The 288,358-nt window shown below is 39.7% G+C and overlaps 1 protein-coding gene across 3 annotated transcripts; it reads left to right on the top strand.

Annotated features, from left to right (window-relative positions):
* The first annotated feature begins 93,197 nt into the window (after positions 1 to 93,197).
* LOC126248759 (extended synaptotagmin-2-B) lies at positions 93,198 to 256,872 on the top strand. 3 transcript variants are annotated; one of them, XM_049950110.1, is made up of 21 exons: positions 93,198 to 93,264; positions 93,365 to 93,675; positions 98,431 to 98,472; positions 114,350 to 114,490; positions 114,677 to 114,753; positions 118,695 to 118,761; positions 127,437 to 127,582; positions 128,686 to 128,806; positions 132,960 to 133,130; positions 186,037 to 186,134; positions 212,625 to 212,673; positions 216,139 to 216,228; positions 220,315 to 220,401; positions 224,475 to 224,633; positions 227,115 to 227,267; positions 227,865 to 228,009; positions 231,610 to 231,766; positions 239,808 to 239,900; positions 243,260 to 243,356; positions 248,368 to 248,508; positions 256,226 to 256,872. In XM_049950110.1, exons 2-21 carry the CDS (start codon positions 93,385 to 93,387, stop codon positions 256,310 to 256,312), a joined length of 2,412 nt encoding a protein of 803 aa, XP_049806067.1. In that variant the 5' UTR covers positions 93,198 to 93,264; positions 93,365 to 93,384; the 3' UTR covers positions 256,313 to 256,872. The 3 variants fall into 3 exon arrangements, with proteins under 3 accessions (XP_049806067.1, XP_049806069.1, XP_049806068.1); XM_049950112.1 differs by lacking the exon at positions 186,037 to 186,134 and adding an exon at positions 192,526 to 192,608 and having other exon boundaries at positions 93,209 to 93,675; XM_049950111.1 differs by lacking the exon at positions 186,037 to 186,134 and adding an exon at positions 167,552 to 167,637 and having other exon boundaries at positions 93,210 to 93,675.
* The last annotated feature ends 31,486 nt before the right edge of the window (positions 256,873 to 288,358 follow it).

Genomic DNA, 288,358 nt, shown 5'->3' with positions numbered 1-288,358 from the left:
TAGCGCCAAAATTGACCCCGCCCCCATCAGAAAACTAAATGAATTTTGAGGTTTTCTCTAACTTTTCCATTGTTCTTCCGAAAGCTGAATTGTTCATTAATTTGTAAAAGTCATTTTCTAAAGCGCACCTCGCGAGAATCCTCTGTATGGTGTTTACATCAATGTACTCCTTCAACCAGTGACACTGCTTAAAGGAGATACCGCTGGAGATTTCTGTAGAGTACAACGTATCGCTGCTTATTCGCCAGCATTGCCAACAGCTTCGGGATGGAACGATTTTGTAGGACTAGTTGCTCTGAACACAACAGCAAGTCGCTGTGCACGTCATGCAAATGTGCGGGAAACGTGAGTTCCGCCCCAGAACACGTCCTTCACCAGCATCAGGAGCCACATCGTGGATCTTTTCCTTCAGTCTGGCGATTTCCCCTTTGGACATCCATCAGAACCCTCCAAACGACAGACTTTGTAGCATGGCTTGCCCTTAGAGATTGCTCATATTCAAGTTCAGGACGTAACTTAAATCTTCAGATGGCCTGTACTCCTCCTTGTTCATTCACGGGATATTCACCTTAGCATACCTAGGCATTCACTGGCAAAGTCCCTAGCAAGTACTGTGTTCAAAGAAGAGCAACGTGTCAACATTAGTCAACAGTTCAATGCTGACACATGTTCTTCTTAATATTGCATCCCACGAATCCCCTGGTGCGGTATAATAGAAGGCAGTACGCAGAAAGTATGTGCCCAGGCATTCAGTCCAGAACTTCTCAAAGATGTCTGTGAATAGAGGTACATCAATGTCCACGAATAATTTAGCATATTCCCATAAATCAGAGACGCCTAAGTACAGCCAAAAATTCACTGCGTGCACATAATTTGCATCCATATGGCAGTGACTGTGAGTTTGCTGGAGAATGTGGTCACACCGGGCAGTATCTTGATATTTGTATGGAAAAATACCCTTCTTTGTCACAAGCTGAAACTTGGTGTCTTTGCGATATGAGTTCTGGTTATGTGCATATCCTGCTGACATGTTGCATCAGCAACTATCTGAACAGACACTTGTATGAATCGTAACGAATCCAGGAAGCGAACAGTTATTTTTGGTTTGCTTCGCTTGAAAAAATGAAATGCACTTTTCTGTGGTGCCAAGAATGACACTGACCTCATCTCCTCTCAAACCGAAATCACGCAAGTGCTCAACAAGGAACTGAACGTCGTACCTGTTGAAATTATGGAAGAAGACGGGTATGTGCCTTGTCAGTAGGTACTTCAAGTTGCATGCGTTGTGAGCTGTGCCATGGAACTTTCCCATTAGATGACAGTGGTTCCTACATGGATTTCAGCTTTTCTGTCCAACGGCGTCATACAAATATGACGTGTAACTACCTGCTCGTATAAGGCATCATTCTCCAGCGTGTCGGGCACTGGAATGTTGGTGTGATAAATGTAACAAACTCAACAGGCAAGATTTTCGTGTTCAGAGAGCAACCGTCTCGCACGATTATCCCTGACATATGATACGAATTTGTCGCGACTGGAACCATACGAGCATACAACCTGATATGATGCCCCACATGCTACATATCGTTCTGCGAACGTAGTATAAGAGTCATTGAGGTCGCCTTCACGATACATTATAGAAGCTAGGAGGTACTCAGAGACATTGTACACAATGAAGGGACATTGATCCTGGTGGTGAGCATTCTTAAACTTTAAGAACTTCTCTGTCCGCATCTCGTGGTCGTGCGGTAGCGTTCTCGCTTCCCACGCCCGGGTTCCCGGGTTCAATTCCCGGCGGGGTCAGTGATTTTCTCTGCCTCGTGATGACTGGGTGTTGTGTGATGTCCTTAGGTTAGTTAGGTTTAAGTAGTTCTAAGTTCTAGGGGACTGATGACCATAGATGTTAAGTCCCATAGTGCTCAGAGCCATTTTTTTAAGAACTTATCTGGGCAGGCATTTCCACACATACCGGTTCCTTGTTCAAGCAGTCAATATTTTTCGAGATGGGCTGAAGTTTGCATCAATGACAAAAATACCCTGCACATTTTTTGTACTCAGTTTGAAGGAAAGTAGGCAGTACATGCTTCTTGCCCTCAGGGAATAGCAACAGATCTACATTTCTGGGGCGCTGACTGGTTAATTTTGGAAAGTAGAAGGGTCCAACTACTTTATGTTTGATTTCTTTATTCTGCACGGCGTGCTCACGTTCATCATTTACTTCTGGCTTGGTATCATCAACATCCAGGAAATTGGAAATTTGTGGTAAGTTCCTATGGGACCAAACTGGTGGGGTCATCGGTCAATAGGCTTACACACTACTTAATCTAACTTAAACTAACTTACGCAAAGAACGACATACACACCCATGCCCGAGGTAGGATTCGAACCTCCGACGGGGTGAGCCGCGCGAACCTTGTGAAGGCGCCCTAGATCGCTCGGCTAACCCGTGCGGCAAAACATCCAGGCTTTGTACATTAATTGTATAGTCCATATTCTGTCTCTCTAATTTTGGTAGGTCCCGAATGAGATGCCTTTGAAATCATTACGCTTGCATTCATCAGATATTTTATATGTACTCGTACACCGAACAATTTCTGTTGCAAGCCAGAAACTACCATCTGAAGCAATATTCATCCCTCTCATCTAGATTCTGAAGATCAATACAAGCATGTTTAGTGGCGACATCTTCCGGAAGAAGGATGGAACTGGACCTCCCATTATGTGGATCGTAGACATGGGAGTATGCAGCAAGGTGAAGAACACAGCTGAGTACCCTACCTCACTGTCTTGCCTGCTTTTCGGGAAAATGACCAAGTATGATACTCTCGACAAAATTTCCATGCCACTCTGCGATAGAATCGCCCTGCGATATCACGCCAGTTCTCCCCCAGATTTGGACAATGTTCTTTTCTTCACCGACGTCAGTACCCTGCTCTGAGAGTGGATGAACTCACAGAACATAGCAGTGTTTTACATAATGGCGGGATTCCGCGGACTGCTGGTGGTTTAGGTGACCACCCTTCGCAAAACGCATTGGCAGACATCGAGTAAAGTAGAAAGAGCTCGGTAGCCCACATTCGTGTTGTCAATACGGGCTTGCGAGATCTTCTCACCAGAGGGATCAGCACTGATAGGGTAGTCCAAAGTGGTTGTAGGACTTTCTTGGGATTCGCAACAAAGTGGGCCCAGAGCGATGGAGAGGCGATGTCCAAGGCCAAAGACTGCGAGATGATCCAGGGCACGGAGAGCATGTCTGCATCGGCAAATGAACTGGTGTCATCAGCCAATACTACGTTCATGATCAAAGATCCATCTCTGGTAGAGGTTGCAGGCTTGGCGAATACATCGTGGACGAACCAGGCTGGGACGACAAACGCATAATTGTCGGACCAGGTGGCGGATAACTTGGATGTGCAAGCACATATCTTCATACAGCCCCATCTCACCGGCAAAGAAAAATAAAAAGTTGATAAGAATCATGTATAAAAATAAGAAGATGTCTTTAAGGATACTTTGTACTTTTTTATTCAAAATTAGCGAGGTCCAAACAACATATCGTTATTTGTCATGATGTCTTGTAATACCTTATCCTTCTGTACCATCACAATATTATGCTATCATCGAGTGTGTCTCGAAACGAAGATCTATGATCATTACAAGACGGTTCAGGGCGTGGAGAGCGCGGCTGCGTTGACAAACGAGCTGGTGTCATCACTCAAACCACCGTGCTGTTGACGGACTGAGTTACCGTTGTGTTTGCAGGCGCTGCGAATACATCGGTGACGAACCGGGCTGAAGTGATGTACGCATCATCCTCTTTGCAGGGTCAGCGCCTAGTCTGAGCACTTTCATCACATCTACAACAGAAGGAGAGGAAGAAGAAATGAATCATCAGATTAGGAGCTACACTGAAGAGTCAAAGAAACTGGTACACCTGACTAATATCCTGTAGATCCGCCGCGATTACACAGACGTGCCGCAACACAACGTGGCATGGACTCTACTAATGTCTGAAGTAGTGCTGAAGGAACTGACACCACGAATCCTGCAAGGCTGTCCATAAATCCATAAGAGTACGAAGGGGTGGAGATCTCTTCTGAACAGTACAATGCAGGGCATCCCAGATAGGCTCAATAATGTCCATGCCTGGGGTGTTTGGTGACCAGTGGAAGTGTTTAAACTCAGAAGAGTGTTCCTGGATCCACTCTGTATCAATTCTGGGTGTGTTGGGTGTCGCATTGTCCCGCTGAAATTGCCCACGTCCGTCAGAATGCAAAATAGACATGAATGGATGCAGATGATCAGACAGGATGCTTACGTACGTGTCATCTGTCAGAGTCGTATCGAGATGTATCAGGAGTCCAACTCCAAATGGACACGCCCCACACCATTGCAGAGCCTCCATCAGCTTGACCAGTCTCCTGCTGACATGCAAGGTCCATAGATTCTTGCCGGCCGAAGTGGCCGTGCGGTTAAAGGCGCTGCAGTCTGGAACCGCAAGACCGCTACGGTCGCAGGTTCGAATCCTGCCTCGGGCATGGATGTTTGTGATGTCCTTAGGTTAGTTAGGTTTAACTAGTTCTAAGTTCTAGGGGACTAATGACCTCAGCAGTTGAGTCCCATAGTGCTCTGAGCCATTTGAACCATTTGAACCATAGATTCTTGAGGCTGTCTCCTTACACACACGCGTCCATCCGCTCGATACAATTTGAAACGAGACTCGTCCAACCAGTCAACATGTTTGCAGTCATCAATGGTCCAACGTCGGTGTTGACGGGCCCAGGCGAGGCGTAAAGCTTTGTGTCATGCAGTCATCAAGGGTACACGAGTGGGCCTTCGGCTCCGAAAGCCCATACCGATGCTGTTTCGTTGAATGGTTCGCACGCTGACACTTTTTGATGGCCTAGCATTGAAATCTGCAGCAATTTGCGGAAGGATTGCACTTCTGTCACGTTGAATGATTCTCTTCAGTCGTTGTTGGTCCCGTTCTTGCAGGATCTTTTTCCGGCCGCGGCGATGTCGGAGATTTGATGTTTTACCGGATTCTTGATATTCGTGGTACACTTATAAAATGGTCGTATGGAAAAATCCCCACTTCATCGCTACATCGGAGATACTGTGTCCCATCGCACGTGCGCCGACTATAACACCACGTTCAAACTCACTTAAATCTAGGTGGTGGTGGTTGTTGGGAGGTTTAAGGGGGACTAAACAGCGAAGGTCATCAGTCCCCCAACTTAAAGCTAGACATCCTGCCATTGTAGCAGCAGTAACCGATCTAACAACTGCGCCAGACACTTGTCTTTTATAGGAGTTGCCAACCCCAGCTCCGTATTCTGTCTGTTTACATATCTCTGTATTTGAAAACGCATGCCTATACAAGTTTCTATGGCGCTTCTGTGTATAACGAAGACACACAATCATGGAAAAAATATCATCTTCAGCACAAACCTGTAGAGACACTAGGGTCAAATCAGTAATACCCATTAACCACTGATGAACCATCATCATAAAAAATTCGATTACTGCGTTTCGTCTCTTTTGAATCTGTCGGCGTTGTTTACAGTGCTGCTAGCAGGTCCCAGACTAGAGTGACTTTGCGCACCGAAACGATTCATATTCACAACCGAAACCCACATTCCTTTACTTATTTCAACCAATACGAATTTTGTATGATTGTCTCTAGTCATGTGGAAAGTACCGGTTCAAATGGCTCTGAGCACTATGAGACTTAACATCTGAGGTCATCAGTCACTTAGAACTGCTTAAACTTAACTAACCTGAGGACATCACACACATCCATGCCCGATGCAGGATTCGAACCTGCGACAGTAACAGCAGCGCGGTTCCGGACTGAAGCGCCTAGAACCTCTCGAACACCGCGGCCGGCTGGAAAGTACCGGCTAATGGCTGTGTACAGGCAACGCTATCTTGCACTGCTTCCGCTGATGTTCTTAAATATGGGATTATGTTTTAGTACAGATGCGCGCAGCCTGATCCATCCTTTGGATGCTAGTGGAAAGAAACATCCGATAGTGAAAGAGAAGAATAACTTTTTGAGACTTTGAGACTTACAGCTCACTGTGGTTGGTATCTGGGGAGTACTACCCGTACTTCAGACGCCACTGCCATTGTCGGCTCTGTTCAAGGAATTCGATACATGTTTCAGCAACACGCCTTTGTAGGTGTTCGCTAGCACGGAAGCCAACGATGTTATTTATAAGCACCAAGCGTCAGTCAGAGTCAGGTAGCTGCCGCGGTATGCACGGTATGCAGTGGAAGGCAATGAGAATAAATTGCACCTCGCCAGTGAGGACACACGAAAACACAACACAACGTCAAGTAGCAGCGTGCACATTCCGTCCATGCCCCTGCATTTTCTATGTGGATAGACAGCTGCACATCTGTATTAAGACGTTAATAAATCCTGGCGTGTGTTAAAAATGTTATAAAAACCCAAATATTTTTACCAATAACTAAGAATGTTTATGAATCACCCTGTGTTAATAATAAATGAAAAGCACCAGATTGCTTTTGTTCTACTTTATGTGAATACATCTACAGCACGAGTTTGCGTAATCGGCTTCCACATTAAATAATTAAAATTATAGACTTACAGACAATATTTTGCATTAGACCAACTGTAAAACATGGTTTATTCGATTACTCATATAGACAGCAAAAACTTCTGAGTAAATATCCAAGACGGCAGCACTTTCGATCATTTTCCCTAAGTGTGGATGTCATTGCAAACCAGATACACTATTTCGTTTGTGTGCTGCGGCTAGGATATCCTAATGCCAGGGGTACGATGGACATGAATTTTTTGTATGCATAGTGTTACTCAACACACCGAAATGAATACTAATACGGTGTCACTCCCTCTCTTACATCTAGTCGTTACGTCAAGGACTCACAGCCAATAACAAACTCCATATATCTTTTTCAAGCTGTCTTCACGCTTTTTGTCAACATTTACCGCATATATCTCGGTCATTTTGAAAGCAGATTTTGCTGTGATTCTAGTAGTTCACTTTCTTGGGTCAAATTTGTAGCTTTCTAGGAAAGTATCTAATAGATCTCCAGATACTTTGATTTTGAGTTTAAGACACGAATTTCAACTATTTCCTATTTATAAACACAAATATCCTTTTTGACTGTGTCGTAACAGGATTTTACCATATTCTTGACATTTTTTACCGTTTGTTCCACAATTTTTTATAATTCTCCACACTTTTTCCATTATTTCCTTTTTCCGCGTTTTTCAATTCTTTTCCGCTTTTTCCATAATTACCCCTACTTTACAACGCGAAAGTAGCCCATGCTGTAATAAAAGGTGACAGACGGTCATCTCTGATAGTGTATTATGTGCTACACTGTTCCACTGTTGCGCTAGAGCTAAGGAGGACGCAGATCTGTCGGTGTGTGGGGCGGGGATGGTAGAGCGAGGGTGTCTGGGTCGTGCTACCTGACTCATCTCGTCGTGTTCTGCGGCCTTCCATGAACCATTCGGCACACATCCTTTACACTGCCGAAACACTTCGTCCCACATGAGCAGCAGTTTCCCGAATGGATGCAACACACTCTCTCATGCCAATAATGCGCCCTCTTTCAGACTCACTGATTTATCGGTACGGTTCTCGAATACCTCTGCGAGGCATCCTGCACGTCTGCTCAAGTCACACTGATCCAATACCTTCGGGTTATAGCGACAACGAGAGCCGCAAGCACATTTTATTGGTGGGTGGTGTTGCGCCGCGATATCGATGTTGACCTTGAACCCGGTGGCTGACATGGTTAAAATGCTACTCATTTCTTCAGAACATACTAAGGTACATGTCCTGCGAATACGAACACCCTGTCTCTAGTCGTTCAGAGTGTTCTGACTTTTTCTGAACATGATGAAGTTGCAAGAAGATGGAAACAATATATAGGAAAACTGTACAGCGGACCAGAACTGTCTGAAAACATCATGGAAGGAGAAACAGAAGTAGATGCACACAACATAGGTGAACCTATATTAAAGGAAGAGTTTGAACTAGCTCTGAAAAAAGTGCAAAACAACAAATCGCCTGGTATAGACAATATCCCAGCTGAACTTCTGAAATCTGGAGGAGCAAAACTGAATCAGGAGTTGTGTAATCTTGTTTTCAACATGTACGAGCAGAGTAAAATTCCTACAGACTTTGAGAAAAACATTATGATACCCATTCCAAAGAAGGCAAGTGCTACAAGATGTGAAAATTATAGGACGCTCAGCCTAGTTACTCACGCTTCTAAAATAGTAACCTCAATTATCCTAAAACGCATAGAACAAAAAATCGAAGCTACACTCTCCGAAGACCAGTTTGGATTCCGGAAAGATAGAGGAACCAGAGAAGCAATATTTGCTCTAAAACTAATAATAGAGAAACGACTAGATAAGAACCTGACAACATACATAGCTTTCGTAGATGTAGAGAAAGCCTTTGATAATGTTAAACCGGATAAGATGTTTGAGGTACTCAAAAAATTAGGAATAGACTATAAAGATAGAAAAATGATATGGAACCCGTACAAAAACGAGACAGCAGTTATCCATGGACAGACAAAACAAGAAGAGGTTCAAAAATGGTTCAAATGGCTCTGAGCACTATGGGACTCAACTTCTGAGGTCATCGGTCCTCTAGAACTTAGAACTACTTAAACCTAACTAACCTAAGGACATCACAGACATCCATGCCCGAGGCAGGATTCGAACCTGCGACCGTAGCGGTCTCGCGGTTCCAGACTGTAGCGCCTAGAACCGCACGGCCACTCCGGCCGGCCAAGAAGAGGTGCAGATACGTAAAGGTGTCCGACAAGGTTGCGCACTATCCCCTGTTATCTTTAACCAATACATTGCAGAGGCGCTGAAAAAAGTAAGGGAAAATTCACAGACAGGTGAAGTAGTTCATGGCCAACGAATAGATATGATAAGATATGCCGATGATATAGCTCTCCTAGCTGAAAGTGAAGACGATCTTGTAGTCCTACTGAATAGAATGGATAAAGATATTTCACTGTAAAAATACAGCAACCAGCCACTTTTTAATGTGTTTTATTTATGCCAATATGCATTTCGGGTTTGCACCCATCTTCAGCTGGCAAATTACATGGATCTTCAGTTACTACAGTAGTACAATCTCGACAGCAGTTTGGATGCAGCAGCAGGCCTGTGCAAAAGCAACGATTCCAATCATTTACTTCAATTTCGCGAGTTTAAAGAATGGATAAAGTAATGAGGGAATAATATAATATGAGAACTAATACAGCAAAAACAAAAGTAATGGCATGCGACAAAAAAGATCAAGTGAAAGTCCAAGTTCATGTAGGCAATGAACTGCTTGAACAAGTTGATAAATTTACTTATCTGGGCAGTAATATTACCAGGGATGGAAGGAGCAAGGCAGAAGTGAGAAGTAGAATTGCTCAAGCAAAGGCTGCTTTTAACAAGAAGAAAAACATCTTAACATCTAAGAGCATCAGCCTTGAAATCAGGAAAAGATATTTGAAGTCATATGTGTGGAGTGTGGCATGCTATGGGTGTGGAACATGGACTCTCGGGATAGAGGAAGACCCGAAGCTAAATTCTTTCGAAATGTGGTGCTATAGACGCATGCTCAAAATGAAATGTATCGACAAGATCACAAACGAAGTGGTTCTGGAAAGAGCAGGTGAGAAGAGAAGCTTCTGGAGTTTCGTTGTTAAAAGAAGAGTGCAATTTACAGGCCATTTATTACGACATAAAGGACTCCTGAACACAATCCTAGAGGGATATGTCGAGGGAAAAAGCCCACTAGGAAGACCGCGGCTGAGGTACATGGATCAAATCGTGAAAGATGTGGGATGTAACACCTATAAAGAAATGAAGAGAAAAGCTGAAAGACGCGCAGAATGGAGACAAGCTGCCATTGTAGCTGTTGCAAACCAATCCTTGGATTGACCACTACAGAAGAAGAAGAAGAAGAAGAAGAAGAAGAATGTATGTAAAATTAAAGCAATAACAGCCCTCGGTCGCAAACATGAAGTCTTTTTGACCTAGGTTACGGCCACTAATAAGAGTGCCTTAATCAGAAATGAAACTTTTACACTGGCCTATAACATAAGTACAAAATTTTGGGAAATTTTTTTTTAAATATAAGTTCTGACTATCAATATAAAAATAAAAGGCATTACTTACATGTCACGCATAAAATAAATGTCAAGCGATAAAGCTTTAATCACAAAATTTTAAAAAAGGACAGTAGGAGGACATAAGATCTCATTTAATGTTTTTCGTAAAGAAACATATACCGATCAGATCGTACCTGCGTCTTCCACGCACCCACAATCTCATAAGAACGCTTTCTTTCACTCTGTTATCACAGAGCTACATCAATTCCACTCTAGAAAGAAAAATTCGAGGAAGAACTTAATTTAATCAAAACGATAGCAGTTTATAACGATAACGAACCTGCCATAGTGGATAACATCCTTAAATAGAAAACTTTTAAAAGAGTTACTACACTCGGCGCCTCTATCATTGAGTCCAGCCTAAAGAAGAAGTTTTTTTTCTATTCTTTTCTTGGGGCCCACCTCGCATCAGATTCGACGCCTTCTTCGTAATAAATACATCTGTAATGTTGCTTTTTTAACCAATAATAGTTTGAAAAACAATTTATTCATAATTTAAAATCGACCCGTTCCCCTTTGAAAAACTCTGGTGTCTATAAGATTGCGACACCTGCTCTTCTTACTACATAGGACAAACAGGACGTGCCTTTAGTCAGATTCAAAGAACATCTTTTAAGAAAAAATGGTGCTAGCACCGAAAATTCGTATTTTGCCGACCACCTTCTGATTACAGGTCACGCGCCTAAAGCTGTTTACGATATCAACATTTTGAACACTGAGACGAAAGCGCGTAGATTAGATGTTCTCGAAGAATTAGAAATTTTTAAACATCTTTCTCGAAATGATGGCCTCATTCTTAATGAGAAGCTACAATTACGTAATAAAAGCTGCTTCAACGTATAAAGCCGTTACTTGATATTTGATTTCGTGTTCCCTCGTGCAGCTACCGAAATATTTTTTCTATCTAAGACGATTCATAATTTTTTGTTCATTAAATTGTTTACATTAACTACATTTCATACCGTTTATCTACTTGCTGAGTTATTCAGCTCCCTTTGTAATTCTGTAATGGCGTTTTCAGCCTTTAAACTGTAATTCTAAGCTCTTATGTAGACAAATCGTTACCATATTATAATTATATATTAATACCTTCAGCTGCTGACGGGCGTTGATATATATCAACGGGGACAGGTGGAAATGTGTGCCCCGACCGGGACTCGAACCCGGGATCTCCTGCTTACATGGCAGACGCTCGAGCCATCTTTTTTTATATATATAAATATCTTTTTATTCGCTTTCTTTCTTTCTTTAGGCAGACGTCGTAAGACACCCGTTTTAAGTTCGTCGTTGATCGGTTTACTCAGTTTTTTTATTACAGAGGGCAGCTAACCCTCTGACCGAACACGCTGAGCTAATGTGCCGGAGATCTCGCGCATGCCTCCCGAAAGACCCACATTCTCACCTTGTATGTCCACACACTACATTCGAAGTGTCCCTACCCAGCACACTCATTACTCGTGGAAGACATTCTTACCAAGTCCCGTAAGATTTCGGGTAATATGTGTGCATCCGCACAGAAGAAGGTCATGACCGGTATTGCCAGAACTATATACTCATATGAATATGGTGTCTGTTCTTTCGGACATGCCAGAAAGAACAGACACCATGTCCATATAAGTATATTGTTACCATGTCTGCTGCTGTCGGGTAAAATATTGCCTCTTACTTACTGTATTAAATAATGTTCATCACAGTATTCGTCTGCCTATATTTAAATGTTAAGTAGTCTGTTTGTATTTGCGGCTACTAGATGGCTCTTTTGGTGTAATGTTTACTTGCCCGCAATTGCTAACGCGAGTGCCTCAGTCTGATGCTACCACAGCTCGACATGTATAAGCAACCCATAGCGGCTTGCCTTCCATGTTATCTATTTTAAAATTTTGTGACAAAAGCTTTATCGCTTCATATTTATTTTATACGTAACATGTAAGCACTATGCCTTCTCTTTTTATGCTGCTAGTCAGTATTTACATTTAAAAAAAATTCCTGTAACTTTGTGCTTATGATAGAGGCCGGTTTAAATGTTTTATTTCTGATGAAGGCACTCTTAGTAGTGGCCAAAACCTACGTCAAAAAGACTTCATTTTTACGACCGAGGGCTGTTATTGCTTCAATTTTACTTTGTAACGGTCACTGACAACGCAGCTATGTTTAAAACTTTATTAATGTACGTATAAATGTAAAAATGTGTATATGCTTTTACTGCTTACATTACAAGGTGTGAGGTGCTATTTTTACCACCCACCTGTGATACAAAGTCCCAACCCAGCCATACTACAAATTAAACTTCTTTAAAATGTCATCCCACACAACGACTACCAAAGCCAACGGTAAAGCACACGCAAAATGGTTCAAATGGCTCTGAGCACTATGGGACTTAACATCTGAGGTCATCAGTACCCTAGAACTTAGAACTACTTAAACCTAACTAACCTAAGGACATCACACACATCCATGCCCGAGGCAGGATTCGAACCCGAGACCGTAGCGGACGCGCGGTTCCAGACGCCGCGCTCGATTAGCCGAGCGGTCTGGGGCGCTGCAGTCATGGACTGTGCGGCTGGTCCCGGCGGAGGTTCGAATCCTCCCTCGGGCATGGGTGTGTGTGTTTGTCCTTAGGATTATTTAGGTTAAGTAGTGTGTCAGCTTAGGGACTGATGACCTTAGCAGTTAAGTCCCATAAGATATCACACACATTTGAACTTTTTTTTGTTCCAGACTGAAGCGCCTAGAACCGCTCGGCCACACCGGTCGGCAAAGCACACGCACATGCATGGATTGTTGGGGAGGTAGAGTTTCCTATATGGAATATGGGAACTGTAGAAAAAAATGGAAAATATTGAAAGATGTGGAAAAAACTGAAAAAATCATAAAATGTGGAAAAATATCGAAAAATATGGAACAAACGATAAAAAATTACAAAACTACGGTAAAATCCGGATACGTGATGGCCATAGATGGTATCTGTATCTATACATTAGAAGTAGTCGAAATTTTTGACACAAGTACAAGATCAAAGTTCCTGGAGATTTCTTGGACACTTTCCTATAAAGCCGGCCGGAGTGGCCGAGCGGTTCTAGGCGCTACAATATGGAACCACGCGTGACCGCTACGGTAGCAGGTTCGAATCCTGCCTCGGGCATGGATGTGTGTGATGTCCTTAGGTTAGTTAGATTTAAGTAGTTCTACGTTCTAGGGGACTGATGACCTCAGAAGTCAAGTCCCATAGTGAACAGAGCCATTTGAACTTCCCTATAAAGGTACAAGTTTGTAACAAGGAAGAGGACTGTTAGAATCACAGCACCATCTGCTCCGGAAATGACTGAGAGATCAGTGGTCACTCTTGAGAGGGCGTGCAGACCGCTCGTAAAAATAGTTTGTTCTTTATAAAGCATAATGCCACTCATATACTTAGGGTGATGAGCACCAAACTAGTATAAATTGCTCTAAATCTTACTTCTTTAGTCTGAATTACTTTCGTAAATTACTTCCATAGCAATATACTCTTTTAGTAACTATTGGAGAGCTCAGTTTCTGTTTACCTCTTTACTTGTAGCTAAAGTAGTAACGCCATTTTACTAAAGAGGCAAGCCATTTCAGTATACTGCTGACACCTACATTTCATTTCGGCCAGAAAAATATTTATTGTCGACAGACTTTGTAGTATCACTTTTTGACAATAATATCGTGGTAGCGTAATTTACAGTTACCACCGTCCATTACTGTTGGGTGACAGGTGTTAAGTGGCACCTGCAGTTTAAGATACGAGCTAATAGCCACATGGAAGTGGCCGAGGACCACTTAAGAGTTACGAAACGTTCAAAAAACATACCAGAAATTCAAAAAGAGCTGTTTGCTGTAATAATGAAAAAGTACATAACTACTATTGAATCTAAAAAGCACGATGTGAACGTGCTAAAAAGGAAACAAGACGCTTGAGAAGAAACACAGAAGCTCTTACACAAAAATCAAAAGAGCAGCGTAAAGTAATTTGGAAGGACATTAAAGCAAAAGCGGAGCAAATAAAATTGACATGTAATCAAGAACAATTCCAAACTGGGGGCGGAGTAGCTGAGACGAAGATACACGATATAAGCCAAATGTTTGTTGATGTGATGCCACTAGTTTTCGAGGGAATAACTGGCGTTACGCAATGACACAGCTGAAGATAATGTGGTCCTTTCTAGCAACATCGATGATGATAACTACTCTGAAGACGGCAATAAAACTGCTGAAAGTGAAACTTTGTGTCATAGTCATGAGCCTGTTCAGAAGAGGCGCCCAAGGAAAAAGGCAGACAACATGCGGTTGCAGTGAAGAACAGGGAGTTTCTGGAAAAAGCAAACGACCTTCATTCGTTAAAAATGAACTTAACACGAGAGGAATAGAACGCAAAAATGTTGTTCATTGTAATACAAAGAGAAATCATGAAAAAAGAGCATAACCTTAAAATGAAAGTCATGAATAAGTTCAAAAACGAAACGGAGCAGACTTCAGGTTCCGAGCCTGCAGTCAGTATGCTTGAGATATTTAGGTTTCTGTAAATGAATGTGAATACATTTTATATGTGTACAACATGTTATTTGCTTGATATTTCCTCCAATGGTTAATATGTTCTCATTTTTCGCATGACGTAATATTTCTGTTTATTATTTCACAATCATTCACTATCAGTACATTAAAATTTTCCAATCACCACATTCTAATACTTACTTGTATTACCAGTATTGTAAAAGCAGACATCTTGATGTCTTAGAAATAATCGAAACGTCTATATTGTGTAGCTCTGCGTACTGAGGTAAGAAATATAATGAAAATGTTAATTTACTTATGGCAAAAAAATAAAAAAATAAATAGAAGAATATACACTACTGGCCATTAAAATTGCTACACCAAGAAGAAATGCACATGATAAACGGATATTTATTGGACTAATATATTATACTAGAACTGACATGTGATTACATTTTCACGCAGTTTGGGTGCATACATCCTGAGAAATCAGTACCCAGAACAACCACCTCTGGCCGTAATAACGGCCTTGATACGCCTGGGCATTGAGTCAAACAGAGCTTGGATGGCGTGTACAGGTACAGCTGCCCATCCAGCTTCAACACGACACCACAGTTCATCAAGAGTAGTGGCTGGCGAATTGTGACGAGCCAGTTGTTCGGCCACCACTGACCAGACGTTTTCAATTGATGAGAGATCTGGATAATGTGCTGGCCAGGACAGTAGTCGAACATTTTCTGTATCCAGAAAGGTCCGCACAGGACCTGCAACATACGGTCGTGCATTATCCTGCTGAAATGTAGGGTTTCGCAGGGATCGAATGAAGGATAGAGCCATGGGTCGTAACACATCTGAAATGTAACGTGCACTGTTCAAAGTGCCGTCAGTGCGAACAAGAGTTGACCGAGACGTGTAACCAATAGCACCCCATACCATCACGCCGGGTGATAACGCCAGTATGGCGATGACGAATACACGCATCCAGTGTGCGTTCACCGCGATGTCGCCAAACACGGATGCGACCATCACGATGCTGTAAACAGAACCTGGATTCATCCGAAAAAATGACGTTTTGCCATTCATGCACCCAGGTTCGTCGTTGAGTACACCATCGCAGGCGCTCCTGTCTGTGATGCAGCGTCAAGGGTAACCGCAGCCATGGTCTCCGAGCTGATAGTCCATGCTGCTGCAAACGTCGAACTGTTCGTGCAGATGGTTTTTGTCTTGCAAATATCCCCATCTCTTGACTCAGGGATCAAGACGTGGCTGCACGATCCGTTACAGCCATGCGGATAAGATGCCTGTCATCTCGACTGCTAATGATACGAGGCCGTTGGGATCCAGCACGGCGTTCCGTTTTACCCTCCTGAAGCCACCGTTTCAATATTCTGCTAACAGTCATTGGATCTCGACCAACGCGGGCAGCAATTTCGCGTTACGATAAACCGCAATCGCGATAGGCTACAACCCGACCTTTATCAAAGTCGGAAACGTAATGGTAGGCATTTCTCCTCCTTACACGGGGCATTACAACAACGTTTCACCAGGCAACGCCGGTCAACTGCTGTTTGTGTATGAGAAATCGGTTGGAAACTTTCCTTATGTCAGCACGTTGTAGGTGTCGCCACCGGCGCCAACCTTCTGTGAATGCTCTGAAAAGCTAATCATCTGCATATCACAGCATCTTCTTCCTGTCGGTTAAATTTCGCATCTGTAGCACGTCATCTTCGTGGTGTAGCAATTTCAATGGCCAGTAGTGTAACTATAAAATATGTCACATTTCACTGCAATTGTGACGAACCAGAGCCTTGTTTATTCATTTAAGAAGGAAAAATCTTTAGACTAATGTGTCATTTTACTAAAAAATTAGCTACAGTTATCATTAACATAACTGCTTATAATAGACCTTCTTACAGCTTGGCCTGCACCATCTGCTTCTGACTGAAATGCATATACTCAACATCATGGTGAAACCCATCTCCAGCTTCTATTCGAAAGCTGTGGATAGCTGCAGCAGCCACAGTAACATTCCCATACTTTTCTGTTTATATCGCCTTGTTTTAGTGAGAATTTCGAAACTTTTTTTTTCCAAACACGCTCTATTACATGCCTCGTAGCAATATGGGCTCTGTTGTAGCGCCCTTTGGCTCCTGCGTGAGGTCGAATCACGGTAGTCATAAGATGTTTGGAGAGAGCATATCATCTATTTCCAACAAGCAACACATCATATTTTCCACTTTCAACGTCTCTAGCCACTCTGCTATTGTCCCAAATGCTTGCATCATACGTGGAACCCCAACAACCGCTTACCACGTTCAAAATCTTCATATTGACATCACAGATGATTTGTGAATTGATAGGAGAGAAATTCTTGCTATTTCTGTATATTTCTGCTTGTACTCCATAAGGCCAAAGTATGGGTATATGTACACTATCTATGGCACCTATGACATTCGGAAATCCACCACTTCGATAGATTTCCCTTTTATTCCTTGATATATTTTCTTGGTTCCGTGGCGTGGACAGATACAGTGGCCTTAAGACAAACTGTTTATCACGCTGTTAATAGCTCTTCCGGCAGTAGTACGATGGATGTTACCGAGATCCCCCTGCTAAGGTTTAATAAGTAACTGTAGGTAAGATTTGCAGTCCACAGAGGAGTTGCAGTCTTGGAGACAAAGCACGGTTCCTGTCAGAATTATACTGCAGTAACGGCTCCAGCACACAAGCAGCGACACAACAGATTCCTTAGGAAACTCAAACCTCTTTTTGAAATTATTGTCGTTATACATCGCAAGTGAGTCTCTCCTCTCAACTGAAACCTTCCTTCTTGGGATGTCCACTTCTTCCTCCATTTCCATATATTCTTCGCAGCCCAGGTGGTCCATATGATTCGGCATTTAACTCACAGAAACCAAAGAACGCGCCTTACTCTCTAACTTTACTCCTACCACGGCTTTTTACACCTCCCTCTGCTTAGGAGTAAATGTTGGACTTATTTCCTCATTATGTCACTAACGTACTAGCATACTCTTTGATGGCCCTCTCCACCAGTTATGAAGTAATTAAATTTACTTCGGAAGTAAATTAATAATTTACTCCTGTAGTAATTTACTCCTTTAGTTCAGTACTCTGGAAGCCGCCGATTTCCTTCTCTTTTAGTAACTCACTACTTTAGTTTCACTTACTCTTGGTTGGTGCTCGCCAACCTTAGAAATAAAAAAAGCATTGTACAAATAGAATAATCGGAATATGCGGTAGAGAAGGCTTGTAGGCCCTTCATGTAACAACTAGATTTAACGGAGGGACTGACACGCATATGCTTTAATAGTGGAAAGGCGGTGCGTTTTAGAGAGACATGGTGACAAGACGAAATTGTTTTACTCCCATTATTTCTGCGTACGTGAGGAAACAATAATATTTTTTATTTGGATTCTGATTGCTCTGGTATTCTGTCGCAATACATGCGAGTTGCAAGTCATATGCATTTGAAACTGTAAAACATTTGGATGCAATGTAATGTGGTATGATTCAACAAAAGAAAAGCGATACACATAGATCACATATAACCGTTACTGCAGATGAAATCACGAGAACTTTTCTGACAGAGTCTGTGCTCAATATGGGTATCATATATTTTATCTACATGACTTAAATTAGCTTCTAATACTTTTTCTCTGTGTTTTTAACCATTTATCTTCATTTTAACCAGTTTTTCGGTTGTTCTCTTCCTCAGAATCAGTTGTGGGAATTATACTACTTTCGACACATATACAACTGATTGTATTAGAGGGGAGTTAACACTTGATGGAGAGAGAGAAGTTTGGAGATGCTGTCAGACTGAATGCTATTCATATCTCATTGCTACAGTGTGGAAGGTTTAACCAGTCACTACTGATTCTTCAGGGTCGCCACTTATCATTACCTGTCAGCCCATGAGCCTCTCTCATAGGCTTATGGTTTCAGCGTTTAACATTTTACAGTCATGCATAATTATGTTTAAAATAAGCAAATACACCCTTGTTATAAAGTGGCCCAGGGTGACGTTGAAATGAATTTCCTCCATTAGTATGCATTTCGGTGTGTTGAGTAACACTATGCATACAAAAAAATCACATCCATCCCACTCATGGCCCTTGGGAAATCCACGTCACAGCATACAAACGGAATAGTGTATTTGGTTTGCAATGACATCCAAACTTAGAGGCTATGATCGGAAGTGCTGCCGTCTTGGATCTTTACTCAAAAGTTTTTGCTACCGATATGAGTAATCGACTAAACGGTTTGACAGATGGTCTAATGCAGAATATCATCTGTCAGTCTATGATTTTAATTATTTAACGTGGAAGTCGATTACGCAAACTCGTGCTGGTGATGTATTCGTATAAAATAACACAGAGTGATTTATTCACATTCATTTATTTATACACGTATCATATTTTTGTAACATACATCTGAGGCCACGAACGTCTTGATACAGAAGTACAGCTGTCTCTCCAGATAAAGCACGCAGAGGTACGGGCGGACTGTTTGCGACAGTGACTGCCCGCTATACTTGACGTTCTGCAATGCTCTCGTTTGCCCTCGCCGACGGGGTACAAATTATTCTCACTACTTTCCGTTACTGTTATTGCCGAAGCGGTGCGTACCATGATAGCTGCCGGACTCTGCGTGACGCCTGATGTTTACGTATGACATCTATGACTTACACACTAGCGACAACCTGCAAAGGCGCATTACTAAATCATGTATCGTATTCCTTGAACGGAGCCGACAGTGGCATCTGAAGCGTGGGTAGTACTCTGAATATCCCGGCCGTGGCGCGCTGCAAGTCACAAAGCGTCGAAAAATTATTCTTCTCTTTCATCACCGGATGCTGCATTCCGCCACCGTCCACATGATGGACCAGGGCGTGCATCTGCACTGAGACGTAATCCTATATTTAAGAACACCGTCAGAAGCAGAAGCAGTGTAAGATAGTGTTGCCTATTCACAGCCATCAGCCGGTGCTTTCCACATGACTAGAGATAATCATACTAAATTCCTATTTGTTGAAATAAGTAAAGGAATAAGGTTTTCGGCTACAAATACTAATCGTTTAGAATGAATCTCTTTATTTCTGTCTATGATCACAAATTTGTTAGGTCGTCAGACTACCAGTTTCGGCTAGCAGTGAGCATCTTCAGATCTGTTTTAGCAACATGTCCTAATACAATGAAGCCATTCTGGCATCCTCAAAAGATATACACAAAATCAGCTTAGCATTGTGGCACATTATTTTTTGTTTACCTTGTGATGATGCCACTAGGTCTCCATTGTATTAGGACACGTTTTTAAAACAGATCTGAAGATGGTAATTGCTGATCGATACCAGAACTCTGAGAACCTAACAAGTTGGTGATCATAGACGGAAATAAAGAAATTCATTCTACACTAGAATAAATTTCTGTGTTTCACTTCTATGATCACAAATATTGTAAGTCCACAGACTACCGGTCTCGGTCAGCAATGACCGTCTTCAGATCTGTTTTACGAAAACATGTCCTAATATATTGGAGCCATAGTGACATCGTCAAATTCTAAGCACAAAATCAGTGCCAGTACCGTCACTGTTTTATAAAATATGGTATATACTAGCGCCACAACTGTTGTTTCCAACAGTAGCACTGCTAATAAGATGACTCTGGTATAGCATTGGACGATGCCACTATGGCTCCGGTGTATTAGGACATGTTTTTATAAAACAGATCCGAAGGAGGCCATTGCTGACCAAAACCGGTAGTCTGAAGACCTACAATATTTGTGATCACAGACGTGAAATAAAGAAATTTATTCTACATTTTCGGATCACTGCTCCATTCGCAACCATGTCGCAGCTTGTGAAATCATTCTACACTTTCTGGATCGCTATTTTATTTACGACCATGTCGCAGCTTGTGACAATAGTCGTTTCGTCTGAGACCAGCTAGCAGTAATTTCTGCAGCAATGATAGATAGATTCGGCAGATATAAAACGCCGTAAGGAGTAATATTTATGACGATTGTTCATCAGGGACTAAGAAGCATCTCAGATCTGACTCTATTGATCCCACAGGTATGTATTTAAGATGCTATTTCAGCAGAGATAGAACGACATAATAGTAATAGTCATGACGATGGTTCATCAGGGACTAGTAAGCATCTCTGATTTAACTCTAGTGGTACTACAGGTATGTATTTAAGATGGTATTTTTCCCATGTCTGTGTGTGCTTTCGTTATAGCTGAAATCTGATTGTCAATTTCTTCTTCTTCTTCTTCTTGTACTTCTTCTTCTGTTGTAGATGTGATGGATGTGTGCGGTCTTGGATGTACGGCTGCAACTGCTCCACTACCTGACATAATTACTTATTCGTCTCCCCTGACCGGTTCGTCGACGATATATTCACTGTGCCTGCAAGCACCATCACAGTCCATTCCATTATCATCACTATGGTATGGGCTGATGACACCACCTCGTTCGCTGATGCAGACACGCTTTCCACGGCCTGAATCGTCTCGCAATCGTTATGGACCTTCGTTCCCAGCCATATTCCATCATAGCATTGCGATAGATCAGCAGGATAAAATAGGACAAGACATCGTAGCAAATAACGATGTAACGAGAGCCTCACGGGCTTATTCAGACGCCGATAATTGTGAACACAAGTAAAAAACAAAAAGTATTACATATACGTCTGTATACATCTTATTTTACACATGATACTTGTCGGTTTTTTGCCTTTCTTTGCAGATGAGATGGATGCTGTATTCGGACATGGACCTGCATCTGCAACTACTCCATCACCTGACGCGACAATGTTTCATTCATCGCCCCAGCACAGTTCGTCGACGATGTATACATCACGTCTGCAAACACCACCTCAGCCGGTTCCGTCATCATCAACATGGTATGGTTTGATGACATCAGCTTGTTTGCCGATGCAGCCACACTCTCTACCCCCATAGTAGCCCTGTTGCGAATCACGAAGTAAGTCCTGCACCAACATTGAGCAACTCTGTAGTTTCTGGCGCTCTTGGTGACAAGATCGCACACGTCCGTATTGACAACACGAATGAGAACTATCGAATCCTACAACCTTACTTGATGGCTGCCAAGCAGCTTCGAGAGGGTACTCCCCAAAATCGTGAGCAACCCGCAGTGTCCCGCCATTAAATATAACACAGTTCTATACTGTGAGCTCACATACTCCCTACAGAGAAGTAATGATGCTGGCGAGTAAATGGGCATTGTCCTATTTGGAGAAGAACCGTTATGATAGCCTAGGGCAAGTCAGTCACAGAGTGGCATCGAATTTTTGTCGAGAGTTTTTCCGAAATGGAGGAAAAAGTGTTAGGTAAGGCACTCAGGTGTGTTCTTCCCTCGATGTATACTTTCATGTCTATGATCCACTTAAAGGAGGGTCCAATTTCATCTCTCTTCCAGAAGATATTGCCGCTAAACATGCTTTTATTGTGTCCAGGGATGAATATTGCTTAACATGGTCGTTTCTGGCTCGCAATTGAAATTACTCATATCACGCACAGCATATGAGTAGATACAAAATACGTTATGTCTTTGAGCATTATAATTTCAAATGCATCTCATTCCCCTTAAAACTCCAAGACGTATCAGAATCCAAGAGGAAGAATTCACACCATTCAGTTCACAAGTACCGCCTGGATGTTGATGATAGCAAGCCAGAAGAAGATGACAATGAGCAAAGTGCACAGAACAAATAAGTCAAGCATAAAGTAGTTGGACACCTCTACTTTTCAAAATTACTCTATCAGCGCCACAAACATGTCAATTTGCTGCTGTTGTCTGAGGCTGAGAAGCATGTACCACCTACTTTCATTCCAAAATGTGTAAGGTATTTTTGCCATAGATGCCTCAACTCTTTTACAAAGAGTGATTATCATGAAAGGCATCTCCTCGATCGCTTGAGCCAGGAACCGATGCATGTGGAAATGCCTAGTCAGGATAAAAATTTCTTAAAATTTAAGAATGATCACCACTAGGAACTATGTCCCCTCGTTGTATTCACTGACAACAAGTGCCTCCTAGCTCCTGTTGCACATTGTGAAGGTGACCCCAGAGCCTCTCATACTAACTCCACAGAACGGTATATACCGTATGCTACATCATCTCAAGCTCTATGCTCGTATGATTCTAGTCGCAGAAAATTCGATTCATACGTCTGGGATAATCCTGCGAGATGGCTGATCTCTGAACTCAAAAAACTTGCATGAGAAGTTGATCGCATTTATCACACCTACATTACAAAGACCAACTTGCAGGAGAATGATACCTTATATGAGCAGGTAACTGAAGAGAATGATGCCTTATATGAAAAGGTAGTTAAAGGGAATGATGCCTTATGTGAGCCGGCAGTTAAATGTCACCTTTGCGGGCTGCCGTTGGATAGAAGAGGGGGAACTCCACGTAGAGACCACTGTGATCTAAGGGGAAGATCCATGGCGCAGCTCACAATGCATGCAACTTGAAGCGCCAAAGTCTGCAGCACATACCCATCTTCTTCCGTAATTTGAGTGGATATGATGCTCACTTCCTTGATGAACACTTGGGTGATTTCAGTTTGAAAGATGACAAGTTCAATGTTATTCCTGACACAATTGAAAAGTACATTTCATTTTCCAAAAGAATCACACAAAAAACGACTCTCCACATTCTTTCTTCACTACATTTCATGCAAGTGTCTCTTCAGAAAGTTGCTGATACAGTGTGTCAGGAGGGTATGCACATCACCAGCTCTGCATATCCTGAAGATGCAAAGTTTTAGCTTGTGACAAAGAAGGGGATTTTTCGGTACGAATACCTGGATTCTACAGCGACGTCTGCCGTTCAGAGGTTTCCAATTTATGTCCAGTGTGTAAATCGCCAGATTGAAGATTCATGATGTGGCTGCTGATTTTGGTGAAGGATGTGTTCTGGAGACGGAACTGGCATATTCCCCCATTTGCACGACGCACGCCTTTATGACCAGACCGCCTAGTCCCGCGAAATAGTTCCATACCAGTGCAATTGGAAGCGCTGGTGAATAAGCAACGATACATTCTATACTACAGAAACCTCCAGCAGCGCCTCAGGTTGGGGTCGGAACTTGTTACAATCACGCGTGGTATTTCCTTCAAGCAGTTTTGCAGTGTGAAGAAATACGTTGATGTAAACAACACAGCAGATGCTACCAAATTGTTAACAATTTGGTAGCATCTGCTATGTTGTTTCTTGTCCGTCCTAACGTGTAGTTGAACTTCAGACTTGCTTGACGTATCATTGTTGTTACTGAGTGGCTGAAAGTCTGATTTTGCCTCCATTCAGGTACACGCGGTCAACATATATACCAAAATCCTTTATTATAAGGTGAAGCCCGTCAACTTACCATAGTACAAGCTTTAATAAGTATCGTGCGCTGTAGCGTAGTGTTACAATATGATCAGCACAACATATGACACAGGTATCTGAAGATCTCCTTAAGATCATAATGGCTCCCTTAACAGAGAAATGCAATGCCATTAACTGTAAAGATTATGAGAAAACTAGTTTATATGCCATGAGGAACAAATTTTTCAGAATGTACATGTGGAGCACAGCATGAGAAACATGGGCTGCGGAAAAACTGGGGGAGAAGAGAAGTGAAGCATATAAGATGTGGTGCAACAGAAGAATGTTGAAAATTAGGTAACTCATAACGTAAGAAGTGAGGAGGCTATCTGCAGAATCGTCGATGAAATAAATATATGGAAAACATTGACAAGAAGAAGATATATATGATAGGACATCCACATATTAAGACATCAGGGAATAATTTCCATGGTAGTAGAGGGAGCTTTAGAGGGTAAAAACTGTGGAGAGAATACATCCAGCAAATAACTGAAGACATAGGTTGTAAGCGCTACTCTGGGATGAAAAGGTTGGCACAGGAGAGGAATTCGTGGTGGGCTACATCAAACCAGTCAGAAAACTGATGACTCAGAAAATGCCATGTTACCAAGGTTGTGATCAGAGTAGTGCTGAGAAGACTCAGAAGTAAAACGGAGGAGAATACAGGAGATCAGATCGGATTTAGAAAAGGATTATGGACCAAAGGTGCAACTGGGTGTCTGAGGATGAAGGCAGAAAGATTTTTGGAAGCGAATAGAGAAACGTACGTTTGTTTTGTCGTCTGGGAAAAATCATTTGACGGAACTGACTGGAGTATGCTGCTGATGATTCTGAAACATACTGGTATAGATTGGAAGCATGGTTGATAAAGTAACTCTGTATGGGGCAGAAAATGGTAGTTTGAGTAGAAGAATATGAAACTGAAGAGGTGGGTATTGGAATAGATATGAAGCAGAGTTGGTGTATGTCTCTTTTCAATATATACGCTGAAGACCTAACCAATAAGGCCTTGGAAAATCAAAAGAACCCGTAGTGGAAGCGCAAAGAACAAAAACTAACAAGTAACTGATGATAGGACTGTGCTAGCAGAAATGGAGGAAGACCTCCATGTAATGATGGAGAATATTCTAAGCGTAAGTAATGAGTGTGGGATGAAACTGAACATTTACAACACCAAAGTGATGAGAATCGAAAAAGATGACATGATGAAGATATCACTAAATGGAATAGCGTTAGGACAGGGTCAATCATTCCCGTATTTGGGAAGCTTGATAACTTCCAGTGGAAGAGAGATGTTTCCTGTCGAGAATGTGCTCGCTTTGGCCCAGGGGCTCCCCACCAATTTTATATCATATATGACCAACATTAAGTTACATTATGACTTAGTCCACCGCCTAAGGTGCATCGGTAGGACAAGGGTTCCCCTGGATGACTCTGAATACACCACATACACATTCCAGTAACTCCACTGGGGAGGGAAGTGGGTGGGGGCTACCCTGGGTGATCTTGATCAACTATCAGTGACTCCTTGAGGGGAGGTGAGTGGGAGTGACTCTGAATATGACGAGCACAGAATCCTTGACGTTGAAATAAGATTGTCATCTCCGCCAGAACTGGCACTGATAATCTACTAGAGACATTAGGCCTGAAACCCAACAAGCCATTGTCAAAATACACATCCAGTTTTCAGTTGAAAAATCAGTACAGTATTTCATGAAGGTTCACCCACATGATGGAAAACTAATGTTAACATTTAGGTCGCTAGGAAAATTGAGGATTGCACCCTTTCTTGTTTTCAACCACGTAGGGTTAGGAAGCTACAATGGACCAGGGAGTTAATAGTAAGATGGAAGAGAAGACCTACTCTCTCACATGCAATGCAACTCATGAACAATTTCAGCGTTTTTCAAATACACGAACTATTGCAGGGATGAATGACACATTTGCTTGAGAAAAAAGAGCCTAGGAATAGATCGAGACCAAATCACGAATATCTGAATTAGTGTTCTTTCAATAGCACGTGCACCATGTTTCAGTTGCACCACAACCTTCTTCTTTCACTGACAGGCGGAGCACATTATTTTACATCGCTTTTGGAGTTGCTCGCATTTGACGCTCACTAGATATGGTGGACACTGAAGAAATGAAATATCGTGGTGTACCAAAACCATCAGGATGAAACTGGCTTTTCACAAGCTGTAGGAAGAAAATCTGGAAGAAAAATTTCCTGGTCCTCCAGCAATCCTATCACGAGGTCGATTTAAGGAGAAACTCAGTGGTTGTGAACCGGGCATACAATGCAATCGGATGGATGAAAAACGCGACAGAAGACCAAGCGTTTTAAGGAATGATTTTGGATCCTCGTAATGTATGCAGTCTGTAAGAAGCAGGCACAATATAATCTATAATTGAAGAAGTCTCTCAGTACAAAATGAACATTGTTGCGGTGCAAGAAACAAGATGGCTGAATAAAGGTGCTCGTTCAAGGAATAATTACACAATATTTTATGGTGGAAATACTTCTGGAAAACGTAAGCTTGGAACTGATTTCATAGTGAGTCATAACGTTTTTCACACTGTTAAATAACTTCAGGTGGCAAATGAGAGAATTAGCTGACTCATAACTGAATGTAAATATCTGTAATGGATCATCTTCAATGTACGATGCGTGTTTTTTAAGTAAGTACCGTTTTGAAATTTAAAAAAGAGGTGCTAAGATATCTCAATAATTTTATTTTTGCATGAAAGCCTGTACCTTAATCTACTTTTCTACATAATTTCCATCAATATTGAGGCACTTGTCATAACGTTGTACCAGTTATTGAATACCCTCCTCATAGAAGTCTGCCGCCTGACTCGTTAACCACAGCATCACCACTGTTTTGACTACGTCATCGTCCTGAAGACGCTGACCGCCCGGGTGTTTCTTCAAGTGCAGGAACAGATGGTAGTCGCTGGGCGCAAAATCTGGGCTGTACGGAGGATGATCTAGAGTTTCCCATCGAAAAGATGTGATGAGATCTTTGGTGTGATTCGCCACATGCGGACGGGCATTGTCTTGCAGCAAAATGATGCCCTTGCTCAACTTCCATGGATTGTTGCTTTGATTCTGGTGTGACGTAGGCCACCCATGTTTCATCGCCCGTAACAGTTTGGCTTCAGAAATCATCACCGTCGTTGTGGTTCCGCTCAAGGAAAGTCAACGTACTGTCTAAACGTTTGGTTTTGTGCACATCCGTCAACATTTTCGGTACCCAACGTGAACACAATTTTCGGTAATTCCAGTTCTCGGTCACAATGCCATACAAAACACTATGAGAAACATTAGAAAAGTCATCCCGCAAGGAGTAAAGCATCTGTTTTCTCTCACGAAAAGCTGCAACAACTCTAAAGAACAGTATTATTATGCTCACTGGAGATTTTAATCCATAAGTAGGACAGGAAACCCATTATATGCTAACAATTGGCAAACACAGATACAAGTAACAGTGATCTCAAAGCAACAGACATTGCTGCATCAAGTAATTTAATAGTTAAGACTACTTATTTTCCCCATAAAAAATATTCATAAACTTATATGGGTCTTCCCGAAAGGAATCACACGAAATAAAATTGACCACGAACTACTTCAGAGGAATCATCAATCATCCATAACAGACATAAAGAGCTGTCGAACATGATCCAAAAATATAAAAATAAATGGCAAAAAAGTACTCCCAACTGCAAATCTGATACTTCTAAACTCACAGATACCAGAATTTGTGGGAAGTTCGTAGCAATAAAAGTAATATAAGGCCCCTATAACTGGACAACTAGATATTACAATTAATCAGAGGTTCCTCCCAGCATATAAACCTCGATAAAAGAAATAGCAGTAATTATTTTTGCATTTACATGAAGGATGTAAATGAGAATATGATAACAGAAGAAACAACCATTAAAGACAGATGGAAATACTGAATTGAAGTGCTACTTAGTTATAATAATCACATTAACTCAAAGATCAGTAACGTAAAGTTTCAAATCACTGAAATACTGGTTGAGGAACCCTCTCTACTAAAAACGAAACAAAGTGTATAGAAATAAAATGACAGTGACTTAACTCCAACCGATCTCTGGAAAGTGTGTAACTTACCTACACTGGTAAAAACCACATAATCTGTTTGTCAATATCGGAAAGAAGAATAAATTCTAGAATATTGGAAAAATGTTTTAATTCACCCATTATATAAAAAAGGAGATCTGTATATCTGCAACAACTGCAGGAGCATGTCAATACCCAAATCTACATACAAACTTGCAGTATATAATTTTATCGAGAGTACAGCCATATCTGGAAGACATTGATGATGCACAAGCTGGCTTTAAAAGAAATAGATCAACACTGATTAATACACTCCTGGAAATTGAAATAAGAACACCGTGAATTCATTGTCCCAGGAAGGGGAAACTTTATTGACACATTCCTGGGGTCAGATACATCACATGATCACACTGACAGAACCACAGGCACATAGACACAGGCAACAGAGCATGCACAATGTCGGCACTAGTACAGTGTATATCCACCTTTCGCAGCAATGCAGGCTGCTATTCTCCCATGGAGACGATCGTAGAGATGCTGGATGTAGTCCTGTGGAACGGCTTGCCATGCCATTTCCACCTGGCGCCTCAGTTGGACCAGCGTTCGTGCTGGACGTGCAGACCGCGTGAGACGACGCTTCATCCAGTCCCAAACATGCTCAATGGGGGACAGATCCGGAGATCTTGCTGGCCAGGGTAGTTGACTTACACCTTCTAGAGCACGTTGGGTGGCACGGGATACATGCGGACGTGCATTGTCCTGTTGGAACAGCAAGTCCCCTTGCCGGTCTAGGAATGGTAGAACGATGGGTTCGATGACGGTTTGGATGTACCGTGCACTATTCAGTGTCCCCTCGACGATCACCAGTGGTGTACGGCCAGTGTAGGAGATCGCTCCCCACACCATGATGCCGGGTGTTGGCCCTGTGTGCCTCGGTCGTATGCAGTCCTGATTGTGGCGCTCACCTGCACGGCGCCAAACACGCATACGACCATCATTGGCACCAAGGCAGAAGCGACTCTCATCGCTGAAGACGACACGTCTCCATTCGTCCCTCCATTCACGCCTGTCGCGACACCACTGGAGGCGGGCTGCACGATGTTGGGGCGTGAGCGGAAGACGGCCTAACGGTGTGCGGGACCGTAGCCCAGCTTCATGGAGACGGTTGCGAATGGTCCTCGCCGATACCCCAGGAGCAACAGTGTCCCTAATTTGCTGGGAAGTGGCGGTGCGGTCCCCTACGGCACTGCGTAGGATCCTACGGTCTTGGCGTGCATCCGTGCGTCGCTGCGGTCCGGTCCCAGGTCGACGGGCACGTGCACCTTCCGCCGACCACTAGCGACAACATCGATGTACTGTGGAGACCTCACGCCCCACGTGTTGAGCAATTCGGTGGTACGTCCACCTGGCCTCCCGCATGCCCACTATACGCCCTCGCTCAAAGTCCGTCAACTGCACATATGGTTCACGTCCACGCTGTCGCGGCATGCTACCAGTGTTAAAGACTGCGATGGAGCTCCGTATGCCACGGCAAACTGGCTGACACTGACGGCGGCGGTGCACAAATGCTGCGCAGCTAGCGCCATTCGACGGCCAACACCGCGGGTCCTGGTGTGTCCGCTGTGCCTTGCGTGTGATCATTGCTTGTACAGCCCTCTCGCAGTGTCCGGAGCAAGTATGGTGTGTCTGACACACCGGTGTCAATGTGTTCTTTTTTCCATTTCCAGGAGTGTATTTTCACTTTATGAATTCTACTTGAAAAGAAATTTGAATATGCTCAGGATGTGCCCATGTTTCCCATAGGCTTTCAGAAAAGCAGTTAATGGTATGGATGACAACCTAAGGCAAACTACGCATGCCACAGTAATTCCGTAATGCGGTTGCTGCTGTTCGATCAACAGTGTGTGATGACTTTAATTCTGTAGGGAGTCCATTACTTCTCCTCGGATGGTAGGCGCACATGTACCATTTATCTTTACCACCCCAAATAAACAGCCTTTCTGCAGTCTCTTCGTTGGCGTACACTTTACTCACACAAACCTTCAATTGAAGAAGGCTGATCGAACGACGTTTGTGCATTTTTCTTTTGTTGCCATTTACTCACTGTTATTTCCAGTAAGTGGATGAATTACATTACTCCGGGTACTTAGACTGTGTGCTAGTACAGGAGAGTTTAAGTCAATTTTGCGTTACGCTTTTAATATCGTCATACTTACGTGAATGGTACACTGTGATTCGTTCTTGAACAGTTCTTGAGGAGAGCAAGAGAAATACCATAGCATTCTATTTACGAAAAAAAGGTACTGCCTTTCAAATCTTCGTAACAAAAAGTCATCTGGAGCGGCTAGATAAATAGGACATCCTTCCCAAGAAAGCGCGTCTTAGCTTAAATTATACAGAGAATTTTCAGCATTAAACAGCCAATATCGCAACTAGAAGTAGGAATGATTTTCATAGAGAGGTACATATCAAGATCCTACATCAGAAAAAGTATGCTGTATAAACCTAAAATAATCTTCGTTGGAATGTCTTCTGAAATCCATACAAATTATAAAAAAGTACGTATGTATGTATGTTCCATATCTCCTCCTGAACCACTAGACCGATTTGAACCGAACTTGGTACACATATCATTTACTGTCTGGAAAAAAATCACTGTGAGGGTAAGAACCACTCACCTATCAAAGGAGTGGCTATGGAAAAACAGTGTAGTCCCCAACGCGAGAATAGTTTAGTCATCCAGTATTTGAGAATGAGAGCACTTAGAGATTTTCAGCAAACTTTACACATGAATTAAAACCTTTAAGAAACTTTTTCTCGCTGAAGACCCCCACAAAATGATAAAAGGAACAAAATTTATCTCTTACTACATTTTCGCTATTCATGCAGTAAAATTGCTACATGAAGCATGACGTTTTAATTTATTACTTCTTTACTACTAACAGGATACGTGGCACATTTTGCAAACAGTTTTTCACATATATTACTGAATGAACCAGAAGCATTGCATCATTGTACGAAGCTTAGCTCAAAAGATATGATGGCATAAACACTAAATGCGTGAAAAGCTACCGCATTATGCAAAACGTTTAAATTTGTTCCTTCCCTTCTACTAACTCTATTCGCAACACTTTTCACAGACGATATTAAAATATGCCACTGAATGTAACTACAAAAATATACCATTGTAGGACACATAGTTCAGGAGATGTGACGTCATAAACATAGAGCTACATGGAAACGAAACTAAGGGCGCATTTCGATACTAATACATGTGAAACATATGCACAGTCATATATTAAATATGTTAAATATATGTGACGTGTGCGTATGCAGGCAAAGCCATGGATAACAAGTTCCTGCTAAGCCCCTGGATCGATTTCAATCAAATTTAGCACATATACACTACTGGTCATTAAAATTACTACACCACGAAGATGACGTGCTACAGACGCGAAATTTAACCGACAGGAAGAAGATGCTGTGATATGCAAATGATTAGCTTTTCAGGGCATTCACACAAGGTTGGCGCCGGAGGCGACACCTACAACGTGCTGACATGAGGAAAGTTTCCAACCGATTTCTCATTCACAAACAACAGTTGACCGTCGTTGCCTGGTGAAACGTTGATGTGATGCCTCGTGTAAGGAGGAGAAATGGGTACCATCACGTTTCCGTCTTTGATAAAGGTCGGATTGTAGCCTATCGCGATTGCGGTTTATCGTATCGCGACATTGCTGCTCGCGTTGGTCGAGATCCAACGACTGTTAGCAGAATATGGAATCGGTGGGTTCAGTAGGGTGATGCGGAACACCGTGCTGGATCCCAACGGCCTCGTATCACTACCAGTCGAGATGACAGGCATCTTATCCGCATGGCTGTAACGGATCGTACAGCCACGTCTCGATCCCTGAGTCAACACATGGGGACGTTTGCAAGACAAAAACCATCTGCACGAACAGTTCGACGACGTTCGCAGCAGCATGGACTATCAGCTCAGAGACCATGGCTGCGGTTACCCTTGACGCTGCATCACAGACAGGAGAGCCTGAGATGGTGTACTCAACGACGAACCTGGGGGCACGAATGGCAAAACGTCATTTTTTCGGATGAATCCAGGTTCTGTTTACAGCATCATGATGGTCACATCCGTGTTTGGCGACATCGCGGTGAACGCACATTGGAAGTTTGTATTCGTCATCATCATACTGGTGTATCACCCGGCGTGATGGTATGGGGTGCCATTGGTTACACGTCTCGGTCAACTCTTGTTCGCATTGGCGGCACTTTGAACAGTGGACGTTACATTTCAGTTGTGTTACGACCCGTGGCTCTACCCTTCATTCGATCCTTGCGAAATCCTACATTTCAGCAGGATAATGCACGACCGCATGTTGCAGGTCCTGTACCGGCCTTTCTGGATACAGAAAATGTTTGACTGCTGCCCTGGTCAGCACATTCTCCAGATCTCTCACCAATTGAAAACGTCTGGTCAATGGTGGCCGAGTGACTGGCTCGTCACAATACGCCAGTCACTACTCTTGATGAACTGTGGTATCGTGTTGAAGCTGCATGGGCAACTGTACCTGTACACGCCATCCAAGCTCTGTTTGACTCAATGCCCAGGCGTATCAAGGCCGTTATTACGGCCAGAGGTGGTTGTTCTGGGTACTGATTTCTCAGGATCTATGCACCCAAATTGCGTGAAAATGTAATCAAATGTCAGTTTTAGTATAATATATTTGTCCATTGAATACCCGTTTATCATCTGCATTTCTTCTTGGTGGAGCAATTTTGATGGCCATTAGTGTATTACTTGCTATCTGGAAAGAAATGCTGTTGGGTTAAGAACCCGCAAATTCCAATTGAGGAGGGTGTGATAACTTGGAAAGAGATGGGGGGGGGGGGGGGAGGATGTGATGGATATAGGGGGGAAGGGGAGGAGTAAAAAAAGAGAAAGGAAAGACGAGTATGTGGACTGAGAGAGGGTGAGGAGGAGATGGAGAAAGCGATGGGAAAACAGAGATGAATAAAGAGAGAGGGGTTGGAGGAGATGGAATAAAAGGGGGGAGGGGAGATGGACAGGGGGGGGAAGGAGCAGATGTTCCGAGGAGGGAAGAGCAGTTGGACAGAGAGGGGGCAGAGGGAGATGGGTGAAAGAGAGGCAGAAGAAGATGGACAAAAAGAGAGAAGAGGAGGAGGTGGACTTAGAGGGGGGAAGAAGAGATGGACAAAAAGGAAGGAGCAGATGGACAGAGGGGAGAGGAGCAGGTGGACAGAGGGAGGAGGAGCAGATGAATAGGGAATGGGGGGGGGGGGGGTGGAAGTGGACAGAGAGACTGGGTGCAGGAGATGGAGAGAGAGGGGGCGGGAAGGAGGAGATGGTCAGAGAGAGCAGAAACAGGAGATGAGCTAATAGAATATCGAAATAAATACATAATGCCAGGTACTTAGCAAATATGCCAATATTCATCACTTTTTAATGCATCGTAGAATACATAAGTCATTCAACTTGAAACCAGATTGTCATTTATCCAAGAATAAAGGTTGTGTGTTTTACTATGTCTTTTCAGTTAAGTGCTTTTCTGCTGCTGCTTCTGTGTTTTGCTTGTTTTAGGCTGTTTTCCATCCAGATAGCTGATGAAGTAAGAATGGTGAAGAACAAGTGTAATTGCGTGAGTAAAGTAAGTGTGTGAAGTAGTGTGAGTGGAATGGTGTCAGCGGCGTTTGTGTGTGTGTGTGTGTGTGTGTGTGTGTGTGTGTGTGTCTGCGCGTACTGACTCTAGAAATGATGAGATACGAATTAGAACGTAAGATTCTCATTGTATTTCTACAAAATTAAGACGAAAATTCGTTTTCGTGTTACATTAATACATTCTATACATATTTGTCTAAGTGACTTGTCTATAACATTGCACCAAATTGTCAGAGGGTGAATAAATCTTTTTATAGTTGTTGTTAGTATTATGAGTGAAGGGGACATTGATGTTTTAAGCCGAGATTTAAGTAACTATATATCTCTGCTTTTTAAATAGGCCTCAAATTATTTTAGTTTCGACTTCATTAAAAACGAATGTACTTCCGATATAAGTTATTTTTATACAATATACAGATGGAGGATGTCGTACATCATAGAGGTCACTAAGGTGGGTCGATTCTACCCTGACGAGTCCTGGATGATTACATGCACCGGAGGATTGAGTCACCAGTGTGTGGTGCTTGTGGCGCATTAATTACTGTGAGCTACATTCTAACAGGATTCATTCTATATTTTGACGAGCGGCCAGCGCTCTGTTGTAACTGACGACGAGACGAATGTAGTTAGACCCTTAAAATTTTGAATATTGTCCGGTCTCCAGCGTGAACATTTATGCTGGATGTTTGTGTTTTACAGACTGGCTGGCTCGCACCTTTCTTTGTCCGACAGCCAGCCAACAACTTTTTTGTGTTGCACGAATCTAATCAACCAGGAGCAGCTCTGAAGTTAATATTGTTGCTTATTAAAAAATTACTTACAGTAAAAGACTGAAGAAAACATCCAGATATCGCAGTAAATCCATTATAAAGGGGATACTTACACGAGGCAACAAAATAAAGACAGTACGGAATATAGTGAATGAGGAAACTAAGAGAACGAGAGATGAGGAAATTCAGACGATTTTAAGACTAAGTCATGCGCTGGTAAGCGATGTTTGTAATGTCGCAAAGCTCTTTAACAAGCACTTTTTATCTGTTGCTAGATAGGGTCCTCAGGCTCAGAAAGTGCTCTCCTGGTATGTAATACTTGAGACTAGCCTTTCCATTTTACTTCCATAACATTACATGACCCTCACTACACAAGAAGCAGTAACCACTATCGTAAAATCTTTAAAACTATAATATTCTAGCAGTAAAGATAAAATGTAAGCTGAGTTATTTAAACAACGTTGTTCTGAGTTTAGGAACATTTTAAATTGTTTCTCGTTGATCACAGGAACATTTCCTGACTAGTTACATAACGAAATACCGCCAAGCTTCTGTCCATGTTTGACTTTTGCCAGAATTATCAAAAACTTTATAAAATGTGATATACTTGCCGCATGTTAACCGTCTGACTACAGATAATATACTGTCACTGTTACAGTTTGGGCTTCCAATTGTTTCCGAAATTAAGAAGGCTATTTACACGAAAAGGGTGAATGTACTTAATTCATTGTACAATTAATTACAAATTATCAACATATTCTGTGATCTCCGTAAATCACATCACTTTAAGCGAATTGCAGTGTTATTGTGTCACACGAAATTCTTCAAAATTGTTCAAATGATATATCTTTAACAAGAAACAAAGGGTATAAAAAGGAAATAGTTCTGTATTAAGCTACCTAGTTACGCGTAGTGCTCCCTTCTTAGATTGCATCTTAAGGTGTTTACTTTTCATTTTGTATATAAATGATTTTAGCCCGTAATATTGACAGATGCTGAATACATTTTCAGTTGATACAGAATTTCTGATAAATGGAAAATCAAGTATAGCTTTAGAAATAGTTATTTATGAAATTTTTATCAGCATTACAGTTTGGTACCTGACTAAACAATTGCCATTAAATTAGGAAACCCACTCACAATGTGCAGTTCAGAAACTGCAGCAATTTTGCACCCAGCTTATGCATAAACTATGAGCACATGAAGATAGGAAAGGTAGGCAGAGCTAAATTCTTGTTACGGTACTACGACTTGATAACAAATTCAGTTGGGATGAGTGAACCACAGAATTACTGGAACGACTAAACCAGTCTATACTACCCATACGAATGTCGTCAGAGGTAGGTGATGTAAAAATGAGGAAGTTCACAAAAATGCATCATTGTGATGCCACGAGATGACAATGATCTTGTTTTATAAGTTTACTAGCAAAGTATACTCCAGATAAGGGATTTTTATTGTAAATATCGTTTTCAGTCGAACAAAATCATGTTAGATTCTAAAAGTATAACAATGAAAAAAAATAAAAATAAAATAACTATGATGTAAGTTATTTATACCAATCAACGAAAGGAATATACAGTCAAGGTACCAGGATCCTAAAATACAGGAGAGAATAGAAACCATCACCGGTGTCAACTGGTGCGTGTCATTATAACTCACAAATCATTAAAAAATTTGCGATTATGTATGAAAGTATGTCAGAGCTTTGGCTTTACCATGTAAGTAAAACGGTATCACAAAATCATCTAAATACAGAGTGTGCATTAGTGCTACTTATGTTAATACATCGCATTCGTATTTCAGCCTTTGTAATAAACTGAGTGGCCAAAACTCATGGGAATGATTTTCCTACACTGCTCTGCAAATCTTAAGGACGAGATAGACAAAGTAACCTAACATATTAAAAACTCGGTGGAAATGAATAAAATTGCGGGAACATGTTGCCTGAGGTCTCCCGGTCGTGCAAAAAGAGCTATACGTCACATGACAAGAGGTCAGCATGATTGTGGTGCCAAATAGGGTTGGTGCCACAACACGAGGCAGTTAAATGAGCGGGAAAAGAAAGTATGTGTCAATTAGCGAGTAGTTACAGCGCACTGTGGTGGTATTCCTCTTTATAACACTTGGATGACTTGACACGGGCAAGTCTCACCCGGAAACTCGAAGAAGGACAAAGTGTGACGAGTGTAGTCCTGGAATTTTGTATTGCTCACAGCATTGTTCCAAGTGCGTGGGAAGCCAACCACAGGTACTGCTGCCCGAAGGAAATGAAGTCGTCGATGACGATCACTACAGCTACAGATGACCCTGCATTGTGCAACAGACAAGAAGGTTGTATAACATTGCAACTACATTTAACAGGACTACAAGGCACGCAGTCTCGCCGCTCTCCATTGTGAGGCCCACATGTTGCCAAACTTGTTTCGACTACACTGCAGAAGTTTCGTTTACACATATTCCATATGGTCTCCCCATCCAATTTCCATATTTTTGGAGCCCTGAAGAAAGACACTCCTCGCCGTCTGTTTGCTTCGGACGAAGAGGTGCAAGCCTTGCTACAATCACGGTTCCGTAGGCAACGGGAAACTTTTTCCATGAAGGCATTGACCGTCTTGTCTCGCAGTGGGATAAATGTGTTAACAGCTATGGCGATTACTTTTGAAATAATAAACAGTTTACTTACTTTTTCCCTCTGTCTCGTTTTCATATGACTCCTAATTATATTTTGAGTTTTTCTATTTCCCTCAGTATCTCAAATTGACATGAGCCGAAACATGTATCGAATGAACAGTCATCAATTTATTTTATGATCTAGACAGAATGTGGCTTTTAATATTATAGTTCTGTTTTCAAATTCGTAGTTGTAGTTGATTTCTCTGTAACAGTGAACAACAAATTTGAATGGAAAGTCTGTAAATTGCATGATTTTGAGTTAGTTATGTTTATTTCAGTATAAAATGATACAAAATCGTCATCTTCATAAATATTTGGCTCCAGTTTTTTTTTAAAGTAATCTACATTTTTGTATAAATAATTCACTAACTAAATATGACCGATCGAGGTGGCGCAGTGGTTAGACACTGGACTCGCATTCGGGAGGACGACGGTTCAATCCCGCGTCCGGCCATCCTGATTTAGGTTTTCCGTGATTTCCCTAAATCGCTCCAGGCAAATGCCGGGATGGTACCTTTCAAAGGGCACGGCCGACTTCCTTCCCCGTCCTTCCCTAATCCGATGAGACCGATGACCTCGCTGTCTGGTCTCCTTCCCCAAACCAACCAACCAACCAACCAACTAAATATGCATTCATGTTCCAAGATTCAGAATAACAAATTTGAAGTGAATAATTACTTGAATTATGTTATGTGTTATGCATTGACAAATTTCAGTGCCATTCTGGAAGTACAAAAGTATAATATTAAGAAAAAATGCAGACAACATTACATAAATGAAAATATTTTGTAAGTCTACTTTGTACCAGAACTATCTAAAGCACAAAAGAAAATATATAAATTAACCGGTCACAAATGTATATGTTAAGTGTCCATATGTACTGTATATACAATGATATATTTTGTTCAGAGGTAAATTCAGAAGATGACCGTTTTCGCTTGGCTTGACGTTTATACACATACTCGGGAACATCTCTTAGGACAGTCCAGCAGTAATCTGCTAAAATAGTAGGGTTCCATTTTCCGGCATACCTCTTCTCAAATGTGGCAATATCTTGGTGAAGTCGCTTCCATTGTTACTGCACCACAATCTTTGGGGAAGAAGTCAATATTACTATGTAAGAAATGCATTTTCAATGACATGTTGCAACCATTTTTTCATAAGATGACAATCTCCTTGTAATTTATTGCTCGTTTGTTCCCGAAGAACTGTAAGCAGACTGTCTTAAAGTATTCCCTTGCATGCTTCTCATCACCTTCTTTGATTCCATCCAAAGTATGGTCTCCAAAAAGTTCTCAAATGTGTAAGCCTACAAAGATGCCCCTCTTTACTTTGGCATCACTTACGTAAGGGAATTTTTGCCGTAAGTGCCGCGTGGGGTAGCCGCGTGGTCTATGACGCTTTGTCACGGTCCGTGCGGCTTCCCCCGTCGGAGGTTTGAGTCCTCCCTCGGGCATGGGCGTGTGTTGTTGGCCATAGCGTAAGTTCGTTTAAGTTATATTAAGTAGTATGTAGGCTTAGGGACCGATGACCTAAGTAGTTTGGTCCCATAAGACCTTGCCACAAGTTGCCAATTTTTTGCTTAAGTACTTAAATGCGTCACCATCTTTGTTCATACCCTTAACAAAGTTTTTCATGAGACCCAACTTGATGTGCATGGGCGGCAGTAGAATCTTTTTAGGGTCTACTAGAGGTTCACTCTTAATGTTCTTTATACCTGGTTGAAGAGGTTTTCTGGTGGGCCATTCATGTTTACTGTAATGAGATGCACCAGCTCAGCTATCCCATTCATAGAGAAAGCAGCAATATTTTGTATACCCTAACTGCATACCTAATAGTAGTGCAACCACTTTCAAGTCACCACAAATCTGCCACTGAGAGTCATTATACTTGATGGCTTCTACGAGGGTTGGAACTTTAATAGTGCAACTATTTATTTACAGATCGTACAAAATAGATACCTGTTTCAAAGTCTTACTGACCTTTAAAGTAGTCACCAGCATTGTGTATAACTTGTTGCTAGCGATGTGGAAGTCGTAGAATACCTTTGGCAGTGCCAGTTGTGTTGACAGTTCAAGCGGCGCGGTCTATTGCCCGACGAATTTGTAGCATTCCTGAAGCGAATGCTGTGAAGTGTTTCCTTCAGTTTAGAAATCGAGTTGAATTCACGATGGGGAGTGCAGTAGGTGGTAAAGCGCTTAGCAACCCCATCAGTCAAACAACACTGTACATGACTGAGCATTGTCCTGCAAAATGATGGTCAGGTCCCGCAGAAAGTGTCATCAATTCTGTCTCTGAGCTGATCGTAGGTTGTGTTCCAAAAATGAACAGCATAGAGATAGAAGTGATGACACTTTCTGCAGGACCTGATCATCATTTTGCAAGACAATGTTCAAGATCGTACAGCGCAGCTTTTACTGATTTGTTTGAGTGGTGGCGCTGTTACGTGCTATACCACCTACTGCACTCCCCTGACTTAAGGCATCTTGAGTTCAACTCGATTTCTAAACTGAAGGAAACACTTCACGGCATTCGCTTCAGAACTGCCACAAATTCGTCGGGCAATAGACCGCGCCGCTCGAACTGTCAACACAACTGGCATTGCCAAGAGTATTCTACGACTTCCACATCGCTGGCAACAAGTTATACACAATGCTGGTGACTACTCTGAAGATCAGTAAAACTTTGAAACAGGTATCTATTTTGTACGAGCTGTAAATAAATAGCTGCACTATTAAAGTTCCAACTCTCGTAGTTAAATTTTCATGTTTTGGTATGATTCTTTCATATGCACACTATGCCCAACTGGAACAGAAGGAAGCTCATCACCAATATGTAAAAGCACTGCTTTTAGCTCAACTTTCACGAATCAATAAAGAGTCTCCACTCATCATGGTTGTAAATAATTCTGAGAGCCTTCATTAGACGATTTATTTCTACACGTACCACCAGACTATCTTGCATGTTAAAAAAAGGAGTGACGGTTGCTCTCTTCTGTGGTAGAATGAAACACTTACATTGCTTTCCAGAAAATTGCGCTGCTGCTATCTTGATGCTAAAATCTCAGCCTTAGCTTTAGAGAGCTCCAAATCTCTAATGAGATCACTTAGCTCATTTTGAGACAATTTTTGTGGATCATCAGTTGATGATATATTTGGAAGAAACTCTGGATCTAGTGATGTGCATGGTTCAGAACATTCAAAATCCCCATCAGAGCCGGCCGCTGTGGCCGAGCGGTTCTAGGCGCTTCAGTCCGAAACCGCGCTGCTGCTACGATCGCAGGTTCGAATCCTGCCTCGGGCATGGATGTGTATGATGTCCTTCGGTTAGTTAGGTTTAAGTAGTTCTAAGTCTAGGCGACTGATGACCTATAGCGCTTACAGCCATTTGAACCATTTGAACCAATCCCCATCAGAAGTAATCTCGTACTCTGTCGGTGGTTCAGGTATTGGCAATCCTTCCCCATGTAGAACTGGACGTATGGCAGATGGAATGTTAGGATGGATCACGATCCGCTTCTTCTTCTTAGATATTCCCTTCTGGATAAGAGGAACCGTACAAAAGTAAAAGTCACTGACATGGTTAGTTGGCTCACGCCAGATCATGTCCACTGCAAAGGGCATTGAACGTCCTTTCCCATGCATCCAGTTCTTCAGGTTCTGGCACAAGCGTTGCAGATCACATGTAAAGACCAGGCTTTATCCTGATCACCTATTTTTCACCCAAAATAACAGCTGTAAGCTTATTTAATCAGTGGAGTTATTTGCTGTTTTGGTGAAGCAAGTGTCACTTCTCCACACACATAGCAAAATGTCTCAGCACTGTTAACACAAGCTCGTGGCATTTTTGTTCACTTCAATAGAAGTCAACTTGAACAACTGGCGGTAGATCTGGAAACAAATGTTCAAACCGTATTACATGCATTAATAAAGTCACTGAAGTTGATGAGGAGTGAGACAAAAAGATCACTAAAATTGGTATCTAAATGTTTATATCCAAAATATTGCACAAACGTAAGACCAAGGACAATAATATAATCGATTGTTACTAGTTATTATGACTTTGACAAACCACTGTAATATTTGATTTTAAACTTCACATAAAAATCAGTATATAATTATCTCACCGTAATAGAACAGTGTAAAATGAAAACTACAGCTAATTTTGAATTGTCTTTGTTATATTCGCGATCAGCACATTAGAATTGATAGGAATTGGCTGCTTTCATTCGATTTACATTTTCATTGTTGCACAGCGTAATTAATATACATTCTAGACAAAAAAAAGGACGCACCTCGAAGGAATTATCCGAATAGAATGGAAACCTGAAGACGTCTTCGCTGGTCATCGGGGCAGAGTTCGAAGCGGGATTCATTACCGAAGACAATTCTACTCCAGTCAATGAGATTCCACGCCGAAAACGTGTCTGGAGACGCCCCAGACAGCAGTGGCATACGAAGCTAACTGTCACCCGCCATACGGCCGGGCAACTAGGAGTGATGGTCTGGGGTGCCATTTCAGTTGAGAGCAACCTTTGGTTGTCATCCGTGGCACCCTTACAGCACAAGATCATGTCAGCGATATTCTACGCCTCGTTTTGTTGCCCTTCTTGGTAAGCCATCCTAGGCTTGCATTTCAGCAAGATAATCACTCACAAACTGATCGTCTTCGTGCTTGCCCAACCCTTCCTTGGACAGCAAGGTCGCTGGACCTCTCCCCAATTGAGAACATGTGGAGCATTATGGGCACGGACCTACAACCAACTATGGATTTTGACGGTCTAACGCGCCAATAGGTCTGAATTTGGCACGATGTCCCTCAGGAGGACATCCAACAACTCTGTCAATCAATGCCAGTCCGAATAACTGCTTGCGTTAGAGCCAGATGTGGACCAATGTCTTACTGAGTTGCTCAATTTGTGAACCTCTTTCTCTTGAATAAATCCTCCACATTCTGAAATTGTTGTCATTTGGCTCTGAGCATTATGGGACTCAACATCTGAGGTCATCAGTCCCCTAGAACTTAGAACTACTTAAACCTAACTAACCTAAGGACACAACACACGTCCATGCCCGAGGCGGGATTCGAACCTGCGACCGTAGCGGTCGCGCGGTTCTAAACTGAAGCGCCTAGAACCGCTCGGCCACACCGGCCGGCTGTTGTCATTTGTCTGCACATGTACGTCACATCTACCAATTTCCGTCTCATTCGTATATCTCCATCGTGATGCATCTTTTTTTTTTCTTAGAGTGTATCTATGACAAGATAATATACGTCGTTCAATGAAGATTTCGTTACAATTCATCTTGGTGAAGACAGAATTACAATATTTTAAACTGTCCGAGGAATATTTGGGGGTGAACTGTTTCATTGAATCACCCTGTATATTGACCGTCTTCAAAGGCTGAAATCCGAATTCATGAACCTCTATGTAGCTAAAAAAAATGTTCAAATGTGTGTGATATCTTATGGGACTTAACTGCTAAGGTCATCAGTCCCTAAGCTTACACACTACTTAACCTAAATTATCCTAAAGACAAACACACACATCCATGCCCGAGGGAGGACTCGAACCTCCGCCGGGACCAGCCGCACAGTCCATGACTGAAGCGCCTCAGACCGCTCGGCTAATCCCGCGCGGCCTATGTACCTAAATTGCTGAGTTCTACCAGGTAGTCAAAATTCTTTAAGTGAGCGCCTAACGAACTGTACGGGACTCTGGGAAGACGAATCATGGTGCAACAGACATATGATGTGAATTCTGTGCTCTGTGGCATATCATTGTCAGCACCCTTCGTTATTTGTACCATATCTCTCAAGTTCGAGAACTGCATTATGCAGGGTATTTCTGATTTAGGGGCAGTTGCGTATATTGGCTGGTCCAACACATTCCGTAAGTGATGATCTCTGCTTCTGCGCCACACAGAGCCAAGAGGAAATTGTGACGCTAGTCGGCAACATCTTGAGTCACCAAGAGTCTATGACGTAATCATTGTCTACTTGTCATTCCGTTCCTCATCGTCGCTATCAGATGCAGAGAACAGAACGAACACTCGTGGTACTAAATGGTGTCTAGGGCAAAGTCGTGAGGCATGGCTAGCGTTGTATTAGCCGTTGTTGGTTTTAGTAGTGATGATGTCGGCAACCTTGGTATTGGAGTAATACGTGTCTCCGCCAGCCACGGTACACAGCCGTAGCATCAGAGGTGCTACATAACAGGGGATCTCACAAGGGGCTGCGCCCACTCATCATCATCGATTTCGTCTAAATTTATAGTATATGCGTAGCTTGGCCAGAAATGAAAGTGAAAGAAGTGGGAGCTCCAGATAGCCAAACGTTTAGAAAAAAAATAGCATTTTTGACGCGAGTCGGGCGAGGCATGAACTGACTATATTTTATGTTAGCGTAGTATTGAGGGAACGGTTGGCCCAATGTAAAGAGCGCAGAAGACAAACAAAGCGTCTGGTGTCGAGTCCCTACGCAGAATCTTTTCTTTTTGTTTCCAGTTTTTACGTTAGTTACAATGTAAATAAACCGAAAGAATGCTCAATATATTAATATTTTCTTAAGAAGCATGAAAAGGAACCACAAAGAAAAATTTGGGATTGTAAATAAATTTCCAGAAAGGGATTGTAAGGCATACACGAGAATTTTGTATGCAAAATTAGATGCTTTTATCATTTCACAGTTGATGATTTCACATGCTGGGGTAACACCGTAAAAACGGGGGAAGCAGTAATTGACTTGGCATCTTGCGCACGGTATAGATATTTTTACAATTACATATTTGTTTTAAAGTTTCTACAGAAAAAAATACAATTTACATTCATAAAAGTTTATCTTTCATCGCACTGTTTGGCAGCAAATTACGTATAACGCATCATTTCGCCAAATATTGGCGGGGATAGTTGGTTATGTACAGTGGAACGCATTTTGATGCAGTCTTCTAGAATTGTGATTCCTTTTTCTCTCTCGATAGGTCGATTTTACCCGCAACGGGAGACAGCCGAGGGCTGCTCGAAGTTCGAAATGAAACTAACGGACTACGAAGTCTTGTACTCTTTAATTACAATCCATTCTTGGACAATTATTTACAGAGTCTTCGTGGACGCCGTAAGTATAATCCTTTCTTGGACATGTCTTTACAATTCAAACTTTTCCTTTGTCTTTCCTTTCCTTGCTTTTTATGAGTATATCAATAAATGCAATACATTGAGTATTATTTCTGTTTATTGACGGTGTAAATAACGTAAAAATTGAAGATAAAAAAACTCTGAACAGAAACTCGATCCCACGACCTCTTTCCTCTGCGCCTGGTAGCTACACTTACGTAAATGACGCAAGTCTCACCCGATCGTCGTCAAAAACCCTTGGCAATCTCGAGGTTCCGCTTCCGTCACTTTCATTTCTGGCTAAGCCCTGTGTATATCATAAACCTGACGACATCGGTGATGACGATTGGGCGTGGTCCCCTTGTCAGCAAGGCGACACAAATAGTATGGTCAGTCGCCCTCTAGATGGTGTTCATACCAAGATCTACTTTATGCTTCCGCACAACACATTCAAATAGGATAGTCGTCCACCAGTAGTTACGTGTATACCACAGAGTGCGCTGAAACCCAGAACTATTTCATGCATCTGCTAAATACGAGGGACGTTCAATAAATGATACAACACAAGTTTGTTGACCGCCAGTAACGGTTGGAAAATGTGAAATTTCTTGTGGGACATCGTGGAATACTCCCGGTTCAGCCCCTATAGTTTCCCGAGGATCTGATAGGTTGTGGGGCTCTACGTAGCTTTCAAAGTGGCGTCTGTAACGGAAGTGCGTTCCAAGCAGAGAGCTGTCATTGAATTTCTTTTGGTGGAAAATCAGAGATCGCAGATATTCAAAGACGATTGCAGAATGTTTACAGAGACCCGGCATTGAAAAAAAAAAAAGGGCTAGTCGTTGGGCGAGGCGTCAGTCGTCATCGCAACAAGGTCAAGCAAACCTCTCCGATCTCCCGCGTGCTGGCCAGTAGCACACGGCTGTGAGTCCTGCAGTGTTGGAACGTGCGGACACTCTCATTTGAGGTGAAGTTCAAAGCCGCACCCTCAGCCGGTAAAATCATGGCTACGGTCTTCTGGGACTCTGAAAGGATTATTCCGTTTTATGTCCTTCCTCATGCTGCAACGATCAACTCTGAAGTGCACTGTGCTACCCTCAGGAAACTGAAGAAACAACTTCAGCGTGTTCGTCGCCACAAAAATGCAAACGACCTTCTCCTTCTCCATGACAACACAAGGCCTCACACAAGTCTGCTGCGCAACCGAGAGGAGCTCACAAAACTTCATTGGATTGTTCTTCCTTATCCACCCTACAGACCGAATCTCGTGCCTTCCAACTTCCATCTGTCTGGCCCAATAAAGTATGCATTCCTCGGAAAGCAGTACGTGGATGGTGGCGAGGTTATTGATGCAGCAAGGCGTTGGCTCCGATTCAACTAACAGAGTGGTACCAGGCGGACATACAGGGCCTCACAGTAAGATAGAGTAAGGTCGTCACACTGAACGGAAATTATGTTGAAAAATAAGGTTTTATATCCAAAAGAGCGCTGAATAAAGTGGTGCACTGGAATCCTAAATAAAAACCAAGCTGCTTTCAGGAAAAATGGGGGCATTACTTATTGAATGCTCCTCGTAGTTCATAGGATGACATTCATACACCGAGCGCACGATTTAAGAGACCGCAAGCCGACTCTCGGCCAGTTGTGGCCCAGTTACCGCCCAGGTCCAGCAATTCCACAATTGCTTACAAGTTATGTACAATGCCGACCAGTCTAGTCGTCGGATAGTTTACGCCGAGTGTCGAACAGTCATCGAAGTGATAGTAGAATTGTTTACCTGTTGAGAGACTCAACTTAAACTCTCTAAACAGCAATCTACACTGAACTTCGATTGGATTAGTTAGTAATCATCTACTGTGTTAGGTTAGAGTAGGTGTAAAACTTCTCTGAAAGCCAAAGGTTTGATATTTGACGCACCTTATTTCAACAGATGTTTATTATTGTTTCCCATATGTTGCCTAGTGATGTTTTTTTTTCTGTGAAGAGTTGGTAGCTAGCGTGCAGGGAGGCCACTTCCATATAGCTACAGATATCTGTGGCAGGGGTTCGCTTCCTGCTACCTCTATGTTGCGCACCTACCTTTGGTGTACATAGCAAAGTAGCTATTGAAGCTGCGATCAGTGCTGTTCGAATGGTTTCTGTTGGTACTGTATGTATTTTTGCACGACTTTTTCCATAAAGAAGGTGAAACTCAAATTTACTTCTCTCAGAGATAACTAACATACTTAAAACAAATTTTTACCACCATCAATTGCCGTAAAAACGTTTTTTACAGCTACCACTTTCGATTATCACAAATCATCAGTAGGTGCTGTAAGTTTCTCAGTCACACTGGATATACAGGGTGTTACAAAAAGGTACGGCCAAACTTTCAGGAAACATTCCTCACACACAAATAAAGAAAATATGTTATGTGGACATGTGTCCGGAAACGCTTACTTTCCATGTCAGAGCTCATTTTATTACTTCTCTTCAAATCACATTAATCATAGAATGGAAACACACAGCAACAGAACGTACCAGCGTGACTTCAAACACTTTGTTACAGGAAATGTTCAAAATGTCCTCCGTTAGCGAGGATACATGCATCCACACTCCCTCGCATGGAATCCCTGATGCGCTGAAGCAGCCCTGGAGAATGGCGTATTGTATCACAGCCGTCCACAATGCGAGCACGAAGAGTCTCTACATTTGGTACCGGGGTTGCGTAGACAAGAGCTTTCAAATGCCCCCATAAATGAAAGTCAAGAGGGTTGAGGTCAGGAGAGCGTGGAGGCCATGGAATTGGTCCGCCTCTACCAATCCATCGGTCACCGAATCTGTTGTTGAGAAGCGTACGAAATGTGCAGGAGCTCCATCGCGCATGAACCACATGTTGTGTCGTATTTGTTCTAGCAGCACAGGTAGAGTATCCCGTATGGGATCATGATAACGTGCTCCATTGAGCATAGGTGGACGAAACTAAAATGAGCTCTAACATGGAAATTAAGCGTTTCCGGACACATGTCCACATAACATCTTTTCTTTATTTGTGTGTGAGGAATGTTTCCTGAAAGTTTGGCCTTACCTTTTTGTAACACCCTGTATACACTAATTTCAACACCATTCTACATAACGTCACAAATGGAAACTGACGCTATGAAGACGATAGGAGAACGTCATCATACAAGGGCGTGCTGAAAAGTAATACCTCCGAATTTTTTGTGTGAAAACTCTTAAAGCTTTTCAATTAATACAGATGTTATTAACATTATATAGCGTTATTCTTCATGTCCACATATTTACTTCTCAACATAGTTGCCTTGGCGACACACACACATGTCCCAAAGAGATACCAGTCTGTTGATACCGTTAATGTAGAACCTCACAACCTCACCTCTGCTTATAGCGCTTCATCATTATCAAAGTGACGTACTCAAAGGTGTTTTTTAAGTTTTGGAAACAGACGAAATGATGAGGGGGCCAAATCGGGACTGTATGGAGAATGATAGTTGATAGTGAACTAAAGGAGTCGGATTCCTCCCCATGCTGTTGTGTTCGTGTGTGGTCTGGCATTGACATGCAGCAGGAAAGGGTGCTCCATGTGAGCGAAACTCGATTACACCACGCCGTTCCTCACGCACCGAAATAGTTACGTTATACACCGCCATGTTACACGCTGCATTTCGGAGCACTCTGTTGGCAGAGGGTTGCAAATATGTAGACATGATGAGTAAAGATGCAGAACGTTAATAACGTTTGTTTTATTTAAAAAGCTGTAAGAGTTTCGGAGGCATTACTTTTCAGCACGTCCTCGTATATTTGTTGTTGCGATCTTCAGTAAGAAGACTGATTTGATGCAGTTCTCCATGCTAGTTTATCCTGTGCGGGATTTTTCATTTCCGCATGACTATTACAACTACGGCCATCGGAATCTGCTTATTGCAGTCGCCGTTGGTCTCCTTCCAGAATTTGACGTTTATCCACACACTTCTCTGCATTACCAAATTAACTTTTCCTTGACGCCTAGGATGTGTCCTACCTACCTGTCTCTTCTGTTAGTCAACCTATATCATAAAAAATCTCATTTACCCGATTCTATTCAGTAGCTCTTCATTGGTTGTTCGATCTACCCATCCTTTTATTTGTATGCTGAACATAGCTTCACTTCCATATTAGACTACACTCCACACAAATACTTTCAGCAAAATATTTCAAATGGCTCAAATGGCTCTGAGCACTATGGGACTCAACTGCTGTGGTCATCAGTCCCCTAGAACTTAGAACTACTTAAACCTAACTAACCTAATGACATCACACACATCCATGCCCGAGGCAGGATTCGAACCTGCGACTGTAGCAGTCGCACGGTTCCGGACTGCGCGCCTAGAACCGCGAGACCACCGCGGCCGGCAGCAAAATATTTCCTAACACTTAAATTTATATTCCATGTTAAAATATTTACTCTTTCAGAAACGCTTGTCTCACTATTACCAGTCTGCATTTTACATCCTCTTTACTTCTGCCGCAGTCAGTTATTTTGCTATCCAAACAGCAAAATTCTTCTACTACTTTTATTATGTAATTTCCAAATCTAATTCCCTCAGCATCACCTGTCTTAATTCGACTACATTCCACTACCCTTGTTTTGATTTTGTTGATATTCATTTCGTGATCTCTTTTCAAGACAAAATCTATTCTGTCCGACTGGTGTCGCAAACATTCGCCATTTCTGACAGAAATACAGTGTCATCGGCGAACCCCAAAGCTTCCGTTTATTTTCAGTGAATATTAATTCCCTTTCGAAATTTCTGCTAAGTTTCCATTATTGTGCGATCTATATACAGATTTAATAACCTGTGGGACATATTACAACCCCGTCTCACTCCCTTCTCCATTACTGTCTCCTTTTCCCAGTCACTACAAAAGCTGTGGATAACGTTTCACTCTCTGAAATTTATACCTGATAACATCAGAATTCCAAGTAGTGTATTGTAGGCAATATTAACAGTTTTCTCCAAACCCACAAATGTAAGTTTGGCTTTCTTCAGTCTGTCTTCTGAGATAGACCGTGCTGCTGCGACCCGAGGAGCTGGGGTCGCATTTCATGCTGGGCACGGAGTGTGGGCGACTGGTCCAGTTTATGCCCGCAGGTGTTAATTACACACCGATATCTGTAATAACATTTGAAGACCCCACAAAAAAGCCGGGTTAATTCCATTTAATCAAGAAATGAGTTTATGGCACAATCTGATGCTTCGTCGTCGGTACTATAAGGCAGTTAAAATGACTTTGAAATAAAGTGGCAAGTCACCGATATACAAAGGATTTCACTTTTAGTGGTAACGGAAAGAACGTTCTAAATCGGTCTTTCAACGGAAAGAATGTGGGAAGTCCAAGGTTTGCTTCCACTGCTCACAATCCACCTGTTAGGTCAGTTGGCTTGCGATTGCAAACGTGATCGAATGAGTTTCTTGCTCTGTGTTGCTCCCCTATAGGAAAAGTGTTTAGTTTGAGGTGTTATAGTAATGTAGTCCTCTTAGGGTTTTGGAAACGTGTGTATCATCGCAAAAAGGTTGATAAACAGTCCGTTGAACAATCAGCTAAAAAGACATACGTTATGACAGCATGAGTAATGTTTGTAGGGACCTCAGGGCAATGTCTCATGAGATAGGCAGTATCTGCAAATGCTCACTGTTTAAGTGCTTCAAACAAGAAGAAGACGGGAAGCTGTCATCAAGGCTGAGGGTGGGCCAACACCTTATTGAATCCCAGCATTACCGATGAAGGGCCCCACGAACTTTTAAGTCATTTTCAGCCAGGTGTCCGGATACTTTTGATCACCATCCAGATATTCAGCAGTATAGTTCGCGTAACACCTTAGCTCTCTCGTAGACAACCCGCTCTGTGCTCAGGTGAGGACAGCCGACTGCGTGGTGCAGAAAGTCAATAGTCGTGAAGATCAGGCCATGGTCATCCACCATGGATGGACCAGGAGTTCAGCAGATGTTCACGAGTCGGCCAGAGGGCTGCACAAATGCGTCAAGCCTGGTCAGTGTGGAAATGACAGATTGCAGATCATCTGCAACTGACACTCACTGAATCAGGGCTGGTTGTACACCAGTCTTCTCCTCGTCCTCAGTATCCCAGTAGGCACCAGCTGCAGTCCACAACTGTGATTTGCATCAGGTTGGCTGCATCTCGGTATTGTAGTCAACGAGCACATAGCAGGCAGACCATCATGTATCAGCTTGTTATGGTTTCACTGAAACTCAACAGACGTCCTTCTCTGTGTTTTTAACGACACAGACAGAATGGCAGTATGACTGGATGTGTCTTTGAGCTCCAAAAGCCTTGTTATGGTGCCTCTGGGTGCATGATCAAATTTGCCTCATTTATTGGTCTTGTCAGCGCTTCTTGCCTCGCTGTTGTAATACGATAATCATTTTGGGTCGCCGAGACTGGGTCTTTCTGCAACGTTTGACTATTGTAGTGGCGGCCTGGCGCTGAAGTTACTTCGTACTACCCTGTCATGTAGTACTGCGGCGTTTGAGCTACAGCCTCCCTCGCTCGGAGGTTGTGTAGCGATGCTTGCCTTGTGTCCTGTGTTCCGCAACATCGGCGGTACTCCTTGTTGACATTCCGATTGGCACACATGCCTTGAGCTAGCCTCTTCGCCTCTGAGTTCGCTTCGCAGAACGTTTATAAATATAAGCATGTACAACAAAGTAATTCACTTTTTCCAAAAAAATTCGTCCCAAATTTTGCCACTGATTATCCTCTTCAACAATCTCGTACATTTACGTATGCAAAGTATAACGGATATAAGTGCAGATGTTTTTACATGTGGTACCTTAATACGTAGACATATCAGTGGGTTGGTTGTTTTTTCTCTGTGTCACACAGTCTTCCTACAAACATGTCATAAACTTTACGACCTGATGTTTTCTACACAGTCATAACTGCACCACTAAGTAGACTACCACTGTCAGTATAGACTAACCATTTTGGGTCTACGCATCCACAGTCCAACACCTGACCTGCTACCAGAGGAAATTAAGCGCTAGTGGCTTGCTCTTGGCACATTTACTTGGAGGTACTACCCATCCTAAAATATATATGACTTATAATAGCTATTATTACTAGTCTGCAAATGACGTAAATACTGATTCAATGTTCTTGTGTTCTCTGACTTCAGTCACAAATCGAAATATCTGCATTTATACTCGTTACACCCTGGATCCTTGTACACTGTGCCCGTTGCAACAACATTTTTGCTCATGGGAGCTGACTTGCATGGATTTTCCCTTTGTTCCCTAATTTCCACATCGTTTTTCTTAAGTTTTGGTTTACTGAACCCCTTTTAAAGTTATGCTACATTATTCTTATTTCTGTCCTTACAAGCTTTCACAAATTTACAATTTTCCTCATTTTATCAAGTGGTTTTTTAACCCACTATTTTCTTATTTCATTTGTAACATTATCTTTGACACAAAAATTTCCCTTGAGTTTCTTCAGCACTAACGTCCTTAAAACTATGCTTACACAACTACTTGCAGTAATGCCTCTTGTTTTGGTTGGCAGGAGAGCCAACACCGTGTTACTAGAGGAGGCCGAAAGTCACGCGTTTTAGCTCACGCAGGCTGGCGTGAGGTCTGGAACAGGACAAGGAAATTAGAATTTAGAAAAACGGACGTAGCTGGTGGAATACATAACTTTAATCCGTTAATGAAGAACGTCGGTCTTGACGGTACATGATTCATAATATCAATAGTAACTGATAATGGCGCCTTGCTAGGTCGTAGCAAATGACGTAGCTGAAGGCTATGTTAAACTATCGTCTCGGCAAATGAGAGCGTATTTTGTCAGTGAACCATCGCTAGCAAAGTCGGTTGTACAACTGGGCGAGTGCTAGGAAGTCTCTCTAGACCTGCCGCGTGGCGGCGCTCGGTCTGCAATCACTGATAGTGGCGACACGCGGGTCCGACGTATACTAACGGACCGCGGCCGATTTAAAGGCTACCACCTAGCAAGTGTGGTGTCTGGCCGTGACACCACACCTCTCACATCATACTGTAGCTCCAGTAAGCTCTCTTATTTTACAGTTGATTACTGATTGACTACGCCTTGCAATCCCATGCTTCCTTACACCTTTCCTTTTTAAAACCAACTTCCTTGACCGAGCGAGGTGGCGCAGTGGTTCGACACTGGACTCGCATTCGGGAGGACGACGGTTCAATCCCGCGTCCGGCCATCCTGATTTAGGTTTTCCGTGATTTCCCTAAATCGCTCCAGGCAAATGCCGGGATGGTTCCTTTCAAAGGGCACGGCCGACTTCCTTCCCCATCCTTCCCTAATCCGATGAGACCGATGACCTCGCTGTCTGGTCTCCTTCCCCAAACCAACCACCCCAACCTAGCAATACTACCGATACTACTACCAACTTCCTTGAGCTTTTCGGCACTTTGCCATGTGCATTGACTCTTAGTGATGACTTACACAGTCCACGTGGTTCTACTTTCATGATAACAGATCCTTGCGACTATGTTTCACTAACGTCTATCTCCTTCGACTGAAACAGTGTCTCTCCGAATTTGACTGTGCTTTTAAGAACAATTATATGTCGTTTTCTCTTAACAACATTTACTATGATACTGCAAGTATCGTCAAATTTACCCTGATCCCCAGGCATGCATTTCTGAAAAGATTCAGTCTCGCCGGCTCGATCTTTAGCCTTACAAGTATTTCCCCTCCTTCTTCTCCTCCTTCGTCTACAATACCTCGGCGAACTTGCCGAGGAGGGTCCTCTAGAATATAAGAGAATTATGAGAATGAGTGTGGGACAGTTTTACGAACTGTATAATTTAACTGAAAACAAAATGTCAAAAACAGATACGTGGATGAGAAACGCAATTCCTGCTGGTCCAAAACTAGAGGCTGCCCTACGAATTTTAGTTACTGGTGACTGTTACCAAAGTCTAGTCATCGTTTTTCGAATATCGACCATTTCAAGTTTTATGCCAGAAGTACATACAGCAATAACTATAGCATTACAAGAATATATGAATGTAAGATCTCACAAGTTATTGCTTGCTAACTAGTTAATCTATCGTACATGGTAGAAGAAAAATCAGCCGTGGGCTTGTCTCTTGTATCATGAAACAAACGTTTCTGGACCGAGAGGAGCACATTCTTAGCAATACTGGTGTGTTAAAAATAAATAAATACAGAAATGTATATACGCGGGGTGGCACATTGATCGTGACCGGGCCAAATATCTCACGAAATAAGCGTCAAACGAAAAAACTACAAAGAACGAAACTTGTCTAGCTTGAAGGGGAAAACCAGATGGCGCTATGGTTGGCCCGCTAGATGGCGCTGCCATGGGTCAAACGGATATCAACTGCGTTTCTTTAAATAGGAACCCCCACTTTTTATTGCATATTCGTGTAGTACGTAAAGAAGTATAAATGTTTTAGTTGGACCACTTTTCTCGCTTTGAGATAGATGGCGCTGTAATAGTCACAAACGTATAAGTACGTGGTATCACGTAACATTCCGCCAGTGCGGACGGTATAGAAAACGTTAGTTCGTCCAGTCTTCGAGTATTGTTCGTCTGTATGGGACCCTTACCAGTTGGGTCTGATTCAAGAGATTGGTTCAAATGGCTCTGAGCACTATGGTACTTAACATCTTAGGTCATCGCTCGCCTAGAACCTAGAACTACTTAAACCTAACTAACCTAAGTGCATCACACACATCCATGCCCGAGGCAGGATTCGAACCTGCGACTGTAGCGGTCGCGCTGTTCCAGACTGAGGCGCCTAGAACTGCTCGGCTACTGCGGCCGGCGATTCAAGAGATTGAGAAGGTCCAAAGAAGAGCGGCAAGATTCGTGACTGGTACATTTCGCCATCGCGTGATCGTTACAAATCTCATTGAAAGTCTGAAGTGGGATACACTTACAGATAGACAAAGCGCTAAACAGAAGGGGCTGCTCACTAAATTCCGAAATCAGATCTTCGCCGAGGATGTAGAGCATATATTATTACCACATCTTTCAAATCGTGCAACGATCACCATTCAAAGATAAGGGAAATTAGAGCTCGTACTGAGGCGTTCAGACAATCGGTTTTCCTTCGCGCGATCCGCGAGTGGAATAATGGGAAAGGGGGAGGGGGGGGGGGAAATATGACTTTGGCGTGAATTGTGCCCTCCTCCACACACCGCTTGGTGGCTAGCGGAGTATATATGTAGATGTAGATTTTACAGGGTTCTGCAGTAGGTGCCTGATTCATGCACCCTGGCTGGCTCACTGCTGCTCATCGGCGACAAAGGCTGGAATTTGTACGCCAGTACCATAAGACGTCCACTGAACGGCGACACGTGTCCTTTTCAGATGTATCTCGTTTTATCCTCCACTGGGCTGAAAGCAAACACCTTGCAACAATATTTGGAAGGGATCAGGCCGGAAGAGCATTATGGTCTGTGGAATCCTTTCGTGACTTTCTCTGAGAGGTCTCATTCTGGAAGGCTCAATGGATCTAAACAAGTACGTATCTATCCTCGGGGACCATATCCAAACCTGTATGCAGTTTGTTTTGTCTCGGCACTATGGGATCAAGCAGCAGCACAATGCGATGTGTGATACATCCCGATCTACAGTATCCGGACACCTGGATGAAAATGACTTACAATTTCTAGGCTCCCACCATCGGTAATGCTCGAATTCAATATGGTGTTGGCCCACCCTTAGCCTCGATGACAGCTTCTAATCTCGCAGGCATACGTTCAGTCAGGTGCTGGAAGGTTTCTTGGGGAATGGCAGCCCATTCTTCACGCAGTGCTGCACTCAGGAGAGGTATCGATGTCGGTCGGTGAGGCCTGGCACGAAGTCGGCGTTCCAAAACATTCCAAAGATGTTCTATAGGATTCAGGTCAGAACTATGTGCAGGCCAGTCCATTACAGGGATGTTATTGTTGTGTAACCACTCCGCCACAAGCCGTGCATTATGAACAGAGGCTCGATCGTTTTGAAAGATGCAATCGCCATCCCCGAAATGCTCTTCAACAGTGGGAAGCAAGAAGGTGCTTAAAACATCAGTGAAGGCCTGTGCTGAGATAGTGCCACGCAAAACAGCAAGGGTTGCAAGCCCCCTCCATGAAAAACACGACCACGCCATAACACCACCGCCACGGAATTTTACTCTTGGCACTACACACACTGGAAGATGACATTCATCGAGTATTCGCCATAATCACACCCTGCCATCGGATCTCCACATTTCGTACCGTGATTCGTCACTCCACACAACGTTTTTCCACTGTTCAATCGTCCAGTGCTTACGCTCCTTACACCAAGCGAGGCGTCGTTTGCCATTTACCGGCGTGATACGTAGCTTTTGAGCAGCCGTTCGACCATGAAATCCAAGTTTTCTTACCTCCCGCATAACTGTCATAGTACTTGCAGTGGATTCTGATGCAGTTTGGAATTCCTGTGTGATGGTCTGGATAGATGTCTGCCTATTACACATTACGAACATCGTCAACTGTCGGTGGTTTCTGTCAGTCAACAAACGAGGTCGGCCTGTACGCTTTTGTGCTGTACGTGTCCCTTCACGTTTCCACTTCACTATCACATCGGAAACAATGGACCTATGGCTGTTTAGGAGTGTGGAAATCTCGTGTACAGACATATGACACAAGTGACACCCAATAACCCTACCATGTTCGAAGTCCGTGAGTTCCACGGAGCGCCCCATTCTGTTCTCTCACGATGTGTAAAGTCTACTGAGGTCGTTGATATGGAGCACCTGGCTGTAGGCGGCAGCACAGTACACCTAATATGAAAAACGTATGTTTTTGGGGGTGTCCGGATACTTTTGATCACTTAGTGTATAATGCAGCTGGCGAAGGAACCGAAGTCGGCATGGCTCCACATCGCTATTGGTACCTTCCAGAACCTCACTGACTCTCTTCTTGCATGTTTCGCAGCGCTGTAGAAGATGGTTATTTAGACTTTTTACAGTTGGTCACTTTAATATGACTGGATAGTGTATTTATTGGCTTACCTGGGCTCACGGTATTCATTTGACATACAAAGTTATGTAAACGAAACTTACCGCATTCGATGTTTACCTCCTCGTGATAACTTCATCTCTCAAGAAACTGTCGACTGCAGTGAACTGCGGTAGTTTCGATAAGTAGACGTCGTCAGTGCCCGCGCCGCTTGTCTTTGATGAACTCAGGTTCAAAAGTTCACCTCTGTATCTGGCCTTGATAGCTTCACACGAGCTCTTAAAAAACACATGTCGGGAACTGCGACCTCTAGTCGCACTAAGACACTCTTTAACTTCATCATAGACCTCTCCCTCTTCAACTTACTCGTATAATCACAATGACGTATGTTCCATAATAGCTCATAGTTTACATCAGTTTCTAAAAATATGCCTTTATTGTTCACACTTCATTTTACAGTAGCAGTTGGTTTTGACTGCGCTTCTTCAGATAATGAAGACACTTCGTAACAAAAGTATGCTCTGAAGCTCCAAAGAAACTGTTAAAGGCATGCGTATTCAAATACAGAGATGTGTAAACAGGCAGGATACGGCACTGCGGTCGGCAACACCTATATAAGACGACAAGTGTCTGGCACAGTTGTTAGCTCGGTTACTGCTGCTACAATGGCAGGTTATCAAGATTTAAGTGAGTTTGAACGTGGTTTTATAGTCGGTGCATTAGCAATGGGACACAGAAACTCCGAGGTAGCGACTAAGTGGGGTTTTCGCGTACGACCATTTCACGAGGGTACCGTGAATATCAGGAACCCGGTAAAACATCAAATCTCTGACATCGCTGCGGCCGGAAAAAGATCCTGCAAGAACGGGACCAACGACGACTGAAGAGAATCGTTCAACGTGACAGAAGGCAATCCTTCCGCAAATTGGTGCAGATTTCAATGCTGGACCATCAACAAGTGTCAGCGTGCGAATTATTCGACGAAACATCATCGATACGGGTATGGAGACAACCTCATGAATCCATGGACCCCGCGCATCAGCACGGGACTGTTCCAACTCGTGGAGACTCTGTGGAGTTGGAGTGATATGGGACCCGCGATACGTTTAGCTACGACTCTGATAGGTGACACGTACGTAACCATCCTGTCTGATCACCTACATCCATTCATGTCCATTGTGCATTCCGACGAACTTGGGAAGTTCCAGCAGGACAATGCGACACCCCTCACGTCCAGAATTGCTACAGAGTGACTCGAGGAACACACTTCTGAGTTTAAACACTTCCATTGGCCATCAAACTCCGCAGACATGAGCAATATACAGCATATCTGGGATGCCTTGCAACGTGCTGTTCAGTAGAAATCTCCACCCCCTCGTACTCTTAGGGATTTGTGGACTCCCCTGCAGGATTCATGGTGTCAGTTCTCTCCAGCACTACTTCAGACATTAGTCGAGTCCTTGCCACGTCGTGTTGCAGCACTTCTGCGTGCTCGTGGGGGCCTTACACGATATTAGTCAGGTGTACCAGTTTCTTTGGCCCTTCAGTGTAATACGCTCAACAGTAGTTCCTGTTTCAACAGCATCTAGCGCTCTACTGGCGGCCAGTACCTTTAAGACAAGTCCAGTAATGGCTGCCATTAGACCATGTGACCGTGTTACTGGCACTTTGGCGTCCACTAAACTCAATGACATGAAATGGACTGACCACATACGCCCAGTCGTTGTTAAAGCAGGTGGCAGATTTCAGTTTATTGGTAGAATACTGGGGAAATGCAATCAGTCTACAAAGGTGCTTGCCTGCAAGCACTCGCGTAATCCACACTAGAATATTGTTCAGTAGAGTCGGACCCATATCGAATATGACTAACAGAGGATATTGAACGGATACGGAGAATTGCAGCAATAATGGTCACAGATTTGTTTCACCCACGGGAGAGCGTCACAAAGATGTTGAAAGAACTGAAAGGGCAGACTCCTGAAGATAGACGTAAACTATCCCGAGAAAGACTTCTGAAGCCCACAAATGTCAGGAAACAGCTTTAAATGATGACTCTAGGAATATAATACAGTCCCAAACATATCGTTCCCATAGGGACTGTGAGGACAATATTAGCTTCATATCAGCACGCACTTAGGCATGTAAATAGAAATTCTTCCCGCGCTCTTTACGTGAACGGAAACGGAAAAAGTCCTAATAAATGGTACGTTCGGGGACATGCCCTCTGCCACTCAGTTCACAGTGGTTCGCATATTATGAATGTAAATGTAGATGTAGATGTAGATATTGAGTTTCATAATCGAAAGAAAAAGGAGAACATGGGAAAGTAGGATTTTCCAGTTAATATTCGTAGGGATCTTTTATTGTTTCTGAAAGTCATGCACTATCCTAATACTACAAAACACGACAAAATAACGGACAGTTCATTGTGCTTGATGACAGTCATGATCGTCATATTGCTACTCGGATGACTAAAGCAATAGCTGGAAAAGTAACCGAATGTGTTCAACTTGGTGCTTCTATGTCTGGAACAAGGAACTTGTCTAGTCGTCAGAAATCAGTAATTTTGTTGTGCTGTTTGCAGGAGCAAATGAGGTTTTCAGGAATGAGACTTTAAAAACCACTTAGAATTAAAGAAGTGTTTAGGACACTTGAGTAATACAAATGTTCTATTAATGAGCTTTCCACCGTGGTCCTGTGCAGTGGCAGATACAGAAAAACCTCAAGGAGGGGGCACAAAAGATATCTTGAGCTTCCTTTACTTTTACCGTAATAAAAAATAATCAAGTCACATGCAAAGTTTAAGAAAGTTTTATTTAAACTAATTATACATATATACAAGACAATGCCATTTTATGATATAAAACAGTTACAATTGTGGTTCTCTTCATTAAATGATTAATTCTGTGCGCCTATTCTTCCTGGCAAATTGGGTAATTACATGATCAATAGGACAATCAATTTCAGGGTGAGTGTTCAACAGAGCTAATCTTCACACGTGCACCTGCTACACCCAGTACTTTTTACTTTTTCATTCTTTAGTGTTAATATTTCTGCCTCTGAATGTAACCTAGCATCCTATTCGGCGAATAGTCCGTATTTATAACGCTACGTATCGAATGTTCTCTGTACAAGAAAACAGTAGAATATTCGTGACTTTTCTCGAACAAATGCCAGACAGAATAACGTATCGAGATCACTAGAATGGCCACGACTTTTTTCATAGGCATGTGTTAGCTATCTATGTGCCAGACAGAACCATAACCATTTCCTCTTTACTCATTAACAAGGCCTTCATTTCTCTCTTATGCAGAAGTGTTGGACAGCCAAATGGCCGAAAAGCTGAGATATCAACAAGACAAAAAAACACCCTCAAAAATGACTCTGTATGGACAGATTCTTACAAAATAAATCTTAGGTAAGTGATGTTACAAAAAGTCCTAAGGAAATTTAAAAGTTAATGTAAAACTCAGTAGCCAAAATTTTTCTGTATACCACCATAATATTCAATCAGTCACCCACAGAGTTTTAGCTGTTGCGATTTTGAATGTACTGAACTACATTCTAATAGTGCTTTATGCCTCGCAGATCAGCTTGTCTCATTTTCTGTGCCAGGTTATGTACTAGCAAATAATTTTTGTAGAAGCAGTTACAAAAAGGGTGATACTCTAATTTTAATCGATCTTAATTGAATCATAAAATTATTAATAACTTTTAGCCTCTCAATGCAGGAAGAAACTTTTAGCTAATCAGCTAATACTAATTGAACTCAGTGGTGCAAATACAATGTTGGCAGGCCTCTATTGCTTCTCAAATGGAAACTCTGACTCCTTCCTAAATAATCTTTAAAATGTGCTAAATGGCTTCATCTGGGCAAGGAATCCGTAATTCTGTGTAGCGACTTTAATACTGATTTCCCTTAATCGGCAAAAGGAAAGAGCTATTGCTGAACCTTACAGATACTTTCAACTTAATACAGACAGTAAAAACCACAACAGTAATGACAGTAACTACTGCTTCTAACCTGGACCACATACATGTAAATACAATTTGTAGTGCAAAATGTGTAAATACGAGCCCCAGTATCCACGAAACCCAAGTTTTTACCCATTTCGGCTACTTACTGTTTCTCTGTCCCATTTCACACACACACACACAAAGAGAGAGAGAGAGAGAGAGAGAGAGAGAGAGAGAGAGAGAGAGAGACCTATTCAAAAAAACATAACAGTATGAGGGTTCAATACATATAACATAAAAACATTCAGTTCCCTATTATCAGGAGAATGGTTTGAACAAAACTCCTCAGACATCAATCGAAAGTTTGAGAAATTATCCAAAATCAAATACATGGTCATCAACAAGCATCAAATCTCAAGTGTAAAGAAAATGGAAATACGCAAATACAGATAAACCATGCCTCCTTCTCTAAAAAAATTACATTCATAAATAAATTTGGATATACAGAGGGGTCGAACTTCAGAGAAAAAATGGGCTGTGAGAAGTTCATTTCAAAGTCAGCAAATTAAAGCCAATCAATCCGGGAAGGACTAAATTAGGAAGCAAATAAATTGTCGTTTGAGACTTTCTGACGGAGTTGTTGTAGGAATAGTTTTCGTGTGAGACGCCACATGTCAGATCCTGAGGAATTTTCACAGCAACATTCGACGACTCGTCCGAGAACCATTTCTACAATAATAAATTGTCTCTTAAAAATGACAGTATCGCACTGAATCTTTGGCAATATGAGTCCCAAAATCTTTCCAGGTAGTACTACGCATATGTCACAAATAATTTAATAGTCAGTGATAAAAGACGTAATACAAACAAACAGCAAAACAAAGTACATTCTTGAAACTTCCTGGCGGATTAAAACTGTGTGCCCGAGCGAGACTCGAACTCGGGACCTTTGCCTTTCGCGGGCAAGTGCTCTACCATCTAAGCTACCGAAGCACGACTCACACCCGCTCCTCACAGCTTTACTTCCGCCAGTATCTCGTCTCCTACCTTCCAAACTTTACAGAAGCTCTCCTGCGAACCATGCAGAACTAGCACTCCTGAAAGAAAGGATATTGCGGAGACATGGCTTAGCCACAGCCTGGGGGATGTTTCCAGACTGAGATTTTCATGCATGGTTCGCAGGAGAGCTTCTGTAAAGTTTGGAAGGTAGGAGACGAGATACTGGCGGAAGTAAAGCTGTGAGGAGTGGGCGTGAGTTGTGCTTCGGTAGCTCAGATGGTAGAGCACTTGCCCGCGAAAAGCAAAGGTCCCGAGTTCGAGTCTCGATCGGGCACACAGTTTTAATCCGCCAGGAAGTTTCATATCAGCGCACACTCCGCTGCAGAGTGAAAATCTCATTCTGTAAAGTACATTCTTGTCTTCGTTCTACATTTGTGAAACAATTCCCCATAAAATCATTCACGTTGCAACAACTATAAGGAAATGTCATAAGGGGTTCATGGTATTCCAGATTTTGTCATAAAACAATGCATTGTATTGTATTGTATGTTAACCGGGGCCCCAGAAACGACGGAGAGGCTCCGTCCCCGCCGCAGCCGCAGTGGTCCACAACCCCACGACGACTAACGCAGTCCACCTCACCCCTCCGCCGCCCCACACAGAATCACTCTGTCAGGGTTATTGTGCGGTTCGGCCCCCGGTGGACCCTCCCCCCCCCCCCTCTCCCACCCAGGGAACGTCTCACACCAGATGAGTGTAATCCCTATGTTTGCGTGTTAGAGTAATGGTGGTGTACGCGTACGTGGAGATCTTGTTTGCGCAGCAATCGCCGACATAGTGTAGCTGAGGCGGAATAAGGGGAACCAGCCCGCATTCGTCGAGGCAGATGGAAAACCGCCTAAAAACCATCCACAGACTGGCCGGCTCACCGGACCTCAACACAACTCCGCCGGGCGAATTCGGACCGGGGACCAGGCGCCCCTTCCCAACCCGGAAGGCCGTGCGTTAGACTGCACGGCTAACCGAGCGGGTAAACGATGCATTACACACAATTCAGTAAACTACTGAACATACAGTAAACTAAACGTTTCTGACAGGAACGTTTCCTGACGGTCTAAAAATTGACAAAGCGGTTGCTGTTCAAATGAAAGAAGACAACACTGGATGTAGAAAACTAAAGACCAGTCTCCTTAACATTACGCTTTGGAAAAATCGCGGAAAAAAATAATGTTTCAGGGGTTAATGACCTTTTAGACAAAAATTAAATCCTCGTTGATACCACAAATGGCTTCCAGAAAATAAATCTTTCACTAGTGCGGTACAAGATTTTCTAATAAATTGTCAAGAAACAGTGGGTAAACTTTTGACATTTTTGACCAAGTAAAAGTGTTGGGGAACTCAGGTAAATTGCAGTTGCCCCAATGATTATGAACACCAGCTTAGTTGGTAGAGTACTCGCTTGCGAAAGGCAAACATCCCGAATTCGAGACTCGGTCCGAGATTTTATTTGCCTGGAAGTTTCATATCGACGCACACTACGCTACAGAGTAAAAATTTCATGAAATGATCATCACAATTTGCACAGAAATGGCTTATCTCTTTTTTGCACGCATCACTGGAAAATAATCATGGCACTCGCAACAAAAATTGCCGGTGTTTGTATTTGAACAGCCTCAAACTTGTTTTGCTAACCATGAGCTGCTGCGATTCCTCGTCAAGCGGCAATTTTAGATAGGTATCCACTCTGTCAGTCTTCGAAACACGTTTATAGTGAGGTGTGGGACACGAGTCACTTTTAAATCGTCCTGCAGGTGACGTATTTAGGCCGCGTGGAATGCCGTGTGATTTCACTGTGCCAGCTGCGAACGTCAGCTCAACGATTTGGCACGCAGACTGCTGCCGTTTCATGGCTAAGGCGTCCGGCTTTGCGATGACATCAGAGCCGCTCTCATCTACGCTACACCACGTACACAGCTGCGTTCTGCGAATGCATGGCTTTCTCAACCGACAGGTTTCTACAAACAGAGGTTGCTGCCACCGGAAGTGTTCGTCATACTTCGCGAGCGGTGTCAGCTTCGCAGATTTTTCTGCGCCGCCAAATGCGATCGCTCCTCACTGTCTCTCTGCAACGTTCACCATTTATGACTCTCAAGAATTGTACATTCCACCAACTTGAATTGTGACTATTTTACTTACATGGTAAACATGTTATCCAGATGAATAGAATTCAGGTGACTCAGCCTGGAGGAATATAGTTTTCGACAAAAATAATACATCTACATCTACATTTATACTCCGCAAACCACCCAACGGTGTGTGACGGAGGGCACTTTACGTGCCACTGTCATTACCTCCCTTTCCTGTTCCAGTCGCGTATGGTTCGCGGGAAGAAGCCACCTCCTTTGTTGATGGACCACATTTCCTAAGGACTCTCCCAATGAATCTCAACCTGGCACCCGCCTTACCAACAATTAATTTTATATGATCATTCCACTTCAAATCGTTCCGCACGCAAACTCCCAGATATTTTACAGAAGTAACTGCTACCAGTGTTTGTTCCGCTATCATATAATCATACAATTAAGGATCCTTCTTTCTATGTATTCGCAATACATTACATTTGTCTATGTTAAGGGTCAGTTGCCACTCCCTGCACCAAGTGCCTATCCGCTGCAGATCTTCCTGCATTTCGCTGCAATTTTCTAATGCTGCAACTTCTCTGTATACTGCAGCATCATCCGCGAAAAGCCACATGGAACTTCCGACACTATCTACTAGGTCATTTATATATATTGTGAAAAGCAATGGTCCCATAACACTCCCCTGTGGCACGCCAGAGGTTACTTTAACGTCTGTAGACGCCTCTCCATTGAGAACAACATGCTGTGTTCTGTTTGCTAAAAACTCTTCAATCCAGCCACACAGCTGGTCTGATATTCCGTAGGCTCTTACTTTGTTTATCAGGCGACAGTGCGGAACTGTATCGAACGCCGTCCGGAAGTCAAGGAAAATGGCATCTACCTGGGAGCCTGTATCTGATATTTTCTGGGTCTCATGAACAAATAAAGCGAGTTGGGTCTCACACGATCGCTGTTTCCGGAATCCATGTTGATTCCTACAGAGTAGATTCTGGGTTTCCAGAAACGACATGATACGCGAGCAAAAAACATGTTCTAAAATTCTACAACAGATCGACGTCAGAGATATAGGTCTGTAGTTTTGTGCATCTGCTCGACGACCCTTCTTGAAGACTGGGACTACCTGTGCTCTATTCCAATCATTTGGAACCTTCCGTTCCTCTAGAGACTTGCGGTACACGGCTGTTAGAAGGGGGGCAAGTTCTTTCGCGTACTCTGTGTAGAATCGAATTGGTATCCCGTCAGGTCCAGTGGACTTTCCTCTGTTGAGTGATTTCAGTTGCTTTTCTATTCCCTGGACACTTATTTCGATGTCAGAAACTAGCATAAAAACAGCCACAAAATCCTATTTAAAAGTAAATTACATTTTTTAGTGAACAATGATTGCAGCTCACGGTCCGAAATTACACTGATTGACAAAATAAGTGAAGCCCCTGAAAACATGGTCGGATGTCGATGTAACTTCGTGCAAGTAAGTAAATGATTATTGTTAATATTCTCTGTGACAGATAGGACGTCCACGAGTGTGCATTAGTATTGTTTGTGTTCAGTATCATGCTACAGTGTAGTGGTGCCATTTTTAACAGGGCAATGCTCGTCCGGACAAGTCAGTTTCTCTATGAACCGTCTGGGTGATGTTGAGGTACTCCCGTTGCCAGCAAGCTCCCCAGACCACTCCCAAGCAGAAAACGTGTGTTATCAACTTGGACGTTAATTGCGTCCCAGAGCCAGTATCTAGCATGTCAAGGGACAGTTACAACAGTTGTAGGCTAGCTTGCCTCAGGAGAGAATACAATGGCTTCTTGTCACCTTTCTCAACCGAAACAATGCATGCATAAATGTCATATGGTATGTTCACTCATGTTGCCAAGTTGCTTCTAAATTCGACTCGATGCTGTAATAACTGAAATATCTACATCTACACTCTGCAAACCACTGTGAAGTGCATGACGGAGGGTACATCCCACTGTACCAGTTATTAACGCTTTCCCGTTCCACTCACTTATGGTGAGCGGGAGAAATGATTGTTTAAACGCCGGCCGCTGTGGCCGAGCGGTTCTAGGCGCGTCAGTCCGGAACCGCACGACCGCTACGGTCACAGGTTCGAATCCTGCCTCGGGCATGGATGTGTGAGATGTCCTTAGGTTAGTTAGGTTTAAGTAGTTCTAAGTTGTAGGAAACTGATGACCTCAGATGTTAAGTCCCATAGTGCTCAGAGCCATTTGAACCAAGTTCTTGAAACTTAATTAGAAGACTTCCTTAAGATAGTTTCCGTCAAGAGTCCGCCAGTTGAGTTCTTTCATCATCTCTGTGACACTCCCTCACAGGTCAAAAAAACCTGTGATCATTTGTGCTCCCCATCTCGGTTTACGTTCAATATCCCCTGTTAGTCCTATTCGTTACAGGTCCCATACACTTCAGAAATTGTCTAGGATGGGTCATAAGAGTGATTTTTAAGAAATCGCCTTTGTAAATTGATTGCATTTCCCTACTATTCCACCAATAAATGGAAGCCTGCTACCTGCCTTACGCACGACTGGGCCTATGTGATCGTTTTTTCTTTCTTTATTGTAATTTCATTCCCTTGTCCCATATGGGCAGTGGAAGGCTGGCAGTAGCACAGTCCACAGTTCTTCAGCCAACTGGCTTTGCAAAAAGACAGAAGGCTGATTACATAAAAAGGGGAGATAAAAAGGGAGACATAAAAAACACAGTAAATGGAGATGATGGGAGTTAAAATATACACTACGATGGGGCCATGCACTGGGGGACAGTTAAAAAGTCGACATAAAGTTAAAGGAACACAGCTGTCAAAACAAAGTGCACTTAAAAAAACACTGGAGGCAAACATAAGTTAAAAGTCGGCCACAGGATAAAAATCACACACAGAATGACACTTAAAAAAACACTGGAAAAGATGGAGCACTCATGAAAAATAAAAAACCGCTGGTAGGGACCTGTGGAGGGATTGGAGGTTGGAGAGGAGGGAAAAAGAGGGGATGAAGTGGCGGTGGTTGGGCTGGGAGGGGGGTGGGAGGAAGAGGGGAAAAAAAGGGGGCAGGAGGCGCACCAAGGGGCAGGAGGTGGGCAGGGTGGGAGATGAAGAGGGAACACAAGACAGGGGGGAGTGCAGAGACACTGAAGGGAAGCACCAGAGATGAAGGGGGTGTAGGAGAGGGAAAGCCGCTCAGGAGAAGGGAGGGGGAGGAGAGGGAGCCCTGAGGAGGAGGCAGGAGGAAGGTGGGATTAGAGTTGGTAGGAGAGGTAGATGTTGGGGCGAAGTTCATCATCCGGGAGGGGTAGGTGCTGGGAAAGGAGATGGAAGGTGTGGAGATGGAGAGAGGGAAGGACACAACGGTAAAGGCGCGGCAACGGGCTGGGGGTGGAGAGGAAGGGGGACACCAGGGGGGGGGGGGGGGGAATTGAGTCAGTGCGCAATATGCAGGGTGTGGATGTGTTCAAGAAAAAGGAGAAGGTGGGGAAAGGGGATGAGGTCGAAGAGGATGCGCATGGGGGACGGAATGCAGATACGGAAGGCGCTCAAGGATTTGGAGGGCGTTATAGAACTACAGAGGGGAGGAAATCCTAGCAACGCTGGCATAACAAAGGATGGGGCAGATCAATGATTTGTAGGTGTGAAGGATGGTGGAAGGATGCAGTCCCCATGTCCGGCCAGACGGGGGTTTCAGGAGGCAGGGTCTGTTGTGGGCTTTGTGTTGGATTGTAAGAAGATGGGGAGTCCAGGTGAGGTGGCGGTCGAAGGTGAGGCCGAGGTATTTGAGGGTAGGAGTGATGTGATCGTTCCATTTCATGTCCTTATTGATACACCCAGGTACTTGTATGAGCTTACAGATTCCAGCAGTGATTCAGTGATATTCTATACATTTCTTTTTTTCATTTTGTGAAGTGCATAGTTTTACATTTTCGAACATTTGAAGCAAGTTCCCAATCTTTGCACCACTTTGAAATCTTATCAAGGATACACTGAATATTTATACGACTTCGTTGAGACTGTACTTCGTTGTAGATAAATGCATCACCTACGAAAAGTATCAGTTTACTATTAACATTGTCTGCAAGATCATTAATACACAGGGTGATTATAATTAAAGTTTAACTTTCAAAACGCTGTAGAAATAACACCACTGGTCAGAATGACGTCAAGGAGGATATCGTACGGCAGAACAAAAAAGTAGTGTGAAAATTGATCAATAGATGGCGCTGTATGTGTCAGAGTACGTAAATTTAATTGGTATAAACACGCCGGGGACACGGCTTTTCCTCCTTCCCGTCTGTGACGTTCGCTGTAACTGTGTCAATGCAGGATCGCGCTCTGCTTGTGAAGCTGTATTACAAGAATGATGACTGTGCACACGTCGCTCTGCAGAAATTCCAGACACTGAAGGTTTGAGAAAAGGCATTGGTCCAATGACTGCCGTGGGTCTGGAGATAATGATTCGGAAATTCGAAAAGACTGGTTCTTTTGGTGTGCAACCTGGTATAGAGAGGAAACGAATTGATCCGACGTCAGTGGAAGTAGTGGCCACAGCAATGCAGGAGGAGACGAGTGGTGGTGTGCAAACGTGTAGTGCACGAAGAATTAGCCGAACATTCCACATACTCGTGAGCAGGGTGCGTAAAATCCTACAAAACGTCCTTCTTTGCTATCCTTTCAAAATTAACCATGTGCACGAGTTGCTTCCTGTTGACCTGCCAGCAAGAGAGACCTTTGCTTTAGAATTTCTTGCTCGCATGGAAGTGGACAATGATTTAATGATTTGCCGTGGAAAATTTTGTGGACAGACAAATCCCACTTCCATCTGATAGGATAAGTCAATACACAGAATTGTCGAATATGGGCAACGGAAAATCCACACGCAAGTCAACCAGTACCACTTCATCCTGAAACGTCACTGTGTGGTGCGGGTTTGCGGCGTCATTTATCATAGGGCCATATGTTTTCGAAGAGACCGGTGCTTCCCGTCCTGTTACCTGTACCGCCACTGGTAAGCGCTATGAGTGTCTTTTGCGCAGCCACGTAATTCCAGCTCTCCAACAGCGTGGATGTGTGGATGGGATCATTTTTATGCAAGATGGCGCACCTCCGCACATTGCAAATCCTGTTAAGCAGCTGCTGAGCGCCATTTCGGAAATGCTAGAATTATCAGCCGCCAATTCCCTACAGCCTGGCCGTACCGATCACCAGATCTTAATCCTTGTGACTTCTGGCTGTAGGGCTATCTGAAATATGTTGTGTTCAGTGTTCCGACTGCAAACTTAGCTGCATTGAAGGCATGCATTGCGCAACACATTCTGAACGTGACCCCAGAAACACTTCGATCAGTTGTGGAACATGCTGTTTCTCGATTTCAACTTGTTGCAGAAAACGGTGGGCAGAATACTGAAAATATTTTGCGCCAGTCACACAGTAATTAATAATCCGATTTGATTCTGGTTCATGCTTTTTACGCGGTTTTTGGCCTCAGGACAATTAAAAATCGATGTGATTGATGCTTTTTATGCGGTTTTTGGCCTCGCGACAATTAAAAACCGATTTTTCCCATTCGATGTGATATTACCTTGCCGTGGTGGATGGGCTTAATGTAACTAACAGTATCACACCTGTATACCCATACACACTGAGTAGTAAAGTTTGTTTAATGTCAAGCATACACGTTAGGCATTGTTGTATGATTCATTTGTCATTTGTGGTCGACCACTATTAAATTATGATGCTTTTATTCTGCCATACGTTTTCCCCCTTCTCCGATAATATTCCGTTGCAATTTGACGTCATTCTGATCAGTGGTGTTATTTCTACAGCCCTTTGAAAGTTTAACTTTAATTGTAATCACTCTGTACAACAAGAACGGCAAGGGACCCTGGGGTACACCCGAAGTTACTTCTACATCTGTCGGTGACTCTCCATCCAAGATAACATGCTACGTCCTCTCTACCAAGAAATCCTCAGTCCACTCACAAATTTCGTCTGATATCTCCCACCATCGCACTTTTCAAATAAGTGTAGGTGTGTTACTGGGTCAAATACTTTCCAGAAATCAAAAACTACTGCCTCTACCTGACTGCCTCCATTCATGGCTTTCAGGATGTATGTGAGAGAAGTGTGAGTTGGATTTCACATGATCTATGTTTTCGAAATCCATGGTGGTTGGCATGGAGGAGATCGTCGCGTTCGAGATAAATCATTATGTTTGAGCTCAGAATATGTTCTAAGATTCTACAAGAAGTGGATGTCACATACCAACTCGACCTGTAAAGTTTCATTTCGTTTCCTTCTCCCCTTCTGGCTGCTTCACTTTTTTTGTCAGGCAGTGTATTGACTTTGATTTCATAGAGGACAAAAACGTTTGTAATAATTCATTCGGATCACATACGCATAGGATAATGGAATGGAATATTGTCTATACAGAAGATATCACCAGTGTATATTGTTGGTAATTTTTCTTGTGAAGAAGGGCAGCGAAGCACAAGTTGTCATTTATTGAAGTACACTCCTGGAAATGGAAAAAAGAACACATTGACACCGGTGTGTCAGACCCACCATACTTGCTCCGGACACTGCGAGAGGGCTGTACAAGCAATGATCACACGCACGGCACATCGGACACACCAGGAACCGCGGTGTTGGCCGTCGAATGGCGCTAGCTGCGCAGCATTTGTGCACCGCCGCCGTCAGTGTCAGCCAGTTTGCCGTGGCATACGGAGCTCCATTGCAGTCTTTAACACTGGTAGCATGCCGCGACAGCGTGGACGTGAACCGTATGTGCAGTTGACGGACTTTGAGCGAGGGCGTATAGTGGGCATGCGGGAGGCCGGGTGGACGTACCGCCGAATTGCTCAACACGTGGGGCGTGAGGTCTCCACAGTACATCGATGTTGTCGCCAGTGGTCGGCGGAAGGTGCACGTGCCCGTCGACCTGGGACCGGACCGCAGCGACGCACGGATGCACGCCAAGACCGTAGGATCCTACGCAGTGCCGTAGGGGACCGCACCGCCACTTCCCAGCAAATTAGGGACACTGTTGCTCCTGGGGTATCGGCGAGGACCATTCGCAACCGTCTCCATGAAGCTGGGCTACTGTCCCGCACACCGTTAGGCCGTCTTCCGCTCACGCCCCAACATCGTGCAGCCCGCCTCCAGAGGTGTCGCGACAGGCATGAATGGAGGGACGAATGGAGACGTGTCGTCTTCAGCGATGAGAGTCGCTTCTGCCTTGGTGCCAATGATGGTCGTATGCGTGTTTGGCGCCGTGCAGGTGAGCGCCACAATCAGGACTGCATACGACCGAGGCACACAGGGCCAACACCCGGCATCATGGTGTGGGGAGCGATCTCCTACACTGGCCGTACACCACTGGTGATCGTCGAGGGGACACTGAATAGTGCACGGTACATCCAAACCGTCATCGAACCCATCGTTCTACCATTCCTAGACCGGCAAGGGAACTTGCTGTTCCAACAGGACAATGCACGTCCGCATGTATCCCGTGCCACCCAACGTGCTCTAGAAGGTGTAAGTCAACTACCCTGGCCAGCAAGATCTCCGGATCTGTCCCCCATTGAGCATGTTTGGGACTGGATGAAGCGTCGTCTCACACTGTCTGCACGTCCAGCACGAACGCTGGTCCAACTGAGGCGCCAGGTGGAAATGGCATGGCAAGCCGTTCCACAGGACTACATCCAGCATCTCTACGATCGTCTCCATGGGAGAATAGCAGCCTGCATTGCTGCGAAAGGTGGATATACACTGTACTAGTGCCGACATTGTGCATGCTCTGTTGCCTCTGTCTATGTGCCTGTGGTTCTGTCAGTGTGATCATGTGATGTATCGGACCCCAGGAATGTGTCAATAAAGTTTCCCCTTCCTGGGACAATGAATTCACGGTGTTCTTATTTGAATTTCCAGGAGTGTACTTGGACATGGAAGATATGGAAGCACAAGTTGTCAGTTATTGAAGTACTTTGACATGGAAGATCAGTTGGTGGTAGAACTGACCATAAGGTCCCACTTTTGGGTTCATGCTATATCTTTCAGTTGGTCTTACCCTGTGTATAATTTGTGTTATGGGGATATATCGATGGGGGAGCGGGGCTGGTATGTTGTAGCTGTTTAGCATATGTTTGGAGGCTGACACTTCCCCTTTCTTGTCGCGTCCGCCTCCCCGACCCCTCCAGCCAACCATTGAGTAGAGTCTTGACATATGTTCGATCTGATTTTAATTATCATTGAACGTTCTCTCCATCGCAGATGACATGCAGTGTGATGCACGATAACTGATGCGTGGACCATATGCATATTTCATCATCACAGTCTTATTCTTCATAAATGATAATTTTATGTAAATATATTAAAGTTCAGTTTTCATTAATCTTCTTTTTTTCCAGATAAGCTCATCCTTGACTGAGCAACACATGAACATTTGTCCCCCTCATCACTACGTAATGTATTTTAGTGAATCTTGCGAGAAAGCTACTTTGTGTAAGCAACTAGTGACAGTTCTGGTTCTTACGTGCACAGTATATTTTGTAACTCCCTCCCTTAGCATCTCCTCTCTATCAATTCGAGTTCCTGCTTTCGAGAGGTATCTACTAGAGTTATACGTTTCTATGTAAAATTTGACCCTCAGTGGCTCAAAACCTGTGGCAGCTAGCATCTACAGATAATGTGATGCAACGATTGACGTAGAGAACTGTCGACTATATGCAGAGATGCTATTCAATGAAATGGTTTTGTGGGAGCTTTATAACATGATGAAGCATATTTCGTTTGTGTCGAATGTAGAATACCCGTTTTCTGCCATTGACAACTGAAGTCACATATTATGAAAGACGTGCAGGGGACAAGCACCCTGACGATATACTTCTCGTGATATGAGTTCACAGTCGCTTAAAATTGTTTAAATGACGTAAGTGTCACCAGTGACTGTAGGAGTAACTTATCTGCACTACTAGACTTTCGGTCTTACGGCCATTACCGCAAAAAGATTTTTAGATTTTGTAGTAGTATACCATTTGATAATGACCATAAGGCCGAAACTCCAATAGTGCAAATAAGTAACTTTTACAGTCAATGGCGACTATGATGTCTTTGCTTAAGAAAAAAACTCTGATAATAGCTTCCAAAACAGCTTTGTTTTAAATCTCCAGTGTTCTTGCGAGAACAACTTGAGTGGTTTCTAACATGCAATATAGGCAACACTGTTGCCCATTAAAGCTTCAGACATCAGGAAGGATAGCAAATAATCAAGTTTTACTTATTGTGCGTCTACTGAATAGTAGGAAGAATACACGATTAAATTTGTAAGAGATCTCGTCTACATCTGCACCCACATGTATTCCGGAGGCCACCATACGGTGCATAGCAGAGGGTCCCTTGTACCACTGCTAATCGTTCCCTTAACAGTTATACGTACAGTGCACGAAATTTAATGTGCAGAGCTGCGGCAGAGCTTTGATGGCACAAATAGATATGTCATTCTATGCTGCTTCATCACATGCACAACAGGTCACGGTTCAAAAATCGTAGCGACTGGCGAGTCGCTAGTCTCTCGGCAATCCATTGCCATAAGTTTCTATTGGGTGAGAAATCTGAAGAACGAGCTGTCCAGGGCAACAGTCTAAACCCTCTGCATCGAGGTAGGTTAAGAAAGCAGGGGCAACAAGCGGTCTTGCGTTATCTTGTTGAAAGGTAGCTTCAGGGAGACTTCGAAGATAAGGCACAGCCACTAGTGTTAAAATGTCAGAAATGAAATGTCTGCTGTCCAAATTACTGGCTATTAAAACCAGAGGTGATTGTGTTGTGCACCGAATTGTAACCTATATACGGCTTTAACAAAAATATGGAAACACCAAAAGCATAACACAGTATTATGCCTAATACGATGTAGGAAAACCGTTAGCGTTCATAACACCGTCCGGCCGCCTCGGAATGGATAAATACGGGACATTTACGTGCAAATAAATTACGGGAATGCAACCGGATGACGTCTTCGACAACCGGCGATATTTTGACAGGTGCACACCCCGACATTTACGTTGCATAAATGCAACAAGAAAGCACTCTGCCAGGGAATTTTAAACCTGCGTTTGCATACTAAATCGGGAAAGGTAACACGTACTATTAACACTAGCTCCACCACACAACCAAAGACAACTGATATCAGATGGTATCGATAGTGAATATTAATAACCAATCCAATATACACTCCTGGAAATGGAAAAAAGAACACATTGACACCGGTGTGTCAGACCCACCATACTTGCTCCGGACACTGCGAGAGGGCTGTACAAGCAATGATCACACGCACGGCACAGCGGACACACCAGGAACCGCGGTGTTGGCCGTCGAATGGCGCTACCTGCGCAGCATTTGTGCACCGCCGCCGTCAGTGTCAGCCAGTTTGCCGTGGCATACGGAGCTCCATCGCAGTCTTTAACACTGGTAGCATGCCGCGACAGCGTGGACGTGAACCGTATGTGCAGTTGACGGACTTTGAGCGAGGGCGTATAGTGGGCATGCGGGAGGCCGGGTGGACGTACCGCCGAATTGCTCAACACGTGGGGCGTGAGGTCTCCACAGTACATCGATGTTGTCGCCAGTGGTCGGCGGAAGGTGCACGTGCCCGTCGACCTGGGACCGGACCGCAGCGACGCACGGATGCACGCCAAGACCGTAGGATCCTACGCAGTGCCGTAGGGGACCGCACCGCCACTTCCCAGCAAATTAGGGACACTGTTGCTCCTGGGGTATCGGCGAGGACCATTCGCAACCGTCTCCATGAAGCTGGGCTACTGTCCCGCACACCGTTAGGCCGTCTTCCGCTCACGCCCCAACATCGTGCAGCCCGCCTCCAGTGGTGTCGCGACAGGCGTGAATGGAGGGACGAATGGAGACGTCTCGTCTTCAGCGATGAGAGTCGCTTCTGCCTTGGTGCCAATGATGGTCGTATGCGTGTTTGGCGCCGTGCAGGTGAGCGCCACAATCAGGACTGCATACGACCGAGGCACACAGGGCCAACACCCGGCATCATGGTGTGGGGAGCGATCTCCTACACTGGCCGTACACCACTGGTGATCGTCGAGGGGACGCTGAATAGTGCACGGTACATCCAAACCGTCATCGAACCCATCGTTCTACCATTCCTAGACCGGCAAGGGAACTTGCTGTTCCAACAGGACAATGCACGTCCGCATGTATCCCGTGCCACCCAACGTGCTCTAGAAGGTGTAAGTCAACTACCCTGGCCAGCAAGATCTCCGGATCTGTCCCCCATTGAGCATGTTTGGGACTGGATGAAGCGTCGTCTCACGCGGTCTGCACGTCCAGCACGAACGCTGGTCCAACTGAGGCGCCAGGTGGAAATGGCATGGCAAGCCGTTCCACAGGACTACATCCAGCATCTCTACGATCGTCTCCATGGGAGAATAGCAGCCTGCATTGCTGCGAAAGGTGGATATACACTGTACTAGTGCCGACATTGTGCATGCTCTGTTGCCTCTGTCTATGTGCCTGTGGTTCTGACAGTGTGATCATGTGATGTATATGACCCCAGGAATGTGTCAATAAAGTTTCCCCTTCCTGGGACAATGAATTCACGGTGTTCTTATTTCAATTTCCAGGAGTGTAGATTATTTCTTACGTCGGTCATCTTTGGTTGAGTGGTGGCGCTAATGTTTACGGTGTGTGTGTGTGTATGTTAGGGTGTCCATTTCATTTTCATTGAAAAAGGGGACATTTAAAATAAATTAGAGAAAAGCTTGAGACAATGAAGAAAAAAACGGGACATAAATATTCTATTGAGTAAATTTAAAACACATACAAGTTTACCCTTACAACGTGCACTCAGATGACCCCAAATCACTTTTTACAGTTATTCTGCCACACTATCACCGTACTTTTCACTTTTATGTACTTTATCAAGAGGTGCATTTTCATTTGAAATTGTGTCATAAAAGTCAGTACACGATACACCATTAAAGTGTGTTTTGACAATGAGCAAGGCCCTCACTGTTTCAACTTTCATTCTGTTTTTTTTTCATATGACCACAAAGAGTTCACTAACGAAAACACACGTTCCGCAGCAGCATTTGACCCAGGAATTGCCAGACAAAACTCTACCAAATGAATCATGTTTTTCATGTTAATGTTTTTACTTTTGAAATAAGCAAATATTTTACAGCCAGTTTGTAAGGAATTGTGCACCACATGTACTGGACAGCCAACACCTACAATATTATTCACTGTGTTCTGTTGCAGTTTATAGAACAAATTGTTTTTTCCTTTCCTCTGCTTACCACCAAAATTGGTGTTAGTGTTGTCTGCAGAAACTGCAATCACCTTTCCCTCAAGATCCTATTTCTTTAAAACCTCCAGCACATAATTCTGAAGTAAGTCTGAAGTTCCTCCAGCTAAATTAACCAGTTCGAGCACTTTCACCGTGATGCCATTTTCAGGGTGGAAATACGTGTTAAGGAGAGGAACCAACTTCAAATCCAGATGATTCGATGTATCAATCATTACAGAAATGAATCGAGCACTTTTCAGTTCATTTAAAACCTGATGAGCTGTATACGGTGCAATTACATTTGAAACGATTGCATTACATTTTGTGTGTCCACATGTGAATTTAGGATTGAAAAGTTTTTTAACAACTGCTGTAGTACAGTCGATTGACTTAAAGTTATGGTTATGCATTGCCCTGTAGTATGCAAACGTAGCTTCTTGTGCTGCCAACTGCCTATCCATTTCTGTTACTGATTTTAAGTTTACATAGTAGTCACTCACGCATTTATTTGCTCTTTTCGTTTGATCACTCATGCGATGTTTATTCGTCTTAATGTGATTCACAATGTCAGACCTTCCACCATGACCAATAGCAAATTTTGATCTGCACAACGTACATTCTACAGTTTCTCCACTACCAGTCATAAAAGGAAACTCGCTTTTTATATTGCTGTTAAAATTACACTTTCGTTTTGGCATAATGAAACAGTGATTGCACAGTGAAAAACATTAACAGTGTGGTGACGAAAGCCAGAGAGCAAGTAGAGTATCTCTGGACCGAAAGGACGGATTCACTGGATCGATTTAGAAGAGAAGAATCTTCGTTGTTATTCGTAACCTATAGTGCGTTTAAAATTATTTGCGATTTTTGACAGTTCGGTACATGTTTGGGGTATGCTGAAAGTCATCACACGTTTCCTAGCGTAAATAATTGCGCAGTTAATAGCAAGTCAAACAACTAGTAGCGTAAAATACTCTAGCCAAGCGGAATCATAAAAAAACGGGACATTTGAGCGTCCCCAAAAAAACTATCGGGACAGCGGGACATTTTGGTAAAACACGGGACTGTCCCGGAAAAAACGGGACGAATGGACACCCTAGTGTATGTTATCACTGGAATACGCTCTGCAAACCGGGATTTTAAATTCACAAGCAGAGGCTCCCTTGCTGCATTCGTGCCTTGAAAATGACAGGATGTGCACCAGTCGAAACAAAGTGTGGCAGTCGAGGACCTCACCCAGTTGCATTCTTCCACATTATGTGAACATTTTAGACGCTCGGAGAAATTCAGGTTTCACAGATTCTATATTTCGAGGGAATCTTATACCATTCTTCCAGTAAAGCAGGTAACGATAATGGAAGTAGATAGCGATAACGCACCCTTTTCTCCAAAGTAGATCACAGAGACTCAGCAGTATTGAGATCTGGTGACTACTGTGGCCATAGAAGATGCGACAGTTCATACTCGTGTTCACAAAACCAGTCATGGACGATGCAAGCTATGTGAACAGGGGCCCAGTCATCTTGGAACACAGCATCACGATTAGATAACAAACACTGTACTATGGGATAGACCTGATCAGCCAAAATGGTTCAAATAGCTCTGAGCACTATAGTGCTTAACATCTGAGGTCATCAGTCCCTTAGAACTTAGAACTACTTAAACCTAACTATCCTAAGGACATCACACACATCCATGCCCGAGGCAGGATTCGAACCAGCCAAAATGCTCGCATAATTTTTCGCAGAAATGCGACCTTGCAGAGTAACCATAGGGCCGCTCAAATCATCACCGAATCCCTCCTCCACCTTGACCATGCCATGTTGTTTCACCCTTGGGATGTAAACTCGTCCAGAAGTCGGTAACTGTGAATCAAGACTGATCCGACCAGATGACTTTCTTCCATTGCTTCGTTGTCCAGATTTCATGGCCAGGGCATCATGTTTACCTGTTAAGGGCATTTGCTTCACTGACGAATGGCTTTGGATTTCCAGCTCGCCATGCAGTTCCCTGCTTCTGGAGTGCCTTTTTGGTGTTTTGGTGCTGACGTATATCGTGAGTGTGACATTAAGTTCTGCAGTGAATTTTACAGCTGTCGGCCTCCTATTTCTCGTCAAAATACTGTACAACGACCGCTTATCACGGTCATTGAACACACACTTTCGTCCGCGTTGTGACTTAGCGGATGATGCTTTTTGCGCTTTCCGTATGTGCAGTACAAATCATCGACACGGTACCTCTTGAATCACCAAACACTTCGGTTCCCTTCGTTATGGAAGCACTCACAACACGAGCACCAACAATTAGTCCACATTCGAATTCGCTTAGGTCCGACCTAATACACACACAACTGAGAATACTGTTCTTACCGCGACTGAAACTTGCAACATTCGTGGTCAAATACAGCTGCGCAACCTGCAGGTTTGGCTAGCATTTTTATTTATGTTCAAGCATGCATTTCTCGTGGTGTTTCCATATTTTAGTCCAACCCCTACACTATCGCGCCAGGTACTGGGCCTGTATGGACGACAAAGAATACAGTATGACAGCTTTACTTGTCTTCGAAACCTCCATACACAGATACGTCCATCGTGATGGTACCTTGGCGCCCCTCCTGTTGTCGCCTGGTGTACAGTTGGCGTCCCTCTCTTGGCTGTTGCGTCAAGTGAATCCGCAACAATGGTCGGCACGTTGATATTGCGTAGTGCTCAATACGTCACTGTACTGTCCGTGTTGATAGCAGTATTGCTGTAAACGAGCTCAATTCTGACTCACGGAATGTAACATGGTTGTATGACCCTACATCACCAAGCGAACGATATGTCTGGCCCCTTAGTATTATTTCATGATAAAATTCGTTAGTTGCATGAGGCCGCTGAGATTCTACTTGGCATTGATTATGGCCCTTCTGAACCCATACAGTCCATGTTCACATTACAACCATGGATCCCGACCAGCGACAGCAACAGTATCTACATCTACATCTACATCCATACTCCGCAAGCCACCTGACAGTGTGTGGCGGAGGGTACCTTGAGTACCTCTATCGGTTCTCCCTTCTATTCCAGTCTTGTACTGTTCGTGGAAAGAAAGATTGACGGTATGCCTCTGTGTGGACTCTAATCTCTCTGATTTTATCCTCATGGTCTCTTCGCGAGATATACGTAGGAGGGAGCAATATACTGCTTGACTCCTCGTTGGGTCGGCCAGAGTGGCCGAGCGGTTCTAGGCGCTACAGTCTGGAACCGCGCGACCGCTACGGTCGCAGGTTCGATTCCTGCCTCGGGCATGGATGTGTGTGATGTCCTTAGGTTAGTTAGGTTTAAGTAGTTCAAAGTTCTAGGGGACTGATGACCTCAGCAGGTATGTCCCATAGTGCTCAGAGCCATTTGCATTTGCACTCCTCGGTGAAGGTATGTTCTCGAAACTTCAACTAAAGACCGTACCGAGCTGCTGAGCGTCTCTCTTGCAGAGTCTTCCACTGGAGTTTATCTATCATCTCTGTAACGCTTTCGCGATTGCTAAATGATCCTGTAACGAAGCGCTCTGCTCTCTATTGGATCTTCTCTATCTCTTCTATCAACCCTATCTGGTACGGATCCCACACCAGTAAACAGTATTCAAGCAATGGGCGAACAAGTGTACTGTAACCTACTTCCTTTGTTTTTGGACTGCATTTCCTTAGGATTCTTCCAATGAATCTCAGTCTGGCATCTGCTTTACTGAAGGTTAATTTTATATGGTCATTCCATTTTAAGTCACTCCCAATGCCTACTCCCAGATAATTTATGGAATTAACTGCTTCCAGTTGCTGACTTGCTATATTGTGGCTAAATGATAAAGGATCTTTCTATCTAAGTATTTGCAGCACGTTACACTTGCCTACATTGAGATTGAATTGCCATTCCCTGCACCATGCGTCATTCATTGCAGATCCTCCTGCATTTCAGTACAATTTTCCGTTGTTACAACCTCTCAGTGTACTACAGCATCATCCGCAAAAAGCCTCAGTGAACTTCTGATGTTATCCACAAGGTCATTTACACTACTGGCCATTAAAATTGCTAGCCCACGAAGATGACGTACTACAGACGCGAAATTTAACCGACAGGAAGAAGATGCTGTAATATGCAAATGATTAGCTTTTCAGAGCATTCACACAAGGTTGGCGCCAGTGGCGACACCTACAACGTGCTGATATGAGGAAAGTTTCCAACCGACTTCTCATACACAAACAGCAGTTGACCGGCGTTGCCTGGTGAAACTTTGTTGTGATGCCTTGTGTAAGGAGCAGAAATGCGTACCATCACGTTTCCGACTTTGATAAATGTCGGATTGTAGCCTATCGCGTTTGCGGTTCATCGTATCGCGACATTGCTGCTCGCGTTGGTCGAGATTCAATGACTGTTAGCTGAATATGAAATCGGTGGGTTGAGGAGGGTAATACGGAACGCCGTGCTAGATCCCAACGGCCTCGTATCACAAGCAGTCGAGATGACAGGCATCTTATCCGCATGGCTGTAACGGATCGTGCAGCCACGTCTCGATCCCTGAGTCAACAGATGGGGATGTTTGCAAGACAACAACCACCTGCACGAACAGTTCGACGACGTTTGCAGCAGCATGGACTATCAGCTCGGAGACCATGGCTGCGGTTACCCTTGGCGCTGCATCACAGACAGGAGCGACTGCGATGGTGTACTCACCGACGAACCTAGGTGCACGAATGGCAAAACGTCATTTTTTCGGATGAATCCAGGTTCTGTTTACAGCATCATGATGGTCGCATCTGTTGTTTGGCGACATCGAGGTGAACGCACATTGGAAGCGTGTATTCGTCATTGCCATACTGGCGTATCACCCGGCGTGATGGTATGGGGTGCCATTGGTTACACTTCTCGGTCACCTCTTGTTCGCATTGACGGCACTTTGAACAGTGGACTTTACATTTCAGATGTGCTACGACCCGTGGCTCTACCCTTCATTCGATCCCTGCGAAACCCTACATTTGATCAGGATAATGCACGAGTGCATGTTGCAGGTCCTGTACGGGCCTTTCTGGATACAGAAAATGTTCGACTGCTACCCTGGCCAGCATATTCTCCAGATCTCTCACCAATTGAAAACGTCCGGTCAATGGTGGCCGAGCAACTGGCTCGTCACAATACGCCAGTCACTACTCTTGATGAACTTTGGTATCGTGTTGAAGCTGCATGGGCAGCTGTACCTGTACACGCCATCCAAGCTCTGTTTGACTCAATGGCAAGGCGTATTAAGGCCGTTATTACGGCCAGAGGTGGTTGTTGTGGGTACTGATTTCTCAGGATCTATGCACCCAAATTGCATGAAAATGTAATCACATGTCAGTTCTAGTATAATATATTTGTCCAATGAATACCCGTTTATCATTTGCATTTCTTCTTGGTGTAGTAATTTTAATGGCCTGTAGTGTATATATATTGTGAATAGCAACGGTCCTACGACACTCCCCTGCGGCACACCTGAAATCACTCTTACTTCAGAAGACTTCTCTCCATTGCGAATGACATGTTGCGTTCTGTTATCTAGGAACTCTTCAATCCAATCACACGATAAACCACAGTCCCAAAGGCCGTGATACTACAATTGTCGAATTCCGGCACATGTTGATAGACGTTTCCGCTTCTTGCACGAGGCATAACATACTCTCACAAACAACCAACAGTCAAACGCGATTTCTGAATGAGAAACCCTCCGCATAATCTTTCCTTAAACACAGCATACAGATTCCGTTACCCTTACCTACTTCGTGCGCTTGCCCTGAAATGCTAATTGTTAGCATATCCAAGAATGTAATACGATTCATACCAGTTTGACGTTTCTGACATGTAGCCTTCATTTTTAATGGACAGCAGTGTATGTTTCTAGGGACAGACTGAGTCACTGTATCCTCTAAGTGAACCTTATACCGAGCTGTGTTCTGAAATACATACGGTAGCTGAATGTGAAGTCAAGAAATGGTCAATAGGTGAGTGATACATCCAGGGCCGATTCTAGAACATTTTTTCACAGAAGCGGCATACGAGGGTGTGCTGAAAATCAATGCTTCCGAATATTTTGCATGAAAACTCTTAAGGCTTTTTAAATAAAACAAACGTTATTAACATATTACACCTTTATTCTTCAAATCTACATATTTATTTCTTAATACGAGTATAGATTCCCTGGCGACGAACACATTTCTCCCAAGAAGAAACCAGTTTTTTGATACCGTCGTTGTAGAATGTTTGACTTTGTTAATGGATCCACAATATCACCTCTGTTTTCACCCTTTCGAAAATAGATGAAAATCCGGTGCGGCCAAGTCGCGACTGTATGGAGGATTATCAGTGACAGTGAAACCAAGGCTTCGGATTGTGGCAGTTACCACAGTGCTTGTGTTTGGTCTGGTACTGTCATGCTGAAGGGCGTGCCGGAGTGGCCGTGCGGTTCTAGGCGCTACAGTCTGGAACTGCGCAACCGCAACGGTCGCAGGTTCGAATCCTGCCTCGGGCATGGATGTGTGTGATGTCCTTAGGTTAGTTAGGTTTAATTAGTTCTAAGTTCTAGGCGACTGATGACCTCAGAAGTTAAGTCGCATAGTGATCAGAGCCATTTGAACCAACCATGCTGACGGAGGGGGTGCTCCATGTGTGGACGCACTCTTCGAACTCGATTACAGCATGCTGTTTCTCACGCACCTGCATAGTTACGTTACATACCGCCATGTTACACCCTACAATTTGGAGCCCTCTGGTGATAGGGGGCTGCAAATATGTAGAATAAAGATGTAGAATGTTAGTAACATTTATTTTTTTAAAAAAGCTTTAAGAGTTTTCAAATAATAACTTCGGAGAAATTACTTTTCAGCATGCCCTCGTATGACTTAACTTCCCCGTCTTCCACTTTTCCACGCAAAGGTCATGCCATCTGGTGCCGTCCTCTCTTTTCCCTCCTCCATTATACATCAGCAGTTGTTACTTGCGATTATCTAAATATGGTTTTGTAGAAATGAGTTGTTTTCGCTACTATGATGTATCCTGTCCACAAATTTCGAACTAGGAGCTCCTTTGGCTCCTCTTTTAGCTTTGCACACCAAGTGATCCTTTGTGTCGCTTGGACCTTAAACCAGCCCTGGATATATCTACATACACATACTGTGTGTAATGAAACGTGTAAGATTGCTAGTCCTTCTATAGTTACGAATTCCTTACTAGTGAAATTTATGCTTGCCATAATATATTGTTTCGTAGTGTAGTATCGCTTTCATAGTGAAAAAAAAAAGTCCTGAAAATTTACTGTTTTTTTTGTGTGAAAAAACCTGAAAAACATGTGGACATTCCCGCCCCCAATATAATGGCTGAAAAATCTACAATTTAGGATAGCATACAAACTAATTGGATGTGCCTTTGAAGGAAGTCTAGTTTACGTTTAGCACCTTTCATGATCTGGCACACCTTTACAGTATGCATGTATTGATACTTGACCGTTTTCAACCTCATTAAGCTGCGTGATACATATATTGGCCGTCGCTTGCGTGTACTATAAAGTCTTTGAGGTTTGTGTAGAACTAATATTGTCTTTGGTGGTGGGTTTCCTGCCCTGGCTCGATATGTAAGCCGATTGCTTTGTCGAGTGTTCGTCTTCCACGTATGTGTTAGGTTCTCATCGCCTGACATGCAAACCTGTACTGTAGAATGAAATTGGAACTGTCGCACGTTAAGCCGATTTACTTCGTTCATTTTCTTGTTTCCATTTAGAGATAACGGCCACTATAGTCTAGTGAGCCGTTGTTTCTGAAATCCGTTAAATTGAACAAGTAGCACTAAATATGTGCTAACTTGGATCAGTTCCACATTAAACAAAAGAGGGAGAATTCCCTGCACATCGATGCTTGCAGAGCTTAAGATTGCATTCATTTAAGTCGGCTTATTCTTTAGGTCAAATGAACACATGGCCTAACTCCTAGGCGTATTCCATCGGTTTCGGATCAGGAGAATTTGTTGACCAAGACATCAACATTACCTCACTATCACGCTCCTTAAACAACTGTTGCGTAATTCTGGCCTTGTGACAAGGACAGTGCTCTGCTGGAAGATGCCATAGCTGTCAGCAAAGACATCAAGTGTGAAAGTATGCAGGTGGTCCGCCATTAATTTTCACATGTCCACAGCTGTGCCTTAGATTACTATCATATGCCCCATTGAAACCCAAGTTAATGTTCCCATAGCATAATGCTGACCTTGCCTGCCTTTGTTCAAAGGGTGGTGCGTGTTTCAAATAGCTGTTTGTCTAAATGATAGCATATGTGCATACAACAGTTGACTGGGTGTAACAAAGTCATCTGACCAGGTGACACATTTCCATTGATCTACAGTCCAGCCTCGATGATCCCATGCCCACTCCAGTCACACCTGACAACGTTGTTGGGTCAAAATGGGACACATCGGCACTGTCTAGTGAGAAGCCCCATCTTCAACAATTTGCGCTGAATGGTTAGTTCTGAAACACTTGACCCACACCAGCACTGTACACAGTCATCAGATCTGCTGCAGATCGTCGCCTAATCTGATTTACAGAGTGGGCAAGCCTCCAATCACCCGATTCTGTGATGAAGTATTGGTCTCCAACACCTTGTCGACTACTGACTGATTCACTGTCCTTCAGCCACTTTCTATAGGTGCTCACGACAGTAGCGTGTGAACAGCTGAGTAACTTCGCCATTTCCAAGATACTCGTTCGCAAGCACAGGGCCATAACAATTCGCTCTTTGTTAAAGCTGCTTACGTCAATGGTTTTACCCATTTACGACCTGTAATTCTATAGTGAAAGTGCTGTGATACACATATACAGAAAGCACAATGTCTCACGCATAGCAGAGACTAACAACTACACCTAACTGTGAAAAGAAAAACTTTCTGATAAAATGCTTCATGAAAAACTGTTCTTTCAGTTTCAGCATTTTGTTGACAGGGAACCAATAACTTTATTCAGTTTCATGAAGCATTTATTAATGAATCTGCCAGGAGTTGCAATACTTATAGTTCGTGCCTAGTTTCAAACCTTACAGGTTGATTTTCAAGGCTGGACTACTGAATTTGAACCGAAAGTGCCTGATCTTAATAATGACATAAAAGTGGCAACATATATTTTATAAAATGATTGCAGAATGAATGTCACAATCCACACGCATTTCTTAGCAAGTTTGACTTGCATGTGTGGATCGTGAAATTCACAAACGGTGCACTTCATTCCATACAATAATCTAACATTGCTCTCAAACAAGTCGTTCATGCACTTTTGAGACGTCCAAAATGACGTAGAGAGCCTGTAAACTTTGCACTGAATAACAAGTTTGTCAGCAAGTCTTGCCCTTGCAGATGTGTCCTTGCAGACACTGATTTGCCGACCACAAACCTTACGTGAGACAGCATCTTGTAAAACTTGTACTAACACACACAAATATAATAAAACATAACCTGAACTATTTACATGATCTTCTTTATTAATAAAGAAATTTTCATGTTTCCAAGTTTCCTCTATGAAGCACTAGAGGGCGTGCTCTTATCATGTGTTTGTGCTTCAGATGTACGCTGGTTCCCATGGAAATGTTGCTTCTTGAAACAAACCTTTCTTTTCGTCATGCTGAAAAGAGGTATAAGAACATGTAATAACGCAACAACCACAATGGTTAGAGTTCAAAACCTATAAACACTACAACCACAAAGTAACTCCACAAAATGCCAGTTCTGTTTACACACTGCACACTTCTTACACAAACATTAACATGAATTCAAGGAACAAATATCTGAAAACCACAGCCTTTTACACCGAATAGTTCCAAAGATAGAGATACTTAAGAAAATCAGTGCAGAACGACTGGACTTTTTTACACTTGCAATATTAACTTTGAAACAATAAAAGCTACACTTCCAATTGGAATTAATCGACAAATGATGCCTCAAATTATTCAGGATAGATCAAACATTATTAAGAGATAATAATCAGAAAATTTCACTTTTTGACCAATTCCACCACATGCCCTCACCTTAACTGAGAAGCTACTGTCTTAGTTGATTTACATTTTAGGAATCCATTTTGTTTTTAGAATTAGATTGTGTATACTCAGAAAATTTGTATTTCTGCTATAGAAAACATTTTCAACTAATTTGAAAGTGGCAAGCAGTACTGAAATTGATTTTAATTTTTTTTGTTTTGTATTTGACATAATTTTTTAAGATCAGTGTCATCTGGATAAGTTTTAGTCTGTCTGGGAAGATGCCTGATTCTATTACATTATTTACTGTCGCAGACAAAGATAATGATACTTTTGTCTGCACGCTTTTAGTACATTAAATTGAGGTTCTCATGTCCTGCACAACTGACAGATTCAAAGTAACTGATAATGTTACAATATCAGTTATTCCTCTGCACCCTTGGGGGCTGAGTATATTCTGTGCTCATATGAATTGCCTTTAAAATAATGTTGAAGGTTTTTATATTTGTCTCTAAAGACTTTTCCTAGTGAAGAAAAGCTTTCATTGAATGTCTTAGCAATTTGAAGTAGGTGTTTTATGTACATCCCATTGTGGTTAATAACAAAGTCGATATAGGATTTGTCCCAGATTGTTCTAAAACTGTTAATCACTATCCAGACACCAGCAGTAACATTTTGTAAAGGCATAACCTTGTTTGGAAAGTAGTTGGTCCTCGTCTGTGTTAACAAATGTTTGTAAAACACGTGATAAGTTTTGAAGGCTTTTATTAGGTTGTCATTTTTATTATCATTTAACATTGCTCAATAGAATAATTTTAATGCATTAATATTTATCCAGATACTTTTGTTCGTATTTTTCTGAGGTTAGCTCTTGTGACTACAACTGGGCATGCAATATCAGAACAGTAGTATAAGTCAACATCAAAACTGTCATAGGAGAAGCTATCACATCAAACAGTGGTGTAGGTTCTAACATACAGTTCACGCTATTGATGTTACCATCATACATACTTCTTCTCTTTACATGTTGTTCCATTCTAGTGACAAGAGGCCTGTCATAGGACTCTAATATTGTAGTTGTATTCTATGGTGGTTAGAGAACACTTTTAAAGAAATATCAGCTGCAAGTGATGGGTAGCTAATTTTTATTGTAATATGGAGAAAAATTATAATTTTAATTTGTCTGAAAGGGAAGACATACTATACACATCAAAAAAAGTTTTGCATCACCCTGGTTTCCAGAACTCCTGAATATAGACATTGACTGTGGATATTGTATCACAGACATAGTCCCTTTGACTGTTCAGAGATGTCACTAAACCCACCCAAAGATGTAAACAACCATGCATGAGCTGCGCCTGGTAGACAAAGGGGGTCTGCCAGCCGACCAGTTCCAGTCATTCCACCAGGAAGGAGGTACAGGGCTCATATTGTCTGTAGTTCAACCATGCCTAGAAGGCCAATACCGCGGTTTGACAGCATCTGCATTGTTACTTTGTTCCAGGAAGAGCTCTCAACAAGGGAAATGTCCAGGCATCTTGGAGTGAACCAAACTGATGGAGGAAATACAGAGAGACAGGAACTGTCAATGACATGCTCGCTCAAGCGGCCCAAGGGCTACTACTGCAGTGGATGACTGCTACCTACGGATTATGGCTCGGGGGAACCCTAACAGCAGTGCTACCATGTTTAACAATGCTTTTCGTGCAGCCGCAGGATGTCGTGTTATGACTCAAACAGTTTACAATAGGATGCATGACGCGCAACTTCACTCCTGATGTCCATGGTGAGGTCCATCTTGGCAACCACGACCCACGCAATGCAGTACAGATGGGCCCAACAACATGCCGAATGGGCCGCTCAGGATTGGCATCACACTGATGAGTGTCGCATATGCCTTCAACCAGACAATCGCCGGAGACGTGTTTGGAGGCAACCCAGTCAGGCTGTATCCTTTAGACACACTGTCCAGCGAGTGCAGCAAGGTGGAAGTTCCCTGTTGTTTTGGGGTGGCATTATGTGGGGCTGACGTATACATACCTCTGGTGGTTTTGGAAGGCGCCAAAATGGCTGTACGATACGTGAATGCCATCCTCTGACAGATAGTGCAACCATATCAGCAGCATATTGATGAGGCATTCGTCTTCATGGACTACAATTCGCGCCCCCATTGTGCACATCTTGTGAATGACTTCCTTCTGGATAACAACAAAATGGCTCTGAGCACTATGGGACTTAACTTCTGAGGTCGTCAGTCCCCTAGAACTTAGAATCACTTAAACCTAACTAACCTAAAGACATCACACACATCCATGCCTGAAGCAGGATTCGAACCTGCGACCGTAGCGGTCGCTCAGTTCCAGACTGAAGTGCCTAGAACCGCTCGGCCACACCGGCCAGCAGTGCTCAACATGTTCTCCAGACATGAACCCTATCGAACATGCCTGGGATAGACTGAAATTGTTTATGGGTGATGTGACCCACCAACCACTCTGAAGGATCTACGCCGAATCGCTATTGAGGAGTGGGACAATCTGAACCAACAGCACCTTGATGAACTTGTGGATAGTATGCCACGATGAATACAGGCAAGAATCAATTCAAGACAACGTGCTACTGGGTATTAGAGATACTAGTGTGTATAGCAATCTGGACCTTCACCACTGAAGTTCTCGCTGTATGGTGGTACAACATGCAATGTGTGGTTTTCATAAGCAATAAAAAGGGCGGAAATGATGTTTATGTTGACCTCTATTCCAGTTTTCTGTACAGGTTCCAGAACTCTCTGAACTGAGGTGATGCAAAACTTTGTTTGATGTATATATATGGCTTCAAAACTTTGGTGTTGAAATATTTTTACAAGGTTGTAGAGTCTGAAGCATTTACCTTTTATATTGTCTTCATTAGGATCGATTCACACTTGATAGAATGGAATGAGATGGGATGGAAAGTCAACACATTCCACAATGCATTTAAAATTGTGGCATTCGCATAGGCCTTCATCGGAACAGAACAGGATATCTAGGCCAAGGTTTCTTGGGCAGAAGATTTTGAAATTAACACTGGAGGTGTAAATGATGTCATCTATCAACTTTGCAAGTTAACGTATTTTCGCTAAAAGAACAAGCCCCATGCATATAATAATACATACCTGTATGATGGCAAATAATGGTACCTTCATTGTAGATGCATACTACACCTGAACTCTTGCAGAAACCAAATGAAGCTGCAAGCAACAAGGATAACAGACAGTGGGCACTACATGTATAGTGGCTCAAAATGGTTCAAATGGCTCTGAGCACTATGGGACTCAACTGCTGTGGTCATTAGTCCCCTAGAACTGAGAACTACTTAAACCTAACTAACCTAAGGACATCACACACATCCATGCCCGAGGCAGGATTCGAACCTGTGGCAGTAGCAGTCGCACGGTTCCGGACTGCGCGCCTAGAACCGCGAGACCACCGCGGCCGGCCATGTATAGTGTGCAACAAGTTGAGAATTAGGGTGGGGTGGAGGCAGTGCATGCTCAGAGAGCCAAAATCGTTAAGGCGACTGCTAATGTAAAGCAGGAAATCTGGGACTGAGTTTCAGTCTGGCTCAGGTTTTCACTTGTCACCATTGGTTTTATTGCAATGCCTGATTGTGGGTGAGGTCTGAACCTCTCTTACATCATGTATATATCTGGCTGCTGAATCAAAAAATGGTGTCTGGTCTTTTGGACATGTCCAAAACACAGACACCACATACAATAACATGGAAGAGTGTTCACACTAGGCAGAACGTCAACTCTCCATCAATTCACTTACTCCAGTACCACAAGGATGTAGCCAGGATTGTGTCAAATGAGGGTCCAATGTCTTAACGAGGGCCCTAAAAAGACTCATACTTTTGGTTTATTCTGAAAATTTTCGTAAAGAATGATAAAAATTTTATTCGAAAATGATCTTAGTGTTTTCATCAAACAGAGATACAATCTTTTTATTTAGGGTGCCATACATTGGTAAACCACTAAGAAGCAGTCATGTTCCAGTCTCACTTCACCCTCAAAGGTCATTTTAAACTTTTCTTCTTTCAGTCTAGATTTGAGTTGAAGAAGTGATCAGAAACACACAAGCGCAAATTTTTTGGAAAATTGTGATTATTACCGACAGCGCTTTTGGAATAAAGAGATCTCCGTTCGACAGAGGAGCTAGAATAATTTTTGGTGGTGAAAATACAAAGGATCTGGAATTATTCAGCCTTACACTTTAAGAATGCATCTGTCATTTCTTAGAAGCTAAGAAAGATCATTGTCTGCGTTAAAGAATGTCCTGGGAGCAAACGCATGAGCCTAATTGAGGGAAATTTGGATTATTGGTTATCATACAGCTTTAGTGCCATGAGTCTCTGAAGAGATTTTTGGTTTGCCTTTGATGTAGCTCTTTCCAGTGAGCAGAGGAACTAGATCTTTCAGGATATTGGAATTTTTCAGGATATTGGAATCTGTGAGGAAAGAAAGGTATTCAGAAGCAATTGGCTGTGGCCTAAATCCTAGTATTTGCCTAAACTAAATATGGTAACAACAGAAAACCATTTTCTAGTCTGCTGGCAGATGGAGTCATATCACCTCACCTCTCGACTTCATGGATTGCTAGCTCAGCAGCTCAACATGCGGAGCTACCTCAAGTCAGTAGAGAATTTGAAAAAGGTGGTAATTGTCCAAATTTTTAAAACAAAATAAAATGTACCATAACAAAAGATGCAAGATTTTCATATAATTGTGCATATAGATAGGTAATTAGGATAGGTAATTAGGCTAACATAGTAGTACATACATATTTTTAACTTACCATAAAGTTAGTGGACGAATCAGAAACAGGTTTCCTCATCTCTCTTGTCACAAACTTATCCATACTTAGAAACACAACACAAAAACAATAAACCATAGCACTTACATTAAATTTAACTGCAATTAAAAGAATTGAGCTGATTAACAAAACAATAGGTGAGCTGAAGTAAAGCCTTGGTGAAAATAGGGATGGGTGATAGCTGATAGTGCTATGGATGCATAGATAGTTCAAATCTGTCTTTGAACTTGCTGACTATTAATAGCACATATCCCTTTTTCGTTTTATGATTGAAAATAAAAATGTTTTTTAATTCCACTACATGGCAACTAGGCTGTGCATAACTTCATTTGGATGATGGAAGGGGGGGGGGGTTCAGGATTCATTGGACCCCCTCTTTGGTTATGCCCTTGAGTGCCAAATGGTGAAAATAACATCATGAGATACCATTCATGGCACAAACAGTGGGAATATAGTATCAGAATTAAAACTAGCAATTATAAAATTTGTCAGTGATTAAAGCAAAGTTCATAACAGATACCGTTGACAACGTTTTTGTGATAAACTATTGAGAAGCGAGACAACAGGAAAGTGTCTTCAAAACATTTTAAAACACAGACATTTGTTTTCCAGCGAAATTATATGCACACAAACAAATCAAACAATATATCTGAGGTGATACACAGAGTCTGTTTACCTCATCCATCGCTTTTTCTTCTCTAAGTACTGAATAATGTCCACAACTGCTCTTTTTTCTGCTTCAGTAGATCTAACTTTTCAGTCCTAACAAAATGTTATTTAATGACAACAATTTTCTCAATTAATTTTCTTATTCATACACAGTACAGCCTTTTTCTCTGTCCACTTATTGTAAAACCCAAATCATTTTCACTTCCAGTTATCTGACCTCTCTTGTGGAGGAGCGTTCAGTGGAAGCAATATGTTACTCGTAATGGAGCATTTTCAGTACGTGCCGAAAACAAAACAAAATTATCAAAGACTAAGAAGATGGACAAGCACGATATATAGTACTAAAACGCGAGTAAGTGCATAAAAGAAGGTTAACTTCTGATGTTAAAAGATGACGACATAGTTCCCCCCACCCAAGTGAGTGTCAAAACTTCCTTCCCGAGATACCTTGGCTTTGATATACCATTCTTTGCCGTCCTATTCAGTTCTGTTGATGGCCTGCGTGAATACCGCCATTTGGAATGCATTGTGGAATTATCGAATCACTTCACTCAAACAGTGGATTCTGAATTTCAGAAGGTTAATGAAAATGAAATAAGCAAGAGAATCCTCACATTAAAGACCAATTTACAGATGTATGGAATGTTGTGGTAAATCCCATAGTTAACAAAAAAAACATAAAAGAAATAGTTAAACCACTACCTTACCTCATAAACTGTAGTGGTAGAGAAAACACTTGTCCTAGGAGTGTAAAAACAAGCATTGTTAAACCAGTCTATAAGAAGGGTAAGTGCAAAAGAGGCTTCAAACAACCACCCAGTACCATTGATCCCCCCTTTTAGAAAAGTTTTTGTAGTGGTTATCCTTTGCAGCTCTCTGCTCATTTTACAAAAAACAAATCGCTAACAGAAAAACAGAATGACATTAGGAAAGATGGCTGTTCAAATACTGCAAATACTCACATCTAGTAAGCTAGCTGATGACACCTCCCTCTTATTTAATGACAAAGACATTGAGCCATCATAATCTGTTGCAACTGAGGGCAAGACGTAAATAACAACGTATTTTCGACACCAAGGTTTAAACACTAACATCAGCAAAATCCAGCAACTAACATTTAAAACAACCATCTCTTATGAAGTGGAAATAATATTTGTGATATTACGTCAATAGTTGCTAATAACATTAAGTTTTCTGGTGTCCACCTGATCCAAAATCTTCGATGTGCGGATCACATTGATTCCGTATGCCAGAAAATCAGCAGTACCTAGTATCTGACAACCCAGCTGGCAAAAATAGTTCCAAACCCAAATCTTAAAAATTCCATGCTAAAGCACAATTTATCCTTTTCTTAATAATGGGACTAAACTGTGGATCTATGCAGCAAATCTACACTTGAATAGAACGTTGAGGTTACAGAGTAGAGTAATTACATTAACACATGGACTGAGTCTCAGGGAGTCCAGTCGTGAATCCAGAGTACATAAAAAATTTTAATAATATATTCCTTATATTTGTATCAACTTAGTATAGTTTGTGAGCAACACGAACAAAGTAAGCAAGTGAAGTGATACACATATTATGAGAGGTGAAGCAAGGATTATTTATTATTCAATCCATAAATCACGTGTGCAAAAGTCGTTAGCTTGACGGCTACATGCAAAAAATGTACAAAATTTAAAAAGAATATTTTGACGTGTGTTCTGTTAAGTATGAATCGACCTTAAAACTTTCGACTGTATCGATGCGTATCGATTATGTGGCAAGTGGTTTGCGCGTTTGCGGTGTCGTCAGTTAAGTACTTTGCCGCCAAAGTGTTTAATAATAAATATTACGTCAGACAACGAGGATTTGTGACACCCGGTGTATGGAGTGGGTGTGGTTATTTAAGCAGTAACAGGTGCATTGTGTTCTTCAGTTTCCACTTGCATTTGTTGATCTGACGGAGTTGCATTTAATTGCTTTTTCACAGTTCTTCCGTCAGCGGGCAGAATGGTTGCACCAAGTAAAGAGCAGGCCGCATATGCCCCAAAACGAATAGGGGGAGTGAACATAATGCATGTTATGTATAGTTTTGTAAAAAAGTTAGGGACAGTTGCGTTGGTGTATGCGCTTGGGTACATGGAATTCAGTATAGCGTGGCTGATAGGACCTATCGTATTATCTGTCATAAGAGATGAGTGGAAAAAAGAGAAAGAGCTCCAACGAAACATTGCCAAAGCATCAGCATTGTGCCAGGAAAAAGAAGTAATTCTGGCAAGAGTCGACGAACTACCAAGCTGGGTAAGTTTATTAAGTGTTAATCCCAGACATTCCGTAAATTATTTTTGATATAACTGTTTTGTGTCGGATATAGTTCGTACTCAGTGTGTTCCGTCACTGACATGAAACCGGGATGCGCAATCGTTGCATTGTCATTCTTAAACTAAAGATATCCGTGGAATCAACATGATTGAGAGAATAGCCAAATATTTTCTTCTGTGTTCCGAACTACACATAGCTGGAAGCATTATAAATTAATGTTGCTTAAACTTAAAAATATGGACAATATTAATGCTACATCTATTAGAACTAATCGTTGCATTTTCGAAGAACGGAAATAAAATAAAAAGGAAAATAATCATATTGGGGTTGAAGCTCTATCTTTCTCGCGTTTGCTTTAACAATACATATGTTTTTGGATAGGGTCGGCCTTTTACAAAACATAACATTGTGTTTTAAGCCAAACATGTTTCACTGCAGTTGCAGCATCTTCAGTGGGCTTTTATTTTATGGCGTTTTACCACATGGTGTGGTTTTCCTGATGTATAATGTTTCTACAGGGACTCTTTTGTTTCACAGTTTGTAAGTGGTTGCAGATACAAACTGTGGGGAAAAAAAAAAACAGGAAAACCACAAAATAAAAGCCCACTGAAGATGCTACAACTGTAGTGAAACATGTTTGTGTTAAACAACAGAATTCTGTTTTGCTAAAGGCGAATCCTATCCAAAAACACATGTATTAAAAAGGAAAAATTATTCCCGCTATATCATAGTTGTACAACATGCCACGAAATTGTTGTTAAACACTGTTCTCTGCGGTACAGTTAGAGAATTAGTATATAGAGCCCAAGTTTCAGTTGCACATAGCCATTTGCAAATACGCTTGTAAATGCTTGTCAAAATTTCTTTGTGCCACCATTATACCCTCCTCTCCAGACTGCTGTCAATAACATAAAAAAATCCCACTTTTCACTTGCTGATGGTTGTTAAATTCCAAAAATCGTTTTCGTTAAGCACTGTGAAAATAGTATCTGCATTGACTTCTAATGAGTAAACAGAAAATTACTCTTGTTATTCAAAAAAATCTTCCACATCTATGTTAATGAAGTATGTGTATGGTGCTTACTTTGTGTGCAGCTTGCTACAATTCTGACTTTGATGAAGAAAGTTGTACATTATTTGCATTATATGCAGATGCAGTATTAGAATATTTATTCCCTCATTATAGAGTTTCTCAATTGAAATTATTAAAAAAAACACCTTTTTAGTGCATTATTTGCATTCACATTGTTTGTTTTCATTTAAACTGTGTTTATAATGTTGATTGAACTTTGGAGTAGGTTTGATGTACTTTGCATCCCAAGCTTGTGGCCTCATCTGCAATGACTTAATCATCAACAGGATATTACATGATAATCTCTCCAGGTCTTGGTGGAGGTTTCTTGGTACCTAAAGTGTGAGATTCTTGATTGTACTTCCCTTTCAGGTTTCACACACAATGACATTTAAACTTAGAAGACAATTTTACTTGTGTTGTGGTCTTCAGTCCAGAGACTGGTTTGATTCAGCTCTCCATGCTACTCTATCCTGTGCAAGCTTCTTCAGCTCCCAGTACCTACTGCAACCTACATCCTTCTGAATCTGCTTAGTGTATTCATTTCTTGGTCTGCCTCTACGATCTTTACCCTCCACGCTGCCCTCCAATACTGAATTGGTGATCACTTGATGCCTCATAACACGTCCTACCAACCGATCCCTTCTTCTAGTCAAGTTGTGCCACAAACTCCTCTTCTCCCTAATTCTGTTCAGTACCTCCTCATTAGTTATGTGGTCTACCCATCTAATCTTCAGCATTCTTCTGTAGCACCACATTTCGAAAGCTTCTATTCTCTTCTTGTCTAAACTATTTATCGTCCACGTTTCACTTCCATACATGGCTACACTCCAGACAAACACTTACAGAAACGACTTCCTGACACTTAAATCGATACTTGATGTTAACAGAATTCTCTTCTTCACAAATGCTTTCCTTGCCACCGCCTGTCAATCTAATTCCCACAGCATCACCTGATTTAATTAGACTACATTCCATTATCCTCGTTTTGCTTTTCAGTACTCTGTCCATTCCGTTCAACTGCTCTTCCAAGTCCTGTGCTGTCTCTGACAGAATTATAATGTCATCGGCGAACCTGAAAGTTTTTATTTCTTCTCCATGGATTTTAATTCCTACTCCGAATTTTTCTTTTATTTCCTTTACTGCTAGCTCAATATACAGGTTGAATAACATCGGGGAGAGGCTACAACCCTGTCTCACTCCCTTCCCAACCACTGCTTCCCTTCATGCCCCTCGACTCTTATAACTGCTATCTGGTTTCTGTACAAATTGTAGATAGCCTTTCGTGCCCTATGTTTTACCCCTGCCAACTTCAGAATTTGAGAGTATTCTAGTCAACATTCTCTAAGTCTACAAATGCTAGAAACATCTATCTTCTAAGATAAGCTGTAGGGTCACTATTGCCTCACATGATCCAACATTTCTACAGAATCCAAACAGATCTTCCCCGAAGTTGGCTTCTACCAGTTTTTCCATTTATCTGCAAAGAATTTGTGTTAGTATTTTGCAGCCATGACTTATTAAACTGATAGTTTGGTAATTTTCACATCTGTCAACACCTGCTTTCCTTGGGATTGGAATTATTATATTCTTCTTGAAGTCTGAGGGTATTTCGCCTGTCTTATAGATCTTGCTCACCAGGTGGTACGAGTTTTGTCAGGGCTGGCTCTCCCAACGCCATCAGTAGTTCTAGTGGAATGTTGTCTACTCCCGGGGCCTTGTTTCGACTTAACTCTTTCAGTGCTGTGTCAAACTCTTCACGCAGTATCATATCTCCCATTTCATCATCATGTACATGCGTATCCATTTCCATAATATTGTCCTCAAGTACATCGCCCTTGTATAAACCCTGTATATACTCCTTCCACCTTTCTGCTTTCCCTTCTTTGCTTAGAACTGGGTTTCCATCTGAGCTCTGATATTCATACAAATGGATCTCTTTTTCTCCAAAGGTCTCTTTAATTTTTCTATAAGCAGTATCTATCCTACCCCTAGTGATATATGCCTCTACCTCCTTACATTTGTCCTCTAGTCATCCCTGCTTAGCCATTTTGCACTTTCTGTCGATCTCATTTTTGAGACGTTTGTATTCCTTTTTGCCTGCTTCATTTACTGTGTTTTATATTTTCTCCTTTCATCAATTAAATTCAGTATTTCTTCAGTTACCCAAGGATTTCTGCTAGCCCTCATCTTTTTACCTACTTAATCCTCTGCTGCCTTCACTATTTCATCTCAAAGCTACCCATTCTTCATCTACTGTATTTCTTTCCCCCAGTCTTGTCAATCTTTCCCCAATGCTCTCCCTGAAACTGTCCACAACCTCTGGTTTAGTCACTTTATCCAGGTCCCATCTGCTTATATTCCTACCTTTTTGTAGTTTCTTCAGTTTTACTCTACAGTTCATAGCCAATACATTGTGATCAGAGTCCACATCTGCCCCTAGAAATGTCTTACAATTTAAAACTTGGTTCCTAAATCTCTGTCTTACCATTATATAATCTGTCTGAAACCTCCCAGTATCTCCAGGCCTCTTCCATGTATACAACCTCCTTTCACGATTCTTGAACCAAGTGTTACCTATGATTAAGTTATTCTCTGTGCAAAATTCTGCCAGGTGACTTCCTCTTTCATTCCTTGCCCCCATTCCATATTCACCAACTATGTTTCCTTCTCTTCGTTTTTCTCCTGTCGAATTCCAGTCACCAATGATGATTAAATTTTCGTCTCCTTTCACTATCTGAATAATTTCTTTTATCTCATCATACATTTCATCAATCTGTTCGTCATCTGCTTCGCTAGTTGGCATATAAACTTTTACTACTGTGGTAGGCGTTGTCTTCGTGTCTACCTTGGCCACAATAGTGCATTCACTATTCAGTTTGTAGTAGCTTACCCAGACTCCTACTTTTTTATTCATCATTAAACCTACTCCTGCATTACTCCTATTTGATTTTGTATTTATAATCCTGTATTCACCTGACCAGAAGTCTTGTTCCTCCAGCCACCGAACTTCACTAATTCCCACTATATCTAGCTTTAACCTATCAATTTCCCTTTTTAAATTTTCTAACCTACCTGTCCAATTAAGGGATTTGACATTCCACACTCGGATCCGTAGAATGCTAGTTTTCTTTCTCCTGATAACAACCACCTCCTTAGTAGTCCCCACCCGGAGATCCGAATGGGGGGAGTATTTTACCTCAGAATATTTTACCCAATAGGACGCCATCATCATGTAACCATACAGTAGAGTTGCATGCCCTTGGGAAAAATTACAGATGTAGGCTCCGCTTGCTTTCAGCCGTTCGCAGTACCAGCACAGCATGGCTGTTTTGGTGAATGTTACAAGGCCATATCAGTCAATCATCCAGACTGTTGCCCCTGCAACTGCTGCCCCTCTTCAGGAACCCTACGTTTGTCTGACCTCTTAACCGATACCCCTCCGTCATGATGGCACCTACGGGACGGCTCTCTGTATTGCTGAGGCACGCAAGCCTCCCCACCAACAGCAAGGTTCATGGGAGGGGGGGGGGCAATTTTACTTAAATATAGCAAAAAATAATTAATAATCTGACTTTTTGTGGTAATGTGCAATGTTTACCATACTTATGTTAAATTAAATTGTTCGATTTATTTATTTATTTATTATTTTTTCCTTCCAGGTCTTCTTCCCCGATGTGGAAAGAGTTGAATGGGTTAATAAGGTAAGGCAATTTTCCATGTGGTCTTTCTAATTTTTATTTGTTTGCCCTTCCAAAAAATATTTCCAGATTGTGGGGTACAATGCAAATACTGCTGCACTGTCAGCTACTATTTGTGTTTAATGGTAAGATGGCAATCTGTATTCGTCATTTTAACTAAGCAAAGTACAGCAAGTGCTTGGAAGTTTTGCAGTTATTAAAATGCTGTATGGGGTTAAGTTGTGTTTAGCCTACTGTTGTGTGTTGCTTGTCCAAAGAGTATAACAATGGAAGTTTTACTTCTTGTTGACTTTTTCATTTGCTCTAGAAACTCAAATAGCATCTTCCGATACCTTGAAGCAAAATGTGACATTCAGTAGTATGCTGAGTTAGGCATATGCTATGCTACATATGGTCATAGCAATATTTTTCTTATACTTTAGCACCTTTTATACAGTTCTAAACATGATATATGCAGTAAGATTTTTGGGATAGATGTAAAAGTTTACCAGAAGTATAGGCTGCAGGGAACTGGAAATGACTGCTAAAATTACAATTTTCACAGACAGTAGTTGAGAAAAAACTTTCTTGAGTAACTGTCCTCAGAGCATTCTCTGAAAGTAGCCTCCACGATGGATAGTTCAGAAAAAATCCTTAATGGAAGTACATATGAACCTGCATTTTCACTTAAACACGAGTCTTGCTTAAATAGCATTTGGAGTGCAACAGCAGCAGCAAAATGACAACCTTAACATATTATGTTCACACGTCTGTTTTATTGCCATATCACTGTACTAGAGATGTAACAGTGTATATGTCATACTCTGTATTCAAAGGAGGAGAAGGCTAAGGAGGTGTGTCTGTCAAGGTGAAAAGGTGCATAAAACAGCAATGTCCATCAGAAAAGAAGTTAGTTTTGTATCACAGTGAGAAGTTGCGCATATCGTTGACATTCAGCATGCTATGGGATGTGTCTTTGTTGAGTTAAAGCTAAGAGTTCATTTACAGATCTTATATTTGGTTTTTGTAAAATAAACCTTATAGTGAATCCAAATCTAAAAGATTAACTTGAAATAAAAGAATTTAAAGCGATATTCAAGAAAACTGCAATTGACCAGTTTTGCACTAAAATACTCTTTTTAACCTGAACAAAATGAGTTTATTTTGAAAACAATTGTTTAACCATACAATCTTTTTTGTCTATTCTGGAATTGTTGCCACATTAAAGACTGCTAAAATTAAAAATTAAAAAAAATAAAACTCTCATTTGTAGAGGAGACCTTTCAGGAGGAGATAAATGAAATTTTATAATTACCATTCACCAAGTCTAAGGGCACAATCTACCATTATTATTTGAAATGGAAATATCAGCATTATTTTTGTTTCAAAGTGCACTGATCAAATGTTTGTTGTAACAATAAAGATGATCTATATGTAACACTTTTTCAAAACTTTACCCAAATGGAACTCAAATGACAACGTTCCCATCAAGAGACTATCATGACAGTTCAACATTAACATGGTGATTGAGGCAAATAGATATGCATGGAAAAATATCAGTCTGAAATATTTTAATGCTGTTTGTAGCAAACTGCTGCCTTACACTGTCAGTTCCAGAAAATGGATATTGACATTACTACTCCAACTGAAAGGATAGTTAGCGTGGCACAAAATATTGATTTCATTGAATTTCATAAATAGGGAATGTTAGAGCCCTTAAGGCTGAACTGGATAGTACTAGGGAGGAACTGATGAGGTTAAGGGGGTAGAAGGGTGACGACAGGTGGGAAGTGGTGGCAAGGAGCAGGGGCCACAGAAATAGAGCAGTATCTGACAGTTTCATCATTGGCACATACAATAGATTTGTCTTGTTACATCATTCAACTAAGGAAGAGGCTCAAGTAGTTGTAATTGTAGTTAGCACCCAATAGACTTTCACTAGGAAACCAGTTATTTCAAAAAGAAGAAAAAGATCATGAATACGACACTTCGTAATGATGTGGAATGTGTCAGGTTAATAGAAGATGTCTGTACAAGATATTACATTACACAAAATATTGCATGACACTAATGTTTAAGTTGTTGTTTTTTTCCCTTAATTTATATCTAAAAAGTCAGCCAATGAGTAGAAGGAGTTGTCATCTAGAAATTCTTTTACTTTATTTTTGAATGTTAGTTGGCTATCTGTCAGGCTTTTGATGCTGTTTGGTAGGTGACCAAAGACTTTTGTGGCAGCATAATTTACCCCTTTCTGTGCCAAAGTCAGATTTAACCCTGCATAGTGAAGATCATCTTTCTCCTGGTGTTATAACTATGCACACTGCTATTACTTTTGAACTGGGTTGGATTATTAACAACAAATTTCATAAGTGAATATATATACTGTGAGGTTACTGTGAGGATCCCTAGATCCTTAAATAGTATCATTGTGCAGGTGTATTACAAAGCAAGGTCATGTTGTGGTAGTGGGTGGAGGGGGAAACAGTATTGATAGGGAGCAGGGCTACAATATTGAGTGTGATTTGGTAAAAACAGCATCTGCAATGAACCATACAAATGTTGGCTTGGTTCCTGCTTTCATGTGGCATTGATAGCCCCAGTTCAACAGGCCTCTCAGGAGGGTCAATATGGAGCTATATCAGCTGCTTGGCATAGCTACTTTCTCAACCATAGGTTTGGTTCCTGTTAATGGTATTGGTAGGTGGGACTTTGCAAGACATGGTCTGCATCTCAGTAGGAAAGGGAAGGGTAAATTGGCTGATATGATAGTAAAACCTTTAAGGGGGGGGGGGCACTGAAACTGATGGGAGTACCTCTTTTTTGTGCTAAGATTAGTTCCAATCATCAAACATTGATTGAAATTAAGTTTAATTAGAAGCTCAGACAGGCAGGTACTATAGATGTTAAAATATCACAAGATTCTCATAAAAACACAGTGGAAAATGTTAGTATATTGCGTCAGAATATCAGGGGATTAAAAAACAAAGAAGATGAGCTTCTTGTTTGTTTAGAAGATTTAGAAATTGACGGTGGAATAGATGTACTGTGCCTCTGTGAACGTCATATAATCACAGGTATGGAAATGGTAAATGTAGGTGGATATAAGCTTTCAGCACATGTAAGTAGAGACACTATGGAGAGAGGAGTTGACATATATGTTAAAATTTGTTGTACTGTGCAAACTTTAGGAACTGAAAAATTTTTGTGTAGAGAAGCATTTGCATGTCAGTTTAAGCTAAATAATGGTACTTTTATAATTGTAGCCATGTATAGGTCCCCATAGGGAAATTTTCAGCTATTTTTGAAAAGTTGAATTCTTTGTTGTGCCGTCTGTCAGACAGAAGGAAGCAAATTATTGTTTGTAGGTATTTCAATGTAGATTGTCTGATAGAAAGCTTGACCTTGAAGTTATACTAATTTGACGCCAGTTGTTGATTTTCCTATGCGGGTGGTACAGGAAAGCAGCACACTGATAGATAATGTTTTTATAGACCAAATTTAATCAAATAAAAGCTTTTCCCGTTAAGAATGATATGTCTGATCAGGATGCACAGCTAGTTACAGTATATGACACACCTCTGTACAGTAATGCAAAACAGTCTTCCAAAATAGTGCATTCGGTTAGTGATTTAGCAGTTGAAAATTTTAGGTAAAGCCTGCAGCAGCTAGACTGGGGTAAAGTGTATAGGGAACCTGATGCTAATTTAACATGTAACCTGTTTCATGATACCTTTGTGAGTGAATTTGGAAACTGTTTCCCCAAGAAAATGGTCAAATATAACTGTCAGAAACCATCTGCAAAGCCATGGCTTACTAAAAGGATAAAAAATATCTTGTAAACAGAAAAGGAAAATGTATCTTACAGCTAGGAGGATTAATGATCGAGAAACAGTGAAACCTTTTAAAAACTACTACACTGTATTAAGAAAAGTTATTAAAAAGGTCCAGAAGTATGTGCATTATGACTGAGATTAGCACATCTGACAGTAAAATTAAAACCATTTGGAATATTGTTAAAAGGGAAACATGGCAACCGAGAGCACAGGAAGACTGTATTTCTGTCAGACTCGATAAGAAGTTTGTTGTAAAGAAGTCAGAACTAGAAAACGTCTTTAATAATCATTTTTAAGTGTTGTAGAGAAAACAGGATCCAGCTATTCATTAGAAAATGCAAGGCAGTATATTGAAGAGGCAGTACCTACGCAATTTGATAAAATTGGAATTCAACCCACCTCTTCTACGGAAGTTAGGAACATAATACTTTCATTCAAAAGTAAAAGCTCACATGGAATTGATGAAATTTCGAACAGAGTACTAAAAGGGTGTTCCCAACCGATAAGTAGGATTCTCAGCTATGTATGTAGTAGCTCACTGAAACAGGGTATTTTTCCAGATCGACTGAAATATGCTATTGTTAAACCATTGCATAAAGAAGGGGATAGGTCTGATGCTAACAGCTACCACCCAATCTCACTTCTGACAGCATTATCCAAAAGTCTTAAAAAGGTGATGTATTCAAGAGTAGCATCACATATTTGTAAAAATGAAGTACTAACAAAATGTCAATTTGATTTTCAGAAAGCATGTTATATATCCTTTCACTGATCAAATATTAAATGCATTGAATAACCAAACATCACCCATCGGGATATTTTGTGATCTCCCAAAAGCTTTTGATTGTGTGAGTCATGGAAAATCTTCTAGATAAGCTTAAGTATTGTGGTATGAGTTGGGCAGTACACAAATAGTTTAATTCATGTTCCACTGGAAGACTGCAGAAGGTTGAAATTAATGGTACAGATAGTCTATAAAAATCAGCAGAGTCCTCTAACTTGGAGGTATCAAGAACGATGTCCCACAGGGTTCGCTCTTGGTTCCCTTATTGTTCTTAATATATATTAATGACTTGCCACTCTATATTCATAAAGATGCAAAGCTAGTTCTTTTTGCTGATGATACAAGTATAGTAATCACACCCAACAAACAAGAATCAGCCAAGGAAATTATAAATAATGTCTTTCAGAAAATTATTAAGTGGTTCTCTGCAAATGGGCTCTCACTAAATTTTGAGAATACACAGTACATACAATCCTCTACAGTAAATGGCATAGCACAATTGATAAATACAGACATTGATCAGAAGTCTGTTGCTAAGGCAGAATATTCAAAATTTCTGGGTGTATGCACTGATGAGAAATTTAATTGTAAAAGCATAAATGATTTGCTGAAACAGTTAGGTTCCTCTACTTATGCTATTAGGGTTATTGCAATTTTTGGTGATAAACATATCAGTAAATTACCCTGCTATGCCAATTTTCATTCACTGTTTTCATAAGGCACCAATTTTAGGGTAATTCATCTTTTAAGAGAAAAAGTATTCATTGCACAGAAATGTGTAATCAGAATAATAGCTGGAGCCCACCAAAGATCACCTTGCAGGAACTAAGTATATTCACAGTACCTTCGCAATACATATATTCACTTACGAAATTTGTTATTGATAACCCATCCCAATTCAAAAATGATGGCAAAGTGCATAGCTACAACACTAGAAGAAAGGATAGTCTTCACTATTCTGAGCTAAATCTGACTTTGGCACAGAAAATGCTGGTCATTTTCCAAATAGCATTAAAAGTCTGACAGATAGCCATCCAACAGTTAAAAACAAATTAAAAGAATGTCTGAATAACAGCTCGTATTGCTCAATAGATGAATTTTTAGATATAAAGTAGTGAATGTAAAAAAAAAAAAAAGAATTAATTATTTTGTATAAAGAAAACTTACGTTAAAGTGACGTGTTCCACATCATTACAAAATGTCATATTCATGGTCTATAGAACAAGTATTTATTTATGTAGGAAGGACTAAATCAAAGTAGTACACTGTGCGATGAAACTGACAACAAAGATTTTGGTAGATATTCTTCAATGGAAATGTTTGTAGACAATGATCTACATATGTAAAGAAGCACAATAGTGAAGGGATGGTGAAGAAAGATCTACAGTTGACAGTGATCACCCCTCTATCAAAGAGAGAGAGAGAGAGAAAGAGAGAGAGAGAGAGAGAGAGAGAGAGAGAGAGAGAGAGAGAGGAGATCTAATTTAACCCATTATGTTTTTGTGTAACAGTACTTCAGTTTTACAAAGTTTCTTGTTGACTGCATCATTGTGAAACACATGTATGCATATTCTGAGAGTTACCTGTATATTTGTCATCGGGAAATAGGGCAACCCTCATTGAGGGATTCTCATTGAAACTGGGCAGTGGTTGGTAAAAATTATTAACCAGGTACCAAGAGCTACAAAGCACATTTAAGTAAAGACATCATGAATAAACTGCTCAAGCAAGTGATCATGTCACATCGGAACTGAAATCGTCTAACTTGGGTGTGGAAATGTAGAGCAATTGTGCTTAAAGTTGAGGCGCATGAATGATCAAGATTTCAAATTGATGTGTCCATTGCTGGCGGGCACAAGTAAACAGCCCAGGTATAAGGAACAAACAAAAGTTTGTTGAACACAATTTCCACAAAAATATTCTCCACAGTGAAACAAAAGAAAGGATGGTTCTTCAATAAGTGAAATAAAATGAATATTAGTCTTTCAGTAAGTGAAACTAGAAAAAAAATCATTTGTAAATAACGGAACCACTTATACTCCCAGAATCACAAAGTAAATAATAATTTCCATGATCCTGAAAGAGCTATGACACACACTCTTCAGTTAACACAATCTTGATGTCATACAAGCTTTATGTTAAAAATAGTGAACTAGATTTCTGTAGTCACATGCTCTTTGGTGAGCAGTGTGTTGAAGTCCTAATAAATTTAGATTAAAACAGAAAAAATAGATCTCTCATTTCAGGTTTAGAACCAAAGTCCAAACCCAAGTTTCAGTAAAGGAGAATAAACACTTAACAACCTCTTATGGTGTACTTTGCTGAAGAAGTATTGAGAGGTCTAAGTCTGACAGGAATAAAAACTTTCTGTCTGACACTATCTTGTTGTCTCGAAGAACAGCAGTGCAGTTTGCAAAGCCTCAACAACCACATCACTGATCACTTAAGAATCCACGCTGGTGTCGAGTGCCGACCTAAGTAGTCACCTCACAGATGGATACTTGCAGGCCTATTTTTGGCATATGACATGGCAGATGCATGAAGATGTGCAGTTTGTCAGTGACCTCTGTCATTGTGTATGTGACCTGGTGATCTGGCCGGAGTGCTGTTTATGCTCTCTGCTGGTCTGGCTGTGGAGTTACAGTATTGTGAAATTCCATATCGTATACACTGTAGAGGTTGAGCTTGCTGCAACCCACACGATGAATATATTGTGCATGACACTGTTGGTGCCCTATGTCTAGGGTGCTATAGCACATATAAAGTATACTTACTTAACAGAATAGTTGCACCATCGTTAATTTCATCCCCATCAATGCGTTCATTTCAGTGCAGTGCATTTAGTCCTTGTCAACACTGATGCAATCTAACAAAATTCCCTGACATTTTACGGAAATTTATCAGATGTACCAAACAAACCTCGTATGTAATGAATACAGTGTCAAAATTAAAGTAATTGATGCTTGTACAAATGTGCGCAGAGGTTGTTCTCCCCTGTTGCACAGCCTTTTTCAGTTTAACTATTAGCTTCATTATGAGTCTTCACCAACTTTAATGAATTTTTGTTGGTGATAAACTATCCAATAAAAAGAATTTTGTACTGGCACAGTATTCCAGTTTCGGTTCGAATGACACACACAACACTATTACTCTGAATAGTTGTATGGGAGCCTTTATATTTTATGAAGTAACAGCTTTTTCATGAGATGAGAAAACATTTTATTTTCCAAGCATAGATACAAAAAACCAACAAGAATAAACAACTCGTAACCAAGCCGACTACGGCAAAGATAAATATCTATCAGCTGCAGCTTTCACCCGCTGTTTTTGGTGCAGTGGATAAATGACGTCGCCACATCAGCCCCCCTCCTTTTGAAACCGGGTGCACCAGGTATGTGGGGAAACTTGCACTTGATTTTTCTACCAGCTCTCATGAAAACATCTGGTGCAGGCAATGGCTGCTGCTGTTCTGCACTTGCTGCTTCGTTGTCCTCTTCTGAAACTGAGGGCTCGGCGAGACTATCTGCTGTTTCTTTGGCCTCCACGTTTGAGGGTGATTTTGCAGACCGAGGAAGAAGTGTACCCTCTTCGGTGTAAGCAGGTCTAAGCCACTCAATTGAGACTGTCTCTTCTTTACCGTCCTTATCGATTTTGAAGCTGTGGCTTCCTCTTGTGATTACCCTGTATGGTCCAGAGTAAGGCGAAACAAGCGGCGGGCGCACCGTATCATCCCTAAGCCACACGTGGGACGTTGCTTGCAGGTCTTTCTGTACAAACACTCTCCATGTCTGACAGGGTTAGTGGGTTTGATGTTTCTCATTCTAACGCTGAGTTGTCTCGCGAATTGCGTGCATAGCTCAGGAGCAAATGGCTGTGTAGGTGCTGGAACGATAAATTCTCCAGGAACCCTCAATTGCTCGCCATAAACCAATTCTGCGGAAGAGCATTGTAATTCCTCCTTCACGGCCGTTCTCAATCCGAGTAGGAACAGCGGTAGTGCTTCAGGCCATGAAGTGGAACTACACATTAATGCAGCTTTGAGTGTGCGGTGTAGTCGTTCCACCATTCCATTACTAGATGGATGATAGCTTGTGGTGCGTAGGTGGTTGCACCCGCACAGTAGTAAAAGTTCATTGAAAAGTTGGCTTTCAAACTGCCTTCCGCGATCTGTTGTTATGTTTTGCGGAACGCCAAACCTGGAGAACCATGAATGCAACAGTGCTTTTGCAACCGACTCCGCAGAAATGTCTTGTATTACAACTACTTCTGGCCACCTGGTAAAATGATCAATGATTGTGAGCAAATAGCGTTGTTCTGAAGAGCATGATAGCGGGCCCACAATGTCCACATGTATATGTGAAAATCTTGCAGATGGCGTCGGGAAGTCAGCAATAGGTGCAAAGACATGTCTGCTGATTTTATTATGCTGGCATGTTTGGTGTGCACACGCCCATGCACGACAATATTTTTGTATTCCAGGCCACACTACTTTGGAGGAAACTAACTTGGCTGTAGCTCATACTCCTGGATGTGATAGGTTATGTAGTGCACTATAAATCTCCCGACGATATTTTTCTGGTATGTAAGGTCGTTCCTTTCCTTTTGCTACATCACACCAAATTCCGCCTGGAACATTTGGGACTAGTGATGGGGAGCTCGTGAATGAGTCGTTTAAATGAACGCTTCACTCCAGTGAAGTGTGAACTAACCACTCAATTTTAATGAACTGGCACTTCAAACTCTCCACAGATAGTACACTCCACACTTTTTTTCTAGTTTATTCACTCACTCTCTTCCCCTCTCCCTCTCCCACTACATTGGCGCTACGTCACTCATTCTCCCTTCACTTCAATCCTCCCTGTACTGCCTGTCGACGAATCACATGGTGAAATACACTTAGAACAACAGTTGCACTTTGCTTTCACATAATCTAAATCGGCGAAGAAACCCCAAATTTCACTACTTTTACGCGATCGCGTGTTGCTAGCCATTGTATAAGCGTGAACAGACACAAAAACTGCTTTCGAATAAAATAAAGAGTGATTTTACCTGAAATCGTACCAATGACTACAGGTGACAGTTTACATTTTGAATTTAGAGGGTTATTATTCTCAATAAAAATAAAATCCCGGAAAACTTCTGAATAATTACTTAACGTAGGTATATAGACTTTGTGACAGTGGTAAACATACTCATTCTATTTTGGATTAAATTTTAAAAGGAACATAAACTTGGACTGCATTTCGTTTGTAGCCCAAGTTTTCAGTCCATAAATACAACAAATAAGGTTTCACTTGGCAGATGAAGACTTTTTGGCGCTTCATGAGAAAATGTCGAGCAAAATTAAACGTAATACCTTCTTTATATGTGACAGGCTTCTCTGTTTATCTTTCCTTTGTCCCCTTCGACCATCCTGTATTTAACTCAGACGCTGTAAGACGCAAAACGTTGCGTGCACGTTACCGCATAGTTCGGCCATCTGTTGGTAAAAATATGAAGTATTACGAAGCTTTATTGTACGAGCGAGCAACTTCGCCAGGCTTCCGTACTTCATGAATGAACTACTTCATTTGAACGCTTCACGGCAAAGAGTGAAATGAATGAAGTACTTCACGGGAATGAACGAGTTCGACCCATCTCTATTTGGGACAGACACACGTCTGAGCTGCAGCGCAGTTCTCTGTTCCTCTATTAGACGGCGCAAGAAAGGATCTTCTCGTTGTTTAGACGCTAACTCGGTCCAACGAATTGAATTTAAACTGGCACAATTCCTAGATAGGCAATCTGCGACCAGGTTGTCTTTTCCTGAAATGTGACGCACGTCAGTTGTGAACTGTGCAATGTACTCGACTTGCCTGCACTGACGTGGTGAATTGAGCTCTGTGTCTCGTTGAAATATAGCTACTAACGGTTTGTGATCAGTAAAAATTGCAAAGTGCCTCCCTTCGACAGACGTGTGAAAATGCTTTATGGCTAAGTAAATAGCAAGCAACTCACGGTCAATAGCACTCCATTTTTGCTGCTGTTGAGTCAGGTTTTTAGAGAAAAATGCGAGCGGCTGCCATTTGCCATCAACTTCTTGCTGTAGCACTGCACCCACTGCTTTTTGGCTCGCATCAACCATGAGCGCTAAAGGAGCGCTAAATCTTGGATGTCCCAGTAGTGTTGCCCGAGAAAGACATTTCTTTAAGTCATGGAAAGCTGCTTCAGCATCTGGACTCCATGGAATTTTACGATTTCCTGTTGTATTTTTACCTGCAAGTAACGTTGTGAGTGGCTCTTGGGCGGGAGCTAATTTAGGTAAGTGACGTATGTAATAGTTGAGCATGCCTAAAAATCTGTGAAGTCCTTTGTAAGTTGTGGGAAGGGGCATCTGTTGTACTGCTTCAACCCGCTCAGGCAAAGGTGACAGGCCTGCTGCTGAAACCAAATATCCCAGGAACTTAACCTCACGTTTTCCAAACGTGCACTTTGTTTCGTTAATAATTATGCCATACTCTGTCAGACAGCGGAAAAGCTGCCGCAGATGTTTGACATGCTGATATACAGAACCAGAGAATACTAAAATGTCATCCATATAACAAAATACGAATGGTAATTCTCGAAGCACCTCATGCATAAATCTTTGCCATGTTTGGGCAGCGTTTCTGAGGCCAAATGGCATAAAATTGTACTCAAACAAACCGAATGGTGTGATAACTGCTGTTTTTTTTTTAATGTCAAATGGAGCCATGGGAATCTGGGAAAATGCTTTGGCGCAATCAATCACACTAAATATTTTGGCATTGCTAATCGTACTGTTAATATCAGTCACATTGGGTACTGGGTAGCGGTCGGGAGATGAGCAAACAAGCCACTATGGGAGATTTTATATTTTATGAAGTAACAGCTTTTTCATGAGATGAGAAAACATTTTATTTTCCAAGCACAGATCAAAAACAAACAAGAATAAACAACTCATAACCAAGCAGACTACGGCAAAGATAAATATCTATCAGCTGCAGATTTCGCCTGCTGTTTTTGGTGCAGTGGATAAATGACATAGCCACAGTTGTATGATCAGAACTATTCCACAGATAAAGTTCATGCTTGTATGGCATTGTACACGTTGTATACCAACAAAACAAAAGTCTGTCGATGCCAATGCCATTTATGTGCCAGGCCAAGATTGTTGTATTTTCCCCTCTTATGTATGTGTTTGGTTTAAGTCACTATGATAACTGAGTTAAGCTTTGCTAAACTGTAAAAATACTGAATTCAGCTAGTTACTCCTGGCCTTGACTTTTAGGATCTCGTGCATGAAGAGAACAAGTTTGGTTTTGCATTGTTAATGTTTGGAGTGTATTCTAGTTGCTATTGAGGAAGCTCTTTTCTTTCCCCATGAGGGTCACTATATGAATGTTGTGTAGAATTCTGCACCAAATGAAGGAGAATGATGCAGAATAGCTGTTACGTGGTTTAATTCTGCTGCCTTTTTTGTGCTGTTTTTCATTTTCTGTAATGGCTTTTGCTAAAGGGATCTGAAGTGAATTATGGATAAGAGTGGGGCTAGTTAAATTTAGAATACTTTCTTCTTGCTGAAGTATTCCTGCTTTGGCAGGTCATTGTCGAATACTCTGTAGGACCATGTTGGGATTCTATCTTACACTATAACAATACTGAGTTTCAGAAATCTCAGTTGCTATTTAGCATCACTGGTAGTGATGTATGTGTAACTTATCTCTCTGCAGTAGTGTGACAGTGGATGGTTCGGTGTTTTTCCCCCATTTGCTAAATAATGATGAGACTTCAAATTCAGTATTTCAGTTTTTGTATTGATATTGCCTGTTTTCTGTTTTGGCACTTGTCTCATCAACATTTGTCTGGTCACATAGATCTGCATACTTTGTTTAGTTACACTGGAAGAAACAAGCTAACTTCAGCAGCAGCTTCAAGTAAAGTGGAAACAACATGAAAGCATCTTAAAGCTACCTCAAATTTGTAGCATACATGCATGTCCAAAGGAACTGTGCATTGTAATTCGGACTAACACAGGCACTTCCATATTGTATTCATCTGCCGATACCGGGCAAGTGATTTTCATGTAAAATGTCTCCCCTGTATGTGATTACACACTACTGGACATTAAAACTGCTACACCAAGAAGAAATGCAGATGATAAACGGGTATCCATCGGACAACTATATTATACTAGAACTGACATGTGATTACATTTTCATGCAATTTGGGTGCATAGATCCTGAGAAATCAGTACCCAGATCAACCACCTCTGGCCTAATAACGACCTTGATACGCCTGGGCATTGAGTCAAACAGAGCTTGGGGATGGCATGTACAGGTACAGCTGCCCATGCAGCTTCAACACGATACCACAGTTCAGCAAGAGTAGTGACTGGCGTATTGTGACGAGCCAGTTGCTCGGCCACCATTGACCGGACTTTTTCTGGAGAATGTGCTGGCCAGGACAGCAGTCGAACATTTTCGGTATCCAGAAAGGCCCATACAGGACCTGCAACATGCGGTCGTGCATTATCCTGCTGAAATGTAGGATTTCGCAGGGATCAAATGAAGGTAGAGCCACGGGTCGTAACACATCTGAAATGTAACGTCCACTGTTCAAAGTGCCGTCAATGCGAACAAGAGGTGACAGAGATGTGTAACCAATGGCACCCCATACCGTCACGCCTGGTGATACGCCATTATGGCAATGATGAATACTCGCTTCCAATGTGCGTTCACCACGATGGCGCCAAACATGGATGCGACCATCATGAATCTGTAAACAGAACCTGGATTCATCCGAAAAAATGATGTTTTGCCATTCGTGCACCCAGGTTCGTCGTTGAGTACACCATCGCAGGCGCTCCTGTCTGTGATGCAGTGTCAAGGGTAACCGCAGCCATGGTCTCCGAGCTGATAGTCCATGCTGCTGCAAACGTAGTCGAACTGTTCGTGCAGGTGGTTGTTGTCTTGCAAACGTCCCCATCTGTTGACTCAGGGATCAAGACGTGGCTGCACGATCCGTTACAGCCATGCGGATAAGATGCCTTTCATCTCAACTGCTAGTGATATGAGGCCATTGGGATCCAGCCCGGCATTCCGTATTACCCTCCTGAACCCACAGATTCCATATTCTGCTAACAGTCATTGGATCTCGACCAATGCGATCAGCAATGTTGCGATACGATAAACCACAATCGCGATAGGCTACAATCCGACTTTTTTCAAAGTCGGAAACGTGATAGTACGCATTTCTCTTCCTTACACGAGGCATCACAACAACGTTTAACCAGGCAACACCAGTCAACTGCTGTTTGAGTATGAGAAATTGGTTGGAAACTTTCCTTATGTCAGCACATTGTAGGTGTCGCCACCGATGACAACCTTGTGAGAATGCTCTGAAAAGCTAATCATTTGCATATCACAGCATCTTCTTCCTGTCGGTTAAATTTCATGTCTGTAGCACGTCATCTTCATGGTGTAGCAATTTTAATGGCCAGTAGTGTACATTACATATGTACAAGTACAGGTTATGGACACTTGGTTGTCAACCTGTGAAAGTTTGAGTCTGGCTTTGAGTCATGCTCAGATAGTGAAATGGTAAGGCGACCACTCGTGATAAGTGGGAAATATGGATTGGAGTCCCAGTCTGGCACAAATTTTTATTGTCGTCATTCCATTATACAGCTGATAGTAGTCCATATTTGCAGTTCTTAATACATTTCACGTATTTCATAATTTCTGTAGTCGTCACAGTTCCCAAGGAACTTGCATCATAATTCAGAATAACACAGTTACTGCAGTATCACATATTGCTAATGGTTAGTGGCACTGATCCATCACTGCCCCTGGATTTAATTACCAATTAAATGTGAACTTTAATAGCCTGTCAAATGATGTTACAGAAACACTTGTGATTTGAAGATCTGATCTTTTGAAACTTTATTCCAGATTAAGATAACTACACAGTTTAAACCAAACCATTTTTAGTTATTATTGGTTTATCTATTATACAACAGGGTGAACGTTTTCCACTGCAGAAATGTTGCATTACTATCTTCTTACCACATACACATTTAGTCCCCTCTCAACCCCCAGCCCCACCCCCCTTTCCCTCCCCCACAACCAACCAACCAATCTTACCTTATACAACTTTCCGTTTCAGTTATCAGTATTCTTAATTGTAAGGTAAGACCAGTAGTAGAGCTCTGTGTCCACATCCATATCCAAGACAGTGTGAGAGAATATAAAATGGAGCACGCCTTTAATCTTGGGTTTCTGAGGATTCCCAATTTCTAGCATTGTGTCTGGGCAACTTGTTAAGACTTTCACATCACACTACAGATTTTGCCTCTGAACCTTAATCTAAAAGGATGACAGATTTACACTGAAATTGTGCTTATATCTTTCGCTGTCATTGTATGTATTACTAATAATGTATATCACTAATTAAAACTGATGGTGGGGACGTACTGGGTATGTCTTTGTATATTTCCCCCCTTGACTTTATTTGTATCCCTGGTGAGATGTCCACATGTTCTTTTGTAGAACTAACATCCCTTAGTGTTTAAGGGCATCCTACTGTAATATAAAATTATAGTTTGGTTATTGATGCTGTCACCATCTAAGGTGGTGCAGTGGCTAGCACACTGTATTCGCATTAGGGAGGAAGATGGTTCAAACCCGTGTCTGGCCATCCTGATTTAGGTTTTCTATGGTTTCCCTAAATTGCTTCAGGTAAATGCCGGGATGGTTCCTCTAAAAGGGCATGGCCAACTTTCTTCTCCATCCTTCCCTAATCAGATGGGACCGATGACCTTGCTGTTTGGTACCCTCCCCCGAATCAACCAACCATTGATGCTATCAGTGCTGTTCAGAGTTGTTACTCAAGTAGTTTTGTGATGAGCCTATTGGTCATCACTTGCTGTTCTGATACTTGATTTTTTTTAGTAATGCAAATAGTCCAGTTTGATTCCTTTAATTACCAAATTTTTAAACGTTTCTGTTTTTCAGGTAGTGGGAGACCTACAATATAAAATAATAATGTTATTTTGCAAGGATAACTTTTCCAAAACTTGCCTTTAGTTTTTAATAGTACTTAAAATGATAGAAACAAATTTTTTTGTACATATTACAATTGAGATGTCCCTTTTGTAGACTGAATTAGTGGTGAATTATTGGTCACATAGAAAAAAGAAATGAATTATTTTATGCAGTGGTGATCACAATGTACTTTTTCACTCAAATAGAAAATTTACAATCATGATGAAATACTTTTATTGCAGATCCTTCGTCAAGTTTGGCCAAATGTAAATCACTATGCTAAAGATATCCTTAAAAACACTATTGAACCAAGCATCAGAGAAAGCTTAGTTGCTTACCACTTAAATGGCTTCCATTTTGAGAAAATGGTATTGGGTAGTATTGTAAGTATATCACAAACCATATCTTATAACTAATTTCTTATATAATACCCTTGAATATTTTCTTAAATCATTATTTAGTGAGTATGGTCTGCAGAATATGTACAGAGAAACAGAAATGTCTGCAATCCAGTTAAAAAGTCTAGTACATGCTAATTGTAAAATATATTGTAACATTTCATTTTATAGCCCCTGAGGATTGGTGGTGTGAAGGTATATGACCAGAATGTTCCACGGGACCAAATTATTTTGGATATGGATGTTTCGTAAGTGCTATTTGCTGTATTATTATTATTATTGTTGTTGTTGTTGTTGTTGTTGTTGTTGTCGTTGTTGTTACTAACAACTGTATTTTTATGATATTGTATGAAACAAGCAAGATAGCAGAGCAATCTTACGTTTTGGGTTGCAGTCGTAATTTTATACAATGAGAGTATTTTCTTTATCTGTTGGAGAAGGAAGCAGAGTTATTCAACCTTTGTGGCCAATACTGCATCAGCTCGGTGCTTCGTACATTACAGGGGGGAATGTTATGCAGAATGTTTCAAAAAGGTTCATCCAGTTTCAAGGACTATATTCTACATGAGTGAAGGTAGAAGCATGGAGTAAATCTTAACTTCATCTACTTTTACGTGTGTATTCTACAAATTGCTGTTAATTGCATGTTACAGGGTACATCCTGTTGTAGCACTTATTAAGGCTTCTTCCCGTTCTATTCATGTATGGAGTGCACAAAGATTGCTTGCCTAAATGCCTCTGTGTGTACTGTAATTAGCCTAATCATGTCTTCATGGTCCCTGCAAGAGAATGCACAGTGGTTTTTAGTATAATCTGACAGTCCTCTTTTAATGCTGGTTCTTGATACTTTGTAAATAGGTGTTCATGGTATAGCTTGCATCTATTTACAAACTTCTGCAACTTCAGATTTTTTAGAAACTTTGTGACACTCTCCCATGAGTCAGACAACCTGTGATCATTCATGCTACACTTCTTTGTATACGTTCAACATCCCCTCTTAGTTATTTTCTGTATGGTTCTCACACACTTGGAGCATTGTTCTAGGATGGGTCACACGAGTTCTTTGTAAGCAATCTTAAATTTCCTAGTATCCTGCAAATGAACTCAATTTTGCTGCCTATTTTACCAAAAAGTGAACCTATGTAACAGTTCCATTTCATATCCTTACAAAGTGTTACATCCAGTTATTTGTCTGAACTGACTGATTCCAGTTGTGACTTATTGATATTGTAATCATAGGATACAATGTTCTTTCATTTTCTGAAGTGTTCAACTTCACATTCCTTCATTTAGAGCAAGTGGTTTATCGTTACCATTGGGGACTTCACGCAGTTGAATTCTGTATGATTTGAAACATAAACGTGCCACAAAACGACACACACACATGCAAAATTCTGTTGAATGTGTTGCACACTTTGAACAAGTGCTCAGGGGAGACCTAGGAATTCCTCATAAACAATCCATGTCTTGAAACTACTGGGTCATTTTCAAATATCTTGAGCTGTAGAACGATTCAGTGCTTACTCACAATGAAAATCAAACCACACAGTTGTAACTGAACTGCACATGTTGAAATGGCGAATGGGAAACATCTTTTGTGTCTCTGTTATTGTCATCTTGACTCGATGCACTGGGTAATGAATGAGTGAGAGAGCATGCTAACTACAGCAAGGAGGCCTTTATCAGCAACCACTTAAATCAACTACTTAAAACTGGTGCGAAGGTGAACTTTTAGTTTCAGTGCATAAATTAAAATTCACTCCAAATTTCTATTTTCGTTCTTGTAGAAGATGTAATCTTGTGAAATTACATGAATCTATTTGAAACACCATGTGTACTACAATATCAATTTTATCTTACCTTTAAAGTAGTTAGTCATAGTCGAAAGTACCTGTGACCGTATACTTACCTTTTCAGCAGGCTCTAACCTCTGTTGTGAGTGTTGTTAAGGCGCTTATTCCAGTATTTTAAATTTCAGCTGCTAAATTAATGGAATATAAATTTGGATTATAATTTTGCATATAGTGTTCATGTGATTTGTGTAGTTTGTTAGTTTCACCTGGAACACACTGTTTTCATTTCTGATCTCTATACGGCATGTTGATTTGTAGTAGTGCACATTCTCATTTTGTATTATCAATGTATGTATGGTGCACATTAACCTACATTTGCAAGTTCATATTAATGTTGATAAATAAGTACCCGCTCATGCAGAGGAAATGAAACTTTGTGGGTAACCTTGTCATGGGACTGTCAGACACTTGCAGCATTAATATATATGTAATATACGTATAAATGTTCATCTCTAACTTGTAACACTATTGTCATCTCTCAACGAATCTCTTTCCATGCTGGTAATACTTTCCCTCGTACAGAAGTCACTGTAAACAAAGACCACTATCAGGACATCATGAATGCTACAAAGCACTCTCTCTACCACTTTTTTTTGTAAATTGCAACTATCTGAATTTATGAAATCCAGGGGAATTCCAGTATATTTCCATTCTATAGAGAATGCATCTTTTTGTGTTTATACTTGTGTGCTAAATACTTCACAATAATTCCTTCCATGAGGTAATAACACGCTGTCAGCAAAAATGCTTCGTGTTCTAGATGTCATCATTCAGTGGCCGCCTAAACCATTTATTAGATCCCTTGGTATTTAGTTGGCACTAACTTGATTAAATTTCCATTTATCTTGCATTATATTATACACTACACTGTAAAAACTATTTAACTGGTGTGCCAAGTTTCATAGCTGGATCTGTTGGTAGTTCCGAAAAGTAGTGACATTAAGTGAAGATACAACTGCTATTAGAATTATATATTAATACCTTCAACTGCTGACGGGCGTTGGTATATACCAATGGGGACAGGTGAAAAAGTGTGCGTCGACCGGGACTCGAACCCGGGAGCTGCTTACATGGCAGATGCTCTATCCATCTGAGCCACCGAGGGCACAGAAGATAGTGCGACTGCAGGTACTGTCTCACGCACACCTCCTGCGAGACCCACATTCTCACCTTATATGTCCACACACTACATCCGTAGTGTCCCAACCCAGCACACTCATTACTCGTGGAAGACATTCTTACCAAGTCCCGTAAGAGTTCGGGTAATACGTGTGCACCTGCACAGAAGAAGGAGGTCATGGCCGGTATTGCTAGAACTGTATAGACACCATATCCATGTAAGTAAACAACTGCTATTGGTCACCCAGAACACAAAAAAAATTTCAGTCTTCAAATGGCCATCTTAAAAAAAACTGCACCACCTTCAGACATGTTCACGTAATCGCCTCCATGCTTGTTCAACATTTTCCTGTGAATTTGAATTTGAGTTTGCATTTGTTATGGTGCACTCAGAAATTTAAAAATACAATTCTGTTCTCCACCAAAGAATGATGACAGCATGCTTACCACCTTTGCTCAGCAGTTCACATATCTGCCACAAGAACCAGAAATTATTGAAGTAACTTGCCTGTGCAGTTTGAAATAGAGTAGTCCAAATGAACATAGTAGAATGTAAAATGATGTTCTACGTGCTGCTCTTAAATTATGCCAGAGAAGGTGTAAATTTGCTCCCTTGTTAACATCTGTTTGAGATTTTCTGCAGTTTTTCCCACACCATTCTGAGCTGCATTCCTATTATTTCTTTCTGCTCGAATCTGACCATATAACAGACATTGTAAGTACAAAACGTTAACAGGATTCCTGCAGTCATTTAGCAGGCTTAGCTTATATACGAATTACCATGCTAAGTCATATTTTTGAACTGTAACATAACAGAAAAACACCTTTTTGGCCTGTTACTGTGTAAGGATTAATGCTGTTTGAAAGATGAATTTTGAAAGTTTGTAGGGAATTTGTGCATGTGTGTTAGAGACAATCTCGCCAACCTGTAGAACTTGTGCGGCAATACTTTTTCTTGTCCAAATAAGATTAGCTTCGAGTGTATCATCCCAGATATAGATTTGGTGAAATTATTTGGATATCTCGCATTAACATAAGAATCTAAGTTGAATATTGTTGTTAAGATACAAAAATGTGCATTGTTCACATAATAAGTTTCAGACTAAAAGAATTTAAAAAATAGTTTTACTTCATTTCCAGAGTGATTCTGACACTTTTCTTTTTAGAATTTCCGTTGTGTGTGATGAGTTTTCAAGTTTACATTTCTTATGTTCTAGGTACGCTGGTGACTGTGATATATCTTTTAGTATTGGTGGAATCAAAGGAGGCATTAAAGATTTACAGGTGTGTTGTATTTAATATCTAGCATATTTTCTGCCATGCCAATTACATGTGTGTCATTGAGCTTAGGTTTATCATCATGATCATCATATAAAGCATTATCATTACTTCTGCAAGCATACTACATGACAACCACTAGTAAGGTTTTGTGAACTTAATGCTTGTATCTTCTCGTTTCCCTGCCCCACCGCTTTCTTAAAAAAAGGGAGGGGGGTCTCCGCTACTCCTCATCAGTTCCTCATTCTACTAATTTCATCCTGCTGGTTCTAATGTATGTGCATTGCCAACTTAGTGCTGGGTGCAGTTCTCTTTATACCTCCTGTAAATTGTTACTCGGCATATTCTATCTCTCTCACTCACACATAGGCATTTTTGAGGCTCTCTTTACCACAGACTACATGCTGTCAATGCAGCCACCGCACTAACAAAATTGGCATTTACATTTATGTATTCTTGATAGCTGTTACATATATACAAGGTGGCAGTCAAATGGAAACAAGACAGGCTATATAATGTGCATGATGTGGATGTTGGTAATGCAGGCAGGTCTCCCCCCCCCCCCCCCCCCCCCGCCTCCCCCTGCAGGTCCGGGGGTTAGAAGAGACCCGAGGTATTCCTACCTGTCTTAAGAGTCGACGAAAAGGAGTCCCACATGTTTCGGCCTTTATGTGATGGTCCTCTATACGGTTTGACCTCCATTTCTCAAAATTTTCCCGAAGAGCAAGCCAATTGGGGAAGGGCACCTTACATAATGTATAGTGTCCATCATGCGCTGAGACCTCTTGCACCCTTCGTCAACGTGGATCTGCACTTACGCTCATTCTCCAGCTGTTGGGTGAGGTCACCCTCCTGAGTGTGTTTTCCTCCATCCTCTGTGCAGTATTGCTTTCTGCACTGCCGACGATTGTGGTCTTCTTAGCTCGTTTGCACCTGATATCCAACATGGTAGCCAGTCCATTGTAGTGGGGCTGCCATTTACCCTGTTGGTTGTAGCCCCCTGACAACACAGGGATCGCTCAGCTGATGCCTGTGCCATTAACTCCCCACGTATGCCAAGGACTAGATGCCTGTCACCCCGGGGCATTGGGGCTCTCAGCAATGGCCATTCAGCCAGTTGGCCTTTGCTGCGGCTGGGTGGCGCCTTTGGGGAGGGCTCCTGGTCAGAGTGGGTGGCATCAGGGCGGATGACATGCCATGAAGCGTTTTACGTCATCTCTTGCTGGTGGTCAAACACTAGCAGTCTCTAAGCGGTCAAAGTCTGACCTCAGTGCTAAGAAATACAACCCCAAATCGTATCCCTCCCTGGCCACTCCATGGGAGGAACACCAGGCTAAGGATGGCAGCAAAGCTTATTCACCCCGGTACGTCGTATGTACGAGAGTCGATGGGGAATCTTCCTTGTCAATGAAGCCTCAGTTTTTTGTGGAGCATTTAGAGGACAAGTTTGGGGTGGAGGAGGGCTTCTCCAAAATGCGGTCAGGGTAGGTCTTGATCAAAACAGCATCGTCTGCCCAGTCACGGGCACTACTCGCCTGTGACAAGTTGGGGAATGTTTCTGTTTCCATCACGTCCTATAAGAGCTTAAATATGGTCCACGGTATCATATTTCACAGGGACCTTCTTATGCTGTCTGACGACGAGCTGCACGAGTATTTAGAGCGGCGAAGTGTCCACCGGGGTCTGAGGGATAAACAGACTGCCACCGGTGCCTTCATCTTGCCCTTCGAGGGTGACACATTACCCGATAAGGCCAAGGTGATGGTCTACCGCTGTGACGTAAAGCCGTATATCCCTCCCTCGATGCGGTGCTTTAAGTGCTGGAAGTTTGGCCATATGTCTTCCTGCTGTACTACCAGCATCACCTGATGGGATTGTGGACATCCTTCATATCCCAATACTCCCTGTGCCCCGCCTCCCATCTGTGTCAACTGCGGAGAGCACCATTCGCCTTGCTTGCCAGACTACAGGATTCTCCAGAAAGAAAAGAAAAATAATGGAATAAAAGACCCTGGATCAACTGACCTACACTGAGGCTAAGAGAAAATATGAGTAGCTACATCCTATGCATATGACGTCAACCTACGCCGCCACTACGACAATGGTTCTACCATCTTCCGTTCTGCCGTGTACAGTTGGCTCTCAGCTGTTGGACTCCACCTGCCCCCTTGGTGGTGGGAGGCACTTCCTTCCCAGTTGCTCCTGCACAACCTACTTCAGGAGCCACCCCCCCCCCGCCCCTTCCCCCCTTCAGGAGCCACCCCCCCCCCGCCCCTTCCCCCCAACCACTAAGGACGTCAGTCCCCACTTCTCAGCCAGAGAAGCGTAAGTCTTCTTCGGCTGCTCTTGCCAGGAATGGTTCCCTTGGGTCACTCCCTTCCCCTGCTTCCTACCAGTGGCTAAAGCAACCACAGGTAGCTGGTCACGGTCCTCCTCAGTCCCTGAGACTGAATCAGTGAAGTCCTCCCAGCTGCACAAACCTACAGAGCAGCGAGAGAAACTTCAAAAGAAAAAGACCCCCAAGAACCAAGGCACTGTGGTGGCACCCACACCGCCACTAAGTACAAGCTCTGTGTCTGAGGATGAGGGGGAGATTCTGGTGTCTGCTGAGGATATAGATCTCTCTGGGCCCTCGGACACAATGGATGTCGATCGCATAGGCACTCATCTGGTGGCAGCTGGTGACCCTGAGGTGTAGACTACCTCACTGAGTGTTTCATGTCTTCCCAGTCGCATGATCACATAATCCTCCAGTGGAATTGCAGCAGTTTTTTCCACCACCTGGCTGAGCTATGACAACTGTTAAGATTTACACCTGCTTTCTGCATTGCCCTATAGGAAACCTGGTTCCCAGCAATGCAGACCCCTGCCCTTCGCAGCTATAAGCATGGTGTATACGACCCGGGACAACCGGGAGATCCGGGAAAAACCAGGGAATTTTTTCATCCGGGAGAAAACTAGGAAAAACCCGGGAATTGTTTAGAATTCCTGGAATTTTTCATTGTTTTAGTTTTCAGTTAATTTTTTTTGATTTTGACTGGAAGAATGAATACTTTTTAACAAAGGGTATTACTGTATCCCGCTACTGCAGAATAATACTGCAACAACAAAACAAGAACGAGAGAGGGGGGGGGGGGGGGGGGGGGGAGAAACTTAAGTTGCAAAGGAAATGCCATATAAAACAACAAAACAGTGCTCATACAAGCGTCTGCCAACAGCAAAATGAGTCAAAGGCTTTAGGAAGACTATGCAATACTTTGTAACAACAAATTGCCTCCGATGAGTGTGGCGTGACAACTGTTTAAATTAGATTCGTTTGAGCAGTTGCGGGCGGGCTCTTGCGCATGCGCAGTTGAGTCGCGTATGAGTAGTACCTTCTCCCGCTTCTGGTTCCAGAAGTGTAGCTGGGCGCCACTACTTAATATTGCCCCGGTTCGGAAATTAGTAAATCTGGGGCTGATGCACAGAGCAGTCTGAGTTGAGTTGTGGTGTCACAACTCAACCTCTGCCTCTTAAGTACAGGTGCACGCACACATTTCAGTTTGGCACATGGCACATATTCAGCCATTGATCTCTCGGTTTGCAGTCCTGGCTTTCTCCCATCCATCCACTGGAGAGCACATGATGATCTGTGTGGTAGTGACTACTTCCCCAACTTCCTGTCAATCCCCTGGCATCATGCCCACGGACACCTATCCAGATGGGCTTTAAGCCAAGCAGACTGGGAAGCCTTCACCTCTGCTGTCACCACCGAATCTCCCGCACATGGTGCCACCGATGTTGTCGTTGAGCAGGTCACTACATCAATCTTTTCTGCGGTGGAAAATGCGATCCCTCATTCTTTAGGGTCCCCCCGGCAAACGACAGTCCCTTGGTGATTGCCGGAAGTCACTGAGGCAGTTAAAGAGTGTCGGCGAGCTCTACAGCGACATAAGCGGCACCCTTCTGTAGAGCACCTAATAGCCTTTAAGTAGCTGCGTGCCCGTGTTCGCCAGCTTATAAAACGACGGAAACAGGAACATTGGGAGAGGTATGTGTCAATCATTGGGTGCCGTACGTCACCTTCCCAAGTCTGGACGAAGATCAGACGTATTTTTGGGAACCAGACCCCAACAGGTGTCGCTGGCATTAACGTCAACAGCATGTTATCTACTGACGCAAGCGCAATTGCTGAACACTTTTCTGAACACTGTGCTCGAGTCTCTGACTCGGAGAACCCCCCCCCCCCCCCCCCCCCAGCCTTTCGCACCCTCTAACGGCAGGCAGAACAGAAAGTCCTCTTGTTCACTACATGCCACAGTGAACCCTATAATGTCCCATTTACAGAGTGGGAGCTGCTCACACCCTTGCACATTGCTAATTTAAACACTTTAAAGAATAAACTTTAGCATTTATTAATAGAGGAAAGCTGTTATTCAGTAGAAGCTTTAAAGTAGAACCTTAAAGGAGATTCATCAGAGAATGAGAGCAGTTTATGGTGATTGTGTTGATGAGAGTACTGTGTGACATTGGGCCTATCTTCTCAGACACTTATAACAGATTGTGCAACTATGTATTGTCTGCCAGCATTTGTACCATCTGAATTAATAAGGTCTGAACCATCAATACAGTGGTAAACATCTCTACCTGTGGTTACTCCATTGTGAAGCTTATGCCCACAATAAGAAGAAAAATACAATAGGAAAGGAGCCAAACCAATATCACAGTTTCATTTCCTGGCACTGACTCCACCTGATTCTTATATGTGAGTGCATGAGCATTCCCTACATTCTGTGGCATAATGTTCAGGCCTCCAACACTCCAAAAAAATCACAGGGGACTCTGGGCCCATGGAGAACTTGTGCCTCAACAAGCTATACTGCATATACCTAAACAGACACAAATCACTGTTTCCTTGTTGTGCCCTTTAAAACCACTTGCTTTACTGACTCAGTCCCCTTTCAACACTTGAACTTTTCATTCAGTTCTCCAGTCTTGGCAGTTAGAAATTGCATGCCCAAATGTATTGCGTGAAAAATAGTTTTTTCCCACTCATCATGTTGAAATGACGCTGCAGGTCGTTGCTGAACTATGTCGCTCATTGGGGCTGCCTCTAATGACACCAAACTGTAATTGCACCACTGAGTGGCAAGCAACACCAACACCAGTACTAGCCAGGGTGGCCACATCTACTCCAGAATGGCAAATGCAGGACCTGTGGATGGGTATATTCCAATGCAGCGGCAAGCACAGAGTTGAGAATAGTCACTCAATTACAACCTTTTTTTTAATCACAACTTCTGTAGAAGAGGTCAATGTCTGCATCCAGGAACTGGGTGGCAGATGTGGACACTGATGCAGTGGCATGCCACCTCGGCAGTACACAGCTCGCAGCATGCGTGGCTCTGCCGATGCAAGGCCAGAGTCAGCTCAGTGGCCCGTGAGCATACGGCTTCCTTCGTGTAAACTGCAGTCAGCTGGCGAGAATGAGCAAATTGCCTGCATTGAACCCGGGACCCCTGCAGCCAGCCAGTGTGTCGGGTGATGATACTCGCCGAGAAGCCTCTTGGCTGTACCAATGTGAGATCTGGAATAGTTAGGTCTAGCTGGCGGCTCACAGACCAGTAGCTTTGTCTTGCTGTCAGCACTATTTTTGTGAGGTTGTAGTGGTTCAGCCACACACCAGACCAACAACTCATGTGGAGACTGTTGTGATGCTAACAGAAACAGAAGTCAGAGAATGAGTGCCACTAATGGCTGAGCGGCCCATCTGCATCCACTGGGCCGGAATAGGTCCTGACAGCAGTCCACTTCCTATTACACAGACAGCTGCAGAAATGCAGTATTATGCCACAGCATGAAGTAACGCAGGCCTCTGCTACAGTAGACAGCTGCAATGGAAATGCTACACCAGCATTATTTTAGCATTTGGCTGGAGGATTTCATCAGTAAGAGGCCTGCATGCCCCTCAGCTTGTTGTGAAATCTTGTCCGCAGCTGATACCACAATAATGTTGAGTGGTGATAAAAGTAATCCTGTCACTGTATAAAATGTTAATTTCAAATTATGATGGCCGGGAAAATGGGAATTTGACAGTGGTTGCCTATTCTTATAAATCACCCCAGTACATACCCAGAAATAGTGCTGAGCTATATTGTTTGAAAACTGTTTTATGAACTTGAATGAAAATGAAATAAAAAATTTCTAATTCTCCTCTTCTGAACTGGTCTCCAGAAGCTGGTCCCAAAAACTATTAATATAAACATCATCTTCACAGTGTACATCACAGCATTAAATTTATCAAATTGATGTGACATTTTTCAGCTCATAGCCACACAGATAGTTTCACCATTTATAACGGGTTTCATTTTTGTATATCTGCTAGTGTCAATATAGACATAAAAAAATCATGAGTGACAATTTGGCAAAGCTACTGGAGTACATATTATAAAACTGCACATAAGAGCTTACTCAGAACAAGGTGCTACACATGTGAAAATAGCACGTATTTTGGTCTTTGTGGCTCCTTTCTTGGGTGTGGTGTTGTTGTCTGTTTCATAATATGCACACTCATGTGCAAAACTTATGGGCAAAAGTAACTTTCGGATGATGTGTCACTGCCATGTAACGTAGATAGCTCTATGAAACTTGGACCATACGTCGAAAGAACTGCTAACTTATAATACAGAAAGTAACTTAAATAAATACACAATGGAACGAATAGAAATGACACTTTTATTCAAACACTATTATAACACTAAAGTCACCATGATTTATGATGCTCCCCAAGACATTACAAAAGGTGCATCATTTTTCTTAATAAATAGTGTGATTACAATGCGTGCTCTGCAACATGCTCCTGTTCTGGCCACATGATTAAGGAGTAGTTCTTGTAACAGGACATTCCAGTCAGCCGACAGTGCGGTCGTCAAGTGCTGGATGGTCATTGGTGCATGTGAACGTGCTCCTTCCCTGTGGGTGCCTTTTTAGGGGTGCATTCGACCCTGACATCATTTTTAGGCATAAAAATGTGTGACTTCATCAAACAGTGAAGGTGGAGGACTTCTTGGAACAAGAGGATATTTGATAAATGGGCTGGCTTGCCTGTTCACCCCATTAAACCTCATACAGCACATGTGGGATGCATTGGGGAGATATATTGTAGCATGTCCAACTGCATTGACACCCGTCTAGCATTTGTCAACAGTGCTGGTAGATGAACCACAAGAACTCCTTACCAACCTTGTGGCCAGCATGGGAGCATGTTAGAGAGCTTGCATTGCTGTCCATGATGATGATTGCACACCCTATTACATACCATGTCCGACCTTTTGTAATGTCCAGGGGACTACCATATGTCACAGCTATTCTGGTGTCATTACTATCCTTGAATAAAAATATCACTCCTGTTCATCCCGTTGCATATTTCTTTCAGTTCCTTCCTGTACTATACAGTAGCAGTTCTTTCTATGCATGGTCAAAGTTTCGTTGAACTATGACTCTTAGTAGGAAAAGTTATTTTCATACTTAAGAACCAGTGTACTATATCAGCTAAGCATAACTGCTAATCATGATATTTGGTGTCCATATTTACACTAGACTATGTAAATTCTTGATATTGTTATTAGTTAAAACTAAGTAAGATGGTGACTCAGTAAATATTTCAGCCAAAGTCGAATAACGTCTCCCTCATACTATGAAAATTAGTAAATGATAGGTTGTTAATAGCAACCATAAATGCAACATGGCAAAGTTTATTCAACACTATTTCCATCCATTCAGCCATCCATCCGCTCACTCAACCTCTTAGGAGTATAATTATTCAGTGGCTATAAGGTCATTTTGGAATCACTCTTGATGTCAGTTCACTGATTTGATACTGCAATAGTTTATAGTTATTATAACCATGGAATAAGAAAATAATTTCTTGTCTCTATTACAATATGTGCATCAAAACAAACATCCCATACAAGAGGCAGTGTTCATTCTAATTCATGACAAATTAATTATGTGATAAATGTTCATTTTATGTGTCATTGCTGAGGCAGTACTGTTTATACTTAGTGCAGCGATGGATAGAATATTGCCAAGGGTTTACATTTGCATGAAATGTATAATTGTTGCGACTTGATGTGTCAACTTCCATCAATTTTCCCGTCTGCTTTTATTTGTTATTATAATTCCATTATTGTAAACAGTCAGTCAGTGATGTAATATGTAGACTATCATTGTATTATATGAAAAAGCCATTATTTCCTAGTGATACATACATTTCCCAGAAACATTCCATTTGATTTATATGGTCCAGTAGTGAATTAAGAGCCTTTTCCTCAAGTATAATGGATTGTAGGTACTGGATTTATGCATGAAGGGGATTGTACATATTTCGGGTTATTTCTTGTAATTTGTCATGAGTAAAAATAATTTTTGGGATTGTTTGAAGATTTTACCAAAAAAGAGTCGGAGAATAGTAGTTGATTTACAGTACACACCTTAAAATAAATAGATTGTTTGTTTTCCCTTCTTTTTATAATATGGGATCAGCAAATATCTTCAAATTCTAGAACGTTCCTGGGTGAGAAAACAACATTCCTAATGTCTCATTGTTATCCGTATTATCCAAAAACTTAATGTATCAGTAGATTATCTTGCTGATAAAAAAATATGTTCATCCATTTACATAAACACTTCTTCATTTTAAGATACAAGGAAATGTGAGGACAGTGATGAGACCCCTCATATCCACAGTGCCACTGATTGGAGGACTTCAGGTATTTTTCTTGCGTCACCCAACAATAGACTTCAATTTAGTTGGTGTGGCTGATGTCCTGGATATGCCTGGCCTTAGGTATGTGCTCATTTAATTTTTTAAATTCTTGGTAAGGTGCTAAAATGAATTGACTCCACCTTTGAGAGGATTTTGTTTTACTAGCCTGAATGTTCTTGTTGATCTGTGGCTTCGTTATTTATCAGCTGAATGATTGCATTTGCCAATATTTCATAGGACTCAAAAATAATCCATTCTGTGCTAACAGAAGGCATTCCATTTTCCAGAACTTCTTAATCTTGTATGTGGGTGTAATCATAGTAAATGGTAGTATGGCAGACTGAAGATCTGTTGTTTTGATGTGCTGAAGTTTGATAGCTAGTAGATTGAATGAGTAATGGAATGAGCAAAGGGTGTGTTCGTTGGTTCTAGTTGGCATTGGAGCCACCAGACCTTCTCCATGGACACTTATCTGGTTAACATAAACCATTCTCACTGTATTTATTCATTTGATTATGTTTTGTGTAGGTCAGCATTATTTACACTACAGAAGTAAAAAAAAAAACAATCTCCATGGTGATGGAGAAATTCCTCAAAATCTAGGTACAGTGATATGTTGGTAATTAAATGGTTTCTATGTGTGATTTTTTACATGTCTTTGTGTACATGACATCTTTACATATTTCTACAAATAAATGCTATTAACTTAACTCCTCCAGACACAGAAGGAGCTGCTGTGTAGCCTGTGTCACAGTGTAGCTGTTATGTTATACAGGCATTTGGACACTAAAGAATGAGACCATCTGTCTGTGAGATGTTGTTTAATGTTAATATCTACTGATAACTACCTGTATTGATACTTAAGTGAGATATATATGCAAGGCAGACATAATATTTATGTATCATATATTCATCCAAATAAGTATGAAGAAAATATACTTACTAAGTGGTAGGTTGATAGGTAAATTAGAAACCAGTATTTTAATTTTTAGTTTCGTCTACTAATGAGATCATTTCCTATTCTGACATCATGTGTTCCCTGTTTTAAGTGTATTTTTGCAGTGCAACACACATGGTAGATTTTTTATTAGCATATCGGTTACCTTCTTATATCATCTTTTGTAATCTAGTGACAACTTTACCCTTTCATACAGAATTAATTTACAGTGGTGTTATCTTTGTAGCGATCTCTTGCGACGCATTGTTGTAGAAGCTGTTGGAAACATTATGGTACTTCCAAACAAAATAGCAATTACGCTAAGTGATGCAGTCCCAGCATTGAGTTTGAAGATGCCAGACCCTGAGGTAATGCTTGTATATGTTAGTTCTGCTACATAAACTTAGGATTGGCTTGTGATAACCTGAATGAGTATGGAGAATCTGTCTGTGGAATAGTCATAGAGATGTACTTCATAATATTAGCCTTCTTTATTTGTTTTGAAAGGTGTGACATGTTCATAGAAAGCCACCCATTCTTCTCATAATTAGTATTTAAAATTCAATAATGTTGACTGATTTTTGGACCTTTTACAGATAATTCCAATTACTACTTCAATGCACATAAATGTAAAATTTACTTTTAGACAAAACTTACCTCTATAACTAAGGTGTTAATAAATAAAATTTCTGTCTTGAAGCAATATTACATTTGAATGAAAGTTCTTGAGCAAACTTTTGGTGCTTTTTGTCTGATATGCATGAAATTTCAATAACAAACCAAGGTGTCATAAGCAGACCCACTGATGAATTGATGCCTGGAGCTGGGAAAAGTGGCCTTTTATCCATGCAGGAATCACTCGCTCCTTAACCAAATCGAGGACAGGATCTCAGGCTTTTCCTGTGTTGGGATTAATAGGGTGTTCTAATTTTAATCTCAATTCATTCTTTTATGATGGAATTCTGGAATTGAAAGGCCTGCGATATCTTCATTTTGTTGAAATTTATGGAGTGTCCCATAGGCAGACATTGTTCTTCGACCACTGACCGTTTTGTCCCAGTTGTGCGTAACGTTGATGTTCATAGCAACAGTCTCCCATGGTCTTTACCATTTGATCTATTTATTACAAACCATATTGACAACTTATCTGGTAAACTCCTGTGTTATGGAGTTACAAAACATGTTTCATGCTGTCCAGGAGTTATCTAATTCTGCTGTACATACAGAACATGCATCATACCTTATTCTACTTCATAATGGTGCTAACTGTACTCAAAAAATTGCCAGCATATGAAATAAAGGTGGTTACTCATGGATTTTCTGTCTTTCCCTGGTTTGTGTCCCCACTGCCCATTGCTATTGGTCGAAGAGTACAACATATTTGCTGTTTGGTATAACCATTGCTGCTGAATATAATTTTGAGGTATTCTGGTCCAGCTGTTAAGTGTCCTGTGCCTGACAGAACATCTCTTCTCAACACTATATAGTGGTAATTGTCAGCTTGAAGATACAGGTTCTTATGAGGTGGTTTACAGTAAACTGTGTATCCTAATTTGCCATCCCTTTTTTCCTCCTGGTTTACACATCCAAAAATGAGTTTCCTTCCATCATGAGAGCTATATGGAGATATGTTAACCTTAGCTGTTGTAATAAATCTAGTTTGTCTTTCACAGCTGGCCAAGTTGCAAATGTGTTAACAGTGGCTCCGTTGACCGACCACAATGGTGGATGGTGGAACTGGTTAAATTGTGGTCAAGGTGCCAGAATATGACCACTAAGGCAAGGGCTGCAGTGGAGCTGTGAGTAGGTGCCTATTAGATGTCCACTGAGAAATAAGAGAAGCAGCATTGGAAAACCATTCCTTTATAGCTCAAAGTACGTCCATTGTGTCATTGCCCCAGGATGACAGCGCTCATGGCACGCAAACACTGCGTGCCCAGTCAAAGGAGGCACCGCAGTCAGCATGCGGCACATGGCCACAGGCAGGTAATAAGATGGTGACACAAGTGACAGCATGAGACCACTGAGCCAGCAGCAGTACAGGAGCACTGTATCAGTGGTGCCAACTAGAGGCCACTAACAGCCCTGAGAATGACCGAGGCATGCATGACCACGCTGGAGGCCACACACCAAAGGGACAGCTCACAACAGCAGAGTCTGTCCAGAGCAGAAGCAGGCAACAGGCAGCAAGAAGTTTGCACACAAAGGCAATGGGAGACGAGTGGCTGCACATCCCTGGATGGGAACCAGAGACCTCCAGGGTGGTAAGCAGCAGCAGCTGCTACAGCTGAATTTGGCGGTTTTGGCCTACTGGTTGGAGAGCACTAAGGCCACAGCATCAGACTTGACACGAGCAGCAGCAGCAACACAGCTAGCAGCAGCAGAACCTGAAGTGAGTGATTGGTGAAGCCATGTAGACTTGGGGACAAACATAGGTGCCTTTTGAGGACTGGAGGCCAGCAGACGGCAATATTTTGACTAAAAATGTCTATTTATATGAATTTGTCCTGACCTTGCTTTTCTATCGCATTGGTTTTGAGGACGCAAGCCACAAAAAGTCTGTGGCTTGGATGTGAAGTAACCAGGCCATCGACACTGCAGTAACTCTGCCTTCCTGCTGCATCCTAACAATGGTTTTGTTGTACATGAAAGTAGCTTATGATGCAGTAATGTTTGGTCAGCTCTGGTCCAAGCCGCTTATGTGGCCCGTTTCATTAGCCGAGGGAGATAATTTAATTTTTCCCCAGGCATACCAAGTACATCATTTTGTTGTGCAACAGAGTTGACTGTGTGGTAAAAAAAAAAAAAAAAAAAGGCAAGGATGCTTCCATGTGGCTGATTTTAGTGCTTCCTCTTCAAATTGCTTTACACGCCAGTTTGTAATGATTCATGAGGGTCTGTCATCTTGTCATCAAATTTTATGCTGATCATTCTTAAAAACTCTTCCACATAGAAACCAGCTTATTTGTTTCCTACAACAATTTACTTACCAACAGACCTCGGACCCATCCTAGGAAGAGGCAGAGAAGTTGAGGATGACAGCCATATGGTGGCACTCTGTCATATGGGATCAGCTGCAATGTCGAGTAGTATCATTCATGGGCAGCATACAAGATTTTTTTGGGGTTCCACAAGTTGAAAGTTTTCCAGATCATTTTCCAATATGGTCCATCACAAATAGGCCTAATGGTCAGAGCCTTGGAAGAATGCTGTAATGAATCGCAGCGGAAAACATGTTTAGAAAAAACCGCACAAGTGTGAGCGGGACTTGTGCTCTGAGGATTCTGTACAAATTGAATTATTTATATGGATACGTCATCTATAGGTGTTAATGAGTGGTTTGCGAGTATCAAATATGTGACACAAATAGTTGTATCTTTTGAGTGCACTGACTTAAAAACTTATAATTTTTTACGCCACCAAGGAACCATAGACCTTAGTATTTGACATAAATTTCAACTGGATACCTCTACTTGTTGCTGAGAAAAAGAGGTCTTAACAGACAGATGGACAGCAAATGGCAAAAAAATATTTTTGTATGTGATATAATCACAAATTAATTTTTGGATTTTTTTTCTTTACTTCTACCATCAAACCTTACTTTGTACCAAAATTTCATGATTTTAGGTCAACTAGCAGTACCCATAGGTTTTGATGAGTGAGTTTGTGAACATCAAAATATGTGGCATAAATGGCCGTATCTTTTGAATACAGTGACTTAGAAGCATAAATGTTGTACACCATCAAGGGACCATAGACCTTAGTATTTTACGTATACTTCATCTTAATACCCCTCTCTGTTCCTGAGAAAAAGGGGTCTTAACAGATGTAAAACAGTGATCCTGTAAGGATTCCATTTGTACTGATTGAAGTGAGAACCCTAAAATCTGTGCAGAACAGAGGTAACAAAACAGTGTGCAGCAACAAGGCACTCTGCGACATTTGACAGAACAAAGTTAGTGATGTAGACTTCTAACTTCTAGGTTCCATTATTTTAGAAAAAGAAATAATTTGTAATTAAAATTATGTGAAACCTTATTATCCACGAGTCGGAGTATCATCTCTGTAAAATTTGGATCTTCTTATCTGTTTGCTTAAATAGCAGAAATGTAGACCAGAATCGGATAATTGAAAATCAAAGATTACACAACAGAATAGACTTAAAAATACTGAGGGTACAGAACAGAATGATGTACTGCACAAGTTTGCCATGATGGTCTGCTCATTTACCTGAGAAATTCCTATTATACACCAGGAAAAACCATGGAATCATAACATTACAGTTGTCTCTAACGACCGTTCATTTTTTGGACATCAAATGTCCATCCCCCCCCCCCCAAAAAAAAAAATGTCACATTTTGTTTTAAAAATAGTTGTAAATTAGTAATATTTTGAATAGCGTGGGTCATCATGGGCTATGTGTTGTCATTCATTTTAAAAAAATGCATATATTTTTGCAGAGTATCAGAGTATTAAAATTTCTGATGTTGATCTTATTACTTTGGATTTTACTTTTTGTAGGGTGTGGTTCGTATACATGTAGTTGAAGCCAAGAATTTGATGAAAAAGGATATGAAGATGCTTGGAATGGGAAAGTCTGATCCATATTGTATAGTGTCAATTGGAGGTAAAACATTTCGTACTCAGACAATTGATAACACCCTGAATCCAAAATGGGACTTCTGGTGTGAGGTAAGCATAATTGGGAATGTTAATTGTTGTTGAAAGAGCCTGCATATGTTCAGTATACCTTTTCAGATGTTGGTTCCAGCTCGCTTTTATTTTGTGTATTTCCATGTTTTTCTCACATTGACCAGGTTAATACTACTCTTAATACACTTAACTTTACATTTGCGTATCGTGTTTGCATTCTTGTGTGATTTCTTGTGTAATTCCTATTTCAATGTTTTGAAACTGAAGTACAGTTTCAAAAGAGCTTCACTTTTATTCTGTCTTTGCTACGTCTCTGTTTGTAGTGCTTATACTTGTTTAGTGCCTTCATGCTCTTGATGTCTGTATTATCTGTTAGTGTTAAAGTAGTGTGTGTGTTTCTTCACAGTACTACAGGTTATCAAATTCCTACTGTTACTGATCAATAAATTTAGATATGTTTATTCAGTCTTTAACAGGTTGTTCAAAGCAGTAATGTCACTACAGAAATTTTCAAATATCCTTTGTCCGCTGGTGTAAATATGATGTTTCGTTATGAACCATTTTTCCTATATCATTGTCTTCCGTTTACAATGATGTGTTCATTATTATCTTCCATTTTACCATTACTGTTTGTTGGGATAAATTTCACTTTGAATAAAAGTCATAGACTTGCCATTCGGATTCATTAAGCTTAAAGCCATATTGAATTTTACATTGAAACTTTCGTCATCACAGTGATCATCTCCATCTCACCATCCTCTGTCTACCTCCATCCCCCTCCCCTCGTGCTTTGCATATACGTAGTCTCTTATGAAGTTTACACTTAAACATTTTTCTGTGCTCTCTTCTTACTGATTAGCTATTTTATTTATGTCACTTCAATACCATGATTTTACTTTCCATTCATTGCTGTTATTAAATTAATTGTATTCACAAAGTAAATCTCTGTAGATTTTCTTCTTAACGTATAAAGTAGGAAATTAGAATTTTAGAGAACAGATTGTGACTGTAGTTTGTTCATCGTATGCAAATAGTGAAGTGTACTTTCTTAACATTTACTTCACATTAGTGCACGTTAGTTACTTATATAGCAACAGATATCTGAAATGAGCAGTGGGTCATTCAGATATACTACCATACCACAAAATCCTGTGTGTAAACCAAATAATTCTACACAAGACCTGTACATTTGCAGTGTTTCAGTATTTTATTACTTGTCAAATAATGCAGGTTAAGTAAATGAGAGAGATAATTTTTGAAACTTATTCTTATTTGTGTAGATATTTATTCTATTTTCCAGACAAACACATGGTTAATATTCATCCTTTTGCACACGTTTTGGATCTGTTTTAATATATACCGGGGATGAAACCTCAATTTTTTCAAAAGGTCTATATACATTATCATTCTTATATTGTGTTTTTCAAATAAATGAATAATTATTTTAACAAACATTTATAGGTGGAAAGCTAATATCAAAATTGGATGCTGTCATCCATCTCACAAAGGGATAAATGGTGCTGGAAATACTAACAGTTTCCTTAATTTTAACATTTTATTGCCTTGTGATGCATATTGTCCCAAACAGTACCTACAGTCCCATGGTTCTAGATGTTCGTTCACCTTCCTGTTCCAAATACAGCAGTAAGACCTCTATAACCATCGCCATAATAAAGTGAAGGCTCCAAGAACTTAAAAAGAAGAATACTATTTCTTCATTCCCCATTTAAGACTGAATTCTTGTTTAGGTAAAGCATGTAATAGGAGTAGCTTAGCTGGGAAAAGAAACTATATAATAGCAAAAAAGTTATGTCAGCATGTTCTTTGAGATTCTGATGCATGTATAGCATTCTCTGTATTTTACATGGCCTTTTAAAGTAAATAAGGTGGACTTGGGCTAGGCCACCTTTAAGTCTGTGTTCTTGGTTTGTAGTATATGACAGTACATAGCACATGGTTTCTGTACTGGGAAGGATGTGAATATGTTTCCAATGTGGTCAAATTCTCTGATGCCCGAGAGTTCTCCTGACTTCCCCCTCCCCCCTTCAATTATTTCACAAAATACATGTTTATAATAGTTCTATCTAATGCACACATTGTGAAATCCATCAAAATGGCCCTCAAGTAACAAAAAGAAATGTGAAAATAATGACTTCATTAAGCAAATTACATTAGCAAGTAAGTAAATACAGTGAAACCCCGCTTTTACACTTTTCAAGGGACTTCAAAATATATATATATGGTGTAAAATGCGGGAAAATTCAAAAGGTGGTAAATAATGTTTCAAGCTGTAAAAGTTACGTATAGGATACCCCATTGCATTTTATGTATGATGTATGTACATAACAGGCATAAAAAACTGGTCAGGGACGGTTTTATTATCTAATAAAGGTTTATTATCTGATAAAAACCACTGGTGTAACTGGAATTGATAACTGTGCGGGAAGTGGAAACATTTGAATTAATTTCAAACATCATAATCGATTTTTTTGGAAAGCCTGCAGCTGTCATTCATTATTTAAATAATGAAATACTGTACTAGTTACATATTTTTTCGGGCTTAGCATGACGTGCTTAGAGAATTTTTTCTCATTGTCAAGTGCAAATATGTAAATAAGTATTTTGTATAGTGTTTGAATATGTGTTATTCTGCGTCTCTTGCACTGTACTCGTCTTTTTGAGGTTATCATGTACTCCGCCTCATCAGTTACTTATAAAACCACACACACACACACACACAATTTATCACTCACATTGTTTGTTTATGTAACATCACAAAAAATACATACGTAAATACTGCACTTGACAACGAGAATAAATCCTCGAAATATGTTTTGCTCAGCGTGAATACAGTACGTAACCAGTGCTGTGTTTACAATAAAAACATTTGAGCAACACAAAGTGAATGACGGTGTCAACTAGCATTCCATGTGGCCATAAGCCAAAACACGCTAAATACGATTCAACAAAGGTGTCACGGTGATCACAACAATCACGAAACTGCGTTTGCACAGTAGAGACAGTTAGTTAGTTAGTTAGTTGGTTGCGTGTTCCATTGATCAATCGCACGGTATGGTAGCCGTTATGATGTGGAACGTGTCAAGTGCACAAGAAATGCACATAAGAAACAAGATTTTTAAATATGTATTACAATACAGAGTTAAGGATTAATATTTCTATTATTTACCCCATTACCTTAAATGGCACAAAATGCATATCCTGTATTTATAGATTTATTTATTCCTATTCAAGAATTCATCTATGGTATAGCAGGAGTTGTCAAGGAGATATGATTTCAGTTTATTTTTGAAGCTATTACTGCTGTCTGTCAGACATTTTATTTCATCTGGTAATTTGTCGTAAATTTTCATAGTGGCATATTTTACTCCTTTCTGTGCCAAAGATAGGTTGAGTAAAGGATAGTGTAAGTCTTTCTTTTTTCTGGTATTATAATCTTGAATGTCACTGTTGTCTTTAAACTGGTCCATGTTGTTGAGAACAAATTTCATTAGTGGGTAAATGTACTGTGAGGCTGCTGTAAGAATTCCCAATCTTTTAAAAAGATGCCTACAAGATGTGCGACTATGAACCCCCACACACTATTCTAACCACTTTCTTTTGAGCAGTGAATACTTTTTGTCTAAATGTTGAGTTACCCCAAAATATTATTCTGTATGACCAGAGAGTGAAAGTATTCAGAGTATGTTAGCTTACTAATTTCTATATCCTCAAAATTTGCAATTATTCTGATTGCAAAAGTTGTTGAACCTAGTCGCTTTAGAAGATCCAAAATATGAATTTTCCAATTAAGATTCTCATCTATGTGTACACCCAACAACTTAGTATGCTCTACCGTGTCTGCTGACTTCTGTTGATGTGTTATATTTATTGAAGGAACTGTACTTTTTGCAGCAGAAAATTGGATGTACTGTGTTTTTTCAAAGTTTAGAGCTAGCCCATTTGCAGAAAAACAATTAATGACTTTTCCGAAGACCTTATTTGTATCATTTTCAATTGGAGTTTCTTTTACCGGATTAATAATGATGCTTGTATCATCAGCAAACAGTGTCAGTTCAGCTTCCTGTTTCAGATAGGAAGGGAGGTCGTTCACATACATCAAGAACAGAAGGGGACCCATGATTGAACCCTGTGGAATACCTAATGTAATTTCACACCGGTTAGATGAAGTGGCAAACTTATTTAAATCACTTAACCCATGTAAGGAAACTTTTTGCTTCCTGTTCTGTAGGTACGACTTAAACCACTCGTATGCTATTCCATTTATACCATAGAACTGTAATTTTTGTAACATAATGTCATGGTTCACACAATCAAATGCTTTGGACAAGTCACAGAAAATTCCTATTGGTGACATTTTATTATTTGAAGACTCTATTATGTGGGCAGTGAAATTGTATATTGCTGTCTCAGTGGAACAGCATTTTTGAAATCCGAACTGTGATTTGCTAAGTATCCCTTTACTGTTGAACTGGCTAACTACTCTTGAGTACATTACTTTCTCGAAGATTTTTGAAAATGCTGTAAGCAAGGATACTGGCCGATAATTATTGACGTCTGTGGTGTCCCCCTTTTTGTAGAGCGGCCTGACAGTGGCATATTTTAACCTGTCTGGGAAAATACCTTGAGTTAATGATGCATTACATATGTGACTCAAAACATCAGCTGTAATTGCTCCACATTGTTTTCATATCTTATTGGAGATGTCATCTACTCCAACAGAACATTTATATTTGAAAGATTTAATAATTTTACTTATTTCACAAGAGGTTGTTAGGTGAAACGCAATCTGACTAAATTTTTTCAAAACAGTCTCTTCCATGTACTGCCTGGCTTTTTCATTTGAACTGTTCTCACCAATTTTTTCTCCTACATTTAGGAAATGGTTGTTAAATACATTAGCTACTTGTGTACTGTTGGGTAGGTTGGTCTCGTTCTCCTTAATAGTAATACTACCTACTCCAGTGGTTACTTTTCCTGTCTCCCTTCTAACAACATTCCATACTGATTTGATTTTATTGCCGGAGTTCTTCTATAACGTACATATTTCTTGATTTCCTTACAACTTTTCTCAGTAGGTCACAATAATTTTTATAGTGTAGAACTACTTCTGGATCTTTACTAGTTCTTGATGTCTCGTAAAGTTTTCTTTTTCTTTCTGAAGACACTTTAATACCTGTAGTAATCCAAAGTTTCTCTGAAAAGTGTGTTGTGTTACATTTAGTAATTTTCTTTGGGAAACAATGTTCAAAAAGGGATATAAATGTATCAAGAAGTAGGTTGCATTTATCATTAGCATTTGGCTCATTATATACATCTCCCCAGTTAACATTTCTTATGCTTTCTTTGATGTGCTCTATAGATACCAGGTTGAGCGATGTACACTTTTACTTACTGGTTTCCGAACTGTACACCCTGTTAGGTTTTGTAAGTTAATCAGTTGTGCATCATGGTCTGACAATCCATTTACCACAGGGAAAGCATGTGTTTGTTTTACATCCTCTTTCCGTACAAATACATTATCTATTAGTTTGATTGGTCATGATATCTTCATTCTAACAAACCTATTTACTCCCATCAGCCACGTAGAGCTAGGCAGTGGTGGGAGATAGGCACAAATTGTGACAACTTTTACTCATTTACCCATTCAGATCTGCTGAATAGAGTCCCCTGGTGTCAAGAAACTTAATCACTTAATATTTGTAAACACTACTCGACGGTCAAAATTATGCCAGCATCATATTTTCTCCACAAACATTTTTTCGTGATGCGTAGATCATGGGAAAATTATAAATATGTTGGCGCAAAATCAGGTGCAAATTAGCATTGTGGGCATAGGAAATTTGACGGGACTGATAAAAAACTTCGTAAATGGTGGGAAAACGTTAATTCCGGGAACGTAAAAGCAGGGTTATACTGTATGTAACTTAGTGGCAACTGAAAGTAACAAAACATTTTGTGCCCTTATTCCGATCAATCATGAAATTCTCGCTAAGTTGTGACACTTGTTACCATATTCTAGTACGCTGTAATAAAACATTTACGAACTTGGCATGCCTGTAGCACAGTGGAGAAAATTACTAATGGAAAAAGTGCCTTTAATATTAAACATTGATTAATAATGCGTCAACTCATAATAGAGACATACAGAGTCTGAGACTTGAAAGTGAAAGTTCAGCCACTCTATTAATTCCCTTCATTGTTATCATGAAATGTGAAAATCATGGAGATTGGTGCAACTCTCTTAGGTTCAGCTAACTGAGCCTATGAGAAGACCATCAGGGCTGCACTGTGTAGAAAGTAGCCCCCAGTCCTCTATTCCTTCGAGCTGACCAGCATTTCAAGGCATAGCCTTAAGAGTAGCTACTGTCTGTTTGAAAAAGATCACTTGAAATAAACAGTTTTCAGTAATTTGACTTATTACCCAAATCAGTGTGGAAAATATTCAGAATACTTCCTGGTAATTAAAATTTTGTAATACGTTAGTGGAAAAATATATTTTAATGTATCTTTTGGGGTTGCTCTGCTTCAGAGCCTTTCACTATGAACCACAACTGATACAGATGTAACACATCCTGCATTCACATAATGTGTATGCTGCACATAAAGAAAGAGGATGTAATTAATGACTGTAGAAAGTATGCTTCAGTGCGGTAGCAAATGAGACAGTTATTATTAATCATAGAATGCAGGCTTTCATGGCCTATATTTGTGTTACTCCTGATTTTTGTTTTATCGACATTAGGCCATGGTCCAAGGCATAATTCTGTGCCTAACATTTCCTCTTCCAATGGTTGATACATCATCAGAGGCTTTAATGACTCAGAAAGCTCCATAACTTATGTCAGCATGACTCCATGGTCTAAGGCGCCATCTCGAACTGGCTGTTGCATGGATACATATAAACAGTTCGGGTTCCTGAGCTTGTTTGGGGCTTGTAACTGCTTTCTCAGTCATTAGAGCTGTGCGTGATATCTCCAGCATTGGAAGATGAAACATTAGTCAGAGAATTGTGTGTTGTACATAGCCTAATGCCCATTAAACAAATACCAATAACAATACAATTATTGATGCTTTCTTGCAAATTGCTCACGAAGGTCTCCAGCTATGATGTTATTAACAGATTTTGTCGTGATAAAAGTTACTGTTGGTGTGCCTTGTTAAGAGAAATGAATGGTTTCCATATCATTTCTTCACGACAATTATGGAACATTAGTCTGAAAGTAAACACAACATTAATATATGTGTGCTAACAATGTGTTTCCACTCTGGTTTGATTATGCATGCCATTATTAATCAGAGTAGACTATCACTATTTGTTATTACGTCGCAGTGGCTTCAAGGTGTTACATTTATCCATACGAGGTCTGTCCAAAAAAACTCCAGAACATTCATAATTCTGCACCACTGGTATGTTGGACAAAAATGCGATTGGCATCTCTGCATGCACCTGTGTTTAATTTGTAACTGCCAGAAGTTTCATTGTTGTATGTCTGTTAGTTATTGCTCAGTGATTTATTGAGTAGAACGTTTTGAAATGGCAGAGTTAGAGGAGCAATGTGTCTGCATTAAATTTTGCATGAAATTCCAGAAAACCTGTACTGAGACACACCAAATGATGGAGGAAGCCTATTGTGATTAGTGCTTAAGCTTTACTTGGTGTTACAAATGGTTCACTCAATTTAAAAATGACCAGATGGAAGTTACAGATGACTCTCATTCGGGACACCCTTAGACATCTACTGACAATGCATGTCAGGAACATCAACGAAAGTGTGCACGCCATTCAAAGACTGACTGTCAGAGAGATTTCAGAAGAATGTTACATTTCAGTTGGATCATATCATGAAATCCTGACACAGCATCTTTAAATGCATCATGTTGCCATCAAGTTCATCCCACAGCTCAAGAGTCAAGACCCAAAAGACCTTCGCCTCACAATCTGTGAAGAGCTTTTGGATCGCATAAATGAGAATGAGATGTTCCTTGAGAGAACCGTAACTGGTGATTAGACATAATTCTACAGTTATGTTATCGAGACCAAGGTTCAGTCTTCACAATGGGTCGGGAAATGTTCTCCAAGGCCACAAAAAGCTCGTCAGATCAGGTCAAATGTCAAAGCCATGCTGATAGTTTTCTTTGACTTTGAAGGATTAGTTCATCATGAATTTGTGCCACAGGGACAAACTGTTAATCAATGGTACTATTGAGATGTGTTGTGATGCCTGTGAGAAGGAAACAGCCTGAAATGTGGCGAAACAATTCATAACTCTTAAAGCATGATAATGCATCTGCATATTCATCACTGTTGGTGCATTACTGTTGCACAAAACATGAAATCACTGTCCTGCCTCATTGTCCGTATTTTCCAAACCTGGTCCCTGCGGGCTTCTTTTTATATCCAAAGTTCAAAACCCCATTGAAAGGACAAAGATTTGCAATGACAGATGAAATAAAAGAAAAGTCGCAGATGTCACTTCGTGCTATCCAGCAAGAGGCATACCAAGCCTGCTTACAGAAGAGTAAACAGCATTTGAAGCAGTTTATCAATTGTGAAGGAGAATATTTCAAAGGAGACCATACACAAAAAGTAAAAGATAAGCATAGAAAAATTTTGTGGACAAAGTTCCAGAATTTTTTGAACAGACCTCATGGAAATCATTGGGGAAGGTGAGTAGAAACTTACCATCAGAAATAAATACTCTTTGATTAAGCTTATCTATTACTGACATTTAAAAAGCCATGATGTTTATTCAATATAAGTACAGGAATCTGTAACCAGCAAATGCTCTGAAATATCTCTGTAACCTCCTGTACACCATCTAAAGATGAGCCTGAAAAGCTTCAAAAACTGGTTCATTAAATAAATAACTATTTCAAAAAAAGTGACTAGATGCAGTTTTCTGTGTTTGTATTTAATACTCTGTGACTTGTGTAACTGACATGTCAGTGTTACCTAAAAGAAGAGGTGTGAAAGAATACTGTATAACACACTCAACTTTATGAAGTGAAGTGCGAGTGTCCATGGTTTAAGGCCCTGTATGCATGTTCAAGAGGAACAGGCAACAAGTCCTTGTTCAGCCATTCTGATGTTCGTACTACAGCATTATGCTGCTGTGATGCCACTCCATTTTAATAATTATGGAAGAGTGTAAACAGTGTCACATACCACCAAGCCGTCAACGGTTCTTACCACCAGTCTATCAATATGACAATAAAAAAAATACATGAGGACACATTGCATATCCTCATTCATCTGTGTATCTCAATGTAATATTGTTATTGCATGGTATTAGAAGTTGTCCACCATTGCAGGCTTCTATTTGCTTCAGTGACTTACAGAATAGGCTTTGTATAAACCATGAGGAAATATCTGTAGAAGTCCTTGACTGTCCACAACCATCTATATTTCACGTTTCTACTTCCCTACCACTGGAACATTTCTTTTTCCTATCTTCAAGATAATTAAAGAGTGTTGTGACAATTTAGGTAAAAATAAAACAGCCTCATAGAATTGAGTGTAAATTAATTTAAGTTCCTTGTTCTGTGGTTGTAGTAAGAATGCTCCGTGACTGTTTAAGTCATGTAAATATAATTAGTGCATCAGAATATGATCTTAAATCTTTACCATGATACTTCATTAACCTCTATTTTATAACAACCCAAATAAACACCATGAATTTATATGTATTGTATAGTAATTGATTTAACCCATTGGAGATCTTGTAATTGATCATTTTACTTTACTGTGTCTCGTGAGGTTAATATAGTAAATTAACAGGCATTGGTTGATGTGAATGTCCCTACAGCAGATAATTACGCAGAAAATGAAGTTTCTTAGCTAAGCTGTTTCTCATTGTGTGTTTAGTGTAACTAAACACATGCATTCAGAAGAAAGCCAGTGTGGAAGGGACACACTGGCATACAGAAACAGAGGAATGTGATGTGTGCTTGCTTACCTTCAAAAGAAATCACGTGCAGTAAAACTGATGTTCAGGGCAAGATCAGAGGAAGGAGTTTTGTAAGGTGTGATATAAAGCATCTGTCACTTACACACGTGTCCATTGTGACATGCTCCATCTGATGATAATGATGTACTTGACAACAAGGAACCTTTCTTTACCTGGTGGATATATTCATGACGTAATCACTTGACTGAAACTGATTGTCATTAAATAAATACACATTACAGGAGCTTTTAATGGTTTTCTGAGGCCATTCTTTGAGTTGATAGAAGCTTTCAGGCACTTTTTACAGGATTTTTTTCTGCTGTAGAGTGATAGGTTCATTCTGGAAACCATTTGTAGGCTAGGCTAAACCATTTCTCCTCAGTACCCTTTGTCCTAAGAATACTAGTCCAACAAAGAATGGTAGGAGAGTATCTGTAATAGAACTGGAGCTGTGAATTGTGGGGTGTGTCTGAATAGTTGAGTTGTCAACAACTTTGCACGCAAAAGGCAAGATTATAGGTTCAGTTTTCTGTCTTGCATACAGCTTTATTTTGCCTGGAAGTTACAACTGTTGAGAGGTACTACAAAATGAAATGTATACATTGGTTGATACCTGTGTGATATTTTAGCACAACTGAAATTGTTACCAAGATACCAAAATGCAATCCAAGTGGTTTTCCTCTTCTCCCCTTTTTAATAAAATAAATTAGAATTTTGTTTTTAGATGGGGTCTAACACAGCATTGCATAACTTTATTTTCATATGTTGAAATCTGAAAGTGTTGCGCACAGTGTGAGGCATTGTCATTTGTGCGCCTTGGGTTTGTTATGAACTGTAAGTATACATGGTTTTCAGTGCAGAAGTTGCATGGCTACCAAGAAAATATTTTGCTTAAATATAACTCTCAAACTGTAGCAAGACACAATCAGCTGTCAGTTATCGTACAAGTGCTAAATTTAACTGCACTTACATGGCTGGAGCATTCTGAAACGTGTATATTGTGATGTATCCCAAAAAATAAAGATAACAGCTACAATTGCTTACTATCAAAACATGTAACGTAGCATTAACCAGAACACAGCTACTGCTTCATATGCCTAATGTTAGTTTGCGGAAATTCGGGGCAACTAAAAACGAATATAGCAGTTACAAACTGTCGTAACTATTTAATGATTGGCGACACATCAACAAGAATTTCAGAGAATTTAAAACAAAGATGAAGTTTTATTGCATATAGGTTTTCTGTATGACACCCCTTAGTCATACAGACGACATCCCAGCTACATTCTGCATTCGCGAAGATGACTGTTCAAATCCACATACAGTCATCCAGATTTAAGTTTTCCATAATTTCCCTCAATCGCTCTAGGAAAATACTGGGATGGTTTCTTTAAAAGGACGTGGCCGATTTCCTTCCTCATCCTTGAAACGGTCTGATGCCATCTGCAAATATTGTTGATATTTGAGCTGCTTGATTGCATTGCTTATAAAATCTCTGCACAGAATGACAACTATTAAATGCTAATATATAGGCTGCCTTCTGTACGGTATCCACCATTTTCTTTTAAGATGCAGTATTTTTCACTTTTGCATCATTGTGCATGCTCCAGCTTCTGATGCACTGTCCTTGTGCAACAATTGAAATTTTAACTTTATCTTATATTCTCCTCAGTTTTTATTGATGTACCACTGTGCACCAAATACTTATTGCCATTTGTAATCAGTATATTCATTTTATTTCCCTGTACTACCAGACAGTTATTAAATTTGTGTGCTAAATCGGCACCTTTCAAAAGGTATACTTCTGAGGTGCAACCTGAAATCTCATGCACCGTGCATAAACTGTAATGTGCTTCCCATAGAAGCATTGCTAAATGTACTTATACACTACGGGTGAAAACATAAGTAACAAAACTAAGCAGCCTCCCCAGAGGGGCTCACATCCATTTTGTGCATACATGCTTCACCACCACGGGGCCCAGCCCTTGCATTGCCACTTCCCATTCCATGCTGAAAGTCTTTCCTTAAACTATTCTTTTTTTTTTTCCCCTCTACCTTTTCATTGACTGGTCTTTATGGTGCCGATCATATTTCGATTTGGTTTAAGATCTTGCACACAAGTTTTTCTCTCTCCTGCCATGTTCTACAACTTCCCATCCTTCACTATATGGTCCCCATTGTTGGGTTTGACATACCATTCCTCTTCTAAATTTTACAGAAGTGCGGATCATGCAGGGAACATTACCCACACAGTTGTACATTCTACCTTTTGTGCTTTTCTGTGTTTGCACCCTTCCTTTCTAACAAAAGTTCTACAACCGAAAACCAACACGGTAGCCATTTCTTTACAGATGTGTGAAGTACCTGTACGGTGGTAGCCCATGACAGTATTGGTGCCTGAACTGGAAACTCCCTGCTTATGCCAAGGAGTATGTGCCTGTCGTAGCAGGTGCACAGGGGCTCCAGTCAATGGTTAATGCTCAGGTTGCTGTTGCTGCGGCTAGCTGATGCGCATGCCCCCACCCCCTATTGGAGTGGGTAGTACCAAGGCAGATGACTCGCAAATGGAGCAGATCGAACTTTCTTCCATTGGTGGATGCATGGCCACATCAGTCTGTTCTGGAGGAAAGAACTACTACAATACAGAGATATGATCCCACAACATTTCCTTCCCTGGCTACTCTGTGGGAGAAATGTAGGGCTAAGAAACAAGGGGAGAAATAATCCCCACAGTACTTAGCTTGTTCTAGGACCAACAGTGTGTCCCTTATGACAACTGTGACAACTAAGTCAGTATTCTTTGTTGAACACCATGGGGCAGGTTTGGGGAAGTAGCAGTGATTTTGAAAATGAAAAGTGGTTCATTTCTGATTAAAACAGCAACCCCCCTTCAGTCATGGGCACTGCTTACCTGTTACAAACTGTATGACATTCCTGTAACTACCACCCACCATAATAGTTCCAGTAAGGTACAAAGTATCATCTTCCACCACCGCTTCCTTTAACATACCGATGATGAGTTACATGCCAATTTGGAGTGACAGGGTGTGCATTTTGTCCATGTTCAGTGGGGGCTAAAGAACAATAGGGTTGATACTGGGGTCTTCACCTTGGCCTTTGAAGCAACGCATTGACTGAAAAGGTCAAGGTGATGGTGCACGGATGCAGTGTGAAACCGTATATTCCCCCACCCATGCAGTGCTTCAAATGCACAAGATTTGTGCACACGAATGTGGGTTGTAACACCAGCCCTGTATGTAGCAATTGTTGACGTCAGCTTGTGCTGTTGAACAGGGGAATACAAGACTCTTAACAAATGTATAAAGAGGCCAAGAAGAAATATGATTGTCAGCGTTCTGTATATATGTTGGTGATGTTTGCTATGGCTACGACATCATCATCCCCTCTAGTGGCAGTACCCTCACCCTTTCTGCTTTCTACAATGGGTCCTCAGGGCCACATGACTACACCCACTCTCCTAGTGGTTGGGGGCCCTCCTCCTACTGTTTCACCACACTACAGGAGCACTGACTCCCAACCCACTGGGTATGTCAATCCCCAACCCCAGAAAGTGCCTGAAGGAACCACAGGTTGGTGGTCTTAGAGCTTTGTGTTCCTCCTCTGTCCATGACTAGGACAGACAAGCCCTCGCAGACATCAAAATCATCCAAGTAGAAGAGGGACAAAAAGATGATTTCCATGCTGCTGGACCCCCATATTTCACCTCTGTACTCGAGGCGGCATCTGTATCACCAGGTGCCCTCATGAGAGCTGATTCATAGCCATTGTGTATTGATGGTATATCCTTGCAACTGGTGGCAGTAAGCAACCCTAGAGTGTAACCCACCTCCTAGATCCCTTCCCACCCCAACAGGTTACTGATAGCATGATCCTCCAGTGGAACTGTAGTGGTTTTCCCCAATACCTGGCTGCCCTATGTCATCTCTCATATATTTCCCATACCCTTAGCAGCTCTCGGGGCTATTTCAAGAATCAAGCTGACTGTGTCAGAGCATTGGACAGAATTTGCACACACTGTCTACAGTGAACACGTGCCAGGTGATAAAACGTAAGAGGCTGTGACTGTTTGTGTGAGGACATGTCTGGATTTTGCCGTCTGTAACATGTATCTCACTCTTGATAGTGAAGTGTCTGACTGCATTGTCTGCACTGATTTCTCGGCTCCCCCCAACCCATTCAATTTTGGTTGACTTAGGGTCCACAGCCCTTTGTGGGTGAAACTACAACCACTCGTCACAGAGCTCAATATTTGTCTCTTGATTACTGGTCCCCCCACACACTTAAGTGTGACGTATCTACCTTACTGTGGCGTATCGACCTTACTGTGCCATTGATCTTTCCATTTGAAGCCATGGTCTTATCCCCTCTATCTGTTGAAGAGTCCATGATGGCCTGTGTGACAGTGATCATTTTCCTATCTACCTGTCCTTCCCTCAACATTGCTCTCCCGAGTGTCCACCCAAATGGGCTCACAGCAATGCTGACTGGGATGCATTTGCCTCTGCCACAGCCCTCAGCACCCTGCCATGTGGAGGTACTGATGTGTCTATTCAGAGCACAACCACAACCATTTTATCGGCAGCAGTCTTAGCGGTCCCTTATTCCGTGGGATAACCCTGTTGGAAGACAGTACCTTGGTGGAATTCAAATTTCTATGGTCACTAGAAATCACAGATGGGCTCTCCAATGCTATAATTGACGCCCATCAATGGAGAACCTCGTGTTTAAATAGCTCTGTGTTCAGGCCTGCTACCCAGTAAAATGACAAACGAGAATGCTGGGAACGGTATGTTGCTATCATTGGACCACCTACCCCTCCTATGAAGGTTTGGGCAAAGGTTAGACGCCTCTGTGGGCAAAACTCCCCAGCAGGCATAACTGGTCTCCCCTGGTCTACACTGACACAGATGCTGGCACCGAACATTTTGCTCGAACCTCAGTGTCTGAGAATAATCAGTGTGCATTTTGTGTCCTCAAACAGCAGGTGGATCAAATTGAATTACTTTCACTACACGCCACCTAGAGCCATACAGTGCTCCATTCGGCGAGTGGAAATTCTCAGTGCCCTAGCCTTTTGCCCTGACATGGTTACAGGGACAGACCACATCCACAGCCAAATGCTCGAACACGTCAGTTGTTTGTCAGTTTCACATCCTTGCAATTTTCTCATCCTTGCCATTTTCAGCTGTATCTGTAGCAAGGGTCAGTTCCCATCCCAGTGACGAGAATGCGTGATCGTCCCGGTACTGGAACTGGATAAACGCCCCCTTGAGAAGGACAGCTATCACCCAATTAGTCTTACTAATGTTCTCTGCAAGTTTCTCGAACATATGGTGAGCTGGCAGTTGTGCTGGTACCATTAATATCAGTGCCCTTTGGCTCCATCCCAAGGCAGTTTTCACCAAGGCTGTCCTACTGCTGACAATTTGGTCTTCCTGGAGTCTGCACCTGGACAGCTTTGGCCTGATGTCAACACCTTATTACTGTCTCCTTTGACTTGCAAAAGGCTTATTACACCATCTGCTGTCTTCACATCCTGATTAGCCTACATGAGTGGAGTCTCCAGGGCCCACTCCTGAATTTTGTCTGGAACTCCTTGTCACACTGTACTTTCCATATTTGAGTCGGTGCTTCCCACAATACACCCCATATGCAACATAATGGGGTCCTGCAGGGCTATGTATTGAGTGTACTCCTTTTTCTAGTGGCTGTCAATGGTCTTTGCAGCTGTGTGGTGTATTGTGTCTCCCCCCCCCCCCCCCAATGATTTTTGCATTTACTGTTGCTCCTCCCCTGTGCATGCTGCTGAACACCTACCTCAGGGTGCCGTATGAAAGGCATAATCCAGGGCCTCACCCATGGTTTCCTATTGTCAGCCGCCAAGACCTGTTATGCAGTTCTGTTGCCATCGTACTGTTCATCCATAACCAGAACTCTACCGCAGTGGCCAATTGCTCAATGTGCTGAAGAGCTTGTTGATTTCTGGGACTGTTCTTCAGTGCCCAGTTGATATGGCTTCCCCATCTTTGCCAATTTAAGCAAAGATGCTGGTTACAGCTTAATACCCTTTGCTGCCGCAACATCACAAACTTGGGTGCAGACCGCTCTACAGTTTTGCAGCTGTACAGAGCTCTGATCCTATCCCACCTTGATTATATGAGTCAAGCATATGCCTCAGCATCACCTTCAGCATTGCAGTTGCTGGACATGGTACACCACTGTGGCGTCCAACTTGCGACAGTTACCTTTTGGGCCAGCACTGTTAAGGGCCTACCTGCGGAGGCTGGGGTCCCTCCACTACAAATAAGGCACCAACAACTGCTGCTCAACTTTTCAATACACATTCGCTGCTCGCCTGAGTATCTGAACTACTGTGTCCTTTTCGTGGTAGCGAGATACACCTCCCGCAACAGCAGCCCAGGACTGGAGTCGTGATTACAGTTTTCTCATGCAGCATGTCTCCTCTGAACTCCAACTTCTCCCACAGTTGCCTCATGTCAGGGAGCAGTCACATACACTCCCATGGTGTGTACACTAACCTTCAGACCGAAAGACTGTTGACCCTGTTGTTTCTCACTTCCTGTTTCTGGCCTGCTTGATGCATTTCCAGTTTCGGAAGTTGCATACACTGATGGCTCTGTTGATGGATGAAGTGGTTTTGCTTACCCACATGCAAAGTGCAGTGAACTACATTATCTACCAAATGGATTCAGTCAATTGGTGACCACTGCTTGAGCCATGCCCTGAGTAGTCTTCCGGCTGTCGACGAGTGCTACCCTTGACGGTCACTAGTTGTGACTATCTGGAATCTCTTTTTGGCCTCTATCAAGTGGTCATCTTTTTCTGAACCCCAGGTCATGTTGGGATCCCAGGGAATGAGCATGCTGGCCATGCTGACTTTGGAGATAGGAATACCAAAACTGGATCTTCGGTCAGCTCTATTCCATCAGTTGTTAGAGGCTTGGAACATGGTGTGCTCCAGTTTCTCCAAACAAAGTGCAAGCAGTAAATGGGACCATGACCATGTGGCAGTCTTCCTATTGTGTTTCTCTCTGGAAATCAACCGTCTTCTGTCGACTTTACATTAGCCACACTTGGCTGACCCGTGACCACATACTATGGTGTGAGGAACCATCCTGCTGTCCATGTGGTGCCTGTCTGACAGTGGCCCACAGGTCCACTGGACTGCCCCAATTTGGTCACCTTATGATGAAACCTTAAATTTGCTAACATGGTGCCTCTGGTGCTATGACAATGGCAGAGCAGCTGATCGGGTTTTACATTTTTCTCTTAAAGATAGTTTCTACTCATTTCTACTCCTTTTTGTGAGGCAGGGCACATGAGCCTCATTAACTACTAGAGAGACTGAAGGAGTGCATAAGTGCCTGCTCCAGCCCAGGGGTTCCCATGGCTGCCCTTGCTTGGTGGTCCAGCCTGGCTCTTGCCCTTCACACCTTTTTATTCTTTTACACCTGTCATTAGTCTACTGCTTCTTCGTTGCTCTCTTACCTGAGATTTTATAAAGTTGTCTGCATTGCTATCTTTTCTTGTGGTTATGGAGGGTGAGGAAACACCCATAAGAGGAAGAGGGTACATCTTCCATTACATGACATGTCCGAGGGGCCTCAAGCTGCTTTCTGAGTGGAGGAACTCAACCATCTTTATTGTCTTACCCACCTCTCACTTATACTCACATCTATCTATCTCGTGGTTTTATTCATTCCCTGTTACAATCAGGTTCATCAGGATTTATCTTGTATGGCCTTACTCTCTGAGGACTGCTTCTGGCTTGAATGGAGGGACTGATGACATTGGTAGTTTGGTCCCTTTAACCCTATTAATCCAACCCAACAACAAAGCAGTTTGTACCAACACGTTTTTCATATTCTAGCTAATATATTCTATTTATCATCATTATAGTTGGACTCCCCAGTGTTGCTGTTGTTATTATATTTATTTCAATTTGACACAAATCTAGTTCAAGCTGCAAAATGAAAGATAAATGCCAAATTTAATTTTGATATTTCTAGTGGCAAAAATTCTACTTATGATTTGCCAAGTAAACCACAGATATGGAAAACTACAAAATACGGAGAGAGGGTTAAGAAAAGTGTAATATGCCAAAGCAGTAGCTCTGAGATATATGGGAAAATCATTATTTGTAGCTATTTTGTGCTGTATTTTTTGAAGCCCAAAGCTGTGTAAACCAGTACTTTGACAGTGCTATGTCAATAATTGAACTAAGAATGAAAACAATGTGAAACGACCACACAGTTTGCAACACGTGTCGGGACATCATCTTTAACATGTCAAGAGCTGCACTGTTGAGTGGTGTAAAATTAACAGTCCCCTGAGACTAATAATCCTTTCCCCTCTCCCTGTATCCCTGAAGTATTTGCATTTCAGAGATACCTCAGTAATGTGGCATGTTGACCTCTTGTTGTTAGTTTTAAACATGGCTGCACAGTCAGCCACCATTTACAAATTAAATTTAAAGCAATTGCATGAGTCAAGCATATGCCTCAGCATCACCTTCAGCATTGCGGGTGCTGGACAGGGTACGCCACTGTGGCGTCCAACTTGTGACTGAAGCCTTTATCGCTTGATATTTATGTTATACGTGACATGCCAATTTGAATATTTAATTTCTGATGAAGGCACTCGTAGAATTGTCGAAACCTGGTCAGAAGACTTTAAAAAAATGTGACCAAGTGCTGTAATTGCTTCAACTTTAATCTTCTTGTTAGTATTGTGTGTGGTGGTGGCTAGTTCGTGGTAATAAGACAGAACTACTGAGGAGAAAATGGCCGAAAAGAAGTTGAGTTCCTCAAAGCAAAAATCTAATTAATCCTTTACTCTTCAACACACAGTGGCAAAAACAAAATTGCAACATAGAGTAGCCTTCAATGTTCTCAGTGTCAAAGAAATATAATGTGAAGAGCCATTTTCAGTTGGAAAACGGCAGATACAAATTTACACTGTTTATCCAAGTAGGTATGTCATGTTTTGAAATTATTACTGTTGTTGATAATGTGTTATGCTTTTTCCTTCAATTTTAGTTTCACCTTGTCATGTATTTATGTGAAGAATATCGTGCAATGCGTAATGATGTTGCAGTGAAGCTGAACTTATCATGTAGCTCTTAAAATTGCAAAAGCAGTATATCCTTTCATTGATGGAGAATCTGTGAAAAAATGCTTTGTGACTGCCACAACAATTCAAAATACTTCCTCTTTCAAGGAGATTGATTTGCAGATACGGTAAATAAATGGCAAACAATGTGGAAGCACAGCTAAAATGTGAGGAAAACAAATTCCCCCTCTTTTAGTAGCATCAGTTCTTTTGTCCAAAGCCAACTTGCCTTATTTCTGATTGGTGATGACACTAAGTTGAACAAGATGGGACAATTCTTTGATTTGGTCCCAGTGCATGGCACAATTACAACTGATGACAGATTTTCGTAATTAGAAAACATGATCATCAAATATGACTCCTGTTAAAAAACTTTCATCAATTGCAATGGATCAAGCTCCTGCAGTCATTGGTCACAAGTCTGCTGTCATCGCTTTGATGAAAATTTTTAATAAGTTAGTATCCAACAGGAAATACCAGCAATCCACTGTGCTCTGTATCACATTAATCTGCTGGCAAAATGTCCAAAATTAATGGCATCATGGACGTAGTTGAAAAATGCAGTTGATATACTCACGCTGCATGATTTGGGGCAACCACAGTTCACATCTTTTCTGGCAGAGCTCCGCTATGAATATGGCAATGTGCCTTATTTTTGTAAATAGTGTGGATAAAGTACACATGTTTTTTTCCATGTGCGTAAAGATGCGGTGGAATTCAAGGGTATTAAATGGAAAGCTAGTAAAATAGTTCAATGACTCACAGTACTTATTAGATTTTACCTACCTTTACAATTTACCTGACCAAGCATCTGAATGTTTTGAGCACAGCAGTCAAACATAAACTAATTAACCAAAGTATTTGAAATTGTTTCATGGTTCTAGAGAAAGTTACTGATGCGAGTAAAGCAACTTTGAAAAAGTTTGTGTGTCATCACCCCTACTCCTACCATCATCATCTTTATCATCAGGTCAAGGAGAAAATCAGCACAGTAACAAATCCTTCGAAATGTTTGCTTAAGGTTCTGAGAGAGCTTGTTGACAATACATCTACTGATTTAAATTGTTTTGAATTTGATTTTAAAATCCTTACAACTCCTTTTGCAATGAAAATTGAGAAGATGCCTCCTGATTTCTCTTTGAGCTCATAGACTTACTCTGACTGTATATGAGAGAGAAGTTTCTCACTGTAGAAAATTTGTGAATCTTGTACAAAGATTTTCCTTACCAGTAGTTCCATCCATTGTTTAAAATAGCATCTCAAGTATGCTGTATGATTGGAATCACTGATTTGCTTCAAACCTTTTTTTTTTCAGTAATTAACTAAGTCAGTACTTACTATAACGAAATAATAGTTAGGAATGGTCTCACTGACTGTTCATCTTATTGGAGCAGTCCCTTCAGTGACCAGTAGTTTCACTTCAAACATAGAGATGTTACAAAAAAAAAAAAAAAAAAAAAAAAAAAAAGAGGAAAAAAAAGGAAGATGTCACAAGTATTAGCCTTGCAGTGAACTTCACACTTCTGCATAAAATTAGAAATATGTTAATAGACATTTAGCAAACAGCTTGTGTTCTTTGCTTACTATGTTGTGTATGTATTATATTTGAGACTATGAAATTAAAAATGTGTTAAAACATTTTGAAACTGAGTGGACTCAAACTACTTGCCTAAATGGGTAAGTGTTTCTCACCTGCAACAAGCAGGACAGCTGCAATCACTGTAAATTTTCTCCTGTTGACAAGCTACATGTACATTGTGCTCTCATGGCATCCTATCTGCCTATAATGCCCATAAGCCACCAGGTGGGCAAATCTCATACCCATCTCTGATCTGGATATTCTGCAAATCTTAATCATCTGTCTTACTGGCATTAATGGTTTGGCTACATTGTAATTTTTCATAATTTTTTTGTAGACTACTTGGCACAAATGGCTTTATTGACTCCCTTCTTTTCACAGTACCACTTAAAAATCAGATCTCCATCAACAGAAACTAACAAACAAGATTAAATCAGGCTGGAAAATTAAGAATGACATTTATTCAAAATCCAGCATACTGTATACCATTTTAATCTATTATTCGTATTAAAGATGTTACTGTTTATAACTAAAGGAGTCTTGCTGTCAATTCTTTTGGTATGTGTGAGGAGTGGTCAAAGGTTTGTATGACTAACGGGAGTGCATCATCACAAAAATCCTGAGAAACTTGAATTGGCAAACACTTGAAGATAGATGCAAATTATCTTGTGAAACTTACTTACGAATCTTAAAGAACCAGTATTGATGGAAGAATCTAGAAACAAATCACTGCCATAGAGGCCGTGAAGACAAGATGAGAGTACTTACAGTGCACATAGATGCAGGGGTTCTTCTCAGAGGAATCAACTGTTCAGTATTTTTCGTCATACAGTATATGCAGTTTCTTTAGCATTGTTGGCATTCAGTAAACCTAATATCTAAATTGGACCTCATTATATTTTCTTTGTTGTGTGGAAAGAATAGGCATTGCTGCCATCTCTCAAGCAGTGTGGCATCTCTTCAGCTATGTGTCATACTTTGTCTACTTTGTCAGTAGAAACAGAGTCCATATTTTTAACTGAAGTTCAAAGACAAGTAGTTCACAGTGCTGCTGTGCTAATGACAGTCTTCTTCTTCTTCTTCTTCTTCTTCTTCTCTCTCTCTCTCTCTCTCTCACTCACTCACTCACACACACACACACACACACACACACACACACACACAGAACTTGAAAATAAAATGCGGTATCATTTTTTTAATCCTTGAACACCTACTTGGGTTTTTTGACTGTACAAGATTTAATCTCATGATTTAGTTCACATGGCTCCCCAAAAGATTAATCAATTGAAATTCAGTATAAAAACATAATGAGGCTCAAAAGCAAAATGTTACATTACCAGTAATTTTATTGACAATTGAGATGGTTAGGTATGAGAAAATATTGCGTAAATGATAATGTGACAGGTAATGCAAGATTCGTAAAACAGTAGTTTGCTAATATTAGTACCTAACAATTATCTAATGTTTAAATTGAATATTGACTTTTTTCGTAAGTCTAAGGTTTATGTATAAATTTAGAATGACTGTTTACCGCACAAGGAACTGATGCCCTAGATGTTATGTCAAACCAAAATACCCTATTTCCTGTTAACTTCTTTGTAGTAAAATCTGTGGACTTCATGTTTCCCAAACTCTTACATTAAAAAATTGTACAAAAAATTACGTACTTTGGAGAGGTATTCAATACAATGTATCAATTAAAATGCGTATTTTTTAATATAAAAGTATGGATAGGAAAACCACTGAATACAGCTCTTTAGTACTGACAAACACGTAAATCACTATGGCATCTACCTAGTTTGTTTCTTTCATCCAGTCCTACCTTGGGCTATGCTAATGATCAGGCCACCACCACAAACTTCATTTTGCAAAATATAAAACAGATCTGGAGTGAATATTGTGTAGTGTTTTAGAATAAATAATTTATTTTTCAATGTTAATAAGACACTCATGAGACCATGAATAATGTTGTGCTAACCATGGAACATAACAACTTAATGCTCTGTAAGAATAAAGTTCATCCAGAGATACACACTGACTTGCGACTCATAAAATAGACTTTATAACTCTTCATATCCTGCCCTCTAGCCGCCACACACCCACCCCCCACCCTCTTTGTTACTAGTGCTAACGGCACAGTTTTAAAAAATATAGAACTGTTAAATAATTGTAGAATAGTTGTGATTGGTTGAAATAAAAGTGCCATGCACACTGAACACATTTATTCAACTCATAGGTATGATCTTATCCAACAGATGTGGCCCTCATTGCCACCAAACACAAAATAATCACTCCTCTCTCTTGTATCCCCTTACTGCACCCATCGTATGATGTCACATCCTGCAGCTGCCAGAGGGTGTGTTCACTACACCATATGTAATAAAATTTGTCTTTAATAATATAGAAATACATTATTATATTTTAGCAGAGATGCTCACAGACTACAGCGACAGATGGTGGTTAGAGAAAAAGTTTGTCCTTCAGATGATGGTAAAGTTCCAACAGTTAATGTGTACATTTTCAAATTGTAGGTTGCGTGGACCCAATGTGCTAAGAGCTACATTTATTTATTTAAACTCATCTGATTAGGACCATCAGGCCCTCTCTCACATCAGACCACGGTTTCACATATACAGTGTCTATTAAATCACAGTTATGTAAGAAAATAAATTTCAATATGACAACTAGTATTAAAATGATCTGAGTGTCTGAAATGGTGGTGTGAGTAAATTATACTGTCTATGAACTAACAAAGTTAATACTGACAACACTAGTACTACTACACTGCAGCCACTAATAACAACAGTAATAATAATAATTATAATAACGATGATGATGATGATGATAGTGGCAGATATAAGAAGAATTTATAGGTGTACAGAATAGATGTTTCTTGTATAGCAAGTTCTGGAAAAAGGAAATTCAAGGAGACTACATCAGCTAAGAATATTGGAAACTGAGGAGATCAGGTTGGGAAGAGGCATGTACAAGGGTAATGAGTGCGTACAGGGACAATGGTAATATTATTGTTGTTTTAGTAGATGTGTCATTACCTGTCTTCTGAAACTGGAGGTGTTACTTAGTTCTGTAATATAATGTGTGAGGTTGTTCCAAAATTTGGTTCCTGCTACTGAGAAGAACTTTGAGAAGACAGCTGATCAGTGGACTGGGACAGAAAGGATTTTGCTCTGATGGGGACAGGTGTTTCTACCATGTTGTTCAGATGAGCTTTAAGGTCGAGGAAAGATAAAAGGGATTCTGTTCATTGGTAAGACTGTGCAGAAGACAGGGTATGAAAATATCTGCACTTGGCTGCACACAGCCAGAATAGCTGTGCGTAGATGGTGAAATGTGATCAAAGAGTCAAACATAACATATATAATAAACACAGGTATTCATAACCAGTTCTTGGTGCCATGAACTTTGCTGAGAAGGGCCTTGCAGGATAACATTGCTGTAATCAATAATTGGAAGTATAAGTGTTTGTGTAAGTTTTGTGTTCAGATCAAGAGGGAAGAGCTTTTTATATTTTTTTAGGGCGTGGAGAGATGTTGATGCCTTCCTGCACTTTACAGTTACATGCTCAGTCCAATTTAAATTTTCATTTGTTATTATTCCTAGACTCTTTGCTGAATGAGAGAAGTTGATAGTTGTCCCATTTAGGGTTAAAGATGGTGGGGATTCCTGATATTTCAGGCTGATGAGCCTAGAATGACCAACCAGTACCACTTGAGTTTTAATTGGGCACCCATTTTGATAGTGCACACAGGATGGTATTGAGAGTCTCGGTAGCTGTCTTCAGGTGTGTAGGTTTCGCACTTATATTAATATACAACTGGAGGTAATCAGCGTACATGTGGCATTTGCAGCAGGACAAGACCAATGACACATCATTTATGTATTGGATTGGTGCATAAGTTTGTAGCATTTTTTTCGTAACATTAATAAACACAACAGGTACATATAATGTAGACTTCAGTCATCAGTAATAAATCCTCCTTCACTATTAACAACTGACCAACACTGGGGTAAGTTGTTGATTCCATGACTGTAGAAACCACGTGGTTTTGAGGTGAAGAACTTGGCAAGCCATGTTCAGACCACATTTTCGTCCGGAAAGGAAGTTGCTTGAAGGTTTTTGTTAGAGAACGGAAAAGGTGAAAATTTGAGGGCACAAGATCAGGTGAGTGAGGTGGTTGCAGAATGAATTCCTAACCCAACTCCTGTTTAATGTTTTTTGCTCAGTCTAGCAGGATGTGGGTGGCTGTTAGGTATTATCATAGAGAAGCGCCACTTCATGCAGCCTTACTGGTTGTCATTCTAGGGTTGTTTCCGCAAGATGCCTCAGCTGTTAAGAATAAATGTCAACAGTGAAGCAATTCGTTGCATACCACACCATCGCTGTTCCCCCAGATGCATAACATTATCTTTTGTGGATGCATGCAAGTCTTTGTACATGGAAATGCTGCTGTGTTTGGGCTCACCCATTCTTCTCTTTTCCTTACTTTAGCATAAAGACTCGCATTTCTTGTCACCAGTAACGATACAGGATAAGAATGGTTGATGTTCATGAGCCAGTTGATGACGAACAAGCAGAGATGCACATATGGCGACCTGCTGGTTTTACTGATTTTGGCTTGGAGCATGTCGTGCATGTACACCCAATTTTTGAACCATCCCCATTATTACATGGAAATGTCACAAGATTGTGGAATGACTACAGTTCATTACATTTGCCAGTTCTCGAAAACACTGATGTGGGTCATTGTGGATTAATGTGTGCGAATGATCTTCATCAAACCCCAAAAGTCTTCCTGAACGTGGAGAGTCACTGATGTCATTTTCTTGCCATGCTGTGTCCAATGGCATCATCCCCATAGACGGCACTAATGTTTCTTGCTGTCACTCAAACAGAAGAATATGTCAGAAGTGTTCTGATTTCTCCACTTGGCACTCCATTTTCTAGCAACCACAGTTCCACTCACTATCTCCAAATGACAATATGTAACTCCAATATCAACAGTGAACTACAGATTTGAAAAATGGCAGTCAGTAAATAAACTCGTAACAAATGGAATAGCAACATGCAAAACAGCAATGCTGTGAATTTACGCCCCAACCTAATACAGTGAAAAGTGTGTAGGACCTAATACCATACCCAGGGGGCTGCCTGATACTGCCTGCCTCCATTGTGACTTTATGATGCAGGACATGATGCAGTGCTGGTGAAACATCAGGTGTGAGCGAAATCATTGCACTGCACTTGACAAGTAATTTTGGGCTGCTAAGTTTGACGAGTAAAATGTCATAGTAGACAGTGTCAATGGCTTTGCTGAAATCTAGGAAAAACATAATAGTTGCCTCTTGTGGATCCATTGCAAGCTTCAGGTCGTCTGTTAGCTTTATTAAGGCATATGTTGTGATGTGATGTTTACTTAAGCCTGATTGGTATTTGTGTAGTAGGTTGTTTGTACTTCATTAGCTTGTTGTGGACTGTATATTTTAAGGCTCTGGACAATGCAGGAAGAATGTTGTTGGTCAGTAATCAGAGGGTGGTGTAGCAACATTCATTTTAGGTAATGGCTTAACTAGTCCCTGTTTCCAGGCCTCAGGGAAAACACTTGTAACTAAGGAGTGGTTGAAGATATCTGTTTATAGTGGGCAGTAATGGGTCGGTAATAAGCTTCATCGTTAGGACTGTGACGCCGTCATGTCCAATAGATGCTGATGGCTTTTTTGACAGTTTTGCAAGTAACATGCTTTAGATAGAATCTTTCGTGGCTACAGTCATTTACCCCCATCAAGTAATCAATGAGTCTGTTTCATTTGTGGTTCAGTTTTGGTGATAGGTCATGTGAAGTACCAGTTCAGTTCATCACACCACCTGGCCTGGTACGACAGGATTGGCTGCAGCCTTTACTGTGGCTGTACCAAGACAACACAGGTTTTTCCATTCGATAATTGGTCTGTTTCTGCTGTCAGCTAATGTTAGGGCATTCCTGAGTTTCCATTTTGTGCAGCTTGATTGACTCTGTTCCACTTCTGCTCATAAGTAATATGATTTTCACATGTGGGGCACTGCTGTTTGTATGTCCGATGTGCAGCCTCTCTGAGATTGACAAGCTGTTTTAGTTCCTCAGCGAATGTGCAGGTGTCCTTCTTACTTTTCTGGTCTTAAAGGGGGGCATGTTTGTCATATATTTGAATAAGTTTGTTAGTAAACCCATGGAATGTTTCGTTTATGTCTGAGAAAGGAATAGAAAACATCCACCAAGTTATTTTTTTGTGCCTCAGTTGCAAGTTCAGATAAACTAATGTGTACAAAGTCTCAGTATGTAGTCAGTTGCGGTTTCTTTCTGGGACCTTCTTGCAAGTACGCCATGGAAAATTATGTCGTGGGCAGACATTCCAGGTACAGATCTTTTAGAATGATGAATTACTCTGGTTGGGGATTTCATTGCAAATATATCTGATAGTGTAACAACTGTTCATATGATGGGTAGGAGCAAGCTCAAGTAGGCAACATATTTTTTTAAAAAAAAGCATCTACTTAAATTTTATGCTAGATGAACTATTGTCTAGAAAATTTATATTAGTGTCACATTAAATGCTCGTACATTGATTTGAGACTTGAAAGAGCAGTTTTGAAGCAGGCAAACTTGCCTACTTTAGGAGGTTTGTAGAGGACACGTATCAAGCACTTTCTGTTGGGGGATTTGATCTGTATGAAGATATATTACACTTGTTTATCTTCATTATTGTTGGTCGTGTGTTGCACAGAAAGTGACAAAATCAGAGCATATGTACAACCCTACTCCACCCTCTTGTCAGTTACATCTGTTGTGTCTTAAAAAGATATAGCCATCTAGATTTACTGAACTTGTGAGGATTGAGTCAGGTCTCCAACAGATGTATTTCATGGATGTTTATCTCATGAAATATATGACAGTACTCATCAAGGTGAGCTGTCAGAGATTGGACGTTGGCATGTGCAATGTGCAGGTTAGTCCATTTGGGCGCAAAGTTTGCAAGGATACCATTAATGGACATTAGCGACACTGGATCAGTAAGGTGAGGAAACAATGCATTCTGGAGCAGTGCTCTTAGGAGGTAAGGGAGCAGGGTTCCTGGAACTGGAGAGTGGCAGGTATCTTCAAGGAGAAGGAAGGAATTGTTTTCAAGGCCAGCCAGTCATTCAACAGCTGACTGGAGACAGGAGAAGGAATTTACTAAACAGAACTACAATAATCTGTGCTCAACAGAACTGGCAGCAAGATAAACAGAATAAAATCAATGTGTGTTATGAAACCTTCTAATTATTAGTAACAACTGTAATGTGATGATAAATTGCTAAATAAAAATAGAAGCAAGGCAGTAAATTATTTGTCTGAATAAGTGCCCTGCGAGAATATTCAAGTAATAATGAAAACAACGTATTATATTGGTATTGAAAGTATGAGAGTTGAACAGAATATTTATAACTGGTGTTAAAAGTAAACCTAAACAAACAAATGATAATAACATAAAACTATTTTAAGAAAAGTATTGTAAAAAATTCGTTACAAAATACTCACAGAAATAAACACACAAACTAGAGGCAGCAAGAGTTTACACCCTTGTAGCTCCTAAACCACAGGCATTTAAGTTCAACACATTGCAGGCTAATCTTTTCCCATTTTCGGTCTTCACCATTATTCACTCTTCATTGGTACACACATTTTGTAGCCCAAATCTAGAGTTCACACTGTTCAAAATCTTTAATCTTTCAGAAGTGAGATCTCGTGTATTGTCAGACCCGACTTTGCAAGTTTCTTCTTCGCTCTGAAAATTCCAGTTCTTTTCCTGTACAATGCAAACTTCAGTATTGTCGGTCTAGGTTTTGGAGATCTTTGCAGCTTACACCTACTCAATGAATTATGTCTATGTCATTCAGTGTCATTAGCAGGCATAGCTTCTCTTGGGCAGGACTGAGCCATAATTCGTTAGTATTCTATCTGTTGATTTTCAGGAATCCTGAACAGTCCAAACTCATAGCATCTCTTGTTTGTTCAAGCTTGTCATATTTCACAACCAGCTTCTTTTCAAGCAGTCATTCCCTATCTTCAGTTTCTTTCGAAGATCTTGCTCACTTTCATCTCAAGAGTTTCATGTATTTTGCCCATCACTGCTACAGTGACAGCATCAGTGATTGTCTGTGCAATGAGCCTGGGTGTGTCTAGTGCTATGGCTGATGATATGATTATGTTTATTGCCCACACACTGATGTACAAAAGCTTTACCATTTGTATCTATATTCAGCCACACCATAATCATCTTGCTGTGCCAAGGTGAGTATTTCCTAGTCAAGTTTGCATGTAATTATGGACATGTAATTGGTGAATGGTGTAACCATCAAGCATATGATAGAATTTCTTTGTAGAAGCATAATCCACACACGGGTCTTAGGAGACAGCTATTGACTGAATAATACCAAGGGATCTGTTGTTTACATGCAGCATCTGTTACGGTTGCTTGTTGTGGACTGTATATTTTAAGGCTTTGGACAATGCAGGAAGAATGTTGTTGGTCAGTAATCAGAGGGTGGTGTAGCAACATCAGTCATCAAAGCGAGTGCTGCTTGGAGAACAGGGTGTATTAAATGTGTGACCTCTGTGCTAGCTGTCTTCACATTGTTAAAGGCAATGTCTGGTTTGGTGGCCCATTGTAATTTCTCTTGGTTTCAGTGAATCTGCTAAGAAGTCTTTCAGTGGAGCAACCAGAAGTATATGGTTGCATATGAAGTGCCAGTACTAGTTAGCAAGGCTGAGAAACAGTAGCAACTTGTGAGCTGTTGAGGTTGCAGAAAGTTGTTAATGGCTTCCATTTCTACCTGTAGCAGTCAAATACTTGGGTGTTGATGTAATCCATCAGTTGAGCTTTGTGAACTACAAACACCTACTTTGATGAGCCAAAGTTGATTAATCTGTCAACACAATTGGATAAAATTGTTAGACGTATTGTTGAAGAATTCACTGAGCAAACTGATTGGTTGCCCATAGACTGTTTCATCTGTTGTAGCATTATGATCTTGATGATAGTGTGGAGACCAGGTAGGGCAGTGGGTAGCATTTCTGTCAAACTCTACAATTTGTGGCACCTTAGACACACTTTTAATTAGTGGTGTAAATGTTAGACTAAACCATTTGATGCTAACTGCTTAGCTGTATGTTCAAATCACGCTGGGGTCACAGAAATGTTGTATTTTGATTTAAATACCCTACTTGATCCAACATTAAAAGAACTCTCACAATGCTGAGCCAAACAAGGAACACACACAGACAACAACTTAATGACGTATAAGAATAAAGAAGCATCCAGAGATATACTTTGACTTTAGCTCACAATGAAATTAAAATAAACATTGTTAGTTCTCTGTTGTACCATCAGAAATACAGTTTTGTAATGTCACATACCCCTCCTGTAAGTAGCTGATGGAAGCAAACCAAGCGGGCACCATATAGATTTATGTGTTTGCAAAGTTTACGTGCCATATTTGGCAGCTTTCATTTTTATACGTGCATACTATAAAAATATGCAGTTCAATTTATTACTATTGTTAAATGAGGTTTCCTCAGTACTAAGGTTCTTTCTTCAACATCACAGTAGCTCAGAAAGTTTAACGTATTAGTGCACAAGTATTCAACACTGTCCCTTCAAGATGTTCTTCCATGTATTTCAATCGTGTGTATCCTCATCTTCTGCACCATGTCTTCTCATTATCAACTGTATATTTTGGAGCCAGGTAATCATAGGTCATCCTCTTCTCCTTCTTTCATTTTCTTCCTTTGTTCTTATATGTGACATACCACTGCATCCTTCTATCCAGCAAGTCACATGCACCTTGTTTCAGTTACGTTCTCTTAATGCTACATTGTTCCTTACTTTTTGTTCTGATCAAATTCTTGCTGATCTCCAAAAGTACCCACTGCTAATACTGTCAGTTTATTGACATATTTCTTGTTTGTTGTCCTTACAAGATTACATTCTATAATATCAACTTGAATATGATTCTTTTAGTTCTGTTAAACACAGTCATGCTTCATAAAAAGAGCTTAGGATCCCAGTGACCTTCTGACTATTAATAATTCCTTTATTAAATTCAACATTTAATTTTATCTCTTTTTTTTTTCTAAAGTAGATCCCAGGTAGCTAAAATTATTGATCTGCACTGCATCATAAATATCTCCAAAATGTATTGTTTTTTGTATGATTTGGTGTGCTAAAAGGTTGGGAATTGTAACATTGGTGGATAAAACTTGCACCTCTGTTACAAGTTAAAATAATTCAGCGATGGATTTATTATTGTGAGAAAAGTAATTTTTGGTGATGAAACTGTGAAGCTTTGAAAAACATAAAAAAGCTTCAGACAGAGATTAGGGAAACATTGGAATGTACTGGGCTGTAAATTTACTGAGCTGCTCTTAACAGCGTACCCATACCTGAGGTCTGGCCTACAAGTGAAGGAGGAAATTTCACCACAAATAGCTCTCTGAGAACACTTGCTATTAGTCAATGTCCATTACATGTTCTGATTTCTTCAGACTGCTACTGAATTATTGTGTCTTGTCTGTCTGGCTTTACTGGATCCAAGTTCAGTTTGTGAATTTTTATTTTTTTTATTTTTTTTTTATTTTTTTTTTTTTTTTTGCCCCTAGAGGGCGGGGGTCAACTGCCCTTACTAGATTCTCACTGTGTGCATTCTTAGGCTACAGCATCAGACTAGGCTGCCAACTCTCATGGTCACAGATCAATGCAATTCTGTGTCCACAACCCTTGGTTCTTGTTTCAACCCTAGGGTGATAATGATGATCTCTGTTAATAAGACATGGCAGAGAGTCTGTTATGTATACATAGTGGCAGTTCTCTGTAGTGTAGATACTCTGAAGGGGTACAATCCTTTCAGAATGTAATAGAAGTGCTACTTTCCTTGCCAACTGAAACATATTTACATTGTCAAAGACCTGCTGTTGTGTTGAAGGTAGTTTACCCCCCATTTGCGAATATAGACACTGAGAAACTGTTTTGGCCATAAAATAAAACAAATAAATTGTCCTTAGTGATACAATATCTGTTTTAATCTACATTGCTTTGAAAAATGCACAAGAGGTTGTAATTCATTTCTGTATTTAGCACTAATGATGTGAAAGAAAAGCCTAAATATTAAGCTTAAAGACAAGTGCTTTCAACAAAATTGGTTTTAGCTAAACAATGATTACAAGATTTGCAACTCTTTCATGGTGTTAGCTAAGTGCACTTACTACCAATAGCAGGAGATAAGTTACTTTCTGGTGCCTTAATATTAAATGTTAAATGGAATTGTTAAGCCTAAGCTTGAAATTGGGAAAGCATTACTGTTTTATTTGTGCTTATAACATACTAGTTGTTCCTGTCTCTGGTGACCTAGTGATCTAAAGGACATTAAACCCTTACCTGCCTTCATTTTGCTACTTTCTCACATTTTCATTTGCTCTGTAACTATGATTCTTTGTCCACCCAGTTATGGGCACAGTGATCCTGTCAGTTTCAATAGAGAACAAACCAATCAACAACAGTCCTGAGAAATTCAAACAGTAGCCAACTGAAAGTCTGTTTCATGGGCTTATTATACCTCTAGAGAACATAACTCAAATTCAGTGCTAGAGTCCATTTCTAAACCTGGAATTCTGTATATCTAGGCATTTATGGTCCAAGTTTGATCTTCATGAAGAAGAGGGATAATTAAATGAAAAGCCCAATACATTAAAATTATTCAGTACTGTTATGATTGATCTGTAGTAAATCTTGATTCTTCATGTGCTTTCCACAAATACTACCAAGATATTTGTTTCGTACTTCTGCTTTTAGTTAAAAATATGCAAGTATAAAACTAAACGAAACAGAATGCTGCATGTACTAAAAAAAAAAAAAGAAAAATACTTACTGCATGCTGCAAGTATTGGCCATCATTTTGACTATCACTGTGTTGGAAAACTGAATTAAAATGTATTTTTTAAAATTGTGTTAGAAAACATAAATAGGGAGAAATATACCAGGTACTTGTGAATCAGGTAAACAGGAACTGTTGGTATCGGACAAACTTAAATGTACAGTAGTTGATGATTATAATTTCAAGCTTTTGTATTTGGTGATTTCTTTGTCAGGAGCTAAAAGAAAGGTAAGACAAATAGAAATATGTAACAAAGCAATGGATTGAGTTGAATTGCTAACAGAGAGGTCTGGGTTACCTTAAGAAACTTTCACCCCCTTCATTTTCTGACATACAGTATCTTCACTCTCATTCCCTGCTTGCCCTGCTGCCCTTGACTGTCTGTCAGCATACCCTATTCCCTCCCCCCTCCCCCCATCCCCCCTCCCCCCCCCCTCTCTCTCTCTCTCTCTCTCTCTCTCTCTCTCTCTCTCTCTCTCTCTCTCTCTCTCTCTGTTCCCCAGGACCTCATCTCCACTCCCTCCCATCCCCAGGACCTATATTGGAAGCACAATATTTTACATTTCCACAATGTCAGAGCCAATTTCTGGGTATAACTAAGAAAATTTCCTTTAAAAGCTTGGATAAGGTGAATAGAATTTGTTAGATGATTAAATTATTTTATGATTTATGGCTAGGGTGTTGTGGGTAGCAGTTTCTTGGGTACTCTCTAAGAGTAAGGACTTTCAAAATTGAAATAGTAATTTATTTCATAATCTCTGAAGTAAACTCACCAATACTTTCCCAAAACAATTCACTGAAGGGAAGACAACCACACACATTTATTTCCAGTTGTAGTTTGAAGCCAAAATTTAATTTGATGTCTTTTTGTGTGTTACTCACTTTGCTTGTTTGAAAACTAGATATCATTGCATGCAGACCAAACTACTTCAGTCTTTATCTGTAATGGGTGTCATGCAGTTAATAACCTACAGTGAGCTATTTTAGGTTTGTTGTTATCTAATTAATTTAAAAATAGGTTTAATGTTGGTGGTCCTTGTTAAGTGCTTTGAAGTATGGCAAAGTTAATTGTATAAGGACCTACAGTGATATTTTACAGTCAAATTGAAGATTTTTTTTGTAGTAAGTGATTCATATTTTGTAGTACATGCTCCCCTCAGTGAAGACTGCCATTAATATTGAAACTAAAAAACCACATTTTCAGAGCCGATGTAAATTTTCGTAGTTTAGATTTTATATGCATATATTTTACTCCATTTTGTTTGATAGCTGCCCTTTTTGTGCAAATTATGCAATTTAGTAGATTAGGAATGCTTTATTGTCTGAAGTAAGAGTTTAATGCACTAAGATTTGTCAGTTAGAATGGGATTAACTTGGTTGTAAATCACAGCAGATAATATTACTATTCATGTGCTCACTATACTATGCTTAAGAGTACAAGGTGACACAGTCTATAATCTTTCTAGATGTTTTGAAGAGGCATCTCATTCTATTTTAACTGCCCTTAGATTCAGTTTAAATAGTTGTTACAAATAATCCTCTAATATCCCAAATTTTGCATAAACACAGCTGTCATGTCCCCGAAACTGCAATTTCACATTTAATTTCCTGAAACATGCATGAACTGTTCTAAAACTCTTCATTGTATTTAAAGTATGTCGTCATCCCAAAGATTAGGTGGTTTTTAGCATATGAGGTTAATGAATACTTTTTATTTTTGCTTTATGAGTATACTGCGTATTTACTGTGTGTGGCATTACTGCTTTGATGTTTGTGAGCCTGCTTGCACCCCCAGAGCATCGTGTTTGACTCACGCAGCCAAGAGCTTCTGTTGCATCTGATGGATTATGATGACTCTTCAGCGGATGAAAGTCTTGGCAGGTGAGAATCCAGCATATTTCACCTACCCACATTTCAGCATGATCTTTAATGAGGCAAATAAATATGTAATGTGTGACATAAAACTGGGTGTTTTCAAACACGTTGATCTGTGTTAACCAAATCTTCGTTCTCATATTTGCTGTAAATTTGGGACTGGGTTATAGTAACAAAGTAAAGACAGGAGCATCTCCATGGTCATACATGAAAGATGAATGAACTTAATTTTTTTTAGAGAAAGGCCTCATTCCACACATGGAATTAAAGAATTGAATGTAGAACTTGTCCAGGATGCAGGATCAGCATTGTGACAAGTGAGATTCCTGTATACAATTTTTATCTGAATAGTTAACCAGGTTGGTGCTTATTATGCTCATTTTTTTCATGATGGAGATTAGGATCTGTCAGTAACTAATGAATTTTGATGACAGGCATTCATTGTTTCAGAAATTGTATGTTAACTATATTATCTTATTTGTACTTTAAATAAGCCCAAAATAAAATTTTATTTGCAATTAGAGGATAATGTACAGTCTGATTGTAATCTGTTCTTGATAACACATGTGCAGCATTCTAAAATGATGAATGTATGGAAGATAGAAAGAATATTTTGTGCCCATCACAGTTGACTGTACACACACTGAACAATCTGAATGAAAAGTTAGTCAGTATATTAAGAATATTATGTGAAAAAGTTTCCATTTCAAATTAAGCTGCTGTTGATTATTTTTTAAAAAAAGCTTAATGATACCTTAAAATAATAATATCACAGCACCATCATTCATGGGTGAAAATATAAAAAGTGCAAGATCCTGTAATGTAACATATTGCAGATTGATTTCTTTTATAAAGTACACACTTGTACCACATTCTGTTACTAATGGTGACTGTATATTTGCTTATGAAAAGTTCCCAGATAAGTTGCAGTTGTGAACCAGATGTATTTGTGAGCCATCACTTGAGACTAAGGAAATGAATGGACTTTTGAATCTCAAGTAATGTGCTGAACATGCTTAAATGGGCACATAACTAAATTCACAGGGTGCAGATGGTGGCAGCAATTGTCATTAAAAAGTTTACCACTAGGATCCAGATACATTGCTATAGGATCTTACTACCTGCATGTGTTTGCTAAGTCAGAATTTTAACCATTCCTGAAAATAAAACAAAATTAGTTCTTTTGTGTGTGATTTCATTGGAGATGGCTAGACAAATTCATATCTTTTTAACTGAAGTTCTTCCTACATTATTTCAGAACACTTCCATGTAGCTGCGTGAGGTTCCCACTGACACCCAGTTTTGTGTGTTACTAACAATATGCACTGAGATTATTTCAGTGTACTATTTTTAATCATGTAAATGTGATATTATTTTTCTTATTTCTTTTGTTCAGACCCTGCAACAGTACCTCATCTCTTAATTACTTTTCCAAGACCAAACTTACAAGCAATGGCTGTTCCCATGTGGCCCCGTAACACAGGTACACGCTCTTGGCATCTGTAATTTCCTCCAAGAGCCCATGTAAATCAACATTTCACTCAGTATATCCTCCTTAGTCACATTCATGACTCATTTGTTACCTTCAAATTGGTAGCAGGATGCTAAAGTCATTAATAAATTGTGATCTTTCGCTTATTAAATGGACAGATGCAAAATCTCAAATACTCAAGTGCCATAAACTTATGTACTGTAACTATGGTTTTGCTCAGAGAAATTAATCAGCATCCAGTTCCACATAGTCCATAAAACTAATTTCACTGACAAAGAAATGTAATTCGTTTTCCCGTTTACAAAATAAATTTTGCTCCCAACATGGTCCAAACTAATAAATGGTTACTGGATACGCAAGTTTCAGCAATCAGATCACTATGATTGTGTACAGTACCACTCTGTTTGGCTACTATTATGTGAATTATTATTACTCACATATTTTGCAAACATTGAGATAGTAGTTGTTGACAACATATCAATTGAAGTTAATAGAATCAGAAATTCCTCCATCATCCTCATTGTGGGCTGTTACTAGCTATAGTTCCCAAAGAATTTGCCACAGATAACAAGGTCACTTTGATTACAATTGATCTGTATGTTCCCTGACACTCTATCTGCTGCACATTAGATATTGTCTCGGGAACAGCTATTCCGCCGCCTTTTATTACTTACAGTAACAGGTTGTCCTGTGTACCATCTCATGATCATAGCACGGCCTTCCAGTCCCACTAAAGTAAAAATTTTCTGCTCACAATAGCTGTTACTAAATTAAAAGAATAATGGTCCTCATTATTCTTTCTTTTTTTCTTGCAATTTTTTTTTTTTTTTTTTTTTTTTTTCTGAGACCATTGTGTCCCTTCCTCCCAATTATGTATACACTTCTACAATGCTCCTTTATGGTAAGTTGTTTGCTGCAGCTGTAGGGGTCAGTCTCTCTCTCTCTCTCTCTCTCTCTCTCTCTCTCTCTCTCTCTCTCCTGTTCCACAACACAGTATGTTTTAATAAGATTACTAGAAATAATGTAGAATTAGCATTGCATACTTTTTAACCATTTAATTATCACAATAGGTCACATTATTATATGTCAAGTGTGATAATGCAGTTGTACTAATTATGACTTATTTATTGAGAAATGTGGTATCTGAGAAAAGTTTGTCTTTAAAAAGATCCTCCTGTTGTTGTTATTTTCATACATTTCCACTCAAAGTAGCACTTCAGGAAGTCTTTAGACATAGCAATGTTTATTAGTACTTGTATTATCACCATCATTTAATGAGTGAAAGCTGCACATAAATAAGCATGCTTATGAAGTTATATTTATGAAGATAACTACAAGTGCATTTCAGATTGACCATCAGACAGTATTTTGTACATTGTTATTCATGGAAATGAGCCTTTTGAAATGTACAAATTAGGATCATGAAATGTACTCATCTGAACATCTATTCAGAAAAAAATTAATTTTCTGGATTTCAGAGGCACACAGCAATGTTATACCCGTCAAAAATCAGTTACTGGTGAAGTCAAAGCTGTACTGCATATTAAATGTTCATATAGTTCCTTGGCTGTGAATGTCGGATGTTCTGGATAACATCCTTATAAGGGACTGTAAGTTCGTTCTGTATTTATTTCACAGTTCATTGTTGGGGTGGCTACTACATCTCCAACAAAGCGAATTATCACACTCACTTTCAGCTGGAGAACCACTACTTTCTCCTGCTGCTATTTAGTTTTAAATGCACACAGTGACATATCAAACAATATGAACTGAGTAAAGTACAGTGATCACAACACTGGATACGTATTCAGCAGAAACAGTTCCATATTCTCATTTGAGTACCATGATTTAAATGGCAAGATTTTCCTGTCTTCAATGTTGGCAGCAGTCTGTAACATTCCTAACTTCTAACAGACAGTGTTAAATAATGCTTAGTGCATGTTTGTAGGTGTTGTTCAGTAAGGTTTTTGTCATATATAGCTTCAGTTTATTAAATCATAAAATGAAGTGTTTAACTAAAAAAGAAAAAAACTATGTTACCACATATAGATTAGTGTCTGCACATCTGATTGTAGCTAGTAATTGGAAGTGACTATGTGTAGTAACCATAGATCTCCTTTTTAGTGAGGTGGATCGAGGTTTTCACATGTCTAACTGGTACATCTGATGATTTTTCTTAGCACTTTGTGAGTGTCAGTGCTTGTGGCTAGTTTTGTATTTGTGGTAATCTAGTTGTACAACATCCAATTTTTCATATCTCAACTATTTCTATGTCTAGAATTTGTCGGATTGTTGTAATGTGCTCTATGTTAAGAAACCTGAAGTGACAGGTGAAAATTCATAGACTCAGGAGCTTATCTTTCACTGCATCTTGTCTCTACAGAATCGTGCAGCCCACACTAAATTGCACATATGAGCCTTTGGTTCAGCTGTTAAATTTTAAGGGGATGGTTCCTTCTGTGAAGTCATGGCCAATTTCCTGCTCCATCCTTGTCCAATGTGAGCTTGTGCCTTGTTTCTAATGACCTCAACAGCAATGGGACCTTACACCCAAAACTACATTCCTTTCTTTTTGTTAAATTTGATTACCACAACACTGTTATCACAGGTGGTAACCTATCAGATATTTAGTAAGTACAGTTTCACAGATAACACCTAAGAAGCCTACAGGTGCAGTTCTATGTGACATCATACATACCCTTTGATAACAGATTGACAGTTATTACCTAGTTTTATAAGGTGTATTCAAAAAGAAATGATCCAGAGGCATAATTACAGAAACCAGTACCTGTATGTTAGTAGTATTGACCCTGGCTGTTGAGACACTTGTCCCACTGTGACACAAGGCCGTGAATGGCTGTCTCATAAAATTCCTGGGGGTGCAATGTTAACCAGTTCCGCATGTACAGCTGGACATCGTCGTCCGACATGAAACACATCACCCGACGTGAATCATTTGCCCCTCAGAGCCTTTTTAAGGGGACCAAGGTGGCCCCCTTCTGATTCACTTCCTGCAGCACAGGTCAACAGTGAATGCCCAGCGTTACTTGCTAACCTTGACCACCCTTCGCCAAGTGAACAAATTGAAACTACCAGGCAATCTCACCTGTGGGGTCATTCTGCTCCACAACAATGCAAAGCCTCATACGGCCAACACAGTGGCAGCACTCCTGCAGAAATATAAATGGGAGGTTCTCAGCCACCCTCCATTCAGTCCGGACCTCTCTCCCTGTGATTACGTCATTATTGGACCCCTTAAAAAGGCTCTGAGCAGCACATGATTCACCTCGGATGACAACGTCCAGCTGTACTTGTGGAACGGGTTAACATCACAGCCCTGAGAATTTTATGAGACAGCCTTTCACAGCCTTGTGTCTCAGTGGGACAAGTGTCTCAACAGCCAGGGTCAATACTCCTAACGTACACCTTATATATTGTTAGTTCCAGTTTCATTTGTAGATGATATGTACACCTCAGAAGTTATTTTTGCAGCTTATACAAAGTGTGGAAATTTTGTAAATTTATATTGATTAAAACATTGTAAAACAACATGGTATAGAAACCTAATATCAATATCAGCTATTTGAACACATGTAAAAATTATAGGTAAGTTTTAAAATTAAATTATTGTAAACGTGGAGGGTACCGTATAGAATTAAACTATTATTACAACTGTGGTGCAGCAAAACTAAAGAATGCCTTCAGTATTTATTTATCTTGTACTCTTGTAGCGTCTGACAACTGTTTACAGAAGCAGCATGCGCTCAATAAACTGGGTGCTGTGTGTGTTCTTTTCCTGCAGCGTAATATTTCTTATATGCTCATAAAGTTATATTGGTTAGAAATGGGATAGATAGTGTCTGAGTGTAGTGGAAAGCAAGAGAGAGCAAAGGAAATTTTAAGAGTAAAATACTGTAGTAGAAGAAGATAATGAAATAGGTTTAATTGGCAACTTATGTGTGATTTTAAAGTATAAAAAGAAATTAAAAGCTAAGTTTTCCATGAAGTAGCTCTATAAATGTAAAAGGTGCTGTGTGACAGTATTGCTAAGAAATTAACTTCTGTGATATACGATGTGCAAACTGGTTTGTTACAAGTTAGCATTAGAGCATGATCAGCTTCAGTGGTTTTTTACTTCCCACTAATTTTCTTTTGTCATTCATCTTTCCAACTACTTTCTCTCCAATATTGCATGTGATTGTGTATCTTACAACAGTCTGTTTTTCTACTTTGTGTGCTATTTCACCCAGAGAATGGTGCTTCTTGTTGTTCAGGTGGTCCAGTTCTTTTCACAGTCTGCAGTGGAACTTTCTTTTGTTTTAACTGCAGTGCCTTTTATATCTTTGGCACTTTCCAGCAAATAATACTAACATCTTTGTTCTGTTCACTAACATAGTTGGGGACACACATGTGACTGTGTTGCATAAAGCTGCTCTCAGAAGATGTAACAGCTTAAAATTGATGTTGTCTTTACATGAATGTCTTTCATTATGGCGTATAGAAATAACCATTAAATAAATGTAATTCTTGTCCAATTTTAGAAGTGTAAGTTTTGATTTCTTGGACTTTGTTCTTTTTGTAATGTTGTTACTGAATGGAATGTTATGGTATATGCATTGTAGATAGTGAGTGATATTTATGCAGATCTGTAAAAGTTAGATTGCATTAGGCTACTGCATATAGCTGTGATTTGTATTGATTATGTAAAAAGATATTGTTAATAAGGAAAAAATGAAATCATAAATTATGTGACTGCACAATAATTATTGATTTTATGCATTATTACAGTTGCTTCATATATTTATTCTTTAATTTTTGTTCATATTTTTATAATTGTTGCCATTTCAGTTGACAATAGATATAGTCCATTGACTTTTGAAATGTGTTGGGTGTTATCTATTTAACACTTCAACCATTTTCAGATTTATAAAAGTGTATTTTGCATATATTGTACTGTCATCTCTCCTGCAGTAAATATCTAGTAACATTCAAAAAGGGCTTTTTCTGTTTACTGTACGCTTAAGCATGCAAGGTGAACTTAAATCTCCCTCTCCCTGTGTGTGTGTGTGTGTGTGTGTGGGGGGGGGGGGGGGGGGGGAAGGTGCACACACGCATATGCATGTGCTGTTAATATGACTACTAGAGTGTACTAGGCTCATTCATAATTGATAAAAGATGCTAAATTTACTATTGATACTGTGTGATGTTTTAAAAAAAAAAGTGAAACATAGCTCCACTAGGAAAGGTCCTCTTTCAGGTGGAAATATGTCCTTGCATTCCTCTGAACTAAAAGACAACTTATTGCGTCAGTTGTGAGGGGATATGACAGACAGTTTAATGTGAAGTAAAAACAACTTTGCCTTTGAACATGCGAGTTGAAAATCAGTTTAATGGGCCGAAAAATGTTTGACTCTGACTTCAAAAATTTTGATTAGGACACTCTCACTATGTTTGAGATATCACCCAATGCTATGCATAGCCTCCAAAATATATTGATGCAACCAAAACTATTTAAAGGATTTATACCATATTTTTCATGCACTTGTGTTGCTCTGTTAACTCATAGAAATAACCAGGCCTATAGTTTTAGTATTTAGCCAACTTGGTATTATCATATTTGATACCTTTTCTTTATTTTGTTTTGTAAAGAACTAAGGGTTATTATAATCAAGAAGACGAAAAATGTAATCATCCCATCACCATCACTACTTTATATGCAAATTAATATTTCCAAAATTATACTTGCAGTTGTTAATAATTTCATATCTGTATTGAGTCAGTACAATCAGTATCCAAACTCCAAATTTTCTGTTGCTTCCAAAACACTGCTTGGATTTTAATTGTGTTATATTGCATCATTATGCAAAATATCATGTTGCCCATGGCACCTATATTTTTTTACAACATGGGCTTTATTCGTTTGAATTTGCTTGGTGCAGATGAAGTAGTAAACTGCACGAGAAGAATATTGCAGGTGTAATATCTTAACTTTACAATGATTTGTTACAACCATGTTTGAACTGGGAGGCATATATATTTGAGAACAACTTCTCTTAAATCTGTGTAGTGTATATACAGCATACATTATGAATGACAAGTTAAACCAGTTTTAACTTGTAACATATATTCACATATTATGTATTTTACAAAAGATTAACCTAAACCTAACTGTATGAACATACAATAATATCGTGACAAACATTCAGTGTGGTGCTAGGATTAGTAACTTGATCTAAATGTAGAAGAAAATTAAGAGAAGTTTTCCTTCATGTAAAAAGTTCAATGTTAAGAATCGCCATTAAGTTTCAATGCACATTGCACTATAAGATCTGGAACAATACCATATTTACTCGAATCTAAGCCGCACTTTTTTTCCGGTTTCTGTAATCCAAAAAACCGCCTGCGGCTTAGAATCGAGTGCAAAGCAAGCGGAAGTTCTTAAAAATGTCGGTGGGTGCCGCCACAACTTAGTTCTGCCGTCGAATATATGTAGCGCTACACAGGCATGCTTTGTAGGCACAAAAATAAATACTGGCGCCAAAACCTCTGCGTCAGTAAATAAATTTTTAAAAAAAGTGGAAGACAAGCTTTTTTTCTCCGCGCCGAATTTCGACCACTGCATTTTAATACATTATCCAACGAAGTAAATACAAATTCCGTATTGTTCATCTTCGAATGTAGCAGCATTTCAATGTACTACGAAAACCCGACTGGCAAGAATCTTTAGGATGTTTGTCAATATGGCCAACTCAACGTTCTGATTTTTTTCTTATCCGTGAGAAGAAATGGTTGCTAATAGGAACTTTTGTAAATTGTGAATCACATGCAGTATTCTCGTCACCATAAGAATAATACGAATATAAACATCTTGCCATGTATTGTTTCGTGTTTGCTGCTATCTCGTTTAAATCCTGTCTGCGTAATAAACCACAAAACTAGAGTGAGACAACAGCAAACACGGAAGAATATACATATCATGTCATGTTTATATTCGTATTATTCTTATGCTAAACAGTGATACAGTCAGAAATGAAGCGAGGCAATTGACTAGATTTTTAAATCCAAGATGACTAATTTCTGTGCAGAATGTAATGTACTAAAGAGGCGCCTGCAAAGATTTTCAAATGGAGAAAAATTTTCGCTAAACTCTCGTTCAGAACATCTTCTATCGTACGCATTCTATTATTTGGTTCTTGTTGATCATTATCAAAGAAAGCAGCAGTGTAAGTAACAACAAGTAGCAGTCTCTTGCCATTGTTTCGCTAATAAGACGATTCCTCTCTCTCTCTCTCTCTCTCTCTCTCTCTCTCTTTTTTGTAAGTGGCGGTAGCGCGCACAAAAGCAAGCCATGCCGCGATTGGCGACAGGCCGTAAACATGCAGTATCAGAGTACGACAAACAATGCATGACACAGTACAGTAATGCATTTTCAGCGTAGAGTGACGTAAACACCTATAACAAAGAAAACTGCGCTTATCAGATCAAAGGAAAATAAGCAATCAATTCAAACCAGACGAAGCACGTGAAAAAGGAAGGGTACCCGTATAAATACGGACGGAGCGCCTGACGCATAGCAATGGCTACCTGGTAAAGCTTAACTGCTAAACTTACGACTCGAACCAAACTACTGTAGCTGTATCGTCATTCATTCTACCTAAATTGTCTCATATTACTGTGGACCAACTTTGTTTCGATTTGGAGATGCGGCCTAAAACTTTTCTCTCCCCTTGAATTTCGAGTCTCAAATTTCAGGTGCGGCTTAGATTCGGGAAATTTTTTTTCCTTGATTTCGAGTCTCATTTTTCAGGTGCGGCTTAGATTCGAGTGCGGCTTAGACTCGAGTAAATATGGTAGTCAAAATTTTCTCTTTTTCTATGTTGAAGTTATGTTAAGCATTAGGCAAGTGAAGAATACCATTTTTGTTTTAGTGGTGGTGGTTGTCGGGATGTTTAAGGGGGACTAAACAGCGAAGGTCATCAGTCCCCCGTTTTAGTGGGATACTAACTAAGTGTTACGAAAACAAGCAAAGATAATCTTTTGTCATTATTCCTGAAAGAAAGAAAGAAAGGGAGGGGTGGTCAAAAAGTTTCTAGCAGGATAGTTACCATAATGAGATTTTCACTCTGTAGCGGAGTGTGCACTGATATGAAACTTCCTGGCAGATTAAAACTGTGTGCCCAACCGAGACTCGAACTCGGGACCTTTGCCTTTCGCGGGCAAGTGCTCTACCATCTGAGCTACTGAAGCTGTGGCTAAGCCATGTCTCCGCAGTATCCTTTCTTTCAGGAGTGCTAGTTCTGCAAAGTTCGTAGGAGAGCTTCTGTAAAGTTTGGAAGGTAGGAGATGAGATACTGGCGGAAGTAAAGCTGTGAGGACCGGGTGTGAGTCGTGCTTCGGTAGCTCAGATGGTAGAGCACTTGCCCGCAAAAGGCAAAGGTCCCGAGTTCGAGTCTCGGTCGGGCACACAGTTTTAATCTGCCAGGGTTTCAGTTACCATAATGTCTCATACAAACAGCACCACCTACTTTTATGGTGCCCCTTTGTGGGTATGCAAGTCAAATTTCATGGCTCCAGCTTTGTTAGTTTTACTGCTAGGATGTGTTGTACACCATAGTGTAAGCAAAATGCCGAATATCAAGGGAATCGAGAACTGTGCTGCGATTGAATGCCTTCATTTTAAGGGAATGACGCTGAAGGAAATTGCGGAGAACATGCGGAATGCACTTAAGGACAGTGCTCCGTCTCGTGCAACAGGGAAAAACTGGGTGTCTGACTTCAAACGTGGAAGAACGAGTGTGGAAGATGTGCTAAGGAGTGGAAGGCCTGTCATTGTTGCCACTGATGAAACAGTGACTGTAATCCACGATACGATTGTGCAGGATCATCAAACAACGTTGCAGCACATTGAAAGCACATTTGGAATCTCCCATGGGTGTCCTCATGACATTGTTGTGGATATTTTGGGAATGTGTAAAGTTTCATCTCGGTGGGTCTCAAAAGACTTGAATGAAGATCAGAGACAAGGGTGTCTACAGTGTTGTGAAGAAATTGTCCGTCAATTTGAAGTGGATGAAGATGGTTTTGTTGAAAGTTACGTAAGACTGGACAAAATGTGGGTTCACCACTTCGATCCTGAGACAAAACAACAGTCACAACAATGGAAACATCTTTCATCCCCTACCCCCAAAAAACTTTCCAGGTGCAAATATCATCTGGTAAGGTGATGGCATTGGTCTTCTGGGATGCAGAAATGGTAACTATCAGTGCATCATACTATTGCACCTTCCTGCACCGTTTGAGAGAAGAGATAAAGAAAAAAGGCGCAGAAAATTGGCACATGGAGTTCTTTCGCATCAGGACAGTGTATTGGTGCACAAAGCCCTCGCAATACTGGAAACCACATGACTGCAGGTTTGAATTGCTACATGATCTGCTGTATTCTCCAGATTTGGCTCCATCAGACTTTTTTCTTTTCCCAAAGCTAAAAGAGAAAAAGATCTCAAAGGATGACGATTTGACAATGATGATGCAGTGATTGATGCTGTGAACACTTGGTTGGACTTGAAATCGAAGACCTGCAGAAGTTATCCGAGCATGCCCGCAAGTGTATTAGTGCACACAGTTATTATATTGAAAAATAAATTGGTCTTACGAAATTTCTGTCATTCTTTATTTGTTAGGCTAGAAATTTTTCGACCTCCCCTCGTATGTAATTGAATTTGCTGTTGTTTTAACTGTAAGGTATCACTTTTTCAACATATATGAATCAGACTTCTCAAAATGTGTAGTAAGAAATAAGTAGCTCTACTATAACAACAGTTATGTTCCAGAGTCATAAGGGACACAGCCATTATCACCCACATTTGTCTAAACTATCATTAATGACACATTTATTTGCTTTCCCAAACAAGAAAACTCTGCGCTGTTTCTTTAGCTTTTTTTTTTCCACTGACATAGAAGCCACAACGACATTATGGTCGCTAATACCTTCTTCTAGATTAACTTCCTCAAAAAGATCAGGTCTGTTTGTCTCCCAGATGTCTAATACATTCCCATCTCGAGTTGGTTTTCTAACCAATTGCTCAAGGTTGTATGTTGAGAGCACTCCTAGAATAACTTCACACGAGCCTTTGCTTCTGCCCCCTATGATAAACGTGTAATTTTCCCAGTCAATGGGTGCCAGATTACTCAAGTAGTTATGGTATACATGCATGAGATAGGTATGCACCTGCGTCTTTCAAGAGGTATGACCCATGGTGCAAGAGGTTGTGAGGAACATGTGGGTGAAAAGACTATTTTTTAACTGATAGGGGAGTGTATGTGATTACCTCTGTGGAATCATGTCGTTAAAGGGAAGGGAAAAAATGTGTCTTTTATAAGGAGCAGTCAAATGGAAAACAAGGCAGATGGAGTAAAGTAAACTGTGTATTATTTCAGAAGTAATCACCATAACTGTTAATACATTTATCCCACTGTGAAACAAGGTGGTGAATGCCTTCATGGGAAAATGTTTACAGTTGCTATGGAACCATCATTGTACCCAGTTGTGCACTTCTTCAGCCAAAGCAAATACATGGCCATGAATATCTTTCTTCAGGGCACCAAAATGAAAATAGTATGGGAAGACCATGCACATGTTGCCAAAATCATTATGCTGACTATGCAGCAGAAGTTTTACTGGGAAGCCCTTATACATCCTCCCTAAAATCTCAACCTCTTCCAGTGTCATTTTCATATTTTTGGTATGCTGAATGAAGACATTAGTGGTTGTCAATTTCCTTCGTCTGGAGAGGTGCCTGTCTGGGTTCAATCATTGTTCTGTAGACAACCACAAAAATTTTTGCATGATGCTGTTGACCATCTTGCCTCACAGTGGGATAAATTTATTGATAATTACAGTGATTACTTTTGAAATAATAAACAATTTACTTACTTTTTTTCCATCTGTTTCATTTTCATGTGACTGACCCTGTATGTACTTTTAAATGAATGTTAGTTTAATCAAAACTGAAAACTGAATTTTGTGTTCTTGAAGTCAGAAAAAGATTCTTCTAAATTGTAGAATAGTGAGTTAAAACATTCTCTGCATTTGTAATCACCTTGGACAGTTTTTGGAGATTTTTTCGAGTCCCAAAAAGGTTGGGCTTGCTTCCACCATTTAGTTTAGGTTCCCTCCAACAGAGTTAGAGATGTACCCCCACCCCCATTGCATTTATTCCTCACCTTGTAAAATATTGCTTTGAATTCAGATGGTGTTCCTGTTGTGGACTGACAAGAGCAGCCAGTCCACAATGAAGTAGCCGATAGGGCACGCGTCAACTCACGCCGTCTTACGTTAAATCTGAAACAGGATATGTGGTAAAAGCTATAAAGAAAAGAACGGAGCTTCTCATATACTTATCTTTAATTTCTTCTAGTACATCTCTATGGTGAACGCAAGTGAGACTCTCTCCAGATATGGATAACTGCGCCTTGCTAGGTCGTCCGTACTACTGGGGCCGAGTTCTAGTCAGTCTCTCGAGACCTGCCATGTGGTGGCGCTCGGTCTGCGATAACACAGTGGCGACACGCGGGTCCGACATGTACTAGAGGACCGCGGCCGATTTAAGCTACCACCTAGCAAGCGTGGTGTCTGACGGTGACACCACAGTTCCTCTGGAATTTGCTCACATCTAAAGGTTTTTGGAAATATTGATGTTGCAGCAAAATATGTTTGAAGCTGTGGAAAATCCAGGATGGAATAAGAACAATACAAAAAAGGTAACGGAGGAGATGTAGAGTGGCAGACAGGCACAGTGAAAGACTGCTAGAGATTATATTTCTGGGTAGACATGACGAGAGAGAGAGAGAGAGAGAGAGAGAGAGAGAGAGAGAGAGAGAGAGAGAGAGAGGGTGGGGGGGACGGGGAGAGAGAGAGAGAGAGAGAGAGAGAGAGAGAGAGAGAGAGTGAGTGAGTGAGTGAGTCAGTGTCTGTGTGTGTCTGTGTGTGTGTGTGTGTGTGTGTGTGTGAGAGAGAGAGAGAGAGAGAGAGAGAGAGAGTGGTCACGCGCTCGTGTGTGTGTGTGTGTGTGTGTGTGTGTGTGTGTGTTTTCGAAGCTGATGAAAAGTGATTTTGTATATTTTGAGAGGGATTACCTACCTTCTCTCTCTCTCTTCCAATTAAAGCCATTTGTGGAAGCAGATGTTCCACATACCAAATTTGGTTCAACTACTGCACATTATTATTAATTTTTTGTGGGAATGGCCATCAATCACCAACCAACAAATACACTCCTGGAAATGGAAAAAAGAACACATTGACACCGGTGTGTCAGACCCACCATACTTGCTCCGGACACTGCGAGAGGGCTGTACAAGCAATGATCACACGCACGGCACAGCAGACACACCAGGAACCGCGGTGTTGGCCGTCGAATGGCGCTAGCTGCGCAGCATTTGTGCACCGCCGCCGTCAGTGTCAGCCAGTTTGCCGTGGCATACGGAGCTCCATCGCAGTCTTTAACACTGGTAGCATGCCGCGACAGCGTGGACGTGAACCGTATGTGCAGTTGACGGACTTTGAGCGAGGGCGTATAGTGGGCATGCGGGAGGCCGGGTGGACGTACCGCCGAATTGCTCAACACGTGGGGCGTGAGGTCTCCACAGTACATCGATGTTGTCGCCAGTGGTCGGCGGAAGGTGCACGTGCCCGTCGACCTGGGACCGGACCGCAGCGACGCACGGATGCACGCCAAGACCGTAGGATCCTACGCAGTGCCGTAGGGGACCGCACCGCCACTTCCCAGCAAATTAGGGACACTGTTGCTCCTGGGGTATCGGCGAGGACCATTTGCAACCGTCTCCATGAAGCTGGGCTACGGTCCCGCACACCGTTAGGCCGTCTTCCGCTCACGCCCCAACATCGTGCAGCCCGCCTCCAGTGGTGTCGCGACAGGCGTGAATGGAGGGACGAATGGAGACGTGTCGTCTTCAGCGATGAGAGTCGCTTCTGCCTTGGTGCCAATGATGGTCGTATGCATGTTTGGCGCCGTGCAGGTGAGCGCCACAATCAGGACTGCATACGACCGAGGCACACAGGGCCAACACCCGGCATCATGGTGTGGGGAGCGATCTCCTACACTGGCCGTACACCACTGGTGATCGTCGAGGGGACACTGAATAGTGCACGGTACATCCAAACCGTCATCGAACCCATCGTTCTACCATTCCTAGACCGGCAAGGGAACTTGCTGTTCCAACAGGACAATGCACGTCCGCATGTATCCCGTGCCACCCAACGTGCTCTAGAAGGTGTAAGTCAACTACCCTGGCCAGCATGATCTCCGGATCTGTCCCCCATTGAGCATGTTTGGGACTGGATGAAGCGTCGTCTCACGCGGTCTGCACGTCCAGCACAAACGCTGGTCCAACTGAGGCGCCAGGTGGAAATGGCATGGCAAGCCGTTCCACAGGACTACATCCAGCATCTCTACGATCATCTCCATGGGAGAATAGCAGCCTGCATTGCTGCGAAAGGTGGATATACACTGTACTAGTGCCGACATTGTGCATGCTCTGTTGCCTGTGTCTATGTGCCTGTGGTTCTGTCAGTGTGATCATGTGATGTATCTGACCCCAGGAATGTGTCAATAAAGTTTCCCCTTCCTGGGACAATGAATTCACGGTGTTCTTATTTCAATTTCCAGGAGTGTATAAACTGCCACAGACAGACTGTAGTGAGGATTAAGTTTGACCATCCATCTGCACAGAATGTCATTCATCACAACTCCATCCATAATATTAGCAGCTTCTTGACTGATATAAACACCCCAGAAGTAATAAGTAGGGAAGTAGGCAACATTGTTAACATGAAGAGCAACTGAAACAAGGCCTGATGCTAACCAAACTAACTTACCAGAGGCAAGTCGGTGAGGAGCAATATGACGAACAATAAAACTTAGAAAAGAGTAATAAAAGGTAATGAATGCATGAGAAGAGAAACAAACCAATAGATAAACAATAGAACCTCCTTGCAGACATTTGGTTTGGAACCATTCCTTTATTAAACCGTGTATAGCAGGTTATCTTGGATTCACACACGTTTGTGATCTCAACTATTAAAATGTTTTGCTCTGTTGAAACAAGAAAATGAAAGTTTCTTGCTGAAGATCATATGAAATATCATAAGATGTAAATGCAGTAACTGGTGTCAAAGCAGTTTTGTTTCTATTCAGAGACAGGAATTATTATGAGCAAAGCTGCTCGCTGTCTTAGTGTAGAAGGTGTATGGTGTTGCCAGATTTCAAAAAGTACTATCTTATGAACACAGAATGGTCTTCGAGACTTGTTTGTAATTTACTGTGATTGAAAAGTGCATTTAAATCATTGTGGTCAATCTCTTCAGAGACAACTGGTGAACCTAAGGTGAAAGATTCTGCCTAATAGAATAACGGTAGCCCTAACAAAAGCATCACATCACCTGTTTCATTGTATTTCACATAAAGTATCATCCAGAGTTGAATTTTTCAGTTATTTAGTATATTTATCTGGAGTTAAGTCCCTTCCACAAGTAACAATCATCTGCTGTTGAGATAGATAGTTTTCAGTAGTAAGAGAATTTGTGAAAATGTAATTTGTGCAGTTTCTGGCATGGCATTTTAAAGTGAATTTTCCACATCGTAAGAAAACTGTACTGTTTAAGGCTTGCATCCTTTCCAAAAATTTATTCATGATAAAAGAGAGTTAGGTGTACATACGCACAGTTTCTTACATTTTATAAATCTTGATTTTTCTAGACGCAATGATTTTATTTTAGCCCTTAGAACCCAAAAATTCACTAGTCATAGTTTCTGATTCTTTGTAAAAATGCTGCCATTATTGCACTGTCAAAGTAAAATTGATATCTAACAGGAGAAAATGGGCGTTGATTGCTGGGAAAACTATACACTTTTATTACAAAAACTGAAAATTTTTATGTAAGCATATAGGTAACATGTTCAGACTTCCCAAGATATTATTTGACTGTAGTGTGGTATATTTTTCGTTTATGAAGTGAGTCAAATGTTATATGCACATACAAGATACAGTTAGCAAGATACAGTTTCAAATTCTGGTATTTTCTTTTGTAATATTACAAATATAATGGTTGTCACTTTAAAGAAGTTCATTTAGTATTGTGCATGTTTTCAGTAGGAGATAACCATATTTCATTCTACATTGAAAATCTGTTTCCAGAGAAAGACGTAATCTCTAATGCTTAAGTGAAAAGTTACGTTGAACACCAGAAGTGAAGTACATTGTGTTTTCTTCAGTTAATACCCATAAGTTGTGTAATTTCAACAAAATATGCAGAACTTACATTTATTATTCATTCTAACAAGTTCAGTTATTGATGAGTTAGTATAAGTGTCTGTATTATTAACAGGGCTGCTATGTCATATTCAGTGCTAGACAATGGCAGAATGATATTTGTGATACAAGTACTTGATACCAGGTAGGTCCCTCCTACAACTTCAAAAGGTGTGGCAACCCGATATGACACTCACTCAACAAGTGGCAGGTGACCTTTGCAAAATTTAAAATCTTGCAATTTTATAACCTTACATGTATCCCTAATAATTGTTACTTTTAAGTTCTTAAACATGGTTTCTAAACCACATGCCAGTTGTGCTTGGTGGGATTCACATTTGTTACATACAATGAGCAGGCTATTGTGTGAAGTTCCCCAAAATAATCATCAAACCTAGTTTTAATGTTACTTACCATGTAAGCATATGTGTTGTCCTTTTAGAATGTTTTATAGTTTGAGTGTATATGAACTGCGCAGGCTGTTGTTGATAGACTCTACACTATCTTTCAGTATTACCTTCATCAGCTTATCAAAGCTAAAAAGTCAATCGACACAATTTGTCCAGTCCTCAGGAAAGCATTACAATTGATGGCCTAAAGTATTCTGCAAAATATACAAATCTATCAGCTCAAACAAGCATGTACAGTGATTAGTTTGACAAACAAACGTATCTTCAGTCCTCCACTTTCCAGTGACTGACTGAAATTGTTAAGTTGATGTGCAATCTCATAGAAGCTGATAAATACTTTTCTGTCTTCTGTTATATACCCCTGTCATAGTGTGATTAAGGTTTGCTTTGTCATGCTGATTGTTTTGAATAATTCTAGCTATTTGTTCCCATTGGCAGTGATGTAGGCAGGGAAGAAGACAGCAGCATCTGTAATGTCTCCCAAGCAGTTTTCTCAGCACGTGACTGTTGCATGGATTGAGGCTTGTGGAATCTATGTACAACATAAAATATGTTACGTCCCATCCATCTGCCATTCACTTTGATGCCTCATTTCTCAATGACTTGTAACTAACAGCCCTGTGTGGCCTGTCATTTTATAAATGAGTCACCCTTCTTTACAGATATTGGTAAATTTCTTCATAATCATTACCATCATTGACATGACTGTACATTTAGCAGCACTTGTGTATGCAGGCTAATAACACTCGGCATGTTTATAGCATCAGGCACACACAGTAATGTTGTTACAGTACTTGAAAACCAAGAAACTGGATCTTGCACATGAATGTTAAGACTGTAGTATAGTAAGAACAGTGCATTAGAACATCGTACTCTGTACCTATGCATAGTCCTCCATGGTAAAGAAAATGTATTAGTTACATGACAATGCTTTGTATGTTTATGTTTCACAAAAGAAAAACTGGATCAGAAGTCTGTAACATTCTTAAGTAATTCCACATAAGTAGATATACTTTTTCATGCCATAGTTCTTTGATGTATGTTATTCTGCGACTGGTAATGCAGTCTTTATTTGTCTTTGTTTGCTCATTATTTCAGTAAAGTTGCGTAGCAAGCAGTTGTAATATTCTCACAAAGAAGCATTTCATTTAAATGATGTTTATGTTTATGTCGAAGGCGAAGATTACATCCCAAAAAGCACAGATGTTGTCATTCGAGCTGTGGGATTGGGACCCCGGTTTCCCAGGCATTGAAAATGATGATTTTCTTGGCAGGTAGTTTAAAATGATTTCTACTACTTGAGGTTAGAATTTTTTTGTGTGCTTATTTTTGTTTCAGAAATGTACCAGAATGCCTGCTTCCATACAAACTTACAAACTTTCTGTACAGTAATATCAGTTGCTCGTGCAAGTTTCTTACGTAGTATAGGTTTCCCTAACTATATATTCTCTTTATAAAAGTTAGTTTCTAGCCCATATTTCATTGCAGTGTATGGCCACACACACCACATAGTGTGTAAAGTAGTGTTTGGCAGTTTAAGAACTCTAAATTTAGTGTTGTGATATACTATTGAAAAGTAATGTGGTGGCCTCTGAAAAAGAATTGAAGTTTTCCCCATTATCTTTCAGTACACATACTTAGTAAAAATAAATAAACAAATAAAAATAAAAAATTAAGAAACTTTCATATTTCTGCAGTACAGGACTCTTTCTATAACTATTTTATATGAAGAGTGAAATGATATTAATGACACACCAGTGATATTCGAATACTGACAGAACTTCTGCATACAGCAGGAATTTTTTAGAAACTTGCTAATGAATTGGTATCCTATAGGCATGTAACATTTTCTTTCCTGATCAAACATCAAAAGTGCATTGCTGAATCAGATACCCAATCTTGGAGACAGGCCAAAGAACTAGAGAATGTTGTGAAGGTCATGTAAATTGAATAATTGTTGAAATGTGGTAAATATTACTGCATTTCAACTATACATAACAAGAACTTTACAAGGCAAGTTAAAAAGTTGCATAAATAGTGAGGTGCAACATTGTTGTTTTGACCAAGAAGCTACTTGTGAGGGGCCTGCATGTACTGTTTTAGGGTACTGGATCTCTCCATGACTGCAACAAGATACCAAGGAAAAGAATCTATACCCGTGGCCAAGAAACTGAGGTGCAGTTACCACATTGGACATCCCCAAGACCTGGAGAAAATTTAACAAGTGTGATGAAAAATCAGTATGATTTTTTTTCCTTTTTTAATACCTTGTTTTAATACCCTAAAGTGCACACTGTGCACTTACATGACTCTACTCATGTTGCTGGCGTAACTTCAGGCAAAGGACTCAGATTGTTAACTCATCCAACTGTCAGCTGCAGTATGACTGTAAGTTGTTTCGTAAGTCACTGCATTCATTTGTAAGTTCCATTATTTCCACCTCTGATCCACTTTATTTCTAATCATTTCCAGAAATGAAAATGCTACTGATTATGTATTAGCAGTATGAAAAAATAACATGACTGTTGTCCAGGAATTCTCGTAGGTAACTTCTGCAACAGTTTCATCTGGTGGAGGAACTGCTTAACTAAGGAAGTGAAGTTACAGCGAATATAATCTGAATAGGAACCTACAAATTTAACTCCCTAATATTTGTGCTTCCCAATGTCTGAATGCTTCTTGAATTTCCCTCATGTATTGTATGCTGCGGCCTGTAGATCCGAAATGAATATTTTTAATTTTTGGTGCTAATAAATACAGGTAGTCTTTCTGTGTTGGTGTTTGAAACTGTGTGTTCATATACTTACACAGGACAGTTTGGTGGTGGAGCAGACAAAGCTTTGAAGCGTGAAACCTGCTGAGTTAGTGTTCTGTAAGATTGTGCCTGACAAATCTGTAAGAAATAAATCAGTTTTTTCAGTCATAAAAGTTCAGACTTTAAAGGTGTATTTTATTTAGTAAGTTTGTATGGAAGCTTTGGTCATAGTAAAGGTATTGTGGTGTTTAAACCCTTGGTGATTTTCTGTTTTGTTTATCCATCTCCCAGATTTAACACCATATATTATATCCCATTACAACTGCTTGCTAATGCTCCTGGGAATTGATTAATTTCATTTGGAATTTTTAATATCCTAATATGTGTGATCCTGCCAGTCATGAGTTGATGTATATACCAGAAATTCCCTTTCCATTTTCCGCCAATTATGTTTTGTGACTTTTTTTATGAGAGTTATGCTTTGGTTTTCATGTTGAAAAATGTATGTAAGGGGTGAACAAAAAGTTTCCATTCAAAGGCCATACATTCTGCATTAGTATGCCAATCAGGCGGGCCACCGAGCGAGGTGGCGCAGTGGTTAGCACACTGGACTCGCATTCGGGAGGACGACGGTTCAATCCCGTCTCCAGCCATCCTCATTTAGGTTTTCCGTGATTTCCCTAAATCGTTTCAGGCAAATGCCGGGATGGTTCCTTTGAAAGGGCACGGCCGATTTCCTTCCGCATCCTTCCCTAACCCGAGCTTGCGCTCCGTCTCTAATGACCTCGTTGTCGACGGGACGTTAAACAACACTAACCTAACCAATCAGGCAAAAACAGCATGAGCAGTGAGGCAATCATCCACCAACACATCATGTTGAAAATGCCCATTTTGTAAAACACCATGTCCTTCTGTGTGAAGAAGTCTGTAACCGCCTGCATCGGATCATCATCCAGCAAGAAATATCGACCCTTTGAGGTATTTTTTTAAGGGACCGAAGGCATAATAATCACATGGGGAGAGGTCAGGACTACAGGGCGGGGAGGATGAAGCAGCAGCACCCCTTGTTGCACTGTTCTGCAATGGTGGATTTCGATAGACATGCTGCACCATATACATCCTTCATTTTCCTATACATCCTTCATTTTCCTATTGATATCTACCGGTGTTTGCCCTTTGGGAGCCAAGAAGAGAATAACAGCACATTGGTCCAGTTTGGATGCATTTGGTAATAATATCACCATAGTTCATATAGTGCATATTTAGCATGCACACCTCAGGAAGACACAAATGCCCTACTAACCCTTTGCCTATATGTTCACATTGGAGTCTGCTGCAACACCCTCAGATGGAAACTTTTTGAGTGTCACTTACTTTTTCATATGCTAGACCCAGTTTGCATATTGTAGCATGGTTTGGTGTGCAACTGTCAAAGCCATGTGATGTAATATCAATTGCTTCAAGTTTCATCTGTTTAATTTTATGTAGAGTTATCTTTAGTTGTTTGCTTCTGTTTTTGTGTGTGTGTGTGTGTTTTTTTTAAATGTTATTCTCTTTAGCCTTCAATGTTATTGTTTCTCAGTGTGTGTGTGTGTGTGTGTGTGTGTGTGTGTGTGTGTGTGTGTGTGTGTGTGTGTGGACACGCGCGCGTGTGTGTGTTCGTGTTCCATCACATCACTGACAGCAGGAGACTAGAATGTGGCATATGTGTCGTCATGAGCATAGTTTTGAAGCATTAATGCAGATAAGCATACTTATCCCCAAGTATATATCCCCTTGGGCTTTCGTGGCATGGCAAGGAGCTCATTTTAAGATAGGAAAAAGGTTTTGTTAACAAAGCTTACATGTATTGCTATTGTATGTACTATTTATTTGTCTCCAATAATACAAAAAAATTGCTTAATGTCTTGTTCCATTCCTTTGCAACTGGTACAGACATTTATAGATTTTTTTAGCTTCCATAAAATAAAAATTCATGGTTATTGTTAATCTCTTTCATATTCATGCTTTTAATTAGTCAGCTATTTTTAGGTGTGCAGATTAAGAATTGTGATCATTCACAACTAATTGAGTTGATTTTATTCATTATTTCATAACTAGAAAACATGAGCATCCTGCAGATCCTACAACTAATATTACTGTTTATATATGTTTTTGCTGTTTAAATTTTGTTCTCATCTCACTGAATTATTTGTTGCACATTTAACTTTGTTGTCCCTCAGTTGAGCAGAGACTCAACAATTTTGTTAAATTCTTGTTTCTCTTCCTCCTCCAACAAATGTTAGGGTTGCCTTTTTCTGACTTTGTTTGAAGGTGGCCTCTAGTAGAAGTGTCTCACATTTTTTATATCAGAAACTAGAATATACTCAGAGAGTACATACTTAATGTAAGCCCATGATCTATTAACAGCAGTCAGTTTTTTCATTGTGGTCTTTTAGAGAATTACACATTTTGGTAAGTAGTTACATTGTATGTCCATGTGAAGATAAACTTGGCTGCTTAATAGTGCTGCCTAAGTAGTTACGTCTATTTTAAAAGTACTCTGTAGTTGCAAGTCTATTTTATAATTGCTTTTAATCAAAATGTTTGCTGCTAACATATCAGCTTTATGTCTTTGAAATTTTTCCTGTGTCAGCTTTTTTGCTAATATTGTGCTGTTTATTGTGTGTATCTTTGTTAATAGTTGACTTTCTGTTTCAGGTGTGTATATATTTTCAAATCTCTGATGTACATATTTTTAAATCTCATTTGTTATAAGTTATTGAATCAAGTTATGTTATTTACTCACTGTTTTATAAAAGCAATTTCATCTTTACATGCAGTGTGCTGTGATTGTTTTGTTAGATTATTTTTCCTGCTTGGCCTTCACATCCGTTGGTTTGTATGATGTAGGGTGTGGGTTTCTAATTTGCCACTTTGCTAAGTCTGACATTTATCATTGCTTGAAAAACACACTTGTGTTTAAAAAATAAAAAAAGAGAACATCTTGAATGACTAGAGGATGTTCATATTCACAGGACATATACATCAGTATGTTCTGTAGAAATGATTAGCATTTCAGTCACCTCTGTTCAGCATGTGTCCTGTTGCCTAGTAGGCACAGGGACCACCATGGGCCCTGATAACTTGTTCCACGCATGATGGTATCAACGTAGATAAAGCACAAATGGAATTCTGTGGTATAGCCATCCATGTTGCATTCACTTGGTTCCGAAGTTCATCTGTGGTGGTTGGCATTGGGTCACAGTGCTGCACCTGTCGTTTCACCATATCCCACACATTTTCGATAGGTAAGAAATCAGGTAATCTGGTGGGTCAGGTCAAAAGGTTAACATCCTGTGATATCAAGAAAACACATGTTCATGCAGCATCATGTGGTTGTGCATTTCCTTGCTGCAAAATGGCATCTGGGGTGTTGTGCAGAAAGGGTACAGTTACAGGTTGCTAGATGTTTCTCACATACGTCACACTGGTCACAGTGCCCCAGATACACACCAACTGTGATTTTTGATTGTATCCAATGGCACCCCACACCATAAAGCCTTGAGCTGGTGCTTTATGTCGTGTGAAAATGCAGTCACTGTGATGCTGCTCCCCCTGTCTGTGGTAATCCAAAATGCAGCCATCATTTTCAAACAAACAGAACATGGATCCATCTGAAAAATCTATCTGATGCCATTCCTGTCCCCAGTGACATCATTCCATACATCATTGCTGTCTAGGATGTTCCTGCACATTCTTCAGAGGTGGGCAGAGAAGTGGACGATGTGCACGTAACCCATGCCATAATAAACGGCTACGGACTGTCATCCCAGGTAGTATACGATGTGTTACACTGTTCCACTGTTGTGCCAGAGGCGAAGAGTATGCAGATCTGTCCTGCAATGCCATTCATATGAGGTGTGGCTTTTCTCAGGGGACAGTCTGGGTGGTGCGACCTGACCCACCTCGTCGTGTTCTACAGGCTTCCATCAACCATTCTGCACACACCCATTGCACTGCCAAAACACTTCGTTCCACATGAGCAGCAATTTTCCAGATGGATGCATCACATTCTCTCATGCCATTAATGCACCCTCTTCCAGACTCACTGATTTGACAGTACAATTTGTGCATACGTCTGTGAGGCATCTTGCATGTCTGCTCAAGTCACACTGATCCATTACCTTCAGTTTATAGCAACAATGAGAGCCACAGGCTCATTTTACAGGTAGGTTGTATTGTGCCCCAATATCAATATTGACCCTGAACCCATGGGCCGAGATCGTTCAAATGCTACTTCTTCAGAACGTACTAATGTACATGTCCTGTGAATATGAACGTCCTATCTCTGGTCATTCAAGGTGTTCTGTCTTTTCTGAACATGAGTGTGGTTTAGTGCCACTTAAATTTTATGTTTGATTATAAAATAATGAGCTTGCTGTTTTTAATTCCTCTTTGGATATCCACCTACTGATTTTTTCTTATTTGTATGTTTGCCAGTTAGGTTTTTTAATTTCAAACTATTAACTAGAATATATGTGTGGCTCTGCTTATGTCTTCTAATACTGAAAAAATACTTCATAATAGATTGCAGCTCTTGAGCAATACCAGCACCTCTTGCTCTCTGTTACCAGCCATTTGCAAAATTTTAAAAATAGTTTCCAAGGGCCTTCACTTATCTTTTTCTGCTGGTATAAGTGTTAAACTCATGAACTGCAGTCTGTTTGTTTCTTACCCTTCTTTACAGATTTCGTAGCTAGCATGTTTGCCTTCACTTCCTCATTCAATATAATTTGGTTTATGTGTTTACAGTTAACTTAATTTTCCTATACTATTTTATTCTGCATAAATTGCAAGTAACATTGTGTTAACTATAATTAAGTTCTGTGACTGGCTCTTAATGTGCTTTTGCTTCTTACACTTCCCAGTGTGTGGTAGAGGAGGTGAATAGCCAGTACGTGCTATACAAGCTCTTTGACAAAGATAGAACTCAAGATGATTTTCTTGGAAGGTATTAAATATTTCCTATGGAACAGTTTTTTTTTAATACGTATTTTATACTGAAAGCATGAGTGTTAAAAATGAATGACTGCAAGCAATGTCATTGCTGGAACAAGTATTTATTGCATTATCCTTGAAGCTGTGCTAGCACAAAGAGTTGGTTATGTGATTGACAAACTTTCATCTTTGAGATCTTGATTCTCCCTTACTGTGTAGTATTTTAAGAGCAGTTTCATATTATGGCAACAGGCATTTGCTTTCTTTACACTGCTTACCTAGCATGTCTTATGAGAGTCCATCCCTTTGCTCAGCTTACTTCCCAACCTCTGTCCCCTCAGAAAATATCTTTTCACCAATCTGGCTAGCAGTACCAATGTAACATTACATTTTCTAACAAATTTTGTCCATTTTAGTGATTGTTTGTACAAATTTCATATAATCCCAAAATTTTTCATCTCAAAACTTATCAACAACATACACCACTGCATAGAATTGGAATCAAGTACTAGTTCAAAGAGCAGGTCACTCTATTGATCACACAATAAAGTGTGACTGGAGCTGAGCTGCCTCCTTCATCTGAATGAGCTCCTATTTATACATGCAGGTACATAAAGCATTCTAGCAGATTAGAATATTTTGGAAATAAGTTAAACCCAGAACCTTCCATATTGATTGTGGCTTTTGTTGAAGGAAGAGGAATCTGAATTCCACTCCTGAATGAGAGTCCAGTATCATCTGAACAACTGCACTTTGAGAGGGAACAGACTTGCAAATAAATTGAGCTGAAGGTTCCATGAAGTATAATTGGAGAGGGCTAGAATGTTTGATTAACCTAATAACTAAGCTGCTATTTTATCACTCACCAGCACAAAAAGTAGCCTTTGGAGAAGTTTTAAGTTTCCTTGTTTTCCTATAGAAAATAACCATGACTGATCCCTCACTCAGTAAGTTTGCTTCTCATATTTTACTGGACTGTTTCAGTTGTAGAACCTTAAGCAGTAATGACAGAACTTCATCAATTTAGTACGTGCTTTGTCTTCTGAAGCAAGAAATTTGTAAAACTGCCAAGGTCCTTCTCTTTCGGTATGAAATGTACTATCTTTACCATTCTTCATCACACTGCCCATCACTAGGATAACAACTTACTGCTAAAGAGTCATTTACAACACTCATAAGTCCCCATTTGTTTTGTAGAACATCTCAGATGAATAGATATTTCCACCAAATTGATGTAAATAATGTTAGCACCTTCAGAAATATCCTTCATAGCTTTACAAATTGATTTCTCATTTTTTCTTTCTGATACTCTTGCTGGTTTCAACTATAACAGAACATGTGTCCTCATAGAAATCTGTCTGGATGATATTGTTGTGGGGAAAAATGCTTCTGAGCCTTCACTAACAACTGACGTGGTTTAATATTTCACTCACTGACAGTGCAGTTCGGATTTTATATAAAAAGTCAGACCCTAATATTAAGAAATTTATGCATTGTCCTTCAGTGAAGTGCAAAAATTCTATCTTGCATTTATTCGACTACCTGTGTCTCAGAACTTGTGCACACTTAGTTTATTATTTGGAATTCACCTAATATTAAATGTTTTGTTTGCCGCACAATACATATCTTTGCAGCTCAGATTTTTGTGTCTACATTCATAGATCACTTAGTTTCTTTTATACACTTCCAGCAGTTCGAGTCTGAATACTATGATACTATCCAGTGTATACACTTGAAATTCTTAGTGAGTTGATAGCACTTTATGAGACCTATAATATAAGTAAATATGATCATGTAGCTCTACATAAAAATAAAGACAATCATCGTCTTTAAAGCTTATAAATATAAGGTGTTTAATAAAACAACCAGAGCTCTAGAACAGGTATAAATAATTTGGTAGAAGTCTTGACCATTTTGTAGATAGTGCCTGAATGAGGCTATGAATATATATGTATTTGAAAACAGTTTGAGCTAAAGACTGAAATATGCATTGTCAGGCCACCATGTGAGAAGGCTTATATTGATTTCAAATATTTGGGTATTGTAATGGCTCAAAGATTGCTGCTCATATGTGGAACAATGGAATTCAAAAACAGTCATTGCTTGGGTTGTAGGAGGACACCTTTATAAACATAGCTTTTTTGCTTTAACTTGACACACAGTGAAAACTATAAACAATAAAGTATGACCAGTTGAGTTTTTCTGTGACCAAGATACCTTATTGAAAGTGATGCAAAGCAGTTACTCATTCAAAGGGGTTAGCCATAAATTCTGCATGGGAAGAAATGACAAAGGGTATTACTTCATAAAGTCCTCAGGTGGTTTTGATATATGTGAAAAATCTTTTGTTTTATATGTTTGTGACAGATGAAAATTGTGAGCCAGGGGTGAACTCAAACCTGTACCCTTGTCTTTTGTAGACTGTCCACATATGTCAGGGAACTTTGAGTCAACACTCACTTTAGTAAAAAAAAAAATCATTTTGGAAATAACTTCTTGGCTGTGGTCATGCTGTTCTTCACAAGCAACAAGAACAGTTGAAAACAAGTACGCATCAGTTTCTGATTTAATTACTACATCAGTTTCTGATTTAATTACTATTCAGTTCTACAGAAAGTACTTTCTGACATTGATTCCTTTCTCAGCTTGCATTTACCACAAAGCTCTTACATAATAAACACTCCCAACCAACTGGTAAAAAGTACTGATTGCTCCCATGTATAAGGAAAGTAAAAGGACGGATGAGCAAAATTATTGACTGATTTCCTTGATGGTGATCTGGAGAATCCTGGAGCATGTTCTATGCTCTCACTAAAATCCTTCTTTTTATTCATTTATTTACATTTTCTTTGCATGGTGCCATCAAAATGATGGCTTTTGCACACATCATAAATAACTGTGCGACAATAATTCCTCTTACAAAATTTTTTACATGTTGCACGATAGTTTTTTTTACAGCTGATACACTGGTTCATGTCATAAGCAGTGTCATGAAATTCATTGAATGAATATAAACATTTTGCTAACAGAAAAGAGAGATCAATTATCTGTTGAAATCATTCACCTTGCATGTTCTGAGAAAGTTCGGTAGTTTGTTGAAGCAAAGTCAAACCATTGATGTATAGACTTTGAACTGCCATTTTTAGTTTTGTTCTCTTGTGGAAATAGTTGAATTTTGTTCTGGTGTTGTGATCATGTATATCACTTCACTTTGATAACTTCCATTGGTTGATTCATAAAAAAATGTAACTAATTTGAATATGTGTAAAGAATATACAACATGATTCTCTCGGGCCCTAACCTGTGTATAAGTTTTATTGCTCTTTTCTGTAACAACAATATTCTTTGTAAGTAGACATCAGCTTCACAGCCCCATAATTCAGTCCCGTAGTTAAGGAAGCAGTAAATCATTCCATAGTATACTGCTTTAATTGATGGTGAGAAACCATCTTTGTGAACTGGCTAAGGAGGTACCTGCCACTACTGACCTTTCCAAATATAAAATTAATGTGATTTGTTCACTATAATTGTCATCAGCATAAGCACCTAATAATCTACAGCTGCCACTTTCTGTTGCCGAGATGTTACATACATAATTTACATTGCTGTTCTCACAAACTGCCCATTTTAAATGCCAGTAATTGATATTCATTGACATTTACCTTGATGCCACGATCATTGAAGAATATCATTAATTCTATTGCACCACTAGTAGCAAAAGTTTCTAGTTCCTTGTATTCACTAACATAGGCTGAGATTCAGGTGTCTTCTGCATAGCTTATTATATAGGAGTTAGTGGATTGAGCAGTGTCATTAATATATATGAGGAAGGGGAAAGGGGCCAAGGATTGAGTGCCGAGATACACCTTGTATTCCTGTCTCATCAGTGACTTGACAGTTTATAATTTTATTGCATAATTTATATGTCAGTTTAGTGCATTGCTTTTGATTCAGCAGGTATGTGGCTAGTAGATTCAAAGATGGATCCCCACAATACAGTATGACCTCAGGTGTTTTAGAAGTAACCTACAGTTTACAGTGTCGAAAGCTCTTGCCATGTCAAAAAATATAGCTAAAATCTGCATCCTCGGGTCCAACAGGCAGTACAATTCAGAGAAGAACTTTGTAACTGCTGTGGTTGTGCTTAGCTCTTTTCTAAAGTCATGCCGAGAATCTGCTACCAGTTTTCGTGTTGTGAAAAAGGCACTAAGCTGACAAAGGATAATACTTTCAAATATCTTACTAAAAGTGGAAATTAATAATATTGGTCTATAGTCGAAGATATCATCCATACTTCCCTTTTTTATACAATAATTGTATGACACTTATTTTTAGAACAATCGGGTAGATGTTTTCTGTAATGCTGTAATCAGTTAGGTGGGTGACAGGCTTTTGAGGGTCCTTTTAAGCATACCTTAGTAATTGCACTGGTTATACCATTCCACTCCATTGAAAAATTTTTCATTGCCATGCATATTATCTTCCATACTTCCTGCTTATTCACTTCCATAAATTCAAACTTGGTACACTGTGGTGACATGGTGGCTCGAGTTGTGCATCTATAATATGGGTTGCCGTGTGATCTCCTTGTCAGATCTGTAGCCCCTCTTTATTTACAAATGACCATTGTGGCAGATCATGTCACACTCGAACATTTGTGATAACAGTGTTCATATTGAATAGTTCAGGCAATAAGTTTCAAAAACATTGGAGGGATGTCTTGCTTTCACTTTTATACACTTCATTGCTGCTACCTATAATCACAACATGTTTGTCTTTTGTAGTTGCTTGTCTCTGCTGTAATGTTCTTTGCCACTGCATTTAATGTGACACGAGGCTTAACTTTTATGAAAATGGAATGCTTGGAATGTATATTTTTACGAATGAGAATGGGGACATCTTTCCCTTGACTGTTAGCTTACAGCAGGAATTCCTTGTTGCATCTTTGTGTTCGGGGGTCTTTTTTATTCTTTATTGGAAGTTTTGTCATTGCTTTTGCTTTTTGCTTCATGTGTGTTTGTTGTATTGCCACAGTCGGTGTTTACGTCTTTTGTTGAGTACATGTTGTATCTTCTGCATGGAATGACTGTTAACAACAATGTTGTCTTTGGCTAGGTGATGTTTCCAATCAAATGCTTTATATTTAATTTTGAACTCTTTATATTCCCTCACAAGCTCTTGATATTTTGAATTGCCACTATATACTCTGTTAGCACACCTGCTATTTTTCCTTTGCTTTGACATGTTCATTATTTCATTTTTCAATGCACTTACTAAGCACTGATGGCATGTCCTCTCATGTTCATCTTTTACGTATTTCAGATTTACTCTTACACATTTGTCGTGGTTCCAGCATTTGAAGTTGACATAGAGTAACCCTCTTTTTAACCTTTTTTGCACAGATTTTACAGCCATCACTATCACTCCCTAAAGAAACTGAGCCACTGTTACATGTATAATTTTAACTTAATCTTGTCTTGTATCTGTCCATAAAGAAGCACAGATTTAGAAAGCATTGTTCACATGAAACACAGATTGTCCTTTTCAAACAAAAAATCATGCTAACAATGGATGCAGGAAAATGGGTGGATTCTACATTCCTATACTTCTGAAAAAGTGTTTGAGCCAGTCATATTTGATAAACTATTCCTTATACTTGGATCTTTGTTAATAGAGCACGATGGAGAGTCAAAGACTTTTTGAGTAGTATAGCTTAATACATTGTCTTAGATGGTGAGTGTTCATCAAAGACAGAGGCAACATTGAGGTTGCCACAGGGAAATAAAATATGAGCACTGTGAAGGGCAAGGTTTCAGATTGAATCTCAGCCCAGTACTCTGTTTTTATGTCAGTTTCAAATTCATCCATTAATTGATATCCACAAACTTAAAAGAAACCACTTCATTTAATTTTGTATTGTAAAAAAGGTCATAATTCCTTTTTTCTGTTGCTCTGCCATGTTTAAACAGGTCAGAAATTTATTAATCTTGAGCGATGCATATAATTGAATATTCAATTGAAAAAAAATCATGTTATTGATATGTTAGAACATACTTCTCATAAGTTTGTGTCACCATTATACAAATAATATGTTCAAAGCCATTCATAAATTTGTGTCACTATTATGCAAATAACATGTGTGGCTAATTAATTATTAATGAAATTTGGAAAACACTGGAGGGATACAAGCGATGGAAGTAGTAAATGAAACTATTCTCCACGTAGTTTAGGCACTGAGTGGGTAATTAGGCACATAAACAAGATTGAAATCGTTGCTAGCTTTTGGACAACAAACAAACAACACAAATGACAGTGGAAGTTTTTATGTTTCACACATTGATCTTTTTATACATTCACGAATGTCCACAACTTCTGTCTGTCAACATTTCCGTGTTCTTTTTTGACCTGAAAGTCAACAGTCTCTGCTTCCTCAGCATGTTACACTGTGAATCTTAAGCATCCTTAGTCCTGTTACATATTTCTCCAAAAAGTGATTTACCATCAGATTGTAAACTTTGTTCATAATTCCTTTACAGCCATCATAGTGAAGCTAAATGATGTCCATTCACTGTCTAAATTGGATGCTAACAACTGCTTATCTGCTCTTTCCAGCATAAGTGCTCTCGTACCCTTCTTGAATGATTTATTGGCTTTAGTAACCATCATCACTATAATGACATCATGATCACTAATTGCTGTCTTGATACTGACACTTGTCATCAAGACAGGCCTATTTGCAGCCCACATTTCATGTTGGTTGTTGAACCAGCTGCTCAAGACACTTTTCGGAAAATGTGTTCACAAAACTGACTGTCTCTACCACCTGCAATGAATCAATAGATGTCCCAGTCTATACTCAACAGAATAAAGTTGCCTCCAACTAGTATTACATAATCAAAGTATTTCTGCTCTATTGAGCACTTTCTTTTATGAGTCTACAACTGTTATGGTGGAATCGGATGACCAGTATAAACATCCAGTGATTAACTTGAGTTCACCTAGGCCGATTACTCGTGTGCAAATAATTTCGCAGTTAGCCTCAATTTCAAATCAATAGAGACATTTTTTCTTGTTGACTTCAGTTAACATTTCCCCTCCTATGATGTCTAACCTGTCTTTCAGATGTACATTCCATTATTCATTAAATATGTCGGAGCCCTCTACTTCGGCTTTCATCCAGCTCTTAATTCCGAGAGTAATTTTAGTGTGTCAACTTCCCCGGATGGTAGTAAATTCAGGAACTCTGTTATGAATGATTCAGCAATTTACAGTTAAAAATTTGACAGCTGCAGTCCCCTTACTTTGGTTGCAGAATGATTTTGCTCTCTCCATGTCAACTAATGAGTGTTTATCAGAGAAACTCAAACTATCACTTAGCCTTAAAAAAAAAATTCGTGCACTCCACAAGCCTTCTGCTATCTGAGTAAATGCTTACTGTGTATAGTGCACACCTGACCTGCCAAGGAGAATCCTACAGTTCTCAACCTCGTAGCACAGATCCAGAAATCTGCAGCCAATACCATCATAGAATTGAAGGAGCCTCTTGTTGAGGCCATCCACTCACCTCCAAACCAAAGCACCCTGATCAGCTCTGGGTATACCACCCTGCTTGCATCCATCAACAAGGCTAGGGTGACACGGGCCACAACCTGCAGATGACTATACCTTGCACCCCCAATAGCCGTAGGCAGGGCCTCCTCCACATCTTAGATGAGATTCCCCAACAGATGTACCAAGCACATATTCGGTTTCTTTCCAGCCCCTGGACACTATTTTCCTATGCACCTAACATTGGAGGTTTTGATAACCAGTAAACCCCTCACCCTGTGTGCCTGTTTGGGCCCTGATGGAGGAGCTGACGCCTGCCCACCCACAGAGTGAATGGATAAAGCCAGACTTCCAGACCCCACATTGACTTTGACCTTCAAACAATTTGAACTTGTTACAACCTGTCGCTCATCCTGCAGTGAAGGCAGATCCTCAACTTCACGTACACTGTAAGGTGCATTGGTAACAGAGCCTCTGAGTGAAACAAGCGATACCTGTGGTGTCCCATGTGATGCACCAGTCTCTCTGCCACTGCTACACCCTGAGGCAGCAGCCTGCAGTTGGTTGACCCTGGCCTGCACCGTATTCATCTGTTGACAAACTGCAGCCAGCTCCTCCTTCGTCTGTACACAGCAAATGCACACCCTGTCCATCCTGCTACTACTAATTTGAGAATTAAACTGGAAAAGCCCACAGAAAAAGCTAAATATATAACTTGCTGCTCTCCCAATGTGTCACAAGCAGCCACTGGAGCCTAACAGGGCTGTTTCCAACAGTCACAAGTTGCCGAAAACAAATGACAACTGCTCTAGAGAGTGCATCAATCTACCCTACACAATTGATTAAAATGCGGGACTACTCCTTTTAAATATACAAATGTGCATAGGATTTAAGCATGAAACTGTAAAAGCATACAGAAAAGTTAACTACGTAATTTTCTATTGTCCTGTTGTGTCACAAGTGACAGTAGTGTTTTGTTAGTTTGCTAGTTTCCAAGGAAGGAAATTGTCTTGTTTATATACCTGTAGTCTAATCAGCTATTTGGTGAGTGGCTACTTTTACACCTTTTATTGATAATTAGCCATTAAGGAACAAGTAGCCAGCCAAAGAGCAGTCCAGACACCAACAGGCCCATAGTGATGATCCAAAAAGGTGGTGTAGTGAGAAGGTACACTACATGATCAAAAGTATGCTGACACGTGGCTGAAAATGACTTAAAAGTTTGTGGCACCCTCCATCAGTAATATTGGAATTCAGTATGGTGTTGGCCCACCCTTAGCCTTTGACACCTTCCACTCTCGCAGGCATATGTTCAATCAGGTGCTGGGAGGTTTTTTGGGGAATGGCAGCCCATTCTTCACGAAGTGCTGCACTGAGGAGAGGTATTAATGTCACTCAGTGAGGACCGGCATAAAGTCGACATTCCAAAACATCCCAAAGGTGTTCTGTAGGATTCATGTCAGGACTCTGTGCAGGCCAGTCCATTACAGGGATGTTATTGTCGTGTAGCCACTCCACCACAGGCCGTGCATTATGAATAGGTGCTCAATTGTGTTGAAAGATGCAGTCGCCATCCCTGAATTGCTCTTCAACAGTTGGAAGCAAGAAGGTGCTTAAAACATCAATTTAAGCCTGTGCTGTAATAGTGCCGTGCAAAACAACAAGGGGTACAAGCCCCCTCCATGAAAAACATGACCACACAATAACACCACCGCCTCCAGATTTTACTGTTGGCATTACACATGCTGGCAGATGATGTTCACTGAGTATTCGCCATATCCACACCCTGCCATCGGACCGCCACATTGTGTGCCATGATTCGTCACTCCACACAATGTTTTTCCACTTTTCAATCATCCAATGTTTACGCTCCTTACACCAAGCAAGGTGTCAGCGTGATATGTGGCTTATGAGCAGCCGTTTGACCATGAAATCCAAGTCTTCTCACCTCCCGCCTAAAACTGTCGTAGTACTTTCAGTGGCTCCTGATGCAGTTTGGAATTCCTGTGTGATGGTCTGGATAGATGTCTGCCTATTACACATTATGACCCTCTTCAACTGTTGGCAGTCTGTCAGTCAGCAGATGAGGTCGGCCCATATGCTTTTGTGCTGTACATGTCCCTTCACGTTTCCACTTCACTATCACGTCAGAAACAGTTGACCTAGGGATGTTTAGGAGTGTGAAAATCTCGGTACAGACGTATGACACCACATCACCTGACCACATTCGAAGTCCATGAGTTCCGCAGAATGCCCCATTCTGTTCTCTCACGATGTCTAATGACTACTGAGGTCGCTGATATGGAGTACCTGGCAGTAGGTGGGAGCACAATGCACCTAATATGAAAAACGTATGTTTTTGGGGGTGTCCGGATACTTTGGATCACATAGTGTAATTATTGTATTCATGACAAATGCTGTACTGGCTGTAGGTGGTAGAGCTGAGCTCTGTATTTGCAAATCATAGCTGGAGATGTTGCCCAAGAGTTGTGGCAGGATCAGTATTTATTGTTCCATCTGGGGCCTCATAATGTGATAACTTGAGGACTTAGATTTCGCATCATGATATTTTGGTGGTCTTCATATTTGGTAATATATGTGTTTGAGTAACTGTTTTTTTTTTTATTTTATTTCGTTTTTTAATCAAGAATTAGAATCCTTCCTGTGTGTGGTCTTTCCTTGATGGTAATCTGTGGACTACCAGCATAGTGTCTTCTGCCGTAGCACAAAGTTTCCCGGCGTTGTGTATCAGGCTGTCTGACATGGCTTGTAGTAATGCCTTTCATAGATGAACAAGCACTATATTGCATGCAGATATAATATGTTGTGGCATGGCTGCAGTACTTTGGCAGTATGTATACCATTTACATTAAGGATATTTTATATTAAGGGTGATAATACTTAGCCCTAAAACTCATTTACACGCATCTCGAGCAGTGGCGGGATCTTTGAGAATTATGAAAAACATTGTGTCATGGTGGCCCTATATGGAATGAACTTTGGAGGACAGCAAAGAAATGTCATGCATGGCATATCAGTGGGAGTCCACTGTGGCCCCACTGAGCAGAAGTCTTAAATGTAGTGATTCTGACTGTATGTTATTGCATTTGGTGGAAGCAAAATGACATAGTACACACATACATAGGACGTTAAATGTCACTGGATATTTGACAGATTATAGGCTATCTGCTGGCAGCGTGAGAGAGACTAGAGCCACTGCCCCCCCCCCCCTTTCCCCCGTAGCTGACCTGGTGAATAGCAAAGCACATCGTGCATCATGGAACGACCAGACTACTCTCCAAACCAAACAATTTGACTGAATGTGCATGATACACACTGTGCCAAATGGCTGCAGCCATAAAGCCACCACAACAGACCATATCTGTCTGCTATACTGTATAGTGCTTGTCCATCTGTGGGAGGTGTTACTACAAGTCATGTCAGACAACCTGATACACAATATGGGAAACCATTATGCAAGGGCATAGCACACTATATTGACAGTGTGCGTGTCACCATATCTTACATTTGTTTCATTGTGCCAAGTGTCACCCTGTTACCAGCCCTGGCAACAGTGCTCATACTGTTATTACCTTTCTCCCATGTTATTTCATGAATTTTGAAGTTCTTGTAAGTTATGGATATAAGTGTATTTTTTATTAGTAGTTTTTGTTCATCTCTAGTGTCTCTTCTTAGACTGAATAAGTTTTCCATTGCGGTAGTGGACTGAAATGTAATTATCTGCATTACTTTATCCGTAATGATGGGAGAACTCCACAAATTTGTAGAATTTTGACAGTAAAATAGGTTTATTGAACTGTAACTATTTTTGGGCCTAACCCCATATTTAGAAGACACCAAGCATTTCATATACAAATTACATGTTGTCCCTCATGTAGAGAAAGCCCTCATTTTCTAAAACAGGACAGATATAAAATACCCACTATGTTCCATTTTCACTGGAAAGAATGTATCTTGTGCAAATTGCATATTGTTGTCATGCAGGGAAAGTATTTTTCCTGCAAGTCAACATGGAGCACTGGAAACATTATATAATCTGTATTATTTTAGGAATATAATGCAGTCTCCATGAAAAATGACATATAATTTGCATAAGAAATATATCTCACTACCTGAAGATTGTCTTGTGACAAAAACAAGCGATGACTGAAAAAGTCATTCTTTCTCTCAGTTTGTGATTATTTGCATTCTTTTCTCATCATAAATATTTAAGCTTTGAGGTGCTTAAGTAGAGAACCACCTGCCAATGCCAGAAAATCCACATGTTGAAACATCTTTGTTGTCAATTTCAAATCCATAATCTGCAAAATGATTGGAGATTGTTTCAGCAGTTGTTTCAGCTAGTTTCAAATACAAGCCAGATAAAATTTGGTAATGATCTTAGAAATTTTTAAACCTATTTACAGTGTGAGGGCTTTGAATTGCCCAATCCCATTGCAAGACATTTAAAAAAAATTATACATAGTGTTGCAAAAGTTAGGTAGAAAGTCATCCCTCACAAAATTGGGCTATGAACTAAATCTTTATACACTTTCTTGCAAATTACTCATGAATGTGTACATAGTACCCCAAATTCAATTTTCTTATTATTTCAGTTGAGAAACTGTGTGTGTTCATCACTTGTGAAACAGCTTTTCGACCCATCAGAGGAACTATTCATATTAGTTAAGGAAATCTTTTTCTGACATTCCAGTGGTTCTTAATTGGAGAACTGGTTACTGGTTCCAGTGTTCAGATAATTTTGTTTTCCCTTTCTTCGCACTGGTGCTTTCAAATTTCAGCAATGAATACTGGCTCTCCAATACCCTTAATATCTCCTCCCTGCTCTCTCTCTCTCTCTCTCTCTCTCTCTCTCTCTCTCTCTCTCTCTCTCTCTCTCTCTCTCTCTCTCCCCCCCCCTCTTCCCTCCCCCCATTTCACCTCCTCCCTCCCCCCCCGCCCCCCTCTGCCACCTCTTTGTTGGGGGGGGTTATGTGCATGTTCATTCCAATTGCACCTGTCACAGTTGCCAGTAGCTCATTTTTGGTATTACCCTGAGCTAAGTCTGAACTTTAGTCCATTGATTCTTTTTCTTTATACAGGGTGGCGCAGATGGATCGGGTGGTTTTGAAGTGGACTGTACGTCTGGAGGGGGGGAGCCAGGTGTTCGGCGACTTCGTCCTGTGGTGGGGGGGGACGGGAAGTTTCAGTTGCAGGCTGGCAGTCAGTCGCGATGGCTACGTGGTCCGTTGAACATCGTGTTTTCGCAGTGAAAGAGTTCATACGCAATAACGAGTCAATTGTTGCTGTGACCCGTGCCTTTTGCCGGCGTTTCAACATCCCACCTCGCGGTAGTGTTCCTAAGCGAGATACGATATTGAGTTGGGTGCATAATTTCCGCACTACTGGTTCATGTGCTCCAAAATGGACGCCTAGACCGCCAACAATAACAACGCCTGAGAATGTGGAGCGTGTGAGACGCGATGTCACTGCGAGCCCACGTCGATCAACGAGACGTCGTGCTCAAGCTCTTGGAATGTCACGTCGGAGCCTTCAAAGGATTCTTAACGAAGAACTGAAATTCCACCCCTATAAAATCCTGTTGGTACAGAAGATTCTCCCAACAGACCATCTTCAAAGGCTTCAGTTTAGCCAACAGATGTTGGAGTTATTGGAAGATGTAAACCTGATTATCATGATGTCTGACGAGGCTCACTTTCACATTAACGGATACGTAAACAAGCAAAATTGCCGTTACTGGGCCGACACTAACCCAAGAGATCTACACCAACGGCCTCTCCATAGTGACAAAGTGACGGTTTGGTGTGGGGTTTCTAAGGTAGGGATAATTGGTCCTTACTTTTTTGAAAATGAAAGGGAGCAGGCGGTTACTGTTAATTCGCAGCGTTATGTGAACATGATTGAAGATTTTCTTCTCCCACAACTTGAAGAGAACAATTACGACATGGGCAATATGTGGTTCCAACAAGACGGGGCAACTGCACATACCGCTAGGATATCAATGCAAGCTGTACGCGCTCTGTTCCCTGGCCGTTTGATTTCCCGTAATGGAGATGTCCATTGGCCCCCTCGCTCGCCGGACCTCACGGTATGTGACTTTTTCTTATGGGGCTATTTAAAAGCAAGGGTCTACATGAACAAACCCCGGACCATTCAGGAGTTGAAGGCAGCAATTCACACCGAAATCACATCAATTCCTGGTGATGTGCTTGAGCGGGCAATGCGGAACGTTAAGGACCGACTCCAAGAATGCGTCGCTCGAGAAGGAGGGCATTTGATGGATGTAATTTTTAAAAACTAACATTACTATTTTTTTGTTAATAAACTTCCATTGTAACTACACGTTTTGCACTTTATTTCAATCCAATACCTTTACAATTGACAGTTTGACAAGTATTTTAAAACCACCCGATCCATCTGCGCCACCCTGTATAGTGGCTAGAATGACTTAGTCTTCCATTCAGTGTCTGCACATCTGTATCTTTGCTTGAGTGTGATATTATGTATTTTTTTCCCTCCTAAGTAAAACAATTGCTTATTTTTTTTAAATCTGGAAAGCTGAAGATTCAGCTGTGTTTCAAAATCTTTTTGGCTGTTACATCAGCTTCAGCCTTTGCAACAACTAATATGTAAACACTTCTCTTCTATTGGAAATATAGACAGCTACATAGCCATACTATTGAACATCCTGTTTTAGATACTTTCAGGGTACTGTTGCCCAGTGTTATGGTGACATTATTGCATCTGATTATTGTTATTGACCTTTATATTGGCATGGAAAATTCGTGCATGCTTTAGTCAGCTTGGCATGAATTTTCTTACTATTATGAAGAGTAATCTGTTTTGTTATAAGTCTGTATCTTGTGTCCTTTTTTAAGCAGACTACTCAGCTGTGGTGTATATGCTTGTGCTCTGATAGCTAATGTTGAATAGCTCTAACATCAACATTGATTTCACTTGCCCCTTTGACACACTCAAGGTGATCTTTAAGGTAATGTGTCCTGCTAGGCGCTTGCAAGATGAAAGTGCTGTTCGGAAAAGCTGTTAATTATTGGTGTAATAATTTGTGTTGTTGCCTTCAAACTGAAGATTGATTTGATGCAGCTCTTCACGCTAGTCCATTCTGTCTCTCTTCATCTCTGTGTAATTACTGCAGAATTTGTATGTAAAGTAAATGCCAAATAATTGAAACTGATAATCTTTCCTTAGCAACTTTCCAGTACAGTACATTGGCATTCTGTCCAGTGCAGTTTGGTAAAATATATTTTCTTTACTCAGATTTTTGTTTTTCTATAAACACTTTACGAGAAGGGGGGGAGGGAGAGGGGGGGGGAGAGAGGGAGAGAGAGAGAGAGAGAGAGAGAGAGAGAGAGAGAGAGAGATATGGAGGGTCTTCAAATTTTCCTTAATATCAAGGTGATCAAGAAGTTTCTGTTCATAGGGTGCACAGTTCAGATACAGTATGCGAATCAGGCAAAATCACTGTGACCATTTAGCCAATCATCCCACCAACGCACTGGGTTGAATATACCTGTTTGTAAAACACCCTGTCCTGCTGTGTGAAGAAGTCTGTAACTGCCTGCTGCATATCATTCATCTGGCAGAAATCATCAACCCTTCAAGGTCGTTTTTAAGGGACCGAAGGCATGATAATCGCATGGGGAAAGATCAGGACTATATGGAAAGTGGCTGAGTGTCTCGCATTTGAGTGGGCATAACTTCTGCATTACGACTTTTGTGATATGGGGATGTGCGTTGTTATGAATTGGCAGCACCTCTGTGCACCATTCACAGTGATGGTTTTTGATAGACATGCTGCCCCCATACACATTCTTAAGTCTCTGATGGATTTCTACTGGTGTCTTGTCATTCAGAGCCAAGAAAATGAAATGAAATGTCATGTGGCTAGGGCCTCCCAACGGGTAGACCAGTCCCTGGTCCAAGCCTTTTGAGTTGATGCCACTTTGGTGACTTGTGTGTTGATGGGAATGATATGAAGATGAGGAGGAAAATACGACACCCAGTCCCTAAGTGGAGAAAATCTCCAACCCAGCCGGGAATCTATCCTGGGCCCCTTGGTATGACAGTCCGCTGACCACTCAGCTATCAGGGTGGACTCGGAGCCAAGGAAAGAATAACAGCATATTTGCTTATACCATTGCCATAGTTCATGTTTCCACATTTACTGCATGCGCATCAGAAAGATACGAATGCCACACTAATCTCATGCCTACACGTCAGTGCTTATATACCCACATCAGAGTTATGCTATGTTGCATATACGCTGCAACAGTGTCCTCAAACAGAAATGTTTTCATGATCACCCCTTATATTTTGCTGTGGTTGATACTGACAGAGCAAGAAAAGAGCAGTGTGTTATGTTAGCCAAAATATTTTCTAACATAATCATGAAAACCAATTCAACCTGTGTCACACTGAAACATGTTTTATTTTTTTCCATTTCCTTGTAATTGGGAATGTGATCTTGATTTTTGTGTGAGAAGACAGGGAAAAGCTGTAACTGTGTAATGAGAATAGATGTGTATTAGGTGTGCAGTCAAACTAATTTTGTAATTAGGCTAATGATTGAAATTCATTAAAAAAATTTTGCAATAATTGGTACACAGTTAATGAAACTTTAAAATAATAGAAGTAGATCATGCCCTGGTAGAATAAACATGAAAATAGAATCTATGACTTGTAGATATTTTCTTTTGAGGTTTCAGTATAAGCAGTACTTATGGGAAATGGTCGCAAAAATTAAAATAGCATTTTTTCCCCTTTTTCCTTGCTTTCAGCTCACTGCCAGCATGTCTTTGAAGTATGCTGGCCATGTGGGAATGTTGTATGCTTTTTCTTTGATAATAGTTCATTTCTTCAATCATTATCCGTCACAGTTATGATAACAGTCATTTCTTTGTGGTGGCTAGTTTCAGACAATCGTCTTTGTTCTCAAACCAAGGACTTGTGTAATAATACAGTTCCCATCAATGTACATGTGAGTAACCAGATGTGCATTATTCCTCACCATTAGCCATTACATAGATACAACATGATAAACCTCATATGAGCATACAGTATGAGTTATTTCCAATCGAATGGAGCAAACTGAAGCTACTCTAGTCACTTTGTAACCTCTTCAGAGGTCTCTAGAAGTAATACTTCAGAGCCTCACATGCAGTTGTTTGTGAGGTTGTGCCACATCACTGGTAGCGACATAAACATCACAATTAGTATGATCCTGTTGGCAATATGTAGCAACATTTGAACTGGGAGATTATTTCAAATCTAACTGTGCTTGGTGAGTCAACAAACAGTTAAATGTTTAATACAGTCATCTAAACGCAGGCAGTTGTATCATAATAGAACAGATACATGAATTACTCGTAGTGCAGTGGATTTAGATTTAGAAAGAGACAATGATACAGGAATTGAGAATCTTGTTGCAACTGAAATGGTATTCTGTTCAAAAGCAGAATATCACCTGACAAATAAATGGTTTGAGTAGATACAATGACAGACCAGCATGTGAGTGAACACCAGCACCAAAATTCAACTGGTAGACAAAAGTCAGTAATATTATACTAAGCGTGTTGGAATCGAATTTAAACCACTAGGTAGATAGTGTACAAGATACAGAACTTAGGTATCGTAGTTTCAGAAATTTAACAGTGAACAGACGTTCAGTCATATGTGGTCTTCATAATACTTATATAATTACATAATTCTTTCTGAAGTTGAGAATTTAAGGAATGAACAGTATTTAAAGAAGAAAGTTCCATATTCTTTGTACAATGTAAATAAAAACGACTCTCTGAAAATTAGTTTACAAACACTAGCAGCATAACTGGTAATAGAAAATGTTTTGAGAGAAATATGGACTTTATATTGTAGGAAATAGTTGGACACATTTTGCAGAGCACATTGAGTTTCACAGGCAGTATGGGCTAGCATTATCCTGTTGGAACAACACATCACCTTCCTGCTGCAAGAACAGGAAAACAATAGGTCTAACAACATTCTGCATGTGCCAAGCACTGGTTAGCGGCCCCTCCAGAAACACCAAAGGTGAACGAGAGTTGTAGCTTATCACACCTCAGACATTAAGACCTGGGGTGGGGCCAGTGTGCCTTGGGTGAATGCACTCTGTGAGACAGCATTCACCAGGTCTACGTCATACGCACAAACGACCATCACCTGCATGCAGGCAGAATCTGCTTTCGTCGCTGAAGACCAGGGCATGCCATTCCATCTTCCAAGTGATCCTCTGAAGGCACCAGTCGAGCCGTGCACGTTGATGCTGTGGTGAGAGGGAAGACGGGTTGGAGGTGTGCATTCCCATATTCCTACTTCTAATAACCAGTTCACAAAAGTTCATGTTGACATGTCTGGGCTCACAAACCCTCTCATGTCTTCTGTGATAGCTATCTGCCACTGCTGTCCTTACAGTACAATGATCCTTCTGGGCATCTGTGCTGTGTGGACATCCAGAACCATGTTTGCATGTGAGAGAATGTTCATGTGACCACTGACCAGTATTGTTGCACATCTGATGCAGCATGTCCAACTTCAGTGGCAATTCTCCAAAAGAACCATGCGGCCACTCAGAAGGCTACAATTTGACCCCTTTAAAACTCAACTCAGTTGCCTGTAGGAAGCACGAGAGTGTCTCAGTGGTATGGTTGCCTGTGTGCTTCACATGTTTTCACCAAATTGAGCCTTCTGCCTGTGAGCATTTCCTGTTAGAGGATATACACAGATGGCACTCTGGTAGCTATGCCACCACGCTGTTTTTGGTGGATGACATTTAAAACATTTTCAATACATCAACTCGCCTTCAGGTGGCATATGCCATCATCAGATTTTTCATCAGACCAAATTTGAAGTCACCTTTCCATGTGTACTGTTTCTTCCTTTTCTGCTAGTTTGCATTAGGTCAACACAGTTATTCCTTGAAATAACACATTATGTCTTTGTACCCAGAGATTGAAAAGCTGTGTAGAATAAAATGAACTATTTCGTTATGTTCCAAATTATGTATGTCTTTGGGATATTTCTCATATATTCTAATTATATTCTTGGCAGATCATACACCACCATAATCACTTTTTGCTATAGATGGCTTTTCTTTTTTCTTACGTGATATTTTTAGTTTTAATTTGTTCTGTTAAATTATTTGTTGAGTAAGCCATGGACATAATGACTAAGCATACTTTAGCTTGTAACGAATAAGGAATGTTCTGAATTTTATAAGCTAATCAAGAACAATTTCTTGAGCTTTAAAATGCAAAAGTAATGGAAATTAGTCTTTATTTATTTCCCAGTAATTACAATATTATATATTTATGGAAATTTTGTAAATACACTACATATTTTTGTGTGTTTTACTTAATCTTATTATTAACAGCTTTTTTTGTGTGTGTAATGTTTCTCACTGTGTGCTTTCCGCATGTTTTCTGTTTAAACAGTGACAACAAATAAGAATGCTTTGATTGTCACTCAGTGTAATTTATTAAACATTCTTCAGACACATTGCTCTCAGTGTACAAATTACCTTTATTTTCTTTGTTTAAATATATGAGTACTGTCATTTGAATAACTATCATTTTTATATCCTTTAGTTTAGTTATTAGTTCCTACTGATCAAGTAACTTTCATGTACCATAAATGATTTTGTTAATGGGAAGAAGAAGAAATTTTGATTCAGATAGTGTAGAAATATCAGTTTTTATTAGTGTGATCCAATGTCATTGTATTTTGCTGTTTAGTTAGATTTTCTTTGCGTATTTTGTTTCTTGTAATTTAGTATCATTATAAGAAACACACTGTATTGAAAACAAATGTGGGTTATCAGAGGGTTATATCTTCTAGTGTAGAAGAAAAAAAAGTGTAGTCCATAATAAACAAGACATAGTTTACAAGTATGTAACATTGTGAAAGTAATTGTAATATTAAGATATTTCAGTTTATGGATCTGTCACCAGTAATTGTCTGGGCCTAACCCTGTAACTAATCAGGAAGAAATACTTATCGCTGATAGTTTGAAGGTTATACATGTACTTTATATGTAATTTTATTTGTACTTAATGAGTTTACTGTTACAAGAAATTAAGTTCATAGCAAGTTTCTTATATTTGTTACGCGCTACTGTATGCATAGTATTCATGTGTAAGCTGTTTTTACATTTAGGCGATTAAAATTTGTGGGAACTACTAGTTGTAGATTTTAATGTCTTAGTTTTCATGCATCCTAGCATGCAGACTGTGCATGAGATTGGTAGCAGGTTGCCAGATAAATCCAAAGCAATGATCGTACTCACATTTACACATTATTCGTGGTAATCATGCATTCTGCAATTTTGGTGTTGTTTTTAGCTAAATTTGAAGTTTTTATCAATATTAAGAATAGTTTATGATCTGTGTTCACATATAATTAATAGAGCAATTTACATGTTTTCCAGAGCCACTGTTGAACTAAGTCAGGTGACCAAAAAAGGAAAAGTTGGAATGGTATGTATAGCACAAATTTCAAATAATAATAATATACCTCTCTAAAAGAACCTTGATCTCAGCTTGAATGACTGCTATGTTATCTTATCTATCATGTTATTTACTATGGTAGTAACAAGTGAATTTAAGGAAAATTAGTATTTTCTAATGTGTAAATAGAAGATAAAAGTATCAGTTATTATTAAATTGGTTGGGGTGTCAGAATAAAGTTTAAAATGATTTGCTATGTAACTCTATACAGAGGGCTATTTAGTGGTGTGCAGCCTCTACAGAACTTCATGATGACTGAACTGTGCTTTTGTTTCCCTATCCCTGCCCCTTCTCCCCCGCCCTCAAATCCCAAATTTCCTTATAGTAGTAGTTCCCATTGTTAGTGCCTTAATGTGCTAATTTGTATGCATTGGGAGGTTAAATAATGTGTCATTTAATTTTTATGTCATATACTGTATTTATATTTGATAATATAATGAAAAGGATAGTTGCTACTCACCATATAGCAGAGATACTGAGTCTCAGATAGGCACAACAAAGTCACTATCAAACAAAGCTTTTGGCCAAACAGGCATTCATCAGAATAAATGAGACACACACACACAGGCTGCCAAGGCCACACTGTGAGCAGCAGCGCATGATGGGAGAAGCAGCTGAGTGGTGGGGATAAGGAGTAGGCTGTGGCAGCCAGAGGAAGGTATAGTAGGGTAGGGGTAGGGGACGGTAAAGTGCTGCTTGAGGGAGCATATAGGAATAAAGTGGGAAGAGATTAGGGCAGCTAGATGTAGATGAGATGTTAGGCAGAGGGGTCGGGAGGGATGGGTGGGTGGGGTGGCAGCGGAAAAGGAGAGAAGTAAAAGGACTGTGGGTGGGTTGGTGGAATAGAGGGCTGTGTAGTGCTGTAATGGGAACAGGGAAGGTTATAGGTGGGTAAGGAAAATTACTAATGAAGATTGAGGGAAAGAGGGTTACAGGAACATAGGATATATTACGTTTCCACTGTAGGGACTGGGGGAAGGAGAGAAGGTCTAATAAGTCCTGCATTATTGAATTTAGGAGTGGGGCAAAAGGTGAGGCCTTTGAGAAGGACTGATACTTTTGTGGACCTTAGGCTTTTGGAGGAATGGTTCATGACTGTGTTTCGGGTCTCTTTGGGTTCTTGATTCTGTATGGTGGTAGAAGGTAGTTTTTGAGGGTGGGGTAAATGTCGTAGGTCTGCAAGGCAGGGTTCGTCAGCTGTGAGGGGATGTGGAGGAGGTTTGGATGCTGTTATAGAGGCAGTGGACAGTGGTGGTCCAAAGTGGGAGTAGGAAGTGAGCAGGGTGGAGAGTTTTGAGTTGGCATTTTGCATGCTGCTCTAGTTCCCGGAGGGCAAGAGTTTCATCGTGTGATATGGAATCCAGGAATCTGGGATTGTATACCAAGAGAATTTTACAGGTGGAGAGGAGGTATTGCAGGGTGGTTTGGGCCTGATTGATATGGTTTTGCAGGACTGTGTTGATGAGGGTTACGGACTGGCAAAATCTGAACAGATGGAGGTCATTGTGGAAGGGGAGGTTGCATCCTGAGATGGGTAATGTGATGGTAAAGCCATTTGGGGAGATACTATGAGACAAGCAACACTGCAGAAAAAGTATGTGGGACTGGGTTCTGGTTAGGGATAAGGAAACATTTCTGTGTGGAGCAGATGGATGGAGCCAAGGATTAATAGTGGAGGATAAAAACGTGTAAAAACACTTAAATAATGTAGAAATACGTCTGAAAAAATACACCAAACATGGGGAAAAATTGTGAAAAGGATGAAACAGATGAAGTATGTGGAAACAAGCTGAAATTTCAGGGAGTAGGCCAATGGTGAAAGGCAAAAACCAACAGAAATCAACATGAAAACTGAGAGATCAAAGAAAAAATAAATAAAAAGATTGTAATGTGGATCTTAGATCTGTGAAGAAGGGGGCTGAATATGACCAGATTAGGTGACGTATGGGATAGGTCTTGCATCTATGTCTATTACAGGGATATGAACCATGAGGCAAGGGGTTAGGAGCGGGAGTTGTGTATGGGTGGAAAAGGATAGTGTGTGGGTTCAGTGGGCAGCGGAATACCATTGTGGGAGGGGTGGGAAGGATAGTGGGTAAGACATTTCTCATTTCAGGGCATGACAAAAGGTAATAGAGACCCTGGCAGAGAATGTGATTCAGTTGCTCCAGTCCTGGGTGGTACTGAGTCACGAGGGTAATGCTCCTCTGCAGCCAGACAGTAGGACTTTGGGAAGTGGTCGGTGACTGGAGAGAGAAGGTGCAGATCTGTTTTTGTACAAGGTTGGGAGTGTAATTACAGTCTGTGAAGGCCTCAGTGAAACCCTTGGTGTATTTTGAGAGGGACTGCTCATCACTACAGATACAGCAGCCATGGGTGGCTAGACTAGTGGAAGGGACTTCTTGGTAATGAATGGGTGGCAGCTGCCGAAATGGTGGCATTGCTGGTGGTTAGTAGGTGCTGGTGGTTGTTTTTATGTTGTAACACTGGACTTTCATTGCTGAACTGACTGTAAGCTAATTAAATGAGAGAGATCTCGTGTTACATCTTAACAGACACATGTAGTTTGAGAAATATATCTGGGCATAACATGGCAAAGCAATATGAAATGGAATGATCATGTGAGGATTGTAGTAATAAAGGTGAATGGTTGACTTCGTTTATTGGGAGAATTCTAGGAAAGTGTAATTCACCTGTACAGGAGACCACTTGTAGGATGTTAGTGTGAATTATTATTGAGTATTGATAGTGTTTGAGATCTGTACAAGGTCGGATTAAGGGAAGACATTGAAGCAATTCAGAGACAGGCCTGCTAGATTTATTACTGGTAGATTCCAATAACACACGGGTGTTAATGGAGATGTTTCAGGAATTTAAATGGGAATCCCTGGAGGAAAGGCTACATTCTTTTTGAGGAACTCTTTTGAGAAAATTTAGAGAACTGTCATTGTTAGCTGACCTCAGAACGATTCTGTTGACTCCAATATAAACTGCGTGTAAGGATCACGAGGATGAGATACAAGAAATTAGGGGTCATAGGGAGACATATAGATAGTATTTTTTCCCTTTTCTATTTGTGAGTGGAAGAGGAAAGGGAATGACTAGTAGTAGTGCGGAGTACCCTCTGCCATGTGCCGTAAAGTGCATTATGGAGTATCACTGTAGATGTCGATAGTAATTTGTTGTACCATGTATTATTGTTGTGTCTCTTATTTCAGAATACCTATACTGCCTAACTGCTGCTTCTTGACATTATGGCGCTTCTGTAACTTCATAATACAATGACTAATCATTGCAGATTATCAAAATGAAGACTAGTTGTTACACTTGTTTACAGTGTATGGCATAAAATAACTGTTACAATTGATGCAGCAAAATTAGTAGCAGATTAGCTATGAGTTTGCTTTGTTATTAAAGTATTCAAAATATTTTCAGTGGCTGACTTTAGAAGGAGCAAAGCGTGGCATGGTACATGTTCGTATGACCTGGTTAACTCTGAGTAAGGACAAGAATGACCTCGCAGCAGTAAGTATGTTTGTATTGTATAGTAATTAAAATTTTGTAACATCAGATTGATGGAACTGTTTCTTAGTTTTATTCATAATAACAATAATAATAATGGTGAGGTGAATTTGGAAAATCTCTAGAATAAATTTGCACACTAAAACATTCTCCTTTTGTTTGATAACTTAATGTGTGTACAGTTTGAGACTAAATACTGGAGAGTCTAGCTCTGGCATGAAAAAAGTTTTGAAATTTAGTGGCGGATTAATATTTTCTGAGTAAAATGTTAAAATTAATTTGTTACCCTGTGGTTTTTACAAGAAGAGTAGGTATGAACTTTGACATTTCTCATTCTGTTACATGCAAGTTTTGAACTTAGTTGCTCAAAGGCAGCTGCAGATTGTGTAGCTTGAAATTTAACAGTTAGTTACAGTGAGGATAACCATCGCCAAATCAACTAATTGTAGAGTATACGAGAGGAAACCAAGCTTTTTATCAGTCTGACATTTATCATCCTCATGATAACCACCAAAAGGCAATATTCTGCTTATCATTAATATCTGATGGGTCATATGTAACTCATCATTTTAGAGTATACTATACATTGCACTTCCAATGATGATTGGAGGAAATTATTTTATGTTGTCATAAATTTTGATATTGCTGTCATCTATTCACCTTTATTGGTTTCTAGGTTAATATATGATTCCTTCTTAATTTCTCAGAAAGGTCCTTTTAAATGCCTCTGATGAAAATTGGCTATGTCCACATAATAATGGCACCCACACAGTTGTAGTAACCTCTCTAGACCGAGCGAGGTGGCGCAGTGGTTAGACACTGGACTCGCATTCGGGAGGACGACGGTTCAATCCCGCGTCCGGCCATCCTGATTTAGGTTTTCCGTGATTTCCCTAAATCGCTCCAGGCAAATGCCGGGATGGTTCCTTTCAAAGGGCACGGCCGCCTTCCTTCCCCGTCCTTCCCTAATCCGATGAGACCGATGACCTCGCTGTCTGGTCTCCTTCCCCAAACCAACCAACCAACCAACCAACCTCTCTAGCCCCCTCCACTTTACTCCTTTACTCTCTCTCTCTCTCTCTCTCTCTCTCTCTCTCTCTCATATATCTCAACTGATGTCAATGTCATAGCAATGGGGGAAAAATGTGTAACTCTGTGTCCATTCAGAATATTGCAACACTGGTCTAACCATTCTATCAGTTTAAATTTTTTTTTAAAATGATGACAGATTTCAACAGAAAATGAGTTTGAAAAATCTAATCGTCTTAATACTAGACAAGTTTTATTTGCTCAAATCACAATAAATATTTACATAGACATTGAGTTTCAGCAATTTAAATTGCCAACCTCAGATCATCTGCGTACATCAACCACTGTGCCACTCAGTGTAATGCACTGTCAACTACTCAAAAACATTTTGGAAGCATCTCACTGAATAAGGCACGCAAGTGTAACATAATACATCATATAATTAAACCATATTTATGGTATCATGCACAAAAGTTTCTGATAAAATACATTTGCTTTACTGGGAATTGTTTGCTGTGTCTTATTGACAGCTGACGGCACACCAGCTGTTAATACAAACACAGCAAACCATACCCTGTGTACCAAATGCATTTTATCTGAAATTTTTGTGAGTGTTTACCACAAGTATGGTTTTATTATATGATACATGATGTTACACTGGTGCATCTTCAGCAACAAGTTGCTCCCAAATATATTCATCGAGTAACACAGTGGCTGTTGTATGTAGATGATCTGAAGAGGGCAATTTACATTGCTGAAACTAGTTGTCTCCATATGTACACTATGTGATCAAAAGTATCCAGATACCCCCAAAAACATACGTTTTTCATACTAGGTGCATTGTGCTGCCACTTACTGCCAGGTACTCCATATCAGCGACCTCAGTAGTCATTAGACATCATCAGACAGCAGAATGGGGAACTCACGGACTTCGAATGTGGTCTGGTGATGTGGTGTCATACGTCTGTACCGAGATTTTCACACTCCTAAACATCCCTAGGTCAACTGTTTCTGACGTGATAGTGAAGTGGAAACGTGAAGGGACATGTACAGCACAAAAGGATACGGGCCGACCTCATCTGCTGACTGAAACAGACTGCCAACAGTTGAAGAGGGTCATAATGTGTAATAGGCAGACATCTATCCAGACCATCACACAGGAATTCCAAACTGCATCAGGAGCCACTGCAAGTACTATGACAGTTAGGTGGGAGGTGAAAAAACTTGGATTTCATGGTCAAGCGGTTGCTCATAAGCCACACATCACGCCAGTAAAGTCCAGACAACGCCTCACTTGGTGTAAGGAGCGTAAACATTGGACAATTGAACAATGGAAAAACGTTTTGTGGAGTGACAAATCACAGTACACAATCTGGCGATCCAATGGTAGGGTGTGGGTATGGCGAATGCCCGGTGAACATCATCTTCCAGCATGTGTAGTAAAATTCGGAGGCACTGGTGTTATGGTGTGGTCAAGTTTTCCATGGAGGGGGCTTGCGCTCGTTGTTGTTTTGCATGACACTATCACAGCACAGGCCTACATTGATGTTTTAAGCACCTTCTTGCTTCCCACTGTTGAAGAGCAATTTGGGGATGGCGATCGCATCTTTCAAAACGATCGGGCACCTGTTCATAGAGCACGGCCTGTGGCGGAGTGTTTACATAACAATAACATCCCTGTAATAGCCTGGCCTGCACAGAGTCCTGACCTGAATCCTATAGAACACATTTGGAATGTTTTGGAACATCGACTTCGTGCCACGACTCACCGACCAACATTGATACCTCTCCTCAATGCAGCACTCCATGAAGAATGGGCTGCCATTCTCCAAGAAATCATTCAGCTCCTGATCAAATGTATGCCTGTGAGAGTGGAAGGTGTCATAAAGGCTAAGGGTGGGCCAACACCATATTAAATTTCAGCATTACCAATGGAGGGCACGACGAACTTTTAAGTCATTTTCAGCCAGGTATCCGGATACTTTTGATCACATAGTGTATTTATTGAAATCTGGGCAAACAAAACTTCTCTGGTACAAATATTACATTTTTATGATCCAGAGACTGCTCTGCTGCTGGCTGTGTCAGGTAACCAGAAAATCAATTGATGAGAATTCTTCAGCAATTTCTTTCTTCTTTGGGTGTTAAGCTCTACATACTTTCTTTTCAAATGTTTGTATAGTGTGTAATACTTTCTGCAGACTTTGACAAAATTTTGCATCAAATCTGATGATAGCAGTTTCTGAACTGTTTTTCCCACTTTGTCCTCTGTTTGAAAGTACTTATTGCCTAGGAACCTTTTTGTAACCGGGGAAACATGTAGTAATCCCTGAAATAAGATGAGGACCATATGGGACTTCATGTCAGTACTGCCAACCAGAGTTTCAAAACCAATGCCAGCAGACAGGAGTCTATAGCATCCCTTTTGGTTAGAGTCACAATGTTTTTTTAAAGGTTACATAAAATTCTGCTTTCTTTCTTTCTACTTGTTTCTGTATAAGTCCTTCAGAGAAGATCTATCTAAACCAAAAGACATTTACTGTATTAATAGAGATGGTGTACTTGTTTCTCACCCTGCCTCCTACAGAGAGCTTTCCAAGCAAGTGCTTGTTTGATTCAAGGATCATGGCAAACATCTGTCTCTTTCCACATTACAGGGTGATTTGGCAGTTCATCACTTTCCTCCTGACTTTAGACAGAAAATGACAAGGTTCTGGCACATCTGTTCACTTCATGTTATTGCTATCAGCGAAGAGGAAACATTCTTGAAGCTCAGATTTATGAACAAAACATCATTAAACTGTGTCAAGACATTGTTTCAAACAGCAGTTAAGGACAATTTGTGATTCCCTTTTGTTGAAATAACTCTAAAAGATTTTATGGCACCAAGGCTGTTGACAACCACATGTATGCTGTTCACTTGCTGTAATTATCCAACAGGAAAATGGTGCACTTTTTGTCATTGATGTGCATTACCAGAACTATGGATGCCTATTGACTTGATACTGCTTTTTCGGTTTGTGACAGTTGTTTCTATAACAGTAATTTTCTTTGTTACAGGCATTGCAAGAAACACAAATGCTGAGAGTTACTTCCATGAGCACTGCTGTCCTGGTTGTTTTTGTGGATTCAATTAAAAACCTGCCTGTGAGTGACCCATGTGAAAAAATTCTCTCTCTCTCGTGTATGTGTGTGTGTGTGTGTGTGTGTGTGTGTGTGTGTGTGTACACTACTTCTTTACATTGTATCTGCCTGACAGTAAAACAATGTTGTTAGTATAATGTGAATAAACTGTGTGTAATAAACCTATTCAAGTTGAACAATTTAATGACTCCAAACATTTTTTTCATAGAAATGTTGCACTGCACTTCACATTTGGATGACTTTTATTGTAATAAAACACAGGCCACAAGCTGACTGTCAGTACCATTAAAGATGCAACTTTTGGCCAATGCATGTGAAAATGGTGAGGAATACGGTCAAATGAGGCACTAAAGAAGGGGGTGTGGTGATTAGTTGCTCCTTTGTAGGTTACAGTCTCTTAATTTAACACTGCCAACATACCTAAAGAAATTCAAGAATTTATTTAAAACAAGTTGTGGTGGCAGTAGCAAAATGCATGCTGCATAATGTCATTTCATGTTTTAATGCCATGTTGGCTATGACAGAGTAACTAACGACTAACCTTGAGTAAAACAGTAATGCTAAGTCCTGAGAGGTACCACCAGATGGTGGTCTCCAGTGCATGATGTCAGTTAGACGTAATGTCATAGGATCCCACATGTGTATAACATTAGAATTAACATAGGTAATTTAACTTCAAAGGTAGTATGCACCAAGTAACTGTAACAGCAAAATTATACGTAAGAGACACTGTGTGATGTAAAGTATCATAAATGGTGATCTACAACATTGGAATAATTCATTGTTGTCGTGTTTTTGATGGAATGTTGACATAATACGGTAGATGAAATATTAACAGATTACATCATACAAGGTATATAACAGAATTGCCTTTAGAGGAAAACTACACAGTCAACATTTACAGATAAACAAAGTAGGATTTGACCTTATTGGTCGATTTCCTTGCAAGCGAAGGATGACAGAACTTAACAATTATATAATAGAAAACTGCGAGCATGTGAGGAATGAGTGTGTGACAAACCGCTAAAGGGGGAAGGAGGTTAGAAGGAAAGGAGAGGGAGAGGTTAATGAACATGTATTATGGTGGTGCTTAGCACAAGACGCAACAATAGGGGGAAAAATTTCCAGGGGCAGACAAATATCAGAATATGTGAAACAGATTGAGGAAATGTAGCATGCAGAGATGAAAAGATTCATCCAAGTGGGAAAAACAAAGAACAGCATTAAAACAGTTGAACGGCATGTGAGTATTAAATCATCAAATTTTGAATTGAATATGAGGAGGACAGGAAAAAAACTTTTATTGCACATTCCAAGTTGATGCCACAATTTATTTCTTTGTTTACTAGTTGTGTAACAATGTGAATAAGAAATTTACTCTTGCCTATGTGGGGTGAGAAGTGAATTCAAAAACCTATGCATTGTCCTAGTATCAGTAGACTGATAGGCACTGATTGTGTACTTTGATGAATCAATAAAAAGGCTGCACTGGCATCTAATGTTTCTTGAAATAACATGGAGACTTTTGTGCTTTGGAGAACAAACGAGTAAAGTATACATAGGGAAAGAGACTAATTTGGAAATGTGGCCAAATCTGATTGTGAAATGGAAAGAGCAAATTAGTAATCAATCGAGAAATTGCATTCAGCACCACAATGATATATTAGCCATGCTGCCAATGGATGTGATACATAATTACCTTGCTCAGATCATTTAACCAACTGCTGTAAAGAACTTAGCACCTGTGCAAAAATAGACACTCTCATTTCTGTCCTGATATTTTAAGTGAGTTATCCACAATATCTCGTTTATCGTGTTGTAAATAGAGTTTGTCATATGCTGAAGAAAAGGTAGGGTAAGCATCTAACTCTATCCCTTTTTTCCTTACTTGAAATAATACCTTAACCCTTTGTTGCCTGACGGTACTTAAAAGTACCAGTAAGTTTTGACTCTCATTATTTTCTCGTGGTGCAGTTTCGTGATCTGAGAGCCTGTCGGTACGTAACAGTAACTCTTCTCTACTGTTTCATAGATGTTACTGTGCAATACATAGACCTCTCTGGCGGTCAGAGCTTGAAATTGTTTTTCGCGCGCTGCTGTGAAAACAGAAGATTGTATGTGCTTGTTTCCATGGTGTTGCCTGAATTTGTGCGCAATTTATTGAAACTTCCGTTGAGTTTTCCATTGTACGTACTTACTTTCTTTGTTTTTTTATAATAGTTTGAAGCATTACGTTGCAAGTGAATGTGAGAAAGTGGAAATTATAAGGCGGACTTATTAGTACCGTCAGGTTGTGCGAACACTTTATTGTAGCAACAATGCGTTACCTCTCACTAGTTGTTCTGTCCACTTTTTCTCAAACAGAAATCGGTAAATACATTTGCCTGTGGAACAATTAGAATAAACAGGAAAGGTTTGCCAGGGAATGTACCTAAAGAAAAATGTCTAAATCAAATCACAGAGATTGGCGACTCCATGTTGTCTTGTGCACAACGACCAGATAACAGGTATACTTGAAAAAAGAGACAGCATTGGTCGTATATTTTTACTATTGCAAAATCGATTTTCTGTCACTGAGTGACCATCTTCAGTGCTATATTGTATAACTTAAATTGGGATGCACTGTTGACACTATGCTTACGGCGTGATCGCCGTAAGCATAGTGTCAACAGTGCATCCCAATTTAAGTTATACAATATAGCACTGAAGATGGTCACTCAGTGACAGAAAATCGATTTTGCAATAGTAAAAATATACGACCAATTCTGTCTCTTTTTTCAAATCACAGAGAGTCATCTTTAGACCTAACAGTATTTCAATGGAAGGAAAATAAAGTAGTGTATTTTGCGTCAAACTTCCATGGCACTGAACAGAGCGTAGTGACAAGAAAACAGAAAGATGGAACTAGTATGACTATACCATGTCCAGTTATTGTATGTGATTACAATAAAGACATGGGTGGTGTGGATCATGCAGACAGATTACGTTCGACTTATGGTCTTGACAAGCGATCAAAGAAATGGTAGCACCGTCTCTTCTGGGGAGCAATACAAACTGCTTTTGTCAAAGCTTACGTCATTTTCAGTGATATACATGGGGCACTGCCACTGCTGGAATGCAGGCGTGCTGTGGCACTAATGAATGAACAGCAAGTGCCAAATCTCAAAAAGAGAAACTCTGGTAAAGATGAAATAACTCTCCCAAAGAGAAGGAAGGAAAACTTTTCTGTTCCGAAGGATGTACGTCTTGGCATCCGAGGAAACCATTTTGTAGTGTTCAGTTGTAAAAGAGGACGATGCAAATGTGTGCGAAAAATAAACTTCAGTCGAGACCTCATTCACAATGTAGTACATGTAAAGTGTATTTGTGCTGCAATGAGAAAAAGAGCTGTTTCCTACAATTTCATGAGGTATCACTAAATATGTGATATGTATATTCTGTCAAAAATGTATAGCTAAGTTACTATGTATTGTGAGGTTGCTCTAGGATAAATTTATGTGAAATTTAAAAAAAATATTTAGAAATATCATATTTCTGTTAATTAATTTTCTAATGTAAAAAAATTTAATATTTATGTGGAATAAAGCACAAGTTATAAAAATTGGAGCATTTTTCTGCGCATGTTGTGATTCTGCCCATGGAATCTGACGGTACTTCTGAGTACCAGGAGAGAACAAACTTGTGAAAAATAAAATAAAATTTTACAAAAAATCCTACCGTCATTTGAGGCCACAATAGCATAAATTCTGCAAAGAAAATGTTAAAAAGTAAGTTTTTTCTTATGTCAGGAAACAAAGGGTTAACAGTTTTTTTTTTTTTTTTTTTTTTTTTTTTTTTTTTTTTTTTTTTTTTTCCCAAATCACAATTCACATTGGAAGACATACAAAGGAAATATATTCCATAAACTGGATTAAGAGGTATGGCTGTATAAGAATAAGAGTGATCATAATTTTAATGTTGCTTGTATTATGCTTCTCAGTTTTGGTGAATAGCATGTCTAGTTTGTTATACTGTGAATCACTGTGCTAACATGATATATGTGGCAACTTACATTTGGATTGTTTAAACTATTGCAGAAAGCACGCACTACTAGTCTGCCAGATCCATATGTTACGTTGACAGTGGGAAACACTACAGAGCAGACTGTAAGTCAGTTCCGTACAGTTCACCCTGTTTGGGAACAGGGCTTTACTTTCCTTGTCAGCAATCCTGAAAATGACACACTTTATATCAAGGTATGTCTCATAAGTATGACTTCTCAAAAAGAAAAGAAAATTTAGTAAATCTTATACTCTTTTTCTTTGATAATTTCACTCATAGGGTTACCCCTTCCTCATTTCCTAACTCTATTTCTGTGATTTTTAAAGAGAAGGATGCTGGCCAAGTGAAACACAGTGCAGGACAGCTTATTTATGAATGATTATTGCGTGTTTTGATTACAATGAAACTAACCTTTTTGTGTTCTTTAAACACATCATCATGTTTCAGACAGTTAAAAGTTGACCCATTCCTTTTAGGGTGTGTTTGTTGTTCATAATCCACAATTGCTCTGAGGAAGCTATTTCTTGATTTAACCCTCTGGGTAACTGGTCAGATTCATATAGTAGGTTTTATATGGCTGTGGAGGACTTCGTTCTCTCCTTGTAACCACTTGCCTCCCATCGAATTTTTGGTGATCATTTCCAGCCAGCTGCTAGAGCTTATCACAAGGAGTAGGTTTCAGACAGATTGTAATCAGTCTGCTTGCCTCACTGATTGCTACATCAACACGCTTAGCATTGGTGGATTTGTGCATGACAGGGGAGGCAAGTTTGACACTGGAGTAGGAAACTCCCAGCGCTGTTGTATTAACCAGTTGTGATCTAGCATCTCAGTTTGAGCCTAAACTTTTCTCAAGTACATTGTTTCTGCATTTAAAATTTATGTTTGAAATAAATTAAATGCATTGATATGAAATTAAATGAATGGATCACAAATTGAAACATACCCAGATAGCCAAACTGGTGAGGACACATCTGACAAAAAACAGGAGATCTGTCTGTGATTTCAGGTTGCATCCAAATTTTCAGTTCTTATGACATATTCATTTAAATACAATAATTACCTCTACAGAGTCATATTCTAACTAGTTACATATCACTAATGATTTCTAGCAATTGTTGGGCATCAGCACTATATTCCTCATTGCTTAGAACAGCTGCTGCAGCACTAAATGTGTATGTTAAACAATTAAAATTATAGCATTGGTTTTCAACTGACACTTTACCATGCCACTAAAGATACCTTTGCCTGCCTTTTTGTATGGAAACTTTGATGGAAGTCTGTAGTCAGCTAAGAGATCTGCTTCTCATGGCCTCCATAGTTCTTCTATTAAGTGAACAGTGAATCATGGACCTAACAGTGGAGATCCACACTCTGCAATGTGTTTATACCTTTGTACAAGATGTCTGATCCCACAGTTTCTCAATGATACACCAAGAACTAGAAAGGTTTTTTTTTTTTTTTCTCTTGCCTTACTGTAAGAATCAATCCTTACATTTTCATCTTATCCAGCAAAAGAGAACAGATGACTACGTGTGCAACACTTTGATCTGAGCACTGAGGCCATGACTGTAAGAGGCTTTGGGACATGTCCTAGGTAAAACAACTTGCAAGGAGTTACATACAATAAACACAGATGAAAAAGGAAATAAAAATGATGATCAGTGAGTCCTAGATATCTACTTGATTTCAGCTGGTATCACATTCAAAATTCATGTCATACACAACTTTTCAGAGATTTGGGATTGCGTCAGTGTAAATTTCTTTGATCCATGCCTATATTTCATGTTTCTAATTGTCATGGATGCCCTGTAGCATTTACCTTACCTTGTGATGGTGTCATCTGTCAACAGAAGCAAAGGGAGGACATAGTCATGTATTTTTACGGTAGACTCATTATCATGAATTATCATTCATTATCAGTCTGAGACAAGTGGGCACATCTTCTTGGCTCAGATATTGATCTTATGTAGTCTGAATCACATTTTCCATGTTTCCTCAGCTCTTTCCCATACATCATTTAGCAACACAGCTGAACAACTCATCCAAATGTTCAGGGCACAGATGACGGACACACGCAACATTAACTGCCTTCTCTAAGAAAGCATGCCTACTGATCAGAGGATTCTATGCTTATCTGCAGACATTTAACTGGATACCTACCACTACCCTCAGGCCCAGATGTGTAACTGTGACAGTTGTTCTACACACAAACCATGTTTTCATTCAACTCAAATCTCACCACCACTTGTGAATGGAATTGGAAGAGCACTCGGTGAAAAGTTTTATGTACTCCATACCTTTTACAATGATTTTCAGTGTCGCATTCAGATGTTGTATAGCCTAAAATTTCTGTACAAGTAAATGTAATCAGTTGTGCTGTATTTCAGCTCAACAACAAAAATTAGTTGTGTAAGCAGATGACACAGAAAATCTTTTTAAAGGCTGAGTGAAATGTGTACAAAACCACTCAGAGCTGAATTTTTTCACAAAAATTGTGCATAACATCTGAGTTTGTTATGTAATAGGAATTGTCCATTAAATGTCTATTTGTTCTCTATAATCTCTCATTAATCCATGTTAGTAGTACTAGGTAATAATATCAAAAAGCTTGAAAATATTGCATATAAATTTTAGTGTAAATTCCTTATGTATTATGCATGATTTTGTTTTAGGCTATTGACAGTAAAACAACACAAGAACTTGGAGTGTTTGTGTACAATGTGTCTACACTTCTTCAGAAGATGGATATGGAAGTGGAGAAACAGCCATTTTCACTCAGTAAATCTGGTCCTGAAAGCACAATTTACCTGGCTATGCATTTACGGGTTAGTAGTTTACTGCTGTTCTCTCTTTCTCTCTCACTCTCACTCTCACTCTCACTTTCTACCACTACAATTTTCCAAAATGACAAATTCTTGTCCTTAAAAATATAATAAAGACTCATCAATATAATGCCCACATTTGATGTACATTAGGGTTATCTTAAGAAACCTGTAATTTACTACGTAGTATCAGCTCTGGGGCTTGTTGACACTATTATAACCCTGTGTTTTGAGATTTCTGTCATGAATTGCAGTAAATGTGAAAAGAAAAATATATTACTGTATTTAATCCAAACTTTTGATATTGAAAGTAAAAATAATGACTAGGTTATATATGGATAACAGATTTGAAGAGGTTGTACATTATTGTGTGTGCCAACTGAAAACATGAAATAGATTTCTGGGTAAAATGTCTGTTTTTTGCAAAGGCATCCTTAACCTGTAAAACTGTTTTACTCACTGCTTGAGTTATAACCAGTTGCATAAGATGCTAGCAATAGTATTGTGAAATGTTTGTACTTGTTTTAAAATTATCTCTGGCTCATTGACTACCATATATAAGAATTAAATTGTGTATCCAACTTACAATTACTTGCCTAGATACTGAAATATGAGGAAAAAGACACAAATGAAGAAGATGAAGAGGAACCCACAGAAGGAGGAGACACTGAAACTGACACTGCTACAGCACCTTTGTTGGATAAACGCAGTCCCACTCAATTATCTGAGGGATCTGAATCATCAGGTGACTTACGTATACGTTAACTATTAATTTTATTACTGTCTGTAATTTTTTGCTATTGAGTCTCTGTGTGTATTCCTCTGTGCTATTGTGACTTGATCGAAAATGCATAAAATTTTTCTTGCTCAGATTAACAGAAAGGGAGTTTAAAGACTTTTGGTAAAATGTTGTGTTTGTGGTTGACAGATTATCTGTTACAATTCTGGTGTTGTCTGTAAACATAGTTAATTTCCACTCATTACCATTTCTATCTACAGGCAGATCATTAGCAAAAATCAGAAACACTAAAGGATCCAGTACAGAATGCTTTTGGACTCTGTAATGAATAACGCCTTATTCATTGCAACAGCTACTCCTGATTTGCAATGCACAGCTTCTAAAATTACTTCATCCTTCCTGAGGTGAGACAGGATTTCAGCAGGTTACCTAATGGCCCCCTGATGCCATGCTGCTAGGCTTTCTCTTAAACCCTAATAGTAGTTGGTGATCCATTCAATTAAAAGACTTGAGTCAAATCACAGAAGATATGCAATGGTAAACTGTTCTTGTTTGCTGACTCAAATATACCATCCACAAATATATTAGCTGTACAGTTGATACATATTTTTGAAAACCAAATCCTCTTTTAAATCAGTCCTTATACACACGGGACAGTGAACCACCTATGAACTGAAACACATTTACTATGTGCTATTAGGCACACTCAAAGGGATGGCCAGTTTCTTGTTTGTCACATGAAAGCTGTGAACAATCCAGGAACCTGCTCGAACATGAGTGAAGCAAAGAAACTCTCAAAAGTGACTGTATACAAAAGTGTCACAGGTCACTGACTGTTGTGTCTCTGGGTTAGTGTCGGAGTGCCAACTTTGTGGCCAGAAAATTTATTATTTTTCCGGACACAGATTTTGTTTGGTGAACTTACATTACAAACATAGCATTATTGACGACAAGCACTTGTCTCTGTGGTTTCTAGATTATCTATGTATATAATTTTTTTTTTATACACGAACTAAGACAATGTTTAGAACATTCTACCAGCTGTATGTGATTACAATTGCAGAGAGATGGTGGAAACATGAAACCAGGAGATCCCACTGTTGTGTGATGTGAAAGCGCGGTGTTACATCGAGCTCAGATTGTGTAGTACCACCAGCAGACAAGCTAGTAACATGAAGGGAAGTGCTGGAAGACATCATCGGTATCAAAGTTTACAACATTAGCATGTATGTTTTCAGGGGTAGGCATGTTTCTTCATCTGAAAGGTGGTGTATATTTAAGTTTTGCACCAGTCAGGTAAGAGTGGCACTACTAGTGCCACTATGAGGATGCAAATCAGGTTTACTTTAAATACACATTATAATGGTCACAAGCATTAGTTTCTTTCGTGATTAGACGTGGTGAGTTGACGTTGGTCAAGAAAGCCTTTAATGTGACAAAGACGCCACTATCAACACCTCATTGAGTTTGAACAAGATCGTATAATAGAGCTATGAGGAGCTGGATGCTCCTTCTGTGATATTGCCGGAAGTCTTCACAGGAATGTAGCCATTGTACATGATAACTGTTGCAGTGGTCACAAGAACTTATGGTTGCAAGATGGCCGGGCTCAGAGTGGTGTCATGGCATTACCGATAGGGAAGATCTTTGTGTTCAGCATATGGCTCTGGCACATTTTACTGCATCTGCAGCAGCAATTTCAGGTGCAGTTGGCACCACAGTGACACAATCAACTGTTACAAATTGGTTAGTTACCTCAAGGACAGCTTTTAGCCAGACACGCTGTAGTGTGCATTCCACTGTGTGACTTCAGTGGTGTCAAGTGAGAGCGGGTGGAGGGCTGGTGTGTTTGCTGATGAATGCTGGTTCTGACTCTGTGTGAATGATAGTCCTCTTTTAGTCTGGCAGAGGCCAGTTGAGGACCTGCAACCAACCTGTTTCCGTGCTAGACACACTAGACCTACACTGGGAGTTATGGTCTGGAGTGCAATTTTATAGGACAGCAGGAGCACTCATAGTTATCCCATGCACTCAGACTGCAAATTTGTATGTCAGTCTGGTGATTACACCTGTTCTATTGTCATTCATGAACAGCATTCCAGTGGGGTGGATAACACTCGCCCACATACTGCTGCTGTAACCCAACATGCTCTACAGTGTGCAGACATGTTACCATGGCCTGCTCAAGTAGCAGATCAGTCTCCCATTGAGCACATATTAACCATACTCAGACAGCAATGCCAACTTCATCCACAGCCTGTACTAACAGTCCTGCATTGACCGACCTAGTGCAACAGGCATGAATCTCCATCCCACAAACTGACGTCTAATATCTGTACAACACAGTAATGCGTGCACATTTGTTTTCTTGCATTCAATATTCTGGTGGCTACACTGGTTATTAAAGTCCCAGCATTTCACATTTGGAGTGGCTTATATTGCACTTGAATTAACCTGTTATCTTCCTATGTTAATACTTAAATATGTTACCTGGACAAGTATGTTCCTGAAATTCAGTTGCTCTACATTAATAATTTTTGGTGTTCTGATTTTTTTTCTGTCTGTTTTGATTGCACAGTTTTGTCCACTATGTCCACAGTATTATTACACCTGGAAGTGAGGTCGTTTCAATTGGCTCATGTGTTTACCCATGCACTTTAAGACCATCAGAAGGTGCTCTGTTGTTCTAATGACCAAATCGCTTGCTCGTAACACTATTCAGACTTCCATATATTAGAGGGGGGGGGGGGGGGGGGAAGAGAGAGAGAGAGAGAGAGAGAGAGAGAGAGAGAGAGAGAGAGAGAGTGTGTGTGTGTGTGTGTGTGTGTGTGTGTGTACAGAGAGAAAAAACTGATACGTTTTTTTTGTTTTCTATAATGTCACCATGTGTTTCCAATTACGGCTACGGGGGGCCAAGTGAATAATATTGTCATTGGGTTGTTATAACTGCCTGTGTTTACAGTTTGGCATAGTCTACTGTGGCTGGACGTGTTACATTGTGTCAGCTTCCTCTATCCAAAAACAACAGTCTCATACTGAAATGGGCACATAAGCATTGTCTGTTACATGCGGAGTGATAAATGTACTGATGACATGAGTTCCCACTATATCAAGAAGTATTTGGACCCAAGGTACTGCCGGCCGGAGTGGCCGTGCGGTTCTATCTGGAACCGAGTGACCACTACGGTCGCAGGTTCAAATCCTGCCTCGGGCGTGGATGTGTGTGATGTCCTTAGATTAGTTAGGTTTAATTAGTTCTAAGTTCTAGGCGACTGATGACCTCAGAAGTTAAGTCGCATAGTGCTCAGAGCCATTTGAACCCAAGGTACTGCTTCTCCTTTAGGCAATTCCTCACGTTATATTTCAGCATGAAAATGCCTGGTTGCATGTGCCACCAAATGTACCTGATATATTGCCATCTGAATTTAGGCGGGATATGATTAGTGATCCAACATTGTGCATGTAACGTGCATCAGCATTATATTGTTTTAGGAAAAGGAATAGGAGCTGTGCTTGCACTCTTCATTTGAGCAGAAACTGCTTTTTATTCCAACAGTATTGTACAGTTTACAATACTGTATAGACACACTATCAATTTGTTCACAGTGGAAGCAAGTCCAGCAAAGGAGCCTGCTGTGAAAACTGAACTTGATCGTACTGAGTCAATGAAATCAGCTACAGAAGAAATTATAATACCAGCAGCAGCATCCCCTGGTGTGCAGGCTTCTCCAGACTTGCGCCAGCGAAGTCCCAGTGCTACCTCGTAAGATTTATTGTGTTTGTTTTTCTGTTAGTAATGTCTCTGTCTTAGTATAAGAATAGTATTTTACAATTTCAAGGGATGTAATACCTTCCTCCCTCCTTCCTCCCTTCTTCCCCCCTGCCTCCCCCTCCCTCCCCCCTCTGGCCCTCCCCCCCCCCTTCCCACACCCATAGTATTTATAGTATTTTACAATTTCAAGGGATATAGTACATTCTTCCCTCTTCCTCTGCCCCCCATCCCTCTTTCTATATGATGCAAGAAGAGTCTCTATTGACAACTGATATCATTTAGGGCTTTTCAGGTCTCCACCACATGACAGGAAACGATTGTTGATCAATATGGAGCTTATAATAGACCTGCCCAGAGAGTTTTGCATGTTAGCTCAGTGCTTCGGCTCAGGGAGACACACCAGCCCTGGATCGAATCCATCTGGTGGTGGATAAATGACTAGGACCAGTGCGCAGGCCAGCCTAAATGTGGTTTTGAGGTGGCTTCTGACATCTGACTAGATGGATACTGGGCCTCTACCCACATCCTGCCTCAGTTAGATGATTTGCAAACATTTAGAAAGCATTGGCACACTTTCACCTAGAGTAACACTAAATGCAGACAAATGAGGTATACAAATTCCATCCCTGTGAGGGTGGGAGGAGATGGCAACTGGGGGCTGGCAGCTAGCGACAGGAAGGACATCCAGCCATCCTGTACCACTAACATTGCAGAATTCACAAATTAACATGCTGACTTCATGAAGATGCAGGATAAATGTCAGTAAAAAGAACATATGGACTTACAATATATTGTGTGTTTATATCTTATTTAGAAAGATGAAATTATAAACACATAAATAAACTCTGTGAAATATGGCTGATATTGTTTTTGTGACTGACAAGTAAAAAATTCACTATCAGGCACCTTCATTGAAAAAATAAAAGAAAAGCAGTATGATAAGTGCTATTGCTTTTGTGAGATTGATGTGTTCGTGTGTGTTGTAAAGTAGCAAGTGTTCATCAAAAGATTTTCTTTCCATTCAACTGTGTGTGTCTTTGACTACAGTTGTTCTCAAATATACAGTATGTGCGCCCAAAAAGTAATGCCATGAATAAGTCATGATTCTGAAGCACAAAATTTTTTGGGGGCACATAGTGCTTACAGTATTCTAAAGAAGGTGCACCAGTAAAATTCTTCTTTATACTTAGTCAACAGCAACTTGATATAGTCCATTTGATGTGTTAGTCAGTGGGTGTAGGTACACTAAATGCAGATTGGTGTTCAGGGTTCTCCAGACTTGCACCAACGCAGTCCCAGTGCTACATCATAAGCTTTATTGTGTTCTTGTTTCTGTTAGTAATGTCTCTGTCAGCTATTACCTTAGCAATGGTAAGCATGGGGTTCATATTCTGGACAGGTACAATTGAAACACACAGCCAGCCATTAATTTATAAACTCAGTGAAGATAATTTTTTGAACATTGTGAGGTTTGATGGTGTGATAGTAGGTTATAGAATATTGTCCTGTATACTTCCTCAAGCTTGGAGTCCAGTACCAGCTGTGTCTTTTTTTTTTTTTTTTTTTTTTTTTTTTTTTTAATTTTGCAAACAATTAGCAAATCACAGTTAGTAGTTATAATGGTCATGTTGATGTTGTCCAAAGGGAAAACATAGCTGTTTTTGCTATGTCATTCAGGTGTAGGTATTTCCAGATTAACTAAAATGTGTGTCACTACCTGTAATAAAAATTCCAGTTTGAACAATCTACAGAAAATGCTAATGCATCAGACATGTTTGACTAAAATTATTGTAATTGTGATGATAGTTCGTTTCAGTTTGAATCCTGTGCTGCTTCAGCCTCATGATGATTTATATATGGCTGCTTGACTCATCAAATCCATTATTGCAATATATCATGTTTTTTTTCAGCTCATAAGATAGTACTGTTGTGAAAAGAATGTAGTATATAGTTCTCTAGTCTGTTACAAGATTATCTTGGTGAAGTTCTGACAATATTTTCGTGAGACAGCTGCTGGACATTTTCTGGGGACAACTGCTACGGTCACCTGAAATAGTTTAGGCTGTTATTTCAAGGAAATATTGTGGGAATTTCACATGGTGACCTTGTAGCATGCCCAAAGATGACACTGATGAGCCAAAACATTATGACCATCTGCTTAGTAGCTCATTTGTCCATCTTTGGAACAAAATACATCACTGATTCTGTGTATCAGGGATCTGACAGTTTGTTGGTAGGTTTGTTTATTTTCTATAACAGTTACACCATTTTAATGGTTGAAGAATCCTATATTTTTCTACATAAATACCATTTTGGTTGATGCACTTTTGTAGATGCTGTGGCAGTTTTACAATATCCATTTCATACTTGCTTGCCACCTTATCCTTTAGGAAGCACTGAATCTCATCTTTCATGTCATCATCAGAGCAGAACCACCATCCAGACAAATGCCCCTTTAACTTAGCAAACAGGTGATAGTCGCTTGGTGCCAAGACCTCCTTGTATTCCAGGTGAGTGATGAAGTTCCACCCAAAGTTTTGTTGGAGATAGGCAGTTTGATGGCCAATGTGTGGGCAAACGTTGCCATGGAGAATGCTTATGCTCTTGATCATCATTCCTTGTCTCTGGTTCTGAGTTGCCCTTCTGAATTTGTTCCATGTTTCACAGTATATGCCAGATTTATTGTTGTCTCAGCACACTGAATGTCAACCAAGAGTACCCCCTTCCATTCTCAAAACACAGTTCCCATGAGTTTACCAGCAGACTGTATGTTTGAATTTTCACAGCTTAAGTGAAGAGTGATGCTACCACTTGCGTGACTGTTGTTTTGTCTCGGGTGTGAAGTGGAATGCCCAGGTTTTGTCACCTGTGACAATCAGGTCCAAAGAGTTGTCCTTTTGTCTGCGTAGTGGTGATGAAATTCACAGGAAAAATCAAATTGCTGCTGTTTGTGATCATATCTCAGCATATGTGGTACCCATCTTGCACACACTTTCCAGTATTACAACTTTTCTGTTAAAATCCTATGGATGGTACTTTAAGAAATATCAAGAACCAGATTGCAGAGAGCATCAAGAATGATCCTCCGATCTTAACTCATGATTTCCTCAACCTTCACAACTTCTCATCAGAAACTAATGGCCTGCCACTCCTTTCTTTGTGATGAATTTCAGTACAACCTGCTGTAAACTCTCTACACCACTTGCAAACGTTTTTGACAGTCATGCATGACTGTGCATACACCTTCATCAATTGGCAATGAATTTCAACTAGTTTAATGCCTTTTGCAGTGGGAAATAGAATAACTGCATGAACTTTGCACATGATGGTAGTGTTTAATGTGAGCTCCATTTTGAGAGGCTGCCAAGCCAAGACTGAGCATCAAAGCGAAGCTTGCACATCCTTATTTGGGAGTGGGAGAAGCACCAATCATGGCCATGTGGCCAACAACCACATAAACAGTCTCTCTGCATCCCCAATGCACTGGAGAAGTTACTTTTGGGATTGCCTTATATGATGAGATAATATTACAGACTGATATGTTGCTAAGTATCATTCATGTCCTCTTTAAGAAGATATTCAGGTAATATTTTTTTCTGACCTTACCAATTCCTGAATAAGCTGTCAGGTCTGAAATATTCCTTTCATGTATTGATCTCTTACTCCTGTCAATGTAATCCAGTTTTTGCAAATAGACCTTTTTTTAATGTTCCTCAGTCCTTATTTTATTGTAATAGAAAACAGTTTTGTGTTACATTTGTTCTTGTTGGCATTTCAGGGCTTCATGTTGAGACCATAGCTGCTGTATAAACTTTATTGAAATGTGCTACTAGTTTCAATCTGTGGGCTATCTTCTGGCACTGGACAAAAAGTTGTTACAGTCACTCACTTTCTGATATATTAAACATAGTTGCCATAATATTGACATAAATAGGCAGACATCAGTATTTATGTTACACATCAGTAACACACTTTTGTTTTTACTTGTCTGTATGGTATTGTGTTGCAGGTTTTCTATGTCTCTCTGATTGGAGCGAGCTCAGTGACCACCAGCAATGTGAGAACTGCAGTTCTAGGATAGGTCTGGCAAAAAATGTATATGCTGCCTTTGCAGTGGAGTACAGATGTGTCCAGTTATCAGAAGTGTGTTAGTGACATATAATCTAAATATTGTTGTTTGTCTTATTTATGTTTATATTAAGACAACTGTGAAATACATCAGAACTACTTTTTGTTGAGTGCCAGAAGATGTTACTCAAAGAGTGAAACTAGTTGCACATTTCAGTATAGTTTATGAGCAGCTGATGGTGTATAAAAATGTCTTTCATTAAACATATTGCAGCTGTGGAGCCCCACCTTGGAAAACTATATCTGCAAAACCTGTACTTTTGATGAGGAGTAATGAAGTGCAGTTAACTGAGTCAATAAATTAATAGTTAGTTATTTTTTATTGACTTCATCTGACTTTACACTATTGCATGAAATTATTTCATTTGTTCCTGGCAACACTTGAGTAAATGAAAGAACTGTGAAAAAAAGGTTAGTGATATTAGGTTGTTTGAGTCTAAAGAGGTTACACACTCCACCAGATTACAGCTGACACACTGAAAATTTCTATTAATTTTTGCAATAATGAAGGTTCATTAACCTTGTACAGTAACTCTCAGTTGTCTTCCACATGCTGCGTCATATAAGGGGTATCTTCTTTACTGTAGTCATCTACCTGTAGCTATGATTTCGGATGACTCTAGAGTTTTATAAAATCAGGAATAATAATGCTTTATGAAATCTAATCTGCTAAATTTCATGTATGTATATATTTATTTCTCATGGAACCACTGTAGCACTGTTCCAGCCCATGGCCCTTAAAGCAGATATGCACTGCCGTCTCTTCCATAAACTTGGAAATTGTTCTCATTATAATCATTTTTAAATGAGTTCTGTTGTTGTTCACTACACATACACTATATGATCAAAAGTATCTGAACACCTGGCTGAAAATGACTTAAAAGTTCATGGCACCCTCCATTGGCAATGCTGGAATTCAGTATGGTGTTGGCCCACCCTTAGCCTTGAAGACAGCTTCCACTCTCGCAGGAATGCTTTCAGTCAGGTGCTGGAAGGTTTCTTAGTGAATGGCAGCCCATTCTTCATGGAGTGCTACACTGAGGAGAGGTATCACTGTCGGTCGGTGAGGCCTGTCATGAAGTCAGCATTGCAAAACATCCCAAAGGCGTTCTGTAAGATTCAGGTCAGCACTGTGCAGGCTGGTCCTTTAGAAGGATGTTATGATCATGTAACCACTCCACCACAGGCCGTGCATTGTGAACAGGTGCTTGATCGTGTTGAAAGATGCAATCACCACCCCCGAATTGCTCTTCAACAGTGAGAAGCAAGAAGGCATTTAAAACATCAATGTAGGCCTGTGCTGTGATAATGCTCCACAAAACAACAAGGGGTGCAAGCCCCCTCCATGAAAAACACCGCCACACCATAACACAACCGCCTCCAAATTTAACTGTTGGCACTACACCCACTGGCAGATGTTCACCAGGCATTCGCCATACCTACACCCTGCCATCGGATCGCCACGATTCCTCACTCCACGCAACATTTTCCCACTGTTCAATTGTCCAATGTTTATGCTCCTTACACCAAGCGAGGGGCGTTTGGCATTTACCGGCGTGATGTATGGCTTACGAACAGCCACTCGACCATGAAATCAAAGTTTTCTCACCTCCCGCCTAACGTTCATAGTACTTGCAGTGATTGTAAGAGTGTAAATGGAAATTCTTTTTTTTGTTAAACATGGCATTTGTCAGAAAAAGCAACAGTATTTGCAGTTTTGAAGTCAAATTTTATAAACATGACTTACCAAGATATGCCTTTTCGTTGAACATATCCTAATTTTCACTTTCTGTTTCACATGTTTCTCCTGCTTTTCCAACATTTCCTTGTTATCTATTTTCTCAAACACATACCATTTGTCATGCTAGTCATTTCATGTATCATGGAAGATTGAAGTTGTTACGAAAATATTCATAGAAACTATTTTTCTGGAGAAATGCTTTGGCCTCTTAATGTATCTGAAAAGGGTTAATACATTTTTGGATGTATCAAAATCTGCTGCAAAGTACTTTTCTGCAGTATCCTTAAGAGTATCACAAAATATCACACAAGGAAATGAATTTGTGTGTTCAGTTATGAATTCTTTCTGGCATTCTGGCACCTTCGTAGCAAGCGTATGCTTACACCTTTTGTCATCATCTAGTGCATTGTGTTAAATTTGGTTCTTTGTCACTTTCTTCATTATGGGGTCAAGAAAAATTTCTGACAAACCACACAGCACTAGCCCTGTTTTCTACACAAATCAGTTTTGATCCTTTTCAGTTCTTTCCCAGGTTCTTTAACAAATCAATGTAGGTATCATCTTTGTTCACTTACATCGTGCACACCCTAGTGGTTTTCATTTGTTTGTTTTGTCTTGCTCAGTGACATTTTGACAACATTTTCTGAAGCACATTGTGTAGCCTTGTGCTTTTAATAGATTTATTGGGGTCATTGTGTTTGCATTCCTATGTACATGTTCATTTCCAGGGTGATTTCATTCATTTTTTTCTTTTCATCTGATTTAGCTTCACTGCTCTGTTACTTCTTCCTCTCCATTATTTTAGATAGATACTCTTGTGCACCATTTTGTCTGTCATTAACCTTAATTACTCTTTTCACCTCATTATTATTTGCTATAGTTTCTATAGATTTTTCCTATATTTTTACTCTTTTTATCAGTAACTTGATTGTTAAGTCACACACCTAATTGATGAACAACTAGAGAACCATGGCAATGCTGTTGTTGGTTCACAGTTGGCTTCACATTTCGGTAGAAAGACAGATGAGCATGGTGTGTCTGTTTGTCGTTACTTCTGCACTTCAATATTCTCCTCCGCTCTTCACTCCTGGAGGAACCTAAAAAAAATTCAAACATACTTAATATACCTTAAATGCCATTAAAATACTGTATGTCACAGGTTGTGTGTTACTCTTGGATCAAATTTGAATGAAAAAAAATTATTCATACTAAATGATTTTGGTCATATAAGTTTTTAGGCTTCCATGACCAGTGTCATTTTGAATAAAATAATTTTGGGTATTGGGCTGTGTCACTGTAAAAACACTAAAGCAACAAAATTATTAATGTTTCAACCGACTTGCTGTGGTCTTCTTCTGGCTCTGAAGAGGATTGCAGCAAGTCGATCAAAACATCAATAGTTTAGCTGCTGCATTGCTTTGCAGTGACATGGCCTAATGCCCAAAATTATTTTATTCATCAAAATTTTGGTAATAATTATGTCCTTTCTAACAGGAAATCTAAGATGATTACTCCAAAAACTTAAATGATCTGCTTATTTTTTGTATTACATTCTATTTCTCACAATATGCATTTTGTTTGAAGAGTCAGTCAAGTTAATTTTATCAAGATGTTAAGCCTGATCTTCCTGTCACTAAAATCCTCCATTGAAGATAAAAAAGCAGATAATACATGATTTATAGGTGATGTAACATGTAATATTCTGCTATATAACATGATCTCCAAGATTAACAGGTAACTTTGACTCGGAAGTAGAGGTAGACTTTCTAAATAATTTAACAGTCAGCTGTGAATATCGTTTGCTACTGGCAATGAAAATAACAGGCCAGTCTTCTAGCAATAAGCCAATGTATTCCTTTAGAAACAAGAATCTTATTCTAGTCCACAATTGTTTGACTCTAATTGGCTGTTGCTATGCAAGCAAAACAAAGTTTCATCAATTCACATAATGTGTGTGTTTATATGCTATGCAACCTAAGAAAAAATTATGATTTCATTATTTTGATAAGTATTGAAATTGGATATGCAATCTTTGGCAAAAGTTACCTCAGCTGAAAAACTGGCAGTTTTCTAGATATGATGTTTGGACACTAAGCCTTTGAACTCTGTTCCATTAACAGCATTACTTAACAAATGTATATAAACAAATATAAATGTTTGCAGATCTGCTGGAGAATATAACTTGGGCCGAATCCAGTTGACACTTCGCTACAGCCAGCAGCGTCAGAGATTAATTGTTGTTGTCCACAGGGTTGTGTAAGTATTTAGTGGGTCTACTATAACTATTTTTAGTACTAACTATATATTTTACTGTGTACTGCTTGTAAATGTGTAGCATACAGTGTGAAAGTGATAACTGTTCTTACTTTCTCAACTCCTTGCGTTTCATAACTGGCCAAATATTTCCATAGTATTTTTCTTGACATTTTATCATAGACCTCTTTGTGTAAATTATATCAATTCAATGGTAGACTTGTGATCACTACAAAGTTCAATAATATAGAGTGGGTGGCAGAACTGATCTCCGTTCCATTTACTGTGTTTTGCTAGAAAGGTTGCTTTATTCATTTGCTGTAATGCACACATAGATAGATAGGCATACAGTGAACATTGTATGTTTTCAAGACATCAGAGAGCAATGTGATATCAGATTGGTAGTTTCATATGAACCTTATGACACAATGTGCTCATAGTAGTAATGAAATATGAATACATTGTGGGACGTTAGCTGAAAGAATGATGGATGAATGATGTCCATTAACTGCATATTGCTGATATCTGTATCAGCCTTAAGCCCTGACCCTGTCATGTACTTAGTTTGAAATGGTACAGTTGAGATAAAGTGGAAGAAAAAGTGTCATTCATAGTATTGAACTCAATTCTGAATACAGATGACTGGCAACCGTAATTAAGTAGTAGTAGTAGTAGTAGTAGTTGTTGTTGTTGTTGTTGTTGTTGTTGTTGTTGTTGGTGGTGGTGGTGGTGGTGGTGGTGGTCTTCAGTCCAAAGACTGGTTTATGCAGCTCTCCATGCTACTGTATCCTGTGCAATCATCTTCACCTCAAAGTAACTACTGTAACCTACATCCTTATGAATCTGCTTAGTGTATTCATCTCTTGGCCTCCTCCTATGATTGTTGCCCCCCCTCCCCCCTCCCCCCCCCCCCCCACACACACTTTCCTCCAATCCTCCAATATTAAATTGGTGACCCCATGATGCTTCAGAATGTGTCCTACCAACTGATCCCTTCGTCTAGTCAAGTTGTGCCATAAATTCCTCTTCTCCCCCATTCTGTTCAGTACCACCTCATTAGTTACGTGATCTATTCATCTGATCTTCAGCGTTCTTCTGTAGTACCACATTTGAAAAGCTTCTATTCTTTTTTTGGCTAAACTGTTTATTGTCCATGTTTCACTTCCATACATGTCTAACTCCATACAAATACTTTCAGAAAAAACTTCCTGGCCCTTAAATCTATAATCAATGTTAACAAATTTCCCTTCTTCAGAAACAATTTCCTTACCATTGTCAGTCTACCTCTTACATCCTTTCTACTTCAACCACCCTCAGTTATTTTGCTGCCCAAATAGCAAAATTCATCTACTACTTTAAGTGTCTCATTTCCTAATCTAATGCCCTCAGCATCATGTGATTTAATTGGACTGCATTCCATTATCCTCATTTTGCTTTTGTTGGTGTTCATCATACACCCTCCTTTAAAGACACTGTCCATTACATTCAGCTGTTCTTCCAAGTCGTTTGCTGTCTCTGACAAAATTACAATATAATTGGCAAACCTCAAGGTTTTTATTTCTCCTCCCTGGATTTTAATGCCTACGCCAAATTTTTCCCTTTCGCTCCCTGTATTTTACCCCTGCCTTCTTCAGAATTTGAAAGAGAGTCTTCTAGTCAACATTATCAAAAGCTTTCTTTAAGTCTACAAATGCTAGAAATGTATGTTTGCCTTTCCTTAACCTATCTTCTAAGATAAGTTGTGGGGTGCCTCGTGTGTTCATACATTTCTGCGGAATCCAAACTGATCTTCCCCGAGGTCAGCTTCTACCAGTTTTTCCACTCGTGTGTAAAGAATTCATGTTAGTATTTTGCAGCCGTGTCTTATTAAACTGATAGTTTGGTAATTTTCACGCCTATCAGCACCTGCTTTCTTTGGAATAGGAATTATTACATTCTTGTTTAAGTCTGAGGGCATTTCTCCTGTCTCATACGTCTTGCTCACCAAATGGAAGAGTTGGCTGGCTCTCCCAAGGCTATGAGTAGTTCTAATGGAATGTTGTCTACTCCTGGGGCCTGGTTGTGACAGGTCTTTCACTGCTCTGTCAAATTCTTTACGCTGTATCGTATCTCTCATCTCATCTTCATCTACGTCCTCTTCCATTTCTATAATAATGTCCACAAGTACATCACCCTTGTATAGACCCTCTGTATACTCCTTCCACCTAAAGAATGGATATGTGGCTTCCATACACACTGTGTAGAACAGCAGCAAAGATATTGCTTAAAAACAGTTAATGCACTGATACAAAATCCCCCATATTATGATGTGACTTATGTCGTGCACAGCAGTCAACTGGACATATGAAGTTGAAAATTATGTAAACAGCAGCCTGAGATGGAATTTTTCTGTTGGAAATGTGAAAAATTAGTGTTTTAGGGTATCAAGTTCTCTCATGCTATGCACATTTATCAAAATTTTCCAGTTCATACTTCAATTTTGTATTATTTAATATGGTTCTTGAGGGGCAAGCAGTTTGTAAAGAGGCTGTAATGTATGCTGAGAACTATTTTTTACATACATATAGTTCTGTTTTTTGCTAAGAATCACCTAATAAATAAATAGCAAATACAAAAGAATTTGGCATAAAATGTTCCATATCAAATGTTAAAGAACTGGCTATATGTAACACTAAATTTGACAAGCCTCTGAGTTTCCCATCTTCAGTAAAATAACTGTGCTCTCATACATCTAATCCCAGTTGAAGGTTACATAGGATAGTGAACTGCAGTGAAGGATACGTGTAGTGTGAAGATGCCTTGATATAACCCTCTTTACCTGATACTGCATAAGTGATCTAGATACCAATTTGGAATTTGTCATCTGGTATATGTGTCGGGTGCACTTGTTTTCAACTCACACTTCTAGATTCTATTAAACTGAAAACTTGTAACGTCTAGAATTGGTAGCATGCCTCAATCTGATTAGCAGTACTTTCTAAGCTTGTAACATTTTATTTCTTCACTTAGGCTTATCTGCGCTAGTGCATAAGATGGATCCTGAATTAAGAACAGATGTTTCAGTAAGAGCACATTATGCCAGCAGAAAAGAATGTGATTAGTTTCTGTGATGTCAGTGTGTACATTGTTGTAGAGAGTGGTTTGGTCATGATTAACTTTTATCACAGGAACTATATTAATTGTTTCTTTGTTATGAAAATACTTTTAATGAAATCTCCAGTTTTATCCAACATTGAAAGAAAATGTTGCTGTATATTTTTATATACAAATAAATTTTAGGTTATTGTACTTGGTTAAAGACTGTTAACTATGTGACACATTGTCATGACAACATTCAAGAGTTTATTCCTCACTTCTTTCAGTAATCTGCCACTGAAGGATCCAAACAGTATCCCTGATCCATATGTGAAGCTGTATCTGCTTCCAGAACGTTCCAAGGATTCCAAACGAAAAACTGATGTAAGTTCCTGTTATAATTTAAAATTACTAACATTTGTAATTTGGACAATGTAAACTCTTTTATATAAGTAAGTGTAGAGAAGAAAGTTATATTGCCCAATATTTTAATGGTTGATCCATATGAACAGCAAAATAAACTAAGAACAGTATAACAATGAGACAGACCAATAATTCAGGAATAGCATATAGAAATTCTTGGTTTTATAACTGATGATTCTGCACCTACTACTTGGTGAGCATTTATCATACATATTTTTTCAAGTTTCATGACTCAATGTAAGCTGAGGGTTTCATAAGCAAAATGGAAGGTTCTCTGCCATAAATCTTAATCTGCTTATGTAGAACTGCTCACAAATTATTGTTCAGCTGCTGTCATAGCTCTCACCATCATTACCCTAACTGTGAGCAAGAGGTGTGTGTGTGTGTGTGTGTGTGTGTGTGTGTGTGTGTGTGTGTGTGTTTTCAAGGTACAAATACAAATTAGTGTTACTTATGATATTGTTCTCTGGCTTGGGCTACAGTTTTTACTGTTGGCAGATGACAACCTTATTATCCAGTGTGGTAACAACCTACTCAGGCAGTTTATGAAGCAGATGTATTATTCACTATAACTTAGGGACGTTTCACTATAAACAAAATGAAAACAGTATGCAACAAATATTATGTACTCCTGGTGATAGTGAGTTCTTTAATAATGTGGGTGCAGTGAAACTTCGTGGTTTTTTAATTCATCGCAAGTTCACCTGGTGAGACCATACAGCTCATCTGTGTCAGAAACTGTCACTTGTTACACCTGTTATGAAAACTGAACAAAGTAATAACAAAAACAAAGTATCTTGTTACAGTGTTCTACACACCCTTTCACATACACATCATCTGCTCACAGAAGTAAAATCTCTGCCACTAGAAAAGTTCAGAAAAAATGCTAAGAATGCTCATATTCAGTCAGCAATTTTCTTTATTCTGAAATCACAGAATTAATGTGTGAAACAGGTAAAATGTACAGATAAACAACATAGTACTACACCCATACGCTGCAGGCCTTTGTACATCTGTGGCATTGTGTACAAAGTGTACAGAATCATTTCGCCCAATCCTGTTTCATTTGTAGGTGATATACAGGAAAAATTAATAATCTGCATTCCTCTGTACAAACCCATAATTTTTTCTATTGGTATTTACACTAAACATATTCTGGAGGAAGTAATATGTTTCTTGATTCGCACTAGAATGTGGGCTCATGGAACTTCGGGTGTTAAACCTTTCTCTGATACTCAAAACGATCTTGTACGGTCTCACCTTCTAGATTGAAAATCTAGCTGAACTGTAGTAGAGCAACGTGGGATTATCCTACTTGCTCTTATACCACTCCTGATGCTATATTTTTCTGGCATATTTTCGTTAGTAGTATATACATGATAAGTACATAGAATTACTAAACCATTATTGAAACATTCTTTTATTAAACTTTGTTACTCACTGTATAATTTAGCGATTGCTAATGACAGTAGTACATATAGTTGATATGAAAACATTTCATTTAAAAAAATATTCATGATTTACCATACCTGCAAACCTTGTGAATGTAAAATTTCAATGATGCTAAAACTTGTTTGTTTCATCTGAAAGCCCTGTTTCTCCACTTTTCAACATATGTTTTACTCTTTCCAAAAGATTTATATCATAAAGTTATTTATATTCTAAAGGCTCATGTTCCAGAATGTTCAAATCTTAAAATGTGCTTCTTTCCAAAATCCAGTAATACTGTTTTGTAGCACAGAGTTTTCCATTTCTGAAAACGTATACTTTCACTTAAATAACATGTTAATCTGTTAATTATTCCAACTAGAAAATTTAACTTTGTGTAAACTTTTCAGTGAACTTTAAAAATCTCTGTGCACATTAAATTGCTCTCCCATAAAACTGTACCAATAATTTTGCTATTTTGTAATTATACATCTAGTAGTGAAACAAACATCACCTATTGTATGTTTGATCGTTTAAATTTTCTTGAATTTTATGTTAACATCTCAATTGGAATAACTTCACGTTTTACTAATTTGTAATTTTCTGTAATATTCTTGTCTATAAATAGTTGTGGCACTCAATGCTACAAGCAATCGGAGGCTAGCAATAGTTACATAAACTTCATATAGTCAGTATTAAGTCTGCAGATGATACTCGGTCAATAAAGGCACAATGTTATTAGTCAGTCAGCGGTGGGCAAACATTCAATCAGTTCAGATACTGTGATCTTAGTTTGTGTCCACTAATCAAACAGTACAGTTATTGTGTCATTCAATCTGTGTTTAGCCAGTGTAATTTAAACTTACAAAGTCAATTATCTGTGTAGCCACGTGAAAAACTCTGTTAAACCACTTTTTAACTGTGTGAAGTGATGACCTGTGGTATATTAAGTGTTGAAATTACTAAATATAAGCTGATCATAGTCAGCTTAAAGCAATAAATGCAACAATTGTATTTGACTGTGTTGTGATAATAAATCATTATTTATTTTGAACAGACATGTTAATTAGCTAATGAAGATTTTAGAGGGTGAATTTACCTGAAACTAAAGAGGCACATTATCAGGTTGATAACTTTACAGAGCTTTAGTACAGTGTCCTTTGGACACAAGTAATCCCCCATTCTCTCTCTCTCTCTCTCTCTCTCTCTCTCTCTCTCTCTCTCTCACTCACACACACACACACACACACACACACACACACACACTGACATACCCTGCATACCTGTTCTCTATTTGGTCAGAGCGTGGGCACTTAGGTAGCATCAGTACTCAAGTTTTACACCTTGCCAAACTAATTTTAGTCATTGCCAGACAATCGACCCATTCATCTAATATGTAACTAATTGTTCACTGTTTCCTAGATTTATACTACATCTTTGTACTCCTAGTTGTCCCATAACACGATCATCCATACTATCATTTTCTTCTTATACTCTTAATTATTTGGAGTTGCATAGTTGCACAGCACTTGCTTGATTCAGAATCACCTAACAGAAGTATTTAGTCTATTCTGTTAATTGTAAATATGATTCATATTAAAGCAGCAGTATTTTTAGTACGTCTTAAATATTCACTTCATGTCTTCTATTTATGATGGACACACTTACACACTATATCATTGATTTTTTGGTTATATAACCTCATCTTCAGATGACCATAAGGATTTCTGAGGATGAAAGTACATAATTTCAAAATCAAACACCTAATGCAGATATAAATATTGTGAATGAAGACTGCTAAATGGAATAAACTTAATACAGCTGAATGCCTAAAAGATACTTCTTAGAAGCTCAAGCAGTTGCCAGTCACTAAATAATTCTGTATTAATTTTGGAATGGAATGGTTTTGGAATGGAATGGTTTGACTCTCTCCAGTATAATCAAGTATAGTCTCATACCCATTATTAGTAATGCATTAACTATTGTCCCACACAGCCATGCCTACTTGGAATCAGTTTTAGAGACAAATTAGTCTTAATGTTGAAGCAGTACTGGTAAAACCATTCATGCTATCATTCACAGGAGCTATCTTCCTAGGGGCACCTTAACAGTTCACTAGATAGAGTACTACATGAATAAGGTTCAAATTATGTTATTGGGAAAGAAATTCTGAATTCGCAAAACAGTCAGTGAAGATGTTGGGCATCCCTCCCTTTTTTTTTATCTTCATCACTGTTTTATAATGCCTAGGCCAGTCAGTGGCTTAATGTAGTATTCTTGTGACAAGTACATTGGATAATCACAGACTTGTCAGAACAAGCATGCACACAACATTGTAGCTACAAAAATACATGACACTCAATACAGGCACATAATAATTTGTAGGTTACACTATTATTTTAAACTGTTAAAATATATTTGTATTTTTATGAAGTGTTACTAAATTGAAAGTGATATATTCTCTGTGCAAGTATTTATGTGAGCACTACATTCAATTTGCTGTACATTCATGTCCGTGGGTGTAACACTGACAGTCAATATCAAGTACTGTAACTAATTTCCATGAAATATGATGAAGGCTGTATATTGTTTACACCTGTGTACCTCTTTAGAATTCTTGCTAAGTTGTCGTATATCCATAATTTTCTGCAAACAATGAACTATATAGGAGAAAAAATATGGTAATTTACCATGTGGTGGAAACTAGCCAATAAATTACAAGATACAGCTTCAGTAAAAATAATTTTCTTTCCTTGTTTAATCTCTAATTGCATCCCAGATTCTTGAAATAGTGCAGTTGATTTTTAAATATAATTCTACATATTTTTTCCTGTTACATCAAGTCTCGTGGAAAAAAATCAGCTTAGCACTGTCCCCTAGATACCTGTCTCTTTAGTAGAGATTGCTAATGCATGTTTGTGCAGAAGTGTTGGATATCGAGGTAGCAGGTTCAAATCCTGACAATGAAAAAATGCCCTGTAGAGCTTGGCCAGCAAAATGAGAAGAAGTGATATTAAAATTCCTGTTCCATCTCTGCAGTTTCCCATAGAGTGTGAACATGGGACAGTGTTGACAATAATTCATCCATCCATTGGGGACAGTAAACTGGATGGTCTGCTGGGTGCTTGTTGAGATAATTAGGATATGTGGTGGCACCACATTTTACCATCTCCATTTTCGCATCATCATCATTGGAAGCAACAAACATGACACACTACATTTCAGTTCAGTACAGTACAGTACAGTACAGCACAGCATACTACACTACACTACACAAGACAAGTACTTGGCACAAGCACATGCATGAAATAGTTAAATTTAAGTTACGTTACCCACATGCCGCCTAAATGGTATCAACTAGCAAGCCTTACACCAAGTATACTACTCAAGTAATTATATAAACATTGTAATTGTAACATATTATTGTGTGTCATTGCATTATTTAGATTACAAACTTTTATAATACTAGTAACAAAAATTTATAGTGTTGCTAATATATGGTAATATTTAATGGTTATTCTACTTTAAAAAATTTTCATTTCAGACGCTGAAGGACAACTGCAACCCTGTTTATGATGAAACATTTGAATATCTTATCTCTCAGGCTGACATGCGAAATAGGCAACTAGAGGTTTCTGTTGTTACTCGAAAAGGATTCTTGCAGCAGAGTCCTACCATGGGCCAGGTAAATACATTCTGCAGTATTTTTACACTTTTCAAAAACACAGTTGTGCTCCTACAGTTGGCAGTATGATTTGTTCCTTGGTAGTAGGTTACTTATAAGTGTCAAGGGAAGTACCTTTGTGATCAGATTCACTTCATACCAACAGCTGCCAAGAAACAGAGATGTGAAAAACATTGGATTAATCTATTGTATCTTTTCAGTAGAGGATACACACTTTTCTGTACCATTGCTAGTATGTGTTCTTCAGTGTTGCACCTCATTGATGATATAGCCCACCATGATTTCCTCTCCCGTGCCAACCTCTTCTTCTCATAGTAGCACTTGCGCCCATCATCCCCAGGTATTAGTAGGATATATTCAAATTTGTTCCCCCCCCCCCCCATAGTTTTTACCCTCTGCACGTCTTGTACAAATGTATTTCCTTGGCGCCGACAGCACTAATTCAGATTACTTGGCTTGTCGTCGGCCGTTCTTGACATTATCGGGAGATTATGTTCTCAACCCTCTTCCCCTACTTCCATGAAATGTCAAAGATATACATATGTAAATAAATACAAAATTTGTTTGTTTTATATGTTTGTTTATTTGCATTGTCTTTGGTACTTAGTATTTCTCTTTCATATAATATGCATCAAAACAGTCTCCAAGATGTTATGCAACTCCACAAGACTTACACATTAATTTTGTTGTTGTTCTTTTTTGTTTTTGGAACATACAAGGCAGTTTCTCCGTTTTTCTTTATTCTTTTCGGAAATAAGTATTAGATGGTGTTGGATTATGTGACTGGAAGGTCTGTCAACCAGAACGTGATGAGACATACGTGATGTAGTGGCAACCTCCAAGTTTTGCTCAGAAGCAGGTACATGGTCTTTTATCCACGAAGCAGACACTTTCAATAAAAAATCGTGAAATCAGAGACTCTTGTGTTCTGTATTGAAATATTGAGATGTACGGAATGCATTAAATAATGTGCAATGATAAAGGTATATGCAAATTTTTTTTGACCATTTTATCGTTTTTCTGTATATAGGCAATAACTCAAATATTGGTCTGCCCGATCCAATCCGTTCATGTATTTGTTGTAGTCTAATACACTTTCAGGTTTTTTTATTGTGTAATTGGTTTTTTTACATTTTCTGTGAGTGCCAGTCAAAGTGGGATTATGTATTGTAGAGATCATTCATATCGTTTTAATTTTCGAAGCTCTCCATATCTGTGTGAATATGTCACCTTTCCGTTAATGACAAGCTTCAAACAGATTGACTCTTGCGCACTTTAATTTTCCCAGAAATCCTCTATTTTGCCATATCGTTCCACAAACTCTAATTTTATTTTCAAGTAACTTCGTGCAAGTTCTGCACTGTAATAATAATTATCCATGTAGAGGTTATGCCACTTTCCATAAGAAGGTGTCAATAGTTCCATCACTGTTTTTGCTAAAGGCTGTCCAGCGCCGGAATATATTTTGAATGAGGAAATGTATCCCTTACTCAAATCACATAGCATCCGAAAGATTATGCCATATTTCGTGATTTTCAAGGGATAGTAAACTTTAAAATTTAACTGTCCACGCCGCAGTATCATTCCTTCATCAGTTGAGATGTTTTGACTTAGATTAAAAGTTTCTTTAAACTTTTTGGAAAATAATCAATTATGAATTGCATTTTGTAAAGCCAGTCGGCATTATCCAGTTTATTGTTGTTGTTGGAAAAATGTGAAAATGATAATATTTGTCTGAATTGGTTGTGGGACATCATTTTGCAAAATATTGGTGTGTCTATCAATGGATTCGTTGACCAATAATCATCGATCCTTGCTTTTTTATAATTCCCATAAGGATAGCAATCTGAAACCATTTTCCAAGTATGGGTCCTGTAACATTGACAAATTTGGCATTATTTTTATCCAGTTTCCTTCTATTGCAATTTGGACTGTAGTACTCATTGGTTTCATTGCTAATATATACAAATAGATCATTCCCAATATATAATTCTACAATATGCTCGACACTCTGTGTGTCTTTGGGAAATATGTTTGGACCCGGAGATCATTCAAATTTATTATTGGTCCTCGGTCAATCAAAGTCTGACCACTGTGCACTGTCTTCTTCGTTTGATTCATCCGAATCAGTTGGCAACCGTAGCATTCACCGAATTCTTCTTGGGTGTATTTCACTATCTTCCAATGATTCTGCTTCACTTTCATTTTTTTGATATCCAGTGTCTTCTTCTCAGTTGACCAAGTCATCCAGAATGTCAGACAAAATGTCCGCGTATTCATCGTAAATAATCGTATCGTCTGCTACGATGAAGGGGCACAAGTACTTATATAAACAAAACAACATGTTGACGTGTGTAACTTATTGTTACCTAAACAAAACACCAACAGAATGCAAAAGATACTGAGTGATACTATGCACATGACACCACTGCGGTGTCGCCGGCCATTGACCGCTATTTCGCGCATGACACCACTGTGGTGTCGCCGGACGGCATAGTGTTAATGTCCACATATTCCTTTCCTCAATGATTTTGCAGAGTACCACCTTATTTATTATCAGTCCACCTACAGCCTTCTATAGCATCACATCTCAAATGCTTCAGTCCTCTTCTTTTCCAGATTTCCCATGGCAGTGAGTCACTTCCACATAATGCTGTGCACCAAACATACAGTCTCAGAAATCTCTTCCCAAAGTTGAGACCTGTGTTTGACACTAGTAGACGTCAAGAAATGAATGTCCTCTCTGCCTCAGCTAGTCTGCTTGCTTTGTCTATCGTGTACAATTTTGCTTCCACTGTAGCAGACTCCTTCACTTTGTCTATTCCGTGGTCCCCAATTTTTATATCAAGTTTATTGCTAATCTCATTTCTGCTACTCCTCCATACACTTATATTGCTTTGGTCTGCTCTCAGTTCATATTCTGTGCTCATTAGACTGCTCAGTCCATTCAACTGGTCTTGTAATTCTTCATCATTTCCACGGAGGGTAGTAGTGTCATTCTTATCACTGACATGCTTTCACTCTGTATTTTAATTCCAGTCCTGAAACTTACTTTTCTTTCTGTCATCACTTCTTAAATCTACAGATTGAACAGCAGGATAAAAGGCATGTGTCCCTGTCTTACACCTTTTTTGATCCAAGAACTTTGCTCATAGTTGTCCATGCTTACTGCACCCTCTTGGTTGTTGTACATTTTGTATATAATCCAACTTCCCTGTAGATTATAGCAATCTTTCTGAGAATTTCAAACATATTGCACAATTTTACTTTTTTCACTGCTTTTTCTAGATCCACATCTCCTAGGAATATTTCTTGATTTTCCTTAAGTCTTGCCATCATTATCAAGTTTAGTATCAGCATTGCCTATCTTTACCTTCCCTAAAGCTACACTGACTATTGTCTAATATATGCTCAATTTTCTTTTTGATTATTTTGTATACTGTTCTTGCCATAAACTTAGAGCATGAACTGTTGTGGACGTTCTCATGTTTATCTGCCCTTGCTGTTTACGGAATTATTACTTTTTCAACTGTCTGATGGTATGTCCCCAGTCTCATAGATTATACACAGCAGCTTGAATAATCATTTGGTTACTACTTCCCCCCAACAATTTTAAAAATTCCAAAGAAATGTTTCCCATCCCTTCCACATTATTTGATTGCACATTTTCCAAGACTCTGACTCTAATGCTGGATTCCTAATGAATCCCCAAATAACTGCCACCCATTTCTTTTTCTACATCATCAGCAGATAGTTCGTCCCACTCGTAGAGGCCTTCAGCATATTCTTTTTCATCCCTCTACATTCTCCTTTGTATTTAACAGTGGAATTCTTTTTGGAATCTTATGCTTATTGCTTTTAATTTCACCGAAGATTGTTTTGACTTTTGTATATGCTGAATCTATCTTTTCCAATGACCATTTCTGTGTTTATCTCCTCACATTTTTGCTGCACTTACCTATTGATTTCATTCTCAAGTAACTTACATTGTTGCTTTCCTATATTTTCCTGAACAGTTCTTAATTTCTTTCTTCTATCAAAAATTGAAGTATTTCTTCTGTTATGCAAGGTTTCTTCACAATTAACTTCCTTGTACTTACATTTGTCTGTCCAATTTATGTGATTGCCCTTGATAGAGATGTCCACTCCTCTTCAACTGAACTGCCTGCTGCGGCACTCATTATCACAATATTTACAACCACAGAGAACTTCAGACATGCATTTTCAATCTCAGTAATTCAGTATCTTGCTTCTTTAGACTTTTGTTCTCCATGGTGATTCTCTTCAATTCCAGTCTACTCTTTATCTTTAATAAATTGTGATCTGAATCTATATCTGCTGTTGGGTACACATTACAATCCTGTGTATGATTTTGAAATCTCTGTCTCATTGTGATGTAATCCAGCTGGTATCTTCCCATATCTCCATGCTTTCCCCAAGTATACTTCCTCCTCCTGTAATTCTTAAACAGTATATTGCTATTAACTATCCAAAATTTATTACAGAGCACAGACTCTCTCTCACCTGTCTCTTTCTTATTACCTAGTCTGTATTCTCCTGTAACAAAATAGCAACAGTTGGTATTTTCTGCAACCTAACTAAGGCATTTGATTGCATGAATCACAGGGTTTGCCTAGATAAATTGAAGTTTTGTGGAGTGGATGGTATATCCAACAAATGGATAGTATCAAATGTAACCAAAAGAAGGCAGAAAGTTCTACTTAGTATTTGAAAGTGTGTAGTTTGGGGACACTATTCTGATTTGGGGGAGGGGGGGATATAACATATGGACTTCTACAAGGCTCATTCAGAAGAAACGGTAAACAATGTTCTTAAAAGTACGACTGATTTTTTGCAAATGATCTCGCCCTCAGTTTTAAAAATACACAACATATTCAGTTCTGCACCTGTAGGGGTACTACACCAATGATAAGTGTAATGCATAGTGAGTAAATAATAAATGGGATGGAAACTTGAAAATTGTTAGGTTTCCATATTGATGAGAATTTGAACTGGTAAAGGCATGTTTTGATAATCCTGAAACAACTTAGTTCAGCCACAGTCGTACTTAAATTCATTGCAAATCTTGGGGAGAGACAAATCAGTAAGCTGACGTATTTTGCATAGTTTCATTCGGTAATGTCAAATATAATAATGTTCTGGGGTAACTCACCTTTAAGAAGGAAAGTCGGTCTTCATTGCTCAAAAATGTGCTGTAAGAATGGTATGTGGTGCTCACCCACAATCATCTTGTAGACATATTTTTAAGAAGTTGGCCATCCTGACTACTTCTTAACAATATAATTATTCCCTCATGAATTTTGTTGTAATTAATCATCTGCAGTTCTTAGGGAAGAATGATGTACATAACTAAAATACCAGAAGAAAAAACTGACATTCATTACGCACATTAAGACTGTCTTTAGCACAAAAAGTGGTACACAGTGCTGCAACCAAGAGTTTTGATTGCCAACCAGTGATGTAAAGTATCAGACAGACAGCAAAGCAATATTTGAAAATAAACTGAAAAAGTTTCTCCTTGACAACTCCATCTGTTCTGTAGAAGAATTTGTATTATTTTAATGTGTAAAAGGTGGTATGGATATAAAATGACTCATTCCACATCATATGATTTATCTTCGAAATGATATATGAAACTAACTTAACCCAGTCTTCTCTTCTTTCATACAAATTTGATGAAGATTTATAAGCTGTCTGCTCTTCCAGTTTTAGCTGCACCCAAACATGTCCATACGGTACTTCTTTCTTTAAAAAAACTAACATCACCTACCAGAAGATGTATGACCATTGTTTTCAACAATGAAAATGAAGTTGTTCATATTTAGTGCTTTGAACAGAGGTAAAACAATAACTGGGAAATAAAATGCAAGTCTTTTGGACCAACTGGAGGTAAACAAGAAAGTGAGAAAAGGCTTGGATGAAAACAAGAAAGTGAAGAAAGGCCTAGAATGTAAAACAATGCAGCTGCCAAGAATGGTACTTTGATGATGGAGGAATTGAAGGATTTGAAGCATAAATTATACTCTGTTCACAAGATTTAACTTCATAACTTTCACATATTCCCACATGTATAGAAAGCTGTGACTTGAAAATATTTTGAATTCAGTGAAATGTTATGGGAGTCATAGACACACATTTTTTCAGACCTTTTAAAATTACATTTCAGAGATGGATTCAACTTGCTGAAAGACTATGGACAAATTGTATTGACTTTAAAATAAAACCTCTCACTAGTAGCATGAAAATTTTCTCTTTATGTTGACGGTCTTTTAGGAAACTTGGAGGAAATACCATCACAGAAATTCTGGTATTTAATTACAGTTATTCTTGCAGGTTAAGAGAAGTAGTTTTGAAAGATTATGTTAATATGTGAAAACAAACAAATGGTGCATTAGGCAATGTATAAAACCCACAAACTCATTACAACATAATCAAATGACAGAGTACTGTGACTATTCAAACATATATGTGTGTAATAATGTTGAAAGCTGAATGGTTGAAATGCCAGACTGTGGCAATTATCTCATGGAAAAACTGGCCACTGTGCCAAACTTACTGAAATAAAACACAGTACTAGTGTCTAGTAAAGGATAAGAGCTCCCATTTGAAAGATGAGCCGGTCCTTCCCCCTCCCTCCCCTTTCCGTTATTTTAGCTGCTCGTAAAATTTAGGACTTCTTCAGTCATTTTCACATATCAAAAGATCCCCAAAATGCAGTTCATCTCCCAGCATCTTTCATCTGTCCTTAAACTGAGAAATTCAGTGGTGTGCTATGGATTTCTTTAGTGCACTCACACCATAATCTTGGTTCAGTGCTGATAGCTTATCTAAAGCTGAATTTTCTGTTTTTTTTTTTCCCATAACTTTAATGTTAACACGTTTTGCATCTGAGAGTATAAGCCAGTATATTGTGTCTCTAACTCAGATTAATTAAAATAATATTGCATCCTAAAACCAACGCAGACTTGTTGGCACTTACCAGTAGGAAAACACTTCATTCTGAAACAGCTTGTGTTTATTTTGATTGCTATCCACTACATTATAATTGCAAGAACTTATTAGTGCCAGGCATATTGGACCACACTGTGTAAAGAATTACAGGAATGGTTAAGATTTGAGGTTGGCTGTCATCCCACAGTTTATTTCTCAGTAGCTATGTACTGACACTCAAACAGTATAGATATTTCAGTGTGAGTCATCTCCAGTAACATATCATTGGTGTTATTTACATTTTGTAGGTTTCTTTCCAGATATCTGAATATCTTTGTGACAATAATAGGAATAAGGCCTTAAGAAAATTCACACAGCTTTTAAAAATTTTGTGAAGACATTGGCTATGTACCAGGCCACAAGAGCTGTAAAAAGCACTATTACTGTTTACCTCTAATGGCTATCATAATTTAGTAATAGTTGTGTTACAAGCTAGACAGGCAACATGCTACTCATATCAGAGTTAATTCCCAGATACATCTTGAGAGTATCATTTATTTCAATTGCAGGGATTATTTAAAATGTGGGTACAATATTATCTAAGCAGTTTTTGAAAAGGAGAAGCACTGTATGTTCACATTTTGTATTCTTCAGTACACAGTCCATATTATTAGTATGCGCAATGTTTGTGTTTCTGTCACCTTTCTTTCCTTTTTTTGTAAGTGTAAGAGATATTAAGATGTTAAACAAAAATGAACTGTTACAGGTTGTGCTGGATCTGAAGAATATGGATCTAAATGAGGCAAAGACAATGTGGCTTGACTTGTGTCCAGAAACTTCCAGGGAAGCATAAATTCCCTTTTCATCTATGGCCTTTCACTTAAACACTTAATATCGCAGAGATAACCACTGTCAGATTCTAGGAAAATTATGTCAATGAAGGTGTAATCTGCCATAAGCCATGAAAAAGTGAAAGAAAATGGATCTGTAATTCTCACATGGAGTCTTTAAAGCTTTTTTCAAGTGATGCTGTGCAAACACAAACTTGCAGAAGCAGCATTTTATGTGTAATTATAGGTATTTCTTCAAACAAAAAAATATTTGTGCATTTCTTTTTTACTAATCAAGTACCTAGTAATAGACAAAGCTTTTATAAAAAAATTCAGTGTGTATTGTGCAATAATATAAAAGTTAAATAGTTTAGGAAATGAAGTGTTGCTCTTTGTGTTTCTATGTGTGTAATTTATTGTGTTGTAATCAAAATGACAAAAGCATGACTTACATGAAATGTATGAGCACAGCAAGGATTAATTCAAAGTAATTGGCACTCTGTTATGAAATGTGATTGTTAAGAAGTTATTGCTGTTACGTTTTGTGTTATCCTAATATTTAAATATATTTATTCATACAGTACTGCATTGACCTTTTATTTTTTAGCCATGTAATTTCCTGTATGAATGTACTATGGAACTTCATTTTTCACATTAATACTGTGAAATGAATGTTTTTCCATCCACCTTCCCCCCATCATATCACTTTTAATCAAGAAATACATGACAAAATGATAGCGGCACTGTTATTGTTTTCTACAGGAATATTGGCATACTGCACCAGGTAATGTTGTCCAGTTGCAAGAAATTCATAGCAGCAATTGTAGCAATTGCTTTGATTATGGAAAGGATAACCAGCACAGTAACCAACAATGTAATTTTGAGAGCTAATAAGAAGGGCAACGAAATTATAGCTCTTGCTCTTGCAAAGAAAAATACCGGAACAAGTACTGAAGCATCTGCTTTTGAGTTCAATGTCCTCAAAAGGAATATTCACTGTGGTTCTTTTGAGATCCCATAGAGCCATGAAAAATATTCCAGTTGTATAAAGATGTGTGTCAGACCTTTCAGTCAGTTCTTACAGCTAGAAAAACTTCCAAGAATAGGCATAGATACAATGATGAAATAGCACAAAATTAACTACATTTCTACACTACCACTTAATATTTCAGTTCACGAGATCACATACTGTATTCATGGCATAAGTGTCAAGTTTGGTAGAAAAGGCTTTAGTGATGACTATATCTGAGTAATTGTTGCTGGTTAATTGGAGAACAATAAAATAAAATAAGTAATTAAAATGCAAGAGCACGCACAGGTTCTGAGCTATGGGAGAACAAGGTTAACTCATGTTATTTTCTCAGTGAACGATGAAATAGTTTATTAATTTCACAAAAATTACTCTGGGTACACTTGCTACTAATATCCATTGCATGTTATGGTTTTCTTCAAACTGATACTTAATTCATACATCTTTGCTTGTTAGGGTTTTCATGACTTCTGCTTGCTTCAGAAATTTTTGAAATCAATACATAATTATTTGTAATCATAAGAAGTCATTTTATTGACATGGTGAACCATGTAGTCATGCATAGGCACCCGTAAAGTGCAGTATGATAAATGCTCTTGTTTAGCTCATGGTAGTCCATACCTGTAATAGTACTTCTCTAGTGATTTTCGTAAATGTCCAATGTGCAGTTATTCTAGGTATTAGTATCTGTGCATGCAGTTTTTATGTTAAGTGTAGGCTAGATAGTGCAAGTATTTATTTGTAGTGTACAAGCTGTATGGGGGGGGGCAGAATACTTTCGTAACCATTTCTCTATACATTGGTCACAAAATTATGACTAGTTTCTTAGGAGTGTGTTGGTACTACTTTGGCGTGTCACAGATTTGCGATTTGTCATGGCATCGATTGTATAAGTCCATGGCATGTTATTATAAGTAGATGACATAAATATCCAAGCAATTTCTGTAGATTATTAGGATATTGGGCAGATACACTGAAGGATTTATGTGAAACTTTTGGACAGACAATATGGCATTATCTTGTTTAAATCGGAAGCTGTTTTCCATAAAGATGTTTTAACTGAGATGAGGTTTCCCTCCCTCTTAGTATTTTAATTGGTACTCGTGCTGAATTTTCTACTTTCCCACTTGTTGTTACTCAGTCACAGACATTCTATGTGTAGGCCACTACCACTGGCTGTTTCAGCAGCCCACACTCACTAGAATTGCCTCCAGCTCTAGTAAATTGTGCACACAGTGTTGAGGAGATAGGTTAAAGAAAGACAAGCTTCCATTTACGGCATTCGTAGCTTTAGACAAAATTTTGACAAGTGTTGACTGGAATATACACGTCACAATTCTGAAGGTAGGTGGGATAAAATAAAGGGAGAGAGAAGTTCTTTACAACTTGAACAGGAACCAGGCTGCAGTTTTAAGAGTTGAAGGATATGAAAGGGAAACAGCCCTTGAGAAGGTGGTGAGACAGGATGATGGCCTATCTTTCATGTTATTCAGTCTGTACATTGAGCAAGCAGTAAAGGAAACCAAGGAGAAATTAGGAAAGGGAATTAAAATTCAAGGAGAATGAACTAAAAATTTGAGGTTTGCTGATGACGTTGTAATTTCGTCAGAGATGGCAAAGGACCTGGAAGAGCAGTTGAATAGTATAGTGTCAGGAAAACAGTCTTTAGTTTTGTTAGTGTTCATCTAATAATCTAACAAAACTAAAACTACAATAATGGAATATATTCAGATTAAATCATGTGATGCTGAGGAAATGAGGTTAGTAAATGGTGCCCTAAAAGTAGAAGATGGTTTTTGCTATTTGGGCTGCAAAATAACTGCTGATAGCCACAGTAAAGGGGATATATGATGCCAGCTAGTCATGCAATTAAAACAGGTGCGAGGGACAGTAATTCATGAGGGACCCTTCTGAATATCTATTCTGAAAATTACATCAAGCAATTGGATTCATCCTAGATTTCTAGGGACAAGTAGGTGCTGGCTGGAACTCTGTCTGCTTGTCATTTGGAGGCCTCTATAGACTGCATTTGAGGCTGTTTGCTTGTAGACAGTATGTGACTGCATTGCCTTTCGCATTCAATTCACAATCAGCAAGTGTGAAATCATTGGTTTCTTAATGTGTATGACCTCGTACCAGTTGGGGAAAGGAACTAGCACTGTATATCTCCATCTAAGTTACTGTTAATTTTGAAACCTAGATGATTTCTTATTTTTCTGGCAAACCATCATGATTCAGTCATTACACTGTGAAAATTAAAATGCAGTTGAGTATTGCCAGAAAAAAATGCTGAATTCATAGATGTGTTTTATTTTCCTGAAACAAGTGCTCACTTGTTCTCCATAAAAGCAGCTGCATGAAAAGGGTTTTGCATGAGCCTTGATAACGAAAGTGTCAAAATTGAAGACAAAGTGACAGGGGAAACAATGATGACAATCATGTCAGCCATAGTTCATGTTCTTGACATTTGGTCATCAAGACATGGAAAGTTTCTTGAAATAGATGAACATCAGTGTAGATGGGTACAAAGAATAATTCTGAAATGGATGTGCAGTGGTAAAAATGGATTGACTGCCATTTGGGAATGAACGAATGATGGATGGTTGCCGATGAACAAATCCATGTTGATGTAAATGGACCTATGTCCATAGAGTCTCTCGGAAAAGATCTCTACCATTTATCCGTATCTACATCTTACTCTACAAGCCACCTCACAGTGTGTGGTGGAGGGTACTTCTGGTACCACTAACAGATTCCTTCTTCCATGTTCCACTCAGGAATGGCCCATGGAAAGAATGATTGTCGACAATCCTCTGTGTTATCTCTAATGTCTCGAATTTTCTGTTCATGGTCATTTCACAAGATGTATGTGGGAAGAAGTAATATTTTGTCCAACTCTTCCCGGAAAATGCTCTCTTGAAATTTCAATGGTAAATCTATAATTGATGCACAACACTTCTCTTGTAACATCTGCCACTGGAGTTCGTTGAGCATCTCTGCAATGCTCTTGCGGTGACTAAACGATCACATGAGAAAACATCCCACTTTTCCTTGGATCTTCTCTCTCTCTCTTCTATCAGCTGTACCTGGTAAGGATCCCACGTCGATAAACAATACTCAAGAAACAGTAGAACAAGCACCTTGTAAGTCACTTCCTTCATAAATGAGCTTCCTATGAATTTCAGTGTGGCACCTGCTTTTATCACTACTACTACTAATACTACTACTTCCCCCTCCCCCCCTCCTCCACTTAAGGTCGCTCTGGATAGGTACTTGTAGGTATTTTACTATAGATACTTTTTCCAGCAATCTGTCATCAATAGTGTAGTTGTACAACAATGGGTTTCTTTTCCTAGGTGTGCATAATATCTTACAGTTATTAAGTTCAAGGTCAACTGCCAAAGCCTCCACCTCCGTTCGTAAATGTGGTTTGGTACTTGGTAAGCTCTTTTTTTTTTATTTTCGATAGCAGTGCGGGATGGTGTCAAATGCCTTCCTGGAGTGAAGGAACACGGCATCAACATTGATACCATTGTCTACAGCACTACAGATATCATGGAGGAATAGAGCAAACTGAGTTTCGCAAGATCTCTGTTTGAGGAAACCATCTTGATTTTCAGAGAGGGGATTTTCATTCTCCAAAAAATTATAATTCTTGAACATACAACATGTTCCATAATGTTTTAAAGACAGATTTAGCAAGTTTTGTAAAATTGTCTTCGTGAAGTAGGACAGTAAAGTTGGCACCATCCCATAACAGTTCTTGAATAAAGCTAAGACAAATGGTTGTGTTATCAAACAGTTCAGGTGTCACAGAGGAAAAAAGAGTTTCATAACAATAAAGTCTCCGAATTGCTGGTAAACAGAGGCCTAGAGCCTTACATTACCCCACCCTGCATACCAAAGCAAAATGGTGTTGCAGGAAGAGAAAACTGCACTAGTGTGGAGTGTGCTGATTCCATGTGGAATCCTAGTAAATTACCAAAAGAAGTGTGGCCAGAAGCATTCAATACTGTTACACGCCTTTTGAATTGCACTGGGAAGTCCTGTATTGAAAACAAACTTCCTCATGAACTGTTGTATGGATAACAAGTAGGCAACTTGAATTGCCTGAGAACTTTTGAAACAGAATGTTACATGGCAAGTGAACAAGAATTTTCATTCAAAATGTAACATCAAAGCTGTGCCTGGACATCTGGTTGGATACATAAATGCAGAGATGTCGTTAGGGTCTGGATTCCACCTCAGAGGGAGGTTGTACTAAGTCAAATCATAAAATATGCAGTGTGCACACAAATGTTACGAAGTTTGGATGTGCCCATGATGAAACCATCCAACAGAGTCAGTGTAACCAGACTTACAATGAGAAAAAGGTATCAGAAAACATCAGCCATGGCAAGAGAACAGAAGGTTTAAGTGAAGAGGAGGAAGATATACAACCATAAGTTCTGGAGCAAGTCAAATATTAAGTGATAAATGAAGAACAAACATGAAAGAAGGAAACCAGAATGGATGACCAGTGGAGATTATGTGTACATTGCTGGAACTTCTATCATCAGGAAAAGCTTTGCAGTTCAGCAATAAAAGTCAGTGGCTGGAGGCCATTCATGAAGAATTGAAGTCCCTGGAAAGAGAATAGTACTGGGGTACTTGCTGAGTGTCCCTGTGGTGCATAGATTTTGCAGACACTGTGGGTCTTGTGCAAGAAAACTAGGAAATGGGAAAGTTTGTTTCACCTGTTCATGTGTGGCAAAAGGCAGGAAATCGACCATGAAGAAACATCCAGCCCTGTTACGTATTATTATACTATTCAAACCCTATTGGCAGCGCCTGCTGCAGAGAAAATGAAGCCTGATCAGTTTGATGTCAAAACAGCTTTTCTAAACGGTGTATTCGAGGAAGGTGTGTACGTGAAACAATGTGAAGGAGTTGAAGATGATACTGGATGTGTATGTTTGCTGAATAAAAGTCTGTATTTTCTCAAACAGGCACTGTGTTGTTGGGGCAAACGTTTCATAGACTTCGTGACAAAGGCTGGATTTGAAAACTGATGCTGATCCATGTCTGTTGTACTGTTGAAGCAAGAATAATTGTTTATCTGTTGCAATCTTTGTTGTTAATATTTTAGTTCTGGGCAGCAACAGAGCAGGTATTAAGGAGTTAATGAAAACATTGAAGCTGTAGTTTCATACAATTAGAGTGACTCAACAATTTTTTGAGTCTGAAGGTACAGCAGAATGAAGACAGGCCAGCAGCAGTGAACCAAGAGGACTATGCAAGGGAAATTCTAGAAGTATCTGGAGTGACCAAGTCTAATGGAGTTTCTGCGCCAGTTGGCACATAGGAAGAGGTTTAAAGGTTAACAGTGATGCTGATTATGCAGATGACAATGGCAAGAGACATTTAACAACAGATGTCAAAGTCTCAGTTTTGGGACTCCATCATGGACCATTCACTTATGACAGACAGTGTCAATATCCCCTATGGAAGCAGAAATACTCTCAGCAAGTGAAGGGGCAAAGGAATTGGTCTGGCTGGAGGGGTTGCTGTATTAACTGACTGGAACTTCCAAACACATGAAATCACCTAAGTTCTACTTTGACAATGTAAGTATGTTGAAGTTGTCCAAAAATCCAATGTTTCTTTGAAAATCAAAGCATATAAAAGTTCATTACTTCTACATCAGTAAGAGATTCTTGAATGCAGACCTTGGATTTGAACACACTGGCAGGACCAACCAGTCAGTTGATGTGCTAACAAAGCCCTTCGAAAGGGTTTGACTCAAGATTCTGCATGAAAAAATTGAAGTGCAGAAGATTAAATCCATGTAAAATTCAGTTCTCACATTTCATATTTTTCTTTGTAGGAAGTGCTAACATTGAAAATAAAAATACAAAATGTATTGTCATATCTTTGTTGTGCAAGTGCAGTGAAATATTTGGACCAGTAAAACTGAAATGTTTTGGTACAATGTCCTTATGTGTGCGTCGTAAACCTTTTGCAGTCTATTTTTAATAAATAACCTTAAGGAATACATTGTATATAGTTGGACTCTTAACATAAAATGAGAAACTGAACAAGGCACAGTGTTTTGTATGCTACAGTTTGTCATATGTGCAAGAGCTTCGTGGACGCCAGGTAGTGCCTGTCAGCATGAATAATTTTGAGTCATTGGAAGAAGAGCTATCATGACATGCACTGATAATCAACCTGGAAGGGTTGGAGTTAGAAAAGTTGTATAGGAATTTCAGTCTCAAAGGTTTTAAGCCATGGCACTGCTGATAAGCTGCATAGCTGCACTATGGGGAAAAGTGTCACATTTGTAAGGAAATGACAGGGGAGTCATGGAAAAGTTTTTAGGAATCATTTAATCCTTGTGGACCATTGAAAGCTACACTGATAACATAGCATAGGATTCCCACTGAGAATGAACTGCTGGTGTACAGGAAAGCATACCAACTACCATATCACCTCCAACAGGTGGAGGAAGAGTTTATAAATCAACAGCTCTGTGACAGAATAATACAAGAGAGTACCAGCCTGTGGAATGCACCAGTAGTAATTGTATAAAAAAATCTCAGATAGGAGTAAGACCTATAGATGCTATTGTGACTATTGGAATTTAAATCAATGTATGGTCATAGATACATGCACAGTGCCTAATATCACAGAATCTTTGGTTAACCTGGGGCAATGCTGTTATTTTACAATCTTGGATACGCAAAGTAGGTATCGTCAGTTGGTGGTAGTGCCAAGTGTATGGATCCATATGGTCATTACCACTACCACTGAATGCTATTGGGGTATGCACCAATGATTTTCAAATGCCTGTTACACGGAGTATTATGAGCCCTGAAACCAAAACAGTGTATGGTATACTTAGATTCCATTATATTATTGTCTAAGGACACCCAAGAACATGGGATACATTTAGGGATGTGTTTAGTAAATAGCAGTACAATTGCTACTTAGTTCAAGAAAGTGCCATTTAATATTGAAGGAAGTTCATTGTTAGCACTATGTTGTCAGCCAGGAGGATATGCAAATAGTTTTATGCTGATGATGGAGTATTGCATAAACAAACAAAGTGCAGATGACATATAGTCGTGCCAGTGAGTATACGAGGTGTGGCTAGAAAAAAACCGGACTAGTACTGGTGAAACAATAAAACGAATGCAATAAGGCTGAAAGTCGCGTGGCCTGTCACGTGACTCTCGCTCCGCCTACTGCTCGAGTTTCATCTGCCTCCTGCACTCAGTCTGCCCGTGGCGTCTGTTTTAAGTAGTTGACGTTTTGTCTGTGCATCGGAAAATGTTGAGTGTACAGAAATAACAGCGTGTTAACATCAAATTTTGTTTCAAACTAGGAAAATCTGCAAGTGAAACGTTTGTAATGTTACAACAAGTGTACGGCGATGATTGTTTATCGCGAACACAAGTGTTTGAGTGGTTTAAACGATTTAAAGATGGCCGCGAAGACACCAGTGATGACACTCGCACTGGCAGACCATTGTCAGCAAAAACTGATGCAAACATTGAAAAAATCGGTAAACTTGTTCGACAAGATCGCCATTTAACAATCAGAGCAGTGTCTGAGTTAACAGGAGTTGACAAGTGTTAGGCAGATTCTTCATGAAAGTTTCAACATGAACAAAGTGTGTTCAAAAATGGTTCCAAAGTGTCTCACAATTGTTCAGAAGGAATGCCGAAGAATTATTTGTTCTGACATCCTGGAAAACATTGAAAGTGATCCCACCTTCTTACAAAATGTTATTACTTGCGATGAATCGTGGTTTTTTACTTACGATCCCGAAACTAAACGCCAATCGATGCATTGGAAAACTCCTGGTTCTCCACGACAAAAAAAAGCACGAATGTCAAAATCGAAATTCAAGGCAATGATGATTGTTTTTTTTGACATCAAAGGGATTGTGCACATTGATTGGGTACCAGAGGGACAAACAGTGAATCAGCATTACTACATTAGCATCCTGGCTACCCTACGTGAGTGAGTACGGAGAAAACGGAACGATTTGTGGAGAAAAAAGTCATGGATCCTTCACCAAGACAATGCCCCAGCTCACAGTGCGTTGTCAGTGAAGACTTTTTGGCAAAACACAACATTCCCATCTTAGATAATCCACCCTACTCACCTGATTTGGCCCCCTGTGACTTTTTTCTTTTTCCTAAAGTCAAGTCAGCTTTGAAAGGAACTAGATTTGAGACTGTTGAAGCAGTAAAAGAAAAAGCGACGGAAGTAATGTATGGACTTACCGAAAATGATCTGCAGCATTGCTATGAACAGTGGAAAATTCGTATGGAGCGGTGTAGAGACCGAGGAGGAGAGTACATTGAAGGAGATAACATGAAATTGTAAATAATTGTAAATAAATGTTTTTTCCAGCATCAGTCCGGTTTTTTTCTAGCCGCACCTCGTACATGATGAGGCATTGAGGCAAGCCCACAAGTCTATCTTAGCAGGCCATGGTGGTCACCAAACTACCAACCAATATGTTGGAGAGAATCATTGGTGAAAAATGCACAAGCAGGACATGGAGCAATATGTGGGAAACTATTTGCTGTGTGCCCAAAGGGATGAGTGTAATCACCAGCAAATTTCATTGTAGAGATTACCAAAGGCCAACAAAGCATTTCATATGATTGTTATGGATAATCTTGGACCCTTTGCACAGACTCCAACAGAGAATCAGTTTATTTTGGGTATAATTGATCACTGTTTGTGTCATTTATCTGTGATTGCTGTGTCAAATCAGCAAGTCAAGATAGTAACTCTGGCATCGGTCAAGCTGGATTTTGAAATTTGGGGCACTGGAGACTGTGATAACCAACCATGGCACTAATTTTATGTCTGAGGTAATGAAAGATTTTTTCCATTGACTTTTACACTGCATGAGTTTGTTTATGGGCATATAAGACAGTACCACAATGAACATCAGCACTGACTCATCACGTGGAGAACTTCTATGTCAGTCATACACGTAATTTACAAAAATAAGGGTCTGTCCATTGATACCGCACGCCTGCAGTCGCACAGTTCCTGCCTCTACTGACCTTCCACCTGCGGGCCTATAACAATAGGGCTGCACTCTGCTAAGAGTGTAGAGAGTAATGGCGTGAGTAAAGACAAGGGGTTCTTACTGAAATCATAGTACCTGCTACAACACACTGACAAAGCATCATGCCAGGCTGCCCACCTATGAGCTGCAGCATGCCTGTCCCATTGATGACCTACAAGGTTACCAAATCCACAAATGCTTTGGCATGTCCACCTTTGCTTGACTATCATACTGACAGGCCCACCTGCAAGGGGGTCCAGCCGCAGCACTGATGAGCCAAGGGTCAATTTGAAATCCTCCCAGCCACTGAGCCAATGGGCACCCTCCATCGCCAGATGCCGACAGCCAGACGCAGGTATAGGGTTTTTACCTGATGCCTTTGCCGCCACACACCATCATCCTCTGCTAGCCACCCTCACCTACAGCCTAGTCCAGCTGAGCTACCTCGCTGTGAAGGTCATCCAGCACTGCTGGTTGCCCAAAAAAGGAAAAGTGTCAAGGTTGCTTTGCTGCTGTGCTGAAGTGGATCTGTAGATGTAGCAACTGCTGGCTACATCTCCTCTACACATTATGCACCATGTCCTGTGAATTCAACACCCACCACCCAATGCTCACAAGATGTGGCTCAAGTTTACCATTGTAAACTGCTGATAAGTATATAAAGGTTTCTACTGTGAATGAGCCACTTATGACTTATCCTGCCCACCAACTTTGACCAGAGAACACCTGGACTCAAACAATACCTACTTCTCTAAAATCTGTTGTTCATATTACATCACTTGTTTCGAGATTGCTCAGTTCATAAGTTAGTGTAGAGCATTGGATGTATGACTTAAAAACATGAAAAAAGTTAAAGTCACTGTAAGACGCACATAAATGGATATAGTGTATTATTCAGTTTTTTTGATGATGTCACAGCCATTATCAGTGAGCAGTCAAACTAAAGGAACCTGTTTCTGTTTTCTATGTTGCATGTGCAGTTAGCTGCTTTAGCACTGACAAAATTTTGTTTATTTCATGAATGTAATTATGTTATACTTAGAACAAAACTGTGAAGATCATCCCTACAGCACCAGTCACTTCTTTGGATATACTGACTTTTTTCTCTCCCTGAGGTTTCATGGTTCTCAGTGTCTGCATGGTGTTTATCTTCAATTTTGTAACCTGAAAGTCTACAGTTATGCTTCAGTAGTGTTTTGTATCTGTTTTTGCGACTGTGGGTTATTTTCTTTGTGATAACAGCCCATGTATGTTTGATTCTGGTTCACTGGTAAGCTTGGTGTATTTATTGCTTGGCAGAGCAGCAAGAGCTACGGTCAACAGCAGTGGTGGTGGTCAGGATGGGATATTTTGTAAGAATCAGCAAGCACAAAGCAGTGTTTGATATGGTGTATGCTCCAAACTGAAATGTTTAAGGTAGCTAAATTCCAAGAAACAAATCTGAGAACATATATTATACAGTAAACAATTGCATAACATAACTGGCTGATTTTATGGACATGCAGAAAACTAACTGTCCACAAGCCTGCCTCGCAGAGAAGTTATTGAGGAAGAAGGCATTTGTGCAGTGCTCAGGGTTTGATAAGAAACACAATAATTGGATTACTGTAACATAAAATCTAGTTTTATTACATTATCACACACACTGTGCAAATAATAAACTCTGTTCAGTCCTTTACAAAATCAATAATATCACCACCATCCTGAACAACAATTTTGTAAACAAATGAAATAATTTCTCATCACTTAACACCCATTTTCATTGAACACTGACTGCTATTGTGAATTGATACCTGCAGAAATGCTAGTGACACCACCATTTAACAAGTAACTCTACAGTCACTGCTTCCCCACTTCAATATATAAATAATAAAATAGCACCAGTTGGTATTTTCCGCAATCTATCTAAGGCATTTGACTTTGTGAATCAAAGTATTCTGCTAGATAAATTGAAGTTTAATGATACTGATGGTATAGCCAACCAATAGATAATGTCAATTCTAACCAAAAGAACATGGAAAGTTGTGCTTAGTAATTCAATCAATGTTGACCAGGACTGACTGAGGAGAAATCATGCAGGGGAACATCAAGGCTCAATCTTATGTCCATTATCATTCCTCATAAATTTAAAGGTTCTTCCATCTAATATACAACAAGCAGAATTAGTTCTTTTTGCAGATGATACTAGTATTGTAATCAATCCACAGAAACTGGAGGAATGGTAAGCAATGTTCTTAAAAGAATGAGTGACTGGTTTTCTTCATATGGTCTCACCTTTAATTTTGAAACGACATGACACATTCAGTTCTGCACATCTAGGGGTATTACACCAGTGAAGTGTAACACATGATGAGGAAATAATGAATAGGATAGAAACTTGGGGTGCTCATATTGATGAGAATTTAAACTGGAAAAAAGACAGAAAGGACAGTTTGGAACTCCTAAAACAACTTAGTTCAGCCACATTTGCATATCTTGGGGAGAGACAAATCAGTAAACTGATATGTTCTGCATATTTTCATTCAATAATGTGATACAGAATAACGTTCTGGGTAACTCATCTTTAAGAAAGAAACACATCATTGCGCAAAAACATGCTGTAAGAATAATATGTAGTGCTCACCTACGATTACCCTGTAAACATCTGTTCAAGGAGTTGGGCATTCTGACTACTACTTCACAGTTTATTTATTTCCTCATGAACTTTGTTGTAAATAGTCCACTGCAGTTCAAAAGGAACAATGCTATACATAATTACAATACCAGAAGGAAAAATAACATTCATTACACCACATTAAAGTTATCTTTAGCACAAAAAGGAGTGAACGGTCCTGCAACTAAAATTTTGGATAACTTACCCAGTGACGTAAAACATCTGATAGACAGCAAAGTACAATTTGAAAACAAACAGAAAAAGATTCTCCTTGACAACTCCTTTTATTCCACAGATGAATTTCTATTATTGTAATGTGTAAAAGGTGATGGACAGGAACTACTAATACAAATGTGTATATTTAAAACATAAATAAATAAATAAATGTTCAGTGTGTAGCCATATTTACAAATTAATTTTTGATGCCAATGTAAAATGATTCATTCCACATCATTACAGTTTATCATGCTAATGGTCCGTGGAACATGAAAACAACTCACACACACTGTAAAACGTTCAGCAGTAGAAGTGTCCACCCCCGGTAGCTGAGTGGTCAGTGCGACAGAATGTCAATCCTAACAGCCCAGGTTCAATTCCCGGCTGGGTCGGAGATTTTCTCCACTCAGGAACTGGGTGTTGTGCTGTCTTAATCATCATCATTTCATCCCCATTGACACGCAAGTCGCCAAAGTGGCGTCAAATCGAAAGACTTGCACCCAGCGAACGGTCTACCCGATGGGAGGCCCTAGTCACTCGACATTTTTTAGCAGTAGAAGTCAAAGAAAGACATCTGTAGTAAAGCATAGAGCAGCATGTGTTTGTATGTATTTGTCAAATAACAACAGAAAATGAGCTGGGCTAAAGAGTGACTGTTTTACGAAGCTAATGTGTACAGTATTGAAGAGTATGACTGTCTGTCATTAGATAAATTATGATCAGAAAATGGAGAGAAAACAGATTTTCATAATGCTCACAAGAAACTAAGTGACATGTTCTGTTGAAGATGTATTTTCAATTGTTTATTGGTTGAATAAATATAAATTAATTAAATCTTTAAATGATGTCTACTGTTTTATGAGCATGTCTGTACATGTCCCTGCATGTCTGTTTTGATGGGAGTGTGCAGTTTATAAAGATGTTTGATCATTACAGCTGAGTCAGTGAAACATTTGATTCTTCTTAAGTAAAGCTAGGTAAAGGTACTAGCAGGAGCTTTTACAAAATATTGTCCAAGTGACTAAGCTATAATGACTGAACATTTTGTTTCTTTTAATAAGAAAGTGAGGCTTATAGAAAAATATGAGATAGATCACAAAGCAATAGCATGTGATTTTGCCTTTTGATCCACATGTATTGATTGTTGGAAACACATGGCATGTGACCATAGCTGTTTGCATAGATGTATTGAGGACAGGTGCAAACCATGTTTCCTGTATTGGATGTACATCATAGAAGCCATATGTAGGAGAAATTTCATTAAAAAGTCATGAAGACTCAAAAAACTATTGCTTTTGTCATTTTTCTCTCCATGTATTGAGAGCATATACCATATGTATAACATTTTTTTTATGTATTCCCTTACAATTTGTTCATTTATTCACTACACAGAAATTCCTAACAGCACTTAATGGTTCGAGAAAAAAGAAGTAAATCAATGTGGAATGTGTTAAAACTTTTGCAATGTTCTCTGTATGCCTACCGAGCTTAAATCGAAACTTATTTCTGATCTGTCACACGTTGTAATTATTAAGTAACTACAGGTTTTAGTTATTTCAGTCTGCAATGGCCCTTTTGTCTTATTTTCCAGTTCCTTGTAGTAAAACCAGCTTGCCAACTAGTCTTTTTAGTATCATTATTGAAACAGTCTACATAGGCACAACATTTATCTTTTGATAAGTTTAGTTTCTTTTCCTGAAAGACTGTTATTCTCCTGTGAAACACCTTGGCACCAAGTACCAAGTATAATATCCTCTACCTCATCTTCTTTATTCACAAGCTCTGAAAGACACTACAGCATATTAGATGAGCACTCTTGTTGATTGCAGTCTCTCCCATCCTGATGACATAAAATTTCACATGCAGTGTGTTAATGTCTTGATTCACAGGACACACTCTTCTATACTGTGCTGCAGATGTTGAGTAAACTTATGATCGACACAGAATGTAGACATGTCCAGTGGGTGAGGTACGAATTCAATGGAAATGGTACACATGTAAACTCCCTGCAGATGTATTCAAGCAACATACAGTCTGGATCCTGTATTAGCATGAAATGCAGTGCTCAAATGTGTGTGGAGCTTTTAATCAATGTTGATATGTCATTGTCCTTTGAGCAATATTTGTGGGTATCTTTGCCAATGTATTCATAGGCACAACAAGGAAAATAACCCATGAATAGTTTAACTCATCAGCAACAATATCAATTCAAGTTGCATCTTGTACTTGGATGTTTACAATTTATGTGACAGCAATTATTGTCTATAAGAGTCTGACCTGATGATAAAAATTTTTAATGCATGATTCTGGTGAGGTTATGTTTTGGTATGTACTAATAGTTTGCTGCTGACAGGTTCTGTAGGTTGCTGAAATCTACTGTCTCTTTCCTGCAGAATATGAAAAACATTGGCTTATGGAAGAAATTTAGTGTTATTTCATTAAAGTGTGGATATGTGCTGTCATTTCAGTATTTCCCACATGTTGGTATCTCCCTTTTATATAGCAGTGTGATCTTATTTGACAGAGATTGTTTACATCAATTATTTGCCACTTACACTTTGTAATTTGGTGCTTAACTTGCTCTGAACAGAATCTTTCAATTTTACTCTGTTGCCAAGATTTTGACATGTTGGTTGTATTGTGTTGTCAGTCATATTTGATAGTCGTCCATGACATAGTTTGGTAGAGTGCCATGCATTTGTCCATAGTGAGGGTCACTTTTGTACGTGGCAGACCAAATTGACACTTTGAGTGAGACAGCCATTGCATGTATCACTCTGTCATATGTGGTACAGGTGTTCTCAGTCTTTCAGCAGCAAAAACTTATGATTGTTACATTATTAGAGCTAATGTCCACCTACTGTGTGTATCCAGTTTCATCCCTCAGCTAGAGTTCCTCATAATATCACCTAAGTTATGCTTGTGGCATCCCATGTCTGTGGATTTTTTCAGGGTTCTCCAGGTTGTGTGGTATTTATTTTCCTTCATAAATGACTGAAGACTGTGAAGTCTCCACTTTCTTAATGCACTTTGGGATGAAAATTGCTCTATGCTTGCAAAAACTGCCTGCTGTTTGTGGATTGTGTTATTATTCACAGAACTCATAATCAATGTTGTGATTGTATGGTATCAATCCCTAGTACACCTGCTACCTCAGTACTATTAGGTGACAACCCATATGTGTTTGGAAATTACTAGCTGATGAAGGTGGTTGTGATAACTACTCACATCTGCAATATCCTGTGATGTAGTTCTTCTGCTTACACGCTGGTTACGATGATAATGTTTGGTTTGTGGGGCACTCAACTGCGCAGTCATCAGCACCCGTATAAAGTTCCAATTTTTACACAGTCCAGTCTAGCCACGGTCATGAATGATGATGATGATGAAATGATGAGGACAATACACACGCCCAGTCCCTGGACAGAGCAAATCCTCAACCCGGCCGGGAATCGAACCCGGGACCCCGAAATCCAGAGGCAGCAACATTAGCCACTAGACTATGAGCTGCAGACATGCTGATAATGATCATTGGTGATTTCATCAAAATTTACTAAGTAATATAACTTGGCCATACACCATGTGAAGAACTGTTTTCTAGCATTTCAAGGTACTTGCTTACAGATGTTATGGAACTGTGTAGTTATTGCCTCTCTGATAGTAGGAATTCTCATGTGTTTTACTATTATGTAGCATGTGGCACATGAAAAAGGACTATTCACTCTATGATGAGTAGGTCTGATAGTTGTGCTTTACTAGAACACTATCATAGTCTTGTTATTCCAAGAGTTGCAAAGTGTTGTCAGGTAAACTTGGTAAGATTAGAAAAAATGCAGAGTTATGTATCCATGAAGATGTCCAGGAGAACTTGTAAGCCTATTTCTCTTTGAATCACTGAAAAACTAGTTGTTTCTAGCACAGAAGCTGAGATGTCGGCAGATCACAGCAAGGTTACTTTGTTCTATTATTCTGCTACAAAAATCACTATGGTCATCCCTTGTTTGTTGAATGGTTCAGTGTCTCTTTCTTGATATAATCACTCCTGTTCAGTATAATGAACACATCATGCTTTGAGAATGTTTCTCTCATAAACCAATGTTTTGTGCATGCTACGTCATATCTGTGGGATATTCAGGAAAACCTCATCGATTCCATTCCACACAGATCTTGTTATCTGAAAAATGCATTTGTTTCCTTGCCAACAGCCAAGTTTGCTGTAGGATCATGCATTTTCAGTCTAGATAAAACTGGAACAACAACACTCCAAAAGTCACAGAAGTGTAGGAGGTACAGGAATGGTAGGTGGTGAGCTGTGGATTAGTGCCAGTGAAGCGGGAGGTCCAACAATTGAGAAAGGCACTGATAAACTTCAATTCTACCTTATTAACAATGTACAGGATGGGTGCGTCGGACCCCAGCTGCTGACCAGTTGCTTGCAGCGGCTGCCATTTCTTTGTTGCAGAAAGGCCCATAGTGGTTAGGGTGTCCCAAAAATTCGAAGTAGTTTTTGTTTGAACGCATACCCTCTTAATTTATTTGTACGATGCCAAAACAACTATATGTAAAATTTCAGAGCCTTAGGATGTTGGCAACCCGTGCCGACTTGGAGATGAAACATGTCAGTACTTGGTAAGATAGGTGAAGGCACGCCCCCTTGTGTCTCTAAAATTGTTAGTCTAAATTGTTGTCAGTAAGTGAAAATGTCAGTGGAATTACGTAGTAGTTCTAAAACGCATATATATTTTAATAGGTGCGGTAAAACATCAGATAAAAGGTTCAAAACTGCCATCTCATGGACAAGTTCTAGCAGTTTTATTTTATAATATCCGGGAAGTGAACTTAACTGTCAGTGAAAGTGCAAATCTCACTATTCGGGAATGTACGATCTTTTGGGAAAAGTCGCGTATACCTACCAAATCTGTACCTAATTGTGTGAAGAAATTAGTGAACCTACATCAAGTTTGGAGGGTGTTGCAAAAAAATGCACAAAAAACCCAAAAGGTATTTGAGCAGCGCCGACAAGAGTTTGTCAACAATTTGGATGATTTGTTCGACATTGCACACGCCAATGCACTTCAGTTAATGAAAATCAATGAAGATAACATCTTTTTACAGCGACAGAGAGAGCCAGGTCGGCCTGGTCACTTAGCTGGAGTGGACGGCTTATAAAGAGGAAAGGTCACGCATCAGAACTATTGAGGACGAAAACCGACGTGCTAAATATTTTTCCACGTCAGCTCCTTGGACAGCAACTTATAAAGCATTACAAAATGACTCATCTTCAGATCGTAATGAAAATGAGATGTGTTTGCAAGAAAAATTCCCAAATGTGACTGAGAACATAAAATCTGGAACCAGTAAAACAACTACGCGTAAAAATTTCATTACTACAAAATTAGTAGCAGCAGGTGTCAGTTGAGTGTGAGAGATTCAGTGTATATTCTTGAAATTGCCATTGAGGCACTTGGATATAATAATGATGAATTTCCTATAAGTAAGTCCTCGATTCAAAGAATTTGTACAGAGAAACGGAAAGAGTGTGCGGAAGCTATAAAACTTAATTTTCAAAATGAGGTACCAGATGTTGTGACTGTTCATTGGGATGGCGAACTGTTGCCTGCTACACACGATCGGTAATCAAAAGAAGAGCGTCTTCCGATAGCTATTTCATATAGGAATAAAGATAACTTATTGCTGTGCCAAGGTTGGAAAACTCTTCAGGATGTGAACGGGCGAAAGCTGTTTGGAACGCGATTGTGGACTGGAATCTCGAAGACAAAGTGCAGTTTCTTTGCTGTGATACTACGGCTTCAAATACAGGGCATATCAATGGCGCCTGTGTGCTACTTTAGCAAAAACTTAACAGAAGTGGCATTCTTTTTCCTTGCCGCCACCACGTGTATGAACTAGTGTTAAAAAACGTGTTCCAGGTAAAAATCAGTTCAGTGACAACAAGTCCTGATATTCCACTCTTCAAAAAGTTCCGAGATAACTGGAAAAGTGTAAATCCAGATAACATACAGTGCTACAAAGAAAAGGTCGCAATGCACCTGACTGTTTCAGAAATTGACAATCTGCTTGAGTTTTACCTCTCTGAACTGACAAAAGAAATAATCAGAGATGATTAACGAGAGTTGATAGAGCTTTCTGTTATATTTTTAGGTGGAGATACAGACAGAAAATTCAAGGTACGGCCTCCAGGTGCCATACACCAACCTCAATGGATGGTGAGAGCTATATATTTCCTAAGAATATCATTACTTTGTACTCAGTTGAAAAGGAGAAGGTAGCACTGTTTGATGTTTGCCTGTTCATCGTGACATCCTACGTCAAGCCATGGCTTCAGTGTATTTTGGCAGTAAAGGCACCCTACCAAGATTTGTACTTCTTAGATTACATTAGATTAGATTTACTTTCATTCCAATTGATCCGTAGTGATCTAGTCAATGAAGGCATAAGAAAAAATAGATAAAGACGTCTCAAAAGCAGCTCTACAGAAGATAAGCCAGCATTTATGGTATTTGACTGATGAAATTTCTGTCTTGTCACTGTTTGACGATGATGTGGATCTAGAAACAAAAGTAAAAATGGTTGAAAATTTAACCTAAGATAATTTCCCAGCTGATGCTAACCATTACATCCCTTTGAAGCAAGAACTTTGCGGTCCATTGCATGGCGAGTTAAATAAATGAATAGAGACTTTTTTTAGTTTTCTGTTTACATCACAATTTTGTTAACTGGTTTGCTCTCTCTTAATTACAGAGAAAAACATCTATGACTTCATTTCAGTCAGAAGCAAGTCATTGTTTCATCGTCTTAAAATTGATGACAGTTTTCTCCACGAATGTCCTGCCAAGTGGTCAAACAATGCTTCCTTTCAAGAAACCAGAAAGAAGGTTTCAACACTGAGAGCAGTGAATGATACAGTTGAAAGAGTGATCAAGTTGATCAAGACTTTCGTAGTTTAATCTCGGTTGAGGAGGAACAAAAACAATTTTTGTCATGTTGTGTACAAGAACACCGAAAGATTTATCCTGGCTGCAGAAAACAAACTTTGAAACGAAAATTTAGAGACTAATGTTTTTACATGTTAAATAGTGAATAAACACGATTTTGGCAATTTGGTGTTTTATTTACCAAACAATCAAATGCTCAAATGTGTGTGAAATCTTATGGGACTTAACTGTTAAGGTCATTAGTCCCTAAGCTTACACACTACTTAACCTAAATTATCCTAAGGACAAACACACACACACACACCCTGAGGGAGGACTCGAACCTCTGCTGGTACCAGCCCCACAGTCCATGACTGCAGCGCCTTAGACCGCTCGGCTAATCCCGCACTGCACCAAACAATCATTAAGTTTCAGAACCCCTCCATTCCCACATACTAAAAGTTTTCAAGTCTCATGTTTAGTGTCAAGTTGGCACGTGTTATAATAATTTAATTGTGATAATATTTAGTATGTGAGATATTAAGGTCAAATAGAAGAAATAGAGGGTATGCGTTTTCGATTTCATGAAAAAACATCCCCATTATATGTTGGGACACCCTAATAGTGGTGGCTCACACCATTGAAGATGGTGGCGAGGAAGACCTGGGCTGCATCACGCTCCGAGCCCCAGAGCACAGGAGACCCATGTTGCAACACCAGTGAGGGCATGGCAGGCAGGCCCAAACCTCCCAGGTTGTCCCATCAGCTGGTGGCAAAGCAGGGTACAGCTCCCTGGACAGGCACTCAGGCGAAGGGCAGCAGTTCAGGACCCGGTGGGGGCAGAGGCAGTTGCATCATTTGCATAGGGTAGAGCGTCATAAAACACCCAAATATCGCTGTCCGTGATGGTTGATGAATGACAAATGACAGTGGGATTGGGACTAAATGTGATGCCACCTGCTGATTGTGCAATGGTGGCATCATTAGTGCCTCACACCAAAGCCTCTCATAGTGACCATATTTGGTAGGGTATTGGTGTTTTCCTGAAGGTGGCTGGGTGTTGTAACTGTAGTAGGTCACTTGCAGTAGCCATTCCAGGCTGTCTCAGTGCGTCGTCTGATGTAACAGCTTACTTTGCAGGGCAATGGCTAGTGCAATGTGTCCCCTTTTCCACATCCAGCGGCTTCCTCTGCTTCAACTTCTGTTCTAGGTCTTGGGCTTTTACATTTTCCTCCATCCTATGGAGATCTGGTCCCCAGATTTTGAAAAACAAGAACACAAGCACTATTATTTCTATTCACTTACATTACACTTCTTCAGTCACAGTCTCCACTGAACTAGGCATATTTTTCACTAGGTGTCCCATTTTATTGCACTGCTGTGAGTACTGCTCAGGATCTACAGGCTGATGGAAGGCAATGTTGGGATTTGAAGTATCTTTCATTTTGACAGGTAGTATACAATGCTAATAGCTGCAAGAACTACACTGATGGCTGTCGTAGAGGCCCTATCATGATGACTTGGCAGTAATGCTCTGTCCTGTATTTTGTTAAAGGATCCAGAAGATGTTCTACTGTTATGCAGCCTTTCTGAGTAGCTATCACTACGTCTTATTGAGGTGAGTATGGAATGTAGTCAAATTAAATCGAGTGATGCTGAGGGGATTAGATTAGGAAATGAGACACTTAAAGTAGTAAAGGAGTTTTGCTATTTAGGGAGTAAAATAACTGATGATGGTCGAAGTAGAGAGGATATAAAATGTAGACTGGCAATGGCAAGGAAATCGTTTCTGAAGAAGAGAAATTTGTTAACATCTAGTATAGATTTAAGTGTCAGGAAGTCGTCTCTGAAAGTATTTGTATGGAGTGTAGCCATGTATGGAAGTGAAACATGGACGATAACTAGTATGGACAAGAAGAGAATAGAAGCTTTCGAAATGTGGTGCTACAGAAGAATGCTGAAGATAAGGTGGGTAGATCACGTAACTAATGAGGAGGTATTGAATAGGATTGGGGAGAAGAGAAGTTTGTGGCACAACTTGACTAGAAGAAGGGATCGGTTGGTAGGACATGTTTTGAGGCATCAAGGGATCACAAATTTAGCATTGGAGGGCAGCGTGGAGGGTAAAAATCGTAGAGGGAGACCAAGAGATGAATACACTAAGCAGATTCAGAAGGATGTAGGTTGCAGTAGGTACTGGGAGATGAAGAAGCTTGCATGGGATAGAGTAGCATGGAGAGCTGCATCAAACCAGTCTCAGGACTGAGGACCACAACAACAACAACAACATGGTTGGGTCTATTGTGTTATTGAGGTATGTAAGATTCTTGGCAGGTAGGCTTTCTAGGGGTAAATCAGTTAAGTAAACTGAGGCGTGAGTAAGGTTCAAGGTAGTGGTTCCCACTACAGTAGTGGGTAGCTAGAAAGTAGCACTGGATGCCATTAATTAACATTCTCTGTCCTCGTAATTCCATATGTTGTGTGCCCTCTCACTGGCCTTGTTTGTAGCAGGTGGTGATTATAACCATTGCTTGTGCAGCTGAATACACCCAATATAAGCTTACTTCATGTATAGGATTCTGTTTTTCCTGCAGGTATTTACTTGGGGCATGTTGTTGTGAATTACTGGTGGTGGAATAATGGAAGTTCACACAATTCAGCTGCATATCTGTTGTGGGTTGTTGATAGTAACTGGCCCAGCTCTGGAACGCAGAACTTCTCCTGCTGATAGCAGAGCTTGGGAGCAATGGTTTGAACTTACTAACAGTATCTCGTGTACCATTTTTTGTAACAACCTCCAGAGGGCTTTGCGATGCAGGGATTCATATGCAGGACATAAAATTCAAATCTGAAATCTTTGCATGTCAATGTTAATTGGATTTGAACCTGCAGTTATGCACCTTCTATTGTGCTTGCCACTGTGGACATGCTATAATAGAATCGTAAGGACTTTTTCCTGGCAGCTACCAAAAGTTCTAGCTGCACAGATAACTTGTCCTGAATCTTTCATAACCCCACTAGGAACTGTTCAGTTGACAATAGTATAGGTGTTAAGTGTCCCAGAACTTCCTGTAGAAGTATTTCCGACAGCTCGGTAGTTTCTATTCAGATGTTGGGAATACTATCCAAGAGAGTGCGGAGTAGCTTGGCAACTGCTAACTGTATATCCATGTTGTCTAGGCAGCCCTTCAGAATGACCAGGTTGTGTTTCGTGGCAACCTCTGGAGATTGTACATGAGTGAGCAATGTTGTTGCCAAGGATCGCAGTTACCTAGTGTCATTTACCAAGCCATTTTCTAGGACTGATAACTGTATGACATGCAAGTCTGTTGCATTCTGCTTAGCATCTTTATGGCCTCGCAGCTGTCACAAGGTTACTTGATCTTTTGAAAATCCTCTGAGTGAGCTGTACTAAAGATGACTTTTAGTATGGGGCCACCCCCAACCCCTATTCCTTTACACTTGTGGGTCTAATACTGACTCTGTAGTTGAGTAAAAACTGATCACAGTAATTGGTACTCTCCCTGGGTGTCTCCGAAATCTGTCTCGTTACCTAACATTATTTATAGCCCATTGAAAATACCCTCCAGTCACCTGACTTTGTTTTTTACTGCCAAAATATTGAAATCTATCCTTCAGGTCCACTAGTGGACTTGAAGAATAGATGATCATATCTGTCTGTTGCGTTAACAAAACTCTCCCCATCAAAGGACGTACTTCAAGTGCTTTTGTCATCCTGCACCAGCTTAGGAGTCCCATTAGGATGAATATCTTCATACTCCTTTTCCCCATCATCCTGGTCTGGATGCTCGACGCTGGAACTGCCTTTCCCTGTCCCAGGATCAGACGACTCCATTCCCTAGTTTATTGTCCCAGCTCACAGACGAAGCACATAGTGATGCATCAGGTTAGTGACTGTGCTGCCTTCATTTTTATGCCTCTTTCTACACTGGTGTCCAAAATTAAAGCAACAAACGGCAATTTTGCAAGGTTGCCTTTGTTTTGCTACAAAACAGTATAAACAGGTGATAGTAAAGTAAAAACAATGTAAAAAATAAAGAATAAAAACAACTGCAACACACATAACAGTAGACAAAAACCTTCTTCGATTTCTCCAACTTAAAGGATTTGTTCACACATTCCGACAACTGGTTAATGTGCTTAGTATGTGGTGTGATCACCTCTGGCAGCAATACAGACATGAAAATGACGGGGCATACTGTGAATAATGTCATCAATCTCATGTTTAGGCGATAACGCCCATTCTTCTTGCAGAGCTGTTTGTATGTCTTGTAGAGTGGTTGATGGATAGTAGTTAGATTTTGTATGTTCTGGACTACTAGGCCAATCTTATAAAAAATAAAAAATTACTCGTTAACACTCGCAATTTTTTTATTTTCCATAAGATTGATCTAATGATCCAGAACATACAAAATCTATCTACTATCCCTTTTACCTAATAATATAATAATAATATAATATAACATAATATAATATAATGATAATCATAATAATAAATCATACATATAGCTTAGGTGAATGTAATGTAATTAAATAAATTAGAGAATTAACTATTATTTTAAAAAACGATTTTTAAAAAGACTATTTTAACATCTGTTCTTAACCTCCAAAAATTATCCTATTTTTGACTTTTGTGAAAAACGCTTTTTTTAAATTATTTTCGAAACAAATTTTTAAAAAGGCATTTTTTACATCATTTTCTTAGACCCAAAAATTGTCCTATTTTTTACTTTTGGGAAAAACGTGCTTTTTAAAATTATTTTCAAAACAATTTCTAAAAAAGCATTTTTATGTCTTTTTCTTAGCCCAAAAAAATGTCCTATTTTTTACTTTTGTGAAAACGTGTTTTTTAAATTTATATTAGAGAATAAGTATATAAAATTATTTATTTTCTGTTTTAGCAGCCATAAGATTATTATGAGTTGTTGTTTGTACATTTTTTTATGACAACACTTATTTACAGTTTTACCACATTTACAAGTAACAATTAATTAAAATGCATTAGTTAACAAAAGTAAATTTTAATAAATAATAAATGGACAACAATAAGAAAATAAAAAATTAATTAGTTAACAAAGGTTAATTGTATTGTTAATGTAAGTAAAATGCTTAAGTTACCAAAAGTAAATTTTAGTAAATTATAAATGGACAGCAAAAAATGGACAACAATAAGAAAATAAAAAATGAATTAGTTAACAAAGGTAAATTGTATTGTTAATGTAAGTAAAATGCATAAGTTAACAAAAGTAAATTTTAGTAAATTATAAATGGCATACAAGAAATGGACAACAATAAGAAAATAAAAAATGAATTAGATAATAAAGGTAAACTGTATTGTTAATGTACGTAAAATGCATTAGTTAAGAAAAGTAAATTTTAGTAAATTATAAATAGACAACAAAAAATGGACAACAATAAGAAGATCAAAAATGAATTAGTTAACAAAGGTAAATTGTATTTTTAATGTAAGTAAAATGTATAAGTTAACAACAGTAAATTTTAGTAAATTATAAGTGGAATACAAAAAATGGACAACAATAAGAAAATAAAAAATGAATTAGTTAACAAAGGTAAATTGTGTTGTTAATGTAAGTAAAATGCATAAGTTAACAAAAGTAAATTTTAGTAAATTATAAATGGACAACAAAAAATGGACAACAATAAGAAAATAAAAAATGAATTAGTTAACAAAGATTAATTGTATTGTTAATGTAAGTAAAATGCTTAAGTTACCAAAAGTAAATTTTAGTAAATTATAAATGGACAGCAAAAAATGGACAACAATAAGAAAATAAAAAATGAATTAGTTAACAAAGGCAAATTGTATTGTTAATGTAAGTAAAATGCATAAGTTAACAAAAGTAAATTTTAGTAAATTATTAATGGTATGCAAAAAATGGACAACAATAAGAAAATAAAAAATGAATTAGTTAATAAAGGTAAACTGTATTGTTAATGTACGTAAAATGCATTAGTTAAGAAAAGTAAATTTTAGTACATTATAAATGGACAAAAAAAATGGACAACCCTTTATTTTTATATGCATTAAATGGAGAACATAGTGCAAAAGAAATGTGCTAAATGCTATATAGTTAAAGACTTTACAGAATTTGCAACAAAGTTAGATAAACCAAGATCGATTTGTAAAGAGTGTATAAATAATGATCAACATAATAGATATTATTCAAACAAAAAAATTAAGAACGATAACACATTGAACAGTACAAATGATGTAAAAAAGTGTACAAAATGTGAAACAGTAAAAAGTGTAACAGAATATGGAAAAAAATTAGGTAAACCTAGATCAATTTGTAAACAATGTTTAAATAATGATCGTATTAGCAGATATTCTATTAAAATGGCTAATATGCAGAATAGTATGGAAGAAATGCAGGACAGAAAAGAACAACATGTACAACATAGTATGGACAACAAAGAACAAAATGAAAAAAATTGTATGGACAACAAAGAACAAAATGGACAATATAGCATGGAAAACAACAAATTAAAAATATGCAGTTTATGTAATGTTAAATCGAATTTAGATTGTTTTGTAATAAATCATGAAAAGATACTATCAATTTGTAGAGATTGTAGAAAATTAAGAAGGTCAGAAAATAAAAAAACTAAAATAGATTACCCAAATCTAGGTTTTATGTTGTGGTATAATTCCCAGTTCTCTAACAGAAAATGAACAAATCCAATGTAAATATATTAAAATGAAAATTTTAAGAAATTTGTTGTTGATATTTTAGAATATAATCAAACACATTAAGCTTTTAAGCATATTGATGAAGATGATAAGTAATTATTACAAAATTTAAACCCTTCCAATTTCGATACTATATTTGTTAATAAATACATCTGTTTACTTAATTATATAAACAAATACATCAGTTTCCTTAATTATGTAAATAAATAATTAATTTACTTAGTTATATAAACAAATATATTTGTTTCCTTAGTTATGTAAACAAATACATCTGTTTAATTAGCTATGTAAAATAATACATCTTTAGGAATAATTAATTAACTTAGTTATATAAACAAATAAATCTGTTTCCTTAGTTATGTAAGACACAAAGATAATTATATACTGCAACAACAAATTAAACACAGAAAATATACCAGATTGTTATTGGTTGGAAGAAGAAATTAAAAATAAAAATATAGATCTAAATTACAAGATAAAACTTAAACTAGATAAAATTAAAAAACACCAACTAAGAATAAAGAAAGACTGTTGTTTGTCGTTTAATCTATATTTATCTGAACCCAGTAAATTGCCAGGTCTAACTTATAATGAAAAAAGAACTATATTTGTAAACAATTACTTCTGTTTCCTTAGTTATGTAAACAAATACATCTTTAGCAATAATTAATTTCCTTAGTTATGTAAACATATAAAATTAGAAAGAATGTAGATAAAGATGATAAAAAATTATTAGAAAATTTATAACAATCCAATTTGGAAGTATTAAAAGGCAATGAAAAAACACTATATTTATTAATGAATCTAGTTTATACTCTTTAATTTTAAAATCAATCTTTCTCCAACTTACTAAAAACCTGTTGTAGTAAATGGAAGAATACCGAAACGCTAAAATTATAGATCTATTTTATAAGAATAAAATGCATTACCAAGATACAAGAGAAAAATTAAATAGTTTGTTAGACGAAGAACACCAAATAGAATGTTTAGATTTAGTTTTAGTTAAAAACGGTTGTGCAAAAATTACGATTTAAGACAAACAAAAAGATGATTTTGTAGAATTCAAAGATTTAAATAAATGAAGTAGAAACAAATATATAAACAAGATTCTTAAAGCAATTAATAAGTGTTATCTGGAAGAAAACGATGTAGATTCTAACGAAGAAAGTGACGAAGATATTGATAAATATTATAAAGACGATTTTCCACATAAAGAGGTTGTAAAAGAACAGAATGGTGGACGAATTTACAGAAGAAGGTTTTAATTTTTATGTATTTTTATGCAGCAGTGTTTTGACACTACCAAAATTTTTATATATTTTACCATAGATTAGCTAGTCCTAAAATAGGACTATTAATTTTTTATTTTTTGTTATAGTTATTTGTTCTAACTATTTGTCTATTGATGTTGGAGGAAAACAAGAATAAGTTATTTAAACTTAGAACAAAGATCAATTAAATTGGAAATGACAGTAAAACAAATAAATGTTATACAAACTTTAAACTAATTTTGGGTGTTAATGTAAACATAAACACTAAACATAAATTTTAACAACCAACATTCGTTAAACAAACGTCAAATGTAAAATGATAACATTAACATATAAAAATAAACATGTTAACGTATGTTAACATTGACATAAAAATAAATATGAAAAACGTATGATAACGTTAACACTCCTGTACATTCACTGCAAGTAATCTACATTCATGAGGGCCTTGGATGCCACACAACACCACCCTCTGCCCACGTCTGGGTGGCACCTCCCAATGTGTGATACACATACGTTTTGGATCTAAGACCCACAAACTCCACAGTTGGCAACCCATTCACCTCATCTTTTATAAGGCCAATAACCTTCTTGTTCTGTGGAAAAATACTGTAAGGATTATTCATTGTGTAGGAACATGTGTCGACTGCAGTCACAGACTAAAATAACAGTCGCGACATTCAATGCTGTAGAAGTTGCTTCCGTTTGACAGCTGGAGCAACAGTAGCGCTCTAAGCGGCAAGAAAGGAGAACGTTAGATGCATCGTAAGCACAATGTTTGTTTTGCACCTCTTTCCTACGTGATTTGCGAAATGTTTGAATTTTTTTTACCTCCAAGTGTTTGTGTAATATTAGAAGACGTAAATGTTCCTAAAAATGATTCTAAAATAATAGCAAGTAGGGATAAAAATATGAAACGTCCCCTTTTAACAATTTTTTACAACTGTGCTTAACCTGACACACAATATTTTTTTTTTAGCGCAACGCAATCTGACTTTCAACACACAATATTTTGTTAGCGCAACGCAATCTGACTTTCAACACACAATATTTTGTTAGCGCAACGCAATCTGACTTTCAAAATTCCCTATAAAAGAATGGCCCTGACTAACATTAAACTATACGTCTCACAAATCACTTACCTCACCAAAAATCTTCGCTGCTCAAGCTACTGCAATACAGCGAGCGCCACTACTGCCAGCTAAATAAAAGATTCAAACTATGGAAGGCACTAACTACTGATAGGGATAGTTAGCAAATGAAAGATATTAATAGAGAACAAACAATGTATTTACCTTGATATCATGACAAATTACAAAACTCCGCCATCTCTCTCCCCACATCCACTACTGCTGGCGGCTCACCTTCAACTGCCCAACGCTACGCGCTGTTCACAGCCAGCTGCCTAACACTACAATGGTTGAGTATTACAACAATGCAAAGCAGCCACAGACTGCACACGGCACAGCCGGTGATTTTCATACAGAGGTGGCGTTACTAATAAAAAAACCTAAACAGCCTACTTACATAGCCCCCATGCTACCCACAAAAAAATTTTACAAATTGGTTTGGGCAGTGGCCAATACAGATTTGTTAAAATTTTTCATAATCGTAATTACAATAACAAATAAATCAAATGCACACACTTATTGATACAATGTTGGTCAAAAGCTAAAATTTTCTCACAGTCCATAAAGACAGTCCTGATCATTCATCACATTGCAGTGTTTTTCTCAAAGTCTGAGCAGTAAAAGAAAATGCACACGGAAGTAGTGGATTTCCATGCAGTCTTGAAGAAGTATCGTTGTCCTTCCAACGGAAAGACAGTGCTGACTCTCGACATGCTGACAGGTAATGGGCCACAAGAGAGCAAACCCACAGCAGAGTCAGTCGAAGTTTTGAAGAGTATTGGTGGGTAGGTCATCACAGAGCAGACCCACTGTAGTCCTGGTAGAGATATAATGGTACTGGTGGGCCACCAGAGGCGCAGACCCACTGTAGTCCTTGTAGAGATGGCCAGCAGCCATCTGTTGTGACTGTGCAGGTACACAATCACCATTGAAGAGTCTTGCGGATAATATAACAAGTCCATAACCACCACTTGTGCACTCACAAAGTTGTTGGAATTGTCCTTAGAACAAGCAATGCTGTTATCCAGTCCCTTGCTGAATTATTAACACACGTGCAAACACTAACAGTCCCTACTCCTCACATATTGTCCATATACTATGACCAATAGAAACGTGTGCAGTGAAATGTAACTTACAAGTTACTTAATTTGATGACCTGGTGTCAATTACAATTTTATAACATAAGAATACAATTACAAAGGTACAAAATACATCATTAAAAATATAATAGTAGAGATAACATTCGTAGTAATAGGGGCTTTACAAAAGAATAGAAATATATACATCAGTGTTACAAAAATAATGACATAAGTACATACATAAAGATCAGAACAACTTTTGAAACATCAACATCACACATGAGCATTAAAACAGAACAGATAAATGCCTAAACATCTTTACAAAGTAAATAACATATTATCAATGCAAATTATATTTGAGGATCACAGTATTCCTCATCATAGTGAATGTAGCTTAGTATTAGAAAAATTCTACAACATAAGTATTATCAGATATACATATAAATACAGGAAAAACATAAATACACAAGTGAACACAAACACATAGTGGGATAACACAAGGAAAGGACAGGGTTTCTTTTACTGCAGTATGTTGCAAACAAAAACTTTCTTTACTTCTCGGAGATCTCCCTTCATTCCTCATTATTTCCAAAAGTCCTATCTATACCTGCTTTCTGTACTTTACTCGTATAGCTTCTCAATGCATTTTTTTCCAATTAATCGCTACTCATTATCTTATAGGCTACCCCCTCTTAAGCTAACTTATATCTACTGAGCTCAGATGCTAAACTAAGGGACGAGGCAATGCAGCATCACATAAAACAATTAATATAAACAACAATAAAAAAACGCAGATTTGCGAAGCAAGCAGTATTAAGAAATTAGCAAAGCAATTGTAATATTACAACTAATCTAAGGCAATGTGCAGCAAACAATAAAAATATAAAAATAAATCATTAGTAAAACTGGCTTAACAGAATAATACAAAGTCAAATTCAATAACACTATGCCTGGCAAACAGCAGCAACTTATACCTAAACATGACATAGCTCAAGCAGAAAAAATAGTACACTAAAGATAACAATGCAGATAAGGGAAATGTATAATCACATCTTAATGTCTAAGTAATTAAAGTGGTGCACCACAAAAACTAATTCTACAAAAAATTACTCAGTAGTTGAAAAGAAAATTATGTATGCAGTTCCTGGTATTAGTCCCTTCTTATTGTTCTTTCCATTCCAAGAGCTCCTTTTTCAAAGAATGTGGATTACAAAATTATTATTTAATAGATCTGCAGACAGAAAATATTTATATTAGTACATCTATAAAATTTTATTTTAACCAGTGCTGCAGTGCAGCTAGAAACTAGATATTAAACAAAATGGGCAAAGCAAGGCGTGAAACGTCATTCACTAGCCATATGGCATTTCTCTCAATTAGCACGACAATAGCCGTGAAATGTTGCGATGCTTTCTACAAAGGAACGTCAATAGCGATTATAATGGCCTCTTTTTTCTTCTACCTGTGCCGCTGGAAGGCTAATGGTTTTTTTTTTTGTTCGGGCTGTGTCTGACACAGCTGTGTCTGACACAGCTGTGTGCCCACGACGTATTACGTGCAGGTGGTCACTTTCGTACGGAAATATTTACGACAGCAGTTTCCGCTACAATGGCAGTCTTAAATAAAAATATTTCACAGGTCAAGAATTAGCGTTGCAAACCTGTAAAAACAAAATCTTATTGATATAACAGTGTCCAAAAAAATTTTCGTCGGCATTGTGATACATTCACGCATTTACACACATTTCATAACTTTTAAAGTACGATCTTGGTTTCCAACAACGTTTTCCACAAATCAGAGTGCCCTAATCACTATTCATTACTCCTTACCTTATTACACATATACAAATTCGTCGACGCTTCTTCAATACTTCATCATTAGATACATAGCATAATCAAATTCTTCATATAACATTAGCTTACTAATCATAAACATACCTCAACAAC

This window comes from Schistocerca nitens, chromosome 3 (genome assembly GCF_023898315.1).
Source record: "Schistocerca nitens isolate TAMUIC-IGC-003100 chromosome 3, iqSchNite1.1, whole genome shotgun sequence".
NCBI lineage: Eukaryota > Metazoa > Arthropoda > Insecta > Orthoptera > Acrididae > Schistocerca > Schistocerca nitens.
Note: the sequence above shows the minus strand (reverse complement) of the source record. Positions and strands in the feature narration are given on the sequence as shown.

Excerpts from the sequence above, each read along its gene's own strand:
- LOC126248759 (XM_049950110.1), top strand. The coding sequence starts at position 93,385 with ATGGTTGCACCAAGTAAAGAGCAGGCCGCATATGCCCCAAAACGAATA. Across the intron at positions 133,131-186,036 it reads AATGGGACTTCTGGTGTGAG|GCGAAGATTACATCCCAAAA; the intron begins GTAAGCATAATT and ends TTTATGTCGAAG. Across the intron at positions 227,268-227,864 it reads ACCTGGCTATGCATTTACGG|ATACTGAAATATGAGGAAAA; the intron begins GTTAGTAGTTTA and ends TTACTTGCCTAG.